Genomic DNA, 288358 nt, shown 5'->3' with positions numbered 1-288358 from the left:
GTGATCCACCCGCCTCAGCCTCTCAAAGTGCTGGGATTACAGGCGTGAGCCACCACACCCTAAAATAAAATTGTTTTAAAAGTAAGATCTTTAACTTACACACCTGCACATTTGCAAAGCCCTTGTTGTTGTTGGGGTTTTTTTTTTTTTTTGAGACAGAGTCTCACTGGGATTACAGGTGTGAGCCACCTTGCCCTGCCTGTGTTTTGGTTTTTGTTGTTTTTGCCAGATAAAGTAACATTCAGTTTCCACGTATTGGGATATCACTGGGAGACCATTATTCAGCCCACCACACACATCCCCAAATCTGTCAGGTTAAATGGAGGTAGATTTTTAAGCTTCCCAAGTAGCTGGGACTACAGGCATGCACCACTATGTCTGGCTAATTATTTTTATTTTTTATAGAGTTGGGGTCTCGCTACATTGCCCAGGCTGGTCTTGAACTTCTAGGCTCAAGCAAACCTCCTGCCTCTGCCTTCCAAAGTGCTGGGATTACCGGTATGAGTCACCACACTGAGCAAGGGAGAAGGAATTTCAACAGAGTCCCTATAATAACTCCACACCCCTCTAAAAACCGCACTGCTTGCCCCTCCCCACTCCCACAAGTTTTGGAGTTTCTGACTCCTGAAAGAGAATGAGTCACAGACAGTTCCCGTCAGAAAAGACGATGTTCCTCCCACCTCCCATTTAGTTCCCGTTTGTTTAGGATTCAAGTGTCTGATAGCTCCCCAGCCTATCCAGTTTCCCTCTTGCCTCCCCTCTACTACCCCCAGAAATGCTTGTGCAATATTGGACTGACTCACCCAGGAATAACTCATGACTCTCCTTTGTTTACAGTTTAAGAGACTAGAGTGTTGAAATATCTCAGCAAAGGCCACTGAGGGACTCTTCAGTCCAGGGACAATGAAACACTGGACAACCTGGGAGGAGCTAGGTATGTTCTCTGGCCTTCTCTCAGAGGGGCTTTTGCTGTGTTGTAACAGGCAGTGGTGTGTTGGTAAATATTTAACAAGGCATCTCCAAGGGGAAAAGCCTTAATATGTAGTGTTTACCTATTCCTGTGGTGTAAATACACCTGCTATGGCCAATTTCAAGCTACCAACATGATGTCATCGAAACCAAAGTTGGAAAGAAAAGTGCATCATCATTCTGAGCAGCTGACTCCAGCATGCCACTGTAGCTCCACTGACCTAAGGGAAAACTGTCAGTCTTCACTCCATGAGGATGTACAGACCCAGAGGCTGGACAATGTAGCTCTTACAAGATAATGATACAGTCAGTTTCCTAATTTCAGGGACCAAATATTACTGCTAAGAACAAATGGGAGGCCGGGTGCGGTGGCTCGCACCTGTAATCCAAGTGCTTTGGGAGGCCGAGGCGGGTAGATTACCTGAGGTCAGAGTTTGAGACCAGCCTGACCAACATAGTGAAACCTTGTCTCTACTAAACATACAAAAATTAGCCAGGCATGGTGGCGTGCACCTGTAATCCCAGCTACTCAGGAGGCTGAGGCAGGAGAATCACTTGAAACCAGAAGGCAGAGGTTGCAGTGAGCCAAAATCGCGCCACTGCACTCCAGCATGGGCAATAGACCAAGACTCTGTCTCAAAAAAAAAAAAAAAAAAAAAAGAACAAATGTGTAAAATAGTCACAGATCTTTACAATCCTGTCCAGTGATGAGGTTCTAGGTACAAAACAAACATTAACATCTTTCTCCTCTGGAATCACTTGAACCAAGGAGGCAGAGGTTGCAGTGAGCCGAGATCGTGCCACTGCACTCCAGCCTGGGAGTCAGAGTAAGACTCCACCTCAAGAAAAAAAAAAAAATCTTTTTCCTCTGAACTCTCATCAAACTTCTATTTCTACATCCCTTTTGATTTTTTTTTTATTTAACGATGACTGTGCCAAGCAATGTTCCAAGTAAGGTATATACCTTGACACAATTCAACCTCACAACAAGCCTACAGGCAAGTACTTTATGTATTTGTTTACTATGTATTTATTGACACTGGGTCTCACTCTGTTGCCCAGGCTGGAGTGCAATGGCACCATCTGGGCTCACTGAAGCCTCGACCTCCCAGGCTCAAGCGATCCTCCCGCCTCAGCACCCCCAGAGTAGCAGGGATTACAGGCACACGCTACCACACCCAGCTAATTTTTTAATTTTAGTAGAGAGGGCATTTCGCCTTGTTGCCCAGGCTGGTCTCGAACTCCTGGACTCAGGCGATCCACCTGCTTCAGCCTCCCAAAGTGCTGGGATTACAGGCGTAAGCCACCGAGCCCAGCCTGGGGCAAGCACTTTTCAAAAATCTGTTTTACAAAGGAGCAAACTGAAGCGCTGAGAGGTTAAGTTACATGTCCAAAGTCACAAAGCCCTGAACTGCCTTTGCAATGCCCCTTAAAAAGTGGCAGAATAAATGACCACTCTCCCAACCCAAGAAGCTCTTCACATATTTCAGATTTAGATTCCACATAAAAATAAAAGTACTATGTGTACATATTTACATATAGTATATTTATGATCTACTTTATAGTTATTTTGTAGCTGTTGTTAGTAATGAAAATAAGAACAATTTTATACATCATGTGCTATGCAGAGACCACTAGACATGGTCATTGTTCAAAGGTCTAAACAGGAACTACATTTCTAAGAAATAATTTATTTTGGCCGGGCGCGGTGGATCACGCTTGTAATCCCAGTACTTTGGGAGGCCGAGGCGGGCAGATCACGAGGTCAGGAGATCGAGACCACGGTGAAACCCCGTCTCCACTAAAAAATACAAAAAATTAGCCGGGCATGGTGGCGGGCGCCTGTAGTCCCAGCTACTCGGAGAGGCTGAGGCAGGAGAATGGCGTGAACCCGGAAGGCGGAGCTTGCAATGAGCCGAGATTGCGCCACTGCACTCCAGCCCGGGCGACAGAGCGAGACTCCGTCTCAAAAAAAATAAAAATAAAATAAAATAAATAATTTATTTTATTTTATTTTTAGAGATGAGGTCTTGCTATGTTGCCTTGGGCTGGTCTCAGAACTCCTGAGCTCAAGTGATCCTCCTGCCTTGGCCTCCCAAAGCACGGGGATTACAAGCATGAGCCATGGTGCCTGGCCCTAAGAAATAATTTAATATTTCATTATTAACAACAACACCTGAAATTTATAGAGCATTTTTTTTTGAGGCAGTCTCTCTCTCTGTTGCCCAGGCTGCAGTGCAGTCGCACTATCTCAGCTCACTGCAACCTCTGCCTCCTGGGTTTAAGCGATTCTCCTGCCTCAGCCTCCCAAGTAGCTGAGATTACAGGCACGTGCCACCACGCCCAGCTAATTTTTGTAGTTTTAGTAAAGATGGGGTTTCACCATATTGGCCAAGCTGGTCTTGAACTCCCGACCTCAAGTGATCTACCGGCCTCGGTCTCCCAAGCTGCTGGGATTACAGGTGTGACCAACCGCACCGGCAGAGCATTTTATGTTTAAACAGTTTTTCATGTGTAATCAAGAGAGGATACGGGCCGGGCGCGGTGGCTCACGCTTGTAATCCCAGCACTTTGGGAGGCCGAGGCGGGCGGATCACGAAGTCAGGAGATCGAGACCACAGTGAAACCCCCTCTCTACTAAAAATACAAAAAATCAGCCGGGCGTGGTGGCGGGCGCCTGTAGTCTCAGCTACTCGGAGAGGCTGAGGCAGGAGAATGGCGTGAACCCAGGAGGCGGAGCTTGCAGTGAGCCGAGATCGCGCCACTGCACTGCAGCCTGGGCGACAGAGCAAGACTCCGTCTCAAAAAAAAAAAAAAAAAGAAGATATGGAATCTGGAGCCAGTCAGACCTCAATTCAAATTCTGGTTTTAGTTCTAATACTGTTCTTAGTGTGTATGTATGTAGGCATGCAGGTAGGTAGATTAGATTAGATAAGATATAGATTAGATTAGATTGATAGATTTTTTTTTTTTTGAGATGGAGTCTCCCTCTGTTGCCCAGGCTGCAGTGCAGTGGCGCAATCTCGGCTCGCGGCAACCTCTGCCTCCCGTTCAAGTGGTTCTCCTGCCTCAGCCTCCCGAGTAGCTGGAACTACAGGCATGCGCCACCACGCCTGGCTAATTTTTTTTTTTTTTATGTTAGCCAGGCTGGTCTAAAACTCCTGACCTCTGGCAATCCGCCCGCCTCAGCCTTCCAAAGTGCTGGGAGCCACGGTGCCCGGCCCCTACAGGCGTGAGCCACCGCACCCGGCCTTTAGTGTATATTTTAAAAATAGAGATAGGGGTCTGTGTTGCCCACGCTGGTCTCAAACTCCTGAACTCAAGTGATCCTCCCACCTCGGCCTCTCAAAGTGCTGGAATTACAGGCTTGAGCCACTATGCCTAGCCTCAGCGCACTTTTCAACTGTCAATTTTACTTGGAACAAGTAATAGGTTCACATGGTCCAAACTCATAAGTTACTAAATTTTTTTTTTCAGACGGAATCTCACTCTGTTGCCCAGGCTGGAGTGCAGTTGCGCGATCTCGGCTCACTGCAATCTCCGCCTCCCAGGTTCACGCCATTCTCCTGCCTCAGCCTCCAGAGTAGCTGGGACTGCAGGCACCCGCCACCACGCCCGGCTAATTTTTTGTATTTTTAGTAAAGACAGGGTTTCGCTGTGTTAGCCAGGATGGTCTCGAACTGCTGACCTCGTGATCCTTCCGCCTCGGCCTCCCAAAGTGCTGGGATTACAAACGTGAACCACTGCGCCCGGCCACAAGTTACTAAATCTTACCCCCCAAAAAAAAAAATTCGCAACTCAGTCACCCTAGCAACCTACATCCTCCTCTCCCTGGAGGTAAAACTATGTTAACACCTGAATATTCTTCCAGAGATATTTTATGCATACACGGGGCAAGCAAATGGCACATACAATCGTATCATTTTACATAAATATTAGCACTCTAAATTCATGGAAAGTTTGAACTACAGTTTCCTCTTCTATAAAAGAGTGGTAGGAAGGATTACATCACAGAATTATGCAAAATGCCATGGAATCAGCACTCAATAAACACAAGTCTCCCTTTCCTTACCCTGAGAAGGGCTGTGAGGGAAAGGGGTCTTCAGTGTGCCTCGGAAATCACCTTGCTGCCTAGTTATCACAGCTTGTCGGGCTCCACCCACCACCGTCCTCAGTTTCCCATTTAGAAGTTCCGGGATAGACTCCTAACAGTGGCATTTCCAACGAGCTCCCCGCCGTTGGAGATGCTGCTGGCTGGAGGACCATCTGAGAACCTCAATGTCTAGTGGAAACTTAAGTGCCCTCGATTCCAACCAGGCTTTACCCATGAGCAAATTACTCCCGCTGAGCGCCAGTGTGAGTAGAAAGAGCTTCTATGTCAAAGGCTGCTAGGAGGATTACCTAAGATAACGCACGCCTTGCTCCAGGCAAACGTTCAGGAAATCAAAATTGGTTTGGAGATGAAATGGGAAAGACAAGAGCAGCTCCAAGGAGAGAGGAACGTCCAGAAAACCAACAAATAGAACTGGTAAAGAGTGCTGACCAGGTCCCTGGAGCTGCACCCCGGCCCCGTGCGCCTCCCCAGCCCCCCGGCCGCACCATGCCCTCCCCGCGCTCGTCGTCCCCCTCGCCCCCAGCGCCACCCTGCGCTGCGGAGCCGGGACCGCCTGGGAAACGCCCTGGCCTGGCATAGCGTGGGGCTCTGGGCAGAAGCCAGGTCTGAAAACCAAGGTTGGGGCCTCAGGTATAAGTCTGGAAGCACCAAGCACCGCATACCAAAACACCTCGAGGCAACCGTATGGCTTTTTTCAATTAAGTTGTTCCTGGGCGGTGGCTCACGCCTGTAATCCCAGCATGTTGGGAGGCTGAGGCGGGCGGATCCCTTGAGCACGGAAGCTGAGGCTGCAGAAGGCTGTGGTAGCGCCACTGCACTCCGGCCTGGGGGACAGAGTGAGCCACTGTCTCAAAAATATAAAACAAAATAAAAAATTAATAATTAAATTAAATGTGTGTAAAGATGTAGGTAACCTTCTAGCCCTCGGTGAACCAGACTAAAACACGCTCCCGCACTAGGCGTGGTGCCCGAAGGGGCCCCGCCCTCGGAACACGCTTGTGCGCCAAGGCTCGTGGCGGAACGCGGACGTGCTGCGGGAAGGGAATGAAATGGCGGAGGAAGGCGGGGCAGGGCGCGGCCGGAGCCCCGCGGCCAGCCGCCAGGGGGCAGCCGCGCGTCTGCGTCCCGCGTGCGGCTGGAACCAGTCCTGCCGGAAGTTGGGGCGGTGCCTTCGCTTCCGCAGAGCCGCGCCACGTGGCCGGCCAGAGGGGACCGGGGAAAACAACAAGATGGCGGCAGCGGGGGGCGGGGTCAGCCCGGCCTCCCTGAGGCTGCGAGCCCCTTAAAGGGCCGCGTTCCAGGAGCCGGGCGAGGTGAGCTGAGTAGTTTTACCCAGCCATGGAGGCTGTTCGAGTGAATGGGCCTGGGCGGGGATAACCGCGCCAAGCGGACGCCCTTTGCCTGGTCGGAGTTCATAGACCCAGGCCCTGCGGGGAATCCCGCGGCGCAGTTCCGCAAAGCTGTCAGCTTACTTCCCAGTCGGGGCCCGTTTCTTTTGTCCCTGCGTTTGCTGCTCCGTGCGAACAAGGAGGACAGAAAACTCTTTCTTGGGGCGTTTTCTTCTGAGCGAGAGATTAGGTTGTTGCAAATCCAACGAGGCGAATCTTCTTGGATCGAATTAATGCATTGGCTCTTCCCTTTGCAACAGCTTTGATGACTGTTTCCCGCCTTTGTGCAAAGCGTTAGAACAAACCCTTCCTACCTTCCTCCAAACGAAAGAGAAAAATCTCATTGATCTGGGTTTTAAAGTAGCTTCCCCGCCCCGTCCAAATGTTGGAATTTTTTTTTTTTTGACCGTACACGTGAGCTGCCCTAGGACCTTGAATGTGTGGTAAAATCTGAAATTCTGTTAATTTCTATCAGCCACCTTGGACGCCTTTTCAGGAAATAGAAATTTAGACCTCGGTCGCTGTGTATTATCAAATGCAAGACATAAAGCACAGTCGTCAAGTGCTCAAGGCCCGCAGCTTCCCCGTCGTGTCCACGGATCCAGTGCTGAAAGAGCAAGCCTTTCACTCTGCCGGGGTAGTTGCCCCGCGGTCCATTTTCATTTCTCACCGTTTTTGTTTTACATGAGTTTGAGATGCAAAAGAGCCAGTGTGGGTAAAAATAGTTAACCCCAGCCAGAGTGTGATGGTATATTTAGAATAAAGGAGACATTTGTCCTTGGTTTTATTTATAAATGTGTCATCTTACATGTAGGATTCGGATTCTCTCATGCTTGCTAAGAAATTTGTGAGGCCATTGGCATGTTTCTGAAATGTGACCTTTTTCTTCCTTTTTTCAAACAAAATAATACTGCCCTCCCAAAGGTTTGGGAGGTTAATGTAATTAAAAAAAAAAAAAGCCTGAATGTAATAAGGCTTCCAAGGGAGGGCACACGACAGTGACAGCTGGGGAAAAGACATTATTTTCTTTATGAAGAGATCCCTTATGGTTTCTTCGGGCTGGTAGGGATTTTTAACACTTGTGCTGTGATCAAAACTGTATTACTGTTATAATGGTATAATGTGAAGGGGGGCGGCGGAGGGCGTGGTCAAGACTTCTATTATAAGGCTTAAGGAAGGATTTTTGACCCAATCAGAGATTTAAGAGAATTTTCCTTTGGCCACTCCTTTGTGTATCCATGCCCTCTGAGGCTTCACTTCAGATTTTTCCACCGTTTGGCAAAGAAGCGGTGGACAGAGTTTCTAAAGAATCCTTTAACCTAGAAGGGTCAGTAACCCTCCCTCCCCTCAGTCTGAGAAAAGAATGCAGCTTTCCTTCATAGGGTTTCCTCCAAAGGACCCTGCCCCGTTAGTGTTCTTACGTTTTGCAGTGGCTACCTCCTTTTTTTTGTCTCCTTTTGTATATATGGTTCAGATAAAATCTCTGACAACTTTTTCTGCACATGCCACTGGCATACCGGAGCACAAGCTTTAGAGTACAGCCTCAGGTCTTAAGTTGTCTCCAGACTTTCATTAACATGGGCTTCCTGTTACAAGAGAGAAAATGTATTTTAAATTTTAAAATACCTTATTCTAAGAGCGTCAGTTAAAAAAAAAGTAGAGAGAAAAAATTTAAAGAACCCATACTCTGATAATGCAGTCACTTAGGCTAGACTTGTTTGTTTTGGGGGGATTATACTGTGTGTACAATTTGTTACCTTGTTTACTTAACATTTAGAAATTACTGTTATATTTCATATTACTGAAGCAAATTATGCTCAACAGAAAACATGAAAAATACAAAGAAAATCACCCAAAACGTGACTACCAAGAAATAACCACTATTAAGCTTAATCGTCTGTACATCTGTATTTGTCTTAAAATAATACTAGACATAGTTTTATAACCTACATTTTGTATTTACATATAATGTACTTTTTTATGTCAATAAGAATCTTCATGACTTTTAGAATCTGCACAGTATTCCAGCAGATGAGTATGCCGTAGTTAACCATTAACAGTTCTCTTATTGGACACCAGATTTGTTAAATAGGTTTTGGGTATGTTTTGTTCTGTTTTGTTTGAGACAAGGTGTTGCCCAGATGAGATCACAGTGCACTACAGCCTGGAACTCCTGGGCTGAAGCAATCCTCCAGCCTCAGCTTCCCAAGTAGCTGAGACTACAGGCACAATATGTTGTATGCAGCTCATTTTTTGCTTCTGTAAATAATGCTGGCATGAACATTTTAATATAAAAAGTTTTGTACAGGTTTCTGTAAAATAAGATTTACAATGAATCTTTTAAGGTTGTTTGATACATATTTTAACTCTCCAAACCAAATTGTGAATTGTATTGCCTCCCCAACCTAGCTCAAATCCTAGCTCAACTTTAATTGCCCTCACTCTTCTAAATTGATACTGATTTTTTTAATGAAAATTGTAAATTGTATATTCTCGATGCATTTTTTTATATGCATGTGTGTCCAATAAATACCGGACATGGACATTAACTTCAAGTTAAAAATGTAAAAGGACTCCTTCACCATCAACCTGCTAATACTACAGAAACCTGTTTTTCTTTTTAACTAGTTCATTTCTATGTAGAGATGTGATGCAAAGGAAACTAATTGCTAAAATTTTCTTTCTGATGGGCAGCAAGGAAATAAACTTTGCCCTAAAATTATTTAAGTGTAAATGAATGTTTGGTTTTGTTGTTGGTTTGGTTGTTTGTTTTTGAGATGGAGTTTCACTCTTGTTGCCCAGGCTGGAGTACAATGGCGCTATCTCGGCTCACTGCCACCTCCACCCCCCTGGGTTCAAGCGATTCTCCTGTCTCGCCACCCGGAGTACCTGAATTACAGGTATGCGCCAACATGTCCAGCTAATTTTTGTATTTTTAGTAGAGACAGGGTTTTTCCGCGTTGGCCAGGCTGGTTCCAAACTCCTGACCTCAGGTGATCCACCCGCCTCAGCTTGCCAAAGTGCTATGATTACAGGTGTGAGCCATGGCGCCCGGCCTTTTTTTTTTTTTTTTTTTTTCCTGAGATGGCGTTTCAATCTTATTGCCCAGGCTGGAGTGCAGTGGCTCTATCTTGGCTCACTGCAACCTCCGCCTCCAGGGTTCAAGCAATTCTCCTGCCTCAGCCTCCCGAGTAGCTGGAATTAACAGATGTGTGCCACCACGTCCAGCTAATTTTCGTAATTTTAGTAGAGATGGGGTTTCACCATGTTGGTCAGGCTGATCTCGAACTCCTGATCTTGTGATCCACCGGCCTGGGCCTCCCAAAGTGCTGGGATTACAGGCGTGAGCCACCACGCCTGGCCTTCAATAGTCTGTTATTCCAAATTATACTGTACTTGCCACAGTCATTCCTTTGCTCTCTCCAAATGATTTAGAGAACACAGAATAGTAAAGAGGAATAAAACAAAGGCATGAATAATGGGAAAATATCAATTAGAAGTGAGTACATGATCACCTTGAAAACAATCCCAGAGAATGCGACGCTCTTTCCTTGGGCGATCAGTTCTGACCACACCCTTTTTTTTTTTTGAGACGGAGTCTCCCTCTTTCGCCCAGGCTGGAGTGTACAATCTCAGATCACTACAGCCTCCACCTCCCAGGGTTGAAGCGATTCTCCTGCCTCAGCCTCTGTAGCAACTAGGACTACAGGTGTGTGCCACCACGCCTGGCTAATTTTTCTATTTGTTGGTAGAGACGGGGTTTCACCATGTTGCTCAGGCTGGTCTCAAACTCCTGACCTCAAGTGATCTGCCCACCTCGGCCTCCCAAAGTGCTGGGATTACAGGTGTGAGCCACCAACCCTGGCCTCCCCCTATATTTTTATTTTTTTATTTTTTTTTGAGACGGTGTCTCGCTGTGTCGCCCAGGCTGGAGTGCAGTGGCGCAATCTCGGCTCACTGCAAGCTCCGCCTCCTAGGTTCACGCCATTCTCCTGCCTCAGCCTCTCTGAGTAGCTGGGACTACAGGCGCCCGCCACCACGCTCGGCTAATTTTTTTTTGTATTTTTAGTACAGACAGAGTTTCACCATGGTCTCGATCCCCTGACCTCGTGATCCGCCCGCCTCGGCCTCCCAAAGTGCTGGGATTACAAGCGTGAGCCACCGCGCCCGGCCTATATTTTTAACCCTATTTTCTCATGGGCACATTCCAGCAGGGTTAGGGCTCTAGGCCTATGTATCACTACTAGTCTCCCCCAAATTTCTTTTCCTCCCCCATATCAAATAGCCCTTAAAGCCTTGCTCCTGGTTCTTCCAAGGCCCTGTGGAACTGTGGTTGAGAACTGGGACTTGGGCCAGGCGCAGAGGCTCAAGCCTGTAATCCCAGCACTTTGGGAGGTTGAGGCAGGCGGCTCACGAGGCCAGGAGATCGAGACCATCCTGGCTAACACGGTGAAACCCCATCTGTACTAAAACTGTACAAAATTAGCCAGGCGTGGTGGCACATGCCTGTAGTCCCACCTACTCAGGAGAGTGAGGCAGGAGAATCGCTTGAATCCGGGAGGTGCAGGTTGCAGTGAGCTGAGATCACGCCTCTGCACTCCAGCCTGGGCGACAGAGTGAGACTCCGTCTCAAAAAAAAAAAAAAAAAAAAAAAGGAACTGGGACTTGGGAGTCAGAGGGAGCCAGAGTTAGAGTCCAGTTCTGTCCTTTCCAAACTGTGTAACATTGAGGAGGTTAATATTTCTGAGCTTCAGTTTCCTACTTGTAAATTGCAAATATTTCTTTATTTATTCCAAGAATTGGGTAAATGCTGGACAGTATGTAGTACTTAGTAAAATGCCTGGCACAAATAATAAATTCTCAATAGACAGTGGTAATTATCAATCCTTCTGCTTCCTTAATCCACCTTCTGCCTGCTGTCAATGCCTCCTTCTCCTTTGGCCAATTGCCTCCTAATTGGTCTCCACCATGCCTGGCTAATTTTTGTATTTTAAGTAGAGACGGGGTTTCGCCATGTTGGCCAGGCTGCTCTTGAACTCCTGACCTCAGGTGATCCGCCCACCTCGACCTCCCAAAGTGCTGGGATTACAGGCGTGAGCCACTGCGCCCAGCCTATATGCACTGATTTCTAAAATACATTGTTAAATGGGAAAAAATAGGCCAAGTGTGGGGGCTTATGCCTGTAATCCCAGCAGTTTGGGAGGCTGAGGCGGGAGGATCACCTGAGGTCAGGAGCTTAAAACCACCCTGACCAACATGGAGAAACCTGTCACTACTAAAAATACAGAATTAGCCAGGCGTGGTGGTGCATGCCTATAATGCCAGCTACTCAGGAGGCTGAGGCAAGAGAATCGCTTGAACCCGGGAGGCAGAGGTTGCAGTGAGCCGAGATGGCGCCATTGCACTCCAGCCTGGGCAACAAGAACGAAACTCCATCTCAAAAAAAAAAAAGGAGATATGAAAAGCTGAATACAAAATGCATCTATTTGTCATTTGTCTAAAAAAAAGAGAAAGTGATATTTATTTTCATTTTATTTATTTATTTTCGGGACAGTGTCTTGCTCTGTCGCCAAGGCTGGAGTACCGTGGCGCAATCTTCACCCACTGCAAGGTCCCGCCTCCCAGGTTCATGCCATTCTCCTGCTCAGCCTCCCGAGTAGCTGGGACTATAGGTGCCCGCCACCACGCCCGGCTAATTTTTTTGTATTTTTAGTAGAGATGGGGTTTCACCGTGTTAGCTAGGATGGTCTCGATATCCTGACTTCGTGATCTGGCCGCCTTGGCCTCCCAAAGTGCTGGGATTACAGGCATGAGCCACCGCGCCTGGCCAGAGTGATATTTATATTAATGGGGAGGGTGCCTCTAATGGGCAGTCAAGGGTCTGGGTGAGGAAAGATTTTCTTTTCACTGTATACTCTTTTGTATCGTTCGGAAAATGTCTAACGATTTGCATAAATATTAAATTTTTAATTAAAAAAGATCTAGCATCTCTTCGTTTGGGAAGCCCTGACTGGCCCTCTGTGTTCCTTCCAGGAGTTTCTCTGTCTTTCATACTCCCAGACTTTTCACGGTGTTTACTTGTTATATTACAGCACTTATCCCATGTGTGGAAGGTTTCCCTGGAAAACCTAGACTATCTAGAAGGTAGGATTGATACTGTATTCATTTTTATGTTCCTAGGATCCATTGCAAAGTGATACACGTGTGCACATACACATTTTTTTAAATCAGTTTTAATCTCTTTACACATTTTTTTAAGAGTTAATGGATGGCCGGGCACAGCGGCTCATGCCTGTAATCCTAGCACTTAAGGAGGCTGAGGCGGGCGGATAACCTGAGGTCGGGAGTTCAAGACCAGCCTGACCAACATGGAGAAACCCCATCTCTACTAAAAATACAAAATTAGCCGGGCGTGGTGGCACATGCCTGTAATCCCAGCTACTAGGGAGGCTGAGGCAGGAGAATCACTTGAACCTGGGAGGTGGAGGTTGCGGTGAGCCGAGATCGCACCATTGCACTCCAGCCTGGGCAACAAGAGCGAAACTCCGTCTCAAAAAAAAAAGAGTTAATGGAAAAAGTCTCCTATCACTGATCTCTTTCACCACCACCCTTATCCTAGTCTGCTTGTGCACAGGAGACTTTGAGCTCTATAGACTCACTTACAATCTCACCCCAGCCTATATTATCAGACATCTCCAGCAAACCTTCCGGTGGCTCCTGCTACAGCTGACTTTTCACTATGTTTTTGTAACTTGTTGCTTTTGTCTTGTTTTGTTTTTGAAATATCCACAATGTCCTCACCCACTTCTAGCCTTTATTCATGCCGTTCTCTTTACTGAGGTCCTTCCCAACTCTGCCAGCTTAGACTCCTTTGAGATCAGCTCATCGAAGTCACTTCGTCTTTGAAGTTTCTCTGTCCCCCGCCCCTGCCATCAATCTTAGATAAGCTTAACTTGATGTTTCTACTCTCTCTCTAATCAAACTATGTGATCACTTATCGTTTATGGCAATTATCATTTTACATGTTAGTCCTCCAGACAAAAATAAGAACCCTTCAGAGACAGGGATTTTTGCTTTGTTTATCTTACTCTTCCTAAAATTTATGCCTGGCACGCAGCAGGCACTGAATAAATAATTGTTGCATGAATGGATGAATGAACAAGTTAATAGTAAGTGCTCATAATATTTGGATGGGCTGCACTTAGAGGCCATCCCTGAAGTTACTTATTAGGGGCAACACACCCGTATGCTGTGTTTGTCACATTCCCATCTTGGCTTGGCACCTCCGAACTGGAGGCTTTCTGGTGTTGTTTGCCATTCTAATGCAGGTGTAGAAACCTAATTACATATGCCCTTTGTAAGTGTGCAGACCCTTAAACTAGGATTGCTGGATTTAGCCAATAAAAGCACAAGTTGCCCAGTTAAATTTGAATCACAAACCACAAACTATGTTTTTAAATGTATGTCCCAAATATTACTTACACTAAAAAAATTATTCAGTTTATCAAAAATTCAAATTTGACTTATGTATTTTATCTGGCAGCCTTACCTCAAAGGCCAAATTTCCAAACCCTGCCGTCTTGCACTCAGATCCTGTTAGTTCTTAGATAATTTTATGAACTATGCAATTTTATCATCTTTATTAGACAACCAGTCCTCCAACTCTGCTTGCTCTTTTACATACATTTAAACACTTTGCTTTCTTCAAAATTCTTTTATTATATTTTAAACATCAGAGTTTAGCCACTTAACAGAATTGTATTTGAGAGGGCAAATCCCCCTGTATCTTTCCACTGGCATTCTCTGTATATTTTCTTGAAGTCTCTATTCTGCAGTACGTCTTAGTTAAAGGAAGATTGTCTCCAGGTATGGCAATGGGGCTGCTGTAGGCCATTAGAAACCCTGCAGAGCTGTTTGGGCTGTAAAATGCCACTTCCCTGCACAGGAAAGGTGGGAGTGACACTACCCAACCCGGTCTCTGTGCCGACCTAGCTTGGCAGCCATTACATATTATTATACACGAGGTTTTCCACGACTTTTGCAAAAGTTAGAGCCACCAAGTGATTTGAAAGAAGGCATTTCAGTTTCTTAGTACTGGTAAATGAGCACCAAAACCAAAAATGTGGGCACCAACTGCAGCTGCACATATTTTTGTTTCACAGGCACAGTTCCTATCACATTAAATCGCGTTCCCTTGAAGCTTCAAAGTGGATGACAGTTCTACACGACAGACTTTTCATTACACGTAATTAATTTTCCCTGTGATAAGTCGCCATCCCTTCAACATCCAAACTTGAAAATTACCGGCTAACACTGTCCCTAGGTGTCTAAACTCATGCAAAACATTTGTTTAGTACTCAAATACCACAGCTCCGCATTCTGAAAAACATGAAACGTCCGTCAGAAATTACTAAGAAATGGTGACTGGAATTTAGGAGCATTTACATTAGGGAAAAAAGGAATATGTTAAAAGGGGGTGGGGGTGGAGGTGCAATAAATGTGGCTGAATATGGCTGAGAAGCGTGGGGAAAATGGCTCAATCCGGGAACGAAAAATCAATTTGCCAAGGCCATGCTAAGACTGGAACATCTCTCTCCTCTATATTTCATGAGAAGCCATCCTGATGGCCACAGTCATGCCTGCCATCAGAGCAGGGTTCAGCAGGACTGGACGGGTATGCCTGACAGCAGTTTACAGCAAACAGACATCTACCACCGAGCAAACCATCAGAGAAGGCACCTGGCGAAGGGCTGTATCTTTCATCTTTGGAAATGGACTGAAGAGATATTTAATGTGTCAAGTGCTCTACTTCCGGGAGACCAATATTTCTTTTTTATTCCGTTATTTCAAGGAGGGCTCCCAGTAAATTTTGCTTGCTAAGGAGATTAGTTTCAGAGCCATGGACTCCCGTAGAATATATCCTGGATGTTTACGTTGCAAAAACCCAGGGCATTGTTATTTATTTCTTCTGTCAGAAAAGCAAGACAGCAATAAACTACCGCTTAACTTGTAAATCACAGGAGAGACTAACCTGAACGAAAGTTACTTGAGGACTAAGAAAGAGGGATTATTTATTCTGCTGTTAGAACTGATCTACAAAGAGATGATACGTTTTCTGATCATGCTTAGCTTCTCAAATAAGTTAATTCTTTTTTCTGGTCATTCTTAGTAAGCTATAATTTGTCCATCCATTTGTCAAAAATAAGTTTTCATTTCATTGCTTCAGGACCCATTCATTTTTTAAACCTGTTACACAGTCAGCGTGACTTTGTCAAGTTATTTCTTTTGTTCCGTTCCCGTGCTGAGTAGCTCTCTTTTGCCCGAGTCAGTATTTTAGGCTTTATTTTAGTTCGGTTTGGTTTGGGGTTTGTTTTTTTTTTTCCTTAATTTGAGGAAGCCTATTCTCCGACATTATTTGCCCAGTTAGGAACTACTGCTACCCTGGGAACTGTCTTCGACCTGAATTTTATTTCCTCCAGGAAGACAGGATGGAAACCCCATTTCACGTTTTGGCTTCCCAGGAGCCGCAGCCCAGGCCGACCAGCGCACAGGTTTCGGGCAGGCAATGTCAGGGCGCCTTTAAGAGGAATCTGCGGTAATTTTCCACCGCCCCGCCGACGCGGCGGGATGCTGGGCGCGGCAGAATGCGGCTGCGCGGCAGGGCGCGCGCCTCCGTTGCCAGGATACCGCCTCCTCCACCCCCGGCGCCCAGGGCCCTTTTGTTTCCAAGATGGCCTCCGTATCCTGTTTTAGTGCGCCAGGAACAAAGCCAATTGCACACTGTTTAGCTTAGCGGAAAGCAGAAGTTATATGGCTGGCTCTCAGACTGTTCAATGTCAATATGTATTTACTGTTATAACCTTACAAAAATCCGTTCAGTTATGTTGTCTGGATGAGGAAAATCAAGGGAGTGCCTGCAGGTGTGTAAGCCATGGTCTCAGCCTTTCTGTGGCAGGGCTTTTGCATTCGTTGTTGCTTTGGATAATAATTCTGGCTTTTCTTGTTAAACTAGCTCAGGCAGAAGTCTAGGCGATGACGGTTAACTATAGAACCATATAATTACGTGTAGTTCAGTTTGGGTAATGATGCCCCGGGCCATGTCCACTCCCCTTTTAAAAATACTTATTTTTCTTTCTTTTTTTTTTTTTTTTTTTTTTTTTTTGAGACAGAGTGTCGCTCTGTTGCCCAGGCTGGAGTGCAGTGGCCCGATCTGGGCTTACTGCAACCTCCGCCTCCCGGGTTCAAGGGATTCTCCTGACTCAGCCTCCCGAATAGCTGGGATTATAGGCGCCCGCCACCACACCTGGCTAATTTTTTTGTCTATTTACCAGAGACGGGGTTTCACCATGTCGGCCAGGCTGGTCTCGAACTCCTGACCTCAGGCGATCCGCCTGCCTTGGTCTCCCAAAGTGCTGGGATTACAGGCATGAGCCACCGCGCCCGGCCCTATTTTTCTTTTTCTTGAAATACTAGTTTACGGCCGGGCCCAGCTACTCGGGAGGCTGTGACAGAAGAATCGCTTGAGCTCGGAAGGCTGAGGTTGCAGTGAGCCGAGATCGCGCCATTGCACTCCAGCCTGGGCAACAAGAGACAGACTCCGTCTCAAAAAAAAAAAAAAAAGAGCTTACACCTAGATCTGATCTTATGGTACCACTATAATTATTAGTAGATTATAAATTCCTTGGGGATAGGAACTTTGTTTTTTATCCATCTTTGTATCCCGGAAGTGGCTCTGCCTGTAACAAACCTTCAAATAAAGTTGCTAAATAATACTAATTCACATCAAAAAGATACTAATTAACATCTATTCTGCCGAGCACTGCCATTAAGATAGGTACCTCCATTTTATCCCCTATCTTACAGATAGAGAAACTAAGGCTCTGGGAGGTTAAGTAATTGCCTGAGGTGCCACAGCTAGTCGTGCATGGTGGAATCCGCATCCACACCCAGGCAGTCTGATAAGAGCCTGCCCTAAGGCAGCCATTGTGCTATATATACTGCCTCTGTAAATATACTACTGGGAGTACGTGATGTCTTCTAAGTGCAGCACTTGCAGAGAGTGTGAAAGCCTCTTTCCCTGAAGTATACCCCTCTTTGTTGTGAACTGACTTCTCACATTTGAATCAGGTATTAGTCATCCAGCCATTTAGATGCTTCCCTCTGAGCTGAAAGCCCCAACCCTAGCCAACCTTGGTGGCAGGGATTGGGGAAGTGTAATTTAAAATTTTCTGCCAACCTATAAAGTAAAAACAAAAACAAAACAAAACAAAAAAAACCTACCCACAAAAGCAGAAGAAAGAACAGTTCTATGATAGACTAAGCATTAAGCTAAAATGTGATGTGCATCACAGGTCATCAGCTAAAGACATTGCAAAGGACAGAAAGAAATTTCACCCTTTTACATACCTAAGCAGATATACCCCATTACCATACATGTTTTCAAGATCAAACAGTAACCAGTCTCCAAGTAAGAGGACTTGGCAGCAGCATTTGTAACACCTAGTTCATGCAAAATACACACAATAATTGGTAGCTGGTAATCTGTTAGCTAATTACTTTTATTTAGAGGAAAAAAAATTTACATTTTTTAACAGGAATTAGGTTTGCACCTTGAAGTAAGGTACCTACTGGAGTTAAGACTCCTGCTCTCCCACAGAAACTGTTTAAGTAGGGACGCTACCTTCTGTGGTGATTGCATTTCAAAGAGACAGCTCCCAGGTCATTAAGTAAGACATTTCTGGGCTGTAAAGCTGGCAAGAGGCTTATTTAGCTTTTAAAAAGATTTACATACCTCTCAAAGGGATAGAGAAAGAATTTTCCCTTACAAGTTTTCTCAAATAAATTCTGAAAGGAAGGGAGGAAGGGGAGTCTTTTTCCCTTGCTGTACTAGGGACACATTGACTTATACTTTAGATCTGCATCTGTGTCAAGATTAGACCAGCTATTCCAGTCAAAGAGTCAGCTTGCATTCAGAGTTTCACCTTGCTGGCCCACCCTTTCCACAGACATAATAATGAATCAGATAGTGGGAAGCCAGGAGAAGGTATTGTCAAATGCTGAGGGTTAAATCCTCTATTTTGATGGAAATTTTTACTTCCTGGTTTCTTTGCAATTAAGCCTAATTTCTGGCAGATGCTGAAGTGAGTTTGCATGCTGCACCAGGCCACGATAATGTGTCTACGAAATGCACACCAGGCAACTGGCCTTGATGTTCTTTTGAGTTGTCTTCACTCCTCAGTCTTCTCTCTTCTACTCATGTAGGCACTTTGGAGATGCCTCACAAGAAGGACTTCTCTCCACTGACCTCCTGAGCTTAAGACACCTTTGCTTCAGCCGGGCGCGGTGGCTCACGCTTGTAATCCCAGCACTTTGAGAGGCCGAGGCGGGTGGATCACGAGGTCAGGAGATCGAGACCACAGTGAAACCCCGTCTCTACTAAAAATACAAAAAAATTAGCCGGGCATGGTGGCGGGCGCCTGTAGTCCCAGCTACTCGGAGAGGCTGAGGCAGGAGAATGGCGTGAACCCGGGAGGCGGAGCTTGCAGTGAGCCGAGATCGCGCCACTGCACTCCAGCCTGGGTGACAGAGCGAGACTCCGTCTCAAAAAAAAAAAAAAACTGTTGACCTACAGGTTGAGTCAAGCCCACCAAACTATTTTGTTGTGCTCTTTTTAACATTTGTTTTGTAAAATTTGAAGCTACATTTTAAAATCTGAATTTACATACAAATCAAAGACTTTGCCTTATCTTTTTTTTTTTTTTTTTGACTTTGGCTTATTTTACAGAACAAGATACAGCAGGCGGGCGGGGTGGCTCACACCTGTAATCCCAGCACTTTGCGAGGCTAATCCCAGCACTTTTCGAGGCCCAGACGGGTGGATCACCTGAGGTCAGGAGTTTGAGACCAGCCTGGCCAACATGGTGAAACCCTGTCTCTACTAAAGATACAAAAATTAGCTAGGTGTGGTGGCGCACACTTGTAATCCCAGCTACTTGGGAGGCTGAGGCAGGAGAATCGCTTGAACCCAGGAGACACAGGTTGCAGTGAGCTGAGATTGCGCCACTGTACTCCAGCCTGGGTGACAGAATGAGACTCCATCTCAAAAAAAAAAAAAAGAACAAGATATGGCTACCCTATCAGCAGGTGCCTGGTGCTACTTTAGACGGTATATGAGCTGTCCACTTTGCCATAGCCTTTGCCACTCCCTATTGCTTCTCCATTGATGCTAAGTATGAAGTGTCATTTATATTGAGTCTGCACTAATATTTTTCTTGGAGTAAAGTATTTCTAAGTACCAAAAGAGAGAAAACAAGACACAAGCATCTTTCAAGAATAATGAGAGGGGGCCGGGCACAGTGGCTCACGCTTGTAATCCCAGCACTTTGGGAGGCTGAGGCGGGCGGATCACGAGGTCAGGAGATCGAGACCACGGTGAAACCCCATCTCTACTAAAAATACAAAAAAAATTAGCCAGGCGTGGTGGCGGGCGCCTGTAGTCCCAGCTACTCGGAGGGGCTGAGGCAGGAGAATGGCGTGAACCCAGGAGGCGGAGCTTGCAGTGAGCCGAGATCGCGCCACTGCACTCCAGCCTGGGCGACAGAGCGAGACTCTGTCTCAAAAAAAAGAATAATGAGAGGGAGCCCTTTTTTTTTTTGAGACAGAGTTTTGCTCTTGTTGCCCAGGCTGGAATGCAATGGTGTGATCTCGGCTCACTGCAACCTCTGCCTCTTGGGTTCAAGCAATTCTCCCGCCTCAGCCTCCCGAGTAGCTGGGATATTACAGACATGCACCACCACGCCCAGCTAATTTTGTATTTTTAGCAGAGATGGGGTTTCTCCATGTTGGTCAGGCTGGTATCGAACTCCCAACCTTAGGTGATCCACCCACCTCGGCCTCCCAAAGTGTTGGGATTACAGGCGTAAGGCACTGCACCCGACTGAGGGAGCCCATTTCTTAGTGGAAATGCAGAGTTGCCTCTGTTTATTAGACACATAAAATATGTCTGTTTCTATTTTTCTTAAATCTAGCTGCTTTGCTCATTAAAGTTAACTTCCTGGCCTCTATAGATATTTGAAATTTTGACTCTTAGGGTCAAAAACTGAGGCATGGTTGGAGTCGTGGGGGAGGAGGAAAGAAGGATAAACAAGTTCAGCAAATGGTTAAGATTCCAAGCTAGCTGGGTGCGGTGGCTCATGACTATAATCCCAGCGTTTTGGGAGGCAGAGGTGGGCGGATCATTTGAGCCTAGGAGTTTGAAATCAGCCAGGACAAAATAAGGAGACCCTGCCTCTATAAAAAGTTTAAAAAATTAGCCAGGCATGGTGGTATGTGCCTGTAGTCCCAGCTACTCAGGAGACTGAGGCAGGAGAACAATTTGAGCCCAAGAGGTTGAGGCTGCAGTGGACTATGATTGTGACACTGCACTCCAGCCTGGGTGACACAGAAAGACCCTGTCTCAACAACAACAACAACAACAACAAAACAAACAAAAAACACCAAACTTAAACAGAATTCCCTAATTACCCACTTAAACAGACTTCCCAAATTACCCTTTAGCCAATCCTTTAATTTCACCTTGGACATCATTTCTAACATTTGCTGCATTTTAGTTGAGTGTGGGAAGTGTAGGGGCAGAAAAATGTGATACCTTTCTTCACCCACAGTAAAGGTCACAGCAACACTCTTATGACCAAAGACAGGTTAACGAGAAAAGCACAACAAATTTATCTAATCAAAGTTTTATATGACAGAGGAGCCTTCAGAAATGAAGACCCAAAGGACCACGGAAAGCTATCCTTTGTTACTATTATTATTATGAGACAGTCTCGCTCTGTCTCCACTCTGCCAGGCTGGAGTGGAGTGGCGTGATCTTGGCTCACTGCGACCTCTGCCTCCTAGGTTCAAGCGATTCCCCTGCCTCAGCCTCCTGAGTAGCTGGGACTACAGGCGCACGCCACCATGCCTGGCTAATTTTTTTTTTTTTTTTTTTAGTAGAGACAGGGTTTCACCATGTTGGCCAGGATGGTCTCGATCTCCTGACCTCATGATCCGCCCGCCTCGGCCTCCCAAAGTGCTGGGATTACAGGCGTGAGCCACCGCACCCAGCCGCAAAGCTATCCATTTTTATGCTTAGGGTTCATGAAGAATGGACAGCCATGTAGAAATATCAAAGCAGGGTCTGAGCCAGTACTGATAGTCTGAGGCGGGGAAACCCACCAAGCCCTGTCTGTTCAGATCCTTCTTGGCCTCTCTGTGCGGCACTCTTTCCTCCTGGGTGTAGGGCAGGACCCCTTGCAGAACAAGGGTCTTGTGATCTACTATATCAGACAAGATAGGTCAGAGAATTTGTTTATGGCCAGTTCCTAAACAGAACGGCAGGGGAATCCTAGAGTAGTATTTCTAGCTTCTATGACCCGCCTTGGGGAAAAGGAATTCTAGTTTCTATGGCCTGTTTTAGGGGAGAAGTGGGAGAGGAAGACAGGAGGGCAAGAGAAGGGCTGAGAGAGACTTTGCTTCTGAGGCCCTTCTATCATCCTTCAGTTCAAAGTACTTGGCATGCCAAAGCACCGAACTTTCAGGTATCATTTTCTTTTTTTTTTTTTTTTTTTTTTGAGACGGAGTCTTGCTCTGTCGCCCAGGCTGGAGTCCAGTGGCGCAATCTCGGCTCACTGCAAGCTCCACCTCCCAGGTTCACGCCATTCTCCTGCCTCAGCCTCTCCGAGTAGCTGGGACTACAGGCGCCCGCCACCATGCCCGGCTCATTTTTTGTACTTTTAGTAGAGACGGGGTTTCATCGTGGTCTCGATCTCCTGACCTCGTGACCCGCCTGCCTCAGCCTCCCAAAGTGCTGGGATTACAAGCGTGAGCCACCGCGCCCGGCCTCAGTTATCATTTTCTAAGCCCTAGCAACACAATTTTCTGTTTCCTATAGCTACTGCCTTGGCAAAAGCCTGTGAGTTAAGTTTATACATATGCATTTTGTCCTTAATGACTCCAGAAATATAGAATGCATACAAAAAAGTTCAATTCATATGAGTAATTGGTTTTTCAGAGCATTATCCACAGCACCTTATATATGGTAGACATTATCTGCTGGGTAGAACTAAGAACTGTTTTGCAAAACGTAGGAACAAGAGGCTGAGTGCGGTGGATCATGCCTGTAATCCTAGCAGTTTGGGAGGCCGAGGCGGGCAGATCACAAGGTCAGGAGATCGAGACCATCCTTGCTAACACGGTGAAACCCCGTCTCTACTAAAAATTAAATAAATAAATAAATAAATAAATAAATAAATAAATAAAAATTAGCCGGCCATGGTGGTGGGCACCTGTAGTCCCAGCTGCTGGGGAGGCTGAGGCAGGAGAATGGCGTGAACTGGAGAGGCGGCACTTGCAGTGAGCCGAGATCGCGTCACTGCACTCTAGCCTGGGCAACACAGCGAGACTCCATCTCAAAAAAAAAAAAAATAGGAACAAGAAAAAAAAAATGTTAGTCTTGTTGCTGTCAATGCTTACATAACAAAATGAGTGCCCAAATAAATACTATCTTTCTAAACACCAGTGATGTAAGTACTGATGCAAGTGCAAAGTAGTAAGATGTTGAGGTTCTGTTTCACGTGAAATTTATTTATTTACTTACTTTTTATTATTATTTTGAGATGGAGTCTCACTCTGCCCAGGCTAGAGGGTAGTGGTGTGGTCTCAGCTCACTGCAACCTCCACCTCCCGGATTCAAGCAATTCTCCTGCTTTAGCCTCCTGAGTAGCTGGGATTACAGGCGCCTGCCCCACGTCCAGCTAATTTTGTATTTTTAGTAGAGATGGGGTTTTGCCATGTTGGCCAGGCTGGTCTCAAACTTCTGACCTCAGGTGATCCACCTGCCTTGGCCTCCCAAAGTGCTGGGATTACAGGCATGAGCCACCGTGCCTGGCCTAATTTTTTGTACTTTCAGTAGAGACAGGGTTTCACCATGTTGGCCAGGCTGGTCTCAAACTCCTCACCTCAGACGATCCACTCGCCTTGGCCTCCCAAAGTGCTGGGATTACAGGCATGAGCCACTGTGCCTGGCCGTCACATGAAATTTATCAAGATGACAAAACCATATTTCAGAAACTACAAACATTGGTTTTAATTCCAGAGATTTAACAAAGCTTGTTTACACGGAAGGATATTTATGTATTTATGTATTTATGTATTTATTTATTTATTTTTGGAAGGGGGAACAGAGTGTCACTCTGTCACCCAGGCTGGAGTGCAGTGGCACATTCTCTGCTCACTGCAACCTCCACCTGCCAGGTTCAAGCTCTTCTCCTGCCTCAGTCTCCCGAGTAGCTGGGATTATAGGCGCCTGCCACCACACCCAGCTAATTTTTGTATTTTTTGCAGAGATGGGGTTTCATCATGTTGCCCAGGCTGGTCTCAAACTCCTGACCTCAAGTGATCTGCACCCCTTGGCCTCCCAAAGTGCTGGAATTACAGGCGTGAGCCACCATGCCCGGCTGAGGAAGGATTTTAAATTATTGTTTTCTCCTAAATTCTTGTAGATTAGATTTACATTGTTCGAACAAGAATCCTATCTGGTTGCATAGAATAGAGACTCTTTCTGAACACCTTGAGCATTTGTTTTTGTTTTTTTTTCCGACAGAGTATCTGTCGCCAGGCTGGAGTGTACTAGTGTTGTGATCTCGGCTCACTGCAACCTCCACCTCCTGGGTTCAAGCAATTCTCCTGCCTCAGCTTCCCAAGTAGCTGGGACTACAGGTGTGTACCACCACACCCAGCCAATTTTTGTATTTTTAGTAGAGACGGGGGTTTCACCATGTTGGCCAGGATGGTCTCATCTCTTGACCTTGTGGTCCACCTGTCTCGGCCTCCCGAAGTGCTGGGATTACAGGCCTGAGTCACCACACCCGGCCGCGTTTGCTATCTTTTAATGCCATTATTGATTGTGGACTGATGTGAAGCCAAGGCAAAGTGTTCCACTTTGCTCCAAACATGCTGTGACATCATGAAATAAAACTCAAGTCATCTGTCCCCTTCTCCTTGCCTGGGATTTTAAAGTCATTAGGCCGGGTGCAGTGGCTCACTGTAATCCCAGCACTTTGGGAGGCTAATGCAGGAGGATTGTTTGAGGCCAGGAGTTCAAGACGAGCTTGGTCAACATAGCAATATCCTGTCTCTGAAAAATGAAATGAAATAAAATAAAATAATAAAAATTAATTGAATTTTGTTTTACTTGTCTATATTAGCCCTTTCCAAATCTGGAGAACTATTAGAGCAGTGGTTGGGAATGGGGTTAAGTTGGGAAAGCCTCAGCTGATTCTGACATACCCTGCCCTTAAGAACCACCGGTTTGTTTTCCTTTAGGTCCACTTAAAAACAACTGAAGAAGGCCAGGCGCGGTGGCTCACACTTGTAATCCCAGAACTTTGGGAGACCAAGGCAGGCAGATCACCTGAGGTCAGGAGTTGGAGACCAGCCTGGCCAACATGGTGAAACCCCATCTCTATTAAAAATACAAAAATTAGCCGGGCGTGTTGGTGCACATCTGTAATCCCAGCTATGCAAGAGGTAGAGGTGGGAGAATCACTTGAACCTGGGAGGCGGAGGTTGCAGTGAGCTGAGATGGCAACACTGCACTCCAGCCTGGGTGACAGAGGGGGACTCTTTTTTTTTTTTGAGACAGAGTCTCGCTCTGTTGCCAGGCTGGAGTGCAGTGGCACGGTCTCGGCTCATTGCAACCTCCGCCTCCTGGGTTCAAGCGATTCTCCTGCCTCAGCCCCCCAAGTAGCTGGGATTACAGGCACGTGCCACCACGCCCGGCTAAGTTTCGTATTTTTTTTTTTAGTAGAGATGGGGTTTCACCATGTTAGCCAGGCTGGTCTTGAGCTCCTGACCTCGTGATCTGCCCGCCTTGGCCTCCCAAAGTGCTGGGATTACAGGCGTTAGCCACCGCAGCTGGCCGGGACTCTGTCTTAAAAAAACAAACAAACAAAAAACTGAAGGGTATACAACAAGGATTCTCTCGAGGGGAAGCCTGCATCAGATAATTTTACATTTATTAAACTGGTGGCGAAAGAGTTCTATGCAGTTGAAAGGAACAATCAGCTATGTAAATTGCCCTTACTTTGGACTTGAGAAAAGCAGAAGGAACACATTGCCCATTAGGAAGGACTTAAAGTTAGAGTCTTGAGAGCCTTGTCTTGGTGAAAAGACTAAGTAGGGCCAAGGGAAAGCTGGCTGTATTGATGAGAAATGGAAATAAGACACCTTTCTTTCTTTTTTTTTTCTTTTGAGACGGAGTCTCACTCTGCCCCCCAGGCTGGAGTGCAGTGTGCAGTGGCAGTACGTGATTTCGGCTCACTGCAACCTCTGCCTCCCGGGTTCAAGTGATTCTCCTGCCTCAGCCTCCCTAGTAGCTGGGACTACAGGCACATGCCGCCACACTCAGCTAATTAAAGCACCTTTCTCGGAGGCTAGAAGCTGCCTAGAAATTTTTTCAGTCTGTTGGAAGAACCAAACCATATTGCATAGTAGGATTGTATTCATCCTGCATGTCTCAAGTCACAATCCTCCAGATATTCAACCAAAGTGCTTGATTCTGTTGGCACAAGGACCATGAAATCTTCAGTAGCTAAGGAGACTCTTTGACAAATAGATTTATTGCATATGATGTAAAAGGGGCTCATTCAGAGAACTACACATTTACTTGCTGTTAGATGTGAGAAATTGAAGCTTTGAGAATTGTCATTTTGTAAGCATGCTGTAATAATTGTGTTCTCTACAAAAATGGAGAAATACTTAATCTTTGCAGGTTTTTATTTTGAAAAAGGGAATACAAATATTTTGATACCTGACTTTATTTTAAAGATACTGGCAAGCAAGGAAAGATACTCAGTTTGCTAAATTATAGCATAGATTTGAAAGACAGGGAAATTTTTTTTTTGTTATTTTGATTCTTTCTGATTCAGAACCTGCGTGAGTTTCCATTCCTGGGATAGAGAGCCCTGCCAAAGCCAACTCAGTCTCCTGTTATTGCAGAAATTTAAAGGTTACTTGAGCTGATTGATACCAATTAAAATAAAAGCATCTACTGCCATTTTATTAAACGCCCTATTTAATCTCCACATCCCAAGTTCATTCTCTCTCTCTCTTTTAAGGCTCTACATGGGCCTCAACATTCTCTCTTCTTCAGTATCAGCTGTCCTCATCCCTATTCAAAGTCAGAATAACTTGGAATCTATTCAGGGCTGCTACTTAATTGGATGAAAAAAGTACTCTGTTGCATGCTAACCTCCCAGATTTGAATTAGAACCGAGGTCCTGAATCTACACAAGACCTTTTTCCCTTTCCTTTCTGCATTTATTTCTTTTTTTTCTACATCTTTCTTTTTGAATTTTTTTTTTTTCTGAGATAGGGTCTTGCTCTGTCGCCAGGCTGGAGCGCAGTGGTGCGATCTGGGCTCACTGCAACCTCTGACTCTGGTTCAAGCGATTCTCCTGCCTCAGCCTCCGGGTAGCTGGGACTACAGGCGCACACCACCACGCCCAGCTAATTTTTTTATTTTTAGTAGAGACGGGGTTTCACCATGTTGTCCAGGATGGTCTCCATCTCTTGACCTCGTGACCTGCCCCCCTCGGCCTCCCAAAGTGCTGAGATTACAGGCATGAGCCACCGCGCCGGGCCTCTTTTTGAATTTTTTTTAAAAAACACCTGAAGTTTAGGAAAGTAGAAGAGGCCAAGGAAACAAGAGTGTTATACACGCACACTTGCAGAAAGGTAGTAAAATACCTGCATAGTTCTGGCTGTCAAGCTTTTGGACTGAGATATGCGTAAGCAAGGCAAAAGATCCCATAGTCCAGGAATATCAACCAGTCCAGTTTCCCAAGGAAACTAAAAGTAACTGAAAATGAGAAGGGTGCTATATAGGAAAATTTAAGGTGGGGCATAATTATTAATACACTGCTTCGGAAATACTGGTATAGAAGATTCATATATGGACTTCAATGCATACATGTCTTATATTTAGCTATGGGAAAATTATCATCAAAATCTTCATTTGTACAAATCATGGGTAATAGAAATAAAATCAGGAATTGTGTACAGTCAGACCCCAGGTTTACACAAACTAGAGGTTTAAATTAAGTTTCCTTCATTTTATAAAACCATGACACAAGCTGTAAATAAAGTAGCTCTGGCTTTAGGCCTCTCTCTGTTTATAGATAGTAAATTTAAATCCTTTGTCCCTGCAGACCAACTCAAAGCAGTAACCTTGGCTACCGTTGCCGCAGAAGAAATATACCCTGCAGATTTCCAGTTCTATATTCAGTTTTAGAAAATTGGTCATGTTGAAAGGGAAAAAACAATTTTACTTTGCCTCAGTTATTGACACCAAGAAGCACTCCTCAGCCTGTTCAGAGGGGAAACAATGAGTCATTCATGCTGTCAGCCCAGGTGGTGCATGAATTCCAGACAGAGGCCGCTGAATTAACCCGTGGAGGCGTCTCTCTGAGCAGAGCCCGCAGTGCGCCGGCTTGGGGCTCCCTGCAGCCTCTGGGGGAGGCAGGGTGGCCCAGAGCAGGCCTGTGCTGGAAAGGAACGCGAAGCCCCGTAACCAAGCCTGTACCTCTGCAGTGCTAGTCCCAAGGGGCCTCCGAGCTGTTTGTCACCATGTGATTGGCTCAGGAGAGGGGTGGAGAAATGAAAACACTCTGCCCAGGATATATTTAGTTGAAGTGCAGCTGGGGAAGTGCTTAAACAAGGGAGCTTTTGTCCTTATGTTGAAGTGTTTTTCTTAACTCCTCAAGGGTGAAAAACTTAAGCCACGTACTGATCCCATTCCCCCCCACCACCCCCAGTGTATTTTCTCTTCTTAAGGAAATGCTCTTATTCTGAAACGTTAGAATTATCTAGGGTTTGTTGTATAAGAGGAAACTGAGCAATTTTGATGCAGAACTGACAAAATTTAAAGCACAAACTTTTAGTGGGAGACACAGTTAAGAAATTCAAATAATTTCTTAACGCATTAGAAGTTTACATTCTTGCCATTAATTTTCTGTAAGTTCAAACTGGAAATTGGCTGTTTTCAAACGTCTTTACTTGAACTAATTTATGGAGTTAAAAACATAATTAAGTTTTATAAGCCAACAGAGCCCTGTTTCACTCGAGCTGATTCGCATTTTCCAGTAATGAAAGATTTACTTCTGCGCTGATGAGCACAGCTTCTTTGCAACAGATTACTGATGAGCCATGTAATGGCTCCTGTTCACATCCTCCTCAAAAAATGGCTGAAAACTGCCACCTTGCTGCAAGGCTTTACAGCCAATATGTAAATACTGTATATTAGGGGCACATCATCTATTATTAAGAAGTAATGTGGCGGGGCACAGTGGCTCATGCCTGTAATCCCAGCACTTTGGGGGGCCGGAGCAGGCAGATCACATCACCTGAGGTCAGTTCAAGACCAGCCTGGCCAATGTGGTGAAACACCTCTCTATGAAAAATACAAAAATCAGCCAGGCGTAGTGGAGCATACCTGGAGTCCCAGCTACTCAGGAGGCTGAGGCATGAGAATCTCTTGAACCCAGAGGGGAGATGGCAGTGAGCTGAGGTTGCACCACTGGACTCCAGCCTGGATGACAGAAAAAAAAAAAGTAACACAGGAAATATTTTCCATGAAAATTCCATTTGCAGTTATGAAGCAAGGGCAAAAACTTCTGGACAAGGAGCGCATGGTTTTGTTGATACTAGGAAAGCAGGCTGTAATAGCGTTCTCCAGAGAAACAGAACCAGTAGGATGTGCATATTTATAGACAAAGATTTCTCTCTCGTTCTTTTTTTTTTTGAGACAGGTCCTTGCTCTGTCACTCAGGCTGGAGTGCACTGGCGTAATCATGGCTTCCTGCAGCCTCAACCCCCCCTAGCTCAAGCAATCCTCCTGCCTCAGTCTCGCGAGAAGCTGAGACTACAGGTGCATGCCACCATGCCCAGCTAATTTTTTATTTTTTGTAGAGATGGGGTTTTGCCATGTTGCCCAGCCTGGTCTCGAACTCCTGAGCTCAAGCCATCTGCCAGATTCAGCCTCCCAAAGTGCTGGGATTACAAGCATGAGCCTGACTGAGAGAGAGATTTTGTTTAAGGAATTGACCCATGCTTATGGAGGCTAAGTTCAAAATCTGCAGTGTGGGCTGGTAGGCTAGAGACCTAGAAAAGAGCCAGTGTTGTGGTTCAATCCGGAAGATGTCAGCTGACAGAATTCCCAGAATTTCTTCTTGTCTGGAGCCAGGAGAGCGAGAGGGAGTCTCTTGTTCTATTCAGGCCTTCAACTGATGTGATGAGGCCCACCCACAGTATGGAAGGCCATCTGCTGTACTTAATGTTCACCAATTTCAATGTTAATCTCATCCAAAAACACCCTCACAGACACATCCAGGAGAATCTTTGACCAAATGTTTGGGCACTGTGGCCTAACCAAGTTGACACATAAAATTAACCAACCACAGGTTAACAAACTCATTTAAAAAAATTCATGTGTTAACTTCACTTGTTAGAGTAACAGCATTGCTTACCATGTTGTAGATGTTGTAAAGGTATAAAAATGGGTACCCTTACAACATCTGTATCCCCCTGAAGGCAAGGATCTCTCTCTCTCTCTCTCCCCTTCCTTCCATCCTGTTCTCCCTCCTCCCTCTTCTCTCCTGGGAGACTTGCCTTTTGATCCCAGGCACCATGTTGTTAGGAAGTTCACGGAGAAGCCATGTGTAGATATTCCAGACGATAGCTGCCAGCCCACACCAACATCAACTACGAGACATGTGAATGAACAAGCCTCAGATGATTGTTTATCAGCCTTCAGAGTCTTCCAGCTGTGATGCAGACATGGTGCAGCAAAGTCAAGCTACCCTCTGCTGTGCCCTGTCTTGATTTATTTATTTAAAAATTTTAATTAGGCCGGGCGCGGTAGCTCACGCTTGTAATCCCAGCACTTTGGGAGGCCGAGGCGGGCGGATCACGAGGTCAGGAGATCGAGACCACTGTGAAACCCCGTCTCTACTAAAAATACAAAAAAATCAGCCGGGCGTGGTGGCGGGCGCCTGTAGTCCCAGCTACTCGGAGAGGCTGAGGCAGGAGAATGGCGTGAACCCGGGAGGTGGAGTTTGCAGTGAGCCGAGATCGCGCCACTGCACTCCAGCCTGGGTGACAGAGCGAGACTCCGTCTCAAAAAAAAAAAAAAAAAAAATAAAAATTTTAATTAATTTTAATTTTAATTTTTTTATCTGTAAGCTTTGTTGGTCTTAACTGTCTCAATTCTGACCTGTAGAAACCATGAGATATTAAAAAAAGAGAAAGAAGAAGAAAATTATTGCTATTTTAAGCCACTAAATTTGGGAGCAATTTGCTATACAAGAAAAGATAACTACTATAGTAAGATTATGGTTAACTTTATAAGAAAGTACCAAACTGATTTCTTTCCTTTCTTTTTCTTTGAGATGGAGTTTCGCTCTTGTTGCCCAGGCTAGAGTGCAATAGTGCTATCTTGGCTCACTGCAACCGCCACCTCCTGGGTTCAAGCGATTCTCCTGCCTCAGTCTCCTGAGTAGCTGGGATTACAGGCACTTGCCACCATGGCTGGATACTTTTTTCTATTTTTAGTAGAGACGGGGTTTCACCATGTTGGCCAGGCTGGTCTCAAACTCCTGACCTCAGGTGATCCACCTGCCTCCGCCTCCCAAAGTGCTGGGATTACAGCAGGAGCCACTGCGCCTGGCCACACATCTACTTTTGATCAGAAATATTATTACCCAATTCAGAAACCAATCTTATGCACCATGATATTTCATTGTCACATTTCATAAGACCAGCTCACCCCTACCCCGATACTAGAATTTATGCTTATACTTCCAATATGTTTTAAAATAATTTTTACCAACTGAGTCTGTATAGTTATTATTATATATAAAGTATATAAATATAATTCTCCACATCATGATTTATCAAGTTAACTTACAAGCCCTGGCCGGGCGCGGTGGCTCACGCTTGTAATCCCAGCACTTTGGGAGGCCGAGGCGGGCGGATCATGAGGTCAGGAGATCGAGACCACAGTGAAACCCCGTCTCTACTAAAAATACAAAAAAATTAGCCAGGCGTGGTGGCGGGCGCCTGTAGTCCCAGCTACTCGGAGAGGCTGAGGCAGGAGAATGGCATGAACCCGGGAGGCGGAGCTTGCAGTGAGCCGAGATCGCGCCACTGCACTCCAGCCTGGGCGACAGAGCGAGACTCCGTCTCAGAAAAATAAAATAAAATAAAATAATTAAAAAAAAAAAGAAAACTCCACAAGCTTTTCCACCATCCCTAGCCAAATATGCCACGGTCATCTTTTCCAGCAAGACCTTCAGTCCCAGGGACCAGGCCAGTTCTGTTACTCACACAGCTGGAGGCACTGCTTTACGGTCTAGAGCAATGTGGACAAACAGATGAAGAACGACTGGGATGGAGTTGCCTGAATGTTACCCACCTACGGCTGTTTCTCTTGTGAAACAACCTGGGCAACTTAATTCATCTCAGTTCTCATGTTCTCTTCACTGAGATCAAAGTTTCTGATGAGGCTCAGGGTTCCTCCCAGAAAAGCCAGCTGAGTGCCTGCTTCTACCTGGCTTTGTCTAAAGATGCCTTGCTTGAGTGCCAGCCCTGGGTAAACCCCTCAGTGTTTTCCTGCCAAAGGAGAACACTGAGAAGCCCCTGGCCCCAAATGCTCTGATAGAATGAAGGAGAAACGTTTTTTATTTTGAGGCCACTGTCCCAGCCTTCCAACAACAAAACTAAATTGAAAATGATAGATACAGAGCCATTGATTCCCACCACCACACATTTAATTGTGAAAATGTCCCAACATACAGAAAAGTTGAAAAAAATATGCAGTGAATACCCATCCATCCACCACTTCAATTCTACAATGAACATTTTGCTAGACTTGCTTTCTTTATAACATTACCTTCCATCTACCTAAGCCACTGATTTTTTTTTTTTTTTTTTTTTTTTTTATGAGATGGAGTCTCACTCTGTCACCCAGGCTGGAGTGCAGTGGGGAGATCTCAGCTCACTGCAACCTCTGCCTCCTAGGTTCAAGCAGTTCTGTCTCAGCCTCCTGAGTAGCTGGGATTACAGGCACACGCTACCACGCACGGCTAATTTTTGTATTTAGTAGAGACGGGGTTTCACCATGTTGGTCAGGCTGGTCTCAAATTCCTGACCTCATGATCCACCCGCCTCAGCCACCCAAAGTGCTGGGATTACAGGCGTGAGCCACCACAGTGCCTGGCTTTTTTTTTTTTTTGAGGCAAGGTCTCACTCTGTCACCCAGGTTGGAGTGCAGTGGCAGGATCTCGCTGAACCACTAATTTTTGACCTTTTTGAAAGTTTTCCTTGAATATTCATTGCTTTTAAAACTTCAGAAAAGGAAACTTAACAACATGTTTAATAAACACAGAATGGCCGAGTGTGGTGGCTCACGCCTGTAATCCCAGCAATTTGGGAGGCCGTGCAGGGTGGCAGGTGGATCACCTGAGGTTAGGAGTTCAAGACCAGCCTGGCCAACATGGTGAAACCCTGTCTCTACTAAAAATACAAAAATTAGCTGGGCATGGTGGCACGTGCCTGTAATCCCAGCTACTAGGGAAGCTGAGGCAGGATAATCGCTGGAACCTGGGAAGCAGACATTGCAGTGAGCTGAGATCGTGCCACTGCACTCCAGCCTGGGCAACAGAGTGAGACTGTGTCTCAAAAAAATAAAAATAAAAATAAACACAGAATGAATAATTTTGTTGTATTCCAAATTAGGCTAGAGAGATGTTAGAGGTAAACAGAAAGGGAAAATGTGGCTTTCAGAAGGAAAAGAGAGGGTAAGAGAGGTGAGAAGAGGTAGAGAGGGCCCAAGAAAGGAAGGAAGGGTATGAAGACACAGGAAAGGAGTTTGCAAATGAGTGTGGGTGAAGCCACTAGCACAGCTGCTCATCAAGAGCTGGAGTGTCGGTTTTGTACCCAGGCAGCAGCTGTCACAAGGTTATGGACGCTGCTGTGGCCCCAGCCAGCTCCCAGCACTGATTACACCTCCTGCTGAGCTCTCCAGCTGCAGTCAGGAGAGCCCCAGGCAGCTGCACCTGGTCTCCTTGTGGAACACGTTGTCACTTGAAGGGTTCCTAGCCAGGGGTTCCAGCTCTAAAATTGAGGAGATCTGGAATTGAAACCAGATGCCAGCCTTGATCTCCACTTCTGTTATTTAACCTCTCTAAGCTTCTGTATTCTCACCCATAAAATGGGCATAGTAAGAACATGGTCTCCCCATGTTGCCCAGGCTGGTCTCAAACTCCTGGGCTCAAGTGATCTGCCTGTCTCGACCACTTCTCAAAGTGTTGGGATTACAGGTATGAGCCACTGCGCCCAGCCTCCTTATAGTCTAATTTTTGTATCACGGAGTACTACATCTCCTTTCAGCTTTTCATTTCCAGGATAAACTAATCCCCCTGCTTTTGTTTTGTTTTTTGTTTTTTTAAGGCCAAGTCTTTCAGTGTGTTGTTATGACCAGTTGTAATTTCCATTCCTATGTGTTCAGGATCGATGTAAAGAAGTTAAAAGCTTTTTCCTGGCCGGACGCGGTGGCTCACACCTGTAATCCCAGCACTTTGGGAGGCCAAGGCAGGTGGATCACAAGGTCAGGAGATCGAAACCATCCTGGCTAACACGGTGAAACCCCATCTCTACTAAAAAAATAGAAAAAATCAGCCGGACGTGGTGGCAGGTGCCTGTAGTCCCAGCTACTCAGGAGGCTGAGGCAGGAGAATGGTGTGAACCTGGGAGGTGGAGCTTGCAGTGAGCCAGGATCATGCAACTGCACTCCAGCCTGGGCGACAGAGCGAGACTCTGTCTCAAAAAAAAAAAAAAAAAAAACAAAAAAAACCCAGCTTTTTCCTACTCTTCATTATCTCTTTCCCAGAGGTGAATTTTAACTTAATGTTACAGCAACAATTCTGCAAGTAATGTCCACATGCTGATTTCCCTTCACACATTGATGCCAATTGATGGGACCATAGCAAGCCATTGTCCTCTTTGTGACTGCTGACCTTTTCCATAGGCTGCATGGAAAGCAGGGAGAATTACTGTGCTCAGGTAGACAGGAGCTCTAGCCTGGCTCTTCCTGTCATACCTGTGTGGTGGTGTGCCTCTTTCGCCTGTAAAGTGGAGATAAAAATGCCACTTCGGAGTTTTATTTATTTATTTATTTGAGATGGAGTCTCGCTGTGTCACCCAGGCTGGAGTGCAGTGAGGTAATCTCTGGAGTGCAGTGGGGTGATCTTGGCTCACTGCTACCTCCGCCTCCCAGGTTCAAGTGATTCTCTGCCTCAGCCTTCCAAGTAGTTGTGATTACAGGCACATGCAATCATGCCCAGCTAATTTTTGTATTTTTAGTAGAGATGGGGTTTTACCGTATTGGTCAGGCTGGTCTCAAACTCCTGACCTCAGGTGATCCATCTGCCTTGGCCTCCCAAAGTGCTGAGATTACAGGTGTGAGCCAGTGGACCCAGCCTACTTTGGGGTTTTAGAGTGGAGGAAATGAGATGGTATCTATAGATGTCAGCTCCTGCCTCTACATTTTCTTTTTTTCTTTTTTGTAAACTCTATGACAGGGTCCCCAACTCCCAGGCCATGGACGGGTGCTGGTCTGTGGCCTGTTAGGAACCAGGCCGCACAGCAGGAGGTGAGCAGCACTGAGTGAGCATTACTGCCTAAGGTCTGCCTCCTGTCAGATTAGCGCGGCATTAGATTCTCATAGGAGCATGAACTCTATTGTGAACTGCATGTGAGCAGCATCTAGGCTGCCTGCTTTTTTTTTTTTTTTTTTTTGAGAAGGAGTCTCGCTCTTTCATCCAGGCTGGAGTGCAGTGGCGCGATCTCGGCTCACTGCAGGCTCCGCCCCCTGGGGTTCACGCCACTCTCCTGCCTCAGCCTCCTGCGTAGCTGGGACTACAGGCGCCCGCCACCTCGTCCGGCTAATTTTTTGTATTTTTAGTGCTACCTGCTTTTTATGAGAAGAATCTAATGCCTGATCATCTGACCTGAAGTGGAACAATTTCATCCTGACGATATTGCCTCTTACCTGGGCAGCAGAGTGAGACCCCAATTCAAAAAAAAGAAAGAAAAAAGAAAAAATTTACACTGTAGGGAGTTGCTGATATTTTTAATCAAATGATGTTTCAAAGCAAATGAATCCCCTGTCCCCATGGAAAAATTGTCTTCCATGAAACTGGTCCCTGGTGCCAAAAAGATTGGGGACTGAAATGAGAATTTTATCTTTCTTCTTTTTTCCTTTTCCTTCCTACCTTTTTTTCCTCCCCCTTCTCCTCTTTGTCCTTCTTACCAAGGCCCTTTGAGGCCACAGGAACACAGCACACTCTATGCTTTCCCTCAACGACAAGCCACATCCCGCCCCCGCCCCCGCCCCCCATCTCATCAGCTGTCTTTCCCAGTCTCCTGTCTTAGGCGGGCAATTGGCAATGGGTGGTGTGTCAGCTTGTCAGCTGGTACACTGGGATCTATATACATACCTATGCTCCTGTTACCAGCACCTCAACTTTGATTCTGTAGTTTAATAATATTTTCAATTTCTCATCGGCTAGCCTCACTTTTTTTTTTTTTTTTTTGAGATGGAGTCTCGCTCTGTTGTCCAGGCTGGAGTGCAGTGTCGCCGTCTCGGCTCACTGCAAGCTCCGCCTCCCGGGTTCATGCCATTCTCCTGCCTCAGCCTCCAGAGTAGCTGGGACTACAGGTGCCTGCCACCACGCCTGGCTAATTTTTGTTGTATTTTTTTTTTTTAGTAGAGACAGGGTTTCACCGTGTTAGCCAGGATGGTCTTGATCTCCTGACCTCGTGATCCGCCTGCTTCGGGCTCCCAAGTGCTGGGATTACAGGCGTGAGCCACCGCGCCCGGCCTTTTTTTTTTTTTTTTTTTTTCAGAATGGAGTCTTGCTCTGTCGCCCAGGCTGGAGTGCAGTGGTGCAATCTTGGCTCACTGTGAACTCCGCCTCCCGGGTTCAAGTGATTCTCCTGCCTCAGGCTCCCAAGTAGCTGGAATTACACGCATGCACCACCACACCGGACTAATTTTTGTATTTTCAATAGAGATAGGGTTTCACCAGCCGGGCGTGGTGGCTCACGCTTGTAATCCCAGCACTTTGGGAGGCCGAAGTGGGCGGATCACGAGGTCAGGAGATCGAGACCGCGGTGAAACCCCGTCTCTACTAAAAATACAAAAAAATTAGCCGGGCGTGGTGGCGGGCGCCTATAGTCCCAGCTACTGGGAGAGGCTGAGGCAGGAGAATGGCGTGAACCCGGGAGGCAGAGCTTGCAGTGAGCCGAGATTGCGCCACTACACTCCAGCCTGGGCGACAGAGCCAGACTCCGTCTCAAAAAAAAAAAAAAAAAAAAAAGAGATAGGGTTTCACCATGTTGGCCAGGCTGGTGTCAAACTCCTGAATGAAAGTGATCCACCTGCCTCGGCCTCCCAAAGTGCTGGTATTACAGGAGTGAGCCACCGCGCCCAGACTAGCCTCACTTCTTTCCAGCAAGTCTGTGGGATTCTTTTCATTAAGGAATTTCACAGCAAAGTCCCCTTCACCTGATTGGGACATCTTTGATTGCTCACTATGTTTTCACAGAACCTGGTCCTTCTCATTCCTTCATTCATAGACCTTATTTATACTTCTGCCTCCAATTCTTTGTTTTCATAATGCACCAGCCTTTCTCCAGTAGTACCTGGTACTTCACTGAACATCAAACTAATTCCTGTGAATTTCAAAAACAAAAACAGACCCTTTCTTCAAATTTCCTTCATTCTTTCCTCAATCTCTCCCCTCACTCCTGCTTTGTACTTTGTATCTAACAGTGGCTGTACCTGTTGGAACAGTTCTGAACTGTTTTTATGCTATGCAGTGCAGAGAATGCACTTTCTTATAGTCTGAAGTTGCTGACAGAGCAAAAGGAAACAAGAAACTAAGCTGCATTTCAGGAACTTCATTTAGTGAGCTACACTTCCTCTTGGTAGTTTGCCAGCTAGTTTCTTTAGTGGGAAATGATATTTTGAAAGTAAATGACTCCCAGTCAGAGGGAGGGGTTGGTAAAGGGAACCATTATACTAAACCAGATGCCTGTTTCAACTGATGTTGTCATTCATTATTAAACCATAGAAAAGAGATACATTCACTGGTAAATGCAACTTATTATTATTACAACTTTTTTGCCTGTTTTTCATATAGAGGAGAATTTAAAAAAACTGTACTTGATGATAAACTAATTGCTGTAGATTACAAAAGCCTCATAAAGTACATTAAAACAAATCTAATCATTTACAAGTGCACAAAATAGATCACATATTAAAACTTTTGTTTTTTGTAAGAATTAAAACCTTGAGGCTATCTGTATGTTTCCTTACTTTATATTGAGAGATCTATTTTTTTTTTTTTAAACAGAGTCTCGCTCTGTCGCCACGCTGGAGTGCAGTGGCGTGATCTTAGCTCACTGCAACCTCTGCCTCCTGGGTTTGAGCGATTCTCCTGCCTTAGCCTCCCAAGTAGCTGGGACTACAGGGGTGCACCACCACACCCAGCTAATTTTTGTATTTTTAGTAGAGATGGGGTTTCACCATGTTGGCCAGGATTATCTCGATCTCGTGACCTCATGATCAGCCCTCCTCGGCCTCCCAAAGTGCTGGGATTACAGATGTGAGCCACTGCGCCCAGTAATTTTTTTCCTTTTAATGTGCTCCCTATGTTGTCCAGGCTGGAGTGCAGTGGCTATTCACAGGTGGAATCATAGCTCATTTCTGCCAAGAATTCCTGACCTCAAGAGATCCTCCTGCCTCACCCTCCAGAGTAGCTGGGACTACAGGCATGTACCACTGCATGTGCCTATTAAGTGGTCTTTAAATCAGGTTTTTTTGTTTTTTGTTTTTTTTGAGTTGGAGTCTTGCTCTGTCATTCAGGTTGGAGTGCAGTGGCACAATCTTGGCTCACTGCAGCCTCTGTCTCCTGGGTTCAAGCCATTGTCCTGCCTCAGTCTCTTGAGTACCTGAGATTACAGGCGCCTGCCACCACGTCCAGCTAATTTTTGTATTTTTAGTGGAGACGGGGTTTCACCATATTGGCCAGGCTGGTCTCGAACTCTTGACCTCAAGTGATTCACCCACTTTGGCCTCCCAAAATGCTGGGATTGCAGGCATGAGCCAGAGCGCACAGCCTAAGGTATCTTTAAATCAATTTAACAATTAAGGTTATGGGTGGATATACATGCATTAAAAGGGCATTTTGCATTTCTCTGAACTTTTTTTCAAATGTATGCCATCCATTTATATAACCTGTTTTTGAGAATTGTCTGGTAGAAATCTTTGCAGTTATCTATTGGGGTTTTTCTTACCGAACATTATGATCTCTTTAGATGTAAAAACTATTAATTCTGTTTCATATTAGCAATAAATAGTTCCCCTGGTCTATTGCTTGTCCTTTGAGTTTTGATTTAATTGGCTTATTTTTGGCCCAGAAGATTTATTTTCTTTTTCTTTTAAAACATAGCTCCAAACAGCCATTGAAAGATTTACATTTTTATCTGTTCAGTTCTATCCACTGAGTCATCCATAATTCATTTCATTGCCTTTGAGGCTAGAATAACCTACTTATTGCATCTTTTCAAGAACTGTGTAGAGATGGAAGGAAAATCCACCTTATGTTTATAGCCTGTCAACAGGGGAATTTTCTAAGCATTTATTTGTAGAAGTAGGTTGAGAATTTATTCTATCCTTGGATCTGTCCTATGTCGACTTAAGAAGCATCTTAGACATCCTTCTTAGGATTTTACCTTATTGATACAACTTCCAAGCAGATGCACATCATTTGGAGTTATCAAGTGCCATTATCGTTCTCTTTCTCTACTACTCAGAGTAAAAAATTGCTAAAGATTCTGTTTTTCTAGCTCCTCAATTAGTTCATTGCTAATCCCTTGTTCAAAAAACTGATCCTGTTCTTTTGACCACCATTAAGAATAAATCTGGCTGGGTCAGGTGGCTCATGTCTGCAATCCTAGCAGTTTGGGAGGCCCAGCTAGGAGGATGACTTGAGCCTAGAAACTCCAGACCTTTTCTCTATGGAAAAAAAAGAGCAAATCTGACTGTTAGGGTTCTTTAGTGAAACAGAACCAATAAAATACACCCCCTGCCAACACACCTATATATGTTTCATATTTATTTAAAGCATTGCTCATGTCAATCTACCTAGAGAAGGGGGGTTATCTTAAAAAATTGGTTCACATGATTGTGGGAGCTGGCAAGTTCAAAATGCACAGGGTGGGCCTGCAGGTTGGAAACTGAGGCACAATTTCTGTGTTAGTCCTGAAGCAGAATTCTTCCTCTTCCAGGAAACCTCAGTTTTTGCTCTTAAGGCCTTCAACTGATTTGATGAGATATTATTGACTTAAAGTGAACTGACTGTGAATGTTAATTACATCTACAAAATACCTTCACAGTAACATCTAGACTAGTGTTTGATAAACTACTGGGCACCATAGCCTAGCCAAGTTGAGACATGAAACTAACCTTCACCTAATCATCCCACTGGATTTTCTTTCTCATATTACACATCCAAGAAGGCACCTAGTCTTCTTTTCTTTTAAAGGCCCCTCTCAGCCCATGCTCCCATAGCCCTGAAAGCTTCCCTCTGAGTATGCAGTCTACTGGGTTTTGTTAAATATATTGTAAGATGTTGACAGCATTCATTTGTGAGCACAGTCACTGCTGGAACGTTTCTGTGGCTAGTTCACTGGCTACACGAATGCACTGCTCCAAAAGTTGGATTTCAGTTAATTTCATTCTAGGAGTTAGAAATGCATTTTGTAGAGCTTTTGCCATTATGTTTACGGGAGCATTTCAGATCTAATAGGATCTAAGATAGGAGGAACTGCTGAATATGTATTTAAAAGCACCCATTGTCTGTAGGTGTTACGGAGGCCTGAGCTAAAACATCATGTTTGCCCCATTTTTTTTTTTTTTTTTTTTTTTTTTTTGAGACGGAGTCTCGCTCTGTCACCCAGGCTGGAGTGCAGTGGCGCGATCTCGGCTCACTGCAAGCTCCGCCTCCCGGGTTCAGGCCATTCTCCTGCCTCAGCCTCTCCGAGTAGCTGGGACTACAGGCGCCCGCCACCACGCCCGGCTAATTATTTTTGTATTTTTAGTAGAGACGGGGTTTCACCGTGGTCTCCATCTCCTGACCTCGTGATCCGCCCGTCTCGGCCTCCCAAAGTGCTGGAATTACAAGCGTGAGCCACCGTGCCTGGCTGTTTGCCCCTTTTTAATCTTGGGAGAACAAGGCAGGACCTTGGAAAAGGAGGGCTGGAGGCATTCATTGGCCAGGATGCCACTAAATTAGAGGAAGAATATCATCAAGCTAGATATGAGAACCTGCAATGACAACTGCCCAGGTACTGGGAGGGTGGGCGGTGGGAGCCATGTGATCAGAGCAATGGGGATGGAACCACTTGGGTAACCACTGCCATGCTGATAATAAAGTGCAGCTTACACACAAGTGTGACAGTTGAGTGAAACAAAGCACTCTACTCCCCTGGCATTGGTGGTAACAGGAGGGGACAGTCCTGCTTCCAGGTACTTTTCTGGGCAGAAGTAAAGTTGGACGTGCTTTCCTCTCAGCCTGTTCAATAAGACAGGTCAGTTCTTGGGCTCCTAGACACCCATTGTTGTGGGAATGAGAGTAGTCACAATCACCTTTCCTACGTAATGCATCATCTGAGGTCCAGACAGTGTAGGTCTTTCATTTGGACAATGCGGTACAGTTATCTGGTAAGAAAAATGTATTCACAGATGTTTTGGGTTAAACTGTATCCCTGCCACCCTCCCTCTGAAATTCATATGTTGAAATCCTAACTCTCAGTGACCTCAGAAAGTGACTTTCTTTGGAAATTGCAAATGTAGTTAGTTAAGATGAGGTCATACTGGAGTACGGTGGACACCTACTCCGACATAACTGGGGTCTTTATCAAAAGGGAAAATTCAGACATAAACACTGCTCGCAGAGATAACGCCTTGTAAACAGGAAGGTGGAGATAGGGGTGACGCTTCTACAAATCAAGTAACGCCAAAGATAGCAAACCACCAGATGCAGCCAGGCACAGTTGCTCACACCTGTAATCCCAGCACTTTGGGAGGCCAAGGCAGGCAGATTACCTGAGATCAGAAGTTCGAGACCAGCCTGGTGGTGGGAGCCTGTAATCCCAGCTACTCTGGAGGCTGAGGCAGGAGACTCGCTTGAACCCGGGAGGTAGAGGTTGCAGTGAGCCAAGATCGCGCTGGACTGCACTCCAGCCTAGATGACAGAGTGAGACTGTCTCAAAAAAGAAAAAACAAAAACAAAAAAACACACCAGAAACTAGGGGGAGAGGCATGCAAACGACTCTTCCTCACAGCCTCAGAAGGAACCAACCCTGCCCACACCTTAGTCACAGACTTCTGATCTTCAGAACTGCAAGACAATACATTTCCCTTGTTAAACCACTGCCTGTGGTACATTGTTACAATCACCCTAGGAAACTAATATGGCACGAAAGTGTGTCCGGAATTTGTTCCTTCCGGTGGGTTCTTACTTACTTCAAGAATGAAGCCGCGGACCCTCGCGGTGTTACAGTACTTAAAGATGATGTGTCCGTGGCTGGGCACAGTGGCTCACACCTGTCATCACAGCACTTTGGGAGGTCGAGGTGGGTGGATCACAAGGTCACGAGTTGGAGACCAGCCTGGCCAATATGGCGAAACCCTGTCTCTACTAAAAATACAAAAAAATGAGCTGGGCGTGGTGGCACATGTCTGTAATTGCAGCTACTCAGGAGGCTGAGACAGGAGAATTGCTTGAATCCGGGAGGCAGAGGTTGCAATAAGCCGAGATCACGCCACTGCACCCCAGTCTGGGTGACAGACCGAGACTCCTTCTCAAAAAAAAAAAAAAAGATGGTGTGTCCGGAATTTGTTCCTTCAGATGTGTCCAGAATTTCTTCCTTCTGGTGGGTTCGTGGTCTTGCTAACTTCAGGAATGAAGCTGCAGACCTTCGCAGTGAGTGTTATGGCTGGTAGAGGTGGCACGTCTGGAGTTGTTAGTTCCTCCAGGTGGGTTCATGGTCTGACTGACTTCAGGAGTGAAGCTGCAGACTTTCATGGTGAGTGTCACAGCTCATAAACATAGTGCAGACCCAGTGAGCAGCTTTAAGATTTACTGCAAAGAAGAACAAACCTCCCACAGCCTGGACGGCAACTAGTGGGATGTGGCCGTTGGCTCTGGTGGCCAGCTTTTATTCCCTTATTTGGCCCCGCCCACATGCTGCTGATTGGTCCATTTTACAGAGAGCTGATTGGTGCGTTTTTACAGAGTGCTGATTGGTGCGTTTACAAACCTTCAGCTAGACACAGAGTGCTGATTGGTGTGTTTACTATCCTCTAGCTAGACAGAAAAGTTCTCCAAGTCCTCCCTCCACCCAGGAAGTCCAGCTGGCTTCACCTCTCAAAAGTGTATATTAGTTTTTTTTTAAACTAAGTAAAAGGTTTTGGAAATTGATTCAACTGCTGATTTTTAAGTAATAACTTTTTTTTTTGCTTTGCTAATGAATAAACAGAAGTTTTTATGTAGTTATCATGTAAAGAAACAACAGGTTCCTTAAGGAGATGGTTTGAAGATGCGTTTTTTTTTTTTTTTTTGAGATGGAGTCTCGCTCTGTCGCCCAGGCTTGAGTGCAGTGGCGTGATCTCGGCTCATCTCAACCTCTGCCTCCCAGGTTCAAGCGATTCTCCCACCTCAGCCTTCGAGTAGCTGGGACTACAGGCGTGTGCCACCATGCCCGGCTAATTTTTGTATTTTTAGTAGACAGGAGGTTTCACTATGTTGGCCAAGCTGGTGTCGAACTCCTAACCTCGTGATCCACCCGCCTCAGCCTCCCAAAGTGCGGGGATGACAGGCGTGAGCCATCGTGCCTGGCCTTGAAGATGTATTTTATCTTCCACTTGTCTGTATACCAAGTGAAGGTGATTAGATTACCCTTAAACAGTTTGAGAATTGCTGATTTAGAATCACAATCTAGGACTACTCAGAAGTTTCAGAGGCCTCTGTAAAAGAAGCAGTAATCCAACATTCAAATTTCCCCCTAACTCATCCCCAGACAAAACTACATTTGTTTGGTCTTTATTTTATTAATTAATTAATTTATTTATTTATTGAGACTGAGTTTCACTTTTGTTGCCCAGGCTGGAGTACAATGGCGCCGTCTCGGCTCACAGCAACCTCTGCCTCCCGTGTTCAAGCCATTCTCCTGCCTCAGCCTCCTGAGTAGCTGGGATTACAGGCATGCGCCACCACGCCCGGCTAATTTTGTATTTTTAGTAGAAACGGGTTTTCTCCATGTTGGTCTGGCTGGTCTCGAACTCCGGACCTCAGGTGATCTGCCTGCCTCGGCCTCCCAAAGTGTTGGGATTACAGGCGTGAGCCACCATGCCCGGCCTGTTTGGTCTTTATTTTCATGAGCATTTTCTCCATAAAAGCTATTTTAAAGAGTTAAAATTTCATTTGAATGAGCTGGAGAGGTTTGGTTTTTTTGTTTGTTTGTTTTTTTTTTTTTTTTTTTTTTTGAGACGGAGTCTCGCTCTGTCGCCCAGGCTGGAGTGCAGTGGCGCAATCTCGGCTCACTGCAAGCTCCGCCTCCCGGGTTCACGCCATTCTCCTGCCTCAGCCTCTCCGAGTAGGGACTACAGGCGCCCGCCACTACGCCCGGCTAATTTTTTTTTGTATTTTTAGTAGAGACGGGGTTTCACCGTGGTCTCGATCTCCTGACCTCGTGATCCGCCGGCCTCAGCCTCCCAAAGTGCTGGGATTACAAGCGTGAGCCACCGTGCCCGGCCGGTTTGTTTTAATAAAGTTTTAAAGAAATATGCTGGAATTTAACAGATTGGAAGAATAATTGTCTTTTCAAATGTTTAGCCCCACCGTCAGGAGTTGTCCAGGACCCTTTTTCCTAGCTCTCCGGGTAGAGAAACATTTTTAAAAATGTGCCACTTCACAGAATACAAAAGACAGCCAACTCAAAGGAAGAGTTTCATGGTGAAATCTAATCATGGTAGGATTAAAGTATCAGAGTAAAGATTGAAGCCCTGCTGGGTGCGGTGGTGCATACCTTTAGTCTGGGCTACTTGAGAGGCTGAGGCAGGGGGATCACTTGAGCCTAGCAGTTTGAATCCAGCATGGGCAACACAGTGAGACCCTATCTCTACTTTTTTTTTTATTTTTTTAAATGAAGTCCTGTTGTGTAGAATATTTTTTTTGCTTTTGAAACAGCCAATGATCGGCCGGGCGCAGTGGCTCCCGCTTGTAATCCCAGCACTTTGGAAGGCCGAGGCAGGCGGATCACGAGGTCAGGAAATCGAGACCACGGTGAAACCCCGTCTCTACTAAAAATACAAAAAATTAGCCGGGCGTGGTGGCGGGCACCTGTAGTCCCAGCTACTCGGAGAGGCTGAGTCAGGAGAATGGCGTGAACCCGGGAGGCGGAGCTTGCAGTGAGCCGAGATTGCGCCACTGCACTCCAGCCTGGGCGACAGAGCAAGACTCTGTCTCAAAAAAAAAAAAAGAAACAGCCAATGATCAACCATAAATAGTAAATCATAGGTATAAAAACGCTTTAACCAAAGGTAATTTGTTCTTTTCTTTAAAAAAAAAAAACAAAAAAAAACGGCTAGGCGCGGTGGCTCATGCCTGTAAACCCAGCACTTTGGGAGGCCGAGGCGGGCGGATCATGAGGTCAGGAGATCGAGATCATCCTGGCTAACACGGTGAAAACTCGTCTCTACTAAAAATACAAAAAATTAGCTGGGCGTGGTGGCGGGTGCCTGTAGTCCCAGCTACTCGGGAGGCTGAGGCAGGAGAATGGCATGAACCCAGGAGGCAGAAGTTGCAGTGAGCCGAGATCACTCCACTGCACTCCAGCCTGGGCGACAGAGCAAGACTCCATCTCAAAAAAACAAAACAAAACAAAAAAACCTTTATTATTATTATTATTATTTTGAGACAGAGTTTCACTCAGTCCCCCAGGCTGGAGTGCAGCGGTGCCATCTCGGCTCACTGCAAGCCCTGACTCCCGGGTTCATGCCATTCTCCTGCCTCAGCCTCCCGAGTAGCTGGGACTACAGGCGCCCGCCACCACGTGGGCCCAGCTAATTTTTTTGTATTTTTAGTAGAGACAGGGTTTCGCCATGTTAGCCAGGTTGGTCTCGATCTCCTGACCTCATGATCCACCCACCTCAGCCTCCCAAAGTGCTGGGATTACAGGCATGAGCCACCACGCCCGACCTATTATTATTTTTTTTATGGACATGAGGTTTCGCCATGTTGCCCAGGCTGATCTGAAATTCCTGGGCTCAAGTGATCCGCCTGTCTTGGCCTCCCAAAGCGCTGGGATTACCAGCTTGAGCCACCAAGCTTGGGCACCAAAGGTAAGTTGAATCATTGAAAGCTACTTTGTAAAGTTACTATTCTGCTGTCTTTTAAAATCCAAGGAAGGAATTTTGGTGACTAGTTTGAAAACTAGTTTGATACCAGAAGCAGGAAGTCACTTCAGTTTGGGTATTTATGATCTTAAAATAGAATAACATTACTGACAATCTTACAGAAAGGGGACAAGGAAAAATATTTGTAGAACTTTTCAAAGCAAATGCATACCTTTAAAAATTTTTTATTACCTAATTAGATAAACTACATACTGTTTTTAGTAAATTTTTTATAAAAAATTTCCATTTACAACAAATATTTTCCTTGTGTAATAATTGCATTTCAAGCTCCTGAGGCAGCTCAGCCAACGGAGCCCCTGCCTCCCGTGGAGCTCCCACAGCCCTCCTCTCTGGTCTGTGTGCTCTGCAGGAGCAATCTCTGTGTGCCCCACTGAGGCAGTACCAGCAGGACACCTACAACTGGCCTTCCAGTTGTCTTATAGAAAGCCCCTCTTCCGCAGAGAGGAATCACTTCTACCCTGATTCTGTTTTGAATCAAACCTCTTGTCTTAACTCGGCTTCATCTCTCTCAAAGCTAAACTGCAGAAACATCACCTGGGTTCCACAAATCCACCTCTGTTCTTTGCCCTCTTTCCCTCTCCCTCCCGTAATGATCGCACTGCAGCACTCCAGCCTGGGCAGCACAGCAAGACTCTGTCTCAGAAAAAAACAAACAGATACGCAGTAGCACAACGTGAATGTACTTCATGCCACTGAAGTGTACACTTAAAAATGGTGAAGGTGGTAAATTTTATGTTGTGTGTATTTTACCACAATTAGTGAAAAAAGCAGATACGGTTTCATAAAAAGCAGTTGTGGTACATGTGTCTTCTAGTGTCACAGATGGACCTTCCTCATATGTCTACATCACCTTGGGGGGAAATGGTCTATTTGGTTTGCTTGATTTGACCCTATATGTTGATCCTAGGAAAATTATGTCCCTAGAGAGTCCAGTTACCACTTGGAGAATGATCAGGAAGGCCAGTCATCATTTGTATATGCCTGGTTCATAGAATGCACTCATGCTCACAAAACAGCACTGCAAATGTCCAATTGTCCCGTTACACAGGAGAGCTAAATTCCCCCAAATTTAAGGCTTTGGAATGACCCTAGGTTCTTCCTAGTCATGAAAGTGTGGTCTCCTTCCAGAACTTAAGAGATCTACCTCCATCCTTAGCTTTGTTGCCCAGGCCGAAGTGCAGTAGCACAATCATGGCTCACTGCAGCCTCGAACTCCTGGGCTCAAGATCCTCCCACTTCAGCCTCCTGAGTAGCCGCAACTACAGACACAGGCCACCACGCCTGGCTACTTTCCTTGTTTTTTGTAGAAATGTGGTCTCCCTATGTTGTCAAGGCCGGTCTTGAACTCCTGGGCTCAAGCAATATGCCTGCCTTAACCTCCCAAAATGCTAGGATTACAGGCATGAGCCACCGCACCCAGCCTTGGGCTGTTTTTGTTGTTGTTGTTGTTTTCAGCTTTATTGAGATATAACTGACAAATATATTGTATAATCTAAAGTGTACAACATGATGATTTGATATACATACACATTGTGAAATGATTACCATGATCAAGTTAGTTAGCACATCCATTAACCCACATCGTTCCTTTTTTTTTTTCTTCACTCTCCCAGGCTTGGGACATTAGCCCTCTTGATTCTTCATCAAGGGAAAGAGGGGCTGCTCAGCCACACACCAACACTTCTATTCTTCATCGAGGGAAAGAGGGGCTGCTCAGCCACACACCAACACTTCTATTCTTCTTCCTCCTGTTGTTTTTAAAAACCTCCCCCTGCTCTTGGAAACCAAGACCCAACAGGACTTTCTCATTTCCAGACCTCTCTTCTGCTTCCTTTTTGGAGGCCATGGTTTTTTGTTTTTGTTTTTTGTTGTTATTGTTTTGTTTTTGAGACGGAGTCTCACTCTGTCACCAGGCTGGAGTGCAGTGGCGCAATCTCAGCTCACTGCAACCTCCACCTCCTGGGTTCAAGCAATCCTCCTGCCTCAGCCTTTTGAGTAGCTGGGACTACTGGCATGCACCCCCACACCCAGCTAATTTTTGTATTTTTAGTAGAGGCAGGGTTTCACCATGTTGGCCAGGATGCTCTTGATCTCCTGACCTCGTGATCTGCCCACCTTGGCCTCCGAAAGTAATGGGATTACAGGCATGAGCCACCGCTCCTGGCCAGCCACAGTAGTTTTTGTTTTGTTTTGTTTTGTTTTTTTTGAGAGGGAGTCTCGCTCTGCCGCCCAGGCTGGAGTGCAGTGGTGCGATCTCGGCTCACTGCAAGCTCCGCCTCCCAGGTTCACACCATTCTCCTGCCTCAGCCTCCCGAGTAGCTGGGACTACAGGCGCCCGCCACCACGTCCAGCTAATTTTGTTTTTGTATTTTTAGTAGAGACGGAGTTTCACCGTGTTAGCCAGGATGGTCTCAATCTCCTGACCTCGTGATCCACCCACCTCGGCCTCCCAAAATGCTGGGATTACAGGTGTGAGCCACCGCGCCCGGCCCAGCCACGGTATTTTTATTCAGCCCCGGAACCAGTTGGCAAGAACGCTTCCCATGGTCAGTACCTGTAACATTTTCAACTAAAGATTTGAACAAACTGAACAGGGAGGTTGAGAAGAAAGAAGAGTTAAAGTGCTACTTAAAGGAGCTTTCTTTCCTATGCTTTATTTTATATAATATTAATAGTTAGGTATAATGTTAACTGTGCTAAAGCATTTCCTTTTCTCATTATTTATGTACATAGACTACACTGGAGGCTTTTGGTGAAGAGGGGATTAAAATTATAGCCCTGCTGAATTTCTATATAGCAATAAAACTTAGCTGTAATTCCTACCTAACATTTCAGTTTTTCCTTCCAAACTGCAGGCCTCTTTCTTGTTTTCTCACTGAGCAACTTCCCTGCAGTCCTGCCTACCAAGGACACAGGAAAATACTAGCTCCTAGAATTCTGCCCTTCTTTTTCGTAGTTTTAAACACTATCTAATGTAGCTGGCCAGTGCCATCAGCTTCAGCCTTAAATGTGATTAAATCACATATAATGTTTTCTGACCTTCAAGACCTGCAGCCTCAGGCTACAGGTTAGGTACTGATTTCCCTACTTTTATAGTTCTGTTAATTTTTAAATGCTATGTACTGAGCTCAGTATGAAACATAGTTTGTCTGTCAAAAGCAAAGCTAGTTGTCTATTATGTATTATGTAGTTTGTTAGTTTTTGTTTTAATAGGAGTTTATTAGCTAATTTGAGGGTCATGGCAGGGTACCTATTTTCTTCCTTCTCTATGTCTTGGGCTTTTTTCTTTTATTGGTGAGTAAAAAGAAAAGGGGAAAAAAGGTCATGCGTGGTGGCTCACACCTGTAGTCCCAGCTCCCCGGGAGGCAAAGGTTGCAGTGAGCCAAGATCGTGCCACTACACTCCTGCCTGGGCACCAGAACAAGACCCCGTCTCCAAAAAAAGAAAAGGAAAAAGAGTAACAAATCTGTGAGTCACGTTATCGGTTAAGGTAGCAGATGAGGCACTTAGTGGGAGAGATGGAACAAAAAAAATTTGTGTTTTGAGACGGAGTTTTGCTCTTGTTGCCCAGGCTGGAGTGCAATGGCACAATGTCAGCCCACTGCAACCTCTCCCCTGCTGGTTCAAGTGATTTTCCTGCCTCAGCCTCCTGAGTAGCTGGGGTAACAGGCACCTGCCACCATGCCTGGCTAATTTTTGTATTTTTAGTAGAGATGGGGTTTCACCATGTTGGCCAGGCTGGTCTCAAACTCCATACCTCAGGTGATCCACCCGCCTCGGCCTCCCAAAGTGCTGGGATTACAGGCGTGAGTCACTGCGCCTGGCCAACACATTAACTTTAAAAAGTTGACTTTTTGAAAGTATGGTATAGGGAGACTGATTGCAGCCCTGCTACTCCCTGCAGATCATCTGCCTCTTCTCACCCAGGTCCTCACAGCTTCTCCAAGAAACTCCACTAGAGAATGTCCTAGCGAACCCATCCTGATCTTTCTACTTCTGAACCCCATGGTGACCTTATTAGTGAGCCTCCAATTTCGATACTGAATCACATTCTGCTTTGTATTAGCCATAATCATTTAGTAAATGCCAATCTTGCTACCTTATCTAGATGGCAGATTCTCTAGGGCAAGGTTCTTGCCATCTACTTGTGCTGTATTCTCAGTGCTTCTGCACAGTTGGGGCTGCCTCTGTGGCCTGGAAAGGAAAGCAGCGGGGCTGAGGGGTCAAAGAACACCAAGGCAAAAGGATAGAGTACCTGCCCTCAAAGCGCTGAGTCTAGTTGGGCAGATAAGCATGATAGTATATCATTGGTTGTAAGCAGCAGAAACCTGCTGTGATTGGAAAACAAAAAAGGGATTTATTGAAAGAATATGACCAGGCATGGTGGCTCACGCCTGTAATCCCAGCACTTTGGGAGGCTGAGGTGAGTGGATCACGAAGTCAGAAGATTGAGACCATCCTGCCTAATACGGTGAAACCCCGTCTCTACTAAAAAAATACAAAAAAATTAGCTGGGCGTGGTGGCGGGTGCCTGTAGTCCCAGTTACTCGGGAGGCTGAGGCAGGAGAATGGCATGAACCCAGGAGGCTGAGCTTGCAAGTGAGCCAAGATCGCGCCACTGCACTCCAGCCTGGGTGACAGAGCGAGACTCTGCCAAAAACAAACAAACAAACAAAAAAAACAAAAAACCAGCCTGACCAACATGGAGAAACCCCATCTCTACTAAAAATACAAAATTAGCAGGACATGGTGGTGCATGCTTGTAATCCCAGCTATTCTGGAGGCTGAGGCAGGAGAATTGCTTGAACCTGGGAGGCAGAGGTTTCGGTGAGCCGAGATCGCACCATTGCACACCAGCCTGGGTGGCAAGATGGAAACTCCATCTCAAAAAAGAAAAAAAAAAAAAGCCCAGGCGCGGTGGCTCACATGATCTCAGCACTTTGAGAGGCTGAGGAAGGTGAATCACGAGGTCAGGAGATTGAGACCATCCTGGCTAACACGGTGAAACCCCATCTTTACTAAAACTACAAAAAATTAGCCGGGCGTGGTGGCAGGCGCCTGTAGTCCCAGCTACTCAGGAGACTGAGGTAGGAGAATGGCTTGAACCCGGGAAGTGGAGCTTTCAGTGTGTGGAGATCTAACCACTGCACTCCAGCCTGGGCGACAGAGCAAGACTCTGTCTCAAAAAAAAAAAAAAAAAAAGAAAAAAGAAAAAAAGAAAGAAAGAAGGAAAGAAAGAATATATAGGAATGCACCTGATCCAAGGGAAGCCTGAAGGTCCAGACTCTAAAAAGACAAGAATGTGGAGGTGCTGGGAGTCTGGAGCTCCATTACCTTGGAACATTGCTTCCGGGATGAATTAATTACAGCTCTTTTCAACCTTTTAGATATCTGCTCAGCATTTAACTGGGGTGGGGTAGGGGATTAAAGAGATGTTGTTCGAAGGATACAAAATTTCAGTTAGACAGAGGGACTAATTCTCAAAGATTTATTGTACAACATGGTGACTATAATTAATACCAACGTATTATATACTTGAAAATTGCTAAAAGAGTAAATTTTAAATGTTCTCGCCACATAAATATAAATATGTGAAGTAATGAATATGGTAATTAGCTTGATTTAGCAATCCCACAATGTATACATATATCAAAACATCATATACACCATAAATATACAGAATTTTTTTTTTTTTTTTTTGAAACACAGCCTCGCTCTGTCGCCCAGGCTGGAGTGCAATGGCATAATCTCGGCTCACTGCAACCTCCACCTCCCAGGTTCAAGTGATTCTTCTGCCTCAGCCTCCCAAGTAGCTGGGACTACAGGCACGCCACCACCACACCTCGACTAATTTTCTTAGTAGAGACTGGGTTTCACCATATTGGCCAGGCTGGTCTCGAACTCTTGACCTCGTGATCTGCTGGCCTCGGCCTCCTAAACTGCTGGGATTGCAGGCATGAGCCACTTCACCCCGCCTATAAATATACAGAATTTTTTGTCAATGAAAAAAATTCAACAGAAAGAGAATTCCACTTCTACTATAGCAGAGTAAGAGCCTAACAGACTGTCCCCCCACCAGGATAAGTATAGATGATGGGCAAAATGCAAAATGAACAAACCAGTGTTTCTGGAGAGTTAACAAATTAGGCAGATTTTGGAGAGGAGTTCAAACTTAAAGGAACTGATTCAAGGTGGGTTTCCCTTTTTGTGTGTGATTTTGGCCAGAAGAAAGATTGTCATTTTGTGGAATAGGGTAGTTGTAACTTCAGTGGAAAGCCTACCAACTTTTTGGACCAAGGAACCAGGGAACAAATCCCAGGGCCACCACGGCCATCAGAAAATGAAGGGGGACTCTCAGACCAGAAAGAGTCAGAAAAGGGGAGCTCCGAAATCTATATACATTTTGCCCAAGTCTTAGGCTGACTCTTGAACCATACTCAAGTGAAACAGATTCAAAACAACTTGCATTTATGGCTAAAAGAACAGAAGTGAGACTTGAACTACTGCCCACTGTGGGCAAGTCGGAATTTGCAGTTTGAATCTCTCCAAGTTAAGTGCCAGCTAAAACAAAATGAACAGTTATCTCTGGGGAGATATAACCAGGGTCTCCACAAAATAACATCATAAATTCCAGGATACAATAACAATCACTCAATATATGAAGAACCAGGAAAATGCAAGCCATTCTCACAGAAAAAGTCATCAATAGAGAACAATTCTGAGTGACTCCACATGTTGGAATTTTCAGACAAGAACCTTATAGCAGCCAATATAACCATGTTCGATTAAGTAAAGGAAATCATATTTGGAATGAATGAACACACAGAAAATCTCATCAGAGAAGTATGAAAAAGAGCTGGAAGAAATTTTCTAATTGAAAATGTTTCTACACTACAGCCTGGGTGACACAGTGAGATTCGATCTCAAAAAAATTTAAATAAATAAATGAAAAATTCACCGAATGGGGTTAATAGTAGGATGAAGAAGACAGAGTCAGGTAACTTGAAGATATAACAATAGAGTATGCAATCTGAAAAATAAAGACCAAAAAATAAAAAAGGAAGCTATAGGACAGTATCAATAAGTCTAAATACAGGTAATTGGAGTCCCAAAAGGAAGGAAATTTTTTTTTTATTTTTATTTTTTGAGACAGAGTCTCACTGTGTCACCCAGGTTGGTATGAGGAAGGAAGTGTTTTAAAGAGGGTAGAAAAAAATATTTGAACAAACAATGGCTTCTCAAATTTGGTAAAAGATATACAGTTGGCTAGGCATGGTGGCTCACATCTGTAATCCCATCACTTTGGGAGGCTGAGGTGGGAGGATTGCCTGTGTTTGGGAGTTCGAGACCAGCCTAGGCAACATAGCAAGATTCCTCCAACTCTACAAAAAACTTAAGAATTAGCTGGTGTGGGCCAAGCGTGGTGGCTCAAGCCTGTAATCCCAGCACTTTGAGAGGCCAAGGTAGGCAGATCACCTTAGGTCAGGAGTTCAAGACCAGTCTGGCCAACATGGTGAAACTTCATCCCCCACTAAGAATACAAAAGTTAGCTGGGTGTGGTGGTGCACACCTATTATCCCAGCTACTCCGGAGCCTGAGGCAGGAGATTGCTTGAACCTGATAGGGGGAGCCTGCAGTGACTCAAGATTGTGCCACTGCCCTCCAGCCTAGGCAACACAGCGAGACTCTGTCTCAAAAAAAAAAAAAAAAAAAGGAAATGCAGCATGTATGTATCTGTTCAACGTGTATAGAAAAGAATAGAAAGGGCCGGGCACGGTGGCTCACGTTTGTAATCCCAGCACTTCGGGAGGCCGAGGCCGGCGGATCATGAGGTCAGGAGATCCAGACCACGGTGAAACCCCGTCTCTACTAAAAATACAAAAAAATTAGCCAGGCGAGGTGGCGGGCGCCTGTAGTCCCAGCTACTCGGAGAGGCTGAGGCAGGAGAATGGCGTGAACCCGGGAGGCGGAGCTTGCAGTGAGCCAAGATCGCACCACTGCACTCCAGCCTGGGCGACAGAGTGAGACTCCGTCTCAAAAAAAAAAAAAAAGAAAAGAATAGAAAGGCCAAAAGATACTTATCAGTTACCTGAAATACACTAAATATGCATGAGACATAGAAGATGCTAAATATATAAAAAGCACTAAACATTCAGGATGAATGTATGGGAGCTTTTTATACATAAGGTCTAATTCAGCCACCAAGAGGTGACACCTATTCCAGCCCCAGATGTCCTCTACATGAAAACACAAATAACTTCTGTGTGTTCAGCAGTATCTATAGCTACTGCCTCCTGGATTCAAGCAATTCTTCTGCCTTAGCCTCCTGAGTAGCTGGGATTACAGGCGTATGCCACCATGCCTGGCTAATTTTTTTTTTTTTTTGAGATGGAGTTTTGTTCTTGTTGCCAGGTTGGAGTGCGATGGTGCGATCTTGGCTCACCGCAACCTCTGCCTCCCAGGTTCAAGCGATTCTCCTGTCTCAGCCTCCCAAGTAGCTGGGATTACAGCCATGTGCCACCACGCCTGGCTGATTTTGTATTTTTAGTAGAGACAGGGTTTCTCCATGTTGGTCAGGCTGGTTTCGACCTCCTAACCTCAGGTGATCCGCCTGCCTCAGCCTCCCAAAGTGCTGGGATTACAGGCATGAGCCACCGTCCCTGGCCAAAAAACACAAATAACATCTGTGTGTTCAGCAGTAGCTATAGCTACTACCGCCCAGGTTCAAGCGATTCTTCTGCCTCAGCCTCCCAAGTAGCTGGGATTACAGGCATGTGCCACCATGCCCAGCTAATTTTGGTATTTTTAGTAGAGACGGGGTTTCGCCATGTTGGCCTGGCTGGAATGCCACACCTTTTTAAACAACCAGCTCTTGGATGAACTAAAGAGCAAAGACTCACTCATTATTGTGGGGAGGGCACCAACCCATTTATGAGGGATCCTCCCCTATGACCAAAACATCTCCCACTAGGGCTCACCTCCAACCCTGAGAATGACATTTTAACATGAGATTCGGAGGGGACAAATATCCCAACTACATCTGCAAAAAATTTCAAGGGAAAGATGAACACTTTAAATGATAAAAGAGTCAATTCATCAGGAAGGTATAACAATAATGTGTATGTGCCTAGTAACACATCCTCAAGACACATGAAACAAAAATTGACAGAGAAAAGTAGATCATTCCACAATTATAGTTACAGTTGTTTTTTTTTGTTTGTTTGTTGTTCTTTTTTTGAGATGGAGTCTTGCTCTGTCACCCAGGCTGGAGTGCAGTGGTATGCTCTTGGCTCACGGCAACCTCCGCCTCCCGGGTTCAAGCAATTCTCCTGGTTCAGCCTCCTGAGTAGCTGGGACTACAGATGTGTACCACCATGCCCAGCTAATTTTTTGTATGTTTTTAGTAGAGGTGGGGTTTCACCATGTTGGCCAGGCTGGTCTCAAACTCCTGACCTCATGTGATCCACCCACCTCAACCTCCCAAAGTGCTGGGATTACAGGCGTGAGCCACCATGCCTGGCCTATAGTTGGAGAGTTTTTTTTTTTTTTTTGAGACGGAGTCTCACTCTGTCGCCCAGGCTGGAATGCAGTGGCACAATCTCGGCTCAATGCAAGCTCCGCCTCCCAGGTTCATGCCATTCTCCTGCCTCAGCCTCCCAAGTAGCTGGGACTACAGACTACAGGGACCCACCACCACACCCGGCTAATTTTTTGTATTTTTAGTAGAGACAGGGTTTCACCATGTTAGCCAGGATGGTCTCGATCTCCTGATCTCGTGATCCGCCTGTCTCGGCCTCCCAAAATGCTGGTTTTACAGGCGTGAGCCACTGCGCCTGGCCAGTTGGAGAGTTTTTTAAACACACTCTCTCAGCAATTAACAAAGACATAGATGACCTGAATACCATTATCAACCTCCTTGACCTAATATTTATTTGTAGAACACTGTATCTAACAACTCTATAATATACGTTATTTTCAAGTACACATGGTACATTCACCAAGTTAACATGTGGGCCACAAAACAGTGTCAATAACTTAAGTTATTGAAATTATATAGAATGCATTCTGTGACCTATGGAATTAAATTAGATATTAGTAACAATAATATATCTTGGAAAACTACAAATGTTTGTAAATTAAATGACATATTTATAACTAATTCGTAGGTCAAAGAAGGAATCAAAAGTGAGGTTAAAAATACTTCAAACTGAATGATAATAAATACAGCATATAAAAAATATAGGGCTGTGTATGATGGCTCATGTTTATAATCCCAGAACTTTAGGTGGCCAAGGTGGGAGTATCACTTGAGTCCAGGAGTTCAGGACCAGCCTGGGCAACATATTAAGATCCTGTCTCTACAAAAGGAAAAAAAAATTAGAGGATGCATTCAAAGTAGTACTCACAGGGAATTTATAGCTTTAAGTGATTACATTAAAAAAGAAGAAAGGCCTAAAGCCAGGCGTGGTGGCTCATGTCTATAATCCTAGCACTTTGGGAGGCCAAGGTGGGCAGATCACTTGAGGTCAGGAGTTTGAGACCAGTCTGGCCAACATGGCAAAACTCCATCTCTACTAAAAATACAAAAATTAGCTGGACGTGGTGGTGCTTGCCTGTAGTCCCAGCTACTTAGGAGGCTGAGGCATGAGAATCTCTTGAACCCAGGAGGCAGAGGTTACAGTGAACCGAGATTGTGCCACTGCACTCCATCTAGCCTGAGTGACAGAGTGAGACTCCATCTCAGAAAAAAAAAAAAAAATTAGAAAGACTGAATTTTAGCCAAGTGTAGTGGCTCACACCTGTAATCACAGCACTTTGGGAGGCTGAGGCAGAAGGATCACAAGGTCAGGAGTTTGAGACCAGCCTGGCCAACATAGTGAAACCCTGTCTCTACTAAAAATACAAAAAATTAGGTGGACATGGTGGCAGGTGCCTGTAATCCCAGCTACTTGGGAGGCTGAGGCAGGAGAATCTCTTGAACCCGGGAGGCAGAGATTGCAGTGAGCTGAGATCATGCCACCATACCACAGTACTCCAGCCCAGGTGACAGTGGGAGACTCTGTCTCAAAAAAAAAAAAAAAAGGAAAAAGAAAAGAAGACAAAGAATGGCCTAAAATTAATGACCGAAGTTTCTATCTCAACAGCAATGTCAACCTAAGGAGGTAACATAGAAGGAAGAAAATAATAAGGATGGAGTAGTAATCAATGAAATAGAAAACAAACAAGAGAGACAATTAACAAAGTTAAACTTGGAACCTTGAGATCAACAAAGTTGATAAAGCCCTAGCTAGACTGATCCATAAAAAAGATGAGAAAATATAAATGAAAGATGTGTCATCAGTACAGATCCTACAGACATTAAAAGCATAGTAAGATTCAACTGAAAGAAGGGAGAGAGAGGGAGGGATGACTGATTCATGTGCTGCCATAGAGTGGGGAAATATGACTGTCACTGAACAGTCTCCAAAGACGCAGGATTTTCCCCATAGCAAATTCAAGTGAATGGATGCTTGAGTGGCCAACGCCTCAAATACCCACTACAGACATGCAATCTGGTAATGACATACACTGAAATAAAGTGAGAATATAGGTATATACAAAGTGTAAGTCTTTGACAACTGTGTTCTTTCACTCTTGAGACAGAGGGTATGGAAATAGCTGACCTCATGCTGGAGCAGGCAGTCTTTGTTTTAAAGGCAATGTGTGCAGTGAGCTGTGATCACATCACTGCATTCAAGCCTGGGTGACACGGCAAGACCCTGTCTCCAAAAATAAAAGTTAAAATAAAAAAAAAAGGCAATGTGGGGCAGGCACTGACTGATGCAGCTACTTTGGACCATAATCACAAAATATGTTACCTCAATGATGAGACAGAGTCTCACTGTGTCACCCAGGCTAGAGTGCATTGGCTCACTGCAACCTCAGCCTCCTGGGTTCCAGCAATCCTCCTCCCAAGTAGCTGGGCTAACAAGCACGCACTGCCATGCCTGGCTAATTTTTGTATTTTTAGTACAGACGAGGTTTCACCATTTTGGTCAGGCTGTTCTTGGGCTCCTGACCTCAAGTGATCCACCCGCCTCAGCCTCCCAAAGTGCCGGGATTACAGGTATGAGCCACTGTCCCCAGCCTCAGTGATCCTTTCATTTTGCATTGTATATGGCACCTGCTTATAAAAGCAGCAAAAACAAACCCCACAATTCTAGGGTGAAAAAATATCAACACAGGAAAGTTGCAAAGAATTATATTACACTCCATATATGCAGTTTAAAACTTTCTCCAAATATTAGAAAAGGTTTTGGAATCCTGGTTCATAAACTTTGAAAACCTTTGGTCATTTTAAATAAACTGAAGAAGCAAAACCAGATTGCCTCCAAAAGTAAACTTTTTACCATGGCTGATCTTAACTGCTATGACAAAAAAAAAAAATACCTAAAATAGGTAACAAGAATAACACTTTTTTTTTTTTTTTTTTGAGACGGAGTCTTGTTCTGTCACCCAGGCTGGAGTGCAATGGTGCAGTCTTGGCTCACTGCAAGCTCCGCCTCCCGGGTTCACGCCATTCTCCTGCCTCAGCCTCCCGAGTAGCTGGGACTACAGGTGCCCCCCACCATGCCCAGCTAATTTTTTTGTATTTTCAGTAGAGACGGGGTTTCACTGTGTTAGCCAGGATCGTGTCAATCTCCTGACCTCGTGATCTGCCCCCCTCGGCCTCCCAAAGTGCTGGGATTACAGGCATGAGCCACCGCGAAGAATAACACTGCTTTAATGAAACACCAGTGAAATGTCACAAATAAATTAGCTAATTGTGCAAGAAACAAGTAAATTAATGCTACGAGAAGGCTTTAGGAGGACCCTTAATTACCAGTCCACAATCTATACTTTATTTTATTAAATTTATTTATTAGTTTTATTAATATATAAAATTATTTATTATTTTATTTTATTTATTTTTTTTTAAAGACGGAGTCTCACTCTGTCACCCAGAGTGATCTCGGCTCACTGCAACTTCTTCTGTCTCCTGGGTTCAAGTGATTTTCCTGCCTCAGCCTCCTAAGTAGCTGGGATTATAGGCATGTGCTACCAAACCTGGCTAATTTTTGTATTTTTAGTAGAGATGGGGTTTCGCCATGTTGGCCATGCTGGTCTTGAATCCCTGACCTCAGGTGATCCACCTGCCTCGGCCTCCCAAAGTGCTGGGATTACAGGCATGAGCCACCGTGCCCAGCCCACAATCTGTACTTTAAAACTTGATATAGTGTGAGTATGATTATACAAAAGTAATGCAATTGTTAAGAAACAAATGGAGGAGGTGTTGGCCCACTTAAAGTCATGCTTTTTTCCTGGGCAAAAGCCTACAATCTGGGAATAGTTAATTAAGGCCTAAAATGCATCAGCTGAGCTCACTGGTCATATAAACTTTGTTTGTTTGTTTGAGACAGGATCTCTCTATGTCACCCAGGCTGGTGTGCAGTGGCATGATCTCGGCTCACTGCAGCCTTCACCTCCCAGGTTCAGGTGATTTTCCTGCCTCAGCCTTCTGAGTAGCTGGGATTGCAGGCACCCATCACCACACCTGCCTAATTTTTGTATTTTTAGTAGAGACTAAAAATAGGGTTTCACCATGTTGACCCTGCTGGTCTCGAACTCCTGGCCTCAAATGATCTGCCCACCTCGGCCTCCTAAAGTGCTGGGATTACATTTGTGAGCCAGTGCACCCGGCTAGGTCATAAAAACTTTGTAAAGAATATTGTGTTAGGCCATGCTTGCCTTGCTATAAAGGAATACATGAGACTGGGTACTTTAGAAAGAAAAGAAGTTTAATTGGCTCACAGTTCTGCAGGCTGTACAATCATGGCACCAGCATCTGGTTGGCTTCTGGGGAGGCCTCAAGGAGCTTTTATTCATGGTGGAATGTGAAGCGGGAGTGGGCCCATCATATGGTCAGAGCAGGAGGAAGAGGGAGAGTTGGGGGAGAGGTACCACACACTTCTAAACAACCAGATCTCCTGAGAACTCACTCACCATTGCAAGGACAGCACCAAGTCATGAGAGATCCACCCCCATGATCCAATCATCTCCCACCAAGCCCCACCTCCAAAACTGGGGATTGCAATTCAACATGAATTTAGAGGGTTCAGGATCTAAAAAATATATCAGCTATAATATAATCTCTCTCTCTCTGTTCGAGTATATATCCCATTTCTGTGTCCCAGAGAGGCGGAAGTAGTGGTCAGGGCCACTGTGCTAGCATAGACTTGCTCCAGCGTCAGTCAGTACCGTGGAGCTGCATAGATCTGGGTGTGTTGGTTGGGTTAGGGTTTCTGGTTTCTGAACGTTACCATCCTGTCTGATTCAGGAGCTCACAGATAAGCTGGATTTGCTAATCCCTGCTCAAAGAGCAAGCTGGAAGAAAAACTATTGCTAATTATTATCTCCTTTTGCATATATAGCAAAATGTTCTTTTATTTTTATTTTTTTTTTGAGACGGAGTCTTTCTCTGTACCCCAGGCTGGAGTGCAGTGACGCGATCTCGGCTCACCGCAACCCCCACCTCCTGGGTTCACGCCATTCTCCTGCCTCAGCCTCCCGAGTAGCTGGGACTACAGGCGCCCACCAACACGGCCGGCTAACTTTTTGTATTTTTTTTTTTTGGTAGAGACAGGGTTTCACTGTGTTAGCCAGGATGGTCTCGATCTCCTGACCTCGTGATCCGCCCGCCTCAGCCTCCCAAAGTGCTGGGATTACAGGCTTGAGCCACCGCGCCTGGCCCAAAATGTTCTTTTAAAAATGTCCTTTCCTACATTATCTCATTTGACCCTCATGTTTAACTGCCCTGCAAAGAATGGGGCAGATATAATCATCCATATTGTGAGACTGGGAGAGTTGTGAAGGTGAGGCTCGGGGAGTCCAAGTGTCTGAGCTTGTAAATGGCAGAGCTGAAGTCAGAACCGAAGCTCCTGGTTACCAGAATCCCCTTTCTCAGATTCTATAGATACTAGCAGGGATGGGATTAGGATGAAGCAAGTGAGGCACCAAAAAACTCAATAATCAAAACAAATAATATTTCCATGTAATATTTTTAAAGGTAAAAATAATGTCAATATATCTCTGATGAGCAAAGTATCACATTTTAATTTTGTTTATTTATTATTATTATTTTTGAGATGGAGTCTCTCTCTGTAGCCCAGGCTGGAGTGCAATGGGGTGATCTCGGCTCACTGTAATCTCCGCATCCTGGGTTCAAGTGATTCTCCTGCCTCAGCCTCCCGAGTAGCTGGGATTACAGGCGCATACCACCATGCCAGGCTAAGTTTTGTATTTTTAGTAGAGACGGGATTTTGCCATGTTGGTCAGGCTGGTCTCAAACTCCTGACCTCGTGATCTGCCTGCCTCGGCTTCCCAAAGTGCTGGGATTACGGGCGTGAGCCACTGCTCCCCGCCTTACTTATATTTTTTGAGGCAGGGTCTCACTCTGTCACCCAGGGTAGAACACTGTGGCGCAATCAGGGCTCACTGCAGCCTTGACCTCTGGGGCTCCAGTGATCCTCCTGCCTCAGGTCTCCCTGAATAGCTGGAACTACATGTGCACACCACCAGGCTGGGATAATTTTTTATATTTTTAGTAGAGATGGGGTTTCGCCATGTTGGCCAGGCTGATCTCCAACACCTGGACCCAAGTGATCTGCTCACCTTGGCCTCCCAAAGTGCTGGGATTACAGGTGTGAGCCACAGTGCCCAGCCGAACATTTAAAATTAAAGACCCATGGCTTGCTTGTTTTGCGACCCTGCAATATTTTGCAACAGGAACAGTCTTTTCCAATTAGCCTGTAGTTCCCAGGCCATGCAGTCCATCTCATTTGCTGCCAAGTGGGTTTTCGAGGGTTGACAATGGTGTACAAACAGATTGGACAATGCGGAGCTTTCCACATAATCTTTATTTTATTTTATTTTTTAGAAGAGTTGGGGTCTCGCTCTGTCACTCAGGCTGGAGTGAAGTGGCATGATCATAGCTCACTGCAACTTTGAATTCCTGGGCTCAGGCGATCCTTCCAACTCAGCCCCGGGAGTGCTGGGACTATAGGCACGTGCCTCTACACCTGGCTAATTTTTAAATGGTTTTTTTGTAGGGATGGATCTCATTGTATTGCCCAGGTACTATCATAGTGCACCACAGCCTTGAACTGCTGGACTCAAGTGATCCTCCACCTCAGCTTCCCATGTGGTTGGGGCTACAGGGGCACGTCACCACGTGTGGCCATCTAGTCATGTGTTTTGATGGGGTCAGAACAGGCTGGGGTCAGACAGCCAGGGAATGGCCAAGTCAGGTTTGGATCTCAAAGCTGATGGTGCCAACAAGCCTTGCACTTGGCTTGTTGCTACCACTCTCTGTCTTCCTAGTGCCTACACCTAGTGAGGAGAAGGCACTTGTAAATGAATCACTGTACTGCAAACTGAAAATAGTAAGAGCCCAAGTAAAGTACCAAAGAGTTCTCAGGATTGAGATACTTCTGGTTGGCTGGTTAGGGGCTATTGCATAACGTGCCAGCATTCCGGAGATTCTATCAGAGTGCCAAGGGCAAAATCTATTTTTTGATCACTGACATACAGGGTGTATCCTACTTTTTAGGAGCTCTCATAAATGGAAGACTATATTTACATAAAAGCTACCTTAAATTGTGGTGATTTACTTTGGTGAAACCATGCTGAAGTCCATTCAATACCAAGTTCTCCTAATCTACTTAATGGAATTTGATGTACAATTGGGTATTTTAATGTCCTGTTGGGTAAGTTTGTTTTTTTTTGTTTTTTTTTGTTTTTGAGACGGAGTCTCGCTCTGTCGCCCAGGCTGGAGTGCAGTGGCACAATCTCGGCTCACTGCAAGCTCCGCCTCCCGGGTTCATGCCATTCTCCTGCCTCAGCCTCTCCGAGTAGCTGGGACTACAGGCGCCCGCCACCACGCCCGGCTAATTTTTTTGTATTTTTAGTAGAGACGGGGTTTCACCGTGGTCTCAATCTCCTGACCTCGTGATTCTCCCGCCTCGGCCTCCCAAAGTGCTGGGATTACAAACGTGAACCACCGTGCCCGGCCCCTGTTGGGTAATTTTGATACAGCAAACATTCCCTCAGTTATTTGAGCATCTACAGCTGTGCATTAGTAAACAAAATAAATCTAAGCCAAGGTTTCTACCTCCAGTAAAGCCAGGTTGAGTCTACTTAGGGAGATACAGTCCTTGCACTCAAATAGATAATAATTTATGATAAAAACCAATTTCTTAGAAATAGCATAGGCGTTAACTGGTAGAAATCCTAAGGAGGGAAAGTAATCACTTTGGAAGAGAAAAATCCAAACAGTTGGCATGAACTGGCCCTGTGGGATGGGCACAGAGCTGGAGATGTGAGCAGTGCACATTGAGGGCTGTGGGGAGGGTTGTGCAAATGTGGGGGGCAGTCGTGTGCCAGACAGGATGACAGGACAGTAACAGTCTGGCTGAGGCCAGAGTAGGTGATGCATTAAGCTGGCAAAGCACCAACTTAAGACTTAAAAGAGGCCTTAGTGCAGCTAGTTGTAAACCGGTAAGACTTTTTAGGGAGCCCTTCAAGGATAGCGCCTGGGAACCATCTTCATGTAGAGAGTCAGAGGGAAACTAGAAGGCAATCAGGAAGATGAATGGAAAAGAAAGGGCTAAAGGTGTCAGAGGAAAGCTGGGACCATGCAGTGTCAGGAAGGATCAGGTACTAAGAGCTACAAGAGGTGAGAAGTTACTGTTAGGTGCAAGAGAAAGGTCAAAGAGGAGAGAAACATTTGAGATCGTCAGTTGCATTTTTAGCAGGGTGTGGCAGTGGGGTGGGGCTTCCGCCTGATAGCCTGATAGTGTGGCTTCACAAAGATTGTACAGGACCATTTGTCTGATGTTGAACATGCTCTTGATCCTGAAGTCTTTGAGCCAACAGATAAAATACAACCCCATTCTAGTTTATCTCAGTAGCGTGTGCCTTATAATAAAATCTGGAATCTCTTAGGAAGGATACTTTGAAAACTAGCTACATTAACTGCTCTCAGGGAGGGGTACCGGATGGATGGAAATAGAGGTGAGAGGCTTTTCATTATATATCTTTTTGTACTTTTTGAATTTTGAAACAGGTGCTATTTAAAAAATTAAAAATTACAAAAAGTCAAAGAATAAAACACATGTGTGTTAAAAAAAAAATGAAATAGGAACAAATGTTTAAGAGTACCATCTTCACAGGCTACTCCAGTGACAAATAAGGAAACAAGCAAACCCTTATGCATTTTTCTTTTTTTCTTGATTTATCACGAGGTATCTGCAGGCAACCTGTATGCAATTTTTCTTCTGTGAGATGGACTCTGGCTCTGTCACCCACGCTGGAGTGCAGTGGCACGATCTCAGCTCACTGTAACCTCTGTCTCCTGGGTTCAAGCAATTCTTCTGCCTCAGCCTCCTGAGTAGCTGGGACTACAGGTGCATGCCACCATGGCCAGCTAATTTTTTTTTTTTTTTTTTTTTGAGACAGAGTCTCGCTCTTTTGCCCAGGCTGGAGTGCAATGGTGTGATCTCAGCTCACTGCAGCCTCCACCTCCCAGGTTCAAGCAATTCTCCTGCCTCAGCCTCCCGAGTAGCTGGGATGACAGGCGTGCGCCACCACACCTGGCTAATTTTTGTATTTTTAGTAGAGACGGGGTTTTGCCATGTTGGCCAGGATGGTCTTGATCTCCTGACCTCGTGATTCGCCTGCCTTGGCCTCCCAAAGTGCTGGGATTATAGGCGTGAGCCACCACGCCCGGCCTAATTTTTGTGTTATTAATAGAGATGGGGTTTCACCATGTTGTCCAGGCTGGTCTCAAACTCCTGACCTCAGGTGATCCACCTGCCTCAGCTTCCCAAATTGTTGGGATTATAGGTGTGAGCCACCGCACCCAGCCATGCAATTTTTAATAAAACAGTCTTACTGATGTATAATTGACAACAATTAGCTGCGCATGTTTAAAGTGTACAATTTGATAAGTTCTGACATACATATCTGAGAAACCATCACCACGATCCATACAGTGAACATAATCGTTACCCTTGAAAGTTTCCTCATGCCCTTTTGAAATCCCCTCCTTCCGGCCGGGCACGGTGGCTCACGCCTGTAATCCCAGCACTTTGAGAGGCCGAGGCGGGCGGATCATGAGGTCAGGAGATCGGGACCATGCTGGCTAACACAGTGAAACCCCGTCTCTACTAAAAATACAAAAAATTAGCCGGGCGAGGTGGCGGGCGCCTGTAGTCCCAGCTACTCGGGAGGCTGAGGCAGGAGAATGGCGTGAACCCCGGGAGGCGGAGCCTGCAGTGAGCCGAGATCGTGCCACTGCACTCCAGCCTGGGCGACAGCGAGACTCTGTCTCAAAAAAAAAAAAAAAGAAATCCCCTCCTTCCATCTCTTTCCCACTCTCAATCCCCAGGCACTGATCTGCTTTCTATTATTTTGCGTTTTCTAGAATTTCATATAAATGGAATTGTAGAGAATGCACTGTTTTGTTTGGCTTATTTCACTCAGCAAAATTAGATCTGAGATTCATCCAGATTGCATGTATTAATATCTCATTCATTTTTATTGTTTCAATAAAATAGTATTGAATTTTATAGCTATACCATTTGGGTAAATACCTAGGATCAGGGTGATGTGGTAACTATACTAACTGTATAAGAAACTGCCAAATATTTCCAAAGTAGCTGTGCCATTTTGCATTTTCATTGGCAAAGTATGAGAGTTCCACATCCTTACCAACACTTGGCATTGTCTTTTAAATTCTCAGCTCTTTCCTATGCATGTAGTGGTATCTTACTCTGATTTTACTTTTGTTTGTTTGTTTCTGAGACAGGGCCTCACTCTGTCGCCCAAGCTGGAGTCCAGTGGCTCGATCTCGGCTCACTGCAACCTCTGCCTCATGGATTCTCTTGCCTCAGCCTCCTGAGAAGCTCTGATTACAGGTGCCCACCACCATGCCCGGCTAATTTTTGTATTTTTAGTAGAGACAGAGTTTCACCATATTGGTCAGGCTGGTCTCAAACTCCTGACCTCAGGCGATCCACCCGCCTAGGCCTCTCAAACTGCTGGGATTACAGGCATGAGCCACCGCACCTGACCATCAATGTTTTCTTCTATGGCTTATGTTCTCTCTGGTACTCTGTCCTGGTAACTCTAGCCACTTGGCCCTCCCCAGGCTCCCAGATCTATCTCCTCCATTCAGGGAGAACACTGGTTCTGCCTGGGTTTCCCCTCCCAGCATTGAGGCCTGGAAATGCAATGCAGACAACACACGGGGGCAAAAAGAGTGCTTATGCCATTCGTTTTCTCTCAGGAATCACAGACCTTTGTTGCTTGTTGTCTAAATGTCTTAAAAGCCTGTGTTTCTTGTATTTTTATTTTTATTTTTTTTGAGATGGAGTCTCGCTCTGTTGCCCACGCCAGAGTGCAGTGGTGCAATCTGGGCTCACTGCAACCTCTGCCTCCCGGGTTCAAGTGATTCTCCTGCCTCAGCCTCCTGAGTAGCTGGGATTACAGTTGTGTACCACCACACCTGGCTAATTTTTGTATTTAGTAGAGACGGGGTTTCACCATGTTGCCCAGCCTGGTCTCGAACTACTGACCTCAGGTGATCAGCCCGCCTTGGTCTCCCAAAGTTCTGGGATTACAGGTGTGAGCCACCGCACCCAGCCCATAATGTTTCTTTTTTCTTTTTCTTTTTCTTTTTTTTTCTGAGACAGAATCTCGCTCTATTGCCAGGCTGGAATGCAGTGGTGCAATCTCTGCTCACTGCAACCTCCGCTTCCTGGGCTCAATTGATTCTCCTGCCTCAGCCTCCCAAGTAGCTGGGATTACAGGAGCCCCCCCCCCACCATGCCTGGCTAATTTTTGTATTTTTAGCAGAGATGGGGTTTCACGATGTTGGTCAGGCTGGTCTCGAACTCTTGACTTCAGATGATCCACCCACCTTGGCCTCCCAAAGTGCTAGGATTACAGGCATGAGACACTGCGCTTGGCCCTCTATTGTATTTTCTGCTTCTATGCGTTTGACTATTACAGATTTATAACATAAATGAAATCATGCAGTTTTTGTCCCTTCGTGACTGGTTTCTCTTAGGAAAATGTCTTCCAGTTTCATCCTTATTGCCGTCAGTGGCAGGATTTCCTACCTTTTAAAGGACAAATAATATTCCATTTTACGTATATACACATTTTCTTTATCCATTTATCTGTCGATGGATATTTGGATTGTTTCCGTATCTTGGCTATTGTGAATAATGCTGCTGTGAACATGGGAGTGCAGATATCTCTTGGAGACACTGATTTCAATTCTTTTTTTTTTTTTTTTTGAGATGGAGTTTCACTCTTGTGAAATGGCATGATGTCGGCTCACAGCAACCTCCACCTCCCGGGTTCAAGCTATTCTCTGGCCTCAGCCTCCTGAGGAGCTGGGATTATAGGCATGTGCCACCACGCCCGGCAAATTTTTTGTATTTTTAGTAAAGACAGGGTTTCTCCATGTTGGTCACGCTGGTCCCGAACTCCTGACCTCAGGTGATCGGACCACCTTGGCTTCCCAAAGTGTTGGGATTACAGGCCTGATCCACAGCACTCGGCCTTTTCAATTCCTTTTTTCTTTTCTTTTTTTTTTTTGAGACAGAGTCTCACTCTGTTGACCAGGCTGGAGTGCAGTGGTGTGATCTCAGCTCACTGCAACCTCCACCTCCTGGGTTCAAGCTATTCTCCTGCCTCAGCCTCCCAAGTAGCTGGGATTACAGGTGTCCACCATCAAGCCTGGCTAATTTTTGTATTTTTAGTAGAGATGGGGGTTTCACCATGTTGGCCAGGCTGGTCTCAAACTCCTGACCTCAGTTGATCCGCCCGCCTTGGCCTCCAAAAGTGCTGGGATTACAGGCATGAGCCGCTGCACCTGGCCCTGATTTCAATTGTTTTTGGATATATACCCAGAAGTGGGATTGCTGAATCATATTTAGTTCTATTTTGCATTTTTTTTTTTTGATACAGGGTCTCACTCTGTCACCCAGGCTGGAGTGTAGTGGCATGATATTGGATCACTGTAGCCCCCACCTCCTGGGCTCAAGCAATCCTTCTACCTCAGCCTCCTGAGTTGCTGGGAACCAGAGATTCTCAGCTGATTTTTGAATTTTTATTTATTTATTCAACAACCTAAACTTTAAAAATTTTTAAAATATTTTGTAGAGATGGGGTCTTCCGATGTTGCGAAGGCTGGTCTTGAACTGGGCTCAAGTTATCCTCTCACCTTGGCCTCCCAAAGTGCTGGGATTGCAAGTGTGAGCCACTACAGCTGGCCTGTATCTAATTTTTTGAGGAATCTCCACAGTGTTTTCCATAGCTGCTGTAGCATTTTACATTCCCACACACAGTGTGTAAGAGTTCCAATTTCCCCACTTCTTCACCAAATTACCTTTTTTTTTGAGACGGAGTCTTGCTCTGTTGCCCAGGCTGGAGTGCAGTGGCGCGATCTTGGCTCACTGCAAGCTCTGCCTCCCGGGTTCACGCCATTCTCTTGCCTCAGTCTCCCAAGTAGCTGGGACTACAGGCGCCCGCGACCATGTCCGGCTAATTTTTTGTATTTTTAGTAGAAACGGGGTTTCACTGTGTTAGCCAGGATGGTCTTGATCTCCTGACCTCATGATCCACCCACCTCGGCCTCCCAAAGTGTTGGGATTATAGGCGTGAGCCACTGCGCCTGGCCCATTATAAGCATTTCTAAATGCACATAGGAGGCTGAGGCAGGAGAATCACGAGGTCAGGAGTTCGAGACCAGCCTGGCCAACATGGTGAAACCCCGTCTCTACTAAAAATACAAAAAATTAGTTGGGCATGGTGGCAGGCGCCTGTAGTCCCAGCTACTCAGGAGGCTGAGGCAGGAGAATGGCATGAACCCGGGAGGTGGAGCTTGCAGTGAGCTGAGATCATGCCACTGCACTCCAGCCTGGGTGACAGAGCGAGACTCTGTCTCAAAAAAAAAAAAAAAAGTCCATCCTAAAAGGTAGAAGGTAATATCTTACTGTAGTTTTGATTTGCATTTCTCTGATAATGAGGTTGAGCATCTTTTATACACTTGTTGATCATTTGTATGCCTTCTTTGGGGGAAATATCTGTTCATATCCTTTGCCCATTTAAACAATCACGCCATTTGTCAGGAGAATCGCTTGTACCCAGGAGGCAGAAGTTGCAGTGAGCAGAGATCGCGCCACTGCACTCCAGCATGGGTGACAAGAGCAAAACTCCGTCTTTAAAAAAAAAAATCATTTGTTATTTTTGCTATGGAGTTGTAGGAATTCTTCCTATATTTTATTTGTTTATTTATTTAGAGATGGAGTCTCGCTCTGTCGCCCAGGTTGGAGTGCAGTGACATGATCTCAGCTCACTGTAGCCTCTGCCTCCTGAGTTCAAGCAATTCTCCTGCCTCAGCTTCCCCAGTAGCTGGGACTACAGGTGTGAGCCACTATGCCCGGATAATTTTTGTATTTTTAGTAGAAACGGGGTTTCACCATGTTGGCCAGGCTGATCTCGAACTCCTGGCCTCAAGCGATCCACTTGCCTTGGCCTCCCAAAATGTTGGGATGACAGGCATGAGCCATTGCACCTGGCTTTTCCTACATTTTGAAAATTAACCCCTTATCGGATATATGCAAATATTTTCTTCCGTTCTGTAGATTGCCCTTCCTTCCTTCCTTCCCTCCCTTCCTTCCTCCCTCCCCTACTTCCTTACTTTCTTTCTTGACAGTCTTGCTGTGTTGCCAAGGCTGAAGTGCAGTGGCATGATCTTAGCTCACTGCAAACTCTGCCTCCTGGGTTCAAGCCATTCTCTTTCTTTAGCCACTCAAGTTGCTGTGATTACAGGTACGTGCTACCATGCCTGCAAGCCTGTCTAATTTTCGTATTTTTAGTAGAGGCGGGGTTTCACCATGTTGGCTAGGCTGGTCTCAAATTCCTGGCCTCAAGCAATCCTCCCACCTCAGCCGGGCATGGTGGCATGCGCCTGTAACCTCAACTACTCAGGAGGTTGAGGCAGGAGAATCGCTTGAATCGGGGTGGTGGAGGCTGCCGTGAGCAGAGATCGCGCCACTGCACTCCAGCCTGGGTGACAGAGCAAGACTCCATCTCAGCTTTGAGTGTGGGATTGGGCCTTGTTGTATTTGCTGAGGCCTCCTCCAAAGAAGAGCCCAAGACAAAGAGTTACATGGCGGTTAGCTCATTTGGGAATTGATACAAGGAAGCAGGAATGGGGGAGGGACTGAGGCGGTGAGAAAGGACAGAGAGAAAGCCACTACAATGCTGTGTTACTTAGTTGGCCACCATTTTAGGTGACTTGTGCTGCATTCCATGGGATATTTTGAGTCTTATGAAATGTGTCTCAGAATTGTACACTCGGGATGACAGAGGAAAACATGTATCCTCAAAAGTGGCCCCAGAGATGTTCCCTAAATTTCTAGGTTGCACATGCCTAAATGCTGATGTGAGTGGTTCTGCAGACCCACACAATGTCAGAGAGGCTTTGGGATTCAGGGCTGAGAGGAGACGTTCCTTTGCCTTCCAAAGCTGTATGGAACTTGATGGAAAGGTGGCTGCAGACGTGGGTGGAGTAAGACGTGAGACCAAAAGGATTAGAAGCAGTGCACAGAATGCGTCTGATACATGGATCTTGAGCTTCACTGAGGGATGACCTTGTTCCACCATTTGTTTGGAAAACCCCAGTGTTAGACTCTGTTCATCATTCCTCTAGGCTCATAATATTCCTCAGAGAAAAGTCTTCCGGCTGGGCGTGGTTGTGTGCACCTACAATTCCAGCTACGCGGAGGCTGAGGCAGGATAATCGCTTGAATCCAGGAGGCAGAGGTTGCAGAGAGCCGAGATCACGCCAGTGCACTCCAGCCTGGGCAACACAGCAAGACTATCTCAAAAAATAAAAAAAAAAAACTTCCACTCTCCTACCTGGAAGACAGAAGTCACTTTGCCAGAAATCTGAGAGCCAGATGGGGCAAGACAGCTGGAGTCTCTGCATTCACTATGCATCTGGCCTCTGGACCTCCCCATTTCCATATTTCCTGTACCCTCAGCAAGCCTGACATCCTCCAAGTCAGAGACTTTCTAGAAGATAAACCTCCAGGTTTTTTTTGCTGGAAGCACAGAGGGGATCTAGGGATCTCACTGCTCCTTAAATTGCTCTCGCTCAGTTCTCCTTATTTTAGCCTTCTCCTCCACCCTCAGTCCCAACGGTCCCTGGTTCTGGCAGTTTCTGAGCCTTTTGAGGTTTTTCCAGTGTAAGTTGGGTTGGATCTCAGCTTTCTCATGTCTGCTAAATCAGTTACCACTCATCCATCTATTTTTCAGCTTCTAAAATTGTGTTGCTCTTTTCTCCTCTCCTGTTCTCCTTTCCTTATGGTTTTACGACTTAAAAAAAAGAAAGAAAAGGAATAGAAAAGAAAATCTGTTTAGTGCAGTTTTGGGATAGAGCAAAATTAGTAGCATGCATACATACTATCTGCCATCTTAGCCTGGAATCCACCCATAGATATACACATAGCTAGCTGCCTCCTTTGTGCCCTTCCTGCCTCAACTTAAATATTACCTCCTCAGATCAGTCTTCCCTGACCACTCAACCAAAATTTGGCTCCCATCATCACAGCACTTACTACTACTGGGTATTTTCTTTTCTTTTTTTTTGAGATGGAGTCTCACTCTGTTGCCTAAGCTGGAGTGCAGTGCTGTGATCTGGCTCACTGCAACTTCCACCTCCCAGGTTCAAGCGATTCTTCTGTCTCAGGCTCCTTAGTATCTGGGACTACAGGCTTGAGCTACCACACCCGGCTATAGGTATTTTCTTGTGTATTGCCTTCCCCCGCGCCCTAGACTATAAACTCCATGAGAACAGGTACTCCATCTCTTTTGTCCATGCTATAACCTCAGCTCCTAAAATAGCACCTGGCACATGAAACAAACTCAATAACTGTGCTTGGCAATGATATTTTGAGAATCAAATGATCTTCAATGCTGTGTGCGACATAACCTGGGCAAAGCAAAGAAGGACTACCACACGTGAAGAAGGAGCAGAGGGTATACAGAGCATAAGACAGAGCCTGCGTGCAAGTTCTGCAGAGTATGAGGAGCAAGAGAAGCTGCAAAGAGCAGGAGCAGAACAGCAGGAATCTGGAAACGCCTGCACTTGAAAACCGTGTCCTTGGCTTGAGTCAAGGTCATCTTAGGTTTCTGCTGCGCCTCCAAGATAAGCTCAGCTGACAATCTAAAGGAGACACCCCAGAGCAAAAGGGGACAGGGAGGAAGGGAAGCAGGGGGAAAGGCAGACCTTGCTGGCGTCTCTGCCTCTCCTTTAATTGCTATTAGAGGAGTGGAAGGCAGAAGAAGGAAAATAAACCTGTGAAGCTTCGGGGAAGCAGGGAGGACAGTGGAAAGCCCTGTTCTATTGCTGAGCTGTGTGGGGTCATGTGACATTTGGAGTGGAAGCTGCTGTCTCCCATTCTATGTACCAGGAGTCCTTATTATCAGCCAGGTGCACCTTAGATGACGTTCACAGCCCTGGAGGTACTGAGTTTCCTGTGACCTTCACTTCATTTTAAAAAATTACAAGTGTTTACTGTAACTAATTCAGACAATGCAGATTCTTATGCAGTAAATAAAAAAGGTAACCTTTCTTTCCAGTAGTGTCAGCTTTTAGCTCAGCAGATTCAAGCCCCGGAGGCAGAGGTTGCAGTGATTCGAGATTGCACCACTGCACTCCAGCCTGGACAACAAAGCAAGACTCTGTTTCAAAAAAAAAAAATTAATTGAAGAAGGCAGTACGTTCACATGGTTCAAAATTCCAAAGTCACAGAAGAGTAGAGTAAAAAGTGTCCTTTCTGCCGCAATTCTGTAGCTATATCTGAGGTAACCAGTATAAACATGTCCTTGTATCCTTCTAGAAATATTTTCTGCCCAGCCAATTTTTTCACTGGACAGTATTGAATAGTAACAGAACTACTCAGAGCACACGCACAGGCCTTTCCTCTAAGTGAGCCAAGGCTAAGGGTTTGGCTCTTCATCTTCTTTCCCAAAGAAATGGTAGTCACAGGAGTCAGTGTGACTTGGGGGTGGGAGGGATTTCCTCTTGGTTCTCTGGCAGAGTGAGAGTGAAAAGGAGCTGTGGAGGGAGTAGGATGTGGTCTGCCAGGTGTCAGGTGCTTTTTATTTACAACAGAACTCTTCTTGGTTTAAGGACGGATGACTGAAGAGATGGTATAGCTACAGCAAAAGAAATCATAGCTGTCATTTGTGATAGCAGACAAAGTTTCAATAAAGGGCCTTCTCTAAAGAGGACATCGTGTGGGATGTAAACTTGGGAAAAGAAAGCTATTTTATGTAAGTCACCCAAGGTATCTCTTCATACAATTGAGCCACTCCAAAGCTGAATCCTAGGGGTCCAGAAATCAAAGGGAAAGCAAACAAGAGAGCTGGAGGGCTCCCAGGTGGCATCAGGAGATTGACAGCAATGGGGTGGGGCGAAGCCTGGGGATTCAATTAAACTGGATCTCATGTTTCATTCTAAAGGTAGAATACCTCCAATGAAGCACAGGAGGGAGGAGCTGGCAAATCTGGAGGATCCACACAACAAAAGATCCAAATGAACCTATTCGGCGAAGGGACAGTTTTTGAAAGAAAACTGGGAGAGGCCGAAGGGTCTGAAGGCAAATTATCTGGGCTAAAATACTTCTTGGTAGTGTGAACCCGGGCAAGTTACTTAAACTCCTTGAGCCTCAGTATCCTAATAGGGATAAGACACAGAGAGGGACGATAACTGTCTCTCATTGGAGTGCAGTATGATCAAGTTAATCCCCAATGAGAGTTGAGAACAATGCCTGGCACCTAGTCAGCTAACTCAATGCTTTTCGGCCATGACTGTTTTAATAAAGGCCTGCTCAGGCCTGTTTCCCTGGCATAGACATACTCGGTGATGAATCTGTAAAGGCACAATCAGAGGGATTTCAGGTTGTAATAAGAGGGGAAAAATGGAAGGAAAAAGGAGTGAACAACAGCACAGCAAAAACACACCAGAAGAATGAGAAAAAAGGATTCAGAATGGGGCTATTTCAGCAAAAACAGCCTTGTTGCAGGTCCATAGTGTCCAAAGCTATACTATGTAAGGGAATGTCTCTTGGAAATTAAATGTCTCTTGGAGAAAATTTAATTTCGGTTGAAGAAGTATTTTGTGGGTGTGTGTGTGTGCCTACTTAGAGTTCAAAGTATATTGCCAAGGAGGGTGGCCTGGTTGCATACAAGGAAATCAAGATCTATAAAAAGTCAGGAGACTTGGGATCAAGTCCTAGCTCTGCCCTAAGTGGCTTATGCTACACTGAGCCAAATCAATCAACAACTGTGTCATTTTAAAAAGCGGCCAGACTATTTCCTAGGCTCTAAATGTATGTAACATTTTCTGATGCTAACCCAGGGGCAGACGCTCAAAAGAACTTCAGTTGTTTCCCTCATCCCTAAGCCCCTCCCCTCAAAAAAAAAAAAATCCGGTAAAACTAAGCATCTGGTGTTCCTTTCATTTTTCCCAGGTCCCCTGCCAAAAGGAGCAAGAATTCTAAATACCGGCAACGGGAGAGAGCTACCTCTTTTTTTTTTTCCCCATCCATTTCAGGAAAGTTTAGGTTTTCATTTTTTTCCTATGGTCTGCTTAGAGTTGTTTCCAGGTTAAAGTAGGAAGAAGTAATGAAAAAAAGTGAGATTTGCCGAAAGCACATGAAGCTTGTTTTGCCTGGTTCTCCGGAAGGAGGTTGAAAAGGTAGACTATGATTTTTCAGGTTCAAACTGCTACTCTAACAAACATTGTCCTAGGGTGGAATCCAGTCAACCGGTATTGAGATTGATTCGCTAAGGCCTCAGGACACTGGACATTCTTTTAAATTTTTTAAATTTTTATTTTTTGATTTCCATGACGACAGCTCACAAGACACTAAACATTCTTTTAGGCTCTCAGGTAAATGCGCAACAGACAGTCTACAAATCCTCAAATAAATCGCATCTCAATTCGGATGCTGGGGCTAGGGAATGTGCTGATGGTAAAACCATTGGTCCTGAATGTGTGACCTTCATGGAAGGCCTGGGTGCTTAGAACAAATATTTTGAGGATATGGCTGCTTGCCCAAGGGCTGTGGGCCTGTATCTTGTTTGCTCATCATCCTGTCAGTCATTTTTTTCTTTCCTTTTTTTTTTAAGACAAAATCTGAACTTAGAAACATCGAAGCCAGAGCTTTTTCTAGACGCGAAGCCACTATTTGTGTGACCCTGCACTAATGATTCTAGCCTGGCCTACACCATACCAAGAACCCTCCAGCTAGCCTGGAGGGGTCCGCACTGCGGGGAGAAAAGCAACAGCTCAGCTCCAACCTCAAAGGTTCCATCACTAGCCAATCGTGGCCCGGGGCTTCTCTAGAAAACCAGAAACGCCTACGGGCAGTGAATGGCACTAAGGCCAGCCTATCCGCACGAAGGAGGCGGAAGGGGTGGAGTTGAAATTAACCAATAGGATGGAAGTAGTTGTTGTTGGGAGGGAGGAAGACGCCAGCTAGCGTGCGTGAGGCCGCTCCCGGATAGGGGATGCAGGAAGCTCGTGGAGCCAATAGCCGCGGCGGGCGGGTGGCGGCGCGCGTGCGCGTTGGGCCCCAGGGCTGCGGGCGGGAGGCGGGGACGGTGGGGGAGGGGAGCGGGCTGGAGCGCGGCGGAGCTCCTGCCGCCGCCGCAGCCGCTGCCGCCGCAGCGAAGAGGCCATGTTGTGTGGTGTGTGGGGCGGGGGGAGGAGGAGGAGGGAGTAAAGCCTAGAGAGGAGACGGGAGAGAGACACCACACACACGGCACAAGATGGCCGGAGAGGCAGCAGCACCCCGAGCTGTCAGGCGTTCTGCCGCGGCCGCGAGGCCCGCCGGCCGACGGGGAGCTACGCCCGGACGGCCAGCGGGCCCGCGGGAGTGGGGCGGCCGCGGCTGAGGCGAGGCGGGCCGCGCGCTTCGGCGTCAGAGCCCGCGGCAGAGGCGCCCAGGGCGGCCGGGCCCACGACGCCGAAAGCGCCGCTGCGGTTGCCGCCTCGGAGGCTACCCCGGGCCCCGGCGGCTGGAACTGGCGCGGGCGGGAGGCTCGGGCGGGCGGTCCGGCCCGGGACTCGGGTTTGGGCGACCAGGAGGTGCCGGTGGCCGCGCTCGGACCCGGTGAGTGGCTCCCCGACTCCTTTTATTGTCCTTTGTCCTTGGGAGGAAAAGCAAAATGTCCTTGAGCGCGCGAGCAGGAGGGGGCGGCGGGCCGGGCCTCGCCGCTCGGCTCTTCTCGCACTGCCCCTCCATGGTTGCGGGCCGGCTCTCCCCGGCGGGATGCGCCTGGGTGCCCTGGGCCCGAGTCGTAGGGTCCCAGGGTAGGGGGCACTCGGGGTCCCGCTGCAGACCCCGCGGGCGGCAGGTGGGCGGGGGGCAGCCTCGTCGCCGGGACTGGATCCGCCGGGAAAGGGGCGGCGGGCGACTGCCAGAGAGAGCCCGAAGGGGATCGGGCGTGGAGAGCCCCTTTCTGTCCTGGTGAGTTATTTTGATATTTAGGGTAAAAAAAATCCCTTTCAGGTTCTCCAACGGAGGAGCTTTTTAACCTCTTTCCGGTGAGGTGGGAACTCATCTTCATGATCGAATTTAAAAGAACAATGGAACCCTGACTACGTTTCAACAAAAATAAAACTTGTTTTTTTCCCTCCTATTGGGTGTTGGCTTTTAACTCTTTCAAAGCCGATTTTGAAACGGCTGCAGTGATACATACGAAGGTACTTGCTGCTTATTAAACCTTTATGACGTTAAGGTTGTCTTTGAAAAATGCAAGTTGGAGGAGTGCTTCTGGTATTTCAGAATTACGAAGACAAGTTTACTGTGTCGTCAAGGCTGTTTAATGGAAATAGATTTGATAATTACGGTGCTAGCTGATGACGTTTGGTTAATGTAGTTTATTTTACCGAGTAATTACGCCAAGATCATTTGATCTCTTGATATTTAAATATGATTAAATACACTGTTTGGTACTTTTTAAAAAGGTCTCAAGGAGCCGTTATCTGCAACTTCTCACAACCTGAATGTTAGAACGTACTTGGGTCAATTCCTAGTCTTTAAAAGTTCATAATTTAATTATTTTTAAGAATTTATATTATCACAAGCCATGATCGAAAAACTTTCACAAAAGAACATTCTGACACCAAATCTCTTCCTGAAGTTACTTTCTCGTAATGTAAATATGAATAAAGTAGGACTGCTCTCGGTAATGGGCGATGAAGAGGAGCCATATTTGTTGCATTTGTTGCATGTATAAAAATCTAGATATGCTTAAAATGGAACAGTATTTTAAAAGTACAGGTTTCATAAAATTTAGTAGAGTTCTCTGTATAGTCTCTAATCTTAAAAAAATGTTTGAAGGGTAATTTTTAAGTGTAGTGGTTTGAAGAACAAACCAGAAGCGCACAAACCTTTGTGTATTTTAGAATATATTTGTCTTCATTCTGCGGAGCTCTTGTGTTGTAAAGGTGCAGAACTACGTAAAAATAGTGTTGGGCAGACTTACGTAGTACATCTGAAATCAGATACTGGTTTATTCGACCATATTTCTAAGGGCATTTTTCCAGTAAAATGGTTTTATTTTTTGAGTAGCCTTCCTATAGTGGTACATGTTACATCAGTTGCGCATATCTTGATTTTACAGAATCTGTCTTAAGTACCAATTTTGGTTTTTCAAATGAATGTTTCTGAAATTTTTGAACACTGAAAGTGGTTTTAAGTTAATATTCTGAATCTAGTTCTTTAGAATCCTCTTTGAATTGTGAAATGCAAAATAATTGTTAGCAGTTTAATCTGAAAGATCTTTTTACATGATAAATGGGGGAGGAGAAAGACTGAGATGAAAATGTTGAAGACCCTGATTTGAAATTGAGTAAAGGTCTAGATACTATAAGTTTTAGAGTAGCTTTAAAGACAAAGCTAGTATCCCACTTGGTGAGATCAAGTAACTTGTGGTTTAAAATTTAAAGTAACCAGTGGCCATTTTAACTTCACTAATTTCTCTTGGAGGAGCTAATTTTTAATTGCTCATGATTATAAAAGATATTTCCGGATGGTAACGGAGATGTTAAGATGATTTCTCTTGAAGAATGGTAAACTTTTTCTTTGTTTATTTCCTGTCATAAAAAGAGGGAAAGTGTAAAAAAAAAAAAAAAAAGGTTCATAATCTTAAATCAGTCCGAAAATTTGAATTTTCTGTATTTCTGTTTAATTCAATGCGTTAATCTTTAGTATTGGTCAATATAGCCAAAAGATGAGGAAAACAAAGACTGATAGATACTAAGATAAGAAATAACTGCAACCATAAATGTATACAGGTTGTGTGTCGATGAGCCATCTCTTCAGTTTGCCCATAGATTTTTGTCTGTGGAATGTTTTCTTGTTTCATCACACTGAATCGTTGGCCAAGAAATGCTTGAAAATCAAAACATTAATATCATCTTTCTTCTTTTTTTTAAAGGTGACTTAAGAGATTAAAAATTAATTTGGTTGCTGATGGTTCTGAACAAATAGAGTTATTTGAGGTAAGACTGGGTTAATTTTTATTGTTTTGACAAAAATTAGCTTATTAGGTTTTTGTTTTGTCTTTAATAATTTGCATTTCAATTAATGAATGGGTATCATTTTAAAAAGTTGGGATTATGAATATGAGTAAACTATCAAATAATTTGACAAAAGCCTTTAAGCCTTTTCACTGCAGGAAAGATTAAAAGTATATACGCATAGCCATTGTAACTTAATGTACCCTTTGAATAGTTTAAAATACTGAAGGTCCTTTAAACCTTTGTTTAATTTTGGGAACAAGAGAAGACTGATTAGATTTTGAGGAAAACCATGAACCAAAGATAGCTTTTTTTCTGTTTAACTCTGTATATTGTGGAAACAATTTTAATCTTTTAAGTATTTAAAGAAATAAGCTTGTTGGAGAATTTGAACTAGTTTGCTATTCATACTGATAGATTTTAGGGAAGAACATTTAAAAAATCAGGTTTTGAGCATAGATTTTAGTTTCTTTTTTGTAATTAAAAAGTTTAAAAACACTTATTTTTACTTGCTATTGTTTGCTTCATAATTAAGTTTAGAATCTTGTTTGTTTTCACCAAAAGGTATGCCATTTTGAAGACTGAGACATTGGAGATTTATCCAAGAGGATAAAGGAAATCTTTGGGAAAGTCAGTATTTTATATAGCAAGTAAGTAAATGTTTTTACCCAACATCTGCAATTGAATAGTTACCAACATTTAAGTAGAAAAATACCCATTAAAGTTTGTTAATGAAACAAACTGTAGGCTGTTTATCACTGAAAGGATGAGAAAACCATCAAATTCCTTTGCCTGACGTTGAAACACTTCTATTACTATCAAGACAGTCGATGCATGTTATTTATATTGAAGCAGGAAGACATTTAGTACTTCTTAATAAAATGGTGCTTTAGGATTGTGGTTAAATCTGCAGTAGAGTCATCAAGATTATGTTTTTGCAAATCTGGTATATGCAATCTTCAGCCATTGTTTTTTTTTTGATTGTACAGATCACATTTTAGGAATGGTCTGGAATTTTGCATTTGCTGATCGTAGGATTCTTAACTACATTTCAAAAACTAAATAGACACTTTCATATCTTAGTCATTTAATAGATTTAAAATACTCATTTTAATTGTTTTCATGAGTTTTCAAACAGGTCCAAAAATGTGTTGTTTTCTAGGAAATGAGAGTTAATGCATCTAGAGTCCTCTAATTTAATTGCTTAGTAATTGCTTTTAAAGCATAAAAGGTAGAAATAATTTTCATGCGCAGTAGGTATTGGGCCCCCAGCATACCACGTATATCACACTTTAAAATCTTAAAGCTAAATACGTGAATTTAAAAGAATGTCCACTGATATTTTTAAGGAAATACGCGTTTTTTGTAAGTTAATGTTGAATCTGAAAATTAATGTCAAGCTGTTACCAGTGATTGACTAGAGGAAATATGCAGTATAATAATGGGTATCTTGGGAAATTTTAAGAATCGCCAAATGACCAATTAAAATAAGGGCAAGTTTACCTTTTCTTCAAAATTTACGTGGAAAATAAAATACAGTCTTTGAATACTTGGTGTTGGCTTATTCCATTGATTGAAATAGGTGGTAAGAGGAATATTTTTATTGCCTTTGCTTCAGCTTAACTTCTTTTTAATCCTTTTTTGCAGTTCGATCAAATTTCGGTGTACTACAGTGTGCAAGAGAAAACTAAATGTTTGACTTTTAACTGTAGTGTTTTAAAGATACAACATTTAAAAGAACAGTTGAAACATCCCTCACTTCAAAACTTCTTTAACACAAATGCCGAAATTACGGTTTCCTCTGTGCAACTGATGTGATATTGGCATTCCTGTCATTGGGCACTGTTAAGGAAATTGAGAAATGGGTCTTTTATGTGAAGCATAATCTATATTTAAGTATAAACAGGCAATACATTTATAATGGCCTACGGAAGGTGTAATTAGATTCATAAAAAAAAACATCTGGAAAGGGCTAGAAATGTTAAATCAAAGATCCACATGTACTTAGATCTTTGTTAGTGCATATATTCAGTGTTTTGATACTGCTTGATCCAATCTTGTATAATGAACATAATTGATTGGCACATGAGGGCAAATGTAAATGTAGATAACTATTATAGGTAGATAATATTATATAAGATAAATATAGTGGGTCATGTAGATATGATATTAAAGTATTATATTTTATAAGGAAGGTGGATTATTATATATTTACCACTGTTTCTGCTTAAGAACCAAAGTGATACTTACATATTTGTTTTTACCCTAGCATTTTGGGATAATTCTTGAGTCATAAAAATCTCTTGATCAACTTGGTGATTGAATTGGATTGCATTAGTTCTGATAAAAACTGTTTAAAAAATTACCTGACATTCTATAGAAATGAAAGGAGCCATGCTGTGTAATCACAAGGCTTTAATGACATGACATTTATAGATTATATGAAATAGGTAATTTCAAATGTAAATTTTAAGTTTTATTTACTATTATTCATCGTTTTTTGATTATTTAAAAATTTGTACTATGGACAACTAATTAATTTTACTTTTTATCCTCTGAGATTTGATTGTGGAGCGGCATAAGGGGGAGAAAGATAAGTTGAGGACATCTCTTTATCTTTTGTAATCAGAGGTGGTGATAGAGTGGAAAATAAACACGTTTCGGGGAGACCTACCTTCCAATGTAAATAAGCCCTGCGGTCTTGACATTTTATTCCTTTTGTACCTTCATCTCATAATTTGTGTGAAGACTTCAGAGTTCCAAGCTCTTAAGATCCCTATTAGCTCTCAAATTGTGAGATAAAAATAATTGTTAAGGCATGCCTAATTCTCTTATACAAACTTTGTAAATTGATTTCAGAGAAGCGATTAAGGAATTATACTGTCTTTAAACAATATTTAGAATGCTTCAATAAAAGCATGTTTAAAAATTTTTCTAATGATGTAGTAAATGTACCTAATATAAAGTTAAGTGGTTTTATTTAATATTTTTCACCTGACCATGATCATGTTATAAATCAGAGGATTTATAGTTTGCATGCCTGATATAATCTATTTAATTTCCTTTACAAAATTTTTGTACATGAAAGATAAATGTCTTCATTTTACCAGCTACCTCCTTCCATATTGAATGCTTCAGTGCACTTTGATTTTCAAATTGGCTATTACTTTTTAATGTATTTACAATTTAAATTGAAGGATATTCTGATCCTTAGGTTATAAATATGTGACTTGATGGTTTATGTAACATTCAAGTAGCATGTTTTCTATAACAACATGATAAAAGTTTTGATACATACCTTGTATGTTGCTTGACAGATCTGTTTTAGAAAACATTCCTCTGCCTTTTGAAACGAAGCCATGTATTTGAAATTATTTCCCAAACAATTATATCTTAAGTGTGTACTACACAGTAATCATAGTCATTTTAATTTAGATTATAAAGCTATATTTTAACTTTGAGGTTTGTGAATTTTCTTAGACACGTTAATGACTTTATAGTTAATAGTGCTTTCAGATTTTAAGTTAAAAATTGGCCAGGTGCGGTGGTTCACACCTGTAATCTTAGCACTCTGGGAGGCCGAGGCAGGTGGATCACCTGAGGTCAGGAGTTTGAGACCAGCCTGACCAACATAGTGAAACCCCCATCTCTACTAAAAATACAAAAAAAAAAAAAAAAAAAAAAAAAAAATTTAGCTGGGTGTGGTGGCACACGCATCTGTAGTCCCAGCTACTTGGGAGGCTGAGGCAGGAGAATCGCTTGAACCTGGGAGGCAGAGGTTGCAGTGAGCTGAGATCCACACCACTGCACTCCAGCTTGGGCGACAGAGCGAGACTTCATCTCAAAAAAAAAAAAAAAAAAAAAAAAAAGGAAAAGAAAAAGAAAAATGGTTTTAAAAACCAAGTTTTCTAAGAAAAGCATAAATGACTAATGATAATATGACAGTTGACTAAAGCTGTCCTTACTGTTTAAAAGAAAAACAACGAAAATATGTATATTATACATGTAAGTTACTAAATCTGAAACTATGATATTATGAAATAGGGTAGGTGGGAATACGAGTAAAATCATCAACTTTCATAGTCTGCCTAAGCTGAATTTTGCTCCCTTCTCCTGTCTTTCCAAGGATGGGAAAGTGATTTTAGATTTTTTGTCAATTTTGGTTGTTAGTAATTTTTGTGAGTGATTCATGGGGAAGGAGATGCTATGGTAAATTACATTAGTGTCAGTAATTTTTGTGATGATGCAAAGTGAGATACATTTTCTGTCTTTGGTGGTGTGAGAACCCTATCTACTGGTAGATAACTTACTTATAAGCATATTATCAGAGCAGTGTGAGGGATTTCCCTTAGACATTTCTTTTACCAAGATTCCTTAAGTCAGTTCTGCCCTTCTCTTAAGGGTTTACTTGGTTTACGATTTGTCTTCACAAAACCTTCTGTTACTGATAAGGTCAGATTAAATTTGGAAGATCAGAAATATGTTGTGTTCCGTTTAAATTGCTTCATTTGTCAATTTCTTGGGAAGATAATTTAGCAACTACTCTTAGAGCAATTTTGAAGCAGATCTTTGCTATATTTCTTGATTATGGTCTGTCCGAATGACTAAAGGAATTTAGATTTGGGAAGATAAACAGGGACTTGCTCTATAATTTGAAAATTAGTCCTAAAGAAGCATTTGGGTAGCGTAGTTTTAACTTAAATCCTAAACTTCATTGCCTTCTAAAAACCTTAAATTGCTACATTTTGTTTTTGTTTTTGGAGATGAGTTTTGCCCTGTTGCCCAGGCTGCTGGAGTGCAGTGGTGTGATCTCAACTCACTGCCACCTCCGCCTCCCGGTTTCAAGTGATTATCCTGCCTCAGCCTCCTGAGTAGCTGGGATTACAGGCGTGCACCACCACACCCGGCTGAGTTTTGTATTTTTAGTAGAGCTGGGGTTTCACCATGTTGGCCAGGGTGGTCTCAAACTCCTGACTTCAGGTGATCCGCCCAGCTTGGACTCCCAAAAGTATTGGAATTACAGATGTGAGCCACTGCGCCCGGCCCATTTTCATATTGAACTTTTAAGTAAGTTTTCTTTTTGGGGGTGGGATGATTATTGTAATCATACTTGGGAACAGAAGTGATGAAAAAAAGTATATGTTACTTGAGATATGGGAAATGCTGTTTTCCATGTTCAGTTATGAGGTATTTAAGTCCAACTAGTGGAAAGTATGGATTTTTTTTTTTTTTTTTTTTTTTTGAGACGGAGTCTCGCTCTGTTGCTCAGGCTAGAGTGCAGTGATGCGATCTCAGCTCATTGCAACTTCTGCCTCCTGGGTTCAAGCAATTTCTGGCTAATTTTTGTGTTTTTAGTAGAGACGGGGTTTGACCATGTTGGCCAGGCTGGTCTCAAACACCTGACCTCAAGTGATCTGCCTGTCTCCACCTCCCAAAGTGCTGGGATTACAGGTGTAAACCACCGGGCTGGCCGGATACATTTTTATTATCAAGTATATATTTTAGGAATGATTAGTGTTGGTTTAGTTGAATAGATTGGTACAATTAGTAGTAGTTAAAATGATGTCTATGGTTTCCTAACATTTTGTCTTAGTGTTGATTAAAGACATAATAATGTGAAACAATATGGTAATACTAAGGAATGAGAAAGTGGCCTTACAGGTGGGCAACGTAAACTTTCCTGTAGAAGGATTGAAAGTAAATAGGTATAAGACTAGAAAGTGAATCAATTCTGTACTGTAAGAGTGATGTTGGCTGTGTTAAATAACTAGTTCCCAAACATCAGATCCACCTGGGGAGCCCAGATATTTACTTAACGTTTTTGGAGTTCTTAGGGGCTGAAACTTATGCTTGTGATTTTGTAGTAACCTATTCTACAGAGGAGACTCCTGTACAGCCGAATTTGTGATACTCAAGAGCTTGTATGATTTCTGCTTGGACTATATTGTTAATACATACATACATCTTTTGGTCTATTGGCAAATGACCCTTGCAAGATGTTGACATTTTGGGTATAAATCATGGTGCTTAATAATCTGTTTTCGTTTTTTATGTATAAAACTAAATTCTTTTTGTCCTCTGCAGAAATACGAACCTCAAACTGAATCCTCTAAAGGCCCCATACAATGAAGTAGACATTGGTGGAAGCATTTAGTAAGTATTATTCAATTTACATGTTTAATCTGTTTAGAAATTTTAAATACTACTTTGGAAATTTTGAAAATTCGAGTCAGAATTGTAAATAGAAGGATTTAGTGAAACTCAACACAGTACAAAAAAATCAACATGGAAATTTGGCTTATTAATTTACTCCAATCTATTATTTTCTGCTTTCTTCACTTAGGCAAGTTAAAATGCAAACAAACCCACATTTGAACATACCTCTAACACTATTATAAACGTGGATGTTGATAAATGGTTCCTCTTTGTGTTTGTAAATAAAGTTTTATTGCAACACAGCTATGCGCTTTCATTTAGTTATTGTTTGCAGCTGCTTTCTCAGTATAGCAGCAGCAAGCAGAGGAGTTGTATTGAATGGCCACAAAGCCTAAAATATTTCTCGTCTCATCTATAGGGAAAGTTTATCCTAGGTCCTACAGCTATTCCTTTTGTCAGTGTTGCCTTAACCTGTATAGAACTCAGAAGCCCTTCGGTTCTCTTTTGGTAAGAGAACATAATTTTTAATGATTTCCAATATTATAATTACTTTTAATTAATTAATTTTGAAGTTAAACTTGAAAGCTCAACAAAAAGTTCTTTAGCCTGATTGTCCCTGAAGTTATGCTTTGATGTTAGAAGACATGGTTAGCACCTCTGGAATAGTTTTTCTAACAGTCTGAAAAATACTTGGAAAGAGTTGATGGGAAGGTTGTATAAATGAATTTGGTGATTTCTCAACATGATTTATTTATTTTTATTTTATTTTTCGAGACAGAGTTCCACTGTCACCAATGCTGGAGTGCAGTGGCGTGATCTCGACTCATCGCAGCCTCTGCCTCTGGGGCTCAAGCGATTCTCCTGCTTCAGCCTCCAGTGTAGCTGGGATTACAGTCATGGCACCACCATTCCCAGCTAATTTTTGTATTTTTAGTAGAGATGGGGTTGCACCATGTTGGCCAGGCTGGTCTCGGACTCCTGACCTCAGGTGATCCGCACGCCTCGGCCTCCCAAAGTGCTAGGATTACAGGTGTGAGCCACCGCACCTGGCCAACATGATTTATTATTGACAACCTTTTTGGTAATTATATTAGCTACTTCATAAAAATAATTTTTTTTGAATCACATTTGGGAATCTAGATTTTAGATGATAATTTTTGCCTATGGCTACTTTAGCTTACATTGTGTAAATGGCTGCTAGGGCCTGCGAAATAGATTTTATTTTTGGAGGGGGATTTGTTTTTTGATATAGGATGATGAAAGAGATGAAAACTTTTCTAATACAGTACAATAATTGGCTGTGGTCATTTTGAAGAGATCAGTTGCCTGGCATATAGTAGATGCTCAATAAATACTTGGTGTATCAGTATGGCTTCTGTTAAACATTGTTTATCAGCTAGTGTTTTGGATTTAATTTAAAAACAGTGACATCCACTATTAAAACAAGTTTTAATGAATTAATTAAATATTAAATTTTAGGTATGCCTGAAAGCCAAAGTTTTGACTAAAAAAAGTGACAAGACTTCATTTTTTCTCTGCAATTCTCAATTTCTTAGTTTGCATATATAGTCAACTTTTAAACCAATGAGGACAGTAGGGAATATTTGATTTGATTGTAAACCTTAAATAAGATGACTCCTTTTCTTAGTTGTCACAATTGACATTAATTTTATAGTTAGGTTTTATGCCCATAAGACCCAGACTTGTTAATATACTACTGAAGATTCAAGGTATCTTGGTAATAAGACAACATACGTGAATTTACTTCTCAGGGCTTTTTTTTTTTTTTCCTGAGACGGAGTTTCACTCTTGTTGCACGGGATGGAGTGTGGTGGCGCGATCTCAGCTCACTGCAAACCCCCGCCTCCCGGGTTCAATTGATTCTCCTGCCTCAGCCTCCTGAGTAGCTGGGATTACAGGCAAGTGCCACCACGCCCCGCTCATTTTTGTATTTTTAGTAGAGATGGGGTTTCACCATGTTGACCAGGTTGGTCTCGAACTCCTGACCTCAGGTGATCTGCTGGCCTTGGCCTCCCTAAGTGATGGGATTACAGATGTGAGCCATCGCACCCAGCCTCTCAGGGCTTTCTTACATAAATATTTCCACATTTAAAGACAGTAGACGAAGAAGATTGAAATCATCGTAAGCACCAAGAATGTTAATTACATGATGAGAAGGATGAATTTTTGCTCTAGGTAATTTTACACCTGTTTGTCCCATCATTGACTTTGAAATAAGTGTTTTAAGTTTTAAAATAATTTGTTACATTAATAATAGTAGCTTTATGATAGCCATCCATTAAGACAATTAGGAATCACTAATTTCTTTTTCCTTATGCTACTCTCTGCCCCTGCCCCCCTGCCCTATTTTTCTTTGCTATTAAAAATGGGAAAATTTGCTGAGAAGTAGAGGAAAGGAGATGGTTTTAGGAGAGCCCGTGTAAACCCAATCCAGATGGTGAATCACTTATCTGTGTATCCACCAACAATGTATTTTATCATGTCCCAGTGTTTTTGGAACAAATTTACTAACGTAGAATTTAAAAAGGATACCAGGCCAGGTACGGTGGCTCAGGCCTGTAATCCCAGAACTTTGGGGAGGCTGAGGGCAGGCACATCACAAGGTCAGGAGTTCGAGACCAGCCTGGCCCCCATAGTGAAACCCCGTCTCTACTAAAATTACAAAAATTAGCCAGGCATGGTGGTGTGTGCCTGTAGTCTCAGCTACTCAGGAGGCTGAGGCAGGAGAATCGCTTGAACCCGGGAGATGCAGGTTGCGGTGAGCCGAGATCGCGCCACTGCACTCCAGCTTGGGGAACAGAGACTCCACCTCAAAAAAAAGAAAAAAAAAAACCAAAAAACCTTAGTTGGGTGCAGAGGCAGGTACTTATGTTCTCAGCTACTGGGAAAACTGAGGTGGGAGGATCTCTTCCACCCAGGAGTTTGAAACCAGCCTGGGCAACGTAGTGAGACCTCCATCTTAAGAAATAATTAAAAATACAATGAAGAGTACCTCCATGTTCAACTTTATGTTCTTCTGGATGTATGATATGTGGGAATTTTAAGGGATAGTAGTTACTCGTTGAAGCTTTGTTGCCATTTAAGTTTTTACCTTTGCTATGGGAATGGTACTGTTAGAACATGCACATTATTTTAAAAAGGAAGTATAAACTAGTGAATATCAAAGGGAAAAAATTTTGTTAACCATTTATATTATGAGCTTGAAGGTTATATGTGAAATATAGAAAAGATCTAGGTTGTCTGCTCATGGAATTCTAGATTAAAACATCTCTTCCATGTCTGCAGTAATTCACAAGTTACTGGAAAGGAACATGTTAGAGGGCTTTGGTATCTAAACCCTACCCAGTTTTCTGTAGGATCTTGATTTTATTTTAATGCAAGACTGCTGACCCCATGATCCTGTATGTTCTTCAGAGATACTCTTACTGATGATATATAAATGAACTTTGATTCAGTAAGGTCAATTTGTAGGTCTCAAAGTACTTTGGTTATTGTGGTATATCAGAATGATAGTTAACATTTACTGAGATCTTTCTATATGTCAGGTAATATAAACCCTATGAAAGTATTCTTTCTACAGCCACAAGAGGTAGGTACTATTTTTATTTTGCAGATGAAGAACTGTGGATTTTGTTTCTAAGAAAATTTCCAGGCTCACAGAACTAAGCCTGATTTCTTTTTATTTTTTAGCAAATACAGTTTTTATAAGAATTTGAATTCTATGAAAATACACGGATTACTCCTAAATCTCTGATGCCTCAGTGAACACTTTTTCCTTATTAACAAAATTCTCACTTTTGGCTTTGGATTGGCTTTGCAGGAGTGCAGATTGATCATGGCTTTTTTCATGTCCTAAGAGTTGTCAAGAGTTTTCTCTTGTAGCATTTTTTTCTTTACTTTTTTTTTTTTTTTTACTAACTTTAAATATATGACTGTGAGAGTATGATAAATATGCTATTTTCTAATCTCTGCTGTTGTCACATAAACCAATATATTCTGAGTAATTTTGAAATGATATTAATAATGTCATTAGATTTTCTTTTGATTTTTTTAAAAAAAAAAAATGATTTTAGAAGGAAATCTGGATAAATTTTATCTCTGTCCTGTCAGAAAAATATAAAACTTGAGTTTTTTAATTCAGGTACCAAGATGAATAAATTGCATCTATAGATACTGAAATATGACTGTAATTTGATAATGCATTTTCATTCTCAGTGTCATTGTTCATCATAACAGTATTTACATCACCAACTTCATTTAGAGCTTGAATCTTGCAACAATAGAGATTGAAAATAAATTGGTTTATAATTCTCTTTGACAGAGAATGATGTTTTTACTTTTATACTTCTCTATAGAAGTACCTGTCCCTTAATTTTAAGGAATGAACAAGTCAGATGGAAGATTTTTACTGAGATCAGGAATGAATTGAGTAATTTAGTTTTCTTTTTAAAGCTGGGGAGAAATGAGCAAAACCAATTAAGGAGAAATATCTTGCTTTTGATGTTTATTACTGATGCTGTGACACTCCCTTTAATCAATGTTTTTTAATATGGGTGGCAGTATCTCGGTTAACCAAATAAGTAAGTAGATTTTTGTATTGTGTGTAGTAAACAGTATATCCTAATTGTTGCCAAGGAGACAAGGAAATTACCTAATGGGCTAAAATGCCCTTATATTTATTTACCTCAAATTCAGTCACCCTTGACTGTATCTCCACAAATTCAGATGGAGAGCTGGAAAATTCATAGAGAAGGCCAGGGTTTAAATTTTGTTTTTCAAATTATGTTTGGTCATGATGAATCTGAATCATTTATTTAATGGTAAAATCATCTGACTTCTCACTTCTCCCTTCAGTTCAAATTATTTAAGTAATGGATTTATTTTTCTATGAGAGACATTTGGTATTTTGGTAATGAGAGTGTATTATTTTAGTTGCATATAATTTGAAAACAGCATTTTATGGCAAATCTATCAAGCCAGGCAGATACTTTGCATTTTTGATCCTTTTTTTTTTTTTTTTTTGTGGCTACATCTTTTCTGTATTCTCAGATATGTAGTTAAAGATGGTGTCACCTATAGTGGCCATTTTCGTTATCTAAACAAAACCAACATCTGTTGGATTGAAAAACTATGCTATGATCGACTGCTTTATGTGTGTATGTGTTTTTTTTTTTTTTTTTAAATCCCTTAAGATTCTTTTCTATAATTAGTTTTCTTTGAAGAAGCTTGGAAAGTTTTCTGCATTGAGATTTAGAATCCACAGTGTTTCTGTAATTTAGCTTTCCAGGAATTTTGAATTTTAATTTTTGTTTTTACTTTTTATGTACACAGTATAATGATAGTGTTAAATATTAAAAATCAGACTCTTCACTGGGACTTTTTTATAGATACAAATGTATCTGTGGTAGTACAAGGACTTTGTTACTTTGGTGTGCAGTCTTATCAAGGAGTTGTGTGTGTGTTTTGCATACAACTTTACAATTTCATAGTTGAAAGCTGTTACAAAATTAAAGTTTTGTGTATGGTAGGGTATCTTCAAGGTGGGTGGATGTTTTCTGTTTAAAAGATTAAGATTCCAACAGCATTTTTTTCTTTTAATTTTTTCATCAAGCACCCAGTCAGCTTGAAGAGTTTCAAATGGACCCTACCACTGAGAAATCAAGATGGCAGCCTACTATGGGGAATTGAGGAAAATGGATTAATACAAGAGTCCTGTGATAATATACAACCAAGACAGGGTTCTTTTAACATGGAATCCATGCAGTGAATGAAGACATAGGTTTCTTACCCAACACAAATGGACAGTGGATTTGACTTTCTAAAGACTTTTTTTTGTGGACATTTTGACATTTGGAGAAGAAAGATGGCACACTAACCCAGATAATAGTTTTTATGCCTGGAATTTTTTGCAGTTTGATTTGTATGAGTATGACCTCTTGAAATGTTAACTTTTAATAAAATTTATAACACTTAAAAATTTCTCAGTTTGGGTTTTTTTTTTTTAAGTGGAAGTTTCATTCAATGTTTAGTTTTATTTTAGTAATACTTTGGCCTTTGTAGTTGCCGAGTGGTAAAGTGTACTGAATGTGAATAAAACTGGTAAATTGGAAATGGTGTAATCGAAAACATTTTACTTGGTTTATGAAGATTTATCATTTTTCACAAAGTTGTGCTCTTAGATGGTCATTTGGTTTAAATACTGTTTGTGCTTTCATGAAACACCTTTCAAAACAACTCAATGGGTAATAATAGAATCTGATTTTAATCTGCCACAAGATTTTAATGAACTTGAAACAAACTGCTTGTTGCTCCAAAATTCAGGATGAGTGATACACATATACTTCTGAATTATTTTGTGTTGACTGAAATGGTTTCTTAAGCTTTTTAATACTATAAATACATCTTGCTATAGAATATTCATCTGAATATTTAAATTGATGTCTCCTATTGTCTTACTATTAGAGGAAGAAGTGTTGAATTTATGGGTTAGGGTCCTTGGAGTATTCACAATTTTTTAAATTCGAAATTATGTGTGTAATCCATTTTATATAACTTTGAAGTAGGATTAATATCTTGTATTGTCTTTATTTTGTACAATTGGGAATTTAAAATAAATGAATTGCACCCTGCCATAGATTACTTATGTTTGATTTTTAAATGCCAGGTTTTCATTTATTACTAATCAACTGATACCAGTTTTGGTAACTATTACAAAGGTGGTAGGCATTATTTTGGTAGACAAAATGAGTTCTTGATTCTGTTTTCCCATTTTACATGAGAAGAATAAATAGTTCAGGTTAAATTGTTTTGTGTTAATCATACTGTTTGTGATTCATGTCAAATACTGCAGCATACACATCCATTGTTAATACATGTGCACCATTTGTTATTGACTGATGTGAGGTGGTTGGTCTTTGTCAAATTCAAAAATGGAATTTTGGATTTTGATCTTGGTACAAAATTTATCTTTGTGTGTAGGGTATGGAATTGAAACGGTTTGGATTATGGATTTTACCTAGATTGGACGTTGTTGCTTTTGTTTGGTGTAAATCTAAAGTGGATTTCTTCAGTGAGGGAGGGACATGGTTCTGGCAGATTATGTTGAATAAGGAAAGTTGATTGGATTTTTTTGGGTGTATGAATATGCTTGTCTGAATGGAGTGCTTGGTAGGATATTGTTTTTGGAATTAGTAATTTGTTTCTGTGGATCTCATGGTTTTGATATTTAGGAGAATTTGCTTTGTGACATTACTTTGATAATTTGCAATCATGTATGTCCTATTGTTAATAACATTGTTGAAATGGGTGTATACTTATTTGATTTGAAATATAAGGGAAGTGTTGGGATATGTGTTTTCTGTTGGATTTGGATGTGGAGTTTCTTGGGTTACTGATTGAAAGGTGATCGTGGTTGGACCATACTCTTGAATTTTTGCCTGAATCAGTGTGGGAAGTAAATATATTGTGATAATGAGAAGTTTCTTTGGAGGGAGGAGTGTAATATTTTCAAGGTTATATAATGGGTTAAAGAATTTTGTGAAAGAACAAAGAAAAATGGATATTCTTGAATAAAAATTGGTTGCATTAACTTTTGCTCCAATGCAACTTGAACACTAGGGAGGCGCTCTTGAGTTGTAAAAATTACCCCTTTCTTCCAGTTGAGATGGAAAATTCCCCCTTAAATTTTGTCTTTAGATTATTTTTAGGCATCATAAAGAAGGAAAAACTTGAATTTAGTTTATGAAATTAAGGTTTTACTTTTATTTAGCAATCATTTCACCCATTGGGGGATTAATTTTTAAAAAGATTAGTACTTAGCTGAGCTTTAGATTCTCTAAGAATTATCCCTTTTTCAAAATGGCTTTATAAAACACCACTTCCTGTCCAGGGAGGAAGTTATTTTAGCTCAAGGACTGAAATATTTAGCAGATCTTTAGACAAAAGGAACAAATTACATTTCTCTCTGGCTTAAAAAGGGTGCTTGAGCCAGAGGGGGTTAAGAAGCCCTCCCCCCTCCCCCTGTTGGGGTGGTCTGGAGGGGCAGGGAGGTGTGGGGGTGGGGGTCCTTAGGCTCCCTGGGATGGAGGATCTCTCTCTCTCTCTCTTTTTTTTTTTTTTTTTTTTGGTGGAGATGAAGGGGTGGGTCTATGGTACATCACCTGAGTTGTGGGGTAAATGTAGAGAGTGTCAATCAAAGGCAGAGCTCTCAGAGCTGGGAAGGAGGCTCTAGATGGCGGCTGTGCCTTAGAGAGAGCGCGCTCTGCTCCCTGCCTTTGCCTCACTTTACGCAACTTTCCCTAACTTTCGGGCAGCCTCAGGGGGCCCCCGTAGCCCCCTGTCTTTCCTAGGGACTTACTGGGGTCGATTCGAACCTTTTTTTGGGAGAAAAGCAGCTTTTAGGAGCTTTCTTTTCGTGCCTTGTTGGAAAGAAGCAGCCGTACTGAGAGCCCAGGTCGTTGTTTTTTCCAGCTTAGAAGCCATGGCGCACCTCCATTTTTGTGCGCTCTCCTAATGAGGTTTTTTTTCTTTCGGACCTGTTTTAGTATTAATTATTGCTTTATTTTTTTGACCAGTTAACATATTTGAGGGTTATTTTATTTATTTTTCGTTTTTTAACGGAGGATTTTGCCTTTATTTTTAATTATTTGGGATCTGATATTTTTCTACTAGTAGATAGGACTCTTGCTTTGGACATACTACATGGATCAGGTAAGTTCACGATCATTGGTGATAATTTTAAAGATTTATTTGTTAAAGTTTGCCTTGTTTTCTGTAAATACGAGAAATTCTTGGATGACGCAATAAGATACAGAGATTGTTATTTGTATCTAGTGTGCTACTTTGAGAAAGTTTCCTTATTGATAGTGATGCTTCCACTGTTCGGTTTATCCTGTTGTTTTTTCTTTTAAGGAAAAAATAGAAATATTTAGTTTTTTGGTGCTTACCGTTGTTGTGTTATAACAATATCGTTAACATCGTCAGGACTTTGTTCCTGATAATAAAAAGCATCGATAGAAGCCGGGACCTTACCTTTCTTTCAACTTTTGACAGTAAATACCTGGGCACAGGACTTCAAAGCAAACACAGATTCCCCCTCCCCCTTAATATTTAAGAATTAAAAGATGATGAGAAATAAGGACAAAAGCCAAGAGGAGGACAGTTCGCTACACAGCAATGCATCGAGGTATGAGCTATCAACTTTCTTCCTTTTTGTCTTTTTTTTTGGGGGAGAAACCTCAGCTTACAATTGTTTACCTTGACAGACACGGATTGCTGTCTGTTTTATTGTGTTTTTCTAATTTGGATTCGTTTTTTAAAGCATGACCTTGAGATTGCTAATATGCCACACCCTAATTTTTTGGTAGCAATTTATGAAAGTTGAGTTGTGACTTAGGGCCTCTTACAGCAGTCAAAAGGTAAGGTACCTTTATTCAAAGGGGCCTTTCCTGTAATGTACAGTTTTTCTGTCAGTAAATTTCAGTTTTTAGGTTTTTGTACTGCAGAAAAATGACCTTGTCGGTTTAGCCATTGCTGCATTGCACCATTTTACATACAAGGCAAATTTTTTCTTTGAAGAATCCAGGATATCTAAACTTGTAACTGAGGGCCATAGAGAAGCCTTGTAGTAGTAAATTATAGTAAATAGACATATCAGAAAGTTATATGAATGAAAAAATGTACATTTAAAAACAAAATCACTTAAAGGACCCTTTGACTGATGCCTCTCAGTTTATATTTTTATGTGACTTTATATTTCTTTTGATACACTTGACATTTTAGGAAATTTTGATGTGATTTATCAAAACCTTTACTTGATGGTTAGAGTTCCTGCATTTATGAAATCAAATCTGTAATAACAGCAATCCTGGAATACTCTTAATATACTGCTATTTTGTGTTTGTTACTGTGATCATATTTACAGTTGTATATTTTACATTTAAATTATTTTAAGGTTTGCATTTGTATGCTTAAGACATTGATTTCTTGTTGGTAGATGTATTTTATCCTCACAATTTAGATGTAGCTGCTTTAAATTTATTGATGTATTTCGACAGAGTCGTCTGGAATGCTTTATCTTCTGAAGCTTACAAATGTACTGTTTGTGCATATCATGATGTGTTTCACATTCCTTGGAGTACCTTGTTAGTGATGAAGTAATAAAGCCTCTAAGATGTTTTTGTTGTATGACCTTTGTATATTAATTTTAAAAAGTACATATGAATGCATTTTTTGATGTGTTCTTTATGCATTTTCATATTATAAATTTTAAATCATGCAGTTTAACAAGGATGTGATTCATGTGGTTTTCCTTCCCAATTTTATTTTTACTTTTCTAATTTTTATAAATAATACACTTTTCTATTAGGCTAGTGAATTTGAAAGTTTTGAACATGATGTATTACTAATATGCTGAATTCTATTTATTTTATGTGACTAAAAGCAGATTGAGCCTTGCTTTAGAAAATAAGTTACCAAATTTTTTTGCATTGAGTTGTCACCCAGTTTGTAGTGCTGTCTTAATTGAATTGCCCATGTAAATTACTAGATTAAATTGAGGACAGAAAAGTTTTTTACTCATCCTAAACTGTTTTTTTCTGGAAAGTAATGACAATTTGAAGAAATGAGAACCTCCAGATATATTTGGCAAATTATATTAAAGATTCAGCACTAAAATTGTTGCTCCCTTGAGTGTATCATTTGCATAGGTCTCACATGGGTTTTGGCTTTCTTATGCAAGGTTTGTGGTTAACATCATTGATGAGACTATGCTTTCTAATTTTAAAAAATTGAGCAGTGTTGGTATTCTTTCAGTATTTTTACTCTCACCTGGAAAACTACCTGGAAGTTGTCAGGCATTTGCCTACTGGTAGTGGAGGTTACAGCTGTACATGAAGCATGTACTGACTGTACTTTTAAATTCATTTGTCAAGTATACTTTGAATCATATACCTGATGGATGTCCAAAAATATTTAAGACTCTTTGAAAAGAAGATACTTTTAGTTATCCTAAATTTCATACCTTAATACATGTACATAATTATGACATCACTTCCTTTTAAAATTGTGCAGCTGTAGAATGTTACTGGTGTTTTAATGTGGTAGATAATATTCTAGTGAGCTGAACTGTCCCTGTAATTAGTACTTGGTTCCTTCTGCCATCAGAGTTTTTATTGCCCAAAGTATAGTGTTTAGGGAATACTACGAAAATCACCTTTGCAGCCTGAGCCACAGAAGAGGAAATGAGTTTGCAGGTCAAGTAAACTTTGGTCTGAGAATTACTTTAGGATCTGGAAGGAATGAGTGCAAGTTTAAGTAAATCTGGTGATATCCTGTTTTTGGAAATAGTGCAGTAGTTAATAGTGGTTATATAAGTTTGTATTTTAATTTGAAGTTAATGCTAAAGTCTTACACTTTATCAGGATTTTTGAAAATTAAAAAACGCGATTTTAAAAACATTTGATATTTGTAAAATTTCTAAGTATTTAAAACAAAGTTTTAATGATGGACATACGAGAAGTATACCATACTTTTTATCTGAATAATTTGCAGCTTGGGGATAACTTAAGTAACATCAAAGAATGAAAACGGGACTGTGTGCACACACAGAGTTCAGTGTGTTCTCTGGGGCACCACGTTAGCAATTTATCTTAAGAATTGAACGAGTTTATTAAATTTATCTCCAAATCGTCTGCCTTTGAGCCAGATTTATTTTTATAACCTGAGGTGCAGGTAAATCCTACAATTTTCAGGGGTACTTTACCAGTTATTCTAAAAGGCTGGGGATGATTAGAAATGGCATAATGCAGTTACTTGTGTACTAGAACAGGCAGTTTAACTGGCAGCCATTTTATGACGCTGATAATACATTAAAAAACGGGATTTTGGAGAAGACTGAATCTAAACTAATTGAAATCTGAAATACCAAAGCCTATTTCCTTCCTCCTCTCTGCTCTTCTGGGGAGCTCTGGTGCCGAAATAAAAGGCAGCTCGATAGTTAGGGCACGCAGCAGCTCTTTGAGCCCCTGGCATCTTGGTGCAGGTCCAGCTCAGTCACAAAATGGCTGTTCCTTTGTGCCGCAGCGCTGACAGACATACTGCATTGCACTGTGTACTCGCCAAACAGCAGGAAGTTGCCGTGCCGAGTTCAAAGGCCGGCCGGAGCCGGCGCGGGGTGCTGATTGGCTGTGCGCGCGCCTGGTAACAGCAGGGTCAACGGCGGCGCCTTCGGTAGCCCCCGCCCCGTGACGTCAGACGGCTCCGCGCGGGGGCGGGGAGAGAACGCAGTGACGTCTGGCCGCGTGCGCGTGTCGGGTCCTTTCTCCTCCCCCTACCCAGGGAGCCGCACGCCGAGGGGAAAAGGAAGGGAACTGTAGTTGGGACTTTCCGGTGGGCGGCTGCTTTCCTGGACGCGTTTGCTCCTGGCAGTCTTGGTCCGCCCTTGCCTGTAGCGGTCCGCACCCTGTAGTGTGTATTCTTTTGCTCATTTCCGGGAATGGTTTATCCTCTTTGAGAAGCGGCTGCTTTTGGAGAAAAAGTACAGTCACTATTTATAAGTCTTAAAGGCACTATTTGGAAATTTTAAAATAGAAAATTTGCCCAGTTTTTGCATTTTCCCTTTTCATACCTTAGCGTCCCTTCTCCTCGCCCCCGTGCAGTGTGAAGAATGAGTGGGTTTTTGTTACCATTGACCAAAACGTTTTGAGTGTCAGAGGCGGATACTTCTACTTTAGTGAAAACCTTGACGGGTGTTAACAGCTGTTTAATACATGGCTCATAAACAAAGGCAGGATTATTTGAACTTGTCCCCGTGCGTTTTTACTTGGTACCGTACATTTTCTCAGTTGGCATTTGATGGAGAAAAACTCAGGTCAGTATGTGCTAAGTACTATATATTTAAGATTCACAGTGGGATAGTTTAATAGAAAATAGAAAATTTCACGTTTAATAACATTAAAAAGTGGCAGAATACAGTGTTAGGCAACCATTACTATCTAAGTAAATGTTAGAAAACTACTCTTTTAAGTGTTAATAGCACTTGCTAATGCGAAGTGACTGACAACTTGGCTGATAGTGGGGTCACTTGGCCAAATCTTCAGAATTATCTTTCCTAGGCCTCCACTTCGGGAATTCTGAGTCCCAGTAAACGGTTGGGTTTATGCTCACTGGTTTGCCTTGTTTGGAAACCTTTACAAGGATTTCTGGTTAAAACTTCATCTTTCAGCAACGATGTCTTAATTAAATTACACATACTGAATTTAAGCAAGCAAGAAATTCAGTGGATTTATCTACTGTGGAGAAGGTTTTTCTCCTGCCATACTAGAGTTTTTTAGCAGTTGAAAGGAGTAGGCTGTCCTGTAGTTAGCCTTAGTTCAAAGTTATTTTAGTAAAGTGTGTTACTTCAAAGGAGATGTTGACCTCTTCAGTGCAGGTGACATTTGCTTGGGCGTATGTCAAGTTTCTGAGTACAGTCTGTGAAAGTTAAAATTCACTATGATAGTGAGTTTTGTAGGTTCTCATAGGTAGGTTCTTGGGGAAGAATTATTTGGATAGTTTATGAAAACTAGCTGAAATTGCTTTTTCTGTTGCAGAGAAGTGTTCATCAAAGAATTTGTACCTGATTTTAAAATTATATGCTCAAATGTATATTGCGTATAAAATACTAAACATCTTCAGAGAATTAAGTACTTGTAGAACTTGATGAACATTTAACTGTAGCTTCCAAATTTAAAGTATACCTGCCACAAGAACAAAGGTAGTAACCTCACCTCCCTTTTTGTGTAGACTGAATTCTAATTAGTTGTGTTAATATTTTAATATTTGCTGAATACCTTTCAATTCCTAAAACTGGGGTCAAAGTAGTCAACATTGCACTTAGTTATTTTTTAAGAGGATATGAACTATTCTGTTATTTAAGATACTTTAGCCTAAATGCCATTAGGAGTTAAAATGCATACCATGATACAACAACTTACCTATTAACTGTTGACAGTCTTGGAGCCAATTAAGTTTTTTAAAGAACCAGTGTTCTTAGGTATGTTGAGCCTTCTATTTTTTTTCCCTGTGATGTGGAGAATAGCATCAAGTAGCAAGAAAAGAGTGTTGATCGATTTCTCTCTCTCTCTCTCTCTGTATCCTTGCTCTTTAAAATATGCATTTTCCAACTAGTATTTGGCCCTTAGGGAGTTAGTATCTTTGTAAAGACTTAAGTCAGCAGAGGAAGGTGGGCAAATAATATTTTCGATAAGGACTATTGGTTGTGACAATTGTAGCAAGTTATTGCTTGAGGAGTGAATCTGGAAGTTTATTTGAATTTTAATTAAAACTCACAGATTTTATCATTAGTTTACTCTCCCTTACCCCCAAATACAACAACTGACAGTTATGAGAGACCTCCTGAGACCACTTGGTATTTCCAAACTCTGATACACTAAGTTTGTTTCTGGCATAAAAATTGAGTGACTGCTCTGTGTCAGCCATTAAATTTTTTCTTGCTATGAGCCATCTTTTTTTTTTTTTTTTTTTTAAAGATCCTTTAGTTTTTAGCTTCTTCCTGGTAACCTTAGAACTTTGCTTCCTTGAAGAACTTGGCTTTCTTGAATTGGTGTCACTTGAACAAAGAAACTAAAAAAAAAAAAATTCCTCTAAGAGTATTTTGTATACAGGTGAAAGTAACTTTGTGGCTTGGTTACACTGGGTGTGTCACAGCTGAGTAACTCCCTCCTGCGCTTCAGCTTGACTAAACATTGAGTTCACATGTATACCTTTGCAAAGTTGCCAATCACAACTTGTTTTGGAACTTTAGGGTTATCAGTGTAAAGCCTGAGTAACAAAACTTGACTCAGTCATCCAATGTCCAGGCTGGACTGTATTTTTATTTTGTAATCAGTAATTCAGCACAATGCTGGAACACATTACTCACATTTGTCTTATGACCCTTTTCTGTAATCAATGGAATCTTTAATTGATAAAGCAAGTCTAGGGGGAGAGACCTTTCTAAAAAAAAAGGTCCTATATACTGAATATATTTGAGCCCTGATTATGAAGTGAGGGACAAGGCTTTTCTTTTTGAAATAAATGATGGAGGACATAGATATGTGGTAGCCATTCATGCTACATAATTTAGCATTTTATTGTTAATATGTTTGGTTATGGGTCTCTTTTTTGTTATTTCAACATGTTCTGGACTGGATATCATACTGAAAAGTATTTCAGTTCTCATTATTGAGTCCCCGTAGTTTGGGGAAAATGTGATCACTGATGTTGAAGGAGAGAATGTTTCAGAAGCATCCGGCTAAGGCAGCATTGTAGAGATAGTCTTGATTTTATACTTTGAATTTAATTCTGATGAGTCATTTTGTCACTTGTGTATGCCTAACTGTTAACCTCTGTGCCTGGCAAGAGCTAGGTACGAGTTCAACTTTTACTTTAGTCCTGAAAATTTTTATTCCCAGTTTAGGCCAGTGAAGAAGCACTTATGATTGGACTTCTAATTGTCTCATTTTAAGAATGTAGATAATGGTCATCTTCATTGGGTCATGAAGATGAAATAGCGCCCATAAAATGTTTAGCAAAGAGCCCATCACATTAAAAGTGCTCAATAAATGTAAGCTTTTAGTAAGGTTATTTTATTCTTACTGTTTGTTTCATCTTACTTTCTTGCACCCCTCCTTCCTGCATGTCCTAAGTTCCTCTTCAAGAGCTAGGTTGGCCCTGAGGAACTCGCTGGTTGTCTTGGCCTACCAGGAGAGTTCGTTTAGGCCAGTTACAGGAGAGATTTGTGAGAATGATTTTAGGAGGCAAGTCCCCATTTAGCCAGCTTGGGTGCGTTTTACAGTTCATCATCTCTTAGAATTTTTTTTTTTTTTTTTTTTTTTTTTTTGAGAAGAGCCAGCCTTTTGAGAGATCATATGACTTTTGCTGGACTACAACAGCTTCTTGTGTGAATCACAGCCCTGCTTTTGCCGGTTAGTCTGAGTAGATAACTACCCACCCCCACCCCCACAAGCTGATAATTATTGCCCTGGTTTATCCTCTGTCTCATTTCCCCTCTCAAGCTGTTATAGAATGAATACTGAATACTATGGTGCAGTGCTCCATGGATATAAATGTAACAGCAGTAATATTTACAACCAATGTCTAATTGGCTGTAGCTTGCTTTCAGTGTTCAGTCTAAACCATAGGACTATATATTTGTCTTAGCATAATGCCGAACATGCAAGTCTGCTTAAACTAGTCTTAAGATTTGTGTGTTTTGGGTTTCCCCTACTTCCTCTATTTCCTGTCCTTTTTGGGTTATAGGTCAGTTGGGTTCTACTTTTTATTCCCATTTCAGACTATGGAGAGCTGCTAAAAATACCAGTGTCCAGCCCTGGCCCTAGGATCTAGTTAATTTTTAAAAGCTGTCCGTGTTTCAAATTTGCATGTGTTTCTGTATGTTCGCAGTATCTCCATGTGTGTTCAAATCTTCTGATGGAGCACTTCGTGTACTTGCATTCTTTTCTAATAACCCTTGGTCTTTCCATTGCCTGTCCCATTTTTAAATTCCTTTTTTGGTCTTAATAGCTGCTTGAGTTAGGACCTCTGGAAGCAAAAGTGGGGTAGGATGCTGACGGGGAATTGTAGGCTTGATGGAAGAGGATGTTTCTATATTAAATGTCATGGCAGATCCAGTTCTAGGCATACCTTTAAAATGTATACACAGGCTGGGCGTGGTAGCTCACTCCTGTAATCTCAGCAGTTTGGGAGGCCCAGGCAGGCGGATCACTTGAGGTAGGGAGTTCGAGAACAGCCTGGCCAACATGGTGAAACCCTGTCTCTACTAAAAATACAAAAATTAGCTGGACATGATGGTGGGTGTCTGTAGTCCCAGCTACTCGGGAGGCTGAGGCCAGAGAATCGCCTGAAGCTGGGAGGCGGAGGTTGCAGTGAGATGAAATCACACACCACTGCACTCCAGCCCGGGGTACAGGGTGACCAAAAAAAAAAAAAAAAGAAAAAAGATAAAAAATGTATGTGCAGGTGGGCTTTCTCACCTCAAGATTCTGAATTCCTTCTAAATGTCTTCTAGTTGCTTTAAGCTCTTGTGGTCATCTCTTCCTTAGTGCACTCTCCTTACATGCTTTGGAAGTTTAGATCTTAGAATTATTTACTTGGAATGCAGTTACATTCCATTCTAAACTTCCTTTCTCTTGGGTTTATAAAAACATTGATGGGTTGTGAATTGTGACCAACATTAAAAAAATACAAAAGAATATGATAATAAACTCCAGGGTGTATCCCATTTGTATGGGTTGTTTCTAAGTCTAGCAGTGCCTGCTAGCTGGTAATCTTTCACTTTGGATTTGTTGTTCTTGTTGGGATGGAGTCTCACTCTGTTGTGCCAGGATTACAGGTGTGAACCACCATGCCCAGCCTCGTGGTGGCATTATAGATGCCTGAGGCTGGATAATTTATTATTCTGGGGAGCTGTCTCATACACAGTGCAGTGGTGCAATCCCAGCCTCAGGTGGGATTTTCCCACCTCCGCCTCCCAAGGAGCTGGGACCACAGGTGTGTACCACCCCACCTGTCTAATTTTTGTAGACATGGGTTTGGACCATGTTGCCCAGGCTGGTCTCTAATTCTTGGGCTCACCTAGACCTCCCAAAATGCTGGGATTACAGATGTGAGCCACCGTACCTGGCCTTCGCTTTGGATTGTATCAGGAAGGAAAATTGTACATGGTGAACATTTTGTAGAAAAATACCAAAGTAGATTTATATTTATTGAGTGCTTACTCTGGGTAAGGGACTGTTTTAAGGGTTTTACGTGTGTGTGTGTGTGTGTGTGTGTGTGTGTATATTTATTTTTTGTCTTTTGAGACAGGGTTTCACTCCCAATTCTCACACTGGAGTGCAGTGGTACAATCTCGTTTCACTGCAACCTCCACCCTCCAGGCTCAAGCAGTTCTCCTGCCTTAGCGTCCCTAGTAGCTGGGACTACAGGCACATGCCACTGCACTTGGCTAATTTTTGTATTTTTTGTAGGGATGGGGTTTCGCCATGTTTCCCAGGCTGGTCTTGAACTGGGCATGAGCCGCCACGCCTGGCTATATGTATATTTTATTTAATATGAAAGTCACTATAGCAAAAATGTTAGTAACCCTCCTAAAGTTAACCAACTCACTAAATGAACGATTACATAGTCCTCTTCCTTTAAAGGCCTGCGGGTGACCTTAGGTCCTGCTGATCTTACTTATTATTTATTTTTTTGAGACAGAATCTCGCTCTGTTGCCTAGGTTGGAGTGCAGTGGCGCCGTCTCAGCTCACTGCAGCCTTCGCCTCCCAGGTTCAAGCGATTGTTCTGCCTCAGCCTCCCGAGTGGCTGGGATCGCAGGCGTTTGCCACCACACACCCAGCTACTTTTTACTATTTTTAGTGGAGATGGGATTTCACCACGTTGGTCAGGCTGGTCTCAGACTCCTGACCTCAAATGATCTTCCCACCTCCGCCTCCCAAAGTGCTGGGATTACAGGGGTGAGCCACTGCGCCTGGTCCCTGCTGAGCATTTACTACCCATGCTGTTCTGTTCCTTCAGTTCCGTTGTGTGCTTACCAAGGATTAGTAGATACATCTTGAATTTGTTTATGCTGGTTGTACGGTCATGTGTTGCTTAACAATGGAGATACATTCTGAGAAGTATGTCATTAGGTGATCTTGTAGTTGTGCGAACATCTCACTTACACAAACCTAGGTATAGCCTACTGCACACTTATGCTATAGCCTGTTGCTCCTAGGCCGCAACTGTATAGAGCATATTACAGTACTGAATGCTGTAGGTGATTGTAATACAATGGTAAATATTTGTGTATCTAAACAGAAAAGGTACAGTTAAAATACAGTATTACAGTCTTATGGGATCACTGTTGTATATGACGGCAGTCATTGACCTAAACTTCCTTATATGGTGCATGATACTTGTAACTTTGCATTTAAATTAAATAGCAAGTCAGTAGGTGAAATGATTGTGAGAGATTGTTTCAGTGAAAACTAAGTTGAATGCTTTAGGAAGACTAACAGCTAGCATGTATAGTACCTCCTAAGAATATAGAACTTGTTCTGAGTGCTTTGTATGTGTTAGTGTAATTCTCACCACTCCTGAGGTACATATGCTTATCCCTATTTGCTAGATGAGAAAATTGAGGCACGAGGAGAGTAAATGGTAGAATTGGGATTCAAACAGTGGCAGTTTGACTCCAGGATTGATTAAGCATCTTGTGAAAAGTTGCTGTCAAATTAACGGGTAAGAGGAAATTTAGCCGGGTGCAGTGGCTGATGCTTGTAATCCCAGCACTTTGGGAGGCTGAGGCTGGCAGATCACTTGAGGCCAGGAGTTCGAGACCAGCCTGGCCAACATGGTGAAACCCTGTGTCTACTAAAAATACAAACATTAGCTGGATGTGGTGGTGCACTCCTGTAATCCCGACTACTAGGGAGGCTGAGGCAGAGACGCTTGAATCTGGGAGGCGGAAGTTGCAGTGAGCTCAGATCGCACCACTCCACTCTAGCCTGGGCAACAGAGTGAGACTGTGTTCCCCCAACCCCCGCCCAAGAAAAAAATCAACATCAACCAAAAAAAAAGGAAACTAAAGTATATGAGACCGGGGAAAATAGTAAAAATCTTGCATAATTCTGTAGTTTGCTGCTTTTTAAACACTTTGCATTTTAAAGAAGCAGACTCAAAATCACAGTGCACTGTGGGTGTGACTGATGACAGACACACATTCTGCTGTTCAAAAGGCCATGACTCTACATCAAAAGATTCTAGTTAAAATGTTGCCCTGAAGTGATGCTCATGTGGATAGTATAAGAAACAGATGTGCAAAGATGGGTGGATGGGAGGTACTGGAGGCCTCAGAACTTCACCTTTGTGCAGTTTGTCCTCCATTGCCACACATGAACTTTGGATTTGGCCACAAGTTGTGAAGATTTGTGCTTTGCTTCAAGTTTGTTTTTTTTGTTCGAAACTTAGTTCCCAAAGAGGTTTTGCATGAGAATCACTTGGAGAATTTTAAAAGCCAAGCTCCCTGTCTGATTGGATTTAGGAGCCATGGTAGTAGGTTTGAGGAATTGTCCAAAGCTCTGGGTGGGTCTGTGGCATAGCTAGGCTTGAGAACTGTTGTGTTTATCTGCCGTCTGGGGAAATAGTTCTTGAGTGTGTTGTGTGTTGACAATCTTGAGATGGAGTCTCGCTCTGTCGCCTGGGCTGGAGTGAGGTGGCGCAATCTTGGCTCACTGCAACCTCCACCTCCTGGGTTCAAGTGATTCTTCTGCCTCAGCCTCCCGAGTAGCTGGGATTACAGGTGTGTGCCACCATGCCCGGTTAATTTTTGTATTTTTGTTTTGTTTTGTTTTGAGACGGAGTCTTGCTCTGTTGCCTGGGCTAGGGTGCAATGGCGCAATCTTGGCTCACTGCAGCCTCCACCTCCTGGGTTCAAGTGATTCTCCTGCCTCAGCCTTCTGAGTAGCTGGGACCACAGGTGCCCGCCACCACGCCTGGCTAATTTTTTATATTTTTAGTAGAGACGGGGTTTCGCCATGTTGGCCAGGCTGGTCTCGAACTCCTGACCTCGTGATCCGCCAACCTTGTGATCCTCCTGCCTTGGCCTCCCAAAGTGCTGGCATTACAGGCGTGAGCCACCGCGCCAGGCCCTGACAAACTAAAATGGTTAGTGTGCCTTCCATTTAGATGCAGGTTGACATTCAAATAGAGGCAATATGACTGGTAGATTGTAATTTCAAAGGAAAGCAGTAATGGATCAAACTCTTGCACTGTTCTCTTTCCCTTGCTTAAAAAAAAGTCTGTTCCCTCTGAATCTAGCTTTATATAGACCTTTAAGTCCTTAAGTTTACTTGCTAAAAATCACCTGGGGTGCTTTTTCAACATATTCCCAGGCTTGCTTGAAAGTTAAAAAATTCAGCAATTCTAGGGTTTTGTCCAAGAATCTGTATGTTGAACAGCAACCTCAGTTGATTCTTGTACTGAGGCAAGTTTGGGAATAAGGTCAGTGTGGGACGGGGTTTCGATCTTTTCTGTTCTGTTCTGCTGCTTTTTAGCTGTAGAATCTTGGGCAGGAGCCTGTTTCTTCATCTTTTAAAATACAGTAAGGGGAGTACTTGTTGTCGCTTAGGGAAGGATGTTCAAATTAAATAAAATGATACTTCTAGGCAGTGGTCTTTAACTAGTGGCAGGTTTGTCCCCTTCCATTACCCTGGACATTTTTGCTTGTCACTCTGGGGGTGGGGGTGTTACTGGCCTCTAGTGGTAGAGGCCAGAGATGCTACCAAACATCCGAGAGTGTGTGTGAGACAGCTCCCCACAATAACAAATTATCCAGCGTCAGGCATCTATAATGCCACCACAGGGCTGGGCACGGCGGTTCACACCTGTAATCCCAGCACTTTGGGAGGCTGAGGTGGGATCCCTTGAGCCAGGAGTTCGAGACCAGCCTGGGCAATTTAGGGAGATGCCATTTCTACAAAAAATGTAAAAATTAGCCGGATGTGACAGTATGCACCTATAGTCCCAGCTATTTGGAAGGCTGAGGTGGGAGGATTGCTTGAGTCCAAGAGGTTGCGGCTGCAGTGAGCTGTGATCACATTACGTGCACTCCATCCTGGGCAACTGAGCAAGACCCTGTCTCCAAAAAAAACAAAACCTCTACGATTGAGAAACCGTGCTTGCCATGGTGAATGTTGGTTGTTAGTAATAAAGTTGAGGCCCTTTGCGGCTCCTTCTCTGGCCTGATCCAGGGACCCCTCTTACTCCCATGACGTTATGGGCATACGTTTCACATGTATTATTGGGATTGGTAAGCAGATCCTTTAATCTCCTTTGAACTTTGGGAGTTGCTGAAAGCACCATATATTTTATAAAAGTCTAAAGTTTATAACCTAAACATTAGCTAACTAAAGACTCACAGGGCTGAAAGGAACTCTTGGTCAAATTGGTCCATCTGTCCTTAGGGCTTTAATGGGTGTAAATACATTGCCTGAGGTGGTTAAGTATTCTTTTCTTAATGAATTCTGGGGAGAACTCCCCTTGTAACTGCTTTTCACAGCTTGGTTATTTACAAAGACTTTTGTTTTTACCTGAATAGAAAGCTTCTTTTGTCTTTTGTGTATTAGCACATTGCCAGATCCTGATTAGGTAGGTATTTGTGAAGTGCCTTATCTAATTTGTACCTTAACCGGGCTTCTTGCTAGAATACATGTTTCTCTAATGTATGCCTGGGTGCTAATAGTTTGGTGCTATGGAAACTACTCATATTTGGTTATTGGGGAGCAGAAGTACTAAGCATGACGAGACTAAGGTAATGCCTGCCTGGCTTCAGCTGCGAATTTTAGAAATATACTGATTAAAAGTAAATTTTTTTTTCTCTCCTTACTGCTGGATTTCTTAATCTGGGAGGTACTTGATGGAATTTAGCCTTTTTATCCCTTGAAATTATAAGCAGCATTTTGTGTGCACTTTTTCTTATACACGTACCTTTTTCTGCTGTCAAAAGAAAAAATTTCAACAAATTGAGTAAAAGATCTAATTGGATTTTGTTATTGATTAACAAATTAGGTAGCACCCCATCTATAAAAAAAATAGGTGCCCATTGGGCATGGTGGAGCAATCGGTTTTTATAAGGTTGAGCAGGAACAGGGAAACAACATAGTACAAAAATGTGGGTTAACATCAGGTTACTTGAGGTTATCTTCCTTATAAGTGTTAAAGCAGAGGGAACTTCCTTATGCCAGCTCACACTGTCTGGGGATTTGGGTATCTTCTTTCCTGAAGGTAAGGTAAACAATTTAGAAGTTTAAGATGAGTGACTCTATTTTGGTTTGGTCTGTTAGGGTCTAGGAGCTCGGTCCAAATTAGTGGCCTTCCATAGATTCTATTTAACACTGGAAGGAGGGTCCATAGTGTTGCGTGTGTTGGGGTGACTGCTGAGAGCACTGCTGAATCCTGGGGAGGGCCTGCACCTTAGAACTGATCAGTTCCACAATGTTAGACCTCTTGTCTCAGAAATTAAGAATTCAGAAAAGTTCAAAGGATACAATTTTTTTTTTTTTTTTTTTTTTTTTTTTTTTTGAGACAGAGTCTCGGTCTGTTGCCCAGGCTGGAGTGCAGCGGTGCGATCTCAGCTCACTGCAAGCTCCGCCTCCCGGGTTCACGCCATTCTGCTGCCTCAGCTTCCGGAGTAGCTGGGACTACAGGCGTGTGTCACCACGCCCGGCTAATTTTTTGTATTTTTAGTAGAGACAGGGTTTCACCGTGTTAGCCAGGATGGTCTCCATCTGACCTTGTGATCTGCCTGCCTTGGCCTCCGAAAGTGCTTGGATTACAGGTGTGAACCACCGCACCCGGCCTAATAAAGTTTTAAAATAAAATAGACATAGCTAGGGTCACTTTTATGATTTTGGCATATAAAGAGTTGGCACTTACAAAATGTACATGGTTATGTAAATATGTTTTGTGTTTTAAAAATTTAATAGTTTTGAAATTTTCTTTTTGATATTGTGAAAGGAAAATAAATCTCGGGACCTCCAAATTACTAAACCAAAGGGAAAAGTCAAGCTGGGAACTGTGTCAGGCAAACCTACCTCCTATTTTTTTCTTAAATAACATAGCTAGAAAAATTAAAATGCTACATACCTCCCTAACAATTTGCCCACAAGGAAATTCCTTGTGGACAAAGAACTCAAAGCCCTCCCCCCGTTCACCTAAGACAAATGCCTGTCTGATTGCTTCCTCTGCCCTGTTGTTTTGCTAAGCCAGACTGAGGCATAAATGACTATGCCTCTACTCTCTTCTCACATGGAACTTGTGTATTCAGTGAAAGGCTAATCAAGAGACTTAAAAGAATGCAACTGTTTGTCTATTATCTACCTATGACCTGGAAGCCCCCTCCCCTTCTTCCAGTTGTCCGGCCTTTCCAGACCAAACCAGTTTGCATCTTACACATATTGATGTCTCATGTCTCCCTAAAATGTGTAAAAACCAAGCTGTGCCCCATCACCCTGGACCTCCTGAGGATGTGTTATGGGCATGTCCTTAACCTTGGCAAAATAAACTTTCTAAATTGATTGAGAGCTCAGTCTCAGATACTTTTGGGCTCACAGTATTTACAGACCTAATTCAGCCCTAATCTAGCTGCTGCATTTAGTTGCCTAGTGTGAATATTTCACATTTTACTTTTACATTTTCATAAATGGGTATATGGATTATTTAGGTTTTTTTAAGAACAGAGCTCTGAATATTTGCCTCGTCCTATACAAGTTTGATAATTTGTCTATGTTACATGCCCACAAATTGAATTGCAGGATTCATACCCTTTTTTGTTCTTTTGAGTCGGAGTCTCACCCTGTTGCTCAGGCTGGAGTGCAATGGTGCAGCCTCAGTTCACTGCAACCTCCACCTCCCACGTTCAAGCGATTCTTCTACCTTGGCCTCCCGAGTAACTGGGACTACAGGCGCGTGCCACCATGCCTAGCTAATTTTTGTATTTTTAGTAGAGACGGGGTTTCACCATGTGGTCCAGGATTGTCTCAGTCTCCTGACCTCGTGATCTGACCGCCTCAGCCTCCCAAATTGCTGGGATTACAGGCATGAGCCACTGCGCCTGGCTAATTCATATACGTTTTAAGGGTTACTGGCTATTCTTACAATTATTTAATATTAAGAGACTTTAATTTCTGCAAAGCAGATGAGTGCAAAATAACCAGTTATAATGTTTCCCAAATTAACAGAGGTTTAGTTATTTTTAAAAATGAGTTTATTGGCCATTTCAATTTCTTCTCTGTAATTGTGTATCCATTTTTTTTGTGCAGTTTTTGGTTGGATTTTTGATGTGTAATTCTTCATATGTTGTGTATCTATATCTTTTGTTATGTGTACATTGAAATTTTGTTTCCCAGTCCGTTACTTGTCTTTTAACATTGTTTATAGTAATAACTTATTCTGAAGAAGCACAGGACTTGAACCAAAGGTGGAGAGTTTAAAGAACTACATCCGGTATTCTTTACCAATAAGAAATGTGTGGCCAGGCGCAGTGGCTCATGCCTGTAAATCCTAGCACTTTGGGAGACCAAGGCGGGCGGATTACCTGAGGTCCAGAGTTCAAGACCAGCCCGGCCAACATGGTGAAACCCTGTGTCTACTAAAAATACAAAACAATTAGCCAGGTGCAGTGGGTCGTGCCTGTAATTCCAGCTACTCTAGAGACTGAGGCAGGAGAATCGCTTGAACCCTGGAGGCGGAGGTTGCAGTGAGCCAAGATCACGCCACTGCACTCCAGCCTGGGCTACAGAGTGAGACTTGGTCTCAGAAAACAAACAAACAATAAAAAAGGTGTGACTAATTAGTCTTCTTTGCTTTTCCATCTTAAGACACATAGAAGTGACTTGAGAAGGAATAGTTACACAGTAACTTTGGTTTAATAATCAGTTCAACTGAAGAATGTATGTAAATAAGGGCAGTGATACCTAACGCTGATAGTTGATAGTGTGGATTGGATAATTCAGACTGTGGGGTGACATCTTACACACGCACATACACACACACTCTTGGGCTGTCTTCTTTATAGGTAAGGATTAGGAGAATTTTGGCATATGCCTTACACATAAGTGCTCCATAAATATTAGCTATTGTATCACTGGTAGGAAGTTAGCCTGGAAGTAAGTTTTATGGAATTCCAGTGTAGATTGTTTTGTGATTGTTTTGCCAGATTTTGCTTTCACCCACAAAAACACTAAGCTCTGCCAACCAGTTCGGCCATTTTGTAAGTTAGGAAAATAAACAGTAAAGGGAAATGGCGGCTCTTGGGCGGGGCTCCCACACAGGCTGGCTCCTTTTAAGTGGAATGTTGCTGTGCTGCCCTCTTGTGGCCATTTGGGAAATGGCGATTAAAAATGGAACAGTAACTGTTAATGGCACTTCGTTTCAAAGTCCAGTTGCAAGAAGGTTAATCACTCCATTTTTACCTACTTCAGAAAGTATTTTGAAGAGATACCAAATCCTTTTTATCCGCAAGCAAAAGGAAGTGGTAAAACTTTTTCTCATAAGCATTTATTTATTTTTTTTGTTTTTGTTTTTTTTTTTTTTTGAGACGGAGTCTCGCTCTGTCGCCCAGGCTGGAGTGCAGTGGCGCGATCCCGGCTCACTGCAAGCTCCGCCTCCCGGGTTCACGCCATTCTCCTGCCTCAGCCTCTCCAAGTAGCTGGGACTACAGGCGCCCGCCACCACGCCCGGCTAATTTTTCGTATTTTTAGTAGAGACAGGGTTTCACCGTGGTCTCGATCTCCTGACCTCGTGATCCGCCCGCCTCGGCCTCCCAAAGTGCTGGGATTACAAGCGTGAGCCACCGCACCCGGCCATAAGCATTTATTTTTGATTGGAATCTGAATTCCCAGTTTTGACTTGTTCTTTTATCTGTGTATTGTATTTTCGTTTTAATTATTTGTTAAGTAAAAAATTATAAAAGTTGTTTGCAATTTAGATGTTGAATAATTTTCAGATAGTTTTTCATGAAGATTCTATATATATGTTGGATAGTCATTCCTGAAAATCCAATGTTTAATTGCCCTGTAACTAGTAAGCCATTGGTAGTCAGCTAATTTTATTACTTTGTTATTTAGGTGAAGGCTTAAAGGACTCCACCCACTAACTCAGTTTGACCCTTTCTATTAGTCTTGTGGGCTTTCTGCCTCCTCTACTAAACCAGCACTAAAGCTACAGCTTAGAACTAACAGTATTTACTATTATAATTATTAGGTATTAATGGCAATTCTACATAGTCTTTTAGGAAATGTCGTTTAAGGGAATAATTTGAATATATATGTGTATATATACACATGTACGCTATATATATATACACATATACATACACACACACATATTTTTTTTGAGACAGAGTTTTGCTCTTGTTGCCTGGGCTGGAGTGCAGTGGTGTGATCTCGGCTCACTGCAACCTCCACCTCCTGAGTTCAAGCGATTCTCCTGCCTCAGCCTCCAAAGTAGCTGGGATTACAGGTGCATGCCACCATACCCGGCTAATTGTTTTTTTAGTAGAGGCTGGGTTTCACCATGTTGGCCAGGCTGGTCTTGAACTTCTGATCTCAGGTGTTCCACCCGCCTCGGCCTCCCAAAGTGCTGGGATTACAGGCTTGACCCACCATGCTCGGCCCATAATTACACTTTTTTTTTTGTTTTAAGACGGAGTGTGGCTGTGTTGCCCAGGCTGGAGTGCAGTGGTGTGATCTCATTTTCCATTTCCAGTTTATTTAGTGATTATTCCTCTTATGAGAAGTATGAAAATTAAGTAATGACTTTGTTAAGGCTTATTTCTTCTTCTTTAAGCAGTTCCCCTCATTAGTATTTGTATTCAGTCTCACATCTGATTCTGGTTCCAAAAACAATTTAAAAACACTTTTTTTTTTTTTTTTTGGAGACGGAGTCTTGCTTTGTTGCCCAGGCTGGAGTGCAATGGCACGATTGAGGCTCACTGCAACCTCTGCCTCCTGGGTTCGAGTGATTCTCCTGCCTCAGCCTCCCGAGTAGCTGGGACTACAGGCACACTACCATGCCCAGCTAATTTTTTGTATTTGTAGCAGAGATGGGGTTTCACCGTGTTAGCCAGGATGGTCTCCCATCTCCTGACCTCATGATCTTCCCATCTCAGCCTCCCAGAGTGCTGGGATTACAGGCGTGAGCCACCGCGCCTGGCCTAAAAACACTTTTTTAAAACACTCATTCAAATCTTTGCTTGTTTTGTGTAGGGTGGGGTATACTTGCAGCCCTTGGTTTGGATTTGACTCTTATGGTTAGACTTATTTTAGACAATTAACTACTTTAGACATTAAAAATACTTAAGGTATATAATGAAGTGCTGTGAATTCACTATGAAGCTTCACTACTAAGTTTCAGTCATAAAATGTCACTAGTATCATTCCCTGAGAGCATCTGCCTCCCTCAACCCCTAAAGGTAAATATAGTTGTGAACTTGGTGTTAATCTTTTTTTGGGTTTGATTTTCGTTGTTGTTATTTTTGAAATTACACAAGTAATCCATGGAACTCACAAGTATACTTCAGATAACCCATCCCTAACGGTGTAAACCAATGTTAGCAATGTGGTGATTAAAATGCATTTATACACATAGATATATGCTGACAGAAATACGGCTTTTTTTTTCCCCAGAAGGTATTGTTGTATGCATTGTTACATTTCTAGGAATCACCTACACAAACTCAAAAACACATAGCTGCACAAGAAGATATGTAGAAAGATATTTATGTTTATAGTCAACAGTTTTGAAATACAAATACTCAGAAATATGGAAAGTGTATCAAAGATATTTGCAACTTATCAAGTGAAAAATCTGAAAACAACCTAAATGTACCATTAATAGGGGAATGTTATATAAAATGTAGTGAATTTATAGTATAAACCAGTTCAAAGGGAATGAGATGGGCATCCATATAGACATATCCTGATGCGGGCATTGGCATTCCATTACATCCTATCTGCAGTGCTTCCCGCTTTTCAGCACAGAACACTATAAACATTTCTAGTTGGGCTGTTTTAGTTATCTTCAGTAAACTAATGCTGCCTTTTGTGGGTCTTTAGTTGGTAAAGATTTTCATTCTTTTTGTTGCTGTTGGGAGTTTTTTGTTTCCTAGTAGTGTATAGACCTGTTGTCTGTGACAGTTTTATTGGTGGTGATTGCCAAAACATGATTCTATTCTTAAACTTTTGTCTGGAGTTAAACATTATAGTAGTTGAAAAACTAAATACGTTATTTCAAAGGGGAGGCAAATTGCACATTCTAGCAAATGAATGTGCAATTGTATCCTTCTCTAATAAACCAGGCACAAAGAACATCGAAGGAGATGTGCTAAGTAGCGGCCAGATTACTTTATAGTATGGGACAAGTGGAGGCAAGGTAGTGTAGATGTTAACAGCTGCCGGAGCTTTGGAGTGAGGCTTTCTAGGTCAGCCTGTGTGTCATGGCTAAAAGTATGGAGAGCCAGCAGGGCATGGTAATTGACGCTCAGACTTGAGATGTGGCTGCCTGTTTTCCATCTCGGTGGTGGTAACTGCTATGACGTATGTCCATATTGTGGAAGTATCTGATAGGTATTGAGCTTAGGGTAGGAGACCGAAGGATGTTTTCTGGGAGAAGGTGATACCTAAGGCCACAAAATTAGAGGGGTATTTAATTTGCTGTGTCTGCAGTGGGTGCAGGAGCTAGAGGGGAGCAGTGCTAGGTCTGGAGTCTGGAGCAGTGGGGGTAAGGGAAGAAATGATTAAGTAATGTACCTTGAGAAGTTGTCAGAGGCCAGGTTTTATAGGGCATGCTGAAATTGAATGTTATCCGTGACCAGAAGACCCGGCTGCCTGGGAGGTGAACAAGCCTTCAGCTGCCTTTGCTATGGGAATACAGTTTTCCAGGTACTGCCTTGCCTAACATCCCTTTCAAGTAGACTGCCCTTTCTATTACATAAATCCCTTCCTTACTTAGGAAATTCTGGAGCTGTCTCTGTACCTGTCTGTCCATGAACAAATAGTGGAGGCAAAACTAATAAATTCCAGCTAGTGTCATGGATTGTGGGGTAACGACTCGCTAGTGGGTGTTAGCTGGGGATAATTTTGTGTTAGAAGAGGAATCTCAGCTTGGATGTGATATGCTCAGATTTCCTATTTGGGTAGGGCTTTGGCATTTATAGGGCACTGCTTTCATAGCTGGCATTAGATGCTCTCATGACACTACTGGTAGATGTCACATAGGTTGACACAGGTTAAAAGATGACACAGGCCTGAGGTGAGCTAGGACTAAAATGGAAGCTGCGATGCCAGAGCCCACACCTTTTAAGTGTTCCTATCACTATCCAGCTCTCCTCTTTCTTTTTTCTTTCCTGATGACAACCTGCCTGGTCACAGGTATAAAATAAGTGACTCAGATGCTTTAGTCACCTGGACTAGTCAGCTTGGACTGTGCAAAGGGTTAAGGAGTCAGTAATTATAATGAGGTCTTGAAACTGTTGAGTCACTTGTTACAAGGAAGCCTGTTTTGGGACCTTGTGTAACAGGGATAAGAGTTAATAATGTTTTCTGAGTCTCTAATCATTTGGCCCCCTATGGTAAAATAGAAAGAAATGAGCTTTAGATCCACACTTGGATTGGAATCCTGGCCCCCTCACCCTCTTCCTCAATTTCTAGTTTTGTCCATTGGCCAAGTTACATAAAAGAGGTCAGTTCTTTTCGTCCTTCATATGGTGATAATAATGCCTAATAGTATTGTTCTTGGGAATAAGCAAAATAATACATATAAAGTACTTAGCCTAGTGTCTGATACCTATTAGGTGATCAGGAAGTTATATGGTTTTTCTCATCTTTCCCCCCTTCTCAGTGTTGGGAACCTCCCCCTGACCCCTGCTCTCCCATTTTTTTCTCATTGCTTCCTCATGGTAACTGAAAGGCCTCCGTATTGTAATGTTCTGTGGATCGCATGGTGTTATTTGCGTCAGTCCCAGTTTGCAGTGTACTGCCCTGTGCACCTCTAGAAGATGCAGTGATGGTAAATATAGAGCTTCCCTTTACCCTTTCAGGTTTTGTGCCACGTGTCTTATCTCCTGGCTTCTGAACTCAGGGACTTTTCTGTTAATGTTACTGTAGGTTCTGGGTTTTTCCTTGCCCCCCTCAGAGCAAAGATGGGTAGTTTTCCAGCAAAAAGTAGAGTGAACAGTCCACTTCTTGCTGTAGAGTCCATCCATTTGACGTCTTTTTGCTTCAGAGTATCTTCCCCTCTACCAGCGTGCCCCTCAGCACCATTAGAGGAAGATGAGGATATTGCTTTGTCTGTGCTTGAAGTTGATACTCTATCACCCCTCAGTCTCTGTGGTTTCTGTTTTGTTCCTTTAGATGTCATCTACCTACTTAGATTGCTGCTCCCTAGGGGATGTCTGGAATGAAGAAGGGAAGGGAGATGTGTGGAGGCCAATAGCGGTCTTTATTGGATTGGATGTTCTCATTAGCATCAGAGTGCCCTTTTTGTTTACTTGTTTCTGTTAAGTCTACCACTTCTGGATCTCACTGCAGATTATAAGGCAGGGCCTCTGGATTGAAGTTAATGTGTATAAATTTTTATAAAGCTCCTCAGATGAGCCTAATTTGCTCCTATTAGTGAGAACCACTGATTGGATAATTGCAGCCAGTTTGCATTCTTCCTCTTTGGGTAAGATGCTTTGTTTTTTTTTTGTTTTTTTTGTTTGTTTGTTTTTTGGAGACAGGGTCTTACTGTGACACCCAAGCTGGAGTACAGTAGCAACTCATGGCTCACTGCAGCCTCGACTTCCTAGGCTCAAATGATCCTCCCACCTGAGTCTCCTGAGTAGCTGGGACCGCAGGCATGCACCATCATACCCAGCTAATTTAAACATTTTCTTGAAGAGGTGGGTTTTGCATATTGTCCAGGCAGGCTGGTCTTGAACTCCTGGCCTCAAGCAATCTTCCTGCCTAGGCTTCCCAAAGTGTTGGGATTATAGGCTTGAGCCACTGTGTCAAGCTTGGTTGTTTTTTTTTTTTTTTTTGGAGACCGAGTCTTGCTCTGTCTCTAGGCTGGAGTGCAGTGGCGTGATCTTGGCTCACTGCATCCTTTGTCTCCCAGGTTCAAGCGATCCTCCTGCCTCAGTCTCCCGAGTAGCTGAGACTGCAGGTGTGTGCCACCACAGCCAGCTAATTTTTGTATTTTTAATAGAGACAGGGTTTCACCATGTGGTCCAGGATACTCTCGATCTCCTGACCTCGTGATCCGCCTGCCTCGGCCTCCCAAAGTGCTGGGATTACAGGCATGAGCCACCACGCCCAGCCTGCTTGGTTTGGTTTTGTTCTGTGTTTTGTTTTTTTCTTGTTGAGAGGGGAATGAACTTAACAGATAAGACTTCGTGGATTCATATATATCGGGTTTTAAATCATACTGTGTTAACTAGGTGTGAGAGTTAAATACTTATGAGCCTCAGTTCAGCCTCATTTGAATGAAGGGGACAGTAATATCCATGTTCAGAGTTTCTGTCAAGAGCCTGCCCATAGAAATAACCTGCTCTGTAGCATCATGTAAACATTCAGGAAATGGTAGCTATTGGGGATTTTGAGAATGGTAGCAATAACATTATTTGGAATGTAAAAGTATAAATGTGCATTTGAAGATTTTGGTCTTATATTACCAAAATTACTATCTGCAAATGTTTTACCATGGGAATTTTTTTTTTAAAGCAGATTCGTTTGTCAGTTCTTAAATATTTTTAAATCTCTCTCTCTCTCTCAAAATAAGTCACTCAGCCTCTGAAGAAGCTTCGGGTTCAGACTCAGGCAGTCAGTCGGAAAGTGAGCAGGGAAGTGATCCAGGAAGTGGACATGGCAGCGAGTCGAATAGCAGTTCTGAATCTTCTGAGAGTCAGTCGGAATCTGAGAGTGAATCAGCAGGTTCCAAATCCCAGCCAGTCCTCCCAGAAGCCAAAGAGAAGCCAGCCTCTAAGAAGGAACGGATAGCTGATGTGAAGAAGGTATCTACTTTGCCCTACAGTACAAATGTGCTGCTAGCCTAGGACAAGCTAGCAGACGTTTGTTGCTTATGAAAACTCATTAGTATATCTTGATAATGAAACCTACAGCCATTTTTTCTAGTAATATACAGTAGTGTATCTGAGGATACAAATGAAGACTTCTTTCTGCTCTGTTAAGGAAAATAAATTACCTGAACCATCCAATTATAGGGAAGAAAGACAGATTTTTATATGCTTGGTTTTTAACTTTGTTTATTTATTTTTGAGACAGAGTCTTGCTCTATTGCCCAGCCTGGAGTGCAGTGGCGTGATCTTGGCTCACTGCAACCTCCACCTCCCAGGTTCAAGTGATTCTCCTGCCTCTGCCACCCAAGTAGTTGAGATGACAGGCATCTGCCACCATGCCCAGCTAATTTTTGTATTTTTGGCAGACTGGGTTTCACCATATTGGCCAGTCTGGTCTTGAACTTCTGACCTCAGGTGATCCACCTGCCTTGGCTTCCCAAAGTGCTGGGATTATAGACCTGAGCCATCATGCCTAGCCTAAAATAGACTTTTAAGGTTAAAGTGAGCAGTTCTGGAAAGTTAATAATGTGTAGTTATAGGTTGGATGGACCTACAAGCCAGTCAGAATGATTGGACTGTGCCTTTGATAATCATTATCCTAAAATGAGAAGTTCTAAGGAAGGCTCCTGGTTTTCTATGTACACATCGTTTTCACGTGCCAACTCCCTGCCCCGCTCCAAAAGCTTATTACTCATGTAAGAATACTCAGTTGTGAGTAACTCCACGTGGTAGATTTTTCATGGAAGAGTTGACTTAGATATCAGCTCTCAAAAGGACAAATAAGAACACAAGATAATTTTAGGATGTAAACATTATAATATATGCTGTAATAAAGTCACAATAGTTGAGCTAGAATGCCTGGCTGATATCTTGAAGTGATAAAACTAGTTGATGTAGTAACACTGAAATGATTTAGCCCTCCCAGTTAATAAGGGCTCCATAAAAACCTGTGTTGAGTAAAAACTTTCATAGCTCCAGCAGAGGTCCGGGGTGGGCATGGGTAGACAGGCTAGAGTAAAGCGCACTTTCCCTCCTTCCTTTCTCTGCCAGGTTTTTTCAGAGTGTTTTATGTTTACTGCCTCTTCCTGTATTTCCCACCACTTGGTTATTCCTAACTCCTTCTGGTTGGACCTTTTGTCCTTTAACTCCAAGGTGATAAGACCATTACATAATCCGTGTACTTTGGATTACGTGGTTACATTGGATTCTAGTTGTAAAATGCCTGTTCTGGGCCATCTTTTCTTTTGAAGCCTTGATTTTCTTCAGCTTACTTCATCATTTTTATGTTGTTGTTGTTGTTAAAGTCATTGTTGATAATGTCCTTTTTTAGTGACATTTTTGGATCATTTTTCACAAAGATGAGACAGGGTCTTGCTCTGTCACCCAGGCTGCAGTGCAGTGGTGCAATCACAGCTCACTGCAGCCTCGATCTCCTGGGTTCAAGTGATCCTCCCACCTCAGCTTCCCAAGTAGCTGGGACTACAGGCACGTGTTGACACATCTGGCTAATTTTTAAAATTTTTTGTAGAGACAGGATCTCTCTACGTAGCCCAGGCTGATCTTGAGCTCCTGAACTCAAGCCATCCTTCTGCCTAGACCTCCCAGGGTGCTGGGATTACATGCCTGGCCCTACACTTTCAAATGCAAACATTTCACAAGTCTCAGCTAGTGGCTTCTTTTGTGCAAGTTCTGAGCCTTTCTTTTCCAAATACTCTAATGAGATTAGCTGTCATCTGTAATTTGATAACCCATATTTCTCATCTCAGCTTTTACTACTTGCTTAATTTCTGTTACACCTTTTCATGTCAGTGTTCCACAATCCATTCAAATTCCTTTTGCTTATGTGTGATTCCGTTAAAAGAATACAGAATATACTTAGTAGTAGTTATCTCTGGGGAAGAAAGTGAAAATGATTTTTCTTTTTAAATCACTGGTGAGGATTGTTACAGGTCTTAAAGGTTGTTACAGGTCTACAAAAATCAGGTCTTAAAGACAAAGGGCTAATTACTGCTACAGAATAAAAATAGATGTGTTAGAGAAAGGGTGGCAGTGGTTCTCATTCTGAGAACTTCTAGCTAAGAGTTAGCAATGCCTCATCTGCATTTATCTGGGATGTTACATGACCTGAGGAACTTAAAGAAAAATACAAATTCCTGATTCTTCTTTAATTAGACTTAATGGGGGCTTTGCCTCTTGTATTTTCAGTTTCACAGGTGGGTTGGTGCAGTCAAGACTGAAACTCAAAGCAGTAGGGAATTTAAAATTTATCAGTAAATACTTTGTCTTCAGTGGAAGCAGCTGCTGTCTTACCTTTCTGTATTATTCAGCTGTATGTTTATATTTTAATGATGGGTAAGCGGTATACCATATAGATTTATAGCTGTTAAGTAATGAAGACATTGTTAAACTAGTATTTCCTAGGATAATATGCCTGTTTTCAAAAAAATGGTGCTTTATTGTCTCATAAGTAAAACCAGCAAAACAACCCTTTTGATACCTGGTTACTTGAATTCTCTTTAATTGCAGTAAATGTTTGATAATAATAATGGGGGTCAAGAAAAAAGATTAATGCATGTCTCTTAATTTTCCAGATGTGGGAAGAATATCCTGATGTTTATGGGGTCAGGCGGTCAAACCGAAGCAGACAAGAACCTTCGCGATTTAATATTAAGGAAGAGGTAAGGAAAAAATATTTTAAGGGCATGCATTTAAACTCCCTATCTTACTTCATTCTTTCTGACTCTGGTATGTATTACCATTAAAAAGACTGAACTTCATGCATGGGAGTTAAGTGACGCTAATATGAGCTATCTGTGAACAGATACAGTAAGGCAAGAAGTTAATAAGCAAGTAAAACACCAGAAAGATCATATAATAGTGAATTTTTTAGTAGAGTATTATACAGAATTGACCTCAAAATTGTTTATTTTTTAAGTTGTTTCTCATAGTGAAAATTGATTATATATAGCAAGAAGTTTACTTTTTTAAGCCCCTAACTTCTAAATCTCCTAGATTTTTATTAAATGGGTAACTTGTTTGGTAAACAAACAGAGCAATAGAAATAGTTTTGGATTTATTCCTGAAAGAGGAGGGAGTGCTTAATTAATGTATCTACTTTTATTTAACTTCTTAAATTTGGTTTCCTTGCTCATTTTTAGTGTGAGATATAATAAAATGAGTTTCAAACATATTTACTCTAATTGTGAGAGATTGAATAGATTGGTGATTTTTTTAAATTGGTATTCTATACCAGGCTTGGTTGTCTATAGAATCGGACTTCTTTCACCTTTCTCATTTTGTGTGATATTTTTGTGGATTCTTATTCTGAATTAGGTTTATAGACTAGAGCCTGAAGAAAGATTCTTTTGTCTCAATGAAATGTCCACTTTCTGCTTTCTTAGGAGGACTTTGCTAGTCTTAGCTATATAATGTACTTCTGATGAAAGTTAAATATTGATAGCCACAGGTCAGTGAGTTGGGTGTGGGTTTTTAAATAAATGTACCTTAAAAATCTAATTCACCCTAACATCTGCATTACATTTGTGATGTTTTATTTTGAGTGACCTCTGAGCTGTTTTGCCTTCGCTTTTGTTTTCCATAGTGTCTTGCACTAGGTTACTGAGCCATGTTTGTTAAAACCAATCACATAGTTGCAGAAATCTTTCCCTCTTTTATATATTAATTAACACATTCTCTGTAGGGTACAAGATTAACAGCAGTAGGAATAGTTTGCCATTTTCTTTAATTTTGGAGAGAGACAGATTGAAATGTCTGTGACTGTAAACTTTCCTTGGCCTAGTGCTGTTAGCAGAGCACTGTTGGCTCATGAGTGAACATACTCTTAAATGAGTCTAGAATGAATACATCAGTAGTTTATGCCTTTAAGGCACACTGACTAAATGTTGTGGCATTTTTATTTGATATTCTAAATCTGCAGTATCCAGTGTGGTCCCCACTACTCACACGTGGCTTTTAAAATTCACATTAGTTAAAATTAAAAATTCCATTTCTCAGTCACACCAGTCACATTTTAAGTGCTCGGTAGGCACATGTGGCTAATGGGTACTGTATTGGACATCGTAGATACAGGACATTTACATCGTTGCAGAAAGTTACTGGATATTGCTGTTCCAGAAGTCAAGCTGAGAAAAATTTCTTGGCTTTGGAGATAACTCAGTGATAGCAGAGAGATTAATTTTCAAATCAAAAGAAGAGGGTTTCTTTGTGTCTAAAAGCTCATATTGAATAATGGTGTATTGAGTAGATTGTTGATCCAGGAGATAGTGTTGTCCCAAAGAACTGTGAATTAAAGTCTGTAATCATTTTTCCCCCCTCACACACTGAAGGCAAGTAGCGGGTCTGAGAGTGGGAGCCCAAAAAGAAGAGGCCAGAGGCAGCTGAAAAAACAGTAAGTCTTTCATGGGGGAAATTATTCAATCTAGTAGTTTCAAACTTGTCAGCATTTCTAGGACTGCCTTCGTTGTGTCTTTAGTCTACTCCAGGTCCCTTAGTCTGCTTCTGTCTCTCTTACTAGCTCGGGTGACTGTCTACCTTGACCTCTTGCAATAGCAGCAGCAGCGTTGGAAACCCAAGATTCTCAGTTTGACACACGGAAGGGGTCCACGTATACTCGGGCTTTTGCTTGGGATAAATCTCAGCTTCTTCCATCGGGTTAACCCAATTAGCCCATTGCTTTTTTTCAGAAAAATATGTATAAATAACAAGTACACAGGTATTTGGTATTGTAGTAAGCAAGGAACAAATGTAGGTTTGCTATTTTTATGGCAAAATTGTATTGGCTGAACATCCATTTTGGTAAGAAATTACATATTGTTGTTTCTGTATAATTTTAATATTGCGGTTCATAAGCCAGAAAAATTTAATTTGTGGACTTAATGTGAAGTTTCTTTATAACATAGATTTATATGTTCATTTTTTAATTTAAAAAGTTCTATTTATATGATATAATGAAATTATTTGATTTTTTTTGAGAAATAATTTTTAAAGTCATTTTTTGGAGAGGGTGTAGATCTCGTTGACAATCTGAATTCTATAGCTTCTCTCAAAAATGTAGATATTCAAAACTTTGTATACCAGTTCAGGGGTTCTCATGTTAAACAGTTGTCCATGGCTTCTATTAAGAGCTCTAGGTGCATATGCTCTGTTGTAAAATATTATTAATCTTTAGTAAGTGGCCTAAGGCAAGTCATTTGAGATTTTAAAACCCATTTCCTCATCTCCAAAAAAAAGTAATACCATCTACCGAACGGGATTATTAGAAACTATGCTAAGATTTTGTGACATTAAGTAAATGTAGGGTATTACACAGAGCCTTACAGAAAAGTCAGGTACTTAATTTTGCCCTGCTACAGTGCATTCAGTTTTCATTTGTGTTTTGGAGAAATAGTAACTAAGCAAACCTGCACTTGGCATCTTAGAAGGCTTTTGTTCTGCCCCAGTCTCGTGGTCTGCTTGGGAGACTATTATCTGCTTACTGGTCTAATGGCCTTTTGAGTATCTTTCCTGAAATGTCCACCTTGATTATACCCTGGGAAATCCATGCATGTAATCATTACCTCACCATCTGGCTACATTTCTTTGGTCTCTTGACTGCAAGGTAAATGGTGCTATGCTTGAATTCTTGACTTCCTATTTTAATGGCGTTATTTGTGTGTGCAGAAGCCAGCATTTTTCTCAGTCACTGTATAATACATTGCACTTACTCTGGTTACTGGCTCATATTTTTGTCAGCCTTTTTTTTTTTTTTTTGACACAGGGTCTCACTGTGTTGCTCAGGCTGGAGTGCAGTGGCTTGATCTCAGCTCACTGCAGCCTTGGCCCGCTGGACTTAATTGACCCACCTAAGCCACTCAAGTAGCTGGGACTACAGGCATGTGCTATCATGCCCAGCTGAGTTTTTAAAAATTTATTGTAGAGATGGGGTCTCACTATGTTTCTCAGGCTGGTTTCAAACTCCTGAGCTCAAGCAGTCCTCCAGCCTCGGTCTCCTAGGATTATAGGTGTGAGCCACTGTGCCCCGCCACTTATCAGTCTTAAGAATTCCCCAAAGTTGGCAACCTTCAGTAGCATATATGGACCTTTCTTTTCCTGAGTAGAACCTCTTAGTTCCTTGCAGAGTGGGATCTGTCTTCTTTTTCATATTGCTTCCCTACCCTAGGGCTGTTCATAGGAACTGCCTTGGGCTGAGATAGTTCCCCTCATGTTTGTGTGTTTGGGCACTGGGCTAGCCTTCCTTTCTGCTATTCTCTGGCCAGCTGGTGAGTATTGTGGATTTACAGAGAGCTTTTCTCCTGAGTCACCAGTTGAGATTCCTGAAAGATTAATTAGAGGAGGTCTTGTAGCTCCTGACACTCAAGTTGCAAGGCACTTTAGGAGCCTTCTGTGATCCAAGCTGAGCAAGTGTAACATAACCTAATGTGTGGGCACATGCATTTCAGAATTGAGAGACACTCACTCAGCGAAAGGTTTGAAATATTGGCACAAAGAAATGCTTTTCTGAAACCCTGCAGATTTTATTCACACATTTTAGAGTTTTAAAAAAGGGACCATTTTGTAAAATTGGCTTAAAAAATTAGTTCCAAACTTTGGGAAAGTTGCAAGAATGAAAGTGCAGTACAAAGGACACCTTATATACTTTACCCAGGTTACCATTTTTGCTCCATTTGCTTTATTATTGTGGGTGCTGTGTAAGAGAGAGGGTCTTGCTCTGTCGCCTGGGCTAGAGTGCAGTGGTGCAACCTTGGCTGTCTGCAGCCTCAATCTCCTGAGCTCAAGTGATCCTCGTACCTCAGCCTCCCAAGTAGCTGGGATGACAGGCGTGCACCACCATGCCTGATTTTGTATTTTTGTAGACATAGAGGTCTCAGTATGTTGCCCTGGCTGTTCTCAAACTCCTGGCCTCAAGTTATCCTCTCACCTTGCTCTCCCAAAGTGTTGGAGTTAGCAGACGTGAGCCACTGCATCCAGCCTGTGTATATTTATATATATACAAACATAATGTTTTTTATGAACTATTTGAGACTAAAATTAATAAAATTTTACCTTTTACCCCTTTACCTTAAATATGTAAGGTATATTTCTTAAAAATAAGGATATTCTCTTTTATAAGCACAGTACAGTACAGTTTCAACTTAGATTTAAAACGTTGCTGATGTACTTTTTTTTTTTTTTTGAGACGGAGTCTGGCTCTGTCGCTAGGCTGGAGTACAGTGACGCGATCTCAGCTCACTGCAACCTCCGCCTCCAGGGTTCAAGCAATTCTCCTGCCTTAGCCTCCTGAGTAGCTGGGACTACAGGCATGTACCACCATATCCAGCTAATTTTTTCTATTTTTAATACAGACGGGGTTTCACCATGTTGGCCAGGATGGTCTCAGTCTCTTGAACTCGTGATCAGCCTGTCTTGGCCTCCCAAAGTGCTGGGATTGCAGGCTTGAGCCACCGCACCTGGCTGCTGATGTACTTTTGTCTAATTCATGTTTCAGTTTTGTCAGTTAACCCAATAAAGTCTTTCATAATATTTTTCCATCTCTACTACAGGATCTAGTTTAGGGTCAGTTACATGCAATTAGTTGCATGTAACTAATTTTATTTTTTTTAAATTTAAGTTCTAGGGTGCATGTGCACAACATGCAGGTTTGTTACATATGTGTACATGTGCCATGTTGGTGTGCTGCACCCATTAACTCATCATTTACATTAGTATATCTCCTAATGCTGACCCTTCCCCCTCCCCCCACCCCATGACAGGCCACGGTGTGTGATGTTCCCCACCCTGTGTCCAGGTGTTCTCATTGTTCATTTCCCACCTATGAGTGAGAACATGCAGTGTTTGGTTTTCTGTCCTTGCGATAGTTTGCCCAGAATGATGGTTTCTAGCTTCATCCATGTCCTTACAAAGGACATGTCTGATTTCTTTAATTGGGAGCACTTTCACAGCCTTCTTTTGCTTTTAGGACATTGATGTTTTTGAAGAATGCAGTCTTGCAAGGGACTGTGTTCTTTGGAGAACTGTAAAGACCAATTACCCCGTCATGATTTGTATTAGGTTTTTATTTTTTGGGACGGACTCTCACTCTGTCGCCCAGGCTGGAGTGCAATGGCACAATCTCAGCTCACTGCAACCTCCGCCTCCTGGACTCAAGTGATTCTCCTGCCTCAGCCTCATGAGTAGCTGCGATTACAGGCATGCGCCACTGTGCCCAGCTGATTTTTGTATTTTTAGTAGAGATGGGGGTTTCACCATGTTGTCCAGGCTGGTCTTGAACTCCTGACCTCAGGTGATCCACCCACCTCAGCCTCCCTAAGTGCTGGGCTTACAAGATGAGCCACGGCACCTGGCCTTTTTTTTTTTTTTTTTTTTTTTAATTATAAAGAGACAGGGTTTTATTCGATTGGTGCAGATGTGTGGCCATAGCTCACTGCAACCTTGAACTCCTGGGCTCAAGTGATCCTCTTGCTTCAGTCTGCCCAGTAGCTGGGACTATAGGCATGTACCACCACATCCAGCTGTGTTCATATTTTTAAAGCTTGGAAGAAGTTAGACAGCACAATGGACCTGCACAATATTTAAAGTATTTTTTTAATTAGTTAGCATCATTTAATTGAGAGACAGTGCATAACAATCTGTGGTTTTAGCTTCTTTTGAGAAAATTTGGTAATGCTGCCTCATGTAACAGTGACAGATCAGGAGTTCTCCATTTTGCCCTGTTTGCAGTTCTCATCTGGCCCCTGTGAGTATTTGAGATTGTAATCTCTGACTTAGAGTCATACAAACAAACAAAACATTGAATTTTATTTAACAAACTCATGCTGTTTTGATTAAACTCTTTTTTTTCATGCATTACCTCTTAATGTTATCCAAATTGCACAATGTTGTATAAGATTTTTGTTGACTTCTGGTCCTGGTGGTTTTGTTTTGTTTTTGTTTTTGAGACAGTGTTTTATTCTTCCCAGGTGGGAGTGCAGTGCAGTAGCACATTCACAGCTCACAGCAGCTTTGACCTCCTGGGATCAAGTGATTCTCCCACTTTAGCCTCCTGAGTAGTTGGGACTGCAGGTGCACACCACCACACCAGGCTAATTTCTTAATTTTTTGTAAAGACTGGGTCTCACTCTGATGCCCAGGCTGGTCTTGAACTCCTTGGTTCAAGCCATCCTCCCACCATGGCCTCCCAAAGTGTTGGGATTACAGGCACGAGCCACTGTGCCCAGCCCTTCTCCAGTGTTTTGAACTGGAGATGGTCACATACCTGTAACACAGTGGAAGGGAATCCCTGTTAGCCTCAGATTTCCCGATATGATTGGAATTTTTTATCAAAGGCATCCTTTCTTGGGGAAATCTACTGAAGATTGAAGAAACAAAAGTAGCTATTTCCCTCTTCCAGATGTCTTCTAAGTGGAGGAAAAAGGAGTTTTCTTTTTTACAGACAGTTAATAGCAAGCCTTACCAACTCTTGGTCAAAGTTCTGGCTCATTATATTTAAAAGTAGCTTTTGTTCGTTTCCTACTTTACAGTTGATTAGATTTGATTTGTCTGTCTTAGGATTTGTGTGTAGCCAACCACCTTTTCCCAATAAAGGAAGAAAACTATACACATTTAAGTTGCATTTTGACTTTTTCCATGTCTATTTACATTGCCTTGGGGCCTCTTGGCTAAATCTTGGTATTTTTCTCCCTAGTTCTCAAAATTTTGGGAAAAATTGAGTTGAATTTTGTGTTTTTACGGTATCTAGGGGATTCTGTTAATGGCCTCTTAAGCTGGATATTATAAGTTTCCTTTGATACAGATTTTTTGCGCACGGTCTCATATCTGAAACTATCTTTTATTGTAGCCTGACTTACAATGTATGGCTTAGTGGTGGAGTCTTGATAAGATTTGCATTTTATAAGAGGCTGGTGATGTAGGAGAGGACAGCAGTTTCACATGTCGGAGAGCCTTATACATCTGTAGGGTTGGGAAGTAATTTCTTTGTAACGGCTCAGTCACTTTTTTCACTTCACCCATTCTTCACAGTGACTTAGTATTGCTGGTCCTTACTATCTTTTTTCTTGTTCTTGAAAATTAAAAGAAAACTTGAAAGAATCCAACCAATTTCAAATATACATACACACACACTTAGGCCTTTTAAACCTTGAGTTTTTCAAATACTCCCAGGATGTGTAAGCCAGGCTTTAATGTTTCCTGATTCTTTGGTCCTCAGTGAGTTATGATTGAGAGTAGCAGGGCTGAGGGTTGGTGATATGGCCAAGCAACTCATTTCCTCACTGCACTTCAGTTTCCTTCTCTGGGAGGAGAGCTTTGGACTAGTTGATTTGCTAAGTGTTTTTTCTTTGCATTTTTTTTTTTTTTTTTTTTTTGAGACGGAGTCTCACTTTGTCACCCAGGCTGGAGTGCAGTGGCCCAATCTCGGCTCACTGTAAGCTCCACCTCCCGGGTTCATGCTATTCTCCTGCCTCAGCCTCCTGAGTAGCTGGGACTACAGGCACCTGCCACCACGCCCGGCTAATTTTTTTGTATTTTTAGTAGAGATGGGGTTTCACTGCGTTAGCCAGGATGGTCTCAATCTACTGACTTCGTGATCCGCCTGCCTCGGCATCCCAAAGTGCTGGGATTACAGGCGTGAGCCACCGTGCCCGGTCTTTTTTGCATTCTTATATTGGGAGATTCTCAGTCCTCGTGGTTGTTCATAAGTCTGTAAATCTGTAATCTAACTGGAAAACTCTAGGCTCAACACATCCATTCTCTGGGTTTGCTGTCTCCTATACTTGTAGAAGTGGACCTCATTGGTGGCCCTGGTTTAGGTTCTCAATTCCTGGGGGAGATATGGTAATTAGAATTTACTGGTGGCTGTGGATCTTTCTTACCTGAAGGACTAGCTGTTCATATTCCTTCAAGCATGCTTCTACTTCTCTCCAGTTTGACTGTGTAAGCCCCCTCTGAGGGGTAAACTGTTGTGGACTTGGTCTAAGGGAGACTGCATACTCATGTGCTGGTCTCCCACTTAGTGTAAACATCTTCCTTTCTTCCTTCCTGGTGATCACCTTATATTCCTTGGATTCTTAGCAAACGTTTATTGTACTATGCTCCGGGGAAGCAGAATTAGACCAGTGTCCAGAGTATATATACGAAGGTCTTTGTTTTAAAGAGACTGAAGGATATTAGGCAATACTAACGGGCCTTTCTGTCTTACCAGAAGCACCCCTACCCGTCTGACTGATAGACTAATTGTGCATTCTTTAATTGATTTTTTTTTTTTTAACCTAGCAAAGAAACATCTCCATTTGCCTGACTTTGGCTAAACTCTGGTACAAAGACGAACAAAAAGTCTTGGTGTACAAGGAGCCATCTACTGGGGAAATGCATATGAAAACATGCAGTGCTAGTAGAAGTTGAGTAATATTCGTAAAAGTGCTCCACTGACCGTCCATGGAAGGCCTGAATTGTTGTTTTTTCCCCCTAAGGTCTCTACCAATTCAGGTATAGGGTGACTGTTGTAGCTTTTAGGAAGGTTCTCAATCTGCAGATCAGCCACCTCCTTTCAGTAAGCTTTCACCATTACTTGACCTGTTCTCCCATGAAGAATAGTGATTTGACATTTGTCTTGTTGTAGCTGTTGTCTTTAGTATGACCTCATTCCCTATTAAGTGACACATAGGCAAATTGGTAATTGTTTTATTTACAGAGAAGCCCCAGGCACTTGCCTGTCAGTTTTTTTCTAGGTATTTCCTGCCCAGCAGCTATTACATGTTTCTTCCCTCTTCTCTGTAGGTGAGAAATGGGTGAGGTCCCTGCAATATCTTGTTTGATTTTCAAGTAAACTAAAACTGTTTGGGATAGTAGGACACCTGTAGGTTATGGCTCTTTCAAGCCTTCTAAGAACTCAAGGAACAAAGAAACATCTACTGTATCTAATAATTATTAAAAACTACATCTTTAGCTGAACAGATTATTTAGTTATATGATAGATTTATTGTTGAAAAATAATTTTAGGGACTGTTTCCTTAAATGTATTTTAAAGACTTAAAATATCTAGTATAGTGGTTCTCAGAGTTTCTACCCAGTATCAGCATTACTTGAATTTGTTGAAATTCATATTTTTTAGGCCTCACCTGAGACGTACTGCATCAGGAACTCTGAGTAGGGCCCAGAAATCTTTTTTGTGTGTGTGGGGGGGAGGGGCAGATAGGGGCAGGGTTTCACTCTTATCACCTAGGCTGGAGTACAGTGGCAAAATCACAGCTCACTGCAACCTCAAACTCCTGGGTTCAAGTGATCCTTCCGCCTCGTCAGCCTCCTTAGTAACTAGGACTGTAGACATGCTCTACCAGGCCTGGCTCAATTTTAAAATTTTAACTTTAATTTTTGTAGAAAGGTGTCTTGTATTGCTCAGATTGATCTTGAACTCCTGGACTCAAGTGAAACTCCTGCCTCGGCCCCCCAAAGTGCTGAGATTACAGGCATGCACCATCTCACTTGGCCCAGAAATCTTTTTTAACAAGCCCTTTAAGTGGTTCTGATACATTCTAAAATTTTGGAAGCACTGATCTTGTGCATGTTATGGTTTCAATCTTGTCAATAATAGTAGTAAATTAAAAAACATATATATCCATTTTTATTTATTTTTGTTACTGGAGACAAAATAGGAATAGACATTATGTAGTCCAGGAAGGATCACAATTCAAGTTTAAAGAGAGCTAGAATCTCTTTTAGCATGTCTAAAATATGCATGTTCTGCCCTTTGGATAGTAAAATTGAAATTGGTTTTGTCGAATTATTTATCTTGAAGGATTCTTTTAGAAAAAAATTACTTTGTTTTGCTTTTGATCGCAGAGAAAAATGGAAACAGGAACCCTCAGAAGATGAACAGGAACAAGGCACCAGTGCAGAGAGTGAGCCAGAACAAAAAAAAGTAAAAGCCAGAAGACCTGTCCCCAGAAGGTGCACTGTTTGCTTAAGATCTACTTCTGGATGAGCTTAATCTGCCGTAGATTGGGAAGGATAATGTCGTGCTGAAATGAGAGCTTTAATGAGATGTATTGTGTTTTGATTCTGGGTTTTAGATGTCTGTGGTTCACTTTCAGCCAGCCTAAATTGCAGGTCTTACTGCTTCTTTCCTCACAGACTAGCTATCATGGGGCAAACATGTCTTCCGCTTTTAGTAAAACTCCTTATATGTTTGGCCAGGGTGTAGTCTCTTTTTGGGAGAACAAATTGTTTAAAACACTGTTTGCCTGGCTTAAAGCATACTTGAGTGGTTTATTACCTTGTTCATAAAATGTGTATAACATTAAACAAGTAATCTGTGTAGAGAAGGAGGTAGGCTGAAATAGCAAATTATGCTAAGTTTTGATAAGACAGATGGCAGCCTAAGATAGTGATGACAGGAAAAGGGAGTCAGAAGACAGGCAGGCCCCAGGGAAAATTACCTCCTTGTAGTATTGCTTAGAATGGACTCAGCAAACTATGCCCTTTGGGCCAAATTTCATCCACCACCTATTTTTATATGGCCTGTGAGCTAAGAATAGTTTTTCTAGATGAACATTTCTGATTTACAGTTTAAGGATAGAAAGCACTAAAATTGAACTCCAATTAAGTGAAATGTTATCCCCTCAAAAACAATTCTGTTCTCATTAGTAGATATATATTGCAGTTAATGTACTCGATTATTTCATTTTGAATTTTATAAAAAAATTTGTGAAAATTTATTTTCTTTCATTATGTAAGGACCTATATATTGGTCCCCATTTTGCCTCTTGGCTGGCAGAGCCTAAAATATTTACTCTCTGGCCACTTACAGAAAAAGTTTGCCAACCTCTGGCCTAGGACATTGTACTTACCCCCCAACCCCAGCAGGGGAATTTCTCAGCTGAATTTTATCTTATTTTATCTCAGTTTAAGCTCCAAGACTGAACTGGCAGGCCAGTTCTGTCTTTTAGAATTTTACTCATTATTTATTACATCGTTGATCATCTGTTGAGGTTTGGTTATGAGAAAGGTATGGGAGGTATGAGAGAAAGAGAAAATAAATGTGATCATGAGTTTCCATTTCTCTCCCTCTCTTAACTTCTTTCATCTTTTTATCACTGATGGAATATTTGGGGATTTCCTTATGTGAGCTTCTAGACTGTGGCTTTCAGTCCTGGCCAACTCCCTGGTCTGTCCAAGTTAATTCTATGGTAGGGCACACAGTCTCTTAGGTAGTCTTCCAGGTATATTTTATACACATACAATAAAAACTTATGTATAGTTACTTCTTGTGCTTTACTTTCTTCACACAGATAATAGCATCCTCTGCTTCTTGTTTTGTAGATTTCTTTATCCTGGAAATCCTTTCATATTAGTATACAAAAAACTCTTTTTCTTTCTTTTTTTTTTTCTTCTTTTTTTTTGAGATGGAGTCTCGCTTTGTCACCCAGGCTGGAGTGCAGTGGTGCAATCTCGGCTCACTGCAAGCTCCGCCTTCCAGGTTCACGCCATTCTCCTGCCTCAGCCTCTCCGAGTAGCTGGGACTACAGGCGCCCGCCACCACACCCGGCTAATTTTTTGTATTTTTAGTAGAGATGGGGTTTCACCATGGTCTCGATCTCCTGACCTCGTGATCCGCCTGCCTTGGCCTCCCAAAGTGCTGGGATTACAAGCGTGAGCCACCGCGCCCGGCCTCTCTTTTTCTTTTTTTTTATGAGTACACGGTACTGTTTAGTTTCCAGTTGAAGAATATTTAGAGTTTTCTTAATGTTTTGTTATTGCAGATAATGCTATAGTGAATACTTTATTATGCCTGTTTAGGTGTGTATCAGTAGGATTAATTCCTACAAGTAAAACTGTTAATTCCTACAAGTAAAATAGTTTGATAGCTATTTCCAGTTTGCCCGCCAAAGAGATACTACCATGAACAGCATGCTGTGTATGTGTTTTTATATCAGGTAATCCTGATGAACATTTGTGAAACATTCACATTCTTTCCCATAAATGATTGAGGATTATCAGCATTAGAATGACCTTCCTGTTGAAAATCCAAATTTCTAGTGAATTAGAATTTCAGGGAGTAGGGCCCAAGAATATGCATGTTTAGCATTCCCCAAGTGAAATGTTACATTCTGATGTATGAACCACTGCTCTGGGAAATACTGTTATATAAAGTAGACACCAAATGATAGAGTGAAGACTTAGCCATTTGTCTCTCTTCTCATTTTAGACCAGTGCCCAAACCTCGTGTTAAAAAGCAGCCGAAGACTCAGCGTGGAAAGAGAAAAAAGCAGGATTCTTCTGATGAGGATGATGATGATGATGAAGCTCCCAAAAGGCAGACTCGTCGAAGAGCGGCTAAAAATGTTAGGTAAGTTGTACCCCAGAAGTATTTGTGATAAAGTAGTTGGTTACAGTTTGGTTCTCTTAAGTCTGGGGTTGTGCACTTAATAGATAAAAATAACAACCTATGTCCTGAAGTTGTTTTCAGAAATCTGGTTAGCTTTCTTGCAAAAAGAATGGTATTGAGCCAAGAGGAATATGCAAAGAGTAGCAATAGCTCATTTGAAGCCTTCATTCCTAAAAAACACCACAAGTTCATGTCCTGTCCAATGGTGACTTAGTGGCATTATCTTCATTTCATAACATTTTTTTCATTAAAGATTTGGATTATATTCCTACTTCTGAATTGCTCTTTGAATCACAGACATTTTTCTGAGGTTCAGCTTAATGTATTGCTACTGGAATCTGATTTTATCAAGTACTAATAGGATATGAAGCATTAATAGGAATAATTATTAGTGAAATAGGCCAGGCGCAGTGGCTCATGCCTCTAATTCAACACTTTGGGAGGCCGAGGCAGGCAGATTGCTTGAGCCCAGGAGTTTGAGACCAGCCTGGACAACAGGGTGAGACCCTGTCTCTACAAAAAATAAGAAAAAGTTAGCCGAGTGTGGTGGTGGCGTGGACCTGCAGTCCCAGCTACTTGGGAGGCTGAGGTGGGAGAATCCTGGGAGATGGAGTTTGCAGTGAGTTGAGATCGCGCCACTGCACTCCACCCTAGGCAAAAAAGCTAGATCCTGTCTCAAAAAGAAAAAGAAAAAAAAAATAAAATGAAATAAAGGAACAGATACATGCAAACACTAGTAGTTTATAGAAATCAAGTTTTTATTTTTTTTTAGATTTTACAGATTTCTTTTGTTCTTCTTAGAGATGGTGAAAATGAATCATAGAGACATTCATAATTTATTCAATGTATCCAGTTAATAATTCAAAAGCTAGGACTAGGCTTTGAGTATGCTAGTATATAGCCTAGCACTTTTTCTTACTGTAACTGTACTACATCCAGGATTGTTTTTCTTTTTGTGACTCAATCATTCGTTGTTAATATGTGATAGGAAGTTACATATATATATATATATATATATATATATATATGTTTGTTTGTTTGTTTGTTTTTGAGACAGAGTCTTGCTCTGTTGCCCAGGCTAGAGTGCAGTGGCACGATCTCGGATCACTGCAACCTCTGCCTCCCGGATTCAAGTGATTCTCCTGCCTCAGCCTCCAGAGTAGCTGGGATTACAGGCGCCCGCCGTGCCGGCTAGTTTTTGTATTTTTAGTAGATATGGGGTTCACCATGTTGGCCAGGCTGGTTTCTAACTCCTGACCTCGTGATTCACCTGCCTCAGCCTCCCAAAGTGCTGGGATTACAGGTGTGAGCCTCCGCGCCTAGCCAGTATTTTTCTTTTTTTAAACCGAGAAGTACTTGTGTTGAAGCTTCCAGCAGTTTGGGAATACTTAAATTTCATATTCTTGTTACTGGGAGACAACATACAGGGTTGACATTTTTAATTTTAGAAATATTGCTTCTCTTTTTGCCTGATGAAATAGTAGCAAATTTTTTCTTCCATTATGCTTTTTCTTTTTTTGTGGTAGTCTGTTTATATAATAATCTGATACTAAAAAATGAAAAAGTAGAAGTGTCCTTATAGTTTTCTATGTCTTGCTTATACAAATTAGTATAAATATAGCATTTTTATTTTCAAATTGAGTTAGACTCCCTACAGTTGTTTAGGAGCATGCATCAGCACTTTAGGAAAAAAAGGCAAGCTTTGAGCCTACTGCATGACAGATCTGTAAAACAACATGTTTTTGGAAGCAAAAGGGTATGGTTTCTTATTCTAGTGATGGTTATGTGTGGCAGTTTTATTCTGAAGAGATCATTTCTCGTTTATTCAGCATTATTCCTCTTGCAGTTACAAAGAAGATGATGACTTTGAGACTGACTCAGATGATCTCATTGAAATGACTGGAGAAGGAGTTGATGAACAGCAGGATAATAGTGAAACTATTGAAAAGGTCTTAGATTCAAGACTGGGAAAGAAAGGAGGTATGTGTATTTGGGGAGCAAATTACATTTTATATATGCTCAGTAAGGCTTAGATTTTAGGTATTTTAACTCTGATATGATGAATTTTAGTCTACTGCTGTTATTTGTTGTGATATGTAGAAGTCTTTCTGACCCAGTGTTTCAGAGCTGACAAAGGAATGTGTCCACTATGTCTTTCTTTAAGATTTTAAATTAAGCTAGTATAGATGAGTGTCAGTGTTTTATAAAGCAGTGATATAGCAGAGATACCTGCTAATTAACATCAAGCAAATCCACCTTTGGTTATTTGTTTCTTAATCTCCTTGTGAAAATATCAAACTGGTTAAATAAATATTTTGGTAATATTGAAGATTTTTAAATATCTAATTTAGATATCTCATAACTAAGTTGCATTAAAGTAAACTTTCCGTAAAGGAAATACCAAAATAATACTTAATGCTTTTTCTTTTGGTTTTTTTTTTTTTTTTTTTTTTCATTCTGGCTTCTATTGAGGTTAAGGAAGTTAACAGGGGACTTCGAGTAAGGGAGGTTGGAGGAGGATATTTTGGTGTTCTATCCTTAGTCTTGGAGAGAGGGATTTGTTTTCCGAGTTAGTAAGGGACCAAAACAAAAGGATGTTGCTGCTCTTGTTTTTATTGTTTTTGAATAAGGGATTTCTTTGATTTCACCTGCAAATTTAGGAATATGTAAAAATTGGGTTTACATTTTTAAAATATTTGAAATTTTTGATTGAGTCCATCCTGTGTTGTGAGTTTGTACTTATTTCAAGTTGGAGTATTTTGATGCTTCATCCACAAAGGGAGTCTTTAGAGAATTGCTTACTTGGGAAGCTTTTTTAATATCTGGTGTAATATACTCTCTTTCAAGTGTACTTAATCCTTTTGCAGCCACTGGAGCTTCTACTACTGTATATGCGATTGAAGCTAATGGGGACCCTAGTGGTGACTTTGACACTGAAAAGGATGAAGGTGAAATCCAGTACCTCATCAAGTGGAAGGGTTGGTCTTACATCCACAGCACATGGGAGAGTGAAGAATCCTTACAGCAACAGAAAGTGAAGGGCCTAAAAAAACTAGAGAACTTCAAGAAAAAAGAGGATGAAATCAAACAATGGTATATTTTCCATCATGAATTAAAGAAATATATTTGCAGCCTGAGGGAAGGGAAAGTTTTAAAATAATGCATGGAGATCACAGCTGTCTAGAATCTCAGATTTTGCTTTGATCATCTAAACATGGAGCCATTTACAATTCTATTTTATAAGATTGTGACCATAAGATACTATATTTTTATATATGGCTACCAAGTTTTTGGAGTTAACTAGCTTATGGAGCATTATTCACACATTCTTTAGTTTTCACAATAAATGCATGAGATTTGTATTGTTACTACCCGTTTTATAGATGGGGAGAATACGGCACACAGCAATTCTGCAGGTGGACTCAGGATTTGAATTCTGTTGCCCTGAATCCAGAGCTCATTCTCTTAAGCACCTTGTTATTTTCCTGTAGTTAGGCTGGGCTGGCTTAGATGTGAAGAGTTAATATTCTGGAACTCTCTGGGTTATGATATACTTAAAACTAATTCTGGTTTTATACAGCTTGCAGAAATGATGTGAAGGAAATGATTAGGTAACTACTGAAACTGTGATAGTCCTCATGTGTTTAGTTTACTTACAGCCCTGAATATCTGGGTGTTGCATATGGGAAATATGTGGAGCTATAGCACACAAAAACCTAAACTGGGTAATAATGGTATCAAGTTCAACCTGAAGACATACCTGTCTGTGTGGTGTGATCAGCCTATTTTTGTGTCTGGAATGTGCACAGATTTTTGTGTCTGGAATGTGGACAGTAATTCTGGTTTTACTACTGTGCAAAATGTGCTACTTTAGGAAATTACATGTTTTTTCTTTGACTCAAAACTGAAAATATGTACCCCTTAGATGGTGAGGTAGGCTTGTAAAGCAGTTAGAAATTTGAAATCCTCTGAAATATAGTAATTCTAATATTAAGTTGCTGCTGTTGTCATCTGAAAGGTTTTGGTAATAAGAATAACTAGTTTTCCAAAAGTCATGTTTAATCAATCCTAAAACCCATACATATATGAGAAAAAGCATACAGTTTTATTATCCTGATCTGTTTAGATTTATGAATTTGTCACATGAATCTGTCACATAAAATAGTTATTTTTGGGTCTCTTTTTAGACAGGACACATCAGAGGCAGGTAACTGGTATATCCTTCTATGAGTGTAAGGTTTTCAGTGTTCTCTAAAAGTGTTTTTTTGTTTGTTTGTTTTTGTTTTGTTTTGTTTTGTAAAATCTCTGGCCTAATTACTAGTAAAGATTACTCAAGGGGCAGATGGGAGTAAAAAATAGTTTTTCTTTTCCACTTTTGACTTTTGCTTTGATGTATGTGAATCCCCAAACTTTAGTTTATGTGTACTTTTTCTGTCTGTCTGCCATTCAGGTTAGGGAAAGTTTCTCCTGAAGATGTAGAATATTTCAATTGCCAACAGGAGCTGGCTTCAGAGTTGAATAAACAGTATCAGATAGTAGAAAGAGTAATAGGTAAGTACATGGTAACTCACTTCAGCCATATTTGAACTCAAGGAATAGTGGCTTTTGCTTTTGGAAGTGATGTAAATTTTAAAAATGCACTTCGGAGACTAGACAGGTCCTAGATTTATTTTAAAGGAAAAGCTAAGAAGATTTGCTGGTAAATTTGGATATGGGGAATGAAAGAAAGAGGTGTTAAGTATGACGTCAAGATTTTTGGCCTAAACATATACAAGTATAGAGGTACCATTTACTGAAGTGGAAAGATGAAGGGAAGAGCTGATCGTTGGAGTGGAAACCAAGAGCTTAGTTTGATATTTGTAAGTTTGATTTACTTCTTAGTCATATAAGTGGAGAATATAGTGAAGGCTGGAGCATATGTGAACCTGGAGCTTAGAACCCTTAGTCTGAGCTGGAGATTTAAATTTGGAAATTTATCAGTATTTAGATAGTATTTAAAGGCTAAGATTGAACAGGATCATCAGAAATAGAGTATCACATGGTAAGAAGAAGTAGTCTGAGAGCATTTCAGCTTTTGGAAGTCAGAAAGAAGCTAGCAAAGGAGACTGAGAAAGAACAGTCAGTGAGACAGGAGGAGAGCTGAGAGAGAGTGGTGCACTGGAAGCGAAGTGAATTCACATAGCCAGGAGAGAGGAAATGCTGTCAGTCAAGGACGATTAGGACTGAAACTTGATCTGTGAATTTGGCACTGGTGAAACGCGTCCATGGAGTGGTGGGGGTGCGGCCTGATTAGGGTAGGTTCAAGAAAAAATGAGAGGGGATAGCAAGTATAAACAACTCATTGGGGGAGTTTTCTTACAAAGGGGAACAGAGAAGTGGAGTGTCAGCCTGAGAGAGATGAGAAAAAGAATTTTTTTGTTCTTCTTCTTCTTCTTTTTTCTTTTTTTTGAGATGGAGTCTTGCTCTGTTGCCCAGGCTGGAGTGCAGTGGAGTGATCTTGGCTCACTGCAACTTCTGCCTCCCGGGTTCAAGTGATTCTCCTGCCTCGGCCTCCCCAGTAGCTGGGATTACAGGCACCCCCAACCCCCACCATGCCCGGCTAATTTCTATATTTTTAGTAGAGACAGAGTTTCACCATGTTGGCCAGGCTGGTCTTGAACTCCTGGCCTCAAGTAATCTGCCTGCCTTGGCCTCCCAAAGTGCTGGGATTACAGGCGTGAGCCACTGTACCCGATCTTTTTTTTCTTTTTTAAGGTGTGAGGTAGTAGACTATATTTGCATTCTTATTCATAGAACCTAAAATCTTTCATTCTTCATTGTGTTTATAACTCTTCTGTCTTATTTTGTATTTGTTTAGCTGTGAAGACAAGTAAATCTACATTGGGTCAAACAGATTTTCCAGGTAAGCAAGAAATTTTATTTATAAATGTTGTTCAACATTTCAGAACAGTGTATGTTTTGCAGATTATTTTGTTTTGCCACATGATGTTTTATTGATTATGCGTAAAACAGAATGTCATTTTTCACTTTTAATTGACAGTTGCTAATCTATAAATTTTTTTTATGTGAAATAGCTCATAGTCGGAAGCCGGCACCCTCAAATGAGCCTGAATATCTATGTAAATGGATGGGACTCCCCTATTCAGAGTGTAGCTGGGAAGATGAAGCCCTCATTGGAAAGAAATTCCAGAATTGCATTGACAGCTTCCACAGTAGGAACAACTCAAAAACCATCCCAACAAGAGAATGCAAGGTATGGTGATGGTTGGCTTTTGTTTTTTCAGGGAGAAGATATACTGATAAAGAGGATTGGTCACATATGTGCTGAGAAAATATTACAAAATGAAATGATGATTGCCATTTTGAAGTGAAAGAAGGTGATTTAAATGTGACATTAAAGCAAAAGGAGAGAATGAATTATTTCATGGCTTTGCTGACTTCCTTAATCTTGCAATTTACATAATTAGAGATGTTTTAGAGAATACTTGAAAGGATTTAGGCACTTTTATTTTATTTTATTGTATTATTTTATTTTGAGACAGAGTTTTGCTCTGTCGCCCAGGCTGGAGTGCAGTGGCGCCATCTTGGCTAGCTGCAACCTCTGCCTCCTGGGTTCAAGTGATTCTCTTGCCTCAGCCTCCTAAGCAGCTGGGATTACAGGCACGCACCGCCACTTCCAGCTGATTTTTTGTATTTTTAGCAGAGATGGGGTTTCACCATGTTGGTCAGGCTGGTCTCAAACTCCTGACCTCAAATGATCCACCCACCTTGGCCTCCCAAAGTGCTGGGATTACAGGCGTGAGCCACCATGCCCAGCTGCATTTAGGCACTTTAAAGAGAAGTGAAGCTAGTTGCAGTGGCTCACACCTGTGGTTCCAGCTACTTGGGAGGTGGCAGGATTGCTTGAGCACAGGAGTTTGAGGCCAACCTGGGCAAGATTGTGATACCCGTTCTCTAAAAAAATAAAAATAAAACAGAGAGCGGGAAGTGATAGAAAAGGCGAGTGTCTTTGAATTCTAAGTTAGAAATTAAATATATAGGCTTATTTGCTAGATTGGCTGAATAAATCCTTTCCTTGGAATTTATTCCATCAGGAAAGTGATGTCTTGGGTCCTCAGTAATGAAATATCAGACAAGTGGTATGTCTCTGAGAAGGTGACATTCATGTTAATGGCACTAGAATTCTATCTGTGAAAACCAGTATTTAATTGCCAAAGAGTGTGATAGGGAAAATGTGGTCAGAGAAGCACCGATGTAGAAGTCTCTGAGCTCCAGTGGTCATTGAATGGGTTTTAAGAGGAAGTTGTGGTTGTTGAACTGCCTCTGGCCCTTGTATAATGGATTGGTACTGCTGGCTATACAGACAAGAGGGGGCCCAGGGTATTGCCCTCCTATGAAAGATATCAAGAGAAAGATTCTTATAGTTCAGTAGGAGAACTGCTAGACCCCAGGGGTGAGGAGAAGAGGAATGATGTTGACAAGTACATCAAGGTCAAAGTGTGTGTGTCTTGGTTACCTCGAAGAGTATTTTGACTTTATCTTCTAGGTATTCATACTACTGAGTACAGTGGCAGTATGAAATAGTTTTATTTAGAGAGCTTCATGTAATAGCAGTATATGGGAGACTCTGGAGTAAGTAATTATTAAAGCCGGAAGGTCCAGCCAGTAAGATGTCATTGAAGTCCATGAATGAAGAAGTAGTGTTGAGGACAAGGGAAGTAACAGTGGCATGGAAGGAGTGGATGGGAGAACAGTTATGGGGTAGGTTTGGTAGGAGTGGATGGATGGCTGGGTTTTGGAGTTGAGAGTAAGCAGTCGGATTCCATTCACTGCCAGCCACCCTCATAGAGAGCTGAATACATCAATAACCTTATCAAATATTCCTGTTAGGATGATACTTCTTATAATGTGCCCTATATAGCACTAATCTTCAGAGAAACGTCCCCTGAAAAAAGACTTTTGGCCATGTAACATTGGGATACATCCCTGAATAATTTTCTCCTGTAAATTCACGCTATGGATACACATTTCAGACTTTGAAAAGTCATGAGTAAAGAAATTGTAAACTTTTTGATCGATTGTTTCCTAAACTGATTTGGCCACAGAATCCACATTTTATGCAAACCATAGAGACTGACCTCACTAGAAGGCTATCCTTTAAGCCTCTGGGGGTGAAAACAACCTTCCCTTCAGAAGCTTGTTGTTTCTGAAGGGAAAACCAAATTCACACAATTAAAGGGTTTAAGGTAGATGGGCTGCATTTCTGAATTTACAAATCCTGTTATGGTGAAGATCAACTGTATTTAGCATATGACAGCTGGAGGCAATGTTTTGTACCCTTTAGAATAAGATAACATGAAGATAATTGTTTCTGAAAATAAGAGACTCTCACTGCCATATAATAGACAAGACATAAAGTGCTACTTAATGATGTTCATAGACTTATTTCAGGAAAGGGGCAAGTTAACTAAAAATATTTTATTTGAGGATGAACTAACTCTGGCTTATGGAATATAAACCATGAAGAAAGGGGTGATGGAGTGCGGTGGTGATTCACACATGAAATTTAAGTTTTTGGCCAGGCGTGGTGGCTCACGCCTGTAATCCCAGCACCCTGAGAGGCCGAGGTGGGCAGATCACGAGATCAGGAGATTGAGACCATCCTGGCTAACACGGTGAAACCCCGTCTCTACTAAAAATTCAAAAATAGCCGGGCGTGGGTGGTGGTGGGCGCCTGTATGTAGTCCCAGCTACTTGGGAGGTTGAGGCAGGAGAATGGCGTGAACCCGGGAGGCGGAGCTTGCAGTGAGCCGAGATTGGGCCACTGCACTCCAGCCTGGGTGACAGAGCAAGACTCTGTCTCAAAAAAAAAAAAAAAAAGAAATTTAAGTTTTTATGCTTTGATGCCGAATGTGTAAATTGTGGCTAGTGTTTTAACATAGTAGCAGTAAGAAAATTTTCTCAGACTTGGGCTTTTGTTTTTCAGGCCCTGAAGCAGAGACCACGATTTGTAGCTTTAAAGAAACAACCTGCATATTTAGGAGGGGAGAATCTGGAACTTCGAGATTATCAGCTAGAAGGTCTAAACTGGCTTGCTCATTCCTGGTGCAAGTAGGTAGAAAAATATGAGTGCAATTTTCCTCACTGTTTCTGGCTTCTTTATTGTTAGATGTCAAGACTTTTTTTTCTTTTTTCACACCCTTGTATCTCAAACCAAGAAATCTTTATACTGCATATTACAGAAATAAAAGATGATTGAGAGAAATCCTTCCTGAGAGTTTTTATATATGTGTAATACCATTTTATTCTGATCTAAAGAATACTTTGTTATTTCATTATTTGGTGGGTAATTTGTCATAGCCAGAAACCTATATCATCATATGTTACTCATGAGTGTAAATAGCAAGTTAAGTCACCCAAATCTTTAATGTGGAAGGAGTTACTCAGAAGAAAGAAGAAAATGTCTTTTTCACATGTATTTTCTTTCTAGGCCAGGGAAGCCTTTAAATTTATTTCCTACAGTAGTGCTGTAGAGAATGTGATTCCCGTCCCTTCACTCCACTCCCTACCTATATAGGCTGTAGGATTATCCTGTTCAGAGGAAGGTTGATCCTGTGAAAGTATCCTTTTTATATATAAGACCACATTAATCTTGGGGGGTGAAAAAAAAGATGAGACAATGATAGCACTGGAAGTTTAAAGGTACTTTTGGGAAGTACTTATAAGTTTCCTTCACCAATTTCAAGTAGTTCCTAATTACTAAGTGCTAGGTGTTAGAAACAAATGCTTGTTCCTTGGTACTGAAAAGAAGAACTAGTGCTCAAGGAGTTTTCTCAGCAAGGCAATTTTACTTTCTGCAGAAAGGGTGCTTCTTGGAAGCCTAATTGTCATGAGAGCACACCGAACAAAGAAAAGCAGAGGTTTTTATCCCTGACTTATTGGGTCCTTACTGCTGTGGCCCGTCTCCATTGGCTGGAGCTGGACTGCACAATCTAGACTGTTTCCGATTGGCTAAAAACTTAAAACTTTCCTAAATAGATAAACGCACAATGGAAAACAAAGGAAGGGTGTTGTTTACGGGAAACTAGGAGAATAATAAGATTTCCAAATAAGGAAGGGGCGCGGGCTGTAAGGCGGGAAATGCCTGGGCATGTTTGGACATGTCTGAGTGGGTTATAGTCCAGAACAAATAACCTGTTTAAAGTACAAGGACATAGAATATACTTATTCCCTTCCTATATTTAACAGCCACATGGGGCTTAACAAAGAGTTATTAGCAAAAAGCAAGGGAGCTTGAAGGAAGTTAATTTCTAAAAGAAATTTTTATTTCTAATACTTATTATTTATTCTTTAACAAAAAGGGAAACTTTGAAGAGGAACTTTTTACTTTTCACATAGGGATCCGTTAGTCCTCGAGAATTTAACAGTGAACCAATATAGATGTATTTTGCTGTCCTTACAGAACATGCAGTGTAAGAAGTACCTTTAATGCCTACCTACACACTTCTTTCTCGAAGTACCCAATTAAGTGCAAACTCTTAATGTCTTTAGTGTTTTATAGTAAAGCAAAAAATCCTTATTTAGAATTAGAAGTACAGGCCTGTGCAACATGGCAAAACCCCATCTTTACCAAAAAATACAAACATTAGCTGGACATGGTGGCACGCTTATGTAGTCTCAGCTACTTGGGGGCCGAAGTGGGAGGATCGCTTGAGCCCAGGAGGCCAAGGTTGCAGTGAACCATTTTCTCACCATTGCACTCCAGCCTGCCAGCCTGGGTGACAAAGCGAGACTTTACCTTTAAAAAAAAAAAAAAAAAAAAAGGACAGCTTACAAAATATTTTTTTCCCCTCAATGCTGAAAGGAAGGTTTCTAGTCATAGAGATGCATTTACAGTGACTTTTTCCCAAGTGAACCATCTCCTACTTTTTATCTGATAAAATCTAATACAATATTTAATACACAGTTATGAAAATTAGGTGTCTTGAGAAGATTGTTTGAGAATGTGGGTTTGATATAATGATTCTGAATTGCTTAAAAATGATTTTTCCTTTTAGAGGATAGTGGGACCTAATTCATCTAAATGACAGTTATAAAGTTAGATGAACTTTAATTGTGATCTAATCCTCTCATATTATAGTTGAGGGCTCTTAGGAGCAAAGGTGCCATGTACCCATCCAGAGTTGCGTGGTGTTTTGTGTACAGTCCTTGGCCAGCGTTTTTTAAACTTTTTATTTTTTAGTTTTTTTGAGACTGAGTTTTGCTCTGTTGCCCAGGCTGGAGCGCAGTGGCATGATCTTGGCTCACTGCAACCTCCGATTCCCAGGTTCACGCGATTCGCCTGCCTCAGGCTCTTGAGTAGCTGGGATTACAGGCACGCACCACCGTGCCTGGCTAATTTTTGTATTTTTAGTAGAGATGGGGTTTCACCATGTTGGCCAAGCTGGTCTTGAACTCCTGACCTCAAGTGATCTGCCCGCCTTGGCCTCCCGAAGTGCTGGGATTACAGCCATGAGCCACCGTGCCTGGCCAGCATTTTTTTTACTTTAAACCAAAGGAATAAAAATCAATTGAAAAGGGCTCAAGCACCTGTTAAGCCCTGGTCACAGGAATGTTACGTTACATAATGTGCTATTTTGGTCTGGTTCCAGAAAAACAGGTGAATCAATTCAAACCTGCTGTAGTCTGTATATGTAGACAATGGCATTTTATAGGGGCAGGAAATATTGGAGAAGCTTAACTGTGCTTCCTCCTCAATAGTATTGAAAAGTGAGGGAAATGAGAAGGAAATTATTCAAAGGAATATACTACATCTAAACTGTATAGAAAATTAGGTGTACCTGAGATGAATAGGGGTATGGCTTCATCATTCTCCCTTCCCCAAGTGTGATCTTCTTTGTTTCTGTATTTTACTCTTTAAACTAGCTATTTTGTACAACACAGAAGGTATTTTTAGAAATTATGTCTTTTTGGTGAATTAAATGTCTTGTTTTTCGAATCAGTTAGGTTGCCTTTAACTCGTAAATTACTTTTAGTTCTTTCTGATTTGCTGATTAAGCATGTATTATATATACGTGCAAACTTTCAGTGTCCTTATTTTCAAGAACCTTTTTATAATGTTTGCAACCTGATGTCTTACATGTAATCCTAATTTCCTGCCAAATGACTTTGTTCTGTTTCCCAAATATATTTTCCTAACTCTGGCTATGTCTTCAATTTAAAATTTTTTTCTTAGATATTCTTTTCCCATTAATACCCTGTTGAAATCTAGCCCATTTTATAGAGTAGTGTTTCTCAAACTGTGGTTTAAGGTAGTGGTTCCCAACCTTCTTGGCACTAGGGACTGGTTTCATGGAAGACAATTTTTCCACAGGCTGGGGAGGAGGGAGGGGGATGGTTTCGGGATGATTCAAGCACATTACATTTATTGTGCACTTTATTTCTATTATTATTGCATTATACTATATAATGTAGAATCAGTGGGAGCCCTGAGTTTGTTTTCCTGCAACTGGACGGTCCCATCTGGGGGTGATGGGAGACAGTGACAGATCACCAGGCATTAGATTCTCATAAGGAGTGTGCAACATAGATCCCTCACATGTGTAGTTCATAGTGGGGTTCATGCTCCTATGAGAATCTAATGCCATTGCTGATCTGACAGGAGGCGGAGCTCAGGCACTAATGCCAGCAATGGGGAGCGGCTGAAAATACAGATGAAGCTTCCCTCCTCACTCACCCGCTCCTCACCTTCTGCTGTGCAGCTGGGTTCCTGAGTGGGGAATCCTGGTCTGGTCTAAGGAATACCTGAGTCAGAATCTCCAAAGGTGTTTGTTAGCCCTTTTCCATATATTATTTAGTAGTTCTAGGGTGGGGTCCACAAGTATGATCTGTAGCCTACCCCGGCTTTAGACCAATGTGTATTTAAAAGAAGTCCCATGCACCTATACATGTAGGTCTAGGAAATAGTGTCTGTGGCATTAAACAACCCAGTGGCCTGCAGTGGAATGGGGTGGGCCAGCCATAGGGTTCACCAGCAGTGCTGATAGCTTTCTCTATTGATGGAGTCTAAGGTTACATGCTTGTCTTCACTTTTTACAAAGCCTGTCTTCTCTGTGATAAAAGATAGCCTATGGAAGGTGATGTGAAAAGCCTAAAGGTAAAGAGTCTGACAAGGCTGTCATAGTAATCCAAGTCTAGATAGGCCACTTGTTACTCTGCTTTTTATGGTTTCTACTTTCTTCCTTATGTCGAAAGCTGAAGTAATTGCAGATGAGAAGAAATACATTTGAGGCTTATGAATGACACCTTGCTCGGCTGTTATTGTGAAGCATTGGTGTCATTGCTATTTATGCACATTCTGTGTTTTGGTGAACTAATGACTTTTTGTTTTTATTTATTTTTTCTTTCTGCAGAAATAATAGTGTAATCCTTGCTGATGAAATGGGCCTAGGAAAGACCATCCAGACCATATCATTCCTCTCCTACCTGTTCCACCAACACCAGCTGTATGGCCCCTTTCTTATAGTCGTCCCTTTATCCACCCTCACCTCATGGCAGAGAGAGTTTGAAATCTGGGCACCAGAGATTAACGTAGTGGTTTACATAGGTGACCTGATGAGCAGAAATACGGTGTGTAAACAAAAAGAGCTGGGATAGAATCTGTGTTATAAATGTAATTTGGAAATTGACTTAAAGCCTTTAGTAGATCATTAGTAAAATTTTTGGTTATTATTCTGATACTGTGCTATGTTCTCAATATTAGGAGGTTTATCGGTCACAAAAGTGCAACTCAGATGTTCTTTAAGAAATATGCTTACTAGTTAAAAAGCAACAGCAGTATGTGAGTGGGAATCTCTTTTAGCTGGGTTGCAATATTAAATTTTTCTTCTCTCTGCCCTTTTTACTTCTAAGACTGCTTTATATGAGATCATATGGGGTTAATACTTTGTGTAATATTAATATTATTTTTGCTATCTCAATAGACATATTACTGAAAATAATCATTCTTCGAATTTGTTTCTTAATTTCTTAAACAGTGAGGTTGCATAACTTACAAAAAAGGAATAAAAGTAAAGGAAAACAAGCTATTTTAGGGCTATAGAAATAAGAATTATCCTAATCTGTTACCAAACTTTATTTGGGCATCATGAATTTAGAACACAGTGACTTAAGTTTATCTTTGTTTAGCAGATCTTTATAGTAACTTTTTTTTAAGGCACTTACTGTGTGCTAGATGTTGCGCTGTGTGCTTTATGTATAATGCCTGTAATCTTCATGATAGTCTTCAAAGTTGATGGCATTCTTTCCTACTACTGATGAAGAATTGACTCAGAGAGTCTTAACACGTGACCCTAGCAAGCAAGAATGTGGCAGAGCTTGGATTCGGACACAGGTGTATCTATCTAGTCCAGAGCTTTGCTCTTTCATCACTGTATATAAACTATTTCTGGGAAATTGCTTGTAATAAGAGCAAGCCATCAGCAATGTTTAAACATTTGAGTTGCATGTTGTAATCATATATTTTCATGCAAATTCAAATTTATTTTTAGTAAATACTCATTAAAATTGTGTAACTTAAACACTGGCTGATTTCATTGGCCTAATTTTGAGTTTCTAAGAATACAGTTTTAGCTTTGTTAAATCATTTGTTAACCATTAAAGAAGAAAAAAGAGACATTTATGGGTTTACAAGTAAATAGCTTAAAGCACTACATTCCAAAAATGATTGCAGACAAAGAAAATGAACTCTAAAAAATTGTAGTCAGAGAAATTTTCTTTGCTATCTCCAGTTCTCCTTTTCTTTGTTCTTTTTACCCCCACTTGGTGGCGATCACCTGCAGGCACTTACTGTCTCGTTCTCCAGTTCCTAACTTGATAGCCAAACTGCAAGAGCTTTGTCATGAGTCTTCGTGCTTGCTGTGTGTCCAGTTATACTTCAGTATGAATGTGCTCATCTTTGTGTTCTTTTACATTGACGTTATCATACGTATTGCATTACATTTTCATCTTATAAGCCTCCCTTTTTGTTGGGGGACATATCTCTTTGGTCTATGGTTGATGAAATTCCAAAGGTTGGAATTTGTTTTACTTGTTAATATATGTATTTTCCTATTCAAAAAGTAAATAAATTGCATTTTTAAAAGAAATTTTTTTTTGCTTTTTTCTTTTTTTTTTTGAGACAGAGTCTCGCTCTGTCGCCCAGGCTGGAGTGCAGTGGCGCAATCTTGGCTCACTGCAAGCTCCGCCTCCCAGGTTCACGCCATTCTCCTGCCTCAGCCTCTCCAAGTAGCTGGGACTACAGGCGCCTGCCACCACGCCTGGCTAATTTTTTGTATTTTTAGTAGAGACGGGGTTTCATCATGGTCTCGATCTCCTGACCTCGTGATCCGCCCGCCTCAGCCTCCCAAAGTGCTGGGATTACAAGTGTGAGCCACTGCGCCCGGCCTTTAAAAGAAATTTCTAAGGATCTGGGAGATCCCTTGTTGAGTTCAAATCGCCAGGGTTCAGTAGCTGTTGAAGTGCATTTTCTTCATTAGATGTGTTTCTGGGGGCCAGTTTCTTCTGATTCTGGCAATAAAGCTTTTGCTGTTCAGTGGTCAGTGTTTTTAATTCTAACTCTTACTGCTTTATAGTTTGGTTGCTTAGGTCATTTTAGAATGTGAGATATTCATTGAATTCTAATCAGATTTATTTTTTATTTGGCATGTTTCTATTACATCGATCACAACACTTACGTGATATAGAAAGGTAGAAGTAGAAATTATGTCTTAATTATGTTTTTTTCTTTTAGATAAGGGAATATGAATGGATTCATTCCCAAACCAAAAGATTGAAGTTCAACGCACTTATAACAACATATGAGATCCTCTTGAAAGATAAGGTGTGTAATTAATATCTAAAAGGCTAAATCTTTTCCAGTGCGACTTGTCCAGATGATAGGGTCTGTTACTTTTCTGTGGAGCATGTTAAAAATAAATACATGAAAGTTAAAAATAAAAAAACAAATGGTAGGGTCTGTACCTCCTACTTGCCGTGTTACTTTTCTTCTCTTATTTCAAAAAGCAAGCAAATGAACAACCAGAAAAATTACTTTTCAAAGGATATTAAGGTTATAAATAGAAAACAGAACCCTATAGATGAGGGGACCTTAGGTCACCAAGTCCAATTGAATTAAACAGAATGAAAGGGTATTGAATAGGTCAGTAACTTACCTGAGATTATTGTCAGTCATTGGATGCCATCTCAGGTATTTGCCTTGAATGTCATCTTAGGCATTTCCTATTGTATCACTGTTAAGGCATTTCTCCAGAAAAGATGATGTGAATGGTCTTTGTGAGGAGGACAAAAATAAGAAGCTCTTTAAATACCGCCTTTCTGCTAAGAAATATATGTGGTAGGTAGATCCCATTGGTATTAAGTGCAAACAAGTTGAGTTTGGTGGCTTTTGGTGTTTGTGTGCTTCAGGGTTGGGGTATAGAATAGGCAAGAGAAGGACCATAATTAAGGGGAGAATACAGAATCATGTGGTTTTTTATTTTATTTTTGCCCAGCATAGCAATTTTTGTGTTCTTGCTGTGGGGCATGCAGTAATAACTGGTATAGAGGCCCACCTATACCTTTTAGATGATGATACTCTCTTTTGAATAGCTACCAATCTGGCAACTAACAGAATAAATAGAAGAGTCCTGATATATATTGTCAGTGAAGAATAAATGTGTCTATTTATACCTTTGTAATGGTATTTATACAGAGATAATTAACACTTGAAAGCACTTTTGGGTTCCCTTCTGACCTGGTGGCTCGTTCTGTTTTGTTTTTACTTTAGACTGTGCTGGGCAGTATTAACTGGGCCTTTCTGGGAGTGGATGAAGCCCATCGGTTGAAGAATGATGACTCTTTATTGTATAAAACTCTGATTGATTTCAAGTCCAACCATAGGCTCCTGATTACGGGGACCCCTCTTCAGAATTCCCTCAAAGAGCTCTGGTCCTTGCTGCACTTTATTATGCCGGAGAAGTAAGCTCCTTCCTGTGTATTTCAAAAGATGCTAGAATGTCTGAAATGCCAATGCTTTTTAACTTTCTTAGTAGACCTTAGGGAAAACAGATGGCATGGTTTGGGGAAAGCAAAGCATCAAATGGAGGCAGGGATGGCAGTAGTAAAATGTTTCATAATCAATGAAAGAAGCCACAGAAATTAGCCTGTTAAGGAGGAAAGCAGTATCGTCTGCTGAAAGGCTGAATTAGTTAATGCACTTGGGAAATAATTGTTAAATAGATAACATCAGACCTTTTCACTGTTGGTATAAGATAATCAATATAAGTAAAATGAAATATACAAGGTACACAAGCACTGAAAAGTATGTTACACTCAAATATCTGATAGCCAAAGCATCAACTTTACATCTTATTCACATATTACTAAAGAACTGTGGAATGCGTTTATTGAAAAGATTTTTAAGGGAGAGATGATATGCACATTTCATAAAACTTAAAATTATCCAATGGTATTCAGTGATACTTAGAATAACATCTATATTCATTAATTTGCAGGACCCCACTCAGTCTGGCCCCTTGACAATAGTCTGATTCCTCTCATCCACTTTCTCCATCACTCATTATGCTTCAGCCATTCGGCCATCTTCCTGTCCCTTAAACATGCCAAGCCATTACTATTCCTTCTTGACTAGAATTATATTTCTTCTTATCTTCACATGGCCAACCACCTTAATGCTTCAGCTCATCTTATATGACCACCTCCTTTCAGAAATCTTTGCAGACTGCCTAACCTAAAGTAGCCCTTTAGACATCTTATCCCTAACCTGTTTAAGTTTCTATATAGCATCTCTTTTTGAATTTATGTTCTCATTCATCTCATGTCATTAAATTATGTATGAAAATCGCAGGGATTTTGTTTGCTTGATTTATTGCTGGTTCGCATTGCCTAGAATAGCACCTGGTGCACAGTATACAATTCAGTTAATAGTTGTTCAATTGATAGGTATACGCTCTACAATCTTTTTTTTTTTTAATTCAGGATTAAATTTTATTTTTTACTTTTATTTTTATTTTTTAAATTTTAAATTTAAATTTGTTTAGTAAATTTATAGTTTGCAACCATCATCATCATCCAGTTTTAGAACATTTTCTTCATCCCAAAAAGTTCCCCTTGCTTGTTTGCAGTTAACCTCTGCTTCCACATATAGCCTTACGCAACCAATAATCAGCTTTTGTCTCTAGAGATTTACCTTTTCTAGAAGTTTTATATAGGTGGAATCCTAATATGTAGGCTTTTGTTTCTGGCTTCCTTCACTTAGCATATTTTTTTGAGATTCCTTCATGTCAGAGTCTGTCAGTAGGTATTCTCTTTTATTGGGTAATAATATTTCATTGCATCCAGTTACCAGTTGATGGACATTTGGATTGCTTTGTTTTGGGGTTATTATATCTTTGTGTGGACATATGTTTTTCTTTCTCTTGCTTAGTGACTTAGGAATAGAGTTGCTGGATTGTTTGGAAAGTTTATATTTAACATTTTAGAAACTACCACTCTGCTTTCTAAAGTGACTACCATTGTGCAGTCCTACCAAAAATGTTTGAAGGTTCTAGTTTCCCTGTGTCATCACCAGGACTTGGTGCATTGTCAGTCTTTTTGATTCTAGCCATTCAGGCGAATGTGTGTCATTGTGGTTTTGACTTGCATTTCCCTAATGACTAATGATGTTGAACGTCTTTTCATGTATTCATTAGCCATTGGTATGTCTTTGGTGAAATTTCTATTCAAATGTTTTGGCATTTAACTCAGGCCTCGTGTTCCGTCATTGGAACTCTAAGCATGTGGGAATTATTTATATCCTATTGCTCAAGGTCATTGCCAAGATCTGATTGCAAAAATTCAAAAGATTGCAACCTCTGTCATAAATGGGTTAAAAAAATTGGATTGTTTGTCTTATGATGAGTTGAAGAGGTTTTTTATTTCTTTAAAAAAATTCTTAAGTACAAGTGCTTTATCAGTACAGTCCCCAACTTTCTATAGTTCGATGTAAAATGTTTTGACTTTTCAGTGGTATGAAAGCAATACACTTTCAATAGAAAGTATATTTTGAATAAACACAACCATTCTGTTTTTCATTTTCAGTGTAATATTCAATAAATTACATGAGATATTCAACTCTTTATTATAAAATTGGCTTTGTGTTAGGTGATTTTGCTCAATAGTCTAATGATAAGTGTTCTGAACACATTTAGGGTAGGCTAAGCTGTGATGTTCGGTAGGTTAAGTGTATTAAATGCATTTTTGATTTAACAATATTTTCAACTTATGCGTTTTTCAGGACATGACCCTGTTGTAAGTTGAGGAGCATCTGTATATAATTTGAACATATTTTATCCCAATCTGTGGCTTCTTTTCACTTTTTAAATGTCGTCTTTCAAAGAGAAAAAGTTACTGATTTTGATGAAGTTTAATTTATGGATTTCTTTGTATGGATTGTGCTTTAGATATATCTGAGACAGATTTGCCTAACCTATGGAAACGAAGACTTGCTTCTTTATTTCCTTCTAGAAGTTCTAACTTATATATTAGGTCAGAGTTACATTTTGTTTATAGTGTGAAGTGTGAGTGCCTTAGTTCATTTTTTTGCAGTAGAATTTGGGAAATTGTTCTAGTATCGCTTGTTGAAAAGAATATCTGTTCTCCACTGAATTGCCTTGACACCTTTGTTGAAACTCAGTTGACACCATAAATGTCGTGCTTTGTTTCTGGACTGTCAGTTCTGTTTTATTAATACATATTTCTGTCCTTCTGCTAATGTCACACTGTCTTGATTAATGTAGCTGTCAACTGCTTTTTTATTTTTTATTTTTATTTTTTGAGACGGAGCCTTGCTCTGTCACCCAGGCTGGAAGTGAAGTGGCACAATCTCAGCTCACTGCAACGTCTGCCTCCCGGGCTCAAGCGATTCTCCTGCCTCAGCCTCCCCAGTAGCTGGGATTACGGGCACGCACCATCATGCTCAACTAATTTTTTGTATTTTAGTAGAAATGGGGTTTTGCCATGTTGGCCAGGCTGATCTTGAACTCCTGACCTCAAGTGATCCACCGTCCTTGGCCTCCCAAAGTACTGGTATTATAGGCATGAGCCACTGCACCCGGCCTAGACTGCTTTTTAAAAATGGAGAAATACAAGTTCCATTTTCTTCTTTTTCAAAATTGTTTTGGTTATTCTAGAGTTCTTGGTACTTCCATATACATTTTAGGATCAGGTTGTTAATATCTGCAAGAAAAATATGGAATTTTGATAGAAATTGTGTGGAATCATATATCAATTAAAGCAAAATTATTAATATTGAGTCTTCTAATCCATAATCATGGAAAGTTTTCTCCATTTATTTAGATCTTCTATAATTTTTCTCAGTGTTGAGTGGTTTTTAGTTTAGAAATCTTATACATTTAAAATATTATTTTAATTCTAACTATTTTGATTGGAATTTTTAAAAATATAATCTATTATAGAACTACAGTTGGGTTTTGTATATTGATCTTACATCCTGCAAACTTGATAAACTTACTGTTTCTACTGTGTGTGTGTGTGTGTGTGTGTGTGTGTGTGTGTGTGTATATTGTTCTGTATTTCTTAGTATTTTTCTATAGACAGGATTATGTTTTCTGTACCTAAAGGTTTCTTTTTCAAAGTGGATGTTTTTTATTTCCTCTTCTTGCCTTATTGTATTGGCAGGAACCTCCATCTTAAATAGAATTGGTGGGAGCAGGATGTTGGCTATAGATTTTTTTTGTAGATAACCTTTATTGGGTTGAGGAGGTTTTCTTCTCTTCCTAGTTTGTGAGGTTTTAATAAAGAATGGATATTAGGTTTTGTCAAATGCTTTTTTTCTGTGTCTGTTGAGATGACCATGTGGTTTTTGTCCTTTAACAATATAGTATATTACATTAATTGCTTTTTAGACATTAGGCCAACTTTTTTTTCCTAGCATAAATCTGACTTGTTAACAGTGTTTAATACTTTCTATGCGTTGCCAGATTCAGTTGGCTAATATTTTGTTAAAGATTTTTGCATCTGTTTGTTGCTTTTTTTTTTTTCTTTTTTTGAGACAGAGTTTCCGTCTGTTGCTCAGGCTAGAGTGCAATGGCACGATCTCGGCTCACTGCAACCTCCACCTCCCAGGTTCAAGCAGTTCTCATGCCTCAGCCTTCCAGGTAGCTGGGATTACAAGCATGCACCACCATGCCCGTCTGGTGGGGTTTTGCCATGTCAGCCAGGTTGGTCTCGAACTCCTGGCCTTAAGTGATCTGCATCTGCCTGTCTCCGCCGCCTAAAGTGCTGGGATTACAGGCGTGAGCCACTGTGCCTGGCTGCATCTGTGTTTTTGATTTTAATTAGGATTTTAGTCTACAGCTTTTTGTTTTCTTTTGCTGTTTACGTTGCTTTGGTTTTGGGATCATAAAATGAATTGGAGAGTTTTTCCCTTCTGTTTTCTGAAGGAGTTTGTGTAAGTTTAGTGTTATTTCTTCTTTAAATATTTACTAGAATTCACCACTGTAGCCATGTCAACCTTCACTTTGTGGGAAAATTTTTAATGACTAACCTGGTTTCCAGTTACAGGTTCACTTAAGTTTTCTATTTCTTCTTGACTTAGTTTTGTTAATTTATGTCTTTCTAGGAGTTAGTCTATTTCATCTAACTTGTCCTAATTTGTTGGCATAAAGTTACAGTATTCTCTCAGCCTTTTAATTTTAGTTTTCTTTTTTAAGAGACATGATCTTTCTCTGTCACCCAGGCTGAGTGCAGTGGTATGATCATAGTTGACTGTAACCTCAAACTCCTGGGCTCAAGGGATCCTCCCACTTCTGCCTCCTGAGTAGCTGGGACTATAGGTGTGCACCACAATGCCCAGCTGATTTTTAAAATTTATTTTTTGTTATTTGTAGAGATGGGATCTTGCTGAGTTGTCCAGGCTGGTCTCGAACGTCTGGGCTCAAGTGATCCTCCCGCCTCTGTTTCCTAAAATGCTGAGATAATAGGCATGAACCACTGTGCTTGGTAGATTCTTTTATGAATCAATAGTGATTAAAGTTAATTTTTTTGATTATGGTAATTTGTATCTTAGCTCTTTTTCTTGGTCAGTTCTAGCTAAGGGCTTAACAATTTTGATGCTCTCAAAGAACCAACTTTTGACATCATTGGTTTCTTCCTCTGTTTTTTCTTTTTTTTTTTTATTTTTGAGACGGAGTTTTGCATTTGTTGCCCAGGCTGGAGTGCAGGGTGCTATCTCAGCTCACTGCAACCTCCACCTTCTAGTTTCAAGCGATTCTCCCGCCTCAGCCTCCTGAGTAGCTGGGATTACAGGCACCTGCCACCACGCTTGGCTAATTTTTGTATTTTTAGTAGAGACGGGGTTTCACCAAGTTGGCCAGGCTGGTCTTGAACTCCTGACCTTGTGGTTTGCCTGCCTTGGCCTCCCAAAGTGCTGGGATTGCAGGTGTGAACCCCCGTGCCCGGCCCCTCTGTTTTTCTGTTTATTTCCACTCTCAAAGGTTTCCGTCCTTTGCTTGCTTTTCATTTAATTTTCTCTTTTTCTCTTAAGATACAGTTTAGATTATTGATGTAAAACTTTTTTCTTTTCTAGTTGTTTAAAGGTATGTTTACTTCTATGTACTGCTTTAGCTGCATCCCATAAGTGTTGATAATTTTGTGTTTTTGTTTTCATTTGATTTCATCTATTTTCCAAATTCTCTGTGATTTATTCTTTGAAGCTTGGGTTTTTCAGAAGGATGGTGTTTAATATCCATATATTTAGGGATTTTCCAAATGTCTTATACTTCAGTTTTGTCTTAGAGAACATGCTTTAAATGAATTTATTATGACTTATTAAATAGTCATAGTATGCTTTCTTTCCTGGAGACTGTCCCGTAAGTGCTTGTAAAGAATAATCTGTATTCTGCCTTTGTTTGACTGGTGTTTTGTAAATGTCCGTTCAATGTGGTGTTAATGGTGTTGTTCAAGACTTTTATATCTTTTCTAACTGCCAGTTTAGTTGTACTTTGAATTATTGAGAATGAAATATTTTAATTTTTAACCGTAGTTGAGTTTTTGTCTTCTAGTCATTTTTTGCTTCATATATTTTGGGGTTGTTTTGTTAGGTATGTATCCATTCATAACTTTTGTATGTTCCTGAGGTATTGACCTTTTTCTGGTCAATACCAGAATGTCCCATTTGACCTCTAATGATATTTATTGTTTTGTAAATCCATTTTGTGTGATTTTATTATAGCTCCTCAGCTCTCTTCTGATTCCTGTTTGCATGATATATTGTTTTCCATCATTTGAACTGGTTACCATTTGCATGGTATACTGTTTTCCATCATTTTACTTTCAACTTAACTTCTTTCTCTAAGTCTAAAATATGTCTTATAGACAACCTGTACTTGGATGTACCTTCTTTATCCAAGCAAATAATCCTTGCCTTTTGATTGGAATATTTAGTTCATTCACATTTAACAGAATTAATAATATGGTTGGATTTATTTCTACTATTTTACTATTTGTTTTCCATATGTCTTACATCTTTTTTGTTCCACTTTCTCCTTTATTGCCTTCTTCTGTTTCAGCAAGTATTTTTCAGTGTGTCATTTTAATTCCTGTTAATTTTTTGCTATTAAAAAGTTTTTAATTGATTGCTCTAGGGATTATTGTATGCATCAGTCTTCTTCAGGTTAGTACTGACTCAGTTCTGGTAAAATAAGGCAATTTTGCCCGACTGTAGCTCCATTTTCACTCCTTATGTTATAAATCCAAGAATACAAGGATATAATTATTGCTTTCCACAGGTTTGTCTTTTAAGGACATATAGAAAAGAGAAAAAATATATATATTATCTTTCATATTTACCCATATATTTGATCATTTTCAGTGATCTTCATTTCTTCCTGTGTATTCAGGTCGCTATTGGGTATTGCTTTCTTTTAGTCTGAAGGGCTTCCTTTATTTACATATTGCAAATAAGAATATGCTGGCTTAGATAATTAAAAGGTGTCCCGTATCACATAGTCAGTAAGTAGATAGACCAAGATCTGCAGCAAGTCTTCTGTGACCAAGGCCAGTGTCCTTTGAACTTCAAGTTCTAAGAGAAAAAAATACATCCTTCCTAAAACCATTGAGAGCAAGGTCACCCTACGTAGTAAGAGTTTTGAGACACAGTGAGAACACCTGTGCTTGTTTTTATAGAAAAAGAATTGTGGTATGTAGTTTCTACCAGTGAATACTTAGCCATGATTTGCTTTTGTGTACCTAGCTGCTGAAGTGGATGGTAGGGATTTTTGCTCCTAAGTGGTCATAATTAGCTTTTTCCTGCCATTAAGCAGCTGTGGCATTCCACTCAGCATGGGCTATGTTTGGAAAAATGTCATATATCCTTCTTTCGTAATTGGAGAGAGGAACTTCCAATTACTTTATCATTCAGGGAGTCTCGTCCAAAATTTTCCTTTGGCCAGTTGAATCAGTTGTGGAATGATAGGTTAGAGTTAGAGATGCAAGTTTTTTTCTGTGAAAGAGATATTTTTTTCTTTGAAAATTTTGTGTTTAAAGCATTGTCATTTTCAAATAAAGTTTCAAAATTGTTGTTCACAAAGATGTGTATATAAAAAGGAAACCAATTAGTTAAAGAGTTCAGATTTGCCCTTATTTCTGCCTGAGCTTGCTGTATGGGTAACTATAGTCTTGGGAAGTATTTTGCCTCATCCTCAGCAGAAGTTCCTGAGGTACCTTAGGACTCTACACAGCTTTTGAAGAAAGGATCCACTGAAGAAAAACTATTGTAAAGGAGAGAATTAGGTTTAGTCAAATAGCTTTTGAACTTCCCCACTCAAATGTTACAGGCTATTGTTTCAAAATCCAAGTTAGTCCTCTTTTTAACCAACTGGAATTCTGTTTCCTTAGTATAGAGTCTAAGTGCCTTTCCTGCAGGGTGGCTCTGACAGGGAGTACACAATGACTAACCATATTGTGAATACTTATCAATCAGTAGCTTCATTTTGTACATACTGTTTGCAAAGCATGGAACTTCGTATTAAAGGTAGAAAAAGATATGACAAGATTGAAAAATTCGGCTTATAAAGACCATCATGTGCAAATATATACTTCAGATTTACCCCAGAAAACAAGTCAGTTTGATAGCATGTATTTCAGAGATTACGTCTTTTAGTGTTGGGATGATTTTTAAAATTTCTATTTCTGTCATCTAGGCCAATCTCTTAATTTTTTTTGCACTTTTCCTTTTACGTATTTACTGTGTGACTTTTAGCATACCATTTTAACTGCTTTGGTTTAATTTCCTTTGTTGGTCCTTACTAAAGTAACCTATTTTTCTAAAATGCCGTGTTCTGCAGTTATAAAGATCAGAATTTTTTCTAGTTCTGTGAGACAAATATTAAATACAGAAGTTGATAGCAGGGATTTATCTAAAATATGAATCCTTAGATGTAACATGGTGTCTTTATATATCACTACTATGACCTTATACCTTTTCTATAATATTATAAATTAATAATATATTTTAATTATAAAATTATATATTATATTTAATATATGTATTTTATATTATAAATTAATAATTGTTTTCAGGGCAGCAGACTTTTTCTAAAGAATCTGATAGTAGGCTGGGCGTGGTGGCTCATGCCTGTAATCCCAGCACTTTGGGAGGCTGAGGCGGGCAGATCATGAGGTCAGGAAATCGAGACCATCCTGGCTAACACGGTGAAACCCCGTCTCTACTAAAAATACAAAAAATTAGCTGGGTGTGATGGTGGGCGCCTGTAGTTCCAGCTGCTCGGGAGGCTGAGGCAGGAGAATGGCGTCAACCCGGGAGGCGGAGCTTGCAGTGAGCCGAGATTGCACCCCTGCACTCTAGCCTGGGCGACAGAGCAGAGACTCTTTCTCAAAAAACAAACAAACAAACAAAAAACTCAGAATCTGATGGTAAATATTTTTGGTTCACAGCCCACACAGTCATTGTTAGCCACTCATCTCTGCTGTTTAGAGGAAAAGCAGCCATAGAGAATTCATAAACAAATAAATGATACTTGTATCTCTTCAGTGTGTGTAGATCAAGAACTAGTGTCTCATAATAACTCCCTTAATATAATAAAAGTACAGTAGGCAGGTGAAAATATTTGTTGCCTAAAACGTAGAGGAAGTAAATCTTGGAAATAAACTTTTAATTTTTTAGATGAGTAAAGTTTTAATTTATTATAACGTGTTAGGTAAATTAGCTTATTGAAATTGTCTCTCAGGTATTCAGAAAATAGCCTGATATAGTGATATTTCTACTTCTACTGATTTCCAGTCACTTCACACATTTAGGGTGTGAGGTATCATCTCCATCATTGAGATAGTTCAGCTTTCTTTCTTTTTTTTTTTTGAGACAGAGTCTCACTGTCACCCAGGCTGGAGTGCAATGGCATGATTTTGGCTCACTGCAGCCTTCGTCTTCTGGGTTCCAGTGATTCTCCTGCCTCAGCCTCCCGAGTAGCTGGGATTACAGGCACTTGCCACCATGCCCAGCTAATTTTTGTATTTTTAGTAGAGATGGGGTTTCACCATGTTGGCCAGGCTGGTCTCGAACTCCTGACCTCAGGTGATCCGCCCGCCTCAGCCTCCCAAAGTGCTGGGATTACAGGTATGAGCTACTGCGCGCGGCCAGAGATAGTTCAATTTTCATTGTGCATTTTAATTATTAGTTTTAATTCCTCACCTATTCTATGTTCTTGGAATATTTGCTTAATAGCATAGCAGTGTGAGAAAATACAGTTTACCTTAGGTTTGTCAAGCTGTAGGCTTTAATGACAACTTTAGATGTCTACCCCAAAAGATCATATAATCTGCTTCCCTGTAGATGATTGTTTCAGCCCATACCAGGTGTTACTAAGGCAGTGGCACCTGTAATCCCAGCTACTTGAGAGGCTGAGGCAGGAGAATCACTTGAGCCTGGGAGGTGGAGGTTGCAGTGAGCCGAGATTGTGCCACTGCATTCCAGCCTGGGCGATGGAGAGAGACTCTGTCTCAAAAAAAAAAAAAGAAATGACTATTTGTGAGTTCAGAAACGACGGTGACTCTCTTGAGGCTGTCGTGTCCATTGGCAGTACTGGCACCGGCTATCTCTGACCTTCCATCTTACCAGAGGGCATGTGCTTTGAGTAGTTACTGAGTAGTTCTAGATGATGTTGGTTACATGATAGACTGAAATATTTTATTAACTCTGAATTCAGTCTGAGAATTGGAAACGTGCTATTATCCAGTGTAGACTGATGGAGTTGATTTCATTTTGCTTTTCCCCTTTTTGTTTTCCCTTCTATTTAAGAACTCTAGTGATTGATAATTTTGTCTTTCCTTATGGGAAAGATTCATTTTTTTACAGTTTTTTTTCTTATTCTTCTTTTCCTCAGTGTGGCTAAATAACACTATACTGTTTCTTCCCTAGGTTTGAATTTTGGGAAGATTTTGAAGAAGACCATGGGAAAGGGAGAGAGAATGGCTACCAGAGTCTTCATAAGGTGCTAGAGCCTTTCCTTCTCCGGAGAGTCAAAAAAGATGTGGAGAAATCCCTTCCTGCTAAAGTGGAACAGATTCTCAGGGTGGAGATGTCAGCCCTTCAGAAACAGTATTACAAGTAAGTTCTTGTTTGGGTTAGGCCTAAAGGGTTAGAGATCAGTACCATGAAACTATTAGATAGGAGATATATATAATTTTTTTTTTGTTTTTGGAGACAGAGTCTCACGATTCTCCTGCCTCAGCCTACCGAGTAGCTGGGATTACAGGGATGCACCACCACGCCCAGCTAATTTTTTTTGTATTTTTAGTAGAGATGGGGTTTCTCCATGTTGGTCAGGCTGGTCTTGAACTCCTGACCTCAGGTGATCCACCCACCTCGGCCTCCCAACATTTTGTTGTTATTAAGCAAAATTTCAATACTGTTGTTATGTCTAAAATTTTTTAATAATTCCTTAACAGTTTTGTAATATCTAGTGTTTACCTTTTCCTGGTTGTCATATACATGTATGTATATCTCCGTTTGTGCATGTGCCATTTTGCTTGTTTTGGGATCGATGTAAGTTCCATGCATTTTGCTTGTTTTGGGATCGATGTAAGCTCCATGCATTTTGATTGGTTGGTATGTCTCTTAAGTATATTTTAATCAATTTATTTTTCCTTGCCTTATAAATTTTTTGAGTCAGGAAACTGAATTTATGTTTTGTAGACTTTTCTCACAGTCTGGATTTTGCTGATTCTAGCTCCATGGCATTCTTTAATATTTTCAGCCAGGTGTGGTGGCTCACACCTATAATCCCAGCACTTTGGGAGGCTGAGGCAGGAGGATCGCTTGAGCCCAGTAGTTTGAGACCAGCCTGGGCAGCACAGTGAGACCCCATCTCTATAAAAATAAAAAATTTTTAAAAACCACTTTTCCTCTGAACTGTGTTTTCTGTATACTCATAAGTAAGTGTAAAGGCTTGATTAGACTCAGATTCAGTGTGACTTTAGAGGCAGAGGAATATTGTTTCACAGGATAAATGTCCTTTTTTGTGATGTTAGTGACTAATGATGAGCGTTGCCTAGACCTGTTAATTCATTAGAGAGTACAAAAGGGTGATATTCAAATTTTATCACTCACTTGTTTATTAGGTGGAATACTTCTATAAAAAGAAACTTTCCCATGTCAGCTGAGGAACAGTTCATATAGGAAAGGCAGAATAAGATTCTTTTTTACTTTCACCATTTTGAAAGGAAAAGATCTACTTTTCTTCAAAGGTTTTGACCAATGAGATTTACTTTGATATAATTATGAACTCATCAATTACACGTATTTATGTTTAATTCTGTCGGAGTTAATATCCATATTCATGCTCTAACAGTCCCATTTTTAGCTAGTGGGAACTTATTCAAGTTGGTTGTTGGAGTCCTTTTGACATAACCGTAACAGTAGTTGATAGTTTCTTTGCTATCTGGAATGATAAAGTGTTCCACATCCATCTTGCACATTTCCTGCCCCAGAAGTAGAGTCAGCCATATATCCAAGAAGTTCTGCATACTCCTTTACAGGAAATGATATTTGTTTGTTTCTGTTTTTCCTCTGAAAATAGTTTAATACTATAAAATGTAAAAGGGGAAATAGTGTTACCTTAGTAACAACATGAATGTGTCAGTTGGTCAGTGCTATTTTGGGTGTTGATTGATCGTATGATTTTTCTGGCTACTCTAGATACTTCCAGTTTGCTTAAGCTGATTTAGTTGAATTTTTATCACATGCAGTTTAAGGGTCCTGGCTAATATTCTGTTGCCTTCAGGCTGCACAACATGCAGGATTGAGGAAAGCACTAGAGAGCCAAAGAAAGTGAGCAGAGTTACTTCAGGGCCACCAGCATTCCCTGCAATCCCTGTGCACAGGCATAGGCCCTTCTGCACTTCCCACTGTAGAGCAGCACCCGTCCCCACCAAACCTCACTTCTGGGTGTGACTTCATAGACTGTCGGGTTCCAGAGTGCCCTGGAGTCCAAGGCTGTTGAGTCTGAAGGATCCTCAGAAGACTGGCCTCTTTCTGATGGTTTATGGACTATGGCAAAGATGAGGAAATGGTATTGGGAGACCACATACTGGGCCCTAGGGATGCTCTTTGCAACTGCAACAAACATGGACAGAATCGGGAAATTTGTTTTTAATGGTAAAAATACGTGATGAACAGTACCACAGAGATTTTATTTGATCTTACTGATCTTATGCCATGCTAAAAATCTCACTTCCCAACCACACCAAGCTAATTCATTCTATACATACAACAAAGCTAATACTACCACCAACAATAAGAATAGTAAAAACAGGTTAAGATTTTCTTTTTTTTTTTTTTTGAGATGGAGTCTCACTCTGTCACCCAGGCTGGAGTGCAGTGGCACGATCTCAGCTCACTGCAACAGGATTTTCTTTTTACAGGTTTTGTTTTTACTTATTTATTTTTTTTGCTTTTTAAGGTTATATACCATAAGAAGTGGAAGAGTTTTAAAGTACTCGAGATAGTTTTTCTTCTGTGTCTTTAGGCCACTAATGGATACATAGATTTATTTCATTTTAGTTTTGATTTTTAGGGATTGCTTTAATTTTGTTTTTAAATTATAATATTTGTAGATTTCCAAAGGCAAACCTACAAAGCCCGGTATGTTCAAAGAAATGTAGCTTCCATCCCTCTTCCCTCCATTCTAGTCCATCTTTCCCCATAGATAATTATTATTATTTTTTGAGATGGAGTTTTGCTCTTGTTGCCCAGGCTGGAGTGTGAGATCTCAGCTCACCTCAACCTCCGCCTTCCAGGTTCAAGCGATTCTCCTGCCTCAGCCTCTCGCATAGCTGGGATTACAGGCATGCACCAGTACACCCAGCTAATTTTGTATTTTTAGTAGAGATGGGGTTTCATCATGTTGGTCAGGCTGGTCTCGAACTCCCAACCTCAGGTGATCTGCCCCCTTCGGCCTCCCAAAGTGCTGGGATTAACAGGTGTGAGCCACCGCACCTGGCCCATAATTATTATTATTTTTTAACATTTTAATGCTTATCCTTTCTTTAACTTTTAATTATTAAATAAAAGCAAATGCATTTTAACTTTGAATATCCTCCTTTCTCTTAGGTAAGTGGTAGCGTACCGTATACACTTTTCTCTGCCTTCCTTTTTTCCTTAATGATGCGTGCTGAAGAGCACCCCATAGTAGCTTATAGAGATAGGCCTTTACGGTGCATAGTATTCCATTGAGGATATATAGTATGGTTTATTCAACCAGTTTCCTTGTGGTAGGCATTTAGATTGTCTTACCTACTTTTATAAATAGTTCTGCAGTGAAGATAGATTCCTAAAGTGTGATTTCTAAGAGAAGCATGAAGAATTGCACCACTCAGGAAAAAATGTACTCTTAATATTTTGCAGTTTATGGTTAAGGAATATACATGGGTATACATGAATATATCTGTATTTCTCCTCCAAATTTGGGTAGAAAACATACTGATAAATTATTTTGTCAGATAAAATACTTTTTTACAATGTTAAAATGGGTATATAGCCTCTATTTTATGGTATGTTTTAATTTATTTAACCTCATAATGTTAGCTTATTTCCGATTTTTATATTTCAGTGAAGAGTGCTTCAGTGACAGTCATTTTCCATTCACATATGCACACACAGGTTGAGTCTCTTATCAAAAATGCTTGGGGACCAGAAGTATTTCAGATTTTGGGATATTTGCTTTATATTTACAAGTTAAGCATTCCAAATCTGGAAATCAGAACTCTAAAATGCTCTAATGAGAATTTCCTTTGAGCGTCATACTGGCACTCAAAGTTTTGAGTGCCATTTTGGAACATTTTAGATTTTCACATTTAGGATTCTCAGCCTTTGTGTACACACACACACTTAAATATGTGTAAAATATGTGTGTGTAAATATGTAAAATGTATGTATGTGTGTGTCTATATATATGTAAAGCATATGTGTGTGTTGTGTATATGTAGAGAGAGTTGTTTTCTTCTAATATTCCTGTGTTCAGTGAGGTTGAAATATCCAGCAGAATCTTAAACATTCCTAATTCTGACTGGAGATGTGAAAGATTATGATTAGATGGCAGGAGATACAAAAGGAAATATTCTTCTTTGCTTCTTAAACTTTTTTAGGCCTCTTTTTTTCCCACAGTACTACTACTTTCTGTTATACTCTTCTGGTACCTGCAACTTTCTGTTTTTTTGTATCTAGTAGTATCATTATCATTTTAATTTGCAGGTGGATTCTGACCAGGAATTACAAGGCTCTTGCCAAAGGAACAAGAGGCAGCACATCTGGTTTTCTTAATATTGTGATGGAACTGAAAAAATGTTGCAACCACTGCTATCTGATTAAACCCCCTGAAGAAAATGAAAGGGAAAATGGACAGGAGATTCTTCTGGTAGGTAGTTCCTCATAATTACTTTCTCAAAAAAACACTTAGTTTCTCTAGGTGCTTTTCATCAGAATGCTCTATTTCCTCCTTGGTGACCTATCAAGTATCATCAAAGGAAGCTTTAAAAATGGGAGAAAAAAGGTAACTATGAATGATTTGGAAAGTATAGTATCACTTATAAATGTTTTTATGGGAAAAAGAACATTTCAGGAATTGCTGGTCAACCAGGTTGCTAAGGGCTTCAGAAAGCTTTAAGATGATTTTTAAAATACGGATTTTTAGAGATTAGGGAAGATTAAAATTTGTGTTTCAACATAGTTATTGGAATGTCTTTTAAATTTTCAGTCCCTCATAAGGAGCAGTGGGAAGCTGATTTTATTAGACAAACTGTTGACAAGACTTCGAGAAAGGGGGAATCGAGTGCTTATCTTCTCTCAGATGGTGAGAATGTTGGATATCCTGGCTGAATACCTAACTATTAAACACTATCCTTTCCAGGTAAGGTGATTTCAGTAATTGCTGTGGGGGGAATCAATCTCTCTCCCGCCTCCCCTCCCCAACCTTCCTACACTGGGTTGTATGCTTTGCTTGTTAAAGTAGGAAGTAAGAGTTTCTTGTTTCAAAGAAGTTAAGGTTAAGATTCCAGGAGGGTCTTAATTTTTATTTTCATGCCTTCAGGCTACCATATGAAAATAGTCATGAGGAGACCATTCTTTTTTTGAAGGTGGGTGGGGAGGATTAGAGAAAGTCAAACTGGGCAAGATAAAAAAAAAAGGATGTCAGATGGCATCTTACTGCATGTGTATGGTGAAAGTAGAGAGGAAGTAAGTGTGAGCTCAATTCCAGAAGCCCAAATCCTAGAAGGAGAGGGCAGTATCAGACATTCACCCCAAAAGCTGACCCTAAAAGCTGACCCTGGCTGTGAGGCTGGGAACATAGCAGAACACTGGTACTTAAAACCTTGCTAGTCCCTGAAGTAAATGATGATGGTTTCCCCTTTTTTCTGTGGAGTTCTTTAACTGGAGTTATTATCTTCACACAGTTGTCTCCTACGGGGAAAAAATTTCTTCTGCATAATAACATTTTTCTAGGTGTATATAATCTAGTAGAAACTTATTCTCTGATCTATTTATAGACACATAGACATATATGCAATTTACCTTGTCTCTTGGCATATGTTTATAGTGCTTTGATTTTTTTTTTTTTTTTTTGAGACGGAGTCTTGCTGTGTCACCCAGGCTGGAGTGCAGTGGCGCAATCTCGGCTCACTGCAAGCTCCGCCTCCTGGGTTCACACCATTCTCCTGCCTCAGCCTCCCGAGAGTAGCTGGGACTACAGGCGCCCGCCACCACGCCCGGCTTATTTTTCATATTTTTAGTAGAGACAGGGTTTCACCGTGTTAGCCAGGATGGTCTTGATCTCCTGACCTCGTGATCCACCTGCCTCAGCCTCCCAAAGTACTAGGATTACAGGCATGAGCCACCGCGCCCGGCCAGTGCTTTGATTTTTAAGATTTATTACATTTTTTTAAAACTTTGGATGGATGAACTCTTCCACCAACTCACATAATTATGTTGGGATTGAAGAAACTTGGAGCCAGTGATTATCTCCTAAGAAGGCCCACCTTTAAGACTATCAGATTATCTTTCAAAATACCCTGAAAGGCATTGTTATATCCATAATATCTTATATGGTCTCTCAGTTTCTGTCTTAGAATATAGCTTAAGGCTATGGTTGTTATCAAGAAACAGCCTATTGCAAAAAGTCAATTCTCTGTCAGTGAATCGAATCCCTGTGAACTTTCATTCCTAGGAAATCCTGTGATACCAAGTAAATCAATAATGTGTCGTTTTTCTCTCTAGGGAATATATAAGCTTGGTCAGTGACTTTTAGATAATTAATGCCCTCTACTAATGGGAATATTAAAAGGGCATTAGGTTTTCTGATTTCAAGTAAAGGCTCTGAATCTCCCATTAAATACATCTTCGGTTTAAGGCTCTGAGTAGAGTAGTCAGTGAGAAAGAAGTAAGGGACTCCTCACCTGTGAGTTGACTTGAGTTAGGTCTGTTGGGCAGAGTTCTGGGTATGTAGGCCCTTCCACAGAGTCCGCTGCCAGCCAAGTCACCTTTCAGGTTAGTTTTGCCTTCTGTAAAATGAAGTATTTTGCTCATCTCAAGTGGTGATTGTGAGGGGATGAAATGTGAAAATGATTTTAAAGAGTAAGAAATGCTTTATAAAATGTACAGCATGTAGGTGATAATTCTTTAGTATTTTATGTGTTAATGGTTTCTCTATGGTGACATTGTTTTGCATGCAGAACTGACATATATTCTAATAAACGAATTGTGTACGCCATTAAATGCCAGGGGCTTTCTTGAATTCACATGTAGTTTAGCTGCTTGAATACTTTACTATGATTTCAGAGTGTAATTTTTGGCAAAGCTGGGATATATGATCAATTTTAACATTTTCAATGATTCAGCAAAATGTTTTTCAGACAGAATTATATAAATAAATTTTTGGTTTGTGTGACACTTTAAGTGATAGTTTTAGCCACATTAGCTAAGAAGCATCATTTTTCTGCAGGAGCTTATTATTGGGTGACCCGTGGTCCTGTTTCCTAATCTCTGCAGTACCTACAGAAACAGAAGTAAACCCAGCCTCCAAGCACAGGTTGGGTTTTCGTCTTTCTCCTTTTAGGTCCTGGCAGCCATTCTGATCCTTGGCTAAACCTAGACAGCCCTTTGAATCAGAAGCTTGTAACCTTGAGTCTGTAACTGGAGAGCTCAGGTCAAGTAGGGTAGCGTGTGCTTCTTAAGCACAGCTTCTTCACAGCGCTTTGCCAGTGCATTCCAGTTATTTTTACTCAGTGGGTGTTCAGGTGATAAAGGTTCCAAGTCTGCTGTTCTATTCTGAGTGTAGCTGATCTTCCTATCTTACAGTTTTCTTGTGGTTTATTTTTACAGCGTCTGGATGGTTCCATCAAGGGAGAAATCCGAAAACAGGCACTGGACCACTTCAATGCAGATGGGTCTGAGGTATACTATGCATGGCTTTGTTATTTGAGCAACTTGGGCTCTGCATCAAGGGGAAAGTCTTTCTCGCTTAATGTATTCTGTTTCAGAAACAATTTATAGTGCAATTCTTTTGCCTTGAGAAGAAAATGAGAAATCTCATGTATAAAAGATGGTATTTTGTTGTCACTCCAGAAAAATAAATATGTGCTTATTTATCTCCCCTGTTCTGGATTGACAACAGAGTGGTTCTCCTGGTAGCTTCCAGATAACCAAATCCTTGGGCCTGGAAGAGCAGTAAGGCAGGAGTAGGGGAGAGTTGGGCAATAGAATTAATATTAGAAGGTTCTGATCTCTGTACTCTTTTGGTGACTAAGTCCTGAAAAATTGGCCATGTCTCAAATTTGTTGGACTTCTGATACAGTGTGGCTTAATGTTCTTGCTGTCACTAACAGCAACATTTTACAATCAGTGTCGAGCTTGGATTGGGCATTATGAAGTATTTTGTTTGGGGGGCACATATAGAAGAGCTACTTAGGATGAAATAGAAGGTATGACAACATCGTAGTTTGTGCGTATCAAATCATCAAATGCCATGGGATTTGAGAGAAGTGGGAGAGAAGAGTTTTGTTGTGAATAAAACTGTAATAATGTGTAGAGCTAAAGGAAGCAGTGGAGACAACCCGAAGTAGAAGTGTTTCACACAGAATGCTAATTTCTGGAGCCTGAGCCACTACTTTTTTTTTTTTTTTTTAAATAGATAGAACAGACTTAGCTTTCTGAAGAGCTTTAAAAACTCTTAATGCCTGTGCCTGTTACTACAGAATGCTCTGCTGTCTGCCTTTAGAGTGTAGAAATCCTAGTTAGACTAGTATTCTGGCTACTTCTGTAGTCTATAAACATTTACTTCTTGAGGGGCTTTGGGCATTAATCTATTCAGAGCCAAGGCTCTGATTCATTCAGGATAAGAGGAATGGAATAATTAAAGACATTGGTCATCAGCTAATTCCCATTCCTCCTTTCCTTGCTCCTTGTTTCCTCAGCCGTAAAATCCCGATGATTCCGATACCCCATTTCATGATATTGCTGTGAGGATTAAATTTGGTAATCAACATAAAGCACTGATCACATTGCCCAGTGCATAGTAAGCGCTCTAAATACCTATTTTTATCATATAGTGTTGGTTGAAATTGGTTTTGTGTTCTCCACTCTTAGTTTAAAAAATAGTATTAGTTGAATGTTTCATATTGCCCTGTCTCGGGGAAAAAAAAGTTGCTTTTTGCATAGCTCTCAATTGATTCCCACTCACCGTGATGGCTATATAGAACACAAGTTCTCTATCATTTCTGCAGTATTTAAAAAATTCCTTTAAAAAACTAAATATTTATTATGGGGCAAAATATTATATGCTTACTTAGAATATTGGGAAGATGGTAAAGAGTACAAAGAAAAAAACAATTGTACAAAACCCCTCATTCTAGACACAACTTGCTGTTCACGTCTTTGGGGTGTATTTCCATTCCTACTAGATGCAACCATTTATATGTTTACCTAATTCGGATCATGTTGCATACGGTTTTGTTCCCTTCAAAATTGTACTTTGAGGCTAGGTGCATGGTGGCTCACACCGTAATCTTAGCACATTGGGAGGCCAAGATAGGGGAGGATCACTTGAGACCAGGAGTTTGAGACCAGCCTGGTCAACATAGTGAGACCTGTCTCTACCAAAAAAAAAAAAAAAATTTCCCCATGTTATTAAAGATTTTACAAAATTTAATTTCTAGGCCCATAGCAAGACCCTATCTCTACAAAAAATTAAAAAATGAGCCGTGCATGGTATTGTGCGCTTGTAGTTCCAGCTATTCAGGAGACAGGCAGGAGGATCCCTTGAGACCAGGAGTTTGAGGCTGCAGTGAGCTAGGATTGCCCCACTGCACTGCAGTCTGGGTGACAGAATGAGACCCTGTCTCAAAAAAAAAAAAAAAAAAAAAAATTTTTTTTTAATTTCTAAATTTTTCTTATGCTTGTACCATTTATTTATTTAACCACCTTACCCTTAGTGGCATTGAGTTTTGTAATTTTTTAACCTTTGTCAACTTGATCATAGGTGCAGACATATTATAATCCATGTTATCCTTGCTAAAGAGTGATATAGCAGATTGTTGGTTGATATGATCATTTTGACTCCAGATTTCACTTGTTTTAGATATCTCATCTTAAATTGTCCACTGTTTATCTTTAGATTTCTCTTTGGAGTGTGGTGGTGCTTAATATTTCTCTTAAGAGTCACAGATTATGTGCCTAGACACACCTGTTGATCACTTCTTTATTGGAATTGTTTAAAATTCTTGTGAGGCAGCTGTCTCCATTTTTATTTCTATGGCATGATGTTGTTGAATGCGACTATTAGAACATGGAGACCTTTTCATTGCATCTCTATGTGTATGCTAAATATACCCATTTATCAAGATGGAACTCAGGACTACCAGTTTTTCAGGGCTGCTTCTCTGCCACAAAGGCATCAGCTTTTGACATATATGATTAAATTCCCTGAAAATAGAAGTATTTCACCTTTTTCCCCCCGGCTTATATATTTTATTTTTTTTCTCCTGCCCCCATATTTTTCTGAGCACTCAGACGCAGGCAGGTGTGCTGTGCCTGCCCAGTCTCTACTGTCATTGCTGTGGAGACTGCAATGTCAGTGCCTGGGTGGTTCCACACGTCGCTCTCCAGCCAAACCTGTTTTGATTTTTTTATAATTTTGGCATGTTTTGTGGCAATTGAGGATCCTGTGCTTCTCAACACTTACCATATATGATCTATTTAGTGCAGTGTTTCTATATTTCTCGCCAGCCTAACAAACATAAATATTTATATAATAAAGTATCTCTGTTTATACTAACTGACTTACATGGCATAATCTACCTTTTCCCTAAAAATAATTGTACAGGTGACTTCCTGGAGTTAATGATCTCCATGATAATTGTTTGTCTGTTTTTATTATTGTTGCTGTTAACTTCTTGTATATTAGTTGTAGCCGGGAGGTAACACTAATTCTCTCGCTCCCATTGCCTTATTAGATTCTACTTTACTCCTGTTCATGGCACTGACTTTGCCTCTTAATCAAATGAAAATTCATTCTACCATCAAGTCCCTGACATTCTTTTAGCCTCCATAAAGTTTGTCCATCATATCTCACTTTTCTTCACACCTGCAGGGGTTTCCAGGTTTAAGGGCTTATTGGACTGTGAAACTGTTTCTGAGAAGGCCACTGCATAAAGTAGTATATTGCATTGTGTACAGGACTTCTGTTTCCTGCTCTCGACAAGGGCTGGTGGCCTGGGAATCAATTTGGCTTCAGCGGACACAGTCGTCATCTTTGACTCTGACTGGAACCCCCAGAATGACTTGCAGGCACAAGCCCGAGCGCATAGAATTGGTCAGAAGAAGCAGGTCAGTATGGAGAGGCTTCTGGAAATTGCTTTAGGGTGGGGGGCCAGGGGGCTTGTTCAGCCCTTTCAGGATGTTAATAAAATGCTATTTCCCTGTTTTGCTTTTATTTCCCCTGAAGCATTGATGTCTGTTTGTTAACTAGCACAGAGATGTTGTCTTTGGGCCCAAGATGAACCTATTAAGGAACTTTTCTTTTTCTCTGTTTGAAAAGTACAACATCAGCGACCTTCTATGTGTTTATCTTGAGAGAGATATATGATGAATAGACTTAGAACTGAATATTTTCTCTATTTTAGTATGGAAAAGTTAAATATCCTATTGTTCAAGATGGTTTGTTTTTATTGTACATGACAGTGTTAGCCTTAAAGGTACTTTGGAAAACCATACACTTTTTTGTTTATGAATCTTAAAGTCTGTTCTATATTGCGTAAGTTTCATTCTTGGCCAAAGATTCTGTTTTTGTGAAACTTTCCATCAGTGAAGCATGATTTTTATTGATGGAACAGGCCATAACGACAGATCTTTAGAGGCAATTTTATTTAAGACTGTAACCTGCTGCACATAGTAAAAATATTGCATCTACTTAAGCTGTCTGCTTGGATGGCTTACAGTCTTTTATGGTTAGAGAATAAATTCTGTTAAAATTTTCCCCTCTTGGTTTTTGACAGAGGTAATCTTTCTCTCTCTTTTTTTTTTTTTTTTTTTTTGGGTGGGGGGTGGTGGTTCAGGCATAAGCATAACAGTTCCTTTTCCTACAGGTAAATATTTACCGCTTAGTTACAAAGGGGACTGTGGAGGAGGAGATTATAGAACGGGCCAAAAAGAAGATGGTATTAGATCATCTGGTGATTCAGCGCATGGACACCACTGGCCGGACGATCCTGGAAAACAACTCGGGAAGGTCCAAGTAAGTGCCAGGAAGATTGGGAGGTAGGCAGAATCAAATTGATTTTACATCACTGTTGGATATAATAGGATTTTCTACCACAGACATTATTCTGTTCATTACCTGGAAGATGCCAGGCCAGAACCACAAATAGGATGGCATTTTCACTTGATTTGAGTTTCTTGGTTCCTTTTTTTGCCCATCACCCCCTTGGCTTATGTGTTTTCCTCTCTTTCTTGCCCTCTCCCTTACCTTTGCTTTTGGCTGCACATGTGACATATGACACAGCAACAGCAGTGGAGCTGTGTGTTGGGTGTCAGCCCAGCATAATGTCACCTTTGACTTTTCTGCAGTGAGAATCCAGATTGGCTTGGCAGCTGTTTTTTTTTTACTACTGGCAAAAATGTTTGTGTGGAGATTGTTGTGCTTTCTTCTGTTGGAAACAGAAGGGTATAAAAAGAAAGTAATGAAGTTTTAATTGGCTTTGGGAAGAGGCACAGCTACATCTCCTATAAAGTTTAATTAGCCAGGCATGGTGGCAGGTGCCTGTAGTCTCAGCTACTTGGGAGGCTGAGGCAGGAGAATGGCGTGAACCTGGGAAGCGGAGCTTGCAGTGAGCCGAGATCGTGCCAGTGCACTCCAGCCTGGGCGACAGATAGTAATAATAATAATAATATTATCATCAAAATAATAATATGATTATTATCAAAATAATAATAAGTTTACATTTTGAGCAGATTGTTGAATGTCTTCTGTGGCAGTGTTGCAGCTGTGTTTTTTGTTTGTTTGTTTTTGAGATGGAGTCTCGCTCCGTCGCCCAGATTGGAGTGCACTGGCACGATCTTGGCTCATTGCAACTTCTGCCTCCTAGGTTGAAGTGATTCTTGTGCCTCAGCCTCCTGAGTAGCTGGGACTACAGGTGTGCACCACCACACCTAGCTAATTTTTTTTTTTTTTTTTTTTTTTAGTAGAGACAGGGTTTTTCCATGTTGGCCAGACTGGTCTCAAACTCCTGACCTCAAGTGATATAGGCCCACCTCAGCCCCTCAAAGTGCTGGGATTATAGGTGTGAGCCATTGTGCCTGGCTGCAGCTATGTTAAAGGTGTATTCAAATTAGCCCTTCCTAAATAAAATGTTTTCAGATAGTTTTCTGTTTAAGAGGAATCGAGATGAGAAAAGCCTAGCTCTTTTATTTTGGGCCGGGGTTGAAAAGGTTGAAAATTCTTGGTGAATTATAACTTTTTGAGTCAAAGGGCAAAGGAAAGAGCTCCATTCTGTAACATTGCTAGTCACCTTTCTGGCTTACCCATGCAATAGGTGAACCAGTAGGACTGTAACTAATTTTCTATTCTGCTGGTTTAGGGTTACCATCACAGACTCATCCTGTAGATAGAAAATGAGATGGTTGAGAAATCATTTTTCTTGAGGCAGAGTTTATATTTTCAGCAGTTATTTGACCTCTTTCTGAAGGATAGTTATTCTGAAATAGAACACTTTAGAGGTTATTTGATGTTTCTAACAACTACATTTTACTTCCACAGCTCAAATCCTTTTAATAAAGAAGAGCTGACAGCTATTTTGAAATTTGGAGCAGAGGATCTCTTCAAAGAACTGGAAGGGGAGGAATCAGAACCTCAGGTAATTAACAATGAGGAGAGGGAAATTTTTTTGAGAAGTATGATCTGTAAGAGTCTAAATTTTCTGTTAATAAGATTCAGTTAGAGGCTTTTGTAAAGAAAAAGTAATTACTTGAAGGACAGTGTGTTTTTCTTTTATAGGAATCTCATAGGTCTTACCAAATTGAGTAGGAAAGAATTAATAAAGCATTTGAGGATACTTTTTTGGGTTTTTTTTTCTCCCATTTCTGTTTGTGTGTTTGTTTTTTTTTTTTTTTTTTTTTTGAGACGGGTTCTCGCTCTTACGCCCAGCCCGGAGTGCAGTGGCGCAATCTCAGCTCACTGCAAGCTCCGCCTCCTGGGTTCATGCCATACTCCTGCCTCAGCCCCCCGAGTAGCTGGGACTACAGGCGCCCGCCACCACGCCCGGCTAATTTTTTGTATTTTTAGTAGAGACAGGGTTTCACCGTGTTAACCAGGATGGTATGTTTGTTTTAATTTTTGAAATTTCACCTCGTCATTTGTATAAATTATAGTTTGAGACATTAGATGTAAAGGATTTAGAGTTGAAACTGAAAGTAAATGAAATATCAGAAAGGAGAATTGGTTTATTTGCACCAAACATTTTCAGTAAATACGAATAATTTCTGGGCAACTAGGCAACTCATCTGTTGCCGTTTTATTCTATTTGTGTTGGCTTTTGTTCTTTTAGGAAATGGATATAGATGAAATTTTGCGGTTGGCTGAAACAAGAGAGAATGAAGTGTCAACAAGTGCAACAGATGAACTTCTATCACAGTTTAAGGTATGAAGATCTTTGGGGGAGAGAGTTCTCAGCATTGATTCATTAATGATTACTAATGTTTACGAACGCTTTCTTTGTGCTAGGCGCTCTGCTTTTCTCTTCACCTGAATTGAGTCATATCCTCAATATTGTTCTCTGAATTTGAGTATTTGTGAATGTAGGTTCTACAGTCCTCCGCACGAAGGTAACCACTGAAGTGGGCTATCCTGTGTAGAGTCAGTGTGTGGAGGAAGAGAGATCACTGAAGAGAGGGCTAGGTAGAGAGCCAGGACAGAGTGTAGAACCAGGATGTGTGGAGCACTGTGGGACACATTAATAGATCAGATGCCAAAGAGAGGTCAAAGATAGGAAACGAGTAGATGACAATTAGAAGGCTCTGGTGACTTGGTGAGATTTTAGTTTGTTTTTTGTTTGTTTGGTAAGTGAGAGAAAGAGGTGTCAGTGGTGTCTCATAGAACAGAAAAGTACATGAAATGAGGACTAAACACAAAAGTTGGGCACCAGATGAATAGGAGGTGGCAGCACAGAGTATCAATGTTATTAAAAAGCTTAGTGAAAGAGTACAGGGATGCTAAATTATATGGCTAGAAGATTGAAGCAAGACAAGGTTTTTGAAAGATGTTACCATGTTTCTAGTTTGAGGAAAGAACTTGAGTATAGGGAGATATTGAAGGTTCTCAGGAAAGAAATGATTTGATGGCACATTGCCCCAGAAGAGACTGGAAGGGATACAGTCAAAAGCACAGATGGAAGACTTGGCCTTGGAAAGAAAAAGGACAAGTACACTTTAGGGAAGAGGAGGAAAGAGATGCTGTGGGAGTTTAATTTACGCTCTTAATGACTAGTAAAGTAAGTGAGGTGTTTGCTTGAGAAGTGGAAAAGATTTGGGACAGCCATAGATGAGGCAGAAAGTTGTTGGGAGGAATCTGATAGGGAGTCAGCTGAATTGAGATGATACAGCTTTGCTGTGGAGCCAGTCAGCAGGGTCATATGACTTTCCCCAGCAATACTTTTGAGGTCAGAGAAATTGGATCAGTTGGCTATCCCAAGGTGGGATATTGGCTTGGGAGGCACAGGAAAGTCAAAATAGTAAAGGTTTTCAAGATTCATGTGACAGCTTGGCAGGAAGGATTGACCATGGGTTGATTCCATGGAGGTAGAGAAGCAAGAGAGACCTGATGGTTACAATGATGGCTAAGTGCAGTATGCCCATTAGGATTGAATTGAATTGGGGAAATTGTGTGAAGTGTTTGGAAGGAAGCAGTATTGTGTGATTAGCTCCAAAGCTGGCCACTGGTAGAAGTTGTTTCAATGGAAGAACAAGGATGGAGTTGAGTGGGCCAAAGAGCCCTAGATTAATGTGTTAGGATGCAGAGGATGGGGTAGAGAAGGGTGAAGGTGAATTATTAGTGTTTGTCATAGTCAATTTGGGCTCCTGCAACAAAGTACCATAGAATGGGTGGTTTATAAACAATAGAAATGTATTTCTCACAGTTCTGAAGATTTGAAGTTTGAGATCAGGGTGCCAACATGGTCAGGTTCTGATGGAGGCTCTCAGGTTGCAGACTGCTGACTTTTCTTACCTTCGCATGGTAGAGAGAGAGAAGCTAGAGAGCTCTCTGGGAGTCCCTTTTATAAGGGCAGTAATCCTATTATGAGGGCTCTACCCTCATGACCTCCTAACACCTTACACTGGGAGTTAGGATTTCATCATATGACTTGTGGGAAGAACATAAACATTCAGTCCATTGCGCTGTTTCAGCTCAGTTCCACCTCTGTGACTGCTGCTCCTTTCTTCAGCAATAAAAACCCGCACTTGTGTAACTCTTACTGTGTTTCAAGCACTATCTTAAGGGCCAGAGTCTGGCCTTTAACCACTGCGTCCCTTTTGGAAAAGTTAAATTCCTTACTGCATGAACCACTAACATATGTGCATATTTACATCAGTCTTAATTTTAGTTAATTTTAGCCAAAAGTCATAAAGTGAGAGTCTAACTTGACTTCACTGTCAGCTCCAAGGAATGGGCCTCCAGAAGCTCATTTATACCTTATGACTGTCTCAAAGGCTAGGAGGGAAGGAATAAGAAGAATGCGGAGCCAGGCTGGGGGCTGCCTGCCACTGCCCAGACGCTGTCCAGAGGTGGTAGATGTTTCTGTGTACCCCTCGTCTGGTTCTTTGAAATGGATACACTTAGATGGCTTTTTTTCTGGGATACATACTATTTTAGTACAAATACGTATCGGATATTAAATAATATTTGATAAGAAATGAAGAGAATATTCTTCCAGATTTATTTAAATTTTTTCTGTTTTATGTTTTTATTTCCTAAGACTAAAGTGCACTTGTGCGCATATGAAATCACCACACATGTTTAACTTTCATATTTTTGATAAAAATGAATAAGGCAACCAGTTGGCTAGATGATAATGAGTGCTTTGAGTTATGCATTGTTTCAAATGGACTCTATAGAACTTATAGAAATGTAAGTTCATCATGGAGTATTAGGTATTAAGCATTTTAAAATCTAAATCTAAATGTTATCATTAGTATTATATTTATTAGAACATGTATATGATTTATAACAGCTCATTCAATAAAACTTATAAAAACAATTTGTATCTTTTTAGCTGTTTCTCTGCTTTTCAGTAAAATTTATGAAATGATGAACTTGAGGACTTGACAAGTTGATTTTTGGGGGTATAAAGGAAAAATTAATAGAAAATTGATTATCTGATTATGTAATATCACAAAAGTCCTATTATTCACAGTGTCTACTTAGATTAAAAACACTATATAAATTGTTTTAGCAGATGGTGTTTAGAAATAGGGAAATGTCAGACAATGGGTTGTCTGTTTTAAGGTTGCCAACTTTGCAACAATGGAAGATGAAGAAGAGCTGGAAGAGCGTCCTCACAAGGACTGGGATGAGATCATTCCAGAGGAACAAAGGAAAAAAGTAGAGGAGGAGGAGCGGCAGAAGGAGCTAGAAGAAATTTATATGCTGCCTCGAATTCGGAGTTCCACTAAAAAGGTGATCAAGTGAGATGAAAGATATGAAATTATTTCTTATGTTGTGAATGCTACAGAAGTGGTGATTATTCAAAGAAGAGAGAGGCCTTGCATTGTTCCCCTGACACAGAGGCTTCAAGAGCAGAGTTGATACTGTAGGAAACTTAACGAAGGAAAGTGGAGAAATCCGCAGAGCTCACGAGCACACCTGTGAGACATCGGATTTGGTCTTTGCAAATCGGCTCTTTGTGAAGCTGATAAACAGGGTCTGAAATTTCCAGAAGTTTGCATTTTGCCTTTGAGATTAGAACCAGTAGTCCTCACAATTTGGCTGTAATTGCCACTGCCTTCAACTTTCAGAAAGTCAAACCTCTGTTTGTCCATAACAGTTCACGGCACTTGATATAAATACTTAGTAAAGGATTATGTAACTATAAATAAGAAACATATACCAACTTGACAGTTCACAAAGCTCCATCACAGACACTATCTAATTTGATTTTTGTAACAACATTGAAATAGGTAGAACAAGTTTTGTTACCCATTTTGTTGGAGGTAATAGACACAGATTTGTTCAAGGTCATAGTAAATCAGTATGAGGTAACACTAGCTACCGTTTATTGAGCCCTTACAATGTGCTAGGCATACTTCTAAGTGCTTTAACTTACTGAAAACCATATGTTATAGGTACTATTGTCTTCATTTTTCAAATGAGAAAACAAAGGCACAAAGAGTAAAATTACTTGCCCAAAGAAGTAAACATGAACCTGTTTTATAATGGGATATTGTAAAAATATCCAAATATTTTTAATCCAGTTCACTTATCATTATATTACAATGTCTCTGAAAGTATGACTATCCTAAGTGGGTATTTCTCCAAGACCTCTCTCCCCTTATTTGTCAAAGGAAAATTGACTTGTCTGATACGGTGGGAAGTTCTGAATACTGAAGAATTAAGATGGCCTTCTCTTAGTCCTTTCACCACTTGAACTTCGCACTTGTTACAGTGTGACTTTGCCTCAATCTTTCTCAGGCTCAGACAAATGACAGTGACTCTGACACTGAGTCTAAGAGGCAGGCCCAGAGATCCTCCGCTTCTGAGAGTGAGACGGAAGACTCTGATGATGACAAGAAGCCAAAGCGCAGAGGGCGTCCCAGGAGTGTGCGGAAGGACCTCGTGGAGGGATTTACTGATGCAGAGATCCGAAGGTTGGTGGAGGCTCTGTTCTCACTGAGCTTGTTTGGAAGTGCATACTGTAAGTCTTGGGTTGACTGGATCCTGGACATCGTGACAGGGTAGGCAGAGGCTAATACCTACAAAAAAGGAAAGAGAAGCTGGGTCCTGTCCCAGATCTTTAGGATGATTCTTCCTTCTCCAAGGTTTCTTTCTGTTGAGATCACTTTTATTTGTTGTTCATCTCTCTGTTTCTCTCTTATTCTCTGGTTATTCAGAACATTTTCACAAAGTTCAGCTAGGGGGAAGGAGATAATTGACATACATATATATACAGACTTATGTATCTGTATATAAAAGAAATAAATATCAAAAATAAAAATGGTACAAATAAGTCTACCCTCACTACCTCTCCCCTCCGCCACAATCCCACTTCCACCTGTGTTAGTACTGATATCAGTTTGCTGGTGGTTTGCTTTGATTTATAAGTAGTATGTACAACATGTTGTTCAGCACCTTGCTTTCCCCAATCCCATTTAAAATCCATTTCAGACATCTTTCTATGTGAGTGATTACTATACATTTCTTGGTATCTGATTCAAATGTCTCTATCCTCCATAAAAAAATCTAAAATTGTTGCTTACAAATTATTTTTTTTCCAGTTTCCATCTTTTTTTTTTTAAGCCTGAAGAAAATAGAAAGTGTAAAGATGGTTTTAAGGCCTAATCCATATTATAATTATATTAAATAGTCCTTTAAGTTTCATGTATTTGAAACTGTGAGGTGTTTCTTTTCACTTAAAGGTCACACCTATTCTTCTTTGTTTAATTTACTATAGAAAAATAGAAATATTTCAAAATACGACAGAATAGCATGTAACACATCCCCTCTTGTACTTATCATCTTAACAATTTTGAATTTGTAGCCAAACTTGTATGTATATATACACACCCCACCTCCTCTTGCTCCCTATTCCCAGTATTATTTTGAGAAGAATGTGTTTTCTGCTATGGGGCAGTGAGTTCTATAGCTGTATTTGGCTTAGTGTTTTTCAGGTCTTTAATTTCTTTATTGATTTTCTGTATAGTTGTGGTTATTTTGGTAGAGTCAGAATCTTGCTCTCTTGCACAGGCTGGAGTATGATCCTATCTCACTGTAACCTCACACTCCTGGGCTCAAGTGATCCTCCTGCCTCAGCCTCCCAGGTAGCCAGGTCTACAGGCATGTGCTACCATGTCTGGCTAATTAAAATTTTTTTTTTTTTTTGTAGAGACAAGGTTTTCATTATGTTGCCCAGGCTGGTCTCAGACTCCTGGCCTCAAGTATCCTCCTGCTTCAGCCTCCCAAAGTATTGGGATTATAGGCCTGAGCCACCGTGCCCAGCCTAGTTGTTCTACGCATTATTGAAAATGGGATGTTGACATCTCTGTTACTCTTATATGATCCATTTGTTCCTTCAGTTCTGTCAGTTTTTGCTTCATGTGTTTTTGGACTCTTATTAATTGTATATATTTTTTATAATCGATAGGTCTTGATTGGCCTTTTTATTGTAACATGTATTTCTGTCTGTAGTAACAGTTTTTGTTTTAATGCCTATTTTCAGTTTGATATTAGTATAGCCACTCCAGCTTTCTTTTTGGGTATTTGAAATTTTAAAAAATGGTATTTGGCCAGGCATGGTGGTTCACGCCTGTAATCCCAGCACTTTGGGAGGCCAAGGCAGGCAGATCGCTGGAGCCTAGGAGTTTGAGACCAGCATGGGCAATATGGCGAAACCCTCTCTCTACTAAAAATACAAAAAATTAGCCAGGTGTGGTGGTACACACCTGCAGTCCCAGGTACTTGGGAGGCTGGGGCTGAGGCACGAGAATTGCTTGAACCCAGGAGGCTGAGGTTTGCAGTGAGCCGAGATGGCACCACTAAACTCCAGCCTGGGTGACAGAGCAAAACTCTCTAAAAGAAGAAGAAGAAGAAAAAAAAGATGATATCTTAAAATTTTTTAAAAATATTTTTTCTGCCAATCTCTTTTTTTTTGATTGCAGTGTTTAATCTATTTACATTTAATGCAGTTATTATAAAGTAGGAATTATGTCTGCATTTTGCTATTTGTCTTCTGTATGTCATGTCCTTTTTGTTTATTTCTCCATTACTACTTTCTTTTGTGTTACATATATAATATACCATTTTAATTACCTTAAAAAAAAACCTATTTTTTCACTTACTTTCTTAGTGGTTGCCCTAGAGATTACAAGTAACATCTTAGAACAATTTACTTTGAATTAACATCAATTTAATTTCAATGGCATTACAAAAACTTTGCCCCAATTATAGCTCACCATCCCCATTTGTGCTGTTGTCACACATTACATCTTTACAAATTGTAAACCCATCATTGCAGTTTTATAATTAATACTTTATATAGTTAGTTGTCTCTTTTTTTTTTTTTTTCTTTTGAGACAGAGTTTTTCTCTTCTCACCCAGGCTGGGGTACAGTGGTGCAGTCTCGGCCCACTGCAACCTCCACTTCCCAGGTTCAAGTGACTGTCCTGCCTCAGCCTCCCGAGTAGCTGAGATTACTGGCGCCTGCCACCACACTGGTTAATTTTTTTTGTATTTTTAGTAGAGATGGGATTTCACCATGTTGGCCAGGCTGGTCTTGAACTTCTGACCTCAGGTGATCGGTGTGCCTTGGCCTCCCAAAGGGCTGGGATTAGAAGCGTGAGCCACCCACACCCAGCCTAGTTAGTTGTCTTTTAAAATCAGATAGAAGGAAAAGAGTTACAAGAATGCATTTATACTGTTTTTATATTCACTTACTGTATTATTCCATGGGTGCTCTTATTTCTTCATGTGATTTGAGTTACTATTTTATGTCCTTCCATGTCTGCCCAAAGGACTCTCTTTTAGCATTTTATTTTGAGGCAGGTCTGCTAACAACGTACTCTCTATTTTGGCTTAGCTGGCACTGTCTTAATTTCATCTTCATTTTTGAAGGAAAGTCTTAATTTCTTTTTTTCTGTTTCTCACATGGGGTAATGTCAATTGGCCTATCTTCAGATTTGCCAGGTCTCTCTTCAGGCTCATATCTGCTGCTGAGCCTCACCAGTGATTTTTTTTTTCATTTCCGTTATTACAGTTTTCAACTCTAGAATTTCTATTTCACTCTTTAAAAAATGTCTGTTTTTAAACAGCATTTCTGTTTCTATTGATATTGTTTTCGACCTTTCTTTTTAATTCTCTAGGCAGATTTTCTTAACTCTTGTAAATATTTGTAATAGCTGATTAACATCCTTGTCTTATAAGCCTACATACTAGACTTCCTTAGGGATGGTTTCTGTTACCTGCTTTTTTTCCTATGTATACTTCATACTTTTTTTTTTGTTTTTGAGATGGAGTTTTGCTCCCATCACCCAGGCTGGAGTGCAGTGGCGCGATTTTGGCTCACTGCAACCTCCGCCTCCTGGGTTCAAGCGATTCTCCTGCCTCAGCCTCCCGAGTAGCTGGGATTACAGGTGCCCACCACAATGTCCAGCTAATTTTTGTATTTTTAGTAGAGACAGGGTTTCACCATGTTGGCCAGGCTGGTCTCGAACGCCTGATCTCAGGTGATCCACCTGCCTCAGCCTCCCGAAGTGCTCGGATTGCAGGTGTGAGCCACCGTGCCCAGCCTGCTTTTTGGTTTTCTATATGTCCCATAATTTTTCCTTTGAAAAATTGGACATTTTAAGTCATATGGCAACTCTGGAAATCAGATCTCCCCTCCCAGCCATATGTTGTGTTTGCCGCTGCTGTTGTATTTGCTTGTTTAGTGACTTTCCTGTACTAGTTATCTGAAGTCTGTATTCTTTGTCATGTTATGTGATCCTTGTCATGCTATGTGTAGTCTCTACTCCTTTAGCTTAGTGGTCAGCTAATGATTGAACAGAGATTTCCTTAAATGCTTTGAGCCTGTAAGTCTACCAGCCTTTGTTGATGGGCTGGGTGTGTGTGTTGGGGCATGTTTCAATGCTCTGGAAGGCAGTTGACAGCTCAGCCTTAACTTTCAGTTCCTGCTTGCACAGTTCCTCAAGGTCTTTCTCAGGCTTGGACAGATGACAGTGACTCTGACAGTGAGTCTAAGAGGCAGGCCCAGAGATCCTCTCCTTCTGAGCGTGAGACAGAAGAGTCTGATGATGACAAGAAGCCAAAGCACAGAGGGTGTCCCAGGAGCGTGCGGAAGGACCCTTTGAGATCTTTCCTCTGCATGGATGCAGACCTGCACATGTCAGAGCTTTTCAGAGTATCTGTCCTATGAACATCTTTCCTCCCAGTTTTTCTTTTTGTCTTTGTTCAACCTTTTGTTATTTCCAGTTGGTAATGTTGTCTCAGGCCGTCATGGTGTTAAATCTTTGCATCTAATTGTTTTTGACCGATGAATTGTGGACAGGGCTATTCACACAGAGTGAGTTCTGGGTCAGTCCAATAAAGACAAGCCTGAGAATGGAGCTTCTCAGGGTGCTGTTAGCCAGGTCCAGTCATTCTGTGGGAATAGGGCTTTTGGAGAACTCTCAACCTCTTCTTCACCCTCCCAGTGGCTGCTATGCTGCTGGTTGCACAGCTATTGTAGTTGCAGAAGTGTTAGTTTTCAAGGCTGTCATGCAGCTGGGGTTAAGGAGGTGGGAATAGTGCAAGTTAAAAAATGCCTTGAAGCTTGCTGAACCATTTTCTTGAATAAATTTCTTAGATGGCTGCACGCATTTGGTTAATTTCCAGAGTTGTGACAATACTGATTGTGACAGTTTATGCCGGCATTCCTATTGCTTTTATGGAGGAGCAGATTTTCACAGACCCTTAGTCTGCCATTTCGGAAGTGTTGTTATTTAGACATAAAATATTTCAGTGTGTGTCAAGAAGGAGAAATGCAGAGTTAAGGAGTAATCTCAGTTTTATGTTCATATATAATACTTTGCTAACCCTTGTATCTGTGCTGTTCCTTTAATGTTGTTTTTAGCTATTGTTATATTCAGTCCCATTTTATTCTGTAGCCATGTCTTCTCATTTCCATTTTTCCCTTAGTATCTGTCCTTACATGGTTATATAACCCAATTATCATAGTAATTTGGCATATTACATGATGCCCTTGATGTGTCATGAAGTCCTGGTTTTTAGTGGAAAGTACTGGTGACCAGCCTGTAGGAATGGGGATGATGGCATTAGGGTAGACACTTGCGGGAAGATAAGATTGGATTTTTGGGAGGAGAGGTCAGTAGAGTTTCCAAAATTGTTTGCCTAAGAAGTTTTAAATCATATTTTACTTTGCCTTATTCCAAAACTATTTGAGACAGTCAAAAAAATCTTAACAGCTGAAAAATCATTGGTTTTCTAATAACGAAAAATATGGTATTGAAGGTAACAGTGGTGAACTGAATATGCTGATGAAACGATGTAAGGGTTTATCACAATAGAGTCGTGATGATTGAATCCTTTATGACACAGTGAAGTCTATAAACTTGTACCTTCTAAAAAGGATATTAGAGCTAAGTCACAGTTCTCTAGCATATATCTAAGCAGGTTTATGGACGGTCACTGAGAATAAAGTTGATCTTTAATTTGAATAGATTTTTAGCAGTCATTATTTTAAGTTGACTAGTTTCAAAGACATTCAACATTTATTCATTTTTTCGGTAGTTGCAAGTATTGAGTCCACTCTATTTTTGACAATTTGCATGGCTCATATGTCATCACAGGATATGCTAGCATCAACATAACTAAAGTAAGTCTCTGTTTTTTAAATATGTTTTATTGATCCTATTCTTAGGTTCATCAAGGCTTATAAGAAGTTTGGTCTCCCTCTTGAACGGTAAGTTCAGTATAATAGTCCCTTATCATCTTCTTTTTTGCTTTTATTATATAGTACGTTCTTTTTTGGTAATTTTTTCCATTTAATACTAATGCTGGAAACATTTTTTTTTCTGGAAGCATTCATTTACAAACATTTATATGTTGGGTGCCTGTTGATTCATGTCCCTCTGCAGAGGGATGGCAAAGATGATAAAGACGGGCCATCCGTAAAAAGACTTTCACCTTTGTGAGGGAGATAAAGCAAGTATATTCAAAACCATAGTTTGTGAAATAATTTCCAGAGAGATGTTCATGTAACTCCAGTTGAAAAGAATGTATGTAGTTATTATTTGTATCCTAGTTCTTAGATTTAATAATGTCAAAGGTAAAAGGCTCTTTATGATTTTATAATCTTCTGCTAATTAGCAGGATTTTATGAGGATTAAATACAAAGGACTTACATAGCCTTGACTATAAAAACTTCCAAAAGGGTAGCTGTTGTTACTATTCTATAAGCATTTAGAAAATAATTCAGAAGGTGGATTTTAACAGAAGACTCTGTTTTAAATAGTTTGATACTTAGCTTCCTATAAAATCTAAAAAGCCCTAATTTAAAGGAAATATTGGGCTCCCTTCTCTTTCTTCTGATAAACTTCTCGAGTGGGTGAAAATTACAAGCCTGTATTTGTTTGGTCCTCTCCATTTGGAGAGGAGGTAGTGATGTGTAGCATTAAGCCACAGCAAAGCCAAGAAAGTCAGTTGCATCTTTCCAGGACTATTGCTGACCACCCAGGAGTAGACTGCCTGTTTTTGGGCCAGTTACCGTAAAAGGCAATAGGATGTGGAAAAGGGGGCTTGACACCTTTTGACAGCCTGTTTTGTAGCTGTTAATGTAGTTGTGTGCTTCATATGACATGGAGATCAACTAAACATATAGTAGAAGTAACTATACTCTGCTTCTAGGAGCATTGCAATGAACGAAAGTAGGTTGGAGAAAGGAAAGTGAACACAAAGAAGCAAGCTAGTACAGATGGTGTTCAGGCACTTCACCTGCTGCCACTAACAGCCAATTTATTTAATAAAGTTTGATTTCCTTGTTTCTTTCTTTCCTCTCTGTTTTTTGGAATTATTTTGTTTTGTGGAATATTGAAGACGCAATTCTTTATGATGGAAAATGAATGTGTTAGCCTTCAGTCAATGTCCAGGGGTTCTTGTTGGAGCCTTAGAATGACCACTAAAGGAACGCAAAGAAAAGTGTCTTTGCAGGAGAAGATTATATGAGGCCTAGAGGCATCTCATGACATTTAAGAAGAGTGGGCACAGGGTCCTAAAGTGTCCCCATATTTGTTCCTCCTCAGGCTGGAGTGCATAGCACGTGATGCTGAGCTGGTAGATAAGTCGGTGGCAGATCTGAAGCGCCTAGGTGAACTGATCCACAACAGCTGTGTGTCAGCAATGCAGGAATATGAAGAGCAGCTGAAAGAAAATGCCAGTGAGGGTAAGTGAAGTTGGCTTTAGTGAGTCTTCGCAACCTGGCACTCGTGGACTGGATTTCTGTTGCTAAAGGGCGTTTTAAGGACAGACTTGAGGACCACACATGCCTAGTGCTTTCAGGTGTTTATTCTGAGCTGCGTTTCTGTGAGCTTTGATATTCTAGGCTCCTACAGGTCTACTCACAAATGAAGTTGATTTGCAGAAGGTGTAGAGTGAAGAAAAAGATGAAATGGTTTCTTTTTATGTTGCCATAGAAAGTTTAAATTCGTTGGAGTGATGTAAAAACCCAGGGGCAAAGCTTGGTGGACACCTCTGTATTTTGGCTGCAAATAAGAGGTGTTACAGATCACAAGCATTGTTAATTATCTTGGATATATATTGTGCGTTATGGCAAACACAGAGGATTTAGAGAATTAATTGGAATAAAATATTGGATGAATATTGTAAACATTTTTGTTACACTGAGATTTTCATGCCACTAGAATTTGTTCTCATTGGATTGGACATGCAGTGTGTTTTCTCTTCGACACCAGAAAGTGATTTTTCCTGTCCTGTGTGGTAGCTTTAAAAGCAAGAGGTATAGGAATGCTTGTGAGGAGAGAACTCTGAAGTAGTTATTGGTAAGGACACCCTCATAGTGAACTTTAAAGAAATGAGAGAGGCCAGGTGCAGTGGCTCATGCCTGTAATCCCAGCACTTTGGGAGGCTGAGGCCAGAGTATCACTTGAGCCCAGGAGTTCAAGTTGAGTCTGGGCAATATATAAGTGAGACCTTGTCTCTACAAAAAGTTTAAAAATTAGTCCAGAGTAGTAGGATGCACACCTGTAATCCCAGCTACATGGGAGGCTGAGGTGGGAGGTTTGCTTGAGACTAGGAGGCAGAGGCTGCAGTGAGTTGAGATCATGCCACTGTACTTCAGCCTGGGTGACAGAGCGAAACCCTGTCTCAAAATATAAATAAATTAATTAAAAAATAAAGAAATGAAGTTATTATCATTCTACTTCTCCAGACTGTGGTTTATCTGTGCCATTTCTGCATTTTTTTTGGGCAGCCTTTACTTAGCTAAGGCTACCCTTCTGCAGCTTTGTTGAGCTGTGGTTAAATTTTCAGGCTCCAGAGAAAGAGGCAGTCAGTTATCTGGAATTTTAGTTCTACTACTTCCTAGTTATAAGACTTTGGGCAAGTTGTATCCCTTCAACTATCTCATTTGCAAAATAGAGTAATAATATCTACTTCAAAGGATTTGGATAGTTGAATAATTCCATACTTGTAAATTGTTTAGCAATAGTGTCTAGCTTGCAGTGTTAGCTATTACTAAGAAGTGAGTATTTGTGCTTTGGAATTTTCTTTTTTTCTTTTTAAGGTTATTATTGAATTTGATATAATTTAAAAATATCTTCAAGAGAGTCAAAACTTATTTTAAGATATGTTCTTTTTTGTAAAAGACAAATAACTTGTATGGTTTGCAAAATGATCTGAATATGTGCTTTTATAACATTCAGAATACACCCAAAAGTAAACTTGAGGTTTAATGTACAGTATGTTTTCTATGTAATTGTTTTGAATAAGTAATACGTCTACATGGCTTTAAACTGAAAAACGTATTCCTATTACTTCTTGATGCTTTTGAGAAATGAATAATGTTTTCTCCCTTTTAAATGGTAGTACAGCATGCACACTTTTCTGTGCTTGCTGTTTTTATCTCATAGTATCCTGTGGAGCTGTTTTCTTACAGCAGTTCCTTCTCCCCAAAATCCCTCTTTTTCTTTTGTGCATGTCCACATTCTGGATCTGGCTGATTGCTTCTTCTTGGTATTAGCTTATTTCCTCACACCTGTATTTCCTGTAAACTGGTATTCAGCGTATTCTGAATCTAGGCTGACATTTCTAGATCAAATGGAAGATTATTGATACCTCTTTTCCCTTAGGTTGAAATTTTTGTTTCTAAAAATGTTAACATAATTACATATTTGCTTTATCCCAAACATGTTTCCAAATATCAATACCAGTCTTACTGTTAACAAAAAAACGCTCAAATGCAAAGTGTGATTTCTTTGCATCTCTTTTTGATGTTAGAATGTATCACACTAACAATATACAATCAAAATATATTTTTAAATTATTCAAAGTTACTCTTTTCTCTGTGTGGTTAATGCCACCAACTTAATAATATAGTTAGACTCTTGTTTTCATTTATTTTCAATACTTAGGGATTGCTTTTCTCATTTTGATTCGATTTAATTTTTGTAATTATGTAAAAACATTTACATGGTTCAGAGTCACAACTATAAAACAAAGTACATTTGGAGCGTCTTGTTTTCATTTTTTGTTCCCCAGCTGCCTTCTCTTCCTCCTTAATAGGTCACTGTTTCTATTAGTTTTAAGTTTATCTTTGATTGTTTCTTTTTAAAATTTAAGTGTGTGTGTGTGTGTGTATTTTCCTTCTTACACAGAAGAGAACATACTCTTTGGCACCTGCTTATTTTCGTGACTGAGATAAATTCATATCATCATGTAGAGATATCCTCTTTCCCTTTACAGTTGCAAAGTATTCTACCATGTAGATAGATGTCAATTCACACTTCCCCCCTAGTATTTAATATTTGGGTTGTTTTTGGTCTTTCGTTATTATTAAGAAAGCCGCAATGAATAATAATCTAATGAATATACCATTTCATATCTCTGCCAGCGTATCTTTGGGATAAATTTCTAGAAGTGGGATTGCTGGGTCCTGGGAAAATGTGTGTATACTTTGCTTCGATATCCCCAAATCCTTCTGTATAAGTCTGGTTCCATTTGCATGGTCACCAGTAATGTTTGTTGGTACCTATTTACAAGCCTCACAAACAGAATATATTGCTAAACGTTTGGAGTTTTGCCAGTTTGATAGGTGAGAAATCGTATTTCATTTTTCTTTTAACGAACAAAAGGTTGTACATGTCTAAGGGTCACTTGCATTTTGTTCTATAAAGTGTCTATTCATGTGTTCTGCCCATTTTCTATTGAAAGGAGTTTTCCTCTCACAGGTAGCATTATCTCACGGATTTCAAGTTGGACTATTTGGTTGGGGTTTCGTTTTTACTTCTGTGATCATTTTAATTTGAAATTTGGGTTAGGGTAACTTTTTTTTTTTTTTTTTTTTTTTTTTTGAGATGGAGTCTTGCTCCATCTCCCAGGCTGGAGCACAGTGGTGCAATTTTGGCACAGTGGCGCGATCTCGGCTCACTGCAAGCTTCACCTCCCGGTTCACACCATTCTCCTGCCTCAGCCTCACGAGTGGCTGGGACTACAGGCGCCCACCACCACGCCCGGCTAATTTTTTGTATTTTTACTAAAGAAGGGGTTTCACTGTGTTAGCCAGTATGGTCTCAATCTCCTGACCTCGTGATCTGCCTGCCTCGGCCTCCCAAAGTGCTAGGATTATAGGCGTGAGCCACTGCGCCTGGCCGGGTTAGTGTAATTTTCTTAAGCCACCACTTGTTCATCATTTGACATGTGTTAGATATGAACTTAAGCCCATGTTTTTTCAGTAATAGTGTTGTGAAGATCAAGTTCATTTTTAAAATACTTGAGAGTTTTTTGACCTTCTCTAGTGGGATGGGTAGGAAAACAAAAAGAGAAACCTTCAGCACTAATATTATACCCTCAGAATCTACTTTTGTTAATTTGGAAACAAAGTAGTATAAAACAAACAGGAAGATTAAAATACAACTGTAAACATCAGTGAATTAAAAAAAATTCCAAATCTTAAAAAACCAAATGTTCAAAGGTTATTTTACAGACAGTTGAGAAAAAAATTTGTCTTATAGATTATATCTTCAAAATAACAATAAGCCAGAGATATATTCAGAGAGACTAAGAGGTCAGGGTTCGTTGATACATGTTTTCTGTGAAACTTCTGCAGATTTTCATTTAACTAATGTGAAATTGGTATTTTTCAGGAAAAGGACCAGGGAAAAGGAGAGGTCCAACAATCAAGATATCCGGAGTTCAGGTTAATGTGAAATCCATTATCCAACATGAAGAGGAGTTTGAGATGCTGCATAAATCTATCCCTGTGGACCCTGAAGAAAAAAAAAAGTGAGTATATTTTGTGTACCTGCTTAGATGGTCGTACCATAAGAAAATAGATTTGAAATTAGACTTTGTGTAGTTACACAGTGTTTTTACTGTCTCTTCTTTAACATACCAAGAAGGCCCCTCTTCTAATGTCGTCCTGTTTTTAAACTTTCTTTAGATACTGCTTAACCTGTCGTGTCAAAGCTGCACATTTTGATGTAGAGTGGGGGGTGGAAGATGATTCTCGCCTGTTGCTGGGAATTTATGAACATGGCTATGGAAACTGGGAGTTAATTAAAACAGACCCAGAGCTTAAATTAACTGACAAAGTAAGTAACCCTACCATGCTAGAGATTTCTAGAAGATTTGTTGTGTAATATTTTCACATTGATCACTTATTTCTAACTATTTTCGAGGGGGCATCAAATTAGAAATTAGTACAGTCATTCTTGGAAATACTTCCATCTTTAGTGGATTGTGGCACTGTTTCACAGATGAAGATAAAGGGAAAAGACAGTAGCCAGGTGAAATTTTGGGGAAACTATAGGAGAAATCTTAAAATTCTGGTATTTAATTATAGGTCAGATTTCATTACAATAAATACCCAGGTGAGTTTGTTAATGATAAAAAGCATTCCTTGGCCTTAGTCATTGGCCCTTTGTTTAAAAGTACATTTGAAACAACCGTATTTCACTTCCTCCCGTAAAGATTGAATGTCACCTTGGTATTCTTTGTAATGGAATTAAACATTTGCTGTTCTTCTCCCACAAAATCGAGCCTCCCACCCTATCTGTTGCAAGTAGCAAGGCCATGCTTGGAGCTGTAAGCAGGGAAGGCTGACCGGCTCAAATTTTGGTAGGATTTGCTCCATGTTGTGCTCCTGGCACGTTCAACAGTGCTCATCCCATCTGGGTTTTAGGAGGGTGACAGCACCCAGCCTTAAGCACTGAGACCAGATTCAGTCTGGCAAGAGGCCCAATTGTTGTCGCAAGGAACAGATCATGTCCTGGCGTAGCTCAGTGCTCTCCGGCAATGCTCTAAGAAGCATTTTCAATCTAAAACGAAGCTTTAACCTAGCTCCAGGGATTCCCTGCTCCTGGAAGGAGGAAATCCACGACGGCTGGGATGCTCTAGCAGATGAAGCCACAAGCCCCTCCTACCTGAGTTGTTCTACCCTGTTAACAGCACAGGTAGGAGCCATTGGGAGAGCTGGATTTCTCCATCCCATTTTGTAAAATGAGAACGGCTCGTGAGGGATTTTCAGTGACTGGGAGCCATGGACATGAGATAGGATCTGAGGCTTTATCTATATTTTGGGTGGTTGGGGAGGGAAAGGACTGTGCTCAGTTTTTGTTGTCTCTGTTTATCCTGATCCACTAACCAGGATGTGGGTGGTGGCGGGTGCTTCTCTTCCTTTCTTGTTGAAGATTCTGCCGGTGGAGACAGATAAAAAGCCTCAGGGGAAGCAGCTACAGACCCGAGCGGATTACTTGTTGAAGCTGCTCAGAAAGGGTCTGGAGAAGAAGGGGGCTGTGACAGGTGGGGAAGAGGTGAGTATGCTGCCAACTGGTTGTTTTTCAGGGGCCTGAGGCTCCTACCCTGCAGAATTAGGTAGGAAGAGAGAGGCCCTCTCTGGGCACTGCACAGAATGTCACCTTCTCACGGGCAGATGTTGTTTTTGAGGTTCCAGTAATGATGGTTTGTTTGGTAATAATAGAAATGTTCATTTAGGCCTGGCACGGTGGCTCACGCCTGTAATCCCAGCACTTTGGGAGGCCGAGGCGGGCGGATCACAAGGTCAGGAGATCAAGACCATCTTGGCTAATATGGTGAAACCCCGTCTCTACTAAAAATACCAAAAAATTAGCTGGGCATGGTGGCACACGTCTGTAATCCCAGCTACTTAGGAGGCTGAGGCAGGAAAATGGTGTGAACCCGGGAGGCGGAGCTTGCAGTGAGCCGAGATCGGGCCACTGCACTCCAGCCTGGGCAACAGAGCGAGACTCTGTCTCAAAAAAAAAAAAAAAAAAAAAGAAATATTCATTTAAGACCACAGCATCTTGGCAGCTTTCTTACAAACCCATCCTTCTGAAATGTTGCTTCAAATTCATCCTCTTTGCTACCCAGTCCCACTATTCCACACATACTGTTACTGTTTCTTTATCCTACTTTCTCAATTTTGGAACATAGTTGCAGTTACTGCATTGAATACCTATGGTTTGCCTATTGTTATATCTGTCTCTGTGGTTCTTGTAATAATGCATCCCAGAGATAAAATTGACAGTTGGAATGCACAGTTAATTCAGAAACTAGACCTTCCTTGCTGTGTGAAATACCAACTAAATTCTCAGTGAACTCAGCTGAGCTTTATCTCCTTTTATTTCCCTAATTTATAATTTCAGTTCAGGCCCAGAAAGATGGAATCCCAGCTAAGAAATACAAGTTACACCCTGTACTAGCAGCCCGTGTGTGTGTTCTTTAAGTGCTCTTGCAGCTATGTCATTTATATTGATTTCCCTGTATTATTATAAGCAAAGCAAATTTGAGGAAAAAAACCCATAATACCACACCTCATTTTTTTCAAGTAATAGGGTCATAAGGCTCATTCTTCATATAATACATTGAGTATGCAATATATTATGTGTTAGGCTCTGGAAAGGCAGATTAGATCGTGTTATAGATCATATCTGATTAGGCAGATAAACAGTATTTTAACCTTTTCCTTATTATATGTAACTTGCTTTCAGGTTTTTTAATGTTACCATTATGTCTTTAATATATTATCTTTATTTGTATTTTTGTATACAGAGTGATTTTCCTTTTTTTAAAAAAAATTATGTCTTTAGGATGGATTGCAAAATATGGAGTCAGTAGGTTTAAGGAATATGGGTATTTTGGCTGGCGAGGTGGCTCACGCCTGTAATCCCAGAACTTTGGGAGGCTGAGGTGGGTGGATCACCTGAAGTCAGGAGTTCGAGACCAGCCTGACCAACATGGCGAAACCCTGTTTCTACTAAAGACACACAAAAAATTAGCCAGTTGTGATGGCATGTGCTTTTAGTCCCCCCCCTAGCTACTCGAGAGGCTGAGGCAGGAGAATTGCTTGAACCCGGGAGGCGGAGGTTGCAGTGAGGCAAGATGGCACCTTTACACTCCAGCCTGGGTGACAGTGCAAGACTCCGTCTTGGAAAAAAACAAAAAAGGAATACGGATATTTTAATGTGGTATAGGCTATGTATAAGGCCTATAGGTTTTTATTTGTTTTGGTTTGGTCTTGTCAGGTAAAATGAGTTGCACTCTTTTGATTTCCTTGGAATTTTCTTGTTTGAATTATATGGCTGCTACTGCTTTAAAGAGTCATCATGTTGTTTGGTTATGCTTTTGAGTGTCTTGATTTGTGCTTTAATCATCATTTTCTCTCCTTTTCCAGGCCAAATTAAAGAAGCGGAAGCCTCGGGTAAAGAAGGAAAACAAAGTGCCCAGGCTGAAAGAGGAGCATGGAATTGAGCTTTCATCTCCTAGGCATTCAGATAATCCATCAGAAGAGGGAGAAGTGAAAGTATGAAGTGGGGTTTCGGTTGAGGGTTATTTATTTATTTTAGCTATACTTGTCGTGCCAGCTGGAATAAAGTCATTTGAAATGTGTTTGGTTTATGAGTGGATTAAATGGAAATAGAATATGTAAGTCTTTGCTTAATCTGTCAGAGAGGATAGTTTAAGTCAGCAACTGCAAATTCGTACATAATGGAAGTAAATGAAAGGGACTATGAAATTTTTTGTTTGTTTGTTTTTGAGACGAAGTCTCGCTCTTGTCCCCCAGGCTGGAGTGCAATGGCACGATCCTGGCTCACTGCAATCTCCGCCTCCCGGGTTCAAGCAATTCTCCTGCTTCAGCCTCCCAAGTAGCTGGGATTACAGGCACCTGCCACCACACCAGGCTCATTTTTGTATTGTAAGTAGAGACGGGGTTTCACCATGTTGGCCAGGCTGGTCTCAAACTCCTGACCTCAGGTGATCTTCCTGCCTCGGCCTCCCAAAGTGCTGGGATTACAGGCGTGAGTCACCGCGCCCGGTCTAAAGTTTTCATTATAAATGGCGATTGACACGTAGCCTCATTCTTGGAAATGACGGGGAGTGGTCAGGACTGTGGTTAACCAGAGAGCTCATGCCTAATGTAAAGGGGGCAGCTGCTATGGAGTTCTGTTAACAAAACTCCTGTGGGTCAGGTTTGGCTTGCCAGTTTGTAACCTGTGGTCTAAGTAAAGTGAATAGTAAGTTGGTATCATTGAGTGTGCTATTTCAGTGACAACTTTATGGAATTTCTGACAGTGTAATTGTACTTGGATATGAGCTCCAAGAGGATCAGCAGTGCGTACAGGAACTAGCATGGGTTTGAGTCATACATACAGATATTTATTTATTTATTATTAGTTTTTTTTGAGGCGGCGTCTTGCTTTGTCACCCAGGGTGGAGTGCAGTGGCGCGATCTGGGTTCACAGCAGCCTCCACCTCCTGAGTTCAAGCATTTCTCCTGCTGCAGCCTCCCGAGTAGCTGGGATTACAGGCCTCCGCCACCACACCTGGCTAGTTTTTGTATTTGTATTTTTTTATTTATTTATTATTTATTATTTTTATTTATTTTTTTGAGATGGAGTCTCACTCTGTCGCCCAGGCTGGAGTGCACTGGCGCAATCTCGGCTCACTACAAGCTCCGCCTCCCAGGTTCACGCCATTCTCCCGCCCCAGCCACCCGAGTAGCTGGGACCACAGGCGCCCGCCGCTGCGCCCAGCTAATTTTTTTTTTTTTGTATTTTTAGTAGAGATGAGGTTTCACCATGGTCTCGATCTCCTGACCTCGTGATCCGCCCGCCTCGGCCTCCCAAAGTGCTGGGATTACAGGCGTGAGCCACTGCGCCCGGCAGTTTTTGTATTTTTAGAAGAGACAGGGTTTCACCGTGTTGGCCAGGCTGGTATCAAACTCCTGACCTCAGGTGACAGGTCTGCCTCAGCCTCCCAAAGTGCTGGAATTATGAGCATGAGCCACTGTGCTTGGCCAATACATACGTAAATTTAAACACTAGCAACCGAATCAGTTATTAGCTGACTGTGTATAGGTACATAATCTCTTTGGTACTCAGTTTCCATCCGTGAAATGAGAATGATAAAACTTATGTTGAAGGGTTGCTATGAGAATTAAATGAGAGGATATCAGTAGAGAGCTTCTGCCTCTACAGTTTTAACTGGTTATTACTGGAAAGTTTAGACTTCTCTGAGTGCCTTGAGGCTATTTGCTTGAAAACAAGCTTCTAAGTATAGACAGTGGTGAACCACTGGGGGCAGTGCTGCTTTTTCCAGAAAGTACATAAGTAGATATAAAATTTGTAGCAAAAATTCATAGCCCTATTTTGTTTCCTAGGATGATGGCTTGGAAAAAAGTCCAATGAAAAAAAAACAGAAGAAGAAGGAGAACAAGGAGAACAAGGAGAAACAAATGAGTTCTAGGAAAGACAAAGAAGGGGACAAGGAAAAAAAGAAGTCAAAAGATAAGAAAGAGAAGGTAATGGTGCCCTTCTGTTCATGCAGATATCCACAGCCTTTGCAATTCGCCGTTTGGATTTAGAAGTAGAATGAGATTTGAGGGCCCTGGAATAATTGTCTTTTTATGGGTATGTTCAAGAAGGATGGGTGGGGCTGTTGATGGGATACCTGCACCTGTCCTTGCAGAGAGAGGGTAACCTGCAAGTTTGGGGTGTTCTTTAAAAAAGAAGGCCTTTACTTGGTCTTTTATTACATATTTCAGGGGGAAATGTTTGAATGAGATAGGACAGGTGAGAGAAATCTGCATTTACATGTAAATACGAAATACATTCTCAGATTCATATTAGAGGAGCACAATCCACAACTGAATTTGAATACTTGAAGAGTTTGAGTCAAAAACAAATACTAGCAAGAGTTATTGGAATATAAATGGATGAAAAGCCTTGCTATTATAACCTTTACCTTAGGGGTTTTATGAAGTTCATTCTAAACCAAAGAATTCGGTACAGTGTTGCAGTGTACACTTGCTGACCTCTGAACACAGTAAAATCATTGCCAAAACACAAACAACTGCTATAATTCTAATATCCAGTTGATAACTCTAATAGATTTCTTGATAACTGCCTTTGAAACTTTTACTTTGAAATTTTTATCTTACTTTGAAATTTTATATTAAATATAAAATAAACTTCTATTTAAGAACAAATATAAAAATCAGATTAGGCTGTTTGGGTAGTCTTTTCTCCTCACTTAGCATTATATCACAACTTTCCAAGTGAATAATGTTAAAATCATTTTTACAGCCTTGGCAACATAGGGAGACCTCGTCTCTACAAAATAAAAACAAGCAAAAATCTAGCTGGGCATTGTGGCATGTGCCTATGGGCCCAGTTGCATGGGAGGCAGAGGTGAGAGGATTGCTTAGGCCCAGGAGCTCGAGGCTGCAGTGAGCCATGGTTGTGTCACACTTCACTCCAGCCTGGGCAACAGAGCAAGACCTTGTCTCAAAAAAAAAATCATTTTTAATAGTTGGGGAGGATTCTGTTTGGGTGTAACATGTTAGAAGCAATTTGAATTTCCCATTTTGAAATACTTTGTAATTTTCAATGTTAATAGACCATACTGTGACAAATAACCTGTGCATTTGTGCTCCCACAGAAAGACATTCTTTTTCTTAAAGTAAAATATTAAAAAAATAAAAACACAAAGAACAATTTTAGCAAACATCTGTTTATCCACTCTCCAGATATCACAACTGTTGTTAACATTTTTTCATGGTTACTACATTTTTTCATGGTTACTTTAAGTGGCTTTTTTTTTTTTTTTTTTTTTGGCGGGGCTAGGCTGGGGGGAGACACTGATATCTTTTGTATTTCATGAACATATGACTGATACTGTTGAAGCTGCCCCCTGTTCCTTTTCCCGGATTTTATTACTCTTCCTCTGTTCTCCCCATAACCACTACTGTGAAGTGGGTTCGAAACCTTCCTGTTCATGTTTTTATATTTGTAGTACATATTATAGTGTATATCCATATAACTATAAACAAAGCATACTGCATGCTTAAAAATGTACATGAAGTCAAGCCAGGCATAGTGGCTCACACTTGTAATCCCAGCACTTTGGGAGGCCGAGGTGGACAGATCACAAGGTCAGGAGTTCGAGTCCTGCCTGGACAACATGGTGAAACCCCGTCTGTACTAAAAATAAAAAAATTAGCTGGGTGTGGTGGCGTGCGCCTGTAATCCGAGCTACTTGGGAGGCTGAAGCAGAAGAATCTCTTGAACCCAGGAGGCAGAGGTTGCAGTGAGCCAAGATCATGACACTGCACTCCAGCCTGGATGACAGAGCGAGAATCTGTCTCAAAAAAAAAAAAAAAAGTACCTGAAGTAATTTTATATATTCATCTGCAACCTTTCCTTCAATATAATTGAGATTTATATAGATTTCATTTACAAGAATTTAGTTTATACAGATTCCTAAATCAAAGGGTATGCTGTTAATAAAAGTTGCTACATGATACTGTAGAAGAGTTCTGCCAATTTACAATCTTAACCTCTTGATGACATTTCTGTGCATTTTACGGATAAAGGAGTAGAAGCCCAAAAATAGCACTGATGAAACTGAAGTTATAATTGGGTACATTTAGAGATGGAAATGGGAATAATGTGTGAGTAAGCTGCTAATCAGATAGGTTTGTCTTCATGATGTTTTAGGATTTTATTTTACCTTTTTAAAAATAAACTGAGACCATCATATTTACCCATTGTAATAACATAGGTAAGAAATCCAAATTGCACGGTAGGATTGCACAAATGACAATGACTCCTTGTAACTCTTTTTTAAAAGCCTAAAAGTGGTGATGCCAAATCTTCGAGTAAATCAAAGCGATCTCAGGGTCCTGTCCATATTACAGCAGGAAGTGAACCTGTCCCCATTGGAGAGGATGAGGATGATGATCTGGACCAGGAGACATTCAGCATAGTAAGTCTTGAAATCGGGGGATGCCAGTGTCTGCAGCCACGGTGCTTGCTGTGGCTCTGCCTTTTATAGGTCCAGAAGGAGCTTCAGTTGAGCTAAGCAATAGTACATTACTTTGGAAACACATTGCTTACAATATTGGAAGACCATGTGCTCTTCAGCAGGCTGGCAGGAAGAGATTTTCTTGTCTTTTATTGAGGGGAAGTTTAAGGAGTGGATTTCATGTCTTGTGCTCCTAGTTAAGAGAGGCTCTAAGGGTCCTTAGAGGCATTTGGGAAAGAGAAGTGTTCACTGAGCAAATATTTATTGAATGTTTTCTGTGTTCCAGCCCCCAGAGTTACCATGTTGAATAGATAACTGTTTCTATCATTGTAAACTGTACATTTGAGTAGGGGAGTTAGGTAACTACACAAATCATGTTGGTGTTCCTCTGACAGGGCGCTGGAGGGGAGAGAGTGCATACTGTGGAGATCCTGGGAGAAGGGAATTTGACCTAGTCAGGGGATGCCAGGAGGGCTTGTGTAAGGAAGTGATGTTTGAGTTGGGTTCTGAAGGAAGAATAAAAGGTAACAGGAGAAGAGGGGAGGCCAAGGCGATGGGGAGCGAGTGCATGGACCAGGTCTTGCACGGGATTGGATACAGGCCAGTGTGTCCTCAAGGTCCCTTTGCCCCTGGCTGGAGCTGCAGGTATAGATTTCACTGTGCCACCATCCCTTCCCCACCTCTCTGTGGCTTCTTCTCCCCATACTTCCACAAATCTGTTAATCAAACAGCTCATTCAGGCTGAAAGAAAAAGTGGTTTTCTTCCAAATTTGAAAATACTTCCATCCTGTGGCAGCAAAGGACCCGGTTGACCCTGTCCTGTAACCTCTCTTTGACTTCTTTCTCTGAGTTTTCTAAAACCTATACATGTATGTATATAGATATTATTTTCTTTGCACTTATCTCTGTTTTCTAAAGTCTCTTTTTTTGCCTGTGAGCTCTCTGAGGACAAGTATTACGTTTTATATACAGTTCATTTAGATGCTAGAAGTATATCAATAAATGAGTAAATTGAATAAATGAATAAACTAATTACATAGCCAGCTAACCAATCTGTTTCCTAGTCTTTCTTATCCAAGTGTTTATAAGAGAAAATGATATCTAATGTTCTATGGTACCATGACATTTAAAAAATGCTCTTACAAATTACTGATTTAATCTTGTTTTTGTATTATGAAATCTTTAAAAGATGCAGAGAAATTTCAGGGATATAATAGTAATTGATAAATATACCATGAAGTTTTGTCAAATCTGAATTTTTTTTAAGACTCAAAATATAAAGCTGAATCCCTTGGTGTTCCTCCCTCTCAACCTATGCTTTTTATGTCTCTCTCTCTTTTTTTTTTTTTTGAGACAGATTCTTGCCCTGTCGCCCAGGCTGGAGTGTAGTAGCGCAGTCTTGGCTCACTGTAACCTCTGCCTCCCGGGTTCAAGCAATTCTCCTGCCTCAGCCTCCTGAGTAGCTGGGGTTACAGATGCGCTCCACCACACCCGGCTAACTTTTGTATTTTTAGTAGATACGGGGTTTCACCATGTAGGTCAGGCTGGTCTCGAACTCCTGACCTCATGATCCGCCCACCTCAGCCTCCTAAAATGCTGGCATTACAGGCGTGAGCCACTGCACCTGGCCTTTTCTCTCTCTCTTACCTCCCAGACGTAACCATGATTCTGAATTCAATTTTTATACTTAACGTGTGGTTCTAGAGTTTTGCTACTTAAGTCTGTAAAGATGATAATAGCTCACATTAATAGCCAGTTACTGTTTATGTGCTTTATATATTATTTTTTCCACAGCAATCCTGTGAGGTAGTTTATTGTTTCCATTTTACATATTTAAAAATCAGGTGAAGAGAGTTAAGTGATTTGCCCTTATGTCACACAGTTAAGACATGGAACACAGTTTTGACCCAGGCAGTTTGGCATGAGAGGTTGGGTCCATAACCATTGTGCTACATAGCCTCCTACATATAAACAACATAGAGGATTGATTTCCATGTCTTAAAACTGTAATTGGCACACTTGTGTATCCTGTGACTTGCTTTTCCTCTCATAGCAGTCACATTTTTTGAGATTTATCTATGTTAATAATTGTGGCTCTCATTTAAGTTTCATGTTATTCTACGATTTATTCTTCCACAGTTTATTCTTTCTCATATTGGTGGACATCAGGATTTTTCCAAATGTTTGCTACTACAAATAGGCTACAGTGAAATTGTTGCCCATATTTTCTTGCACTGCACAAGTGAGAGCTTCTCTAGGGTGTATGGCTTGAGCAAAAATGGTGGGTCATTCATTAGGTGGACACATCTGCCACTTTATTAGATACTCGAGTTACCCTTGAAAGCAGTTGCAGAGATTGCATTAATTATAGCAATGAATTCAAGTTCCGATTGCTTACCAGCCTTAGAAACAGTTGTTAATTTCTGACTCAGTTAACAGTTGTTAATTTTTGCTAATCTGAGGGCTATGAAATACTGACTGAAGGTCGTTGGACATTTATTTTCATATTTTAGTGCTCATTCACGTTCCTTGTGAATTGCAGTTATTCAAAATTGACATATTTGGAATAATTTATCTTTCTTACCTTTTCTGTAGGAATCCTTTTTACATTCTTAATACTAATCTTTTATTTTTTATGGTCATTACAGGTGTCTCTTAGTTTTTGGTATATTTTTTATTTTATGTCCTTTTAAAAAATTGAAGTATAACACAGAAAAATCCACAGATAAGTGTGTAGCTGTGGAAATGACCAAAAAGTGATGGGAGTTTGTAGAGTTTTCATTATTTGAAAATTTCATGACCACGGGTCTTACTTAGTTCATTGTGCCAGATACTCAGTGGCTGACAACCATGTTCCTACACCATTCTGTGAAATTTTCTGGAATTATACGGTGGTAATTTTCTCTAAGTTCCCAGTTTTACCTTTATGGAATTTCTTGTGTTTGGATACCGAATTCTGGATATTGGTTCCTAATTTTATCTTTTTAAGTTGTTCATTTCTGCTTTTTACTCTGCTTTCTGGGAGATTCCTTCAACTTTGTTTCACATTACTTATTTCCAAGATCTTTTTCCTCCACCGCTCTCGAATATCTTTATACTTCTCTTTGCTTTCCATTGTTATACACTTTGCTTTGATGGCTTTGCTGATCCTCGGTTTTCAGCTCATATTTAAGAGTGGAGGACTAAACATCTGATTGGAAGTTTGAGCATGTGGGTGGTGGGGCTTGATCTCCTTTGAAAGTTTTCACTATAGGATGATCTAGCAGAAACTTGGCGACGGATAGTCAGGATCATTTGGTTTTTCCTCTGGGGCAGTCACATTTTGTGAAGAATGCCCCAGTTTCCTGACTCTCCAGAGCGTGAAGGCCTGGCTCCATCCATTCTGGAATCTGAGAGGCAGAAGACTTGGGTGTGGCTCACCCTGTGTGACTGTGCTCATGTGCTCACATAATCCTGTTTTCAGTGTGGTGGGCTCAGCCCTCATCCGTGCCTACGTGGTCCAGCTCAGAGGTTCTTTTATCGTTTTCTGGAGAATAAATCTTTATATTTGTTGCTGGGTGGAGTTAGAGATCTGGGTATCTTATGAATCTGGATATGTGTTACTTCTTAAGCAGTTTTTAACCACTCCCCATTTTAGCCCTCATCCTTCCTTGTGAAGACACCTCGCCTTTGGGGGAATTTTGCCCTGTAAGTCAGGTTAGTTCTCGGCTCTCTTCACTCCTGGCTTTGAATTTCATTTTCTCCGGTCTGTTTTGTCATTTCCCATGCTGCCAGTATTTTGTTGCCATTATCCTCTCTCTTGTTTTCTCTTGTCTTTGTGGGCTTGTCTCTTTTAGGGACAGTCCCTTTACCATTGTTTTAGTGGGATTGGGGAGGTAGAGAAAAGATTCTTGTGTTCTGTTTACCATCTTATCTGGAAGCCTTTCTCTTGCTTTCTTTCAAGCCTGAAGGATTTGTAAATATTTTATCCCATATTTTTAGACAGTTTGTGGTGGGAGAATTTCAGGTTAGGTCTGTAATACTGCTCCTCATTAGATCTTCAAAATGGGCTTGTGAGGCATGCCATGCCTCTCTTGCAGATGAGGAAGCAGTATTTAGAGAGGTTAAGTAAGGCGTGAAGGGTTATCACGTAACTCTAAGCGATGGTGCTGGCACTACACTTCAGGGTTTTCTGACTTGAATACTTACACTTACTCCACTGCACTAGCTTTACCCACTCTTCCTCTAGCAATTATATGGCATAGGAGTGGGCTGTGTTTTCATTGAGAGCACAGTAAGCAAAGGACAAGACTTATTTTCTGTAGATTGTTTATGTCTTTACTCTGTTGTTCTGTTGCAGTGTAAGGAGAGGATGAGGCCCGTGAAAAAGGCACTGAAACAGCTCGACAAACCTGACAAGGGGCTCAACGTGCAAGAACAGCTGGAACACACCCGGAACTGCCTACTGAAAATTGGAGACCGGATAGCCGAGTGCCTTAAAGCCTACTCAGATCAGGAGCACATCAAACTCTGGAGGAGGTAACTACTTTGGCCTCGTCTGCCCAGTTTGATTTGACTGAGTGTGGGAGTGGATTCTGTTTTCTTTTAATAAAAGGTGGCATAGCCACCTAAGAAACCTTTTTCCCAACAAAACTCATCTATTGGCAATATACCTGCAGGCTTTAACCTCCTTTCCATGAAATAGGCTATTCCACTGAGACGAGCCTTTTGAAGGGGTAGGACGATGTCATTAATTTATTTTATGAGAGAAAGATAGTGTTACTTGATTTACTGGTCTATTCTCAGAAATAAATTTCCTTTAAGCCTACAAGGGGCAGAAATCATCTGGTCTTAACTGCTTTACCCATCTCAGGTTGATATCCAGATATTCAGATATTACTGTATCTAATACAACTAATTGGTTGGTTCTGTACCAACACATGGGGAAACAAAGGTTAAAACCACAAGAACTATGAGTTCTCTATTCTCATATCCTTTTTTAATAATTAAAGTAGTAATCTGGATTAAAGCAGTTAATCTAGAACTTCAATGTTTAAGGCATCATGGTTTATAAATGTTCCTTTATATAGCCACTTAAAAGATTTCAATAGTTTTAGGGAAACAGGTGGTGTTTGGTGACATGGATAAGCTCTTTAGTGGTGATTTCTGGGATTTTGGTGCACTCATCACCCGAGCAGTGCACACTGCACCCAATGTGTCGCCTTTTATCCCTCAGCCCCCTTCCCCCCAGAGTCCATTATATCATTTTTATGCCTTTGCATCCAGTGTTTGGTTTTCCATTCCTGAGTTATTTCACTTAGAATAATGGTCTCCAACTCCATTGAGATTGCTGCAAATGCCATTATTTTATTCCTTTTTATGGCTGAGTGGTATTCCATGGTATGTATATACCACATTTTCTTTATACACTTGTTGGTTGATGGGCATTTAGGCTGGTTCCATATTTTCGCAATTGCAGATTATGCTGCTATAAACATGTGAGTGCAAGTGCCTTTTTCATATAATGACTTCTTTTCCCCTGGGTAGATACCCAGTAGTGGGATTGCTGGATATATATCCACTATTCACTTTGGATATTTTAAGAAAACATGACTGGAAATTTTTTTTTTTTTTTTTTAAATGAGACGGAATCTGACTCTATCACTCTATTGCCCAGGCTGAAGTGCAGTGGCACAATCTTGGCACTGCAGCCTCCACCTCCTGGGTTCAAGAGATTCTCCTGCTTCAGCCTCCTCAGTAGCTGGGATTACAGGTGCCTGCCACCACGCCTGGCTAATTTTTGTATTTTTAGTAGAGATGGGGTTTCATCATGTTGACCAGGCTGGTCTCGAGCTCCTGACCTTAGGTGATCTGCCCGCCTCGACCTCCTGAAGTGCTGGTATTACAGGCATGAGCCATTGCTCCCAGCCATGGCTGGAAATTCTAAAAGGCAGTTGTAACATTAAATCTCTTTCCATTAATCACAGTTACTTCGTTTTTATTTTATTTTAGACTCAGCGGGTACATGTGCCTGTTTGTACATAACCACAGTTACTTTGAACTTGTATAGTTCATGGATAATGTGATTATCTTTGTATAATATGTCCAATCTCAGAGGACTAGTTTTTGAGTGAAAAATGGATTTAAGAAAACTTCTGCATGATGGTGTCCACAGCATGCTTCACACCTATAAAGAAAAGATTTAATTTTCAAAATGGTACTTCTTTTTTTCCCCTTAACACTGTTACCAACTTCTTTGTTTACCTAGCGGCATCTGTCCTTTTTTTTTTTTTTCCTTTTTAAATTTAACACTGATTAGAAGATAGCAAAAGGTCCTCCCAGTGAACAGACCCATCTTTAAATGTGCCAGGCACTGTGATCTTGGCTAGCAGTAGTTTACAAGGTCCTCATCATTTACAAGTCAAAAAAGTAGTACAAGGTAAGCCCTCGGAGAAACTGTTCATCATGAGGCAGCAAATGCAAGACCAGATAGAGTGGAAGTGTTGAGAAGGAAGTGCGTGAAGAGTAGTCGGGAAGGAAGGTCTTCTGAGAGGCAGGCAAGTGCACTTGAACTGAGCGTACATGACCTGTGTTGAATTGCTGAGATGAACAGAGTTCTCAGGCTTCAGCAAAGGCTTGAAAGTGGGACAGGGAGGGGACTGGGTGGTGTTCAGGATTTAAAGACAGTTTGCTAAAAAGACTGAAGCTCTTTATAGGAGGCTTTAGACAGGAAGGTAAATGGCTCTTCACCTGATGCAGCAGGCTTACTAGTTAGGGAGCCTGTACAGGTATCCTGTCAGCAGCAAGCCATGGTGAAACTACCTATCAGGAAGTTTGAGAAGATATGAGACTCCTTTATCTAGCTCACTCTGACTACCTGTGCTTACTCTTTTTAAACACCTCTTTCATCATATCATTCCCCTGTTGTGCAGTAACACCATGCTAGGGTGAACATAATGGAATTGGAGGGAAAAAGTCACTGAGAGTTTTAAGGAAGAAATGAAAGGTTGTGGTGGTGACAACTGGGAGGAAGGAGGGACAGCAACACAGAGATGACCAACTGAATGGAAGCCACAACCTGGGAGATGGTGGTGCTGATGGATTTGTGGTAGAGTCCAGAAACTGAAGGAAAACTTAAAGGACTGGAGTCTGGGGTGTCATTGATATAAATTTAGAGGAGTTTTAGGTATTGATAGAGCCTTAGTCTCTAAATCCCTCTGTCAGACGCTTTTGGCAAAACCATATAAAGGTGTACAGTAAGTCCTCAGATAACGTTGTTTCCTTCAGCTTTGTTTCATTATAACATTGATGAGAAAAAAAAATTGATTTTGTTTCACTTAAAGTTGCAATTTCCAAGAACCTATTGACAACATTAAGTTAGGACTTACTGTATTATTAACACAAATACCTGAAATAATATTTCTCTAACTTAATTTCTATGCTTAGGGAGTATACCACAGCACAATTTAATAGCTTGCCGTCCATGAAGATAATAAAAAATTGCTTTTCTAATCCTATAATTCACCAGAACTGTTCATTTTTCCTTTTAGGAACCTATGGATTTTTGTTTCCAAGTTTACAGAATTTGATGCTCGAAAACTGCATAAGTTATACAAGATGGCTCATAAGAAAAGGTCTCAAGAAGAGGAGGTAAAGTACAAATTCAATCCTAATTCATACAAACAAATAGCAATTCCACAGAAAAATCTCTTAATTTTTGTTTTTCCATGGGGAGATGATCACAGAATCACGGGTTATTGCTGGTGCTGATAGTCAAACAATAAGACCAGATGGGTGAAATAGCCAATGTATTGGAGCCTAACATTGTTGAAATTCTGACAAAGAGTGTTCACCCTGTGTTTTTATGTCCTAAAATCATTTGTTCACCAGGTTTTTTCTTCCATGTGCATTTTTCTTCTGTACATGTCGGTAGCTTATAAATGTGGCTCCTAGGAAGTAATAGGGTGGTGGGAAGAAAATACTTTTTCTCTTCTTTCCTGGACCATCTGCTTGGTCTCCTTCCAGCTTTTGTATGGAAGGGGTCCTACTACTCACTTGTGAGACGTGCTCAGAAGTTGCCTCTCCTTTGGAATAGGGGGATGGGTGCAGAAGTGACATGGAGGAGGCTGCAGAGGCAGTGCTCCTTGTGTGAGTGTGCCCATTTGCAGATCTGCTGACTTGCCAAATGGGCTGTACCCAAGTTGGACATTTGGTTCAATCTGTGAGCATTAAATACCACCTCCACTAAGGTGTTAGCTCCATGAAGGCAGAGATTTTATGTCTCTCATCTACTGCTATGTTCTCAGCACATAGAATGGAATAGAATGGTGCTGGGGACAGGGAGGCACTCAGGAGTATTTGTTATGCTGTGCCCAGTGCTGTGTTGGCCTGTGAAGCAGCACCCTCAAGTAGTTTATAATTTAATTTTACATGGAAGAATATGTTATAGCAGTAACATACAGGAATCATATACTAATAAGCATTATAAAAAGTCTATAAAAGGATAGTCAGGAAAGGCCCCAGGAGGGAATAGTTAGGAAAGGCCCTTTAGAAAGGAGTGAAAATTAGGAAGAAGGTCTGAAGTTGGACACATAATAATGAAAGACTTCATTCATTTAGGGATCAGAAATGAGTATAAGTTGAATAACAAAAACGGTGGTATCCTACTAGTGGGAGTATACATTGTCACAACCTTTCTGGAGGAGAATTCAGCAAGATTTATTAAAAGACTAAAGCATGCAGTTTTGCTTCCAGGAATTTAGTTTTGAGAAGGAGATAGAGATTTAAACATGTTTATAATGGAAATGACTTGGAAGCCCAACAGTAAGAAATACATTCAGTGTGGCTAGGCGCGGTGGCTCGTGCCTATAATCCCAGCACTTTGGGAGGCTGAGGCGGGTGGATCACTTGAGGCCGAGAGTTCGAGACCAACCTGGCCAATATGATGAAGCCTCATCTCTACATAAACTACAAATATTAGCTGGGTGTGGTGGCACATGCCTGTAGCCCCAGCCCCTCAGGAGGCTGAGGTGGGAGGATCGCATGAGACCAGGAGGTGGAGGTTGCAGTGAGCTGAGATTGCATCACTGAATGCCTGCCTGGGTGACAGAGTGAGACTCTGTTTAAAAAAAAAACAACAACAAAAAAAAACAAAACACATTCAGTAGTTCATGATATATCCATATTGGGGAGTACTAATCAATTATTAAACATAATATCGTAGAAATAAGTATTTACATGGAAAGATTTTCACAGTACATTAAGTGAAAAATGAATACCAAATATTTTTGTTTAAAATACAAATACAAAAAAAAGCTTGGAAAAATATGTGCCAAATTATTAACAGTAATTCCCTTGCTGGTTAGGATTTGGGTCACTGTATTGTTTTTATTGTGTGATTTTTTTTTTATATCAAACATTTGACTTGTGTGATAAGGAGTAATGTCGCTCCAACATTCAGATATTTAGCTTGATGACTTTGGCATAGGAGTTAGTTCCCACCGGACAGTCCCGCAGGGTTGTTTGTTGTGGTTAGCCTTGGAAAGTCGGTAGTCTTGGTTTTACATGGTCCAGCATGATCCTCTGAGAGTGCCGCCAGCCTGGGCGCCCACGCCATACCCTGTACAGTGACATCTAGCAGTCTATGCATGTGTTCTTGCAGGTACTTAGCAGTAATGGTCAAACTCAGCATAAATTCCACGGAGTTCCCCCAGCAAATAGCCTAACAGTGGAATTTATGAGCCTTTTTTTGGTTAGGAGGTAGTAAACGGCAGTTCAAAAGTTAAGGACAAGAAGGAGCTGTTTAGAGGTGATAGCCTTTATTCTTCTCTGGGGAATTAAGCCTGGGATCTTGAGCTTCTTTGGTTTCCTTTTACTCTTTCAGGAGCAAAAGAAGAAAGATGACATGCCTGGGGGTAAGAAACCATTTCGTCCAGAGGCCTCAGGCTCCAGCCGGGATTCTCTGATCTCTCAGTCCCATACCTCACACAACCTTCACCCTCAGAAGCCTCATTTGCCTGCCTCCCATGGCCCACAGATGCATGGACACCCAAGAGATAACTACAGTCACCCCAACAAGAGACACTTCAGTAACGCAGGTAGGTCATTAAGTGGAGTTTTTAAAAGAGGTGCCAAAAAATAAAAAATTCACACAGCCGTTTCGTTTTCCAAAGACACTGGCTAGACTTCTGTGCTTTATTCTCTTCTAACATTTTATTGTCCTCTCTTTTCTTAGTGAGAGAAAGCATGAAGTAAAGATCCCCCAATTTTTTTTTTGTTTGAGACTGAGTCTTGCTCTGTCACCCATGCTGGAGTGCAGTGGCACGATCTCGGCCCACTGCAACCTCCACCTCCTGGGTTCAGGCGATTCTCGTCCCTCAGCTTCCCGAGTAGCTGGGATTACAGATGTGCACCACCACGCTCGGCTAATTTTTAAATTTTTAGTAGAGACAGGGTTTTGCCATGTTGGCCAGGCTGGTCTCAAACTCCCGGTGCCATGTGATCTGCCCACCTCAGCCTCCCAAAATGCTGGGATTACAGATGTGAACCACTGTGTCTGGCCCCCAGGACTATTATTTCAACTTCAGAGTAAGAAGAACCCAGCTAACATGAACAAACGAAAAAGACTGAGGGAGAAGTTTACATTCTGTATGACAGTTAAATGGTTAAAACTGCTCATCTTGAAAGAGCTCTTGTAAATTGAGAACAAAACAATAATAACTGAATAGAAAAATGGGCAATCAACAGAGTGAAGAGACAGTTTCTGTAAGGTGAGAAAATATTACCAACCATACATCTGATAAGGGGATAATACCAAAACTGTGTAAGGAACTCAGCTCCTTATGTAGCAAGAAGGCAAATGCCTGATTAAAAAGTGGGCAAGGGACCTGAAGAGACATTTCTCAAAAGAAGACGTACAAATGGCCAACAGGTATATGAAAAAAATGCTCAGCATGACTAATCATCAGGGAAATGCAAATTAAAACTACGATGAGATATCATTTCACACTTGTTAGGATGGCCGTCACCAAAAAGTCAAAAGATAAGGGTTGCCAAGGATGTGGAGAGAAGGGAACCCAGCGCATTGTTGGTGGGAATGCCAGTTAGTGCAGCCATTATGGAAAACAATGTAGAGATGCCTCAAAAAAATCACAAATAGAACTACCATATTGTGCAGCAGTCCCACTACTGGGTATATATTCAACGAAAATGAAATTAGTTATGTTGAAGAAATGCCTGCACTTACATATTCATTGCAGCATTATTTACGATAGCCAAGATACAGAATCATCCTAAGTGCCCATCAGCAGATGAGTGGATAAAGAAAATGTATATATACACAATCGAATAGTATTCAGCTTTAAAAAGAAGGAAATCTTCTCGTTTGCACCAACATGGTTGAATCTGGAGGACATTTACGTTAAGTGAAATAAGTGAGGCACAGAAAGAGAAAAACTGCATATTCTCATTTATATTTGGAATCTGAAAAAGTCAAACTTATAGAAGCAGGGAGTAGAACAGGGTCGGAGAGCAGGGGAGAATTGGGAAGATATTAACAACGGAGATAAAATTTCAGTTAGATATGAGGAATACATTGAGAAATCTGTTGTACAGCATGGTGACTGTAGTTAATAACAATGTGTTATATTTTTGAGAATTGCTAAGAGATTTTAAGTGTTCTTGCCACAAAACGTAAGTGCGTGAGGTGTAGTGCATATGTTAATTAGGCTGATTCAGCCATTCCATAATGTATATGTATTTTAAAACATTGCGTTGTGATCAATAAATATATACAATTTTTAATTGTCAATTAAAAAATTTTTACAGCCCGGGCAACATAGACTCAGTCTCTACAAAAGTGTGAAAATTAGCTGGACATAGTGGCATAGTAGTCCCAGCTACTTGGGAGGCTGAGGTGGGAGAATTTCTTAGGCCTGGGAGGTGGAGGTTGCAGTGAGCCAGGATTGCACCACTGCACTCCAGTCTGGGCAATAGAGTGAGACCATGTCTCAAAAAAAAAAAAAAAAAAAAAAAAAAAAAAAAAAATTGCAGTTTTGAAACAAAACTCAAAGGAATCCAGATTGAATTAAAATTTTGGAAATTTGATTAGAAAAAAATAAACTCTGTAGAGCTTATCCATTGTTCTAAAACAAAATGAGCAAAAGTTATAAATTAGACAGTTCATGTAAAAGAGAAAATTCAAATGGCCAATATGACAAGATGACTAACCTTGCTACTAGGGAAATATAAATTAAAGCAACAATAGGTTAACCAATTTTTTTACCCATTCAGATAATCAAAAATTAAAAAGGGAAATACACCCGATTGCTGAGAGTGTGAATTGCTATAATCTTTTCAGAAAATAATCTGAAAACCCACTCTGCAGGTTCTCTGTTCCTCCAGCAGTGGTCCCTGCCTGCCAAAGACCCAGATCCTTAGCCTCTTGCTGGTGCTCAGGATCACAGATCTCTTCAGTGGTGACAGAAGTCATCTCTTATCTCTTTGAGGTTTTCCGCTCTGTGGAATCTTAGTCCTTCTAGTCCTCATTGCTTTGGCTGCTCTTTGATGCCTTTAAATACTTCTTTTTTTGTTTGTTTGTTTTTTTTGGGAGATGAAGTCTCTCGCTCTGTCACCCAGGCTGGAGTGTAGCGGCACTATCTTGGCTCACTGCAACCTCCACCTCCCGGGTTCAAGCGATTCTCCTGCCTCAACCTCCCGAGTAGCTGGGATTACAGGCACACACCACCATGCCGGGCTAATTTATTTTTTTATTTTTTTTATTTTTTTTATTTTTAGCACAGACAGGGTCTCACCATGTTGGTCAAGCTGGTCTTGAACTCCTGACCTCAGGTGATCCATTTGCCTCAGCTTCCCAAAGTGTTGGGATTACAGGTGTGAGCCACTGCGCCTGGCCTAAACACATTCTTTTTAATCTTCCCTTTCTTATCGTTTTTGGCAGGATGTAATTCTGCTACAAGCTACCCTGCCCGGAAGCATTAAGTTCTATGTTCTGTAATCTTAAAAATCTGCGTTCAAAATTATTTCATCACCATTTTATGAGGGAAAAAAAGCTAATGACTTTGCAGAATGATTGGGAAATGTTTCCCTGTTCTTAGATGTAGTTGCATCAGTTATACTGGCTTTTTTTCTAGTATTAGGCTGTTTTTGTGTTTTGCATACAATGTCACTTATTTTATATTCTGAATCCTTTAAAATAACTTCTTACTAAATACATTCTTTTATTTAAACCTTGGATTCCTCAGCCATCTTTTTAATAGCTCAATACTTTGTAACCTGTGATTTACCTCACAGAGGGTTTAAGAAGAAAGAAAATCTGTTTGATTTACTCTGGAAACAATGAATTAGCTTGAGTTTTAAGCACCTCTACAAAACCATAGACATTGACACCCTGTTAGAAATCTCACTTTCCATTTGATTTGAAGCCATCCTCAACTGATCCTTCGCATGTTTAGAAGGTGTCTCTTTTTGCTGTTATTTGTTAATTCTTAGGGTGAATAGTCAAAAGTTTTTTACTTTATGGTGCTCTCATCTGATCTACCCAGGTCAGCAATGAATTTAAGCCACTGGTTGACTGTACATCATATTAATGCTATCAGTTTCTGAGCTCGGCACTTCCTTAATGGTGTTATTCTCCAGCTCTGTAGCAAAAAGCTGGAAGGCCAGCAAAATGAGTAGAGACACTTATTTGGTGGCATGTCTTTGATCTTAACATAATTATAGACAGAAGATGGATTTTTCCATGAGGTCATAGGTTCCTTTTGGTTAGTCCTCTGTATGAGTTTCCTAGGGCCGTATATAACAAAGTATCACAGACTAGGTGGCTTAAAACATCAGACATTTATTTTCTCACATTTCTGGAGACCAGGAAGTCTGATATCAAGGTGTCAGCAGGATTGGTTCCTTCTGGAGGCTCTGAGGGAAAATCTGTTCCATGCCTCTCTTCTGCCTTCTGGTGGCTGCCAGCAGTTCTTGGCGTTCTTGACTCGTAGGTGCATCACGCCGATTTCTGCCTCCATGTTTGCATAGCCTTCTCCTATGCAGAGCCTGTCATAGCTCCCTCTGCCTTTATTTTGAAAGGATGCCTGTCCTGGAATTTATAGCCCAACCTAAATTCAGGATGATCTCATCTAGAGATTTTTAACTTAATTACATCCGCAAAGACCTAGGTAAAATCACACTTACAGGCTCTGGGTGGACATGATATTTTGGTAGCCACAGTTTAACTCTCCATCCCTGGACTTCTGTGTCTTCACTACATTTTCTGATTCAAGTGAGTATGATTCTTTTCCTTAGGAGAAAAGGAAGGCTACAGAAGTTAAAAGGATTGTAGTTTGGCCTTAATCCTTAAGAGACAGAGCACTGATCCAAGCTCAGAGTTAGAGAAATTACTTTTTTATAGGAGCAGGTCCATTTTTGTGTGTGTGCAGAATAGGGAAGAATAATAGAATCGGTGAGTGTAGTCTGGAGAGATTTTCAGAGACCAGGCACAGCAGGTACCAGCAGGTGAAATAAACGTTAAGATGTGTAACCGGAGGATATTACCTTGCAGCTGTGAAACTCAGCGGTATCACTTTCTGAATTAGTTTGGTTTTGGTGTTAAGAGTCTGCCACAGATTGGAAGGTTAAACAGGTATGGAGAGTGAAAAGCGGTAGTTCTTAAGATTTCAGAAGGAGAGGAGTAGTAAATTTTGCCTTAAAATTTTGTTGGAAAGAATGTTTAGGAGTCATTGGCCAGGTGCGGTGGCTCACGCCTGTAATCCCAGCACTTTGGGAGGCCGAGGCGGGCGGATCACGAGGTCAGGAGATCGAGACCATCCTGGCTAACACGGTGAAACCCCGTCTCTACTAAAAATACAAAAAATTAGCCGGGCGAGGTGGCGGGCGCCTGCAGTCCCAGCTACTCGGAAGGCTGAGGCAGGAGAATGGCGTGAACCCGGGAGGCGGAGCCTGCAGCGAGCCGAGATCACGCCACTGCACTCCAACCTGGGCGACAGCGGGACTCTGTCTCAAAAAAAAAAAAAAAAAGAATGTTTAGGAGTCATTACTGATATGTTAGCCAGCAACAACAAGACCAAGAAGAAAGAAATTTAATGTCTGTTTGTAACATGTGTCAGGCTTTCAGTTTGAACTTCAGCAAAGTAGTGCTTACTTCAGCAGCATACCTACAAAAATTGGAACAATACAGAGAAGACTGGTGTGGAAGAAAACAAAAATAAAAAATAAGGCTGGGCATGGTGGCTTGCAGCTGTAATCCCAGCACCTTGGGAAGCTGAGGCGGGCGGATCACCTGAGGTCAGGAGTTCGAGACCAGCCTAGCCAACATGGTGAAACCCTGTCTCTACTAAAAATTCAAAAATTGGGCAGGCATGGTGGCGGGTGCCTGTAGTCCCAGCTACTTGGGAGTCTGGGGCACGAGAATTGTTTGACCCAAGAGGTGGAGATTGCAGTGATCTAAGATCATGCCACTGCACTCCAGCCTGGGCAACAGAGCAAAACTCCATGTCCAAAAAAAAAAATTGTAGTGAAAGTGAAATTCATCCATTTCTTGCAGTCATCAGATCATTCTTTCTTTTCCTACAGATCGAGGAGACTGGCAGAGGGAAAGAAAGTTCAACTATGGTGGTGGCAACAACAATCCACCATGGGGAAGCGACAGGCACCATCAGTATGAGCAGCACTGGTACAAGGACCACCATTATGGGGACCGGCGACATATGGATGCCCACCGTTCCGGAAGCTATCGACCCAACAACATGTCCAGAAAGAGGCCTTATGACCAGTACAGCAGTGACCGAGACCACCGGGGACACAGAGATTATTATGATAGGTATGCAAAAAGGCTGTGAGACACCAGGTGCCGACCTTTGCCAGTTGTTTCTAGGGAGAAAGTGACGTATACATGAATGTATTTATCTATCAAATTACTGAAGATCTCATCATGTGTCAGCCACAGGGAATCCCATGTCTTGGTTAGATTTTATGTTTTATTTTCTGGGTCATAGGGAGCACATTTCACCTGTGCAGGAAAAGAGTTTTCTGCCGTCTTTTGAGGAAATGTAGTGAAGTGGTCGCCATAAAATATTAGAGTCAGCAACCAAATTTATTAAGCTCTGTGTGAGGCTATCAGCCACAGTAGGTGTCAGGGATCCCAAGATGGGTACCAGCCCACAGTCCTTACCTGCCACGAGCCCATAATTGAAGAGTCGAAGCCTTTCGAAGCTGCACCCTCTTTACTTCAGTACAATGCCACCAGTAGTAGCATGAACCAAAGCCTTGCATTGTGAGAGTAGCAAGTCCAGGGAGAGCTAAAGAGGTTTTATCTGTATTTCCTAATTTCAAATCTTGGATAATTTAACCTCATAGCAGCTTTGGTTTTCCCTGGGCTGATGATGTGCGTCCTTTGCACTGTACCTTGAATTTAAAGTGGGAAAATTTCATATACATGTCTCAAAGTCCTGCTTTGTTTTTGGAAGATCTGGTAACAGCCGGCCGCATTAGCAGAGAGCTGTAGCTGAGTAGCTGTCACCTCCTTAGGAGTCTGCCCCTCACTCCCACCCTTCTCTCTATTGTCTGGACACAGTGAGCACTTGCCTGCATTCTTCTAGTAGGTCTATATTTCTATTTGGTGTCAGTTTTCTTTTGCCTGAAGGACTTTTTCTGCTGGTGATAAACTCTTTCAGTGTTTGTATGTATGCCTGAAAAAGTATCTTGCCTTCATTTTTGAAAGCAGTTTTTGCTGAGTATATACATTTTTAGCTTTACAGTTTCTTTCAGTGCTTTAGAGATGTACCTCTGCTATTTACTTGCATTGTTTTGTGATGAAAAATCTGTCATCCTTTGTTCCTCTTTACATAATGTTCCTTTTAAAAAAAATCACTGATTATGATGTGCCTTGGTGTATTTTTCCTTGGTTTCTTGTGCTTGGAAATGTTTGAACTTCTTGGATCTGTGGGTTTATTGTTTCCATAAAATTTGGAAATTTTTACAATCTTCTTCAAATATTTTTTTCTGACCCTCCACTCTCTCTTCTTCTTTGGAGATTCTCATTACACCTATATTAGCTTGCTTGAAGTTGTCTCACAGCTCACTTGTATTCTGTTGACTTTTAAAAAATTATGCTTTCTCTCTGTTTCATTGTGGATAGTTTCTATTGCTACATCTTCAAGTTCACTAATACTTTCCTTTTCAAAGTCAAGACTGCTATGAGGCCCATCCAGTGTACTTTGCATTTTATACATTGTAGTTCTAAAAGTTCCGAAAGTTGTATTTGGGTCTTTTTATATATGTTCTGTGTCTAACCTTTTAAAACCTGGAAAACAGATATAACTTGGTTTTGATGTCCTTGTCTGCGAATCTTATCACTTGGGTCAGTTTCAGTTGATACCTCCTCACTGTGGGTCTTGCTCCCCTGGTACTTTCTGTGCCTAATAATTTTTGTCAGATGCCAGATGTAACATCTACCTTGTTGGGTGCTGGATATTTTTGTATTCCCGTAAGTATTCTGGAGCTTTGTTATGAGTTGCAGGTTATTTGGAAGCAGTTTCCTTTCTCAGGTCTTGCTGTTAAGATTCGTTAGGTAGAACCAGAGCAGTGCTCAGTCAAGGGAATGATTGCCCACCCCCAAGGTAAAGAGCCTCATTGCACTCTACCCAATTGCATTAGTCTGTTTTGCAGGAATACCTGAGGCTGGGTAATTTATGGAGAAAAGAGTTTTATTTGGCGCACAGTTCCGCAGGCTGTACAAGCATAGCACCAGCATCTGGTTGGCTTCTGGAGAGGCCTCAGGGAGCTTTTACTCATGGTGGAAGGCGAAGTGGGAGTAGGCGTCCCATGGCAAGAGAGGGAGCAAGAGAGAGAGGAGGAGGTGCCAGCCTCTTTTAAAGCACCAGCTCTCACATGAACTCAGAGAACTCACTCATTATCACAAGGACAGCACCAAGCCATTTATGAGGGATCTGCCCAAACACCTCGCACTACAACATTGGAGGTCACATTTCAACATGAGATTTGGAGGGGACACATATCCAAACTGTATCACCATCTGGAGGTCTTTGGTGTGGCTGGTGAGAACAGGCACGATGCCAGTTCTTTGTGAGCACAGGGCACTGTTACCTTTTGTCTTTTCGGGTGGTTCTTTCCCTGGCCTTGGGTAGTTTCCCCACATGCACATCCTAAGCAGTATTCAGCTGTATACCTGGGAAACCTCTGTAGATCTTCAAACTTCTTGCTCTGCAGAACTGTCTTCTCTCATGCCATGTCCTGTGAACTCTGGCCACCTTGGTTCCCCATCCCTCACCTTGGGAAGCCAACTGGTGTCTTTCTGGGTTTCCTTCTTCCTGTGTCACAGCCTGAGGGCTATCTCATGATAGTAAGGAGGAGATACACCTAATGCTAAGTGACGAGTTAATGGGTGCAGGAAATCAACATGGCACATGGATACATATGTAACAAACCTGCACATTGTGAACATGTACCCTAAAACCCTAAAGTATAATAAAAAAAAAAAAAAAAGGCTCATTTCATTAGTGTCCATTCCTCAGGGATCACTGTGCTTCATGGCCTCATGTCTGGTGTCTTGAAAACCACTGTTCTATACGTTTTGTCCCTTTTGGCTGTTTCAGGCAGGAGGGTAAATCTAGTCCCTGTTATTCCATTTTGACTGGAACTTGAAATTGCTCACTTCTTCCTCCCTCTTTCTTTCATTGAGGTGAAATTCATGTTACATAAAGGAACTATTTTAAAGCGAACAACTGAATGACCTTAGTGCATTTATACTATCGGGCAGCCAACACTTCTGTCTAGTTCCAAAACACTTTCATCACTCAGAGAAAACCCTGTAACCATTAAATAATCCTTCCCCATTATTCCCTCTCCCCAGCCTCTGGCAACCACCAGTTTGCATTCTGTCTCTCTGGATTTGCCTAGACATTTCGTATAGAAAGAATCATACAATATGTGACCTTTTGTGTCTGGCTTCTTTCACTTAGCATAATGTTTTCAAGGTTCATTCATCAGTACTCATTCCATCTTATGGCTGAATAATATTGCATTGTGTGGATATACCACATTTTGTTTATCCATTCATCTGCTGATGGACGTTTGAGTTGTTTCCATCTTTGGGCTATTGCGAATAATGCTGCAGTGAAGATTGGTATACAGGTACTTGACTACCTGTTTTCAGTTTTGGATATGGTGCCTAGGAGTGGAATTGTTAGTCATATTCTTTACATTTTTAGGAAACACCAAAATGTTTCTACAATGGCTGAACCATTTTACATTCCTATCAGCAATGTATAAGAGTTGAAGGTTTTCCTTGTCTTTGCCAACACTTACTTCCTGGGTTTTTTTTTTTTTTTTTTATGAATATCTCCATCTTGGTGGGTGTGAAGTAGTCTATTGTGGGCTTGAATATGCATTTCCCTAATGATTAATGATATTGAGCATCTTTTCATTTTTTTTGGCCATTTGTATATCTTCTTTGGAGAAATGTCTGTTCAAATCCTTTGCCTGCTTTTGAGTTGGGTTGTTTGTTTTTGTTGTTGAGTTTTACTAATTCTTTTTTTAATGGTATCATGAGCAGTTTACCATGGTCCAAGCTAAAAATTTTAATACTCTTCACATTGAGTTGGTTTTGAAGAGAATTTTATTAACTAGTCACTTAGTTGTCACATATTTAGGTTGATGGAGTTATTAATAACTTACAAAATAATTTCTGTGGCTCTTTTTCTCATGGGCTGGGTCCAGGAATATGGAAATGTTTATGGATCTTACCAGATTTTTCCTAAAGGGAGTGAGTTTGCAAAGCCATCAGTGATTTTTCAAGTGTGTACTTGTGTCACTGCACACTTGAGGCTTATTTCATAGGATGTATTTTGCTAATAAGTGTAAAATGACTCTTTGTTATTAATTTTTTTGATTCCTAATAATGTGAGCATTGATCCTTGAGTCCATTTGTAAGTGTCCTTGAATATGAGTATATGAGGACGAGCCAAGTGGGTGGTGAAGAGAAGTGGATGGGAATCTGGCTTCAGTCTTTCGACTAATCCTTGCATCTCTATTTCAGGCACCATCATGACTCCAAGCGGAGGAGATCCGATGAATTTAGGCCTCAAAATTACCACCAGCAGGATTTCCGACGAATGTCTGATCACCGCCCCCCTATGGGCTACCATGGCCAGGGACCCTCAGACCATTACCGCTCTTTCCACACAGATAAACTGGGGGAATATAAACAGCCTCTACCCCCATTGCACCCTGCAGTCTCAGATCCTCGCTCACCCCCTTCTCAGAAATCTCCTCACGATTCCAAGTCACCCCTGGATCATAGGTCTCCTTTGGAGAGATCACTAGAACAGAAAAACAACCCAGATTATAACTGGAATGTTCGGAAAACATAAAGGACAGCTCGTCAAGGAGAGAGTAAGAGTCACCAAACACGTGGATATTTTTGGTCTGATCCTACAGTAGCCAGTTATCTAGACCAGTAAGTGGAGTTTCGGACATGCTGCTGCTGTCAACTCACTGGCTGAAGGAGCACTTCAAGGAATGGGAGGCCTTTCACTGGGTCCAGCTCTGATTCGGGTCACCCCTCCTGCACTTTGGCACCCCATCCCATTCCAGCCTAGTTCTGGCCTCCCACTTTGACGGGCACTTGGAGGAGGAGCTGACTTTGTGTGTACCAGTTTCACTGGGATGTGTTTCCCCAGTCAAGGAACAGGGGATCTTCAGAGTCATGAATGTTTTTTGCCAGGGTCAGTGTTCCCAGGACCTTAGTGCATGGTCAGGGCAGGAACTGGTGCATGGAGGCTGCTGGGACCTGATGTTACAGTGTGTGATTTGGTTGATTTGGTTCACTCTGACATGATGGATGCTGCTGATGGGGAGTGGCGAGTTGGGGCAAACGGGTGGGGACAAGCATAGGACTTGAAGGGGAGCAGGTACACCCCTCAAACGTGTTCTTGGGAGAAATGATACACTTGGCCTCATTATGTGAAACCTATGGGTGGGGTTGAGGTGGGGAAGTAGAGAGAGGGCAACAGCTTCCACAACTGCTTCATCTCTGCCAACACTAATTTTTCCCACACTGTCTTTGTACATTTCAGAGGTTTGGTCTCCTGAGTGGGCCTCCTTTTCCCACTGTGCCAGGAAAAGTAGGTTGCTCTGGCTGACTTTTGAGTACTGTGAGTTAGGCAACATTGATGCCAGCATGGGTCTTACTTGACTGGGGAGTAGGCTGAGTGAGGGGTAGGGTGGGGTAGGTGGGGAGTAGTGTGGCCAGGGAACTGGAATCCCTGGTGGATTTCTGATTCCTATGCTGAGAAGGAAAGCTACAGGACCTGGAGAAGGGGATGCAGAGGCAGGCCTGCTGACCAACTTGTTGCAATCACAAAGGTGGGGGTCCTGGTGCAGGCAGTGAACAGGCTTCTAATGTGGGGTTCAGTAGTGCCAGCAAGTGGGGGAAACTTTCAGTATTGGGCTAGGTCAACACTTCCTGCTGCATTTCCTTCCCTTTGCACAGCTTGAAGAAATAGATTGGACAGAATCACACATCATGTGGTGGGCAGATGGAAATAAGTACCTGTGGTGAACAAGTTTCTACTGTAGTTGGAGATGACTAGAATTGAATTCAGTTTCTCTTAGAATATAATCAGGTATAAACCTAAGTTAAACTCTCTCCCAAACAGGGAGCATCCAAAGACACAGTGACTTGAGCTATAGATAGTAAAAATCGTACTAGAGTTGAACTGAGTTGGGTTTAGGAAGCAAGTTGGTTGCATCAATTAAGCAGGCTCTTTTCAATTGACTGATGCTGGGGCCTTCAGTTTTATTCTCAGTATAGCTTGCTAGTATTGTTAGAGTATCCAAAGGCCTTTCTAGATGGAGACAGAATAACTGACTTGAACATACAGTGTGCCTGTAAGTGTCCAGGCTCAGAGCTGGTGAAAACCCTTTTGTTGGGCGTGTGCAGGGTTAAACTCCCTGAAGTAACTTGTGAGGACTTCAGTGCTTGCTGCTGTCCTGGGCAGCACCATGAATGCCTTTAGCAAGACATGCCGAGTTGGATCCCCCGAATGAAGCAGATGTAGCTGTGGTGTGACCCTTGCTCCCTGCTACACAGAGCATCGCAGCGCTGGCCTGTGTGGTTTCCAGATGAGGGTCTGGGTCCCGGAAGCTTGTGTTGAGAGCTCGGTAGACCCACCCCCCTTACTGAACCCTCATAGTTCTTGGGGTTGTTCAGCCTGGACTTGTAGCATACATGTCCTGAAGCAAAGCTCTGGTGACTGCATGAGCCACCTGGCCACAGTCCTCCCATGGAGGGCCTGCTGTGACGCTCAGTGGAGAGGGCAGGGCATGTGTCTCCACTTAGGCCACACAGTGATAAGGAAACCACAGATGGAGCTTCTTGCTGATAATATTGACTCTAGCCCACGTTTGCCTTGCCCAAGCCAAAGAGGAAGGTTAGGTTGGCTTGTCAAGCCCTTGAGCGATGGGAGATGGGGTGGGAAGGTGAGCCCCTGCAGAGAGTTGGGTAGTGTCCTTCAGGAACGAAAGGAGGGGCAAAGGAGTCACCAGAGGCCCTGCATTTCCATCAGGGTTTCCACAGTCATCAGGGCTTCTCCCTTGAGTTGCTGATAGGAGATGTGAGTTATGCCCAAAGATGTCTCATCATGAGGAAAAAGAAACTTCTTTTGTTCACATTCAGGACCCTTAGTGCCATATGAAGTAGCAAAAGGCAGTATCGGCCAGATCAGTGTTACATTGATGCTAAAATTACAGTGTCCCCATTAGACAACTATTTTAGGTGCTGGAATATGTTTGAAGAGTGCGTTGGGAAAAAGGAAGCATTTCTTCATTGATTTAAATCAGTATGAATATTATATGCCTAAATAAAAAATTTGCACAGGTAAATTCTCTCACTTGTGAATGGGAGAAGCTGCCCCAGGAATCTGTGAGGATGGCATTCCCTGGAGCCTGGCTTTGAAAGATTTTATTGTTGGTAGAAATAACGGGTTGAGGAAGAGGGAGTTAGTTAGCATCACCTAAAACCTGCACGTGAACAAGGGTTGACATGATACACTATGGCCTTTAGAAAAGGGCCAGGTGAAACCCCAAGCTAATCACTGCGGTCTTTCAGAGCCGGACAGACAGGTGCCAGCAGAGCCCGGGGCTCGCTCTCCTTTCAGTCATTCCTCAGCCCTTGGAAGGGAAGCCCAAACACTTCGCACGCTGTGCTGCAGACATTCTGGCCTGGTGTGTCTGAAAGTTGCATCAGTCCTCACGGTGCAAACACAGTTTATTTAGGAAGTCACACAATGACACTGAAATCCTACAGACCAAAATCCACTTGTCAGCAGGAGCAGCAGCCCAGGCCCAGCACCAGCGGTCTTCCGGCTCCTCTGAGGGCTGCCACGTTGGGCGAGGGGAGCCATGCCAAGGGTCCAGGCTGCTTTAGGCCACCTGTGCCCCACTCATCTGGGGACAGATGGTTTTTCTTTATTGTAAAATTGTGGACTTTTAAAACCTGTTGACTAAACAGTAATTAATTTATATTTGTGAAAAATGCCACTGTCCTAGTGATTTCTGATGTAAATAATGTTGTTTATATAGTATGTATTAAATTTTCCTACATTGTAAAACTGCTGTACTTTTGATTCTTGTATATTAAAAAGTGTTCCTGAGGATTTTTAGAATTGGGCTAACACGTTGCATTGCATTGTGGTGTGAGCTATGTGACTAGAGATACCTCCTTGTCTACCTTCCCTCGTTGGTTGCTGGGTCACATCCAGATTTTTTGACAGCTTGTGAAGTGGAGCCTTTTAAAGTTGCATTTCCCGCCATCCGGTACCAGTTTGCATTGTTGCGTACCAGCCTTAACACCACAGATACCTAAGCTATTCCTGAGTTTGCCGTCGCTGAGGTGAACAGCTCCCTGGCCGAGCAACTCCAGGCCGTGGCCCACAGCTCTGCACTTGAGGGAGGACTGGAGTTGCCGAAACCGGTAGTTAATTCCCGTGGGTTAGTCCTGCCTGGGAGGATCCAGGGAGACCTGGGGGGCCACCCCTTCTATCTTGAAGGAAATAACACTGTGTCTGCCAGCCTGTAGCCTTGAGGGTAATTTAACAGATGGGGTCTGGGGGATGCCATTTTATAACGGAAACACTGACACAAACGTTAGCTTTAGCATTCTGGCACAGGGGCAGGCCCAGCTCTGGTGCAGCCCAGACAGAGGAAGGGTGGCACAGCCTGCGGACAGAGATCTCTGTCTGAATAGGGGTTGAAGTTTGCCCAGATCCACGATTTTCACTAATGTTTTGGTGACTTTGAGATGAAACTAAATCCCTGTGAAGCTCTTAAATCTTGATACCAAATAAGCCATGTGTCTACTCAGAGCTGAGCCGTCAACTCCTGTGACTCTGCTCTGTCAGCCCAGGGGACTTGGATGCAGGGGCCCTTGCCAGCCCTGGCCCGTGCTGGGGCGGGAGGCTGGGATTTTTAGTTCACGTAGTTCTTGAAAAAGATGAAGAAAAGCTGAGGGCTCTTGGTGCCCATAAAGAAACAACTCACAATCATGTTGTAACTCATGACTCAGCTGGAACAATCTGGGGAAACTTTAAGAACAAGTACTGCAATAATCAGCTTATTATGATTTACAATAGCCACAAGGCTTCGAAACTGCCAGCTGCCAAAATGCCTGCCTTTTACTGGAAGTGGCCGGCCCAGGGCCCCTGCCTCCTCCCTCCTCCCTGGCGGGGCCTCGCATGCCTGGCATCACGGCAAGCCCTCCTCAATTAGCGCCAACAGAAAGGTCACTTATTGAAACCCAAGTCCCTGCAGTTTGCCAGACCAGAGTCAGCTCCAGATTCCAACCTGTGGCTTTTAAAGGAGCAGGACCAGCTCTGATGTAAGGCTTTGCCTTAACTGAAGCCCCCTGCACCAGTCCTTTCTGTCATATCTTATGGGACCCATTTGGTATCCCAGCCTACCTCAAATTTGTTCTGATCAGTGAGGGGGTGGGGAGGAGAAGGTGCAGCCGGATTCAATGAAAGCTCCATCCTGCAGAAACCTGGGCACTAATTGAGGAGCTGCCCCCGCTGCTGCCAGTGGGACCCTCCCCCAGGCTCGACGTCTTGGGGATGTTCTGGTCAGTTCTGCCGACGTGTGATGTGGTGGATGACAATGTGCTCAGGCCACCTGGTTTTGCGCTGAGCCTCCTGCTGTCTGGCTTTGTGTGGGAACGTGGACCAGTCCATGGCCTAAAGGCTTCTTACCTCGAAGATGGGCAGAAGAATATCCACTCACGGAACATCACACGTGACCTTTCTCTAAATTTCCTTAGTGACCTAAGAAGGAATTGTTGCTAAAACACAGGCCCTGTTAACCACAGGCACTGTGGTGGCCCTCGGGGTGTTGGGGGGCTGTAAAGGGACCTCCCGAGTCAGCGCATTGCCCCCATGTAGTCCCACCCCATGTTCAGCTGGGTGATCACCTTGCATCTTCACCTGCAAATGAAGGAGGCCGCTTCTTGGGTTCATGTGGTTTTTAAGTGAGAGTGTGCACAGTGGAAAAGGAAAAGGTTTGTAACCCTAAGGGCTACGTGGAAGAGACCGCATTCAGTCCTTGGCTGGGCAGTGGGTGGAGAGGGTTGAGTCAGAGGGCAGCTGGATGGGTTGAGGGAGACCAAGGACAGAGCTTGCCCGGCCTGGAGGGCAGGCCCGGTCAGCACCGGGCCCAGCACCTCCCACTCCAGAGACTGCAAGACAAGCGAGCTGCCCTCTTGGAGCCCCCCTGGCCAGGGCTTCTGGAAAGCCGCAGCTTGCTGTGCTGGGAGACTAAACCCCAGCAGGAAGGCCCAGCAGGGATCAGAACCCCCAGGAGCTCAAGTCTCATGGGGGAGACACTGATGGAACCAGACAGTTATGGGAGAGGACGTTTTCCTTGAACCAGGTCTCAAGCCCCTCCCGTGGGCTGGTTCTGCTCTAGGAGCTGGACCCGCGCAGTGAACCAGGAGGATAAGGCCCCTGGTCCCTTGGAGTTGATATTCTAGCTGGAGTAGGGGTTGGGGGCAGGCCCTAGAGAAGCAAACAGTAAGAGGACAAACGTCACATGAGTCCCAGGGAGAAAACAGCCAGAGGTAGAGGGACAGGGTCGTGAAAATCCTGGATCTGGGCAAACTTCAACCTCTACTCAGACGGCCAAGCCCTGGCGATGAGGATGGGCGGTCAGGAAGGCACGTGGGCCAGCGGGAGGGTGCCGGGCATGGCTGGACAGACTGGATTTGAATGTTGGCTCCGTCCGTTACCAGCTGGTGTTGCGGAGCACATTCTCTCTCTAACTCCAAGCCTCCACTACAAATAGATACTGACAGCTTCTCACCAGGCTGGGCAGGGACAAGTGAGGTCCCTGAGGTGCACGTCAGGGGGCATCGGCAGCTGTCATGATCAAAGGGTGGCACTGGGGCCTGTGCTGTGTTTGGGATCAGCTCCCACTCTCTGAAGCCTAGACTGAGGGCCCCTGAGCGAATGTGGTTCTAGAACCATCCTGCAGAGGGCAGCAGATTTCCACAAACAGCCTGCCCGGCACCCAACACCGAAACCCAACCCAGGGAAGGTTCCGGGCTCTTCCCTTGCCCCGGTGGGTCTCTCCGCTTGGAGCCCGCAACAGAGCCCCTCCACACCCCAGGAGATATGGAGCCACGTGGTATCCGCAGGAAGGGAGACGGGGGACGGGGAAGAGAGGGGCAGACGCTGCAGGGAGAGGCAGCCTCACTGCTCTCCATGAGCAGGGGACGCGAGGGGACAAGTTGCCCTGTCCCCGGCCTCCTTCATCCCTACCTACCTCCAGCCCTTGTGCAGGGACGCACAGGGTCCCGCTCCGCAGTCCAGCCTCTTCTTCCTCCCACCTGGGAGGGACGACTGTAGGGACCGTTCTGAGTCACAAGGCGCCCCCAGCATCACCGGCTGCTCTCGGTGACCTTCACCTTAATGTCCAAGCGCCCTGGTTTGGGTCTGGGGCCCTCTGTGACCTGCCCCTGCTGGCCACGCGTACCTTCTTGAGTCTCCTCACTGCAACCAGCCCCAGCTGCTCTCTCGGCCTCAGGTGGAGGCGGCCAGCTCCGCCTCTAGGGCGTGGTCCGTTTCTTCCTCCTCCATCACCTCCATCTGCCTGCCGAACACCTGGTGGTCTTCAAGAATCAATTCCGGCCAACTCTGGCTCTGCTTGTTCCCATCTCCATTCCTGCTGGTGTCTTCCCTGTTCCCACAGATGCCGTCAGAGCCCCTGGTGCACTCTGGCGCCCCCACCTGACCGAGGCTTCCTCGGGAAGCCCAGGTTCTGTTCCTCTCTAGCTCCGCCTCCTGCATCGACAGGTGCAGGGGGCTGGGAAACTGTTCCAGGGTAAACGCAGTACCAGGTCCTCTAGGCTCATTCCTCGTTGTCCCTGGGTGCCCTGGTCCCTGGCTGAACAGTGGCCTGGAGGCAGCTACTGCACTTGGAGCCTTCTCTTGTGGGTGCCCAGAGAGGGGCCAAAGGGGGTGCTACCTTCCCTGGGGGCTGAGCAGGCTGGGAGTTCATCCAGAATTCAGGTCCCTGCTCCCCAGGCTTCCCAGAACAGGGGGGATATTTAAAGCAGGCAGGAGCCAGGTCCCAGCTTAGAGCGGCTCCCTAAGACTCCCTGCTGGGCCTGATGTTAACCCTTTTTCTGCTGGAGTGTGGGAAGAGTCTGGGGACTTTCAGGGAGCTGAGCTGGAGTGGTGATGGGGCTTTAGGGGATTGGGGCAAGTAGTAAATAGGGGGAGTTTGCTAACATCCTGGTGTTATTTCAGTATTTTAGCATCTACATGGCTGTGCTGGACTCATGGGCTCATGGCTCCAGCTGCCTAGGATCAGGCCCAGGCTCTCTGTACTGCGGGGAGGTAGGGAGGTGGGAGGGTCTGGGCAGCAGCAGCAGAGTGTGGTGTCAAGTAACTCGCACAAGAAGGACTCAAGGCCCAGCGTGGAGACCCAGGGCCCTCACTGCAGACGGGCTGAGAGCATGGGCTCTGGAGACAGCTCACCTTCAAATTAGGTTGCATCCTGGCTGCTGTGACCTGGCCCAGGTGGTTAACCTTGCAGGGTCTCAGCGTCTGCACCTGTAATCCTGGGAGAACAGTGTTACTTCCCTGATGAGAGAACAGAGCCTGGCACATGCTAGCACCACGCGGGGTGAACCCTCCGTACTGTGGCCCTCAAGGCTATATGCATCCTCAGCGAGGCCCTGCTAATGCTTGGTGATCTGGCCCGAGGTGGAGCCCATATGCCTGCCCTCCCTGGACCAGGACAGGCTGGCAATGACACCTCTGTGGTCCCCCTGGCTTCATCTGGGGCCATCTCTTTCCACATTGTGCTAGGTCCTGCTGACCCGTACCACAGGGCCTCTTCGCCTTCTCCTCTGGACCCCATCCCACATCGCTCTGCCCCGATCCTGCAGTGCTTGTCGCCTCCTTCACTTTCTCTCTGAGCCCTGCTCTGACAGTGGAAGCAAATACTAATCAGATAAGAGAATCCCCACCCGATTGTACTGGTTTAGTTCTTCCCACACGTGGGACTACAGATACATGGTGAGGAGGATAGTTCTTAGAGGTCTCTGGAAGAATTTAAAAATTTTTATGTTTTCATTTCATTTTATTTATTATTATTAATTTTTGAGACAGGGTTTTTACTCCTGTCTCCCAGGCTGGAGTGCAGTGGCACGATCTTGACTCACTACGACCTCTGCTTCACAGGTTCAAGTGATTCTCCTGCCTCAGCCTCCTGTGTAGCTGGGATTACAGGTGCATGCCACCATGCCCGGCTAATTTTTGTATTCTTAGTAGAGATGGGGTTTCACAATGTTGGCCAGGCTGGTCTCAAACTCCTGACCTCAAGTGATCTGCCCACCTTGGCCTCCAAAAGTGCTGAGATTACAGGCATGAGCCACGTGCGCCGCCTATGTTTTCATTTTAATGAACATCTTTTAAAATCAATTTAAACACATCCTGGAGCATTCAGAAGAGAGGGAGGAAAAAGGGACCCACGACTTAGGATTGTATCAGTGCCAAGGGGTCAGTGCTGCTTGACCCCAGGCGGATGGGGGAAACACGCTGACAGGTGTCACAGGGCCTGAGTGGCAAGCAGAAGGGAGCCAAGTCACTGCTTGGCACCCAGGACAGGCGCTGAGCTCCGAAGAACCTGGGCCCTGGCGGCCGCTCCTTCCTCCCGTTAGACAGCCCATTTGGCGTCTGCAGAACATCATCCACTACTTTAAATGAATGCTGTTCATTTGAGTTTTATTGGTTTTGTAGTTTTGTTTAGCCTTAATTGGTAAATGTGTCTTGATTTTACAATTGAAAGGAGAAATAATTACAAAGAGTTTATACCTAGCCTTATGAAAAATAAAACTGACTCGAAGCAGCCCTGGAAGGCCTGGAGGAATATTGGCCCCTAGACAGTCTATACATTATAGGTGTTCGGGAACCCAGCTGTTGATGACCTAGACCTGTGGGTAAATGAGGCTGCCTATGAGATGGGCCTGCGGAAAGAAGCCACCTTCTACCGAGGCTTACTGGGCACCAGGCTCTGGGCCTGTTGCTTTGTTGCATTGTTTTCATTTAGTCTCCCCATAATCCTATGGAGTGGCCTTTATCTCATTTTTCAGCTGAGGATCCTGAGGCCCAGACACGTTAGGTAACTTGCCTAAGATCACAGAGCTGGGAATCGGTGGATCTGCTAAAACTTTATTCACGGCGTATGTTAAAGACAGTAAGAAAGACTCTATTTAAGGTGGGGGGCAGTGTCGGACAGGGACGGCTGCAGCTGGGGAGAGAGATTGGGGTCCACTCTGAATACAGTACAAGCAAATGGGAATTGATGGTCAAGGAGCAGGGTGGGCTCAGTGGATGGAAAACCTCTTAAGAGGAAACACCTGGGGGGATTCTGGCTAAATGGGCCTGATGGGATTCTTGCTGAAGGCAGGCCTGGTGATCAGACGCCCCCTGGAGGCAGTGGGGCATGAAGACTACGATCAGACAGGGAGGGCAATCAGATGTGGAGGGCGGAGGATTCCAGGGAGACCAATTTAGCAGGACTCTTGCTACAATCGGACAATGCAGAGACAAACACGGAAGCCCAAAGCCCAGGCCTAACTGGAAGGCTCAGGGCAGCCTGAGGAGAGATGGGTCAAGGCGGGGATCATTGTCAGAACTCAGATTCTAGCCCGACTCCGAAGGCCGAGCCTGTCACCGCCTCACGCAATGGCTTTCCCTGCGGTCTCCCAAGGGCCTCTGCACCAGTATGAGCTTATGTAGTTCTTCCCGCTGCCCAGTGATTAAGGCCTAGTCCTGCACCCAGTTTATAGCTAGGACAGTGAGGCTCAGACACAGCCTGCGGCTCAAGGTGAGGGTCAGAGAACCTGCCGTGAGCTCCGTGAGGACCAGGGTGTGCCGCTTCCTTCTGCCACCTGCATCACCTTCCCTGATGGGCTGGTCACCGTGAAGGGCCCCCTCCCGCCACTGCACGTGTAACCCATGTGTTGTTACATATGTAAGTATGATTACACGTGTAATCACACATGTGACTCAGTTAGTGTCTGTCTCTCACCACTAGAGGTCAGTCCCGTGAGGGCGGGCACATTCATTCGAGCGATCACAGCTGTATTGCCAATATCAAGCATAGCCCTCCAGCTCATCACAGGGCCTCACGACATATTTGTTGAATGCCTGAATGTGCCCCCAAATCCAGACCACGACCAGCCACATCGGGGGTGGCCTACAAATGTTTGTGCCGGGAAGGAAGGGAAGACTCCTCCTGTTTTATGCAACCAACACCCACCCTGGGGCACTTGTCTTAAGGGATTAATCTGAGATCATTAGCAAAGAAAGGGAAGGTCAAGTCCACTCAAGAAGGCGGTTGCTGGAGTTTTCCTGCTCTACCCTGGGGAGGGACCCCTGGCCCCGCAGACCTGGTCCCTGGTGGCCCAGGCCCCAGCCTTGACCTGAGGGCCACTCAGCGGCCCTGCTCATCAAACTGCTCTGATGGAGCCTGCCGGCACTTTGAGCCCCTCCTCAGTCAGCCTCCCAGTGGGGGCCTGGCCCCATTCTCTGCTCACCCCAGAACCAGAGCCCTGGTTTGACTCCGCCCCTGCTGTGGGGCTCACGAGCATGCCTTGAACACAGGCTGCCTGTGCCCCCTGGAGCACCCCGCCCCAGCTCATTCTCTGCCCTGAAGCAAGGAATCGGTGGGTGCAGTGAGCGGTGGGGTGGACGCGTGCTTTCCTACCAGACCCTGGTTGTAACCTGGAGCAGGTCAGTTGGCTTCTTTTAGCGTCTGTAAACTAGGGCAATATCTGCTTTCTAGGGTTTTTGTGAAATTTGACAAAGCAATGCAGGACTCACGGGTAGGTTCAAATGCAGGACTCGTTTCTATTTCCCAAGGAGGTAGATGTGGTGTCCAGAGGACGACAAAGATGGCAGCTCACCATGCACGTGGACCAGAGCCCACTCCATGGCCGGGGCGAGCTGGGCAGTGGGTGACTGGCAGGAAATGGTCAGCTGGGAGGAACAGTGCCCTCGAGGTGGTCAGTAACGGGAGGGCCGAAGAGAACAGTGGCCAGTTACTAAGAGCACACGGTGGGCCGGCCGCCGTGCTTCATGCATTGCATTTCATCTTCAGGACCACCACGTGAGGGAGGTGGAGTCACTGTTCCCTCACAGCTGAGATAGCTGAGGCTGCAAAACAAGGAAAACCCACCCTTTTCTCGCAGCCAGTAGGTGACAGAGCTGGGAGCCTGGATCGGCTCTGGTTCTGGAGCCCGGGCCCTTCCTTCTGTCCGGGTGTCTCTGTGCCCATGCCACAGTCCATCCCTGGTCATCCAGGCCCATGAAACCCAAGTTCCGCCCCCAGGCCAGGGCGTGATGGGGTAGGGTGGGGCTGGTCCAGTGGACAGAGCTCTTGCATCGTTTCCTTGAGGAGGTGCTTTGGGGACTGCTGCTTCCCACATTGCCAACTGCCTTACGTCCTTTACAGTCCTGCGGTCAGCATGTCCCCCTCACCCCGAGCCAGCTCACCAGGGTAATAAACTGCCACAAGCCCCTTCTCTTTAACAGTAGACGCTGGCCTTGTTGCACAAATGGAGCTCAGAGTGAGCTCTAAACCAATTCCCCAGACAGTGTCTGAACACATCTTTGTTCTTCCCCAGGTAGATCTGTTTGGCCAGACACATTCTGCTTTGGCTAAACGGCCTGGAGAGGGCTCCAATTCCTGCTGGGGAGAGCTGAGGGAGCAGGTTTGAGTTCAAATGTGGAAGAATCCAAGTGCCGTCTCAGGGTCACCCTGGGCAAGGATAGGGTGATGCCAGGCGACATGAATGTTTTGGCCTTGGGATCTGGGCTGCCTGGGATCACAGCCCTCATTCCGGAAACACCGCTACCACTACGAGCATGCCTTGCACACAGGCTGCCTGTAGCAGTCTACTAATTCAGACTATCCCGCTAGGACTTTTTAGTTTCTGTTCCTTTGCCTTCAGGGTCCTGGTACTAACACCATGTCTATATCTTAGGGAGGGAAGGATTAAAAAGTCGAAATGTTAAAAAAAAAAAAAAAAAGTCGAAATGTTGAAAAGCCCTGCAGGATGGGGAAGGTGGCTAAGGAAAGCTGTTGAAAACAGGGTTGGGGGCCTTGGCTGTGCCGATTCAGAAGGTGGTGGCTTCCCAAGGGACAACGGGAACTTCCACGGAATGAGGTCTGTAGACTCCTGATTAGAGGGTTTGGGGGGCAGGATCTTCCCATTACACCAAGCTTCTTTCCATTGTTTCAAGGGTTTGGTAAGTAAAGCCAGTCAGACCAAAGAGATGTGATTTCTGGACCATACCTGAGATTTGCACGCAGGAAAGTTCAGTCCCTGCCCTTGTGTGTCTTCTCTGCTGGGAGACACAGGTATGCGAGGGTGGAGGGTGGACTGTTTCTTCAAGACGCCCTCTCCCCAGTTCTGGTTGGTCAGCCTGGGACTATGTCAGGGCAGGGGTGGCCTGGCATGCAGGAGCTGCCCCATGGACATTGCCTTAATGAATGAAACGGTTTTTTTTTTTTTTTTAGATGGAGTCTCGCTCTGTCGCCCAGGCTGGAGTGCAGTGGCGTGATCTCGAATCACTGCAAGCTCCGCCTCCCAGGTTGACGCCATTCTCCTGCCTCAGCCTCCCGAGTAGCTGGGACTACAGGCACCCGCCACCACGCCCGGCTAATTTTTTGTATTTTTAGTAGAGACAGGGTTTCCCGTGTTAGCCAGGATGGTCTCGATCTCCTGACTTCGTGATCTGCCCACCTTGGCACTTTGGGAGGCCGAGGCAGGCGGATCATGAGGTCAGGAGATCGAGACCATCCTGGCTAACACAGTGAAACCCCGTCTCTACTAAAAATACAAAAAAAATTAGCCGGGCGTGGTGGCGGGCGCCTGTAGTCCCAGCTCCTCGGGAGGCTGAGGCAGGAGAATGGCGTGAACCCGGGAGGCGGAGCTTGCAGTGAGCCGAGATTGCGCCACTGCACTCCAGCCTGGGCGACAGAGCGAGACTCCATCTCAAAAAAAAAAAAAAAAAAAAAAGAGAGAGACCCAAGCCAAGGCAGGCCCAGTGGCTCACACCTGTTATCCCAGCACTTTGGGAGGCGGAAGCAGGTGTCTCGCTTGAGCCCAGGAGTTCAAGATCAGCTTGGGAAAATAGCAAGATCCTGTCTCTTCAAAAAATTTAACAATTAGCCGGGCATGATGGCAGGCACCTGTAATCCCAGCTACTTGAGTGGCTGAAGTGGGAGGATTGCTTGAGCCCAGGAAGTGGAGGCTGCAGTGAGCTGTGATTGTGCCACTGCACTCCAGCCTGGGTGATAGAGTGAGACCCTGTCTCTAAAAAGTAACAATAAAAAGACCCAAGTCGGACACATCATTCCTACACTCAAAGCCTGTGAGTGGCTTCCTCTGGCAACTGGAATCAAACCTCAAGTCCTCCCGGAGCTGGAGAGCCCTGCCGTACTCTGGCTGCTCTGTGGCCTCACCTGGTACCCCTGGTCTGTCCACTTGTTACTGTCCAGTGACAGTGGCTTCCCACCATCCCTTAAACTCCCCCTTTGCTGCTGCTGCTCTAGGGCTGTTGCACTGTTTTCTCTGTACAGAATGCTCTCCCCAGCTCTGCATGGCATGCTCCCGAAATTCACGCAGGTGAGCTAGTCAGCAGCCCCCTTAACCCCATCACAGATGAATGCCCCTTCTCACCCTCCTGCAATCCAATGTGTGTCTCTCGGAACCTCTGGCCCACTTCCCTTTTCTCTGTGGAGCTCGTTACCATGGGACCCTGGGTTTTGTAACTGTGGTTTATTGCCTTGTCTTCCCAACAAGAATGCACAGCAGTCTGTCTGGGTCATTGCGGCAGCCCCTCACCCCCCTGAACAATGCTGGGTAGGCACCCAGTAGAGTTATCAAATGGATAAATAAACGCAATTGCAGAGAGGAGGCGACCACTTTTGGCAGCCTCCACGCGCGGTACCAGGGCCATGTGCGAGGCCGTTGATGAGCGTTAGCTCATTGGATTTCCATACTGACCTCGGGAGGTGGAGACTCACAAATCCATTTTACAAATAAGGAATCTAAGGCTCAAAAAATCCCAAGGAGACCACACAGCTCGCGACGGGTTGAGCCAGTTTTGACGCCAAGTTTGCCTGCAGCCCGAGCCCAAGTGCCACCCCTGCTCCATGCCACTTGCTGGCACAGCTCTGATGACTCTCTCCTGCCTGGCTCTGACGGGTCTCTGCCCGTGTTCTGGTAATGATTTTCACCCCACAGTTTGCCCCCTTCATCATGACTCTCATTCATTTGTTTTAAAGGCCGTTTCTCTCCTGTCTTCTAGCATTGCAAATTCTGGTTAGCTAAACAAGAACTCCAGGAGTTCTCGGCAACACATCAGTGAGACAGGATGGGGCGGGGAGAGGCGCCCACCTCCGTGTGCTAATGCATTTACCTCCAGCCCGCAGGCCTCCGCAGAGCTGGCAGCCAGGAACCTCCAGAGCCTCCAAACCTAGCCTGTCCTGCAAGATGAAGCTGCTTCTTGGGAATCTTTTAGCTGAGGATGCTGTGTTCCATATTCACGATGAAATTTCCATGTTCATGAGGGCAACCAGCAGCATGGCACTTGGGAAAGAACTCCAGCCGGTTACATTTAGGGTCCTGAAAAAAAATTCCAAACCAAGAATACTTTCTGGCTAGTGCCATTTAGCATTTTCATCTAATAGAGATTTTTTTTTTCTTTTGTGTGCCCTGGCTTCTCAATAAGTGTTCTCTGTGCCGGCTGAGCACCAATGGCTCCGCTCCTCCTTGCTGCCTCCCTGAGTCACTCTGTCCCACTGACTGCTAAGGGCACGAGGCCTCTAGTGACAGTTCCGGCCACCAGGGAAGATGCTGGGTATGTTTTGTTCTTTCCAGTCTGGTTCCTGCCTCCCAAACCCAACTCCCATGTTCTCTCTGGGAGCCCTGCAAGAACAGGGCTTTAGAAAGTTCTCCTTTTTTGGCTGGGTGCAGTGGCTCACGCCTGTAATCCCAACACTTTGGGAGGCCAAGGCAGGCGGATCACGAGGTCAGGAGATCGAGACCATCCTGGCCAACACGGTGAAACCCCGTCTCAACTAAAATACAAAAAATTAGCCAGGCATGGTGGTGTGCGCCTGTAGTCCCAGCTACTTGGGAGGCTGAGGCAGGAGAATTGCTTGAACCTGGGAGGCGGAGGCTGCAGTGAGCTGGGATCGTGCCACTGTACTCCAGCCTGGCGACACAGCAAGACGCCAGACTCCATTTCAAAAATAAAATAAAATAAAATTCTCTTTTTTCTTCAGCCTTCTTGGTCTGCCTGGGATTAATGTACATGGCCACTCTTGGGACTCCTCCCCTTGCTAGCCTGTAAGTTCACCTCTCCCAAGAGTCCAGGGTCTGTATCGCCCCTTTCCTTCTCCCCTTACCTGGTTTCTCTTGCTTTGGGATAATACCACCCCCTCCCTCCCACCACCAGAGAAGCCATGTGTGCCCCGCCCTGTCCTAAGCAATTTAAAGGAATGAACTCCGGACTCTCCAAACAAGTGTATGGGACGGGCACCCCCCCATCTTCCAGAGAACAGCATGCAGGCTCAGAGAGGTGAAGTGACTTGCCCATGGTCGCACTGCTGGGGAGGTGGAGAAGCCAGGGCGTAGCTGGCTTAACTGTGCTGCTCTTCTGCCTCATGGCATTTAGTTTGAAGAGAAGTGGCTTCAGGGCAACACTAACCTAGGTGCACAGGCTGTCCCTCCCGTTGCTACGGAGCCCTAGGCAACTCAATTAATTTCACAGAGTCTGTTTCATCGGCAAAATGGGCCTGAATTTATTCCTGATTCACTGGGTAGTTTTTACAGATGAAATGTGATCACAGCTGGCAATAAACCTGGTCCCACAATGACGTGGACAGCAGCCTCCCCTGCAGCGCCACTGCCCCGCCCGGGCTATGTGAAGATGGGCATCGGCAGGGAGGGTGGCAGGCAGTCCCACAGCTGGGGCTCCAGGCTGATAGCGGTGGCTGAGACGGAGTCATCCCGGATCTCAGGCCAGCCCACCCATCTCATCCCAGAGGGCACCGTGTGTCTCTCCAACATGTGGTCACCTGTCTCCCTGACTGTGTTCCACTGTCACTAGAACAAGAGGACCTGGGCCTGCCAAGCTCCAAAGACAGCTCATCGTGAGGAGGAAAAGTAACTTTACAGAAGCGATGTGTGGTGGTTGTTAAACTGCTGCATCTTCTATCTGCCTTCACAGCACTCACACGCACATACACATGCGCACACATATGCGTACATGCACACGCATACACACAGGCATGCACACACACATACGCGCGCACATACACACACACACACACTTGCTGCAGGGGATCCCACCACGAAAGTCCATCCTCCACCCCCCTCAAGGGAGCAAAGTCTGTTCAGAAAACAAACTCCAACATGTCTAAAAGAAAATAACAAAAGAAACCAAACTTTACTTGCATTTAGCCATTAATAAATAATTTACAGTATGTACACGCGGTGACACTCCACACAGGTCACAGACACGTGGACGCAGTGAGGGGTCCCCACTTCCAAGCAGAACGTGAGCAAATACAACCAAAATAAAGTGCTTCACTTTTTACTTCCAACATAGGGACCATCTAAAACCAGCAGGGGGAGGGAGAGGCCGGGCCCCGAGCACGCTCCCACCCGCCCACTCGGTTCTGGCAGAGGGAGCAGGACCTCTCGGAGGGAGGGGGAGACACACGTTCTGCAGCCTCCTGGCCAGTGTATGAGAGGTCCCTGGGGAACAGCAGAGGGGCTGCCGTGGATGCTGATGGGTGGGTAGGGTGTGGGGCTGTAGGGCTGCTGGCAGGATCACCCTCTGGGGCCTGGCTGCACTTCTGGGAGCGAAGCCTGGCTTTGTGCTGTGGGCATAGCAGCACAGGTGGGACTGTTTGGGCTCCTGTATGGGCACCCTAGGCTGAAATGAGGCGGGAGCCAGCAGCAAGTCTCTCCTGGCTGTGTGGCCACAGGGCTTAAGGGAAGAGATTAGAGGTTGAAGACCCTGCTAGGGCTGCTCAGAGTTGAGAGTCCTAAGACCCTGCTCCTCTCCCCAGACTCCAGATGTGGATGGACCGGGTTGGGGGCTCTTGGGGTTGTGAGGAGGAAGCAGAGGATCAGGGCAGGCCAGCTGGCCCCATCCACTGGGTCTCCTGCCACACCCTGGGGCCCGGGCTCCCCTGCCCAGGAGCTCTTGCATCTGCAGGAGGGAGAGGAACAGAAGTCAAGGGTCTCTTCTCTGTTTAGACATTTAGAACCAAGCACTTCAACTTTCTAAGCACAGGGTAGAAGGGGCTGGGGCCCAGGCCAGAGACGGGCAGCTGAGCAGGTGCCTGAAAACTGGGGCCTGCACTGGTACCTACAGCAGCCAGGTGAGCACGGGCAGGGAGGCCACAGGCGAGAAGGCACCAGGCGGGCACGACCTACTGGCCAAAAGATTCCATCAGTCTGCTAAGGTGCCAAGCAGAGCCCCGGGGGTGCCCTGCCTGGGGCCAAGCCCAAGGATGCCTGTGTGGCTGGGGTGTCCCCGCTGGCCTAGGGGGTTCGAGTGTGCTCTCGTGTAAGAGTGTGTGCGTGCGTGTGGCGGGCACAGGGGGCCCCATGGATCAGCGAGCAGCAGTCGGCCGGGCCTTTCAGTGCATTGCGAGGGGAAGGAGCGGACTCTGACGGTTCCCAGTGTCTCTCTGGTGGGGGTGGGGGGGCTTCAGCCTGAGGGGCTGTTCTGCACATTCACACTGCGGGGGTGGGGCGAGGGGAGCTGCTGTCCCTCTCACACAGCTCTACTGTCACAAACATCACGGCACCATTCACCACAACCTTGTCACGTGCACTAGAGGGGGAGGGGTCCATGCCTGAGCACTTGGCAGCAGGCGGTCCCTGGCGTTCTGCAGGGCCATGGGGGACGCGCCAGGAGATCTGCACCCCGTTGGCGGTCCCGGCCCACACATGTAGAAGGCGAGAAGACAGAGCCCGCGCCTCCCTCCTCATCTACGCGTCTACCAGAACACAGGGAGCAGGGCCAGGAGCAGGACGAGGGCGCCCAGGAGGGGCCGGGGGGCCAGGGACAGCCCCGCAGCCGCCATGCCTGGCAGGTCCCGAGTCCTCTCATACAGGTGCAGTTTGTCTTTGTTGGAGTGGAGCACCTTGACATCCTCCAGCGCGTAGTAGGCGGCCAGTGTGAAGTTCACGTCGCCCGTGGTGAGGAGGTCGAAGACACAGGCCTGGTAGTATAGGTCCTCCACCGGCAGCTTCTCCTTGCACTTGGCCACGGCTGTCTCGTACGGGAAGGTCTCGGGGGCTGTGGGTGCAGGGCTGGCGGCTGCCAGCCTGCGGGCACCGGTGCCCTCAGCGTTGGTGTGGAAGGCCTGGAAGTCGATCTGCTGGTTGAGGGGGCAGCCCCGCAGGCAGAGGTAGAGACCCTGGCTGTCCCAGTCCTCCACAGCGTTGACCACTTCCTCTGGCATGCGGACGGCAAAGGTCAGGTAGCGGCCCACCTGGCGCACCACGATGGTGGTGCCGATATACTTGGCCTGGATTTCCACGTGCTGGCCTGACACCTTCTCAGTGATCTTCAGGCTATTGGCCCCGTGCTTGTCCCCACCGTTCTTAGAGCCATCCACAAAGGCGGCCGGGAGCTCGTCCATCTCAGCCTGGTACACCTTCTGGTCCACGCACTCCTGGAAGTTCTTGAAGATGATGGTGAGCTGCCAGGGAAAGGGGCAGAGGAGAGTGGGTGAGGCACAGTGGGAGGAGGCACAGCCCCACACTTAAGATGGTCTAGACTGAGAGGAGGGCATGAAGGATCCTCAGGGATGCTCCAGACACTCCCTTCCCCAGGTTGGACAGATCAGCTCCATCTGCGCAGCTGTGCACTTCACATTCTTTAAATGAAAACAACTTGCCTTTTTTACTTTAAAAAGTGACTTAGAAAAATGTTAGGCCACTACCCTAAGTAGAAAACTAGCTTTTACTATATAGGGAAGTGAACCATAAAAATAAAAAGTCAAAAGCCCAGTGTGGTAGGCTGAATAATGGCTCCCAAGGAGAGCATGCCCTAATCCCTGTAACCTGGGAATGTTCCCTTAGAAGGCGAAAGGGACCCTGCAGATGTGATTAGGTTAAGAACACCGAGATGAAGAGATTATTCTGGATTACCTGGGTGGGCCCTAGATGGAATCACAAGTATCTTTATAAGAAGGAGGCAGAGGGAAATTTGACTAACTAGGACAGAGGAGAAGGTGATGTGATCAACAAGGCAGAGATTCGAATGACGTGGCCACAAACCAAGGGATGCTGGCAACCACCAAAAGCTGGAAATGGCAATGAATGGATTCTCCCCTGGAGTCTCCAGAAGGACCAGCCCTGCTGATACCTTGATTTTATCTCCATGAGACATATTCTGAACTTCTGGCCTCCACAATTATAAAACATTTCTGTTGGTTTGAACCACTCAGTTCATGCTAATTTGCTACAGTGGCGATAGGAAACGAATATGGTTTGCAAACATCATCTTGCATAATGACAGTGGTACTGGAGCCCAATTCCTGACAAAGGACCCAAGCAAATGTCTGAACATTACGGCAGGTGGAATGGAGGGAAATGATGCTCAAAGAAAGAATGAATAGGGCAAAATCCATGCAAGCAGGCAGAGGCAAGCAGAAGCCACTGTCCCAAAGCTGCTGAAAGGGGTCCCCAAGCTGGGCCATGGAGGAGGGGAACAGGAAAGGAGGAAGGTGCTGATTGGTAAAAGGGAGATGGAGGTTCCAAGCTGAACGCACAGCCTTGGCCAGGGCTGGAGCAGGGAGGCTCCTTTCTGCTGGAGCCTGTGGCCAGGGGTGAGGGGCTGGACTGAGCTGCTGGAGGAGCAGCTGGCTGGGTGGCACCATTCTCCTCCTGAGAGCCAGACACAGGTGCACTGGTTGCATACAGCATGCCAGGCACTGCGTGTATTACTTTTAGTCTCGTGTGACACCGCAAGGGTCAGTGACATTACTCCCAATTTTCCAGGTGAGAAAACGTAGGCTCAGAGAGAGGCAGTAACTTGCCTAAGGTCACACAGCCAGCAAGAGACAGAGCTGGGATTAGACTCTGGGTTTCCAGACTTTAGGCTTTTTTGGCCACAAGCCCATAGGGTGGGAGGCCTGACAGGAGGAGGGCCAGTGGCCAGGGGAGCAGGTGAGTTTCCTCTGCTGTCCCCGTCCTGAGTGATATCTGGCTGTTCTTTTCTCCCTAACCCTAAGTAGGCTATCTGGGTTGGAAAAAGAGAAATTGGGAGAGAAAAAAACTACCCCCTCTTCCACTCCTTTCCCAGGTGCCAGCTGTTTTGCCATGGGAGTGCTGGGTGCCTTGGTCCCCCTGGACCAAGGGCAGCTGGAACCCGAGCTCCCAGCCTGAAGCCAGGAAGGGAGGTGGGGTGAAGGGGGCAAGGTGGCACCCAGGCCTTTTGTGACCTCCTGCTAAAACCCCACCTTTATCTGCTGCACTACCCTCTCCCAGGCCGGGCAACTACCGCCACCACTAAGCCCCAACCCCTCACCCCTCCGTAGGTCAGGGCTCACCCCTCCCCACCCAGGAGAGGGTCTGGCCAGCTAGCTGGCGGGCTGACAGCGCTCCCAAGGGATCCCACCCCGACCTGGCCTCAGAGGGTCTGCAGGCTGAAGGGGTCTGAGCAAGGGGGAGCTGCTGATGACATGCACAGCCATTCTCTGCCTGGGCACTTGGGGGAGGCATGAGGACTGCCTGGCCGGCTCTCTGGGTAGAGGGCAATGCCGCCAAGTGCCAAGGGAGTTTCTGGCCTAACAGCAGATGTGTGGCGAGGGCACAGTGCGAGGTGCTAGAAAGCAACAGGAAATAAAAAGCTGCTCTGATGGGGAAGGGAAGCAGGGAAACCACAGAAGGACCTCAGCTCAGGCAGGAGAGTTGCAGGAAGGTGGAAGGTGGGGTCTGGCCAGGGATGCAGCAAGAGGCCATCCTGTTCTCTGGGGCCCGGAGGCCAGGGGTGCAGCAGAGTGGCCTCAGTTTGGGGAGGGCTGGCCCAGGGCCATGGCCTCAGGGCCAGGTGCTAAGAGGCCTGAGGCCTGGAAAGGGGGTCCCAGAACCTTCTAGATAATACAAGCCAGTGGGGTATTCAGAGCCACTAGAGGTTCCCCTGGCTGTGTTGCTGTGGCTTTGTGGGTTCCCCATATTGACATAAGGCTTCAGGGTGACAAGGTGAGGAGAACTGGTAGCCTGAGGGGTGTGGAACCCCCAGAAGAACAGAGGGAGACCCTAGGCCAAGGCTTCTGAAGAAGGAAAATCCTGTCCTCTCACCGTGTTAGTCAGAAAGGCAAGGCTGGGAGGAGCTGAACAAGGGGCAGGCTGCTGGAGACTTGAAAAGAAATGGCAGTCTTTTCATGAGCCCGTTCATCTCGGGCACCCGGCGCTGTGCTTTCTGTGCCTGATGGAGACTGCCTGGGGCCGGGGCTCTGCAGGAGTCCGTGGAGCACCGCACCAGGAGGACCCCAAGCGCACAGCTCCTTGAGCACTGGACTCGATTTCCTCGCCTCCCTTCCTATAGGGGTCCCAGCCTGGCCCCCAGGACACGGCACACTTCCTGTTTGCAGTGGGATGTCAAAGGTGGCTGCAGCCTCTCCATCCAGCATGGAGCCCTAAGCCTCGAACCTGATGAAATCACTGCTATTCTACCATTCCTGACCTATGGAAATGGCAACTTCATACGGTTCAACCTCGACTTCTTCCTTCTTTCCACCCACTGGCCAGCCCACCTCGGTGTGGAGGCCGCCTGGGGGGGCCGGAGGTGGACCAACCAGGGTGGTCTGGGCCGTGGGTGGTCCTGCCATGGGGGGAGGATGGGGGACTCTGGTGTCCCTGCCTGGTGTGCAGGGCCACACAGACACTGGGGGTGGGGGGGTGTCCTGCTTTCCAAGTGCCATCAGTCTCCCTGGAACAGGAAAGGCTGGTTTCACTCTAACCACCATCTCTCGCAGAGACAGCCTCCTGGAAGGCTGACAGGCTGCTTGACTCTTCTTGGCACCGGTGCCAGGGACTCAACCACAAGTAACAGCATGAAGGGGGCCTGTCGAAAGCTGGAGGCTCGCTGCCAACACAGCCACGGGCGGGCTGCCGCTCCTGCCTCTGCTGCTCCCCCTTCTGAAGGGGCCCTGGCTCTTTCCACTGCACCGGGCACGAGGCAGAGCCCGGGTTGCCTCAGCTACTATTTACAGAGCACCAACTCCATGCCAGGCCCGGTGCTGGGGGCTGGGGGTACACGAGGGAGAAGATCCCTATGCTTCAGGGGGTCACAGACTAAGCAAACGAATCATGCAAAGGGACAGGCTGGCAAGTGCTATGGGGAAAACTAACCAGCGGGGAAAGGAAGGGGAAGGCGCAAGACTCGAGTTCCTGTACTCTCCTGAGTCTCAGTTTCTTTGTCTGTAAAATGGGTATTAGCAGCACAGCTGGGAAGAGGGTGATGGAGCAGGAGGCTGGGCACAGAAGGCTGTCCCACGGGGGTAAGACACTGGCTAAAATGTCCACGTAGAAAACACTAGATTTTGATCGTCCACAAGAACAGAGGGATTAGCTGATAGGCTGATACCGCCAGTATCATGAGAAACAGATAAAGGCCCCTAGTGATGCCCAGGTGTTTGGGGCCAGCTTCATGCACACAGGGCTTGTACATGAAGCTTCTGCACAAGAAGGCAAATCTCATGGCTACAGGGTCAGGGTCTGGCCAGGCAGGGGCTGGACACACTCTGGGAAGCCTGAGGGGAGGCCTTCAAGGGCAGGTGTGCAGGGACAAGTGGAGTCTGGCTGGCTGAGAGGGGAAAGAGGAGTGGGTTCCAGTGGGTGGTAGAGTCTGGCAGGCCCAGAGGGCTCCGTTGGTGGTGGTCAAGGTCGTCACAGAAGCCCAGAGGCCTCATCATCTTGGAGATGAAAGTCCCTTGCCTTTCCCTGCTCCCTGCAGACACCAGGCTGCTCTCCCACTCCGCCTGCTTTGGATGTCGACTCCTCTGTTCCTCCATCTGGAAACTCATGCTGTGCTTCAGGGGTGAGCTTGGTGGATGGGCTCCCCGGTTGTCTGGACAGAGCCAAGGCTCCCAGTGGCCTTCAACATCCTGCTGCCCCAGCCCCCATCACCAGCTCCCTTTGCTGGTCTTTGCTCTTCACTAGCCTGGGAGCTTTTGGGAGGGAGGGCAACAACTAGCTCAGAGGCTGGCACAGATGCAACGTCTGTTCAGTGTTTGCTCCATCAATGAGTGAACGAAAACACCTGAGTAACGGAGGCCTGACAGACAGGCGGGGGCAGAGGCCAAAGGTGCCTGAAGCCAGCCACCGAGGTTCTCACCGGGGGACCGCAATACCCCAGTCTGGCCCGAGTCCTGAGACTGACTTGGCCATAGACATTGATGCTGTCACTGTCTGGCCTCCAGCAGAGCCTGGGTGACAGGGCTGAGCTCTCAGCCTGCTGAGATCAAAGGTGGCCTTCGGTTGCAGCAGAAACGGGCTGGGTTGGTGAAGCTCTGCTTCATACTCTTCTGGAAGCCTCCATGCTGGGATAGGAAGGGAAGTTCTCCCTTCACTGCTCCACCCCATCACATCACCCCCATCCATAATGGGGGCAGCAGCCCAGCCTCCCTGCACACAAATCACAAATCCTTCCCGGTGTGTGGCTTGGCTCTGTTGTCGCATTTGGTGCTTCTACCCCCTGGGGTCTGGAGGAGTAAGCCACCTGGGGTCCACATCCCTCTCACATCCTCAGACCTCCCTGTGCACCCTGCTAGACCTTGGGAACCTGCAGGGTGGGAGAGGGAGGCCGGGTCCCCTCTGAAGCGTGCTGGTGCCTGGATTTAGAAGCTGCAGCCTCAGGCTCCTGGCGTCCGTTTGTCTTGGCTCTCAGGAGGGCGGGTGGTGGGGAGGTGCAGGGGCCGTGGGGGAGGTGGCTGGGTCCTTGATGCAGGCCCTGAGTATGCAGAGGGCTGCGGGGGCACAGGGTGGAGTGTACCGGCTGCAAGTCTTCTCCATTAGGCGTCATGGTCTGGTGCCAAGGGCCCGCTTGGGAATCCATAGAGTGAAAACCTGCTTATTTCCCACTCAGCCAGGGCCCAGAAAGCGACCCCCTGCAGGCAGGCAAGGGCCACCGGAGCAGAGGGAAGTGGCAGGGATGGAGCATTTCCCTGGCTGCCAGGTCACCGCGCTGTCCCCCTCTGGGTGTGGACGGGTGGGAAGGAACAGAAACGCCCTTGTGGTGAATCTGGCACTGCCCGACACACAGCCTCCTTCCAACTGGCTCTTCCTAGGAAAACAGACCCACTGCCACTTCGCCAAGCTGGAAACCCCAGGGGGCACCGATGGGCCGGGCACTGGGGAGGGCGGACGTGTCCCCATCGCCTGAACTGGGAGCCACCAGCTTCCTTCCTGGCCTCGAGGCCTTGCCCTCTGGCTAAGTCTGAATATAAGGTCACAGGACATCCTCCCCAAAAGTGGGTATGGGAGGGAGGCCTGGGGTAGACAGGAGTGTCCACTTGCGTGGGTCCATGGCTGTGTGTGTGGCTGCGGCCCCATAAGCAGGACCTGAGTCCTGCTGCCCCCATGCTGAGGCCTCCTTGGGTCGGAAAACCAGCAGCCCTCAGTGGCCTTGTGGGGCCGCTGAGAACATGCCAGGTTCTGGAGTCACCTGGGCCTGGGGCAAATTCTAGCTCAGTATCCCAGCTGACTGTGCACTTGGGGTGGGAAGGTCACTTGGCCTCTTAGAGCATCAGGCTCCCCATTTGTGAAATGGAGCTATGCCAGCCAGGCCGGGCTGGCTCGAGGAAGAAGGGAGGAAGCTGAGACCCACCCCTTCAGGGAGGGTGCTCCTGTGTCCCTGCTCTGCTCCGTCTTCCCCCATTCCCAGGCACCCGAGGCCCTCTCAGCCTCTCAGTGTCCACGCAGGGCAGAGACAAAGGGCAGGGCTGTGCCCTACAGCCGCCCCTCCCCCTTACCTTGCTGGTGGCAGTGGCCGCTGAGCCGGGCAGCACAGGTGTGTTGGTAACCTGCACGTTCAGGTAATTATTGTCGATGAGCGGCCAGGCGCCCTGCACCTTGCAGGTCTGGAAGCGGTCTGTGAAAGTCCTGAGGTGCGGGTCCCCGAAGAGGCCGCAGTGCGTGTAGTTGGGGGTGGCTGAGTGCTTGTGAAAGCTCTTCTCGTAATGGCAGATCTCGGGGCTGTCCGAGCGCTCCTGGCTGTCTCCAGCCGGTGGGAGCGTGCGCAGGCGTGGCTGCGAGGTGGGGCCATCCTTGGAGCAGTTGTGCTGGCTCATGAGGTCCTCTATGCCATGGACGGCCGAGTGGTAGGCCAGGTCACCCCGGCAGGTGCGGGCCGTCCGCCGCGTGCACAGGGCGTAGCTGCGCAAGGCTGCGCAGAACTCGGGGGTGTCGTCTGAGGCTGGGGCGTGGCTGCCCGACGTGGCACTCCAGAACTCAGAGTTGCACTTGAGGATCTTGCACGGGGAGGTGGCTGAGGAGAAAGGAATGAACACACCGTTGGGGTGCAGCCTGGCAACCCCAGCTTCTGCTACCATCTGTGGGCCGGGGAGTAGCCACACATCGCACGAGGGCCCCTCCTCTAGGGCAGAGCCACCCACGCCACACACAGATGGTGAAAAATTTCCTGCAGGTGGTAGGAAAGGGGTCCTTCTACGAAGCCTATAGCGACCCCAAGTGGACAGGCATGCACGACAGCAGGCTGAAAGGGCTAGTGGGAACCCTCCCACGGCGCCAGCCTGCTAGGGAGTGGTCACTGTTTGGGGGAAGTAGGACTTTGGGAGCTGACAGGCCACCCCGGGGCCTTTGACATCTATATACACTTTCATGGCCATCCCCAAGAATTCTGGCTAAAGCAACAGGAATCTGGCAGGGAATTAGCCCCACTATTAGATATGTGTCCCCAGTCCTGGCACTGTATGACCTTATACAAATGACCTCCCATCTCTGTGCCTTGTTATACTCATCTGGAAGATGGGATGATGAGTGTGAAGTGATTTATCACGTATAAAGGACTTAGTCTGGCCCCAGCATTCATAGCCAAAACTCAGTGAATGTTGCCTGGTATGACTGCTCTATTAGCCCTAGCCATAGAGGAGCTGGCTTCCCTTATGCTGACCGTAGTCCCATCCTTCTCTGTCCTGCTCAGAGAAGCAAGCTGAGAAGCAACTGACAGTAGTAACCTTGGATCCCTCACAAGCTTTGAGACTTTAGTGACAATTAGCCAAAATGACCATGCCCCAGAACTCTGGCTTTAACACACCTCATCTTCTCAACACATAGAACCTGCCCTTTTCTGGCCTTCCTCTGCACAGCCCATAGTGACCACAAGTGGCCAGGCACACAGACCTGCAGCAGGACAGAAGTTCCCACATGGGTTCCAGGAGAAAGGGGCCAGGAGACCAGCTGGGAGGTCCAGCCTCTGGGGTCACAGCCCTGTGCTGGCCGAGGTGGTCTCTAGCGGGGAAAGGGAGCCTCAGCACTCTTGTCTGGGCCACTAACTTGGCTTGTGACCTTGGAAAAGTCAGTTTGTTTCTCTGGTGCTGGATTTACCTATAAAATTGAGCCGCACATAGAACCAAGAACAGACACATTTGAGGGCAGGCTAACGTGAGCACGAGTGCCTACCTATCCCAGCAGCCTTGTGTGAACCCAGCCTGAGTTGTGCAGCCCTGGACCTGGGTGATCTCTCCTGCCTCTGCAGGTGGGTGGGCACCATTCTACAGGAGCACAAGTCACCTTCCCAGGTCACAGACCTGAGCACGGGGGAGTCAGTGCTCATCTGAAATTTGGGCTCCCCCCCTCACATGACCTGTGTTTGCCATACTGCCAGTAACAAGGTAACTTCAGGTGATACCTAAGTGAACACTTTGTCTTTTAATTTGAGACGTCATATCTTTATTTAAATGTGCATTAAGAAAAAAAAAATTGCTGGGCACGGTGGCTCACGCCTGTAATCCCAGCACTTTTTGGGAGGCCGAGGCAGGCAGATCATGTGAGGTCTGGAGTTCAAGACCAGCCTGGCCAACATGATGAAACCCCTTCTCTACCAAAAATACAAAAATTAGCCAGGCGTGGTGGCACGAGGATTGCTTGAACCCGGGAGGCAGAGGTTACAGTGACCTGAGATGGTGCCACTGCACTCCAGTCTGGGAGACAGAGCAAGACTCCATCTCAAAAAAAAAAAAAAAAATTGATGGAAGAGCTACAGATTTCCCATTTTATTAGCTTTAAATTGAAGAAGTATGCTCACTTAAAGGGTCAGGTTAGGTAAGTGACAGTCAGGTGGTGCCCGCTTGATATGGTTTGGCTGTGTCCCCACCCAAATCTCACCTTGAACTGCAATAATCTCCACGTGTCAAGGGTGGGGCCAAGTGGAGATAACTGAATCAGGAGGCCATTTCCCCCGTACTGTTCTCGTGGTAGTGAGTAAGTCTCACGAGATCTGATGGTTTTATAAAGGGGAGTTGCCCTGCACGTGCTCTCTTGCCTGCCGCCATGTAAGATGCCCTTTGCTTCTCCTTTGCCTTCTGCCATGATTGTGAGGCCTCCCCAGCCATGTGGAACTGTAAGTCCATTAAATCTCTTTCCTTTATGAATTACCCAGTCTTGGGTACGTCTTTATCAGCAGTGTGAGAACAGACTAATACACCACTATAAAGGGATGCTACGGCAGATATGTGGGGAGCACTGGTGAGATCCCCCCATGTAGTCTTCCTCCCACACAGGTGTGCTCCTGAGGACAGGTCTCCCTCCCAAGGCAACGAGGTCTCCCTCCCAAGGCAACGAGAAGATTCTCTTGCCCTGCTGTCTTCACGTCTCCTTAACCTGTACAAGATATGCAAGGGCCCAAACTACCTGTAGGCTTTGAAATGTTGGCGCGGTCGATGTGGGAAAAGGTAGCTTCCCTGCCGCCCCCTGATAAAGCCAGTACAGTAGAGGAGTGGGGTGGGGGCGTGTATGGGGAGGGAGCGCTACGCAGAACAAGCATTTGGAGGGACCCAGCGCACAGGAACCGACTGCTGCGGTGGCCTGCACACAATGCCTGTCCCGGCAGCCTCATTAATTCCAGGAGCCGGGTGTGCTGACCTGACATTCTGCCTCCTCAGAATCATGCAGATGTGGGCATCAGAGAAAATCAACCAGAAGGAACACTGGTCTCCTGTTAATCGATGGCCACGCTCAAGCTCTGGTTCATCTCTGGCCCTTACTGTGACCAATGTAGAAAAAGGACACTGCCTGTCCCTTTACAGCAGGCCCCACTGCTACACAAGCAGGAGCTGTGCTGGGCTCTGACTCTCCACCAGGACACGAATCTGGTAGGAGTGCAGGGACCGTGAAGTCCCAGCTGGCTGGCTCTGTCCCAGGTCCGGTGCTGCAGGCGGTACAGGCCTCCCCTCATTGCATCTTCCCGGTGCGACTGCCATCCCCAGCTCTCGGGAAAGCCAGGCTCTGCTGGGCTGACTTCTTGCCCAAGTCTCACTTCGAGGAAGAAGCCAGGGCAGGACATGAATCCAGCCCACTGGACTTGAGAGCTCATGCCCCCGGCAGCCACACATCATCACACAACCTCATTAGCACACTCCTGATTCCCTCCCCCACGGTGGGCTCCAGCCTCTCCTGCAAGACCCATCTTATGACACTGCGCTCCCAGGAGCAGGAGGCCTGTGGTCCACACATGCTCTCTCCCTGCCTTGCCTCCAGCAGACAAGTTCCAAGGGGTCACCTCCCAGGGTGAGCAGGGGTTCAACGGCAGGGTCGGACAGGTGCCCAGGTGTGGCTCTACCCTCCAAATGGGCAACTCCGCAGCCTCCTGAATTTTAGGTGGACTGGCTTCATGATCGGGATCTGCTACCTCCACAGCCTTCAAAACTGTTCTCAGAGCAGCACCCCAGCTACAGAACTCTGGGGTATGTGGAGAGTTCATGACAGAAATCCCACCCAGGTACCCTGGAAAGGGGTCCCTCACATGCTCCAGGGCCGTGGAGTGGGATCTGGTAGCCCCAGATGAGGCTGTACTGGGTGGCCTGGGACCCAGCTCGGCAGGCCCCAGTGGGGCCAGGGGTTCTGCAATTCTGCCAAGTTCCCAGGAGAGGCCCATGCTGCTGGTCCCCGGCCCACTTTGAGTAGTGAGGCTTCAGAGTTGGTTCACTTTCTTTTCAACAGTCACAGGAGCCAAGCTAGAGCCTGATGCAGCCCGACCAGCCTGGAGTGTGTGAAGGCGACATTTCCCCAGGATTGGGAGGGGGCTGGTGGCGAAGGTTCAGAGAAGGGGGCTGCAGGCAAAGGGGTGGCGAGAGGCAGACGGCCCCCCAGGAGCAAACAACAGGGATGCGGCCACCTGAGCCCTGATGCTGAGCGGCTAAGAAGTGCCTGAGACAAGGCCCTTTCACTTCTCCGTTTCACACGGGAACCTTCTCCTGCTCCTCTCCTCCTCCCAGAGCCCACCCACTCTAAGAACAAGACCACCCCTCACCCAGCAGGCGTAGCTGTCTGCCTGCCACTCAGAGATGGTGGCAGAGGTCACACTCTGGAACCGTTGCACCTAGGAACCAGGCTCCCTGTCTCCCCCACTCCTCTGTAGGCTTCAGGACCCTGGTGGTGGGGTGAGCTCCTTGCCCCACTATTCCCTCCAAGTTCTGCCAGCCCCAGCTCTGGGTGGGCTGAGGGCCAGCACAGGCCCTGAAGGGAGGTGTCTGGTTCAAAGTCCCGCTCTGTCCCCTACCAGTAGTTTCGGGAACTTGACTCAGCCTGTTTCCTTAACTGTCAAGTAGAGACTGTGTCCACCTTAAAGGGTCGCTGAGGACATGAGGAGATGTACACGGCATGCCTGGAGCCCCAGGGGCATCCAACAAACAGGGTTCCCCACAAAGGCCACAGTGGGGGACAATGCTTGCAGCCCTGGGAGGTCAGAGGTTAGAAGTCACGAGCTTGGGGGACGGGAGGGGCACTGGAGGGAGCCTGCCCCTCTCTGGTGAAGCTCCAGCAGACGTGGCATCTCTCCTCATCCCTCCTTCCCCGGGGTAGGCCCTGCGGGCACTCACTCTCAGGGCGCAGTGGATTCCACCTGGATCCAGGTCCCCCAACTCCTGGCAGCTCCTTCAATCCACTGGACTGTCCAGGATCAGTCAGTAGTCATGACTGTCGAGGGAGCCTTGCTTCCCACGGGCACCGGGTGGCTTCACCCCACTGCCTCACTCACCCCCAGGGAGAGCGCTGTAGACTGGACTTTGTCCCCTAAATGTGTAGGTTGAAGTTCGAACCCCTTATGGGATAACATTTGGGAGGTAATTAGGTTTAGATGAGGTCATGAGAGTGGAGCCCCCACGATGGGGTTGGTGCCCTTAAAATAGAGACACTTGGAAAATGCCAAGCATTCTCTCTTCTCCCTGCCCCTCTCCCTCCTCCTGCCATGTGAGGGTATAATGGGAAATCCACAGCCTGACAGCCAGGAGGAGGGCCCTCTCTCTAGAACTGGACCATGCTGGTACCGGATCTAGGACTACCCACCTCCAGACCACTGAGAAAATAAATGTCTGTTGTTTAAGCCTCCTAGGCTGGGGTATTTTCTTATGGTGGCCAAGCTAAAGAGACAGTCATAGAGGGAAAACTGGCCGCCTCCCTCCTCTCCTTCCTGCACCCTCCCAAGTCACCTCTGCAGAAGCTGCCAGTATCAGTGGAGACATTTGTTTGGCCAGAGACCAAAGACCAGATTGACTTAACTTCACCTTCCCCATTTTCCCATTTCCCGACAAGGACTTGTTTTCGCCCAGGGATTGCCCAGGCCCGGGATGATCCCCTTGGCTCTTCAGAGGGAGAGATTGGGGGGTGGCACATCGAGCTCTCACATCTCTGCTGGGAGACCTCTGTACCCCACAGCCCGTGTGGTCCAGTCTCTCCGTCCTTGCTCCTGACAGAGAGCACTCGGTTTCCTGCCTGTCACAACCCCTTCCTTCCCCAAGTTTTCATGGCATCCTAAAATGCCTCTTCTGCTGAGACATTTTCTGGGGGAAGATGCAGTCAGAAACTCTGGGTCCTAAAGCACAATTTCAACAAGTTTGCCTCCGTCCTTGCCTTGTTAATGAGTAAATGAAGAGACCTTAGATTCTATATGAGAAAGAAAAATAAGAATACTTGCAAGTTCCCCACCCAGAGAGAACTGGAGAGAATTCGGTGTCGACAGGCAACAGGTAGGGTGTTCTCACGGGGCAGTGCCCAGTGGGAGGGTCTCACCGCAGCGGTGGACCTTAACTGTGGTGGGGCAGAGCATCGAGATCAACTCCAGCGCCGCCACTCCAGAGCTGTGTGACTGCGGGCAAATTCACTGACCTTTCTGAGCTACAGGGATGCATGGGCACCTCACCAGAGGGGTGTTAAAGGGACTGCAGGCACTGATGTGAGCAAAGCCGGGAGACTCGGGAAGGAAGCTCTGTGACAGCCAGTTTTGTGTTAACTTTGTTTTGTTTAATCACAATTTATGGGAGAGGCTGAGCTTAACTAACAGCTAATGTGTATCGAGCATTCACTGTGGGCTAGACATTGTACATCTGTCTCCTTTAGCCCTTAATACAGACCCAGGACTGACTTATCCTCATTCAACAGACAGGGAAACTGAGGCCTAGAGGCATTAAATAGCTCCCCACCCACCCCACCCCCAGCTACCCTGAAGGTGCAAACCACAGCCCTCAGCCCCCAAGCTGCATTCTCCTCTTCCTTCACACCTCTCGGATTTCCACACCCTCCATACCAGGCAACGCCAAGGTGCTGCGGGGCCACAAAGATGAACAAAGACAAGAGTTCTTGTCTTGGGGGGCCTCACTGGGGAAGAGGCTGTGCACCCAGGACTGCATAGGGAGGTGGGGTAGGTACATGGGCTGGGCCTCACCCCAGAAAACAAAACATGATCGTGACAATAAAATACCCTGCACTCCCAGGGCCTGTGCAGGTGACACATTGCTTTCCTGTTGGATCCTCGCTACTGCCCTGATTAGAGGGCAGGAATTTTTATCTTCATTTTGCAGATGCAAACACAGAGGCTTCGGGCTCGAGTGGGCCTGGGTCACACAAGTGGAAGGGCTGGGGCTGAGATGGGCAGGCTTGGAGCTGTTTCTATGCTTTTCAAAATGCTTTTGCCACAAGTCCCTCCTCAGGACACCAGCTGAGACTGATCCAGCTCCCCCAAGGCCCAAAAGCATGATGCGGGTCTCCTATGCAGCCGCAGACCCATCTGGTCTCAGGACAGTAACCAGAAGCTTAATCAATTCTGGGCCCTCCCTGCACAAAGGCCTGTGCGGAGCCCACCAGGAGCAGCGGCTGCTGCCAACTGACCCTTCCCGACTTCCTGGGTTTCCCAGGTGCTCCAAACTCTCAGGGAACTTGGATCCAGCTCTGCACATCTTCCTAAGAGTTTAAGAGGCTTCCTCTCTTCCAAAGCTCAAGGGAATGACTTGGAAAAGGCCACTGACAGTGACCAGCTGGGACCAGAATAAAGGGTGCCTGCTCGCGTCTGCCATCTCTCCACGTGGAAAGGAAGCTCTCTGGGAACCATGGGTCCCAGAAATGAGTGTGTGTGGCCTCATTTCCCATGCGAGGGGCTGGGCAGTCCCCACGGGCAGTGACTGGAGTGAGGGGCCCTGACCTCCACGGTCATCCAATCACCTTGCCTCCATGGCACTAAATCACCAACAGCAGCCCCCCACCAGAGGTCAGGGACCTGAATGAAATCTGGTCCAGCATCAAAAGCAATAGCTGTGGCATCACCTGCCAAAGAGATCTCAGAGAGGCTGATTTTTATGTGCTGTATCTTTATAAAAAGACCCCAATTCCAGGCAATAAACCTTAGACTTTTCTGATGCGAATGTCCATGGAAAGAAGGAAGGAAAGTTTGAGCTGAAAAACAGATCTTACAGCAACTCCTGCAGGCGGAATAGGAAAGCTGCTTTTCAGAGCAAGCCACGTTGAACACAGAGCCAGCTGCCCCGCAGGGTGTGAGCTGAGCACACCTGCCCAGTACTGCAGTCCAGAAAGTTACCCCTTCTAGCTCTGGAGCTGCCTCTTGATGGATCTAGGACAGCCAATATGCACAGAACCAGGGGACTGAAAAACCTAAGAAGTTTCCTGAGCTTCCATTTCTACCCCAGCCACTGAGTGTGTCCTTGGGCAGGCAGGGGCCACCCTCCGGCCCCTTGTTAAGCCTTGCAACCTGGGGTTCGACCTCAAGAGACACAGACACAGAGCTTTATGCCCCTTACAAGCATATTATGCGGTATTATGTGCACTGCATGTTTTGTTTTGACCCAGGTCTCTTGAGGCCTTGAATTTTCCGGATTAGCTATAGTGGGGCAAACAGGAGAAACCAGAAGCGTGCAAAGACAGTGGTCTGGCCCTCTCCAGATCCAACAACAGAAAGACCCTAAACTTGTCCCGGAGCCCCAAGGGGTGACGGACTCGGCTCAAGGGGTGATGCCCAGGCAGTGCCTAGAAGACAGAGTGGCTCCCAGACCCGATGGGGGTTGGGTGGGCCCTTGGTGCTCAGGTTGGGACCCCTGGCGACCATCTGACCCATTTGCTCCTGACTCGAGCAATCCAGGCCAGAGCTCACGGCTTCTCCATGCGATCAAATTTATCAAAGAGCCCTAACAATCACTTTGTGACCAAAAACAATGGTCACTTTTCAAGGCACACCATGGAATTTTAGAACCTGGGAGCCTGGGGATGTCAGAGGTCACCAGTTTACGCAGCAGGAAATCTCCCTGCAGCACTCCTGCCAGGGCAGGGCTGGCCCCTCCTGCTCTGGGCAGCTCTGGCTGTGGATGTACTGTGGCATCCCAGGGACTTCCCCTGGCCCTTGTCTAGAGTCACACAGGAAAGGGTGAAGTAGGGCGGCTTTGTGATTGTCGAGGGTGGCCCCTCAGCTTCCCTGCGCCACCTTCTTGGTCCCTCCAGCTGCTCCTCTCTTTGGCCGTCACTGGACTGTCAGTGTCACCCATCTGCCCTTGCACAGCTCAGGTTCCTCTAGGAGGTGGCCGTTGAGCGGCCTCTTCCCCACTTGCATGTCAATCTCCTGAGGGTTGGGGACCCCTATCTTCGTTCTGGCGTCCATACTCCATACCCAAAGCCTATCAGGAGATTTACTTATTTTTTGACATAGAGTCACTCTGTCGCCCAGGCTGGTGTCCAGTGGTGGGACCTTGGCTCACTGTAACCTCTATCTCCCAGGTTCAAGCAATTCTCTTGCCGCAGCCTCCCGAGTAGCTGGGATTACAGGCACCCGCCAGCATGCCCAGCTAATTTTTATACTTTAGTAGAGACGGGGTTTCCACGTTGCCAGGCTCGGTCTCGAACTCCTAAGCTCTGGTGATCCACCTGCCTCGGCCTCCCCACGTGCTGGGATTACCGGTGTGAGCCACCACACCTGGCCCCTAACAGAGATTTGATGCTTTTTTAAACCTCCGACCCAGGACCCTGTGCCCGGGAGACGCACTTGCCCCACAACCCACATGAACGCATGTAGGTGACATTTCACTCTTTCGGGGGAGGGGGGCTCCAGACTGCTTTCCTCATGGACTGAGATAAGGTAGAGAGAAAGAAAAATCACAGCCACACAGCACGTCTGACTTAGTTCTCTTCCTTTCAATAGCAACCTAGCACCTCTGAGAATCAGAAAGATAGGGCGGGGCGCTTGGAGCACCAGCTGCACCAACGCTGGCAGGATGAAAATATTTATGCACCAATGAGGCACTAGCTGCTTTCAGAGACCTCCTTTGAACTGTTAATCAAGCCCAATCTTTCAGAATAATAGCCTGATTACCACCGCCCTGTTTGCATAAGAGAAGCCCAATAAGACTTATTTTGCAGTGCACAAGGGGGTGTGAAGGATTGACCCTGAGAAAGGAGGCCTAGGAATGCAGTGAGCCGCTGCAGAGCCTGAACCCAGGAATAAAGACAATGCAATTTGCCACCAAGAAAAGCTCAACAGACCAATAAATTACCCGCGTGCAAAGGGATTAGATCAGGTTTCAGTTACTGTGTAGGAGGGGTGGGGTGAGCCGGAGAGGGAAAAGACCTGCCCTCTCTTAAAGGGGTAAGGCTCATTTTGAGTGCAAGCCCCAGGGTCAAGCTGTTTTTGTCCAACTCTGTGGCCTGCGTGGGAACTGCCTGAGTTCAATTACTTGCTCCAAGTTCTGGACCCTTCTATGTGCCGGGCACTGTGATTAATGCTGTTTCTGGAACAAACCCCCATTAATCTCCGCGCACAGGTATGGTCAATCGCATAAACTTCTAGAATACAAAGCAAACATGTTTCATCTTAACACTTAACAGCAACAAAGGTTTAAGAATGGAAGTACGAGAAGGTATCAGGCAAGTAGCATTTCAACGAGGTCCTGAATTTGACGGGTGATGCAGGGCAAAGATGTGACGACAGGGACCTCCAGAACAGCTGAGCTTGGCAGGAGGTGACATGCTGGCTGGTCACAGTGTAGCCAGGAGTTTGGGGCCAGACACGGAAACCTAGAGTGCCACCTGTGCCCATTAGGAAGCAAATGTCGCTCAGCTTCAAACCACTTTGCTCTGTGGTGCAGGGATTCTGCAAACCCCATCTCTTTCGTCACTGGGTTCCCTGTTAAATTTCCCCACAAGAGGACACTAGATGGAGAAGGGAAGGTGGGAGGCAGGAGACAGGTTTACCTGCTATCCCCAAGGCTGTTTCTCCCACCACTTCCCAGCAACGGCCCTTCTTCGCCATCAGTCCCGGGCCCTCCTCCAAGCTTGCCTTCCTTCTGTCCCTCTGGCTGCACGGGTGGAAGCTGCTTCCGCCACTCGCTGTCTCAGCGGTCTCTCTTTGCCCTTTCAGTCTTCCCATGCCCATAACAATGCCCTACATGAAGTTCCCTCTGCGGAAACATCCCGGGTGTGTTTTGCTTTTCTGATTGGACCCTGGCACGCCAGCCTAAGGATTTCTGCCTTTTTCCAATAGATGGCAGGGAGCCCCTGAAGCATTTTCTGTGAGCACCCAGGGCGTGATCAGAACACTATTTTAGGAAGCAGCGTAACTGAAGAGGCGATGGCTTCAATTAGGATGGAGGCAGGCGGAGGGAAGGGAGGGAGAGCAGCTTAAAAAAGAAATCACTGCCAGCGCCTGTGGACACTCCAGCCTTGAAGCCTCAGACCTCCCATGTCCCCTTCCTCACTGTCCACCTAGCCTGAGCAGCAGACGCTGAGATGCCCTTCTTAGCAACATGGCATGACCCCTGTTCAAAGGGGGCGGAGGAGGGAGCACTGAGCCAGGGGGCTGGCCAGCTCACACGCAGTGAGACTCACGCTGCCACCCCTCCCCACCCTCTCCTGTCCTTCGTGCCTCAGTGCTGGATCTCACAGGGGACAGCAACAGACAGACCTACCACACATATGTGGCAAACTCTGGCCAGAGCAGTATTCGGGAGTCTCTTTGAGTTGAGACTCCTGAGGCTGCCTGTTTGTGTCACTCCTGCAGGAATTTCACTCTGTCATCCTGGTGTAAACATCCAGGTGTTTGGCATCAGATACCGAAAGGAACACACCCAGGTGAGCGCAGGATTTTTCACCAGGTGCAGCAGACCCTACCTTTAACCTACTAGCAGCCAGAATGTGTCACCTTTTCTAAAAGGCATTCCTCCCTGAGTCTAGCCCAAGAATGTCCCAAGGAACCTGTGACTCCAATGTGGCTCCCACTCTTTGAATCCACTGGAAATTTTCTAGGAGGTTTTCTCTAGAAACCAGCCACAGGAGAAAGAGGGAGCTTCTCAGAGAACCTCAGTTGACTGTGGAGGTGGGGGTCAGTTGGGGTGCTGGGGTCGTGGAGGGGTAACTCACGGCCACGTGAGCATGGGCAAAAGTGGCCGAATGCCACTCACGGAGCTCAGACAGGAGGTACTGGCCGTGTCACACCCAGCCAGGGCTGCTCTGCCCCAGCCTCACTCATACCAAGTGGCTGCACGAAACCACACCGTGTGCCAAGGGAAAGGGCACACCTCAGCTTTCCATACTGCCCTCCCATCCCCCAGTTCCTCCTGGGGCCACGTGGAGGCAGACCACGGGCAAGTAGGATGGTGTGAGAGTGTGGTGTTCTCCCTCTGGCCCAAGGCCACAAACAGCTTCAGTGGCGGGGGGCGGGGGTGCTGATAGCTTCCCTAGGCAAGAGGGGCCCTAGGCCGGCAAGGGCTGGACATAGGATTCCATGCCAGCACCATCCTGTCTCAGGGCAGAGTTAGATAAGCTACTCCGAGTTCCACAAGATAGGTGATTATAGGCAGACACAACTTTCCAGATGTAAATGATGCTTGCAGGTGAGCACTTTGGTCCTCCAGCTTTGAGGCATAACCCCTTTCCCTGAGTCTAGGGCTGGCGCTGCCTCTAGTGACCCTGGGCTCCTCCGCTTAGCCTGCGGGTCTAAATGCCTTTGAAGTGGCTTTTCTCCCTCAAAGCTGCCGGCAGGCAGGCCTTCCGCCTTCACCTTCCGCGTGCGGGCGAACAGCAAATGCAAGCCAGCCAGGCTCCTGCCCAGCCTGCGCACACACGTGTGGGTCTGTTCATGTGGCATTTCTTAGCACAGGGAGCAACTGGGCTTCCTTCTGCGGGGACCTAGGTGCGGAGGCATCACTGTAATCGGGTGTTCTGCCGGCTGGAGCGAAATGGTGCACGAAATGAATACATAAGCAAAACCCAACAGACATAAATCTGACTTGGGAAAATGTGCACGATGACAACTTTGCCCACTTGTCTTCCTGTGGCTGGGTGGCATCGTCCTCTTTAGAATGCTATGCCATGGTGAGCAAGAGGCAGAGGGCCTTTGGAGGAGGCAAAAATGCTAGATCCTTGGAAAAATGCATATCCTCATCATATCCCCAAAGTCTGTTTCTTGTCTCCCATCTCAAGTCTTCTATACCACAGAGTGCAGAGTCCAATATGCCACATGGTAAATTTTGTTTTTTTTTTTTTTAGATGGAGTCTTGCTCTGTTGCCCAGACTGGAGTGCAGCAGTGGGATCTTGGCTTACTGCAACCTCCACCTCCCAGGTTCGAGCAATTCTTCTGCCTCAGCCTCCTGAGTAGCTGGGATTACAGGCACATGCCACAATGCCCAGCTAATTTTTTTGTATTTTTTTTTCCAAGACCACAGGAAAGCCTGTTTTTGCTTTTACTGGAGGCTCAGGTGGCACATGACAGATCATAAAATGGCTTCAGAGGTTGGGGGCCTGGAGAAAACAAAAATAAACTCGGGGGGCAAAGAAAAACAACCAGGAGGAGGTTAAGAGCTGGCTGGTTCCGTCTCAGCCTGAGTTAGGGGAGGGGGTTGGTGTCTCTGTCCCTTCCTTCAACCCTTGATAAGGGAAGAAAAAAAAAAAAAAAGGCAAAAGGCTGTTGCTTCAGCCCTCCTGAGTCTCAAGGAAAAGGCGAAAAGCTGGTGTTTTGATGCCATGAATTACGGGAAAGGGGGAACAGGGTACTGGGTAGGGTAGAGGTCAGTTAGAAAAACTGGCAGATACCAGATGGCAGCTCTGAATGTCGAGTTGGAATCACTCCAGGATGGCGATGGTGGGGTCCCCATTGCTGATAGGGGCTGAGGTCTCGGGATGCGGGCTGCCGGGGGCCGGGGCCTGCGGCCGTCTCTGCTGGAAGTAGGGGTGGTTTCGTGGGCCCTGGGGCTCAGGCTGGGAACCATCGGCAGGACCTTGGCTGGGCTTGGTCTCACCATCCCCACCTTCCCTGGTAGGCTGGCTGGGGTGGCCTGGGCCAGAATCGAGGTAGGGGGACCCGCTCACCTCCCTGCTGTTGGTGCCCCTCCAATGGGGCTCTTTGGGCTCTACTCCGTCAGTGCCCTCTGTAGGCTGCTGCTTGTTGGGGGACCGAGGGCCTCGCACAAACCACCATCGGTAGAAGAAAGGTGGGGGGTGCCGTCGTCGGGCTGCTGCCCGGAGTCTTTGGCCCGCTCCCCTTCTCTGACAGGTTCTGTCCCCGCTGAAGGGATCTCTGCCACCATGGGTGGTGGGGCAACTGAGGGAGGCCGGGGGATGAATCGGCGAAACCTACGTCGGTTGGGGGCATAACGGCTGCCCTTCACGGGCACCTCCCCGGGCCCAGTTACATTAGCGGCTTCTGCGCCCTTCTGTCCTTCCACGACATCAAATTCCAGTCTCCCCATCTCCAACGCTGCGCAGAAACTTCCTGGGGTTCTTTTAATAGTTGTCTGGTGAACAAAGACATCTTCCTTGGTGTCATTCCTGTGGATGAATCCGTAACCATTCCGGACGTTGAACCATTTGACACTGCCCAGGACTCAGATTGCCAGCAGCACCGGCTTGTCCGTGTGACTCCGGGGTGGGGGGGGATAGGGGTAGGGGGCGGGGGTTTCTGAGGCCACCGTCGCCGGGTTGCCAGGGGTGCGGGGGCCAGGCACCAAGGGGGTCCCAGCAGCAGGCCGAGGCGGCTCCACCCCTGCCACCGCCTGCCCCACCGCCTGCTTTCTGCGGCTTCCCTGCGGGCAGTGATATCACCACCGCTACCACCCCGGGCATCGTCGCTGTGGGGACCGCTGTCACCACCGCTGCCGCCTCCACCTTGCTCATCCTGCCGGGTCCAGTACTGGCCCCCGCCGCCGCCCAGTTTTTTGTATTTTTGGTAGAGACAGGTTGGCCAGGCTGGTCTTAAACTCCTGACCTCAAGTGATCCACCTGCCTCGGCCTCCCAAAGTGCTGAGATTACAGGCGTGAGCCACCGAGCCTGGCACTACATGGCAAATTTAATGACATATTTATCCAAAATCTGTGCATGGGAAAAGGGCAGGGGTCTGGGTTCTACTTCTGGCTCCGCCATGCAACTGGCTGTGTGTGCAATGCCGGGACAACCTCTCTGACGCTGTGTTTCCTCATCAGTGAAATGGGAATGATGATCCTCATAGGAATGGCCTTAAGGCATTTAGCAGAACGCCTGCTACACTGTGGCCACTCAATCAAAAGAGCTTTAAAAATTATTACTCTCCTTCAAATGATTCTCTCCTTTGGAGAGAAGAATATAAAGGTATTATATCTTGAAAGATGTTTGTGAAATGTTCATTTAGTGATGGTTGTCTGTGGGAGGTTGGATTTTGGGTTATTTTTATTTTATTACTTGTCCCTTTCAGCCTTCAGAGTTAAAAATGAGTACTGTTTTTATAACCAGAAAAAAATTATTTTGGAAAAAAACTTGAGTATCTGGAAAAAAAGAAAAAAAAAATCCTGTGGTCTTTGCCCATTGAGCAAAACCCAAAACAAACAGAAACACACACAAAAACCCAAGGGCCCTGTAGTTCCCAGGGCTATGTGGGTGTGCTTGGGGTGGGTGGAGAAAAGGGCATATAGAAACAGAAATGAGGTTCCTGCTTTTATAAACAGAACTGGTGCTTTACAAGAGGACAAAAACGTAAGGCCCATGAGGCACCAAGCCCAGGAGGTAGCTCAGTTGTCAGCAACCAAGGTAACAGGTGTCCCCGGCATCGGGGGGTCTGCACTGGACCCCTGCAGACGGCACTGAGCTTGGAGTGGTGAAACTTGGAGTGGTGGGCAGTGTCCAGAGCAATGCCTTAGAGCGGCCAGGGGTGGTGTGGTGGGGTGGCATATGGGGAGTCAAGTAGGGAGGAAAGGGGTGACCCAGGGCTTGGGGATGTGCCGGAAGCCTTGGAAATGAGCTTGGGAAAAGTAGGGGGCCGGGAGTTAGAGGCCCTCCCTTCTGATGCTCCAAAGCAGGCCATGGGCAGCCATGAGCTCCTGGGCAGGAGTTTCAGAGTGATTCATTTGGCACCATGGCGACGATCGGGGGAGGCAGGCAGGTCCTAAGCTTGTCCACTGTTGCAATGGCAGCAAGGTGACAGAGGGAACAGGCAGGACCAGGAGGAGGAAGGACCCACGGCCCCAGGTGATGAGACTACCTGGAGGGGCCCACTTCACACCCAGGACTTCACGGATCTGGACAGGTACAGGCTAGGCATGAGTCCAGGGGACAGGAGAGGGTAAAACTAGGGTTTTATCTAACTGTCCTGGTGTGCCAGGGACTGAGGATAGTTCTCAGGACATGTAGCTTCCAGTTTTAAAACTAGGGAAGTCCTGGGCAAACTGGGATAAGCTGGCTACTTTCAAAGAAATACTGCCTTCAATTTAAGGCTGGTTGAATTTTTGCCAAGCAGCAAAACAGCATGGCCCCTGACTGCTACTCAACCAAAACCTAAAGTTGGGGTTCTCTGCCCAGTTCTAGGCCTCGCACATTTCACCAAAGACAAGATCGCTAGCAGGAATTACACTCCCTGCAACATGTAAACTGGTCCCCACCTTCAGGCTCTTATCTTCCTAGGCCTCCTCTTCTCCATCTCATAGGGTGGCCTTATCTGTGCCCACGGATCACCTCTCCCCAGCTCCCATCCTCTGAATGCTGGAGTGACTACTAGCAATTTCTCCAACCTCGCAAAGACCTTTCCCTTCTTCAGATCACAAGACCAGAGAGCCTTTCCCTTTCTCCTCAATTCGCCCTCAGGGCCTAGCGGCTGGCCATCTGTAGAATTTCATGTGTGTGCTCTCCCTGGGAGCCAATACCCTGTTCTGCAGATGCCATCACACACTGGTCGCTAGCTGGCTGGTTCTTGCCACTGAACATCAACTCCACATTCACCTTTTAAAGCCTAACCCCAAAGTGATGGTATGAGAAATAGGAGGGATTTGGGAAGTGATTAGGTCATCAGGGTGGAGCTTTCAAGAATGGGATTAGTGCTTTTATAAAAGGGACCCCACAGAGTGCCCTCACTCCTGTCCTGTGAGGACAGAGCTGTAAGGCACCATCTACAAACCAGACATCAAATCTGCCAGCACCTATTACTCTTGGACTTTTCAGCCTTCAGAACTCTAAGCGATAAATGTCTGCCATGTATAAGCCACCCACTTATGGTATTTTGTTACGGCAGCCCAAATAAACTAAGACACTCTCCCCTTGGGACACAAAGTCCTACTGCGAGAGCAATAGTGTGGTAAGCAGGCTGATCTGCTGATGCATTTGTTTGTTTGTTTTTTTGAGACGGAGTTTCATTCTGTCACCCAGACTGGAGTACAGTGGCGTGATCTCAGCTCACTGCAACCTCCACCTCCCCGGTTCAGGCGATTCTCCTGCCTCAGCCTCCCGAGTAGCTGGGATTACAGGCTCATGCCACCATGCCCAGCTAATTTTTGTATTTTCAGTAGAAACGGGGTTTCGCTATGTTGGTCAGGCTGGTCTCGAACTCCTGACCTCAAGCAATCCACCCACCTTGGCCTCTCAAAGTGCTGGGGTTACAGGCGTGAGCCACCGTGCCCGGCCGATGCATTTTTGAATAGCAGCTCTGATAGAAACGGTCTCATTTCTATAGCGACACAGGTGTGCCTGGACACTGCAGAGGGTCTTGGTCTCCCCAAACCTTAGTTACCCACCGAGGACTAACATTTCTAAAACAGCTGCAGTTTAAAAGTCTAAGGGGAAGAAAGAAGGAACAAAGAAAGGCTGGAGTGCAATAGTTCTTAGAACAGCGATCCTCAAACTTGATCACGCATCAGAGTTCTCTGGAGGGCCTGCTCTAGAACACAGACTGCAGGGCCCCACCTCCAGAGTAACTGCTTCTATAGGTCTGTGATGGGCCTAGAACTTGCATTTCTAACCAGTTCCCAAGGAAGGCTAACCCTGCTGGTCCAGGGACCACACTCTGAGGACCACTGTGCTGAAGTACAGGACCCATACATAGTGAACAGGAAGCCTGGTGACATGTCCGAAACATAAGGCCTGCATGGATTTCTCTTAGAAATCTTTTCGAAAAAGTCACAACGGCTTCAAAGTTTAAAAAGCCATCTATTAACTGTGATTTGAGTAGGATGCCATTTGTGGAATGCTCTTTTAAGAATCCTTTCTGGCCTCCCTTCCTAGGTAGACGTGGACACTGTCTGCCTGTGCTGTCTCCAAAGAATCATCTAAACAGACACCCTTCCAGCCTGCTTGACAGTGCAGGGCCCCTTTCTCTTCACCAGGCTGTGGTCTGCCTGAGGGGCTTGGTTAGAAGGCTCCGAAAGTTGTCACTGAGTCAGGAACCCAGGAGGTTGGCCATCCACATCGAGTAAGTAAATGCAAACACTCGAAACACACAAACGCTCTCAGTGTAGCTGAGGTGAAGGTATCTTTCTCCACATAAGTATGTTCACTTTCATTTGCACTCCTATAGGCTTACTCCTGGCAGCCATTCAAGCTGACGAGCACAGAACAAACCGAGGCTTTCACGCAGCTGCTCGGCCAGTTTCCACCTGTCTTCCAACGGGAGAGGCCAAGGCACACAGGGGCCCCCAATGTGTCTGGGTGCCTTGCACTCGCCGGGGCTTTATTTCTCGATCTCCCACCTTGCTCTCCATCAGATCTGCAAGTTTTCTAACTTTATTCCTAAGTGGCCCCTCTCCTGGTCAATGTATCCAAGAATGGGACAGTCTCTCTTTGTTGTGGAAATTTCCCATTTCATCCCTTACTTAAGAAACTGTCTTTTGACCCACATTTCTAGAGCACACAAGTTTTGGAGCCCCCAGTATATTTAGTTTTGGGATACTGGAAGCTCAGTTTTCAGTAAGGTGGGCAATTTTGACTAAACGCAGCTGTCAAGCCCTCAAATGAGAAGAAACATTAGCCAGCTGGCATGACAGGAGAGCAGCTATCAGTTCTATCGGCCAGGTTTTACTTACCGGCCTTGATGCCAAAAAGAAATGGGTTTCTTGGAAACAAAAGTGATGGAATTTGGGCTGTGACTTATATAACCTACCAGTGTTCCTCAGCCTATGCCAGGATGCTTTGAAATAAAAGTTTTTAGGATGGAGAAATAAATCGAGAAACAACAAAAGCACCACCACTCAGGCCATGCAGCCTCCTACCTCTGGGAACTTCTGCCAGGCCTTCCTTTCCTCTCTAGCCCCAAAAGGTAACAAGTGCTGCAGCTTTAAGAGGGGGAAGGTGTTGTTTTAAGGGCCTCTAAGCCCCTCTTCTCAATTTCAGCTTTGAGCTGACATCACATCCCCCACGGCAGCCAAGGGACAAAAGCCATTTATCAACCCATCTGATAAAACTTCCAATGGGCTTGATCTTTATCTAGACCAAACCAAGTACACAAATTGCAAACTCCTAATTTTCCAAAACGTTGACTTCTTTTTAAATAAGGTGATTTTTATTTTTATTTTGAATTCTTGGGAGGAAACCAAATTGGCCTGTTCAGCCAGACTCTTAAGTAGGTGGAGAAACTGTCTTTTAAATACACTGGGGGTGGGGAGAGGGCACCCTGCTGTTTGATCCCCTGTGGAGGTTTTGATATTCCAAGCTGAGTACTTTTGGGGGACACCAAGATCCCCCCCCCGCCCCCGACATCTTGTCCTCGGTCAGGCCTCCTAATGGAACCTAGGTCTGGAGAGCAGGTTGCGGCTCTCTGGGACCCTCCTGGGGTGCGCAGTGGTTGAGTAAGCCGGACGCACAAGTCTGAGCTGGCGCTGGGGGCCAGGAGCAGGGCTGGGACTAGGGGGTAAACTGATCCCTCGCTCCCTACTGTTCACTGTCTGCGTGGTCCGCCCATTGGGAGCCCCAACTCGCAGCCAGGCCGAGCCAGACCTGCCCAGTTTTGCCAGTTCCTTGAAACCCAGTTGGCTGAAGAGCAAATCAAAATAACCCAATCCGAGTCTAAACTCCAGTCCTTTCTTGCAAAGCTCAGTGGTGCGCAGGGACTGCGGCTCCACGCCCGGCTGTGGTGTGAAACAAGCCGAAATTTTTTCAAAAAGACACCTCTGAGCCCCGCAAACACAATGGAAACGGCTGGGAGATCCCGCTTTGCGCCGGGGGGGCCATTTGGCCCGTGACATTGTGTTTATTTGTATTTTTAGCAAGAAAAAAAAAATGGGTATAAAGGGCTTAACTGGCGTTTTCTGGCTGTGAGCAGCATATGGCAAAAATGAAATAAAGTTTTATGAAACATCATAAAGAAAACAGGCCGGGGATTTAAGTTGCATGCCTCCCCCCTCCCCCCAAAAGGAAAAAAAAAAGTAAAGAAACTGGAGCGTTTGGGAAGGAACAAATGCTTCTCTGTGGAGTTGGTCTCCCTTCCCCCAACAAAAACAAGAGGTCCGGGCTCGGAGGAATTTGAAAGCAGCGATCTGCCAAAAACATTGTGAAAAACTATGGGGGATTCATTGGAAACAGATGGGCTTTTTCAGCTTTAATTCTGAAATTTTCTCCCTTTCTGACACAATAAAAACAAACAGGGGGCGACGCAGAAAGTTATCAAACAGGAACACCAGCTCATTTGAGCCGAGTCCGTGGGTGTCCCCGCGTGGCCAGATGGGTGGAAATGGGACGAGGTCTCCGGGGAGGGGGCTGTCGGGAACTCGGCTGGGACCTCAGGGGAGCCCCTGGCTCCACCCCTGGGCACCCAGCAGGTTTGCAAATTGCTGGGCGAGGAGCTGAAGAAAGTGTCCCCAGCACTGAGGGCGTGCCTCCCCTTCTCCCCCTCTTCCCGAGACCCTAGAGGCACGTTCCCAGCACCCCCTTTCTCGGAAAAAGGGAAGGGAGTGAGGCACCCCCGGCTCCTGCGCCCTCCCCACCCGGCTCCTTCTCACTGCAACTCGGGCAGGGTGCCCCTCTCCGGGTCCCCAAGGGCAGGCATCGCACCCACGACGGGGTGCGGGAGAAACAAAGACCCGTGGAAATGGGAGGCGGGGTCCGGAGAACTTGAGCCGGGACTCACTCGCGCACATCTGGCCCAGCATTGAAGGGCCGCCCAGGGACCCGGCCCCGCGCGCCCGGCCGGCAGTGCCTTACCTGCGGGGAAGCTGCAGAGAAGGAAGGCGAGGGTCGGCCAGAATCCCAGGGCTGAACGTCCTGCCCCTCTCCCCATACCCATCCATCCAGCTCGGCCTGTTACCACTAGCCTCTCCCTGGAAGAAGAGTTCAGAAAAAAAAGGAGAAGAAAATAAATCACGCTGCGGAGAAAGGGCAGCCTCGCTCCGCCGGCGGGAGCAGCGAGCCGGGAGGCTCGGTCCACCTCGGCCGCGGGCGCCCAGCGCGCTCCCCTTCCCGCGCCGCCCCCCGCGCGCCCCTCCCTCGCCATCCATCACTCGGTTCCCCGCCAATGTCGACGCGGCCCCGCGCCCCAGCCGCCTGCGCCCCGCCCCCTCGCGCTCGGGTTTCAGCGAGGCCGGCGAGGCAGCGGGAGGCCGCCGGGCGGGGACCCAGGCTGCCCGGCTGCGGCGCTCGCCGTGAGGACCTCGGAAAACCACGGCCCTAGATCAGAGGGCGCGCCACCCTCCCCGACCCTCGCGCCATCTCCAGCCCGCGGCTGTCCTTGCAAAACAGGCCCAGTACTCTTGGGAGGCCGCAGGGCACAAGGTGGGGGCAGGGCGCCCCTTTAATCCCCTCCACAAATATCCAATCCAAATAGAAAACTGCGCTTGGAGGCAAATCCCAGCTCTACTTTCCAACCAGACTGCCGACCCCAAGCTTCCACCGACGCCCCCTGGCTCATCTGTCGCACTCAGACGCGACACCGGTGCGGAGGCTGAAAAATCCACTTCGGAGTTGTCTAGGTCTGGGTAGGATGGCTCTCTGCATCTCTGCTACTAACGCACCTCGAGGTTCCCGCCCGTCGTGGCCCCGGGCCACCCATCCTGACTGGGCTTGGGCTGCCTCCAGCACCCCCTTCAAGCACCTCGCTGCTTCCTGAAGACTTGCCCCGGCTGCGCCCCCGTGCTGAGGGCCTGCGGGCCTAACCTTGCCACCTTGGTACAGCTGCTACTCCAGAGATATGGCTATGTCGGTCCGCGTGGCGCAGGGCCGGACGGTTTGGCGCTCTCTGCGAGGCCCGCAAGGCTGCACTTGGGAGGGCTTCAGTATGGTGACCTTTCCTCACTCTGTCGCTTATTTTTCTGGGAAAAAAACATCTCCTTCCCAAGGTTCCCTGGGCCCCGCAGTTCTGCTGCCGTTGTGATATTTAAGGGACTGGTAACTTCCCCTGAGAGACATCTTTTGGATGAAACACAAATAGTCCCGAGCAAATGTTTTTAGTCAAACCAATTCCTCCCGCACCCTCCTCACCTCACTCCCAAGCCTGCCCATCTGGCTCTTTGGGGAAAAAACACCTCTGGGTTTTTATCCAATTTAGATGTTTCTTTTAAGCACTATCACAGCCCTCACTTGCTGCAAAGGCCACACAGGCTGCAGGGCTGCAGCCGCATCTGGGGTTCTGGCTGCCAGGTCGGGAGTGTGGAGAGGAGCAAGTTTGAAGGAAGGGGAGAAGGCCCTATGTCTGTGAAGACACAACCCCAGCAGCAAGACTTACGAATCTGGCTTCCACAAAACAGGTAGACAAGGGGACCATACCTCAGCCACCTGTGCAAAAGGGCAACACGAAGCTGCGCTTTCCTTAGGTGCAAATGCCAGACACAACTCTTCTTTACGTGGGGGCGCCACTGTGTTTCCCTGAAATATTCAGGTCTCAGATGGACAGGCTCTAATTATTTTTCCCCCAAACCAGGGTTCATTTTAGGATGGGTCTCCAAAATGCTATAGTTTTCCCAGTGAAAGCCCACCATCGAAAATGGTCTTCCTTTCAAGCTTGGCCAGTCCTGGGGCCTGACCCAACGATTTATTCTGCAGCATCACCAAACGGCAGCCCATTCCAGCGGCCACCGGGGCACGCTAAGCAGGCACTGTGCCAGGCTGCACAGAGGCGACCAAGTGGCCTTTTCACCTCTGAGGTCCACTAATTAACACCATTTGCTAGAGTCTGCCTTTCACAAGCCAGTTCTAGAGTCTCTTGCTAATGAAAAGGGATCACTGGCATTCCAAGTCACCTGGACAGTAATTAACCACCGTCACTGCTGCAGCATGTCCAGGTCAGAGACCAGGGCTCAGGATCCACGGGAGGCCATGCAGCCCGCAGAAGCCCAGAAATCACGCCCTTCTGGGGCTGCCCTTGCCCAAGAGTGGACTTTTCACAGCAGGACTTTTTTTTTTTTTCAATGAGAACAGAAAAAAGAAATCTTCAACTATGTTACAATTTAAAAGCGGGGGGGGGCGGGGGGGAAGGAAGGAGTTTCCCTCCCACATCAGGAAATGTCATCCAATATTCTTAAAGCAAGGATAACTAAATAAAATACATGTGCAGCATATTCTGCAATTCCATTACATACAGTAGTTTTTTTTTTTCAAAGCTATTTTTTCAAGTATTGTTAATATAAAGCAGTTGCACAAAAAGCAAAGGTGTTTTGACAAACAGGTGTATGCATTTATTCCTTTTTAGGAACAATATCTAAAAAAATAACCGTAGGAACAATATCTAAAAAAATAACTGTCCTCTACCCTCCCCCAAAAAAGACAAAGATTCATACAGACACATCAGGATATATGTACAACATAAACCCCATCCTAAAGAAGCAACTGAGATAACCCCCAGGGGATACAGAATCAGAATTGTAAAAATCATAGTGAAGTTTGCTTGCTGTAAAGCCTGAGAATTTTTTTTTTTTCAGTAGGTTCTTCTCGCAGCAGGACTTTTAGCCTCTACATTTCAGTTTCTTCATCTGTAAGGATCAGGCTGATAATATTGTCACTCCAAGACTACAACTGAATAGAACTTGGAAGAGGCCCCAGGTCATGGGAGTTCCAGTGTCCCTGCTGGGGGACGGGGACTGGCTGCCATTTTAGGAGGAGACCCCAGTCTTACAGCATGAGCAAATAATTTGGGAAAGGGACGCAAAGGGCTTTTTCCCCCCCTCTCTTGAGGAGAAATGTCTGAGGCTGAATTTGGACATCTTCAAAGTGGGGACTTGGCCATCACACAGTTTAGACTATCATGAGAAATCTAGCCCCAACTAGAGCAGTATGGGGTTGTGCTGACCTTGAGGAATCTATCTTTTTTTTTTTTTTTTTTTTTTTTTGAGACGGAGTCTCGCTCTGTCGCCCAGGCTGGAGTGCAGTGGCGCGATCTCGGCTCACTGCAAGCTTCGGCTCACTGCAAGCTCCGCCTCCCGGGTTCACGCCATTCTCCTGCCTCAGCCTCTCCGAGTAGCTGGGACTACAGGCACCCGCCACCATGCCCGGCTAATTTTTTTTTTTGTATTTTTAGTAGAGACGGGGTTTCACCGTGGTCTCGATCTCCTGACCTCGTGATCCGCCCGCCTCGGCCTCCCAAAGTGCTGGGATTACAAGCGTGAGCCACTGCGCCCGGCCGAGGAATCTATCTATACTGGCTAAACCAACCAACTTTTAAACAACTCCCCAACTCTCTGCAGGAATAAAAAATTCCTAAAACGTTAGATCTGAGAACTCGGCACTCCATTCGCCATGGAAACTCATTTAACTCAAAAGTGTAGTTGACTTCAAACAAACAGCCCCATAGAGTCTAACCAAGTATGTGGTGTCCCCTAGGCTACAGCTTAGACCTGGGGACAGAGACACTCTCATGCATGACTCTTGCCCCCTTTCTTCAGCACTGGCTGTGGAGGTCCCATCCTGAGCATTCCCCTCCATCTTCTCTCCCTCTCCACTCTGGGGGTAGCTATTTGATGGGGGGAAAGGGGTCAAGGGGCTTCTGAAAGGGTTCTGCATAAGGCAGAAGCCCTCTCAGGGGCAGTGATAGTCAGGGGCTCCAACTTTGCCTGCTTCTAGGTATGAACAGAGTGTTCTCAAATCTAGGGCCCGAGTCATCAGTCAACAAATATATATTCAGGACCTGCTGCAGGCTAGACCTTGGGGGATAAAGAAATAAGACAGTCCCTATTTCTGAATTGCTGGTAGAAACAGATAATAGAGAAAAATGAGTGCTAACGGAGAGGTGAGGAGTGAACGACCTTTACCACAAAAGGTGGTGTCTTTCAAAATAATGGCTAATATTTTGACGTATTTTTACATTGTGTCAGGTGCCAGCTAAGTACTTTACATTTCTAGAAACTTTCAGCTAAGGAAGGTTCTATTACCATCCTCATTTTGCAGATGAAGAAACTGAGGCTGGGAACGCTTAAGTACTCACCCAATAAATGGCTAATAAATGCCAAGCCAAGCATGCCGAACTCCATGCTTGGCGTGCCGTGTGTGCCATTCATTCCAATGGTGGTGAGCAAGTCCGCACTGGGCTTAAAGTCAAGGCGAGACAGATTACTTAACAATCACTTTCAATAAAGCATAACACAGACTGACAGGGGAGACACAGAACACAGATGCCAGGGGCCTCCAGCCCAGCTTGGGGTGCAGGGAGGGGAAAGCAGCTTTCCCAGTAGGAGTATGCCAGGGGAAGTTGATGGGCAAGGGAGGGGATGGCAGGGAGAAAACTCCAGGCAGAAGGAACACTCAGCACGCCAGGAACAAGGTATGCTTTACCTGAGGATCTGCAAAGGCTGAAGTGCAGCTGTAGAAGGAAGAGGTGAAGCTGGAGAAACAGGGCAAAGAGCTTGGGGGAGCCCGTGAAGCACCTGGGAGCGCAACCCAAAGCCTCAAGAGGGGGAGGGATTTATTCTTTTGGGAGACCACTGTGGGAGATGTAAAAAGATTAGAGTTGGCCAGGCCCTACTCCAAAGCAGCTACATCTGAATCTCTGGGGGGGTAGAGCCTGGGCATCAGCATTTTAAGGAGCTCCCCTAGGTGACTCATGTCTAGGGGAATAGCTGGGTTTGTAGGTTCTATCAATCTCGGGCCCATGCCCTCCTTGCTGCTGGCAGGTGCACAGAAGACCCAGGTCAGTCAGTTTCTGCCCCTTGGGAATAAAGTCAAGATAAGACAGATAACCTAACGATTACTTTCAATAAAACGGTGATTGCAAGTGACTTGAGCTGGACCAATCAGAATATTTCTTGAGATTGTTGCTACAGAAGAAGCTTCAGTTCTGGTCTGATTCCAACATAGGATGGGTTTAGGGCAGCAATCTTGTGCCAGGGTGAGTGTTTATGAGTGTTAGTAGTTGAGGCAGCATTGGAGGACGTGACAGTGTGTGTGTGTGTGTGTGTGTGTGAGAGACAGCTGCCCTATCGCCCAGGAGGCTGGACCACAATGGTGCGATCTCGGCTCACTGCAACCTCCGCCTCCTGGGTTCAAACAATTCTTGTGTCTCAGCCTCCTGAGCAGCTGGGATTACAGGCACGCACCACCACACCCAGCTAATTTTTGTACTTTTAGTAGAGGCAGGGTTTCACCATGTTAGCCAGGCTGGTCTCAAACTCCTGGGCTCAAGTGATCTGCCTGTCTCTGCCTCACAAAGTGCTGGGATTATAGGTATGAGCCGCTGCGCCCAGCTGACATCTTGTTTTTACTTAAGTTGTATTTTATCAGGTGAGCTTTTTGGGGAGTGATGAAGATTTTATTTAGGCTAAGCCTCCCCAAGCCACTCTTCAGCATGTGACTCCCCTGCAGCTCTTCCTGAGCTCCTGTGAGCTACCCGAGTACCTATTCCAGCTACGGAAGCTGAGAAAAATTCCTTATTTTGCTGAAACTAGCTTGATCTAGATTTCTCTAACAGATCCCTGTCTAATATGGAGGAAACGAGCCAGCACTGGTTCCAGGTATTTTTGCCAACCTTGCAAGCGTGGGGATGTGTTACCAATGGCTCTTAATCCACCATTCACTTACTGACCAAGAATTTGACAACATTTCTTGAGTAACCACCCATTCCCCCATGTCCTGAAAAATGTTCGTCCAGACCAGACCATGTCTTGAGGAACTGAGTTGCTTCAATTTACAACTCACAGTGTGAGAACGGATCCTTATTTTTAATTTATCCCTCAAATTCCTCTTTCAAACTTTAAGGGCCATCCTGGGGTCTGGTCATCTCAGATTTGATGAATCAGTACTTGTTCTCTCTCTCCATAACCTTCAAGGTTTTATAGACTTTGATCATAACATCTTTCTGGCTTCATCTTTCCACACTAAAACCCTTAAGATACAAAGCAGCCCGGCCTCTCGTGAAGAACTTCAGGTGATGTTATTGCTCACCTTCTGCAGTTCTGAGATATTTTTCTCAAGGGGAAGAGAATACAGCTGCCAGGTATGGGTAGAGCCCAGGTAGAATACTATTTTTCGTTTGTTTTCCAATATCATTTCTGACAGTATTTTAGCATTTTCTGAACACTTGGTCCTGAGTGGCCTGTAGCAAACAAACATTTTGCAAAGATCCCAAGGATCCTCTTTTGTGGCTATAAACAGACCGGACAAAGTCCGTTTTCCTGTAATTTGGATTATGTTCTCATAAATGCATTAACAGACTTGCGCCTGCAAAAGCTTAATATGCATGTTCTTGCTAACTGCTAAGCTCATCCTGCAGTTAATCACCATTTGTTTGCCATCTCTGCATAGCCTTCATTTCATCCCAAAGCCTGGAACCATCTGAGCTTTCCCTTCTTCAGATAATCCATGTAAATTTAAACTAAGTCTGGATGCACCCACGATCCTGGGGGATCCTCACTGTTAATAATTCTTCATCCAGAAAAGTACCTGTTTATCCTATTTTTTATTTCTTGTCTCTAAGGATAATTCTGATCCACAGCAATTTCCCCGCACATGCTGGAGAGACTTACTATTGTAAATGACCTTTGGGGTGGAACTTTGTCAGAAGGAATTTTTAAAGTCTAAACAGAATTCATCCTGGGTTTCTCCCTCGTCTCCAGGCCTGTTTCTGACTCCTTAAAGAATGCTAATAGATTGGTTGGGTTTCACGTTCTTTCTAGAAAACACATTGTGCTTCGTTCAGCTAGTCGAGACTTTATAAAGTGTGCTTCATAATCATACTTTTTAGTATCTATTCTGCAAAAGTGGCTATTTAAAATGACCCTTCTGACTGGGTGCTGTGGCTCACACCTGTAATCCCAGCACTTTGGGAGGCCAAGGCGGACGGACTACCTGAGGTCAGGAGTTTGAGACCAGCTTGGCCAACGTGGTGAAACCCCATTTTTACTAAAAATACAATAATTAGCCAGGCATGGTGGTGGGCACCTGTAACCCCAGCTACTTTGGAGGCTGAGGCAAGAGAATCACTTGAACCTAGGAGGCGGAGGTTGCAGTGAGCAGAGGTCCTGCCACTGCACTCCAGCCTGGGCAAGAGAGAGAGACTCTCTCTCTCAAAAAAAAAGGACCCTTCTCAGGTAGGGTGGACTTCCCTTGTGGGCGGGAGGCACAGCGTGCGTGCTTGTGGACACAGGTGCCACACAGAAGGATAGCTGCACATTTTGGCTATGAGGATGTTGCTGACATCTTCATTATCTGAGGCTTCCTTTCTCTCTGTGTAAAGAATATCACCTGAGCTTTGATGCTCCTTCCCTCACCACGAGGGACTCTTATTCTTGGTAATTAAGACATAATTACCAAGAAGAAAAAACTACCAAAAATTTAAAAATTTTACCAAAATTAAAAGTTTTCATTTAAAAGTTAAACTAAAATTTTTAATTAAAAAATTACCAAATATTGCCAAGTATTAGATTTTATTCCAATATTTTAATGGGTTTTTAATTTTTTTTTTTTTTTTTGAGACAAGGTCTTGCTCTGTCGCCCAGGCTGGAGTAGCGTGGCACAATCATGGCTCACTGCTGCCTCAACCTCCTGGATTGAAGCGATCCTTCCTCCTCAGCCTCCTGAGTAGCTGGGACCACAGGTGAACATGCCACCACGCCTGGGTCATTCTCTGGTATTTTTTGTGGAGATGGGGTTTTTGGCACATTCACCCAAACTTACACTGCAGAAGATAAGTAACCTGCTTGAGGTCACCCAGCAGGCTTGGTGACAGAGTGAGCTTTGGGCAGCTCTGGGTGACTCCCAGCTGCCAGGCCACCTCTGATAACAGCTGCTCCCCAGGCATGGGGCTTTTCGTTTTCTCTCTGCCTCTACTAACCCTACTCCATCCTCTCGCTCTGAACAGAAGCAAGGACTCCCTCTGTGCTCCCTTTGACCTCTGCTGCCCCAGGCTCAGTTCAGGCTGGGCTGGGCTGGAGCCTTCCTGCTGGGTGGCCAGCAGTTTCCATGGCCGCCCTTCCGTGGTATTTGGATGTATGACCCTCTTTCCTTCTTTCGCACCTGTCCTTCTTGACTTCCCATACTCTCAGTAACCTCCTGGAGCAGCCATGTTTCTTTTCTCCCTACTTCTCCCATTTCTTTTTACTGGGACTATAAACTGGGCTATAACTACACTTTCTTAATGAAAGTCTCCCCCCGACCACCACTTTCTTCTTAAAACTCTTGTCTGAGACTTCCTATCACACCTACTATCTGGTCTCTAAAGTTTGCAAATTCTTCTGCCCGCAAAACCCAGTACAAAAGCAATAGTATTTACGAACTGCTTAATTGTCAGTGTTAGGATGGAAAGCTTCAAGACACTGCCACTGAATATGGGGAAAGACAGAGACGTGGGATTTGGGGTGGTCCTAACTCCAGCTGTGTGGCACCACGCCCTGTCCTATCTTCAGCCCCTCAGCTTCTCCAGCTGCAGAATCACAGCCTGGCTGCCCCAGGAGATCTCCAAGCTCCAGAGTCCTGTCTCCAGGGATCCGGTGAATTGATACTGGCTCTGTAACTAACTAGCCTTGCCCACACTTGATTGTGAGGAGCCATTCCGAGGCCTCATCTGTAACACCTCTGCAGTCCCCAAGTGAAAATGTGGCCAAGCACGTAGGAAATGTCATTTGAAGAGTGACATTTTTTATGTTTTAATGTCACCGTGAAATTCAGTAATAATCCCCAACAATACTATGGTATACCTGAAACCATACATTTAGCAACCGCCTGAGGTTTGAAAGCAGCTTTTGGGTACACATACACAAGACATACCAGGTTCCTGTAAGAGAGAACAGACCACACAGCGCTTATGTCTCCCCATTCCGGTAAGTTCTTGGGAGAAGAACGGGCTTGGAACCATTTATCCACCAAATGGCAACTGTCTGAACCGACAGTGCGTCTGTGTCTCTCTCTCAACCAACAGAAGGCTGGAGTATTTGGATTAATGAATAATTTAGCGCCAAGCACAAATACCATAGACATTTAGCAATAAGAACAGATAACCAAGTTGTTCATCACATTCAAAACTGTTTAGAATGGCTAAGCAAAGCTGAAATAGAGACAATCCCCAGCTGATGGGAGGTGGGGAAAAGTGCCAATCCAGAAAGAACAAATGTGTCACCTTATGTGACATTCGCTTCCACCATTGTTTTTCTTTCCTAACTTTGTCAAGGCTAAGGGAATTTCTTCACCTTTTTTTTTTTTTTTTTTTTTTTTTTTTTTTGAGACGGAGTCTCGCTCTGTCACCCAGGCTGGAGTGCAGTGGCGCGATCTCGGCTCACTGCAAGCTCCGCCTCCCGGGTTCACGCCATTCTCCTGCCTCAGCCTCTCCGAGTAGCTGGGACTACAGGCGCCCGCCACCACGCTCGGCTAAATTTTTGTATTTTTTAGTAGAGACGGGGTTTCACCGTGGTCTCGATCTCCTGACCTCGTGATCCACCCGCCTCGGCCTCCCAAAATCTTCACTTTTATATTACAGAGGCAATATAGCATGCTGGGCTAAGAACATGCAGTCTGAACACAGACTCTCCAGATCTCAGTTATTTCATCTGTAAGATAGGGATATACTTGCAGATCTATCAAAAGATTGTTGTGAGGATTGAATGAGTTAATACAATCATAACCCACTTAGAACAGATGCCTAGCATAGAGTAAGTGTTGGTAAGTAGTTGCCAATATTCATTTTATACCATGAACTATTGTTTGGACTACAATAGTGCCTACTAAGCGCCAGATTCAGCTACAGCCTTGTACATACAGGATGTTGGGGGAGCTCTGCAGAATTCTGCAAGGACTCACGGATAACCTTGACTTCTAGATGGGTTTTAAGTTCATTTTCAGTTATACTTGAGGCCTGATGAGCACCTACTGGAAAAAACTCCCCGTGTAACCACAGAGTCGTCATCTTAACTATGCAATGGGCACAGCCATTTCCATTTCACAAACGAGACAGACTCATTTCTAAGTCTTGTCTAAGGACCATAAATACAAGTAGCTGTGCAGAGGCTCAAACCCAGGTCTTGAGATGCCAAGTGCAGTGTTTTTCCCAGCAAACTACAGCTGCTTCTCATCTTCACTCATGGTTTATTTATTTCTGTCAGTCCAATAATATGCCCCATATGTAGAATGACGGATCATGCATTAGAAATGGGGATATGTTTAGAGATATACTGTTCTCCAGACATTGACAAAAATATAAAAATGTTTTAAGAAGAGAAAAATTTCCGTGAACAATCTCCCCCATCCATCCTAGAGACCTAAGAAATTGAAATAATTAGATTAGGGAATTTTTTGTCTTTCTTTTGGATGGTAAATGACATTTTTTAGATCACGTATTCCTAGAGTACTTACCTAGACTTAGCCTTCGAATGCGAGTTAAATAGATTTACTTAAACAACAGGAAGACATTTAGGTAAACCTATCTACAGTATCAATTCATTGGAGTTCTTTCAGTCCACAAGCCACTCACAGCTCATCTCAAGTTTTAAGCCAGATGGGCTTCAGCCTTTAGAGACTGGTCATTGACCCGGAAAGGGAGGGCCCATGCGCCATCTTGGCTTAGGTTTGCCTTGCTCTTGTTGCCTCCTGGCCGAGGCTCAGAGGGCGAGTATGTTCTCCCGCAGGCCTGAAGTCAGTAGACCCTGCCAACAGCATCCATTTACTCATGAAGAAGTCAGACACCTGGAGCTTAGGGATCTACTTGCTCAAAATGCTCCTTATCAGAGAAAAATAATAGCAACGTAAAACTCTCATAGCATGGAAGAAGGTGACATTTAGCTTTTTTTGTCATATGATCTTGGGATACCCAAAGACTCTACAAAACCAAAACCAAGTGTTTCAGGAAAGCAAGAGAAGCTTTTTGTTTTTTTTTTCTGAGACAAGGTCTCACTCTATCATCCAGGCTGGAGTACAATGGCATGGTCATAGCTCACTGCAACCTCCGCTTCCAAGGTTCAAGCGATCCTCCCACCACAGCCCCTCAAGTAGCTGGGACCACAGGTGCATGCCACCATGCCCGGCTAATTTTTGTATTTTTTAGTAGAAACTGGGTTTCACCATGTTGGCCAGGCTGGTCTCGAACTCCTGAGCTCAAGCAGTTAGCCAACCTCGGCCTCCGAAAGTGCTGGAATTATAAATGTGAGCCACCACGCCCAGCCAAGAGAAGCATTTTGAAATCAGTATTCTGAAATCTGAATGTAAGACTATTTTAGTTGCACTGATTGATATATAACAAAATAAATTAAACTCACAGAAGCCTCATGTTCAGAGGCAAAAATGACCTGTCCAAATTCAGCAGTGAGGGGTTATTAGCAGGGCTGGACCTTTGAGGGAATGCCATCATGAACTTCGTAACGTCTACAGGTAAGCCCAGCCTCTAAGCTTTGCTTCTCTTTTTGCTTTGCTTCCCTTGTATCAATAAATGGGAGCCCATCTGGGAAAATGCAATTGCACAAAAGAATCTATTTATTATTTATACTTTACCTCTTTCCATAAAGGATATTAAACTAAAATGTAAATGAAAGCACATTAGACACCAAAACTTCCAAACAAATGTTAATTATTATTTTCAAGGTACCAATTATTTTGAGGAAACCCTGTAACTTTTTATGGTTCTATGAATGAAATGGGCATTTCTGTGTGCTCTGACAACCAGAAAAAAACCTGCGTGGAAGAACAGAGAGTTCCGTGGCTATGTTCTTTCAAGGGCAATCTATTCTTCAGGCTGCCACTGTCAGTGCTGAAAATGCACACTGGCAACACATTTTTAAGTCATGGAGAGGACCCCAGCATTTACCCAGGAGACGTTTTTGAGCAAGCCTCTTTTCGATGAGCATTTGAACAGGCAGAATGGTATTCCTGCAAGGCATCCATCAGCAAGATCTTCTATTCTTACAAGCTTATAAGTGGGTCAGACTTTGATAGAGAGAACCAAACTTTGTGAAAACACCTCAAACGATCAGATGTCAAGGTTTTTTTTTTTTTTTTTTTTTTTTGAGATGGAGTCTGGCTGTGTTGCCCAGGCTGGAGTGCAGTTGCAGTGGTATGATCTTGGTTCACTGCAACCTCCGCCTCCCGGGTTCAAGCGATTCTCCTCTCTCAGCCACCGGAGTAGCTGGGACTACAGTCACGCGCCACCACACCCGGCCAGTTTTTACACTTTTAGTAGAGACGGGGTTTCACCATGTTGACCAGGCTGGTCTCGAACCCCTGACCTCAAGTGATCTGCCCGCCTTGGCCTCCCAAAGTGCTGGGATTACAGGAGTGAGCCACCGTGCCTGGCTATCTCAGGGTTTTTGAATAGACAATCTGGAGAGGAGAGTCACATCATGGTGCAGATCACCTGAGAAAAGTATAAAAGTCTAATAGGGGAGTGAATCCTAAAGAAGAGTATGCACTGTGGCTGACAATACTAGCAATGTGAGGGATGTGTAGGGGCCTTCAGGGGTAGGTATATGTATGTTGCATGCTTCCACCTAATCTCGTTTAAAGACATCAAGGAGAAAATTCTTCAAAATACCTACAAAGGATAAAAATGGGTTGCATCCATCTTCAAGAAGAAATGTACACTAAGAATAAAATAATGTTACCAAAACTGTTACTGAGAAATTAGGCAGAATATCTCTGTTTCCAAGGACAGAGGGATAGAATATTACCAGGAAACAGAGCAAACTGTTCCTGTCAGCCAGGGTGAGCTGCTACAAAGACCCTGATCTTAGAGTCCATGAAGATGAAAAAATGAACTATAAGGAGAAGCCACAACAGACGGTAACTACTAAAATGTCCTGCCAAGACAGAAGTCAATGAATTTTGGGGCATTTTTGGTGCACAGAGGACACAGAACCTATGGGAATTGGCCTCCTTTGACCAGATAGTTGACCTCCTTTCTGCCTAATTTTCAGGCTCTGGCAAATCCAGTATTTTGCTTTCTGAAAGTTCTTCATCTTGTAGCACTGCTTTAAACAAGCAGTTGAAAAATGAGAAAGGTAAATCCAACCAGCAATTCCGTAGTCACTCTCTGCATAAACTGTTTGCTACACTTCCATTATTTACTGTAGTAATCTGGTTATAATCATTTCATAAGTTGGGTAGGTACATAGTACATTTTTATGTTAGTCAGTTACCAGTGACTTAAAAATTTTTATATGAGGTTATAAAAGACATTTGCATTTATTTTGTCAATTTCTGCCCTAATTTTAAAATTCCTTCTTCTTCCTGCCCTAAGAATTGTAAAGTTTCACACCTCACTAGGCATTCTTGCCTCCTGACCCCTGGGTTCTAACATGATATAGCACTTCTACTCACAGGACAGACCTGGCTAAGAAACTCGGTATCCTTTCAATAGAGTTCATTTGTTCATCTGTCACCAAGGAAACTGACTTCTGCCTAGCCTTGTATGCATACTTGGGTAAGGCAATCCTTAATTTTTTCCACTGCCCTATTCATTGCTCCTTTATAGCTCTATTGCTAAGAGAAGAGAGGCTGAAACTGAGCAGTCATTTGCTCAAAATAAGAAAAAGAGGAGCCTGTCTTTTGGATAGGCTGGATACCAAACAGGTGGGGAAACCTGGAGCGTCCCTTCTTCAGGTTAAATTTATGTTCAGTTAAGTTTGTTGAATGGCTAAATAATGGAAGCAAAGCCATTCCCTAAAAGAGCCACAGGAACACCACAGACACTTAAAAGTTAACTAAACTTACCTTTGGGATATTATAAGTCAAGTTCTAGAATAATTACCTGTAAGGAGTAGTGTCATTTCGTTTCACAGAACTAACAGATTCCAATAAGCCTGCACTGCTTTCAGATAATCCTTGTATGTTTTTGCTCAGTTGCACTTGAATACGTCCTGCCTCTTTCCCTGGATGGCAGGCTTCTTGATGGATCGGTGACCATGCCTTCTTTCATGTCTATACTGCATGCTTCAAGGCAGGAACAAATTTTGCAACCATACTTGGTAAAAACAAGCGCTAGAACTTAATTCATTTGGTAGCAAGGTTGTAGGGGGAAAAAAGCACTTTACACTCATAGAACCCTGGCCATATCCCTTCTGCTTTCTGGCCATCAGTTTCTTTTGAGAAACTGAAAATACCAGCACCTGTTCCTGCCTGCTTCCTGGGAGCAGCAGGCATCCCTGGAAGAATGGCTGAAAAACTCCCTGTCCCAATGTCAGGGATGCTCACTCCTTATTTATTTCATTTTGCAATTGCTCATCTAAGAATTCTTGGGTTTGGCTTCTCACGGGGCTGCTGAAGAGCAAGGGATTGTATTAAAAAGGAGATTCTTGTGCCTTTATTCCCTATTATTACATACACTGGGAAGCAGCAAGTCATTCCTTGGGGGAGGTTTGTAAAAAGAGAAAGCAGGCAGAGGTTTCTTAGCAAAAGTCAAAGGTGCCCTCCTTGAATGAGATGCCAAGCTATTCTAAGACCTCGTGTGTCACAAGTCTCATGATGAAATAAATACCTACCAATGGAGACACAGTTTGAGACAGCATGAGGGGGCAGACCAGCCACCCACCATTTCATATGTCTATTGGAAAGTGTAAGCACCTGTCTGACACCTGGGAGGGAAATAATGGAAGCAGGGTACTTGAAAAAAGGAGGCTAAGACCTCTTTCACTACCCCCACAGCCCAGAGAGTCTCAATGGGGTACTACAGTAGACCACTACACTGCTCTACAAGGGGCCAGGGTGCCCTTCAGAACAGCGTGAACCCAGCTCACTGCTAATATATTATCTGGCCTGGAAGGTGGCAGCAAAAACCAGCCACAGAGAACGCGGAGCCCGCCTGGATGTGTGGGTGCCCCACCCAGAGCCTTTGTCTGCAGGACTTGCCATCCAGCCACGTCTGCCCCAGTTGTTAATTGGAGATCACGTCCCTGTAAAGGGGGCTTGCTTGTCACTTGCTGTGGTAACGGCAAGAAACCCCTTCTTTGTATGTGCAAAAGAAAAAAAAAGGCCAGTTTGCGTACACTATTCTGTTCCTGTACAGATGGGCAGGAGGCCCTCTCCCAGTTCTCCTCCTGCTGCTCTTCGGAGCACAGTTACTCTCTTTTCTAGGGGTCACGGCTCAAAATCCACCCAAGACATCACCTGTTTGTGATGCACAGGAGAAGACAGAGGTTTGTGCATTGGTTTTCAAGATCTCTGCACCAGATGCCTGCGGAAGGGGCATCTTCTTGCAGCAGTTAACCTTTTATGTTATGTTTTTGCTGGAAGAGTCTAAAACCAGATGGAGAAGGTGATGGAGCTCCTTTAGGTGACAGCATGCCACTCAACACGACCCGCAATTTCGTCCCCTGAGCTCAATGTGCTGAGCACGGGACGTCGGGGTTCTCTCTGGTACCCACGATACTCGAGAGAGCTACTGTAGCCTCTAGCCTGGAGGCGAGGGCTGGTTCCTGCCTCTCCACCTCGTGCAGGGGACTACTTCGAGAACACCCAACTTCGCAGCCTAAGAGGAATGCACAGCTCACCACTTCCGCTAGATGGCGCTACTTCCCCTACTCCGCCCGCGAGACACCCAATTTATAAAATAAATACAACCCAACACCTCCCAAAACCACACCACATAATAGCAGCTCACAGGCTCCCATTAAAATCTCAATTTGGGGCCGGGCGCGGTGGCTCACGCTTGTAATCCCAGCACTTTGGGAGGCCGAGGCGGGCGGATCACGAGGTCAGGAGATCGAGACCACAGTGAAACCCCGTCTCTACTAAAAATACAAAAAATTAGCCGGGCGTGGTGGCGGGCGCTTGTAGTCCCAGCTACTCGGAGAGGCTGAGGCAGGAGAATGGCGTGAACCCGGGAGGCGGAGCTTGCAGTGAGCCGAGACTGCGCCACTGCACTCCAGCCTGGGCGACAGAGCGAGACTCCGTCTCAAAAAAAAAAAAAAAAAAAAAAATCTCAATTTGGGAGAACTGAGTCTACCTTCGAGCAAGTCTAATACAATTACATTAATAAGACACAATCCCGAATTGCACCCGAGCGTCCCCCACACTCGCCCTCCCATTAAATACACCTGTCCCCCTTGCCCGGGCTTGTACCCTGGGTTGAGCTGCGGCGCGAGCCGGCGCTGAATCGTCGCCGTGCCCACCCGTCCACTTAGGAACGCCGGGGCGGCTTGGCCATGGGCATCCTCGGCCCTCAATCCAAGGTCCGCACCTTCCCGTACGCCGGCGCGCCGAGGCAAAGGGCCTCCGGGACGCGAGCCCACGCGGTGCACTGCGCCGACATCCCCGAGGCCAGGCAGCTCCGCAGCCGGGCGTCGAGCGGGAGGCGGGGGCCCGGGCGGCGCGGGCCAATGGGGGTTCACGGCGGGACAGTCGGGTGGCCGGCTCCGTCCCGGGCTCCGCGAGCCGGGCGGAGGGAGGGAGCTCCCAGCCCGCACACGGTGTAAGGGACGTGCGCCGGGTCTGCCCAACCACGCGCGCTGGCGGCTGCCCGGGGGAGAGTATTTTAGGAAAAAAGAACAAACACCAAACCACAAAAACTTTCCTGCTGCCAACAGCTAAAGCGATCGAGGCGCAGCAAAGCTCCAAATGTGGGCAACATGGGAGCAAGATGAGACGCGGGGCTAGGGAAGACCAAGGCAGCGCCGTGGCCCCGGCAAGTGTCGGCGGCGCCTCGGAGATGTCAGAGCCGGGTCCGCCCGGCTCCCGACCCGCGCTTACCTTGGCGGCTGCATGAGCCCCTGCGGCCCGCGGGGGGTGAGGCTGGCGGGGCTGCGGGAGAAGAGGGGGTGTCGGGGCGCCGCTCGTCTGCCCCAGGGCAAGGTGGGAGGGGCTCCGCTGGCGCTGGTCCCCGCCGCCCCGGCCGGCTCAGCAGCGGCCCGGGGCGCGCCTCCTGCTCCCGGGCTGCATGCCTGCGAGCGCCTGGAGGAGCCGGCCCGGGAGCGAACGGCCAGTGCTTCCCCGGCCCAGCGGCTCGGGCTGCGCAGCCAGCGCTCGGGAGACAACTGCAGAGTGGGGCGGCCGGGACCAGCCCCCTCCCTGGCCCGGCCCCCGCCCGCCGCCGAGCGCGGCGTCGCGAGGTTCGTTTGCGCGCCGAGGGGAGGGGGCGGGCCGGGCGCCCGGGCCGCGGGCGGGGGGCGCGCGCGGACGGGGCCGGCAGGGAGGGGCGGGCAGGAGCGGGGTGCGGGCTTGCGTTGCCCCGCCCCGCCGCGGCCCCACCCTCCCGCATCAGCACCGGCTGGGTGGGTGCGGAGTGCGCCAGCGGCCAAGTCAAGATTCCTTGAATGCTCAGGTTAGGGGGCGCGGGCGGCAAGCGCGGCGACTCCCCGGGGCGCCTCCAACTTTCCGAATCCCCCGCAGGGTTGCGGTGGAGCGCACGGTGTCCTTCAGTTAGGAGGTGGTCGAGGGGAGTTCTGAGATTTCTGGAGAAGGCGGTTACATCCAAGACAAATGCTGTTGCGCTCTGCGGAGACGCACCTTTGTTCTATAGAGATTTTGTTGTTGTTTAAGACTCTTCTTGAAAAAACTAATACATATGTATTACATGCTAACACACGAATATATTCTTGCGTAGAATTTTACCTAACTCAGGAGTGTCTAGAGTGAAAAGACCGTGTCGCATTCCCTCGCACGGCCGCGGCTCCCCCGCGGTAACCTTCGCTCAGGGTGTGCTCCGCCGCGGCTCTTTCCAGTCTCTGCGCTTTTACGTGCACACGCACAGATTGCGAGTGGAATCTCCTGGGCTTTTCAAAAGAATGTTTTCAACATTCAGCGCATGCACACAGTGGCGAGAACACGGCCACGCAGGGAGCGGTAAATCCCCAGAGGCCTCGGGAGCCCGGGGAAGGACCCTTGCTGTGAAACAGCAAACAGCCACCCAATCGCCATGTGTGGATCTGAAACCCCAGCTGGAGCGTGAAGTCGGTCTGGTTACACAGCTCAGGCCCAAATTAGCACTGCACGGTTAGAGAGATTTGCCAGTACATTCTAGACAGGGTTATGACCTTCCCCTTCTTACAGAACAAACTGTCTTGAATTTTGATATGATGAGAACTCTGGATTTGCAAAATGAAAAGGTATCGTCCGCATTAAAACACGATCGTTATTTATGCGTGTGGTCTTGAGAGATGTGGTTTTAACTCAATATTCTCCGTTTTATTTGTCAAGTGTATTTGGATAATCTATAGCTGGGATATAAATAAAATTAAGTGGTTTAGCAGGAAGGGATTGGGTATGGGTTTCTAGAATTAGCTCTGACCTTAGGCAAGTCATCTAGCTCTGCTGGGCTTCAGTTGCCTCATCTATGAATAGTAGGGTGTGTGTGTGTGTGTGTGTGTGTGTGTGTGTGTGTGTGGTCTTCCGGCCCTGACATTCTGTGCCCTGACATTCAGTGAATAACCAATTTCTTCATCTTTCATAGCTCAGCTCCAACATCTTCCCCACCCTCTAGGGAGTCCTCACATCCATGTCTCTCCTTCCTAACACTGAGCTCACTCTGTAATTATGTGCTCACTAGAGTGACCTTTCCGTACATGTTGGCCTCTCCCACCATACCATAAGCATCATGAGGGCAGGAACCAGGACTCCTTGGAGTCATCATTGCATTCCTAGCACTTAGTATGGTGCCTGGCACACTACAAGAATCTCTGAATGACTGTCACGCAGATAATAGATTTCTTACTGTTCTTCCAAATTGCCTGGCATTTTAAAAAGTCTATAAGTGGAAACGTGTCTTTTTAAAATGAGGCCTTTGGAAGGTAACCAGCAAGGTTTTCCGATGGTGGGGGACAAACAATCCACTGTCTAGATAAGGACGGACAATTCTCAGCTCAACCAAGGGCCGTGGAGGTAGCCAGTAACTGTTTACCTCGATGAGTGCAGCCACTCGTGGAGAAGACAACGAATATTAATGCTACTCATTAAGTACTTGATTAAGTTGGAACCCTGCATAGGCAGTTGGAATACACAGAGTGCTCAGATTTAAATGAAGCCGTGAGGTGTGTTTAGGGTGCAAATTAACAAACGGACATGATTTCAACCAACAATCTAGAAACATTCCTAATATAAAGCTCCAGGGTATCCTTGTCTTTCTTTACTGCAAAGGGCCTGGATTCCTTAATATGAACAGGAAACAGGCTAACCTACGTTCAAGAGTTTAAAAAAAAGAAAAAAGGCCATTAAGAAACAAGGGGCGGGGTAAGTGAAAGTCTAAGTCAGTACAAGACTAATATCTGTATTAGTTTCTTTCTTGTCTGATGTGTAGAGTTGCCAAGGGAGAGGTTAAAATCCGGCCTCACATTTATAGAGGAAAACTGGGGTTTCCACCCCTTCTTGGCCACTCTTCCTCTTTTTCCCTTTTGTGAGGGAGGATACGTGCTTGCTGGGTAGTTGCCAGATCCACCTGGATGCCACCTGGTGTGAGAAAGCTCTCCTGGGATGCACCACACCTGGCGCAGGGAAAGCCTGTGCTACTGGGGTGTGGAGCAATTTGCTGTCTCTCTGTTGCCAGTGAGGGGTGGTGCCTACTGGGCAAGAGTGCATCCTCGGAATGTGGATTCATAGTGAAATTGACAAAGCAATGTGACAGTGATTTGGCCTTACTTTTCACTCAGGGTTGCCACTGGGGCCATCCCTTTGGATCGGGTGCCCTGCCCATTACATTTTTCTAGACAAATTCAGGTTCAAAAGTAAAAGGCACCTTAAAGAAAGAGCAAGTCAGCAACTGTCCTCGGAACCTACTGAGGAAGGACTGACTGACTCCCACCCTTGGCTTTAGTGAGCCAAGAGCCAGCAATAGGTGCTAGGACTTACTACTTCTGCACAGACCAGAAGAAGCTGTGTTTCCTTCCAGCAGGGATGCCTCCCGGAGGCATTTGTGTCAAGCACTTCCTCCATGTCAGGCACTGGGCTCAACACTGCAGAGGGTGCTGACCCGAGGCACACAGCCTCTGTCCTTAGACTCTTGCAGTCTAGTGGGAGCAAGAAGGAGTAAATAGGCCTTGGTGGCTAGGGTTGAGGGGGCATTGCATAGCAGCTCCATTATCTGTCCTCATCAGCAACCCTCCGCATAGAATTCTAATAAAACACAGCACTTGTGCAAATGCTTCTTAAGGCCGGTCTCTGGCCTTTTCTTCCAGCCAGACTGCAGCTCAGAGAGTCCCAGAGACACTCTGGAGTTGACGCTGCAAGGTAGAAGGGAAGAAGAGACAAACGAAATCTAGTGTCATGGGATTTAGGAGACGGATGGGATTATTGCTAGTTGGAAGGACTAGGAAAGTCTTTATTGAAATGATCACTGATGGCCCATCTGATGGATCTGATTGTAGTGTGTGGTTGATAGGGAAGGGGGGAAAGCATCCTGGGCAGGGAAGTCGCCTGCATAGGGGCACGGAGGTGGCAAAAGGTGGGCAAGTTCAATAGGGAGTGTCGAGTCTGGTTGGAGTGTGTGCACTGGAGAGACGAGGGAGGACAGGCTGTTGTGATTCTTATGGTTATGGGTCCTTTCTAATTTGGTCTTGAGGTCTGTCAAGAGTGGCCGTAAGCCAAGACAGCCACTCTATGAGAGCCCTGATTGGGAAAAGTTAGGTTTGGGTGTGTGGTTCAGGTGAGACGCAATGACGAGGTGAATGTAAAATGCATGAAATACAAGAAATATGTTACTTACAGATCCAGGAGAGGTTAGGGGTGCCAACGGGGGGCTGAAGGGGAAGTCTAGAGATTGCAGGGAGCTCAAACAGCTGGGAGAGGAGGGAGTGAGAGAGAGAGGGAGAAACAGAAAGAGAGAGAACCTGCTGGCTGTGCCTTTATTATGTTCTATGGGCATTATCCCTTAGGCTTTCCTGAGGGGGTTGTGGATTGGCTAGTTTTAAAAAATGTGTGAAGGGGGCAACTGATTAGCATGATTCTGGCATTGGCCGTTAGGTTTTATTGTGAGCAGCAGCTGTGGGAGGTGTTGGGTTCTGGCTTAATGAGATGAGGAACACACTGGCCATATCACACACAGCTACATGAGGAGGAAACGTTTCCTCTAGGCCGAAGGTGGCGGGGTACGGCTGGGTTTCCAACAACGTATGTCGGCCCTAAAAATGGGTGCTGAGGCAGCACATAGATTAAACAAATGTATGACTCTTCCTCTCATGGTGCTGGTGCCTTGTGTCATTTTTTTTTTTTTTTTTTTTTGAGACGGAGTCTCGCTCTGTCGCCCAGGCTGGAGTTCAGTGGCGCGATCTCGGCTCACTGCAGGCTCTGCCCCACCGGGGTTCACGCCATTCTCCTGCCTCAGCCTCCCGAGTAGCTGGGACTACAGGTGCCCGCCACCTCGCCCAGCTAATTTTTTGTATTTTTACTAGAGACGGGGTTTCACCATATTAGCCAGGATGGTCTCGATCTCCTGACCTCATGATCCGCCCGCCTCGGCCTCCCAAAGTGCTGGGATTACAGGCTTGAGCCACCGCGCCCGTCCTGCCTTGTGTCATTTTAAAAAATAGAAGCCAGGTGTAGTCTGAGTGGTGGAGATATTGACTGCAAGGGGAATACGATCATTTAACCAGCGAATTAAACATTAGTGGAGGGTGGTTCTGTTGTTGGAGATGATGAACTGATAATTTAGTGAAGTATACGTAAAGATTAGTGGTATTGTGTGTAACCAAGAGGAATGGTGGCTGTGGGTTGGAGATGCAGGCAGGGAGTTGTGGTAGAAGGCTGGAGGTGGTGAGTAGGAGAGGGCAGCCAGGTGGTCTTCTCCCCAGGAGGTCAAGGGGTTGACTGATATGAGTCAGGTGCCTCCTGGGAAAAGTAATCATCTCTCTTACTTTTCATAACCAGTGCCGGATTTGCCTTTAAAAATGGAAGTATGGGGGTGTACATTTGAGCAGAGAGCAAGGAAAATACCAGGATTGTGGGCCAAGCACGCAGCGAGTTCAGGAAGAAAAGCAAAAGATGCTCTGTGTCCATCGTGTGCCTTAGGAGAGGCAATCCACTGGCAAGTACTGCCGGGTGGAGGTTTCACTGTAAGAGGCGAAGTCATGTCTGGCACAGGACGTGAGGTCATCTCCAGCATCGATCAAAGTCTTGGGTTGGAGCAGTGTTATCTGAGGCACTGTCATTTCCAGCAGTGGGATTTTGGGCTAGGGTGATGTTGTCTGGGATGTGGGAATGGGGTCTCTTTTTTGAGTGGGTGCCCCCTGGAATGGATGCTGTAGACCTCTGGACTGTAAACCAGTGAAGGTATCCAAAGCAGTAGTAATAAGATCAGCAGTCAACAGACGTGGGCAGCTCTCCCTGGCAGGGCTTCTGTTTGGTTTGGTTTTGGTGGAAGTTTAATTTTAAGTGGATTCTGTATCAGATGAGCAGCTGCCTGCCTGTTGGTCTACAGTTAATGAGTTCTAGGAGAGCATGTTCCCTCAATCTTATGGGATAGGGGTAAGATAGAAGATAGAAGATTTATAAAAAGTAGGTTAACGCCTGGGGCAAGATAGAGAATTTTAGTGATTTATGTGTTGGACTGGAATTGGAAAAGAGGTTATTTGAAAACATCAGTGTGTCTTGGAGTTAAACTGGTTATCAGGGACCTGTCAGGGGCATGAAAGTTCTAGTGAATGCCTTTCTCAAGAGCCCAGCATCATGGTATATTCTAAGAAGTAAAATGTGTTTTGGTTACTACCAGGGATGTCTGTAACTTTGAAGGGAATAAAAAGTGTTCTGGAAAGGCCTTATAGTGTGGCCTTGGAATATGTGGAAGTGTGTGATTTTGATATCTTTTGGATATCTGTGAGGCAAAAATATCCCAGAGCTCCTTACCTTGAAGGGGACAATTTCTAGAGAATGACCTGATAGTTTCTAATCAATTTGCCCATTTGTTGGCCAGGGCATCCGGGGCCAAGATGACTGCCTGAAGCTTGGCCAAGTCTGTTTCTTGGGTCCCATCCTTTATCAGGGACATCTTAGCTAAGGGATGGGAAGCAGTAACATTCCACCAAGTTCCACCACATAGGATGGTCAGCAGTGCCATCTGTACAGTCTACAAACTCCCATTACTGTTCACTCAGGGAATCTCATGAGCTTTCAGGTAGCCAAGGGCTCTGTAAAAGAGGTGACCTCTTCCAACACTCTGGCATATGGAAAGGGGCTGAGAACAAGGAAGGCACCCCCTCCTGTAGGTGGAATATGCCGGGGGGCCCAGGTTTTGATCCGTCCTGTCTTAGGGAGGCCATTATAGCTGTGCTGAGCTGCTGGGGGTACAGTTTCCATGACCCACAGCATAACAGGAAGTTGGGAATGCAGAGTCAC

The 288358-nt window shown here is 44.0% G+C and overlaps 2 protein-coding genes, 1 long non-coding RNA gene and 1 pseudogene across 7 annotated transcripts; 1 reads left to right on the top strand and 3 right to left on the bottom strand.

Moving 5' to 3' along the window:
• Positions 1-27773: 27773 nt before the first annotated feature.
• LOC134736762 (uncharacterized) lies at positions 27774-42830 on the bottom strand. Its single transcript, XR_010120997.1, has 2 exons — positions 42161-42830; positions 27774-30270 (listed from the first exon to the last, which is right to left on the bottom strand). It is a non-coding gene; the product is annotated as an uncharacterized lncRNA (long non-coding RNA).
• Positions 42831-75940: 33110 nt separating this feature from the next.
• CHD2 (chromodomain helicase DNA binding protein 2) lies at positions 75941-222102 on the top strand. Of its 3 annotated transcripts, XM_063640072.1 has the most exons (44): positions 75941-76395; positions 78728-78791; positions 79374-79459; positions 84894-84962; positions 90598-93695; positions 94038-97854; positions 114401-114467; positions 117346-117577; positions 120235-120321; positions 121990-122051; positions 130496-130603; positions 132861-133001; positions 134887-135020; positions 135908-136133; positions 137491-137591; positions 138898-138942; positions 139115-139293; positions 142027-142151; positions 146453-146669; positions 148831-148920; positions 149866-150056; positions 160534-160722; positions 164866-165028; positions 165368-165520; positions 167989-168060; positions 171340-171489; positions 172248-172396; positions 173918-174014; positions 174705-174797; positions 177659-177829; positions 178841-179016; positions 184779-184820; positions 186160-186299; positions 190237-190375; positions 190533-190683; positions 191782-191904; positions 193785-193913; positions 195771-195911; positions 198242-198376; positions 202755-202933; positions 205945-206044; positions 208278-208491; positions 213995-214241; positions 218478-222102. In XM_063640072.1, exons 6-44 carry the CDS (start codon positions 97839-97841, stop codon positions 218809-218811), a joined length of 5508 nt encoding a protein of 1835 aa, XP_063496142.1. In that variant the 5' UTR covers positions 75941-76395; positions 78728-78791; positions 79374-79459; positions 84894-84962; positions 90598-93695; positions 94038-97838; the 3' UTR covers positions 218812-222102. The 3 variants fall into 3 exon arrangements, with proteins under 3 accessions (XP_063496142.1, XP_063496143.1, XP_063496144.1); XM_063640073.1 differs by lacking the exon at positions 114401-114467 and having other exon boundaries at positions 94038-94170; XM_063640074.1 differs by lacking the exons at positions 94038-97854; positions 114401-114467 and having other exon boundaries at positions 75942-76395.
• Positions 222103-235432: 13330 nt separating this feature from the next.
• Positions 235433-282052, bottom strand: RGMA (repulsive guidance molecule BMP co-receptor a). Of its 3 annotated transcripts, none has more exons than XM_055277129.2 (4): positions 281792-282052; positions 264917-265032; positions 244016-244530; positions 235433-237736 (listed from the first exon to the last, which is right to left on the bottom strand). In XM_055277129.2, exons 1-4 carry the CDS (start codon positions 281803-281805, stop codon positions 237029-237031), a joined length of 1353 nt encoding a protein of 450 aa, XP_055133104.1. In that variant the 5' UTR covers positions 281806-282052; the 3' UTR covers positions 235433-237028. The 3 variants fall into 3 exon arrangements, with proteins under 3 accessions (XP_055133104.1, XP_055133103.1, XP_055133102.2); XM_055277128.2 differs by lacking the exon at positions 281792-282052 and adding an exon at positions 265723-265775; XM_055277127.2 differs by lacking the exon at positions 281792-282052 and having other exon boundaries at positions 264917-265275.
• LOC129482036 (Y-box-binding protein 2-like) lies at positions 257611-258737 on the bottom strand (annotated as a pseudogene).
• Positions 282053-288358: the final 6306 nt, after the last annotated feature.

Source organism: Symphalangus syndactylus, chromosome 5 (assembly GCF_028878055.3).
Source record: "Symphalangus syndactylus isolate Jambi chromosome 5, NHGRI_mSymSyn1-v2.1_pri, whole genome shotgun sequence".
NCBI lineage: Eukaryota > Metazoa > Chordata > Mammalia > Primates > Hylobatidae > Symphalangus > Symphalangus syndactylus.
The sequence above is the reverse complement of the archived record's forward strand: the minus strand, read 5'-3'. Positions and strand labels throughout refer to the sequence as shown.

What these genes read in the sequence shown, in the direction of transcription:
- RGMA (XM_055277127.2), bottom strand. Translation starts at nt 265,205, where the DNA reads ATGGCGAGGGAGGGGCGCGCGGGGGGCGGCGCGGGAAGGGGAGCGCGC. An exon ending in TCTCTGCAGCTTCCCCGCAG is followed by an intron (nt 244,531 to 264,916) that starts GTAAGGCACTGC and finishes CTTTCTCCTCAG; the next exon opens with CCACCTCCCCGTGCAAGATC. An exon ending in CGGCCACTGCCACCAGCAAG is followed by an intron (nt 237,737 to 244,015) that starts GTAAGGGGGAGG and finishes TTTCCCTGGCAG; the next exon opens with CTCACCATCATCTTCAAGAA.
- CHD2 (XM_063640072.1), top strand. An exon ending in GGGTCAAACAGATTTTCCAG is followed by an intron (nt 138,943 to 139,114) that starts GTAAGCAAGAAA and finishes TATGTGAAATAG; the next exon opens with CTCATAGTCGGAAGCCGGCA. An exon ending in CAGAAGAGGGAGAAGTGAAA is followed by an intron (nt 193,914 to 195,770) that starts GTATGAAGTGGG and finishes TTTGTTTCCTAG; the next exon opens with GATGATGGCTTGGAAAAAAG.